Raw genomic sequence first — 279,170 nt, 5'->3', positions numbered from 1 at the left:
CAGAGTTAAGCCGTCGGCAAACTCGTTGGGAGTAATATCGTTACCGTCATCTTTATAATGAATACCCGTGCCCGCGAACAATGTTTGATAAGCTTGTATATACAAGTTTTTACCGAAATCAGGAGTCAACGGTTTCGAAGGTATTTGTTCGTTATCGAGATACAGAGACAAAAAATTTAAATCCCAAGTTTTAAAGTTAAAGGGATTCAGAGTGTAACTGCCCATGAACGCCACGTTGGAGACTATTCCAATAATGACGCGATTAGGCTGAGGGCCTAGATATATATTGTTAAAACTCTCGGTGCTACTTCCGCTAGAGATAGTTTTAGTTTTAAGTTCGGTGCGCGTAAAATTATATTTGGCAGTACCGTTATTAAGCGCTGCTTCATGCGCTAACAATATTTTAGGACTGAGTTTAACTTTACGTACCGCGAGTGCAGCGTCTAGGATCTTGACTTTACAGTTTTTGAGAGTGGCTGTTTCTTCACACATTAAGGCAAACTCGTCCTTGTTGCAAGTAAACACGACTTTAAGGTCCACCCCGTTTAAGAGTTATTCGGGAATATTAAACACGTCACTAAACACGGGTGTAAAAAATTCAATCACGGCCGATTTAGCAGTTTTAGCCATTCGATCTAACCTTTATTTGAAAAGTAGTCGAACTTTCCGGCTTCGTCCTTTTCCCATCCGGCCATCATAAGGTGAGATGTTTTGGCCGCGGGTCCGTAATTTGAGACAGTTTCGATAAAAGAAGTGAAGGCGTAGTTTTGAGCGGCAGTAGAAACTCGGGTATTGTTCAAGAAAACATCGCAAGTTCTCCACAATGCGTGGCCAGCGTTGTTCACGAAAGCTACCACGGCGGCATCAGGAAGATCACTTCCATCTTCGTTGGTGATTTTGACTTTGTTGTAATGCATGGTGTGGGCTACATCGATGTAGCTATCTCCATTGCCCGAGATGAGGTATTCGAGGTTAGAGCTATAACCAATGGCCGCCAAGGGTTTGGCCCATACACCTTGAGAATGTTCGACACTAGTTTGAATCGGCACAGGGGCGAAAATGTCCAATTCACTCTTAAGAGCTTGGAGAGAAAACATGATTTTTTCAGGAGCTAAATATATCGCGTGGCGTCTGCTTTGAATGACGGTGATAAACTGATAGGCGTTTAACTTTGCGTCTTTTTATCTTTAATCCTGAACCTTGCTGAGCAGCAGTCATGTTCTCTTAAGTTTCCTGCAATCTCTTTTTCGCGGCACTTTTCACATTCTGACCTTGCATTACGTCACCAAGAATCTTTTGTCCCGTACTAATGGCTCTAGGTGCCAAATACTTTGCACCTCTAATTAATAAGGGGCGTGCCCATCTAAATAACCCTTTCAGGGCGTTCCTATCCCGTGTCCTTTTTGGTGGGGTGTCCCGACAAATACTTTTGACACCCCTCCACCCCCTACCTGATCTAAATAATACCTCTATACTCGCAACGAGACTCTAATGTTTGGGGTTTTGGCATGGTCTAAAGTGTAGTTTATAGGTCGACGTTCCAAACTCGAATGACGCGGCTTGGCCTAAACTATTCCTTACATCAATGTCTATAGTATCAAAGTAACGTTTAGCAACTTTAACGTAATGGGGAGAGTTGAATGATTTAGTTATAGTCGAACCGTGAGGTTTTTCGCTGTCTACGCCTACTATACGAAGTAGCGGGGCTACCGTATCGCCTATAAATTCATTAGCTATTATATCGGAATAAATAAACAATTGGTCAAGAATATAATAATTTAAATTAGCGGGAACAGAGCTTCTATACGATTGGCTGGTTTTATCTGAAGGGCAAGAGAAAGACGTACTTTGGCCTTTTGGGGTTTTAAATCCTAATATCATTTTCAAAGTGGGGGAAAGAGCCAAGATACCGTTAGGTTGAATAGTTAAAGAAATGTAATCAGAGAGGGGATCCGAATCAAATTTAAACTTTGAACCGTATTGAAAGCCGCTTAATCCGGAAGCTATTTGTTTAAGGAGGGCTTCTAATGATTTGTAATAACCCCCGAGAACTATAAAGGCCTCGGCTTTAACAATAGGGTGTGATTTTCCGTCCCGACCTTTTTTACTTTCATGCGAGACCACCTGCACGTGACCTTCCTCACTGGGTATGTTAAAAAAGGACATTGGGTACAATACGTCTACTAGAGCAACCTCCCAGTCATCCCCGATCAGCTCTATAGCCTGGGGCAAATTGGTAGTGTAAGAGGAGGTCTTGTTGTTGTCATAAATTTTCATGCTAGCGTTGCTCGGTAGCGTTAGGTAAAAGGGAGACTGCATCTTTAGACGGAATCCAACAATTCATAGAAGGGGGATAGCCTAACCACTTTACAAAGAACTCCTTTTGTCCTCTCCTAGTCCGCTTACGAATTACTTTCTCGATCTTGTACTTCTCGGGTCTAGCTACCGACTGATGTTCCATCCCGTAAAACACCCCCTTTATTGGTTCCCCGTTTAAATCTTATAGTTTGAATACTGGAGGGCGTCTCTCTATTTTTCCCACTATTTTAAAAAGCTCTATTGTGTAAGTTCGCTCGTACCCTTTTTCAAAAATCATCTTATTCCTACTTACTCGGACGTATTCGCCCACCTTTAATTTTTTCCCGTAAACTTTCTTTTCGCTAAAGTACTTTCCGAATTCATTTTTAAAAACCTGAAGGACATTGGTGCCAGTAACTTCCGAAGGAGTCATTTTTATCGCGGAATGCACCGAGTTATTGTAAGCATTTACCAGGTCATCTAAAACATCTATATATCTATTGGTATTCTTTTCTGTAAAATTTCTGTACATGCGTGACTTTAAAGTTTGATTTAATCTTTCTACCATACATGCTTTTATATCGTCATTCTCAGTTGTAAAAAATATAACCCCTTTCTCCTTCAAGTATCCTTGTAATTGGGAATTTCTAAATTCGGTACCTTTATCCGTCTGTAGCTTCCTAGGAACCCTTTCTCTAAAGACAGACTTAAAAGCCTCAACCGTTTCAACACCGCTTTTTGATTTTAAAGGTACGGCCCAAGCTCTTCTGCTAAAGCAATCTATTACGGTTAATATGTATTTGTACCCGTCGTTGTATTGACTCAAAGAACGCATGTCGTTCAAATCCGCCTGATATTGATCCCCTATGTTTGTTATAACCACCTTGTTTCTTTTAAACTTTCTAAAAACTCTCTTATGTAAAGTGTACGCGTCTTTTCCCTTTAACCAATCCAGTACTTGTTTCTTACTAATCCCCTTTAATTTTACTGCTAAATATAATTTTTCAGCACCCCCGAAACTAGCGGGGTGGGAAGGGTTAAAGTAGATACCTTCTAAAATTTTGGAGATTTTACGTACGCTGCCCATTTCGGAGACTCGGTTTTAAGTTTTTTAGCTGCTGACTTGACACTAACTTTAGGAGCTCTAGTTCTTTTAATTTTAATTTGTTGGGGTATTGTATACGAGGTTAGAGGGGAAAAACTAGAAAGTAGGTTTGTAAATGCGTAAAAACCTCTAGGTTTTGGGTCTTTGTTAGAGGAAGGCTTGACAAATTCTAAAGCTATATCTCTAATATTCGAGCCGGGTATTATTGCATCATTAACTATAACTTCCCCACTATCTGTCCACCTAAGCTTTTCAGGGGTAGTGGACATCTGATCAACGATACTTTGTACATGCACTATATATTTAAGGGGGATATCGTCTAACCACGCCAAGTTGTAATAGTTGGATGTTGGTTGGGGGACCGTGGGTATAGGTTGCCTAGCGATAATATGTAAATTATTATATCTTTGTAGGGTCTGTTCGTATAAGCGCCATTTTGAAGCTTCGTCTAAATCTTTACAAGCTAAAATAACATTCATCTCATTGTCCAATTCCGAAACTACATGTTGTTGGGGTGTGGAAAGGGGTCGTTTTTAAAGGTAGAGCTAGGGACAAGGACCATTTTCTGAGCGTACTGCATTTTTACTGACTACCTCCTGTTATGGCGCCGATAATAGAGGAAACGAGAGGGAAAAGGAAAGAAAAGAAACTACCACCTTCCTGAACTAATATATCACGTTTTGTTTTCCAAGATATTCTCTTATTAGCAATTTTTCTAAGTTTTGCGGAATGCCTAGCAATTCTAGCTTTTTGACTTTTATTTAATTTAACGTTACCGTGTAAAGTATTTTCAACACACTCTGCGATTGCGTCAATTAAGGGTTTCTTGGCGTTACGTAAAATGATCCTACGTTGTTTTCGAGGGGATTTGGCAATAACGGAGAGCAAATTTCTTTGCGACCGAACGGCATAAGGCATAGTGACTAAATGAAGACATGGCTAAACACCCATCTATTATTATAATTATTTGGGAATGTAAACTTCGCAAGGGTTGTCGGGAAATATTCCAGTCCTAAGTCTATGATTCTCGGGGCATCTTTGGTGTAGATCGAATAATAAATATCCGAAAGGTAAACTAGTAGCGTCACGGTAGGCGTCGACAGCGAAACGCCATTTATCGGCAAACATTTGTCTAGCTATTATTGAACTTTGCAATTTGTCTCTAGGCGATTTCCTAAGAATAAGATAATGAGCGTTCAAAGAAACATCTCTAGAGTCTTTGGATCGATGGAATACGTTTTGGACGATATAAATCACGCTCAAGTTGCGATGATGCGTTCCCTTGGTAAAAAGAGACCCAACTTCTCCTTTGTTCTCGGTCATCAAGTCATCGATGATTAAAAGGCAAGGCTTACCGCCTGTATATTCTGATAAATCTGGCATACCTTGTTTGAAAACCACAAATTTTCTCAAACTTTCGAAAAAAGGTTGCCATTCACCGTAGAACCAATGTATTTCGCTTATATTAGGGGAAAACATGGCTGACCTGTTCTCTAATATTTTTAAAACTAATTGAGTTTTCCCGCTTTGAGACGGGCCTGCTATCACCATGTTAAAAGGATGGTAGAAAGGATACATGACCTTACCCTTTGACTTTCAACGAACGAATGAGATAAAGATTGTAAAGTGTCTATATATATATATATATATATATATATATATATATATATATATATATATATATATAGATCGACACGTAAAATGAACAATTGCAATTTCGAAAATACATGGGATATTTAAGGAAGCATTGACGAAAAAAATTTGTTAATCACAGGACATTTCACCGAGACGAAAATGACTATATAATAATGCTGATCAAAAACAATATGACTAGACTTTATATAATGACTAAATACATGCTGACTAGATAAATAAATATCACCGGGACTGACTAAATAAAAAAATAAATAAATAAAAAAGAAGAGACCCCTCACAGAAATAGATACTGTCGAATGTGCTCAATCTCGGTAACCGTAAGGTAGCGTGCGGAAATCTTCAATTAACCTAACCTTATCCACCACAGTTCTATAAACCTTGGATTGGTCGACACTTATTACAGTGTGATCAGCCTTTCGGAGTATTTGCTTGGGGATTGGTACTAGGATTGGTTCCGCCGGCGGTTCGTAAATGCCTATAAGCCCCTTTAACCGATCCATGTTAACCAAATCTTTGGTGGTGTGGTTAAGTCGGAACCCCTTAACCTTCATCTCGACGGCTGTCGATCCGGTATCAGGGTTCACAACTCGGTATGCGTAGTTCTTACATCCCCCACTCGCATATTCTTCGATGTAGGCCTGGGGTCCGTACTTTTCAAGCTCATTGGTCATTTCACCGAGGAAATTCCCAGTTTCGATTTCGACGCCCCCTGGTGTGTAAACTTACAGTATCGAATCAGTGTCTCTGTATAAAACAGACTCACCCAAGCGTTCGAGGTAGGAATAAAGCTTAATCCTAGCCATGGCAGTGGTGTACGCTGCGATCGGTACACTGACATTTTTATTAATTGGGTCAATCTCGTTGATATAACACCATTTAGCAACGCAAATGTCGTCGCTAACGGGTATCAACGTCTTGACCTCAATTGCTGGGTCATAGAACAAGTTAAAGAACTTCTGTGGATCATCAAAGACTTCAACCTTGTCAAGCCGAGTCCTTTCACCAAATTTGCCCCAGAACGAATTCAAACATAGTTTGGCGATGGTACGCTTGCCAGCGTTCTTCTCGATACAGCTAGGATCAAGTTTTACCCCTTCCTTTTCGCAGTACTCGGCTACGTATTGGTCTTTCTGCGCTTGGGTTACTACGTCAGAAGGCCAACCGCTACTTTCCTGTTTTAGCTTCAGAAAGCAGTTGACGTAATTGTTAAAAAGCCCGCCTGATTTAGTTACGGGGTCGTACTGAGATATTTTGTACGACCAGGCTTCGTGGATTTTAACAACCACGTAACCCTTTCTAACCGCTAAATGGACTTCGTCCGCCACAAACGTTCCCCTAATAACTCTTTCCCCTTGATATTTGTTTTCAGCGCACAGCTGACACAGGGCAAAGCACAATTTCTCCCCGATCTTTTGGGGCAAAACTGGGTGGAAGAGGTTACGAGGGGGCAGGATATCCAGTTTAATAAAACCTTCAATCTCGTTAATGGGTGGGAAGTTGTCTGTCAAGATCGTAGGGTGGCCGTAAGGTAGTTTACCGTATTTGTTAAACGATGGATATAGACTAGTGAGGTCGACATATCGAATCTCCTCTCCCGGCTTAACCCTGTGGTGAAGACACAGAGCGGAAGTACGTCCCCCGAAAAATGCGTTACGGGGATTGAGTGGTTCCCACGCATCGATTTGGATATGAATAGAAGATAGAAAGGTGTTAATTTCGGGCTTTTGCCCCCTCAATTTGTGGAATGCACATTCCCACGTTTCGATTACCTTATACCCCAGCTCCCTAAGCCTCTTATTACAGTTTAAAGTATCAGTATTGCGGGAGTGTAAAGTTTGGGTGACGTCACCGTGCAAAACCAGGTCTCTGTTTACCGGGAAACAGGTTCTACACCCGTGCCAAAAACAACCTTGGAATTGGTAGACTACCTTTTGATCTGTGCCAAGATCGTCTACTAGAAGCCCGTCGACTTTAATGTTCAAAATTTTAGGTTCGGAACCGTTAAAAGCCGACTTAATAATGACCCCGCGCTTATGGGCCTCCCACCTCAACCACTCGATGGCTACTTTAGATTGAGGGTCTTTCATTCTATAGGTGGAACAATTCCAATTGAATTTGGCGCTAGGTGGTCCTTCCTGAAAACGGCGTTGTAAAGCCCGGCAATTGTCACGGCAGTGTTAAAAGGGTTAACGTCCGCAATCTTCTCAAAAATCTCCCTGTACTTTAAGCACCCCCTCTTAAAATCCTAACGTCCAAGCGGCAAAAATGTATCAACTCTTCAACATAGTTGAACCCTTTTTTCTTCAACTTGTTCGTTGTAGCATGAAATTAACACCGAACGTTGTTTTTCGGTTAGCCTGTCTGGCGCGTAAGATTCTAAAAGAGGCATGCTTTCCCTCAAGACATAATTTGTACTCGTACGATCTTTTGGATCAAACACGTGTTCGGGAACAAAGTTGAAGAGCAAGTGGGGGAAATGTCCCTTATTTAAAATAGGGTCTAAGCCAAAAGTGGATACAAAGCTAGATAAGGGGGAGGGGACAAAATTTAAACTATCTATAAATGTCAAATTCTCATATCGAAATTGCATAATCTTCGTTCCCGTCATTATCACTTGAGGGCGCCACGCTTTGATGGCTAGCATGGCTTTGTTTGTACAGAAATTGTAAATCATAGCCCTTCGCATTATGGGCGATAACGGTTATTTTGGGAGAATTGTGGTGTTCTTGAAGATAATTTAAAAAATCCAAAACAGGATCATTGCCGAGAAACACCCGTTCTCGAGGGCCGCAGGTGGCGCAAGTAAATTGATCAGATTTCCCGAGAATGCATTGATCACAGATTTTTTGAGAAATACGTAAGATAGGAGTGTGTAGGAAAGCATTAGGGTTTGAAGGGTCTGGGGTATTTTGAACACATTCGAGATCATAAAAGATAGTAACCGAAGGATGGGTCTTAGCTTTTTTAGCCGCAGGGTGGGCTTTAGAGTCGGTAACCTGCATGAAACAATAGTGGGGGTGTGGGTTGAATTTAATACAGATGACGCAATAGACCTCCCCGCAGTTGTGAGGTGACTTGCGTTTCCCCATATCTATTGTTTTTGCGCAACGGGGGCAATTAAAAACCCTTTGACAGAATGATAGGGTTTTGCTTCCACTAGCCTTATGAGCGTCAAAGCATTCTTGCCCCCTAAAATCGCGATGACAGGTCTCGCATCTAATTTCACCCCCACGCAATCTTCGGCCCTTTAACAGGAATAACAATACTTGTTGCAAGCGTGAGTGAAGTCTAAGTTGTTATATCCTACAAGGCACCTCTCGCAGAAGTAATGAAAATTGAAGAGAGGTTTAGGTTTGGTGATGACGTCAAAATGATTCTGGTAGTTAAAAAGGTATAGCCGGGGCTTTGGATTACCATCGGTACCGAGAAGGAAATCGGGTTCCCCGAAAATACGGTGGGGGACGTTTGCTCTAACCGTAAAAACTATTATTTGGTAATCAGCCAAGTATGATTGAAATCTAGGGAGAGCACCCGCCCCCGCACATTCGTCCAATGGTATTTCCGCCGCCACGGCTAATTCCTCCGCCATCCTCCTAAGCCTCTCTCGCGATTTTTTACTAATATTGGGACGACATAGTGTTTTGAAATTCGCCTCGAGGCTTTTGTCAAGGGGATGCATTGTATGATCCCTGTGTATTCTAGAGAATAAGGGAGGCATAGCCGATCGTTGTTCTTGATCTGAACAATACATTTCTTCTGCCTGGCAAAAGTCTCGAAGCTACAAATTCCTAGCCGTTTCGAACGGTAGGCGCCTTGGGGCAACCTCACGCGCTGTATGTTTATTCCTATAGGACCGAGAAAAAACTTTGACCCCCTTCCGAGTTATACGCCTTATCAGCAACTACTTCTAATATAAATCCAATATCTATTTGGTCTCTTCTTCTAAAACTAAAGTCCGCGGTTTGAATTCCTGGATTACTAATGCTTGTCATTGAAATTGCAATCATGTCATCGGGTAAACAGTCGTCCAAAACGTATTCTAGGAAGTCGCTTACAGATTCGACGATGTTATTGTCAAATTGTACTTCCATTTCCCATCCATCAAGATTAAAATTGGGGAAGGACACTACCCCGCTAGAAAGTACGTTTACACCTGGTGGTGCAACTAGGGGGGATGGGGGTGGAGGTGGAAGAACCCCACCCCCTACCTGTCCTTCCCCTTGATCCATTGACTCATTCTGAGATGGAGCTATAGGAGGGGTAGTATAACCATCTAAGAAAGAAACATCGTCGTTTTGAAACGCCTCTTCCAGAGGCGATAAAGGAGGTAGAGGGCTATTGTTTGCCCTAGACTGCGGGGTAATGTTAAACATAGACCGAGGGGTCGCATAGTTTTCCAAGAACGTGTCATCGGCATTTAAAAATGCTATTTCTAACGAGTCTGGAAACTCGACTAAAAAACTATCAACTTCAATAGGGAGTTCAATTTCTGCATTAGAGTTGGCCATTGCAATAATTTAAAAATACAAATACCACAAAATACTAATAATAAATTTGAATAGGCCTAAATAATACTACTAAAACACAAAAATATACTAAAACACAAAAATATACTAAAACACAAAAATATACTAACATACTAATATATTAAAAGAGTAATGTACTTATAAAAAAAATTGAAAGTACTAAGAGTTAAATACTAAAACACTTGTAAAAAATTTAAAATACTAAAATACTTATAAAAAAATTTAAAGTACTAAGAGTTAAATACTAAAACACTTGTAAAAAATCTAAAATACTAAAACACTTGTAAAACTAAGTTAAAATGAAAATACTTATAAAAAATTTAAAAAAAACTAAGTTAAAATACTAAAACACGTATAAAAACTAAGTTAAAATACTAAAACACGTATAAAAACTAAGTTAAAAATACTAAAGCACTAAGATATGGGCACGGAATAACTCACAAGTTTTGTTTGGGAGCAGAAGATTTCTTGGCTTGCATCAACAGCGGTCAGAAGTAAACTGATGCGTAGCCTAGACTGATCCGCCCTTTTATACTTTCGTGATACAATTAGAAAAAAAATAGATCCCCCTCAATGTCATAAACATGTCTTAACACGTTTGGGCTTGTCATAAAACACTCTAAATATAAATTCCATTGTTAACAATACAACTGGTTCGACCATGCCCCCTTTTAAGGCCCTAAACCACCTGGTGTGGGGTCCAATTAAAGAATTGACGAAATAAATTCTTTTGTTCAAGTCCAGCCCTCTTTTATGGCCATAGAAGTCTTGGAATGCCCCAAAAGGACAAAGGGGATAGATGCTTTTGTTCAAGTTCAGCCCCCCTTCTCAAGGTCATAAACCAACTTGTGGGGTGTTTCAATTAAAGAAAAATAAATTCCAATGCATCTAAGGGGGCTCGAGGTCATTCACCCCATCCCTAAAGCCATAAATCATTTTGAGGAATGATTTTGATAAATTTAGTTAGAATTTATTTCAACGCTTTAAACATTTGAATTTTTTTTTTCAAATGACGCGTTTCGTGTTGTTAAAATGTAATGTATACGACTGTTTTCGTTCCGATGGATTATTTAATTTCACATGTATTCCTATGGGATTTTAGAAATTTTATATGATCGTTTTCGCTTTGGTCTTTGGCAATGTAAATGTTCAAAAACGTTTTACTTTTAACACGAAATGTGTTGATTAAAGCTAAGTAACACCCTACACTATCACCACTGAAAAGGTTTTGTCAAGACTGTAGTAGGTATAATAGTATTACAAAGAACAAATTAAGGAAAAAAATTATATTTATTTCGAGTTACATTTCAAGTTTTTGACTGGTTCTTTTATAATTTAGAAACATAATAAGGTATCAGTCGCAGTCAAGTCAACTTCGGTTAAGACGGAACTGCGCAACCCTCGTCGGACCGATTGGTCCGGCTACAGGGAGGAACTTTGCCTCCTACTCAGAGGTAATGCTCCTAAACTTACCTCGGTGCTGGAATTTGATTTGGCTGTTGATCTCATGCAACAGGCCATTATCAATTCCTACCACCATAACTGTCCAGCGAAGCCTGCCAGCCGACCAAGGCTCGTTCCTTGGTGGAATTCGGAACTTGGCAGGCTCCGCAAGCTCACTCGTAAACTCTTTAATAGAGCCAAGAGGACTGGGGACTGGACTATTTATAGAGAGACCCTTAACAAGTACAATAAAGCCATCCGGGAGGCTAAGAGGAACTCCTGGAGGGACTTTTGCGGTAGTATCTCCGATGCCCCCGCTACTGCCAAGATCATGAAGATCCTGGCTCATGATAACACTCACCAGCTCAGCACCATTAAGGTGGCAGAAGGTGAGTTTACCAGGTCAGGGACTGATACCCTAAAGTATATGCTTAAGGTACACTTTCCGGACTCCAAGGTTTTTGTCCCCACATGCACCGATGCTCTCCCCGTGTACTTTCGGAGAGCACACAGGGCGGACTGGGGCATTGCCAATAAGATAGTTACATACTCCAGACTTAAGTGGGCTGTCAACTCGTTTCAGCCCTATAAGTCCCCTGGCCCAGATGGCGTCTTTCCTGCCCTCCTTCAGGAAGGTATAGACGCCATTGGCATCTATCTGTGCAGGATATTCAGGGCCTGCATTGCTCTGGCGCATATTCCGGATATCTGGAAGCGCTCGAAGGTTATCTTTATTCCCAAACCTGGGAAGGCGAGCTATCTTGAGGCCAAGGCATTTAGACCCATCCGTCTTACCTCTTTCATCCTAAAGATTTTAGAGAAATTGGTGGACAGGTATTTGCGGGATGGAATTCTCTCCCATACTCCCCTGTCCACTGCTCAGTTTGCCTATCAGAAAGGCAAATCTACGGAAACGGCGCTCCATGGCACTTTGAACTGCCTTGATAGGGCCATCGAGTTCAAGGAGATGTCTTTAGCCATCTTCCTTGATATTGAGGGAGCCTTTGATAGGGTCTCTAGTGAAGTTATTCTTCGCGCTGCGGAGCGGTTTGGTATTGACGACACTCTGTGTCGTTGGATACACTCCATGCTCACGAATCGCAGGGTGACGGCGTCTCTTCTCGGGGAATCCCTGGAGATCTCCACCTACCGTGGCTGTCCACAGGGAGGGGTTCTGTCCCCTCTTCTTTGGTGCCTGGTGGTGGATGAGCTGCTGGGTCGACTCGGGGAGGGGGGTGTCACTGCTTTGGCTATGCGGATGACATAGCAGTGATTGTTACGGGGACGTTCCCTGCAACGATCGCTGCACTGATGAAAACTGGCTTGCATGTTGTTGAGGAATGGTGTAGGGATGTTAACCTCACCGACAATCCCAACAAGACTGTCCTTATACCGTTTACTCGGAAGAGGACCAATGACCTCTTCAATGATATTTCCTTCTTTGGACAGGTTTTGAAGAAGTCCACCGAGGTCAAATACCTTGGCGTGACCTTTGATGCCAAGCTTACTTGGAAATCCCATCTGGATATTAGCATCAAGAAAGCCAAAATTCTATTCTGGCGTATAAGAAGTTCAGTCAGCAAATCCTGGGGCTTAAGCCCCAGTGCCGTGAACTGGATTTATACTAGAATCATCAGGCCAGTGGTCTCCTATGGAGCTCTTGTCTGGTGGTCCAGGGTTCGCCTTAAAACAGCCCAAGATGAACTACGCAAGCTTCAAAGGCTGGCGTGCATCGGCATCACGGGGTCCATGAGGACTACCCCCACAGCCTCTCTGGAGATCCTTCTGAATATGCTTCCTCTCCACCTCTTTATTGAGGAGGAAGCTATTTTGGGAGCCTGTAGGCTCAACAACCACGGCTGGTGGAAGTCCAAGCACTGGGACTTCAGTCACACCAAGCTCTTCAGTGAGTACAGCAGTCTCGAGCCATCACTTGCGATGGTCTCAGACAAGTCTGTTGTATCATATCATTTTGACAAGCCCTACAGCGTGCACTTTCCTAGTCGCACTGATTGGGAGACCAACCCAGTCCTTGGTACTGGGGGGGAGACCGTCTGGTTCACAGACGGCTCGAAGACGGACTCTGGAGCTGGTGTCGGGGTTTACTGCTTGACCAAGAAGTTTGGTTTTTACGAGAGCCTCGGCAACTTTGCCAGTGTTTTCCAAGCGGAAATCATGGCCATTTGTTTATGTGCGGATTTCTGCATCAAGAAAAATTACCGCGGACGGACGATTCAGATTTATTCGGATTGTCAGGCCGCCCTCATGGCACTGAATCAGTGCCTTGTTGACTCAAGACTGGTCCTCAGTTGTCTGGATTTGCTGTGTTCTCTGGCTGCCCGCAACAAGGTTCAATTGCTGTGGGTGCCAGGACACTGCGGATATCTGGGCAATGAAAGGGCTGATATGTATGCCAAAAGGGGGGCTGAGGCGAAGTTCTTCGGACCTGAGCCTGCGGTTCCCATCCCCCATGGCATCATTCGTCATAGGATTCACTGCCGGATGTCTGCACTTCAACTGCAGCTCTGGCTTGACATGGATGGGCAGAGACAAGCCAAGGAGTTTGTCCCGGGTCCTTCTATCACTAGGGCAAAGGAACTGCTTGCCCTCACCAAAAGCAAAATTAGGCTGGTCACCAGTCTCCTCACTGGACACTGCCGGCTGAATAGACACCTGCACTTATTGGGCATCGTTGATGACCCACTCTGTTGGTTCTGCCGGGAGGTAGAAGAAACCTCCTCCCATATCCTCTGCAGCTGCGACTACCTCGCGGCCATGAGGTTTGAGCATTTTGACATGCATACTATGGAACCTCACCAGTTCTCTACTGTCTCGGCCAATCGGATTCTCCGATTCATCGAGGCGACAGAACTCTTCGCAGTCTAACTAGCCAACATTTTAACTAATGCCAATTCAAATTATTTTTGCTTCTGTGACGTTCGGCTTAATTTCACCACCTTCTTCAATGGAAGAAGTAAATTGGTAGCGGCTCTCTTGGCCTCCCTTTTCCTCAACTTTTATTGGGCATGTAGGCCTAGTAAAGTCACTTTATCCCAAAAGTAGAAGGAAACCAGAGAAAAATTGAAACAAAGTTAAAATTTCAGATCTTGAAGAGTTTTGGACGCTCTTTAAAGTTATGTGGTCTCCCACACTCTTCTATTGGAAAATGGATGACAAAATCTAGAAAACGTTTAATAACTCGATACCAGACTCACTCGTATTTAATCTTTAATTGTAGATTACGTACACACACATAATTCATCTCAAGACATTTTGCCCTACAACTAACCAGAAGTTCACAATCTGACCCACAAGACAAGCCTCATTAAAAATGGGGATTTAAATCATTTTATGATTGTTTTAGAGTACATTTTCAAAATAAACGATATATTTCCCATTTTTGGCTATTTCTTTCATGACCGGAGCTATAATGTAAGGTTCGGGAGTGGGTAAAACAGCCTATGTACCATGTTTTAACATATACCTTTGTTCGCCGACACTTGTAAATACTGCGAAAGTTGATTTAACGCGTGTGAAACATGGTTGACATAACAAGTGTATAATTTAAATAAAGATTATAGAATTGAAATCCTGATTATGGATCTAATTTGGATGTAAGGAAGCGCTCGGAAACAGCCTTGTCCAAGTCCAGAGTGGAGTGGATATATGCAAACAGCATCGCCCACTGATACTGATTTTGATGTAAGCAGAATATTGATTTTGCCATTTGTAAATCTAAATCCCACCGAACTTTCTGCTATCTACACTTCACTGACATACGTCCTCGATCTAGGTGATCCAGTTAATCAAAAATTGTGTCCTGTAACATTAGGTTAGCCACTTTACCTCAAGGTTGCTGAAATGGTCTTAGGTTTACCAGAAGAGTTGTCTTCCGTTATAGTAAGGCATGGAGGATTTCATACGCTTGTCATTCATAGGAGCTGTAGGATACATAATAGATTTCAGTGGATTATCTGAATTATAGGATGTGGCAAGGAATTAGAGTTAAAGGGCTCATAGCCTAGTTTAATAACCTCGCTACAAAATAACTCGCTAAGTAGGCACTTAAATAATATTAATATCCGTGAGGAAATAATGAGCCGGTTGGGGATACGTTTCAAAAGTCTTAGTACATTTTATTGAATCGAAAAATATAACAAGTCTATCTTTCGCTCCTACGCACGAGGTTGTTTTTTTGGGGTTTTGGAAACTTTCCGTAGAAAGTTTCCATTTCTTTTTTCAACGAAAACACGGTAGGTGTTTTCTCTTCCCAATTTAATAAAGAGGGAAATTCTTAGGTACGCCATTCCATCGTTACAAACCCCTCAACTAGAGTAGAGCATACAGGTGATAGCCTAAAACCATGGCTGAAGCGAATGTAATGAAGTCTACATGTTCAAACTGGCAAAACGATCAGTACAAAAGGCCACTTTAGATTGCGCGGTTAGCCTGGCGAGAAGCACCAACAGAAATGACCACACTGCTAGGAACCGCGAGTTCACCTTCACATTGGGACCGACTAGAATCGCTTATCGCGCGAGCTCAGCGAGCTCAGCGAATTCAGTTCATAATGACGATCTAACCCTTCCTACGTCTACGAAACCAGTTTTTCCACTTGAGCCTATTTAGCTTCCCAAATATTAGCCAAGCCGGTGATTTAACTGGCAGGCAAAAAACTAAAGACAAATAACTAGAGACGGGGAAATGGTGGAATAAGAAGCTTCGCTGGACAGCGAGTTATGGGGAAAAAAGTTAAATACAGGGCTAAAAACGAGAGAGCAGGGGGATAGTTGCTGATGTCGGACTCTAACGAAATTGACTTCCTAGGAGTACGGAATGCGTTTAAAAGCCCTTCCAGCTCGAGAAATACTCAAAAGCCCTAACATCTATGACTTGGGCAATTGAATAGCTAATGAGTTTCCCCAAATCCAATACAATACGCGACGATACGGTACAGGAAGTCAGACATCTGTCAGATCTTTGAATACTAAACCCCACGAGGTATACTACCAGATACGCAATCGACAACCATATCCGCGATACTCATCGACAGGTTTAGTCCTACGAGTTAGTTAGCGAATAACCTTCGACAAGGCGAAAGAAATTAGGCTAAGGTTCTACATTAGAGCGCCGCCATGAAATCTGGACGGGAATTACTTCTAAAGGAAGGGTCAACCACATTCACATTGCATCGAGCAGCCTCGAGCGATTTCACAAGAAACGCGCGCTAATTTTATGAAACCCGGTCCTACTCGGGCATTACCGACGCAAGCTAGGCTTACTGTTTCTACGCCGTGACGGGGTTAGGCCATTTTCAAAATGGATCCGAACCATGGCCTAAGAACTTGCCCCTCAGAACCAGTGTCTAGGCTCACCAAAGAACTGGCAACGCGAGCGCAGCGGGCGTTTTTTTTTTGAAGGGGTGGGGCATGGCGAATGGACGACCCCTGAAATGGTTAGTCTAATGCCGATGTACAACACAGAGCAGGACGCTTAACCACCAGGCAACCGAACGTTAATATTGAATTTCAATGGGAAGGAAGTAGTTAAGGTTTATTTGGGAGGTGACGAGATTGGGTGGTTGGGTCATGTCACCTCCGGCGGGCACGGGGCAGTCGGCACCTATAGGGCTAGGATCGCCGACACGTGTCGTATTCCTTCAAACTTTGTCGCGCAGAAGCTTCGCTTACAGGAGAGCGCCAACTCTCCCGACACGCGAGGGTAAGTCAAAAGATTTACTTACTTAGACGCGGAAAAGCAAAAGCTAGAGCCGGCAAGCCTAAAATCTGTCCTGAGGACCGGGCAAGCATTTCTTGTGAGATTCCCTGTTACACGTCAGGTAAATAACTAGATCAGGTAAATAACGCGTAGCTGGGGAGGCTGCTGTAACACTCTCGGGGCAATCTACAGATTTCTAGACAAATTAGACGAAGTTTAACTATTTTATGTATGTCTACGTCCGTAACTTCCGAAGAGATTTCAAAGAGGCCGGGCGGCTCCCCGAGAAGCCGGTTCCCCCGTAGGCACGCTCTAATGTAGGATCGCAGCTTGGCTTTGTCAAAGGTTACAGCGCTGGGATTCAATCCCTTAGCTAAGGCGTAGGCAAATCCTAATGACAAGGGACCGCAGCTAAGGACGTCTCGTTGATGCTGGACCCTGACAAACTCCATGTTTAAGAGAGGGCCCGGATACTTGACGACATTGCATATTTGATAATACACTTCGTTCGAAAATCACCTGGGTGAAGTATGAAAAATCCGGACAGTTCCCTCGACACAATTAACTGTCGAGACAACCACCCAGTGATCCGCACTTAAACATATCGTCACGTACTGTTCGGAAATGCAAGCCCTGGCCCAAGACAGTGTCTTTAAAGCCCCGCTTGTCGGGAAAAGTATTCGCTATTAATTGGCAAAAGCCATCGATAATGGCATCGGAATACAAACTGTCAGGGCTATCGAGTATTTCCAAATCCTCTGGTGAGAGAAGGGCGCTTTTAACCGCGAACCAGACCTCTAAGACTTCAATTTCGCAAGTACCTGAATGAGGCTCCTTAGCCTTTAGCAAGTCTCTTAACTTTTTCCCTTTATCTAGCTGACCCAAAAAGGAGAGCAAAGCCTCGTATTCCAGCATCCCCTCATCGCTAGCTACCCGTTCGACAACCCGCGTGGCCAAGGCCATTAGGGTATCGGTCTTTTGCCTGACAGTTAAATCGCCAGCTTAGCTGATATTTGAGCCTGTAGAAATGTCAGCGCCGCTAAAAGACTCGAGTGGAAAAACGGGCAAAGCTGACGTAGAAGAAACTAGCTCGTGATTATGAACTAAATTCGCCTTGGTCACCTAATAAGCGCTATTAATGCGTACCAATGTAAAGGTAAACCCGCGATTATTCGCATTGTGGCCTTTCCTATTAGCCCTAGTCGCCCGGCAACGCGTGCAACCGTAAGTAACCGTTTTGTACTGGCCTTTTCGCGACGTCAAAGGAACGCTAGTGCGAATAACTAATGTATGGCGCTTAAACAACTCACCCAAACGGGTCTTGAAGTCCTGAATCAAGGCAAATTCGTCACCAACGGAAGGTCATTTAGACATGTTAGAGGCACAGTCAAAATCAGAAAGACTTTAGAAATGCAATTTTACTCTGAAGGAAACTTCGCCTCGATTTTTTTCTCGCGAATGTCACCGCTATCATTTGTCAATCAGAAATAAAAAAAATTCACATTCTTAAAAAAGTCATTTCCGATCTTATAAAAACCTGCCATCTTACGCTTTCCATGACACGTGACCTGTTCTTGTAAGCGACTGTTTTTTGGCCTAATAATACACTCAAACCAGCCTTTGACAACATCAAAAATCAAGTGAAAAATGAGATGAAAAACGTCCAAAATAGAATTGTTCTCTCTTAAAGGGAGGGCGAAGTAGAAAATCAAGTGATTTCTTAACGATACTTATACTAATTATAAGACCATTCTGCATAGTGAAACATTCAGGAAATATTTCCGAATGATTTTGAAATTCAAATTCTATCTAATTTACCATTTAAAGTAGATCTTAGTAAAATCTGTGCTTCCTTATTAAAGAGTTACTGCCATAATTTTTATGAATTCAAAACTAATAATATCAAAACATTCCTTGGGAAATCTAGTTTATTGCCATATATTTACTTTTTTAATTAGATAACCTAATAATTGCGCAATATTTAAACGAAATACGTTGTTTGATGACAGATATTTAAATATGCTTTGGTCCCATTGAACCGAATTCCCATTCGACAGAAGGGGTTTTTTTTGGTGTCCCATTCGACCGAACGTAGCCAAAAGGTGCGATTATATTATAGTCCCATTGGACCGAAATTCTATTGAACTGGAACAAGACCTAGTGTGTGGTTTTGCATTAAATATATTTTTAACCTCATCACGGCTTATTTTTGTTGAAGTGAATGTGAGTTGAAAATGTGTTATTGCACTTTTATCCCTTCCTTGAAAGGAATGAAAGTGAGCGTTTCAATTAGTATCACGAAACATTTATTTCTAATATTATTAACACACCTTTCGGAGATTCGAACCAACAATCTATCGCTTCGCAGTCCAACACCGTATCCACTACACCACCGCATCGCTGACGGCATGAGTGTTTCAAGTTATATTGATGTATTTTTTACGGGCATATTCGGACGAATGGGATTTCGGTCCATCGGGAATATAGCCATTTGGGCTAGAAATCTAAAAATCATTGCGGGATATTCGGTCGAATGGGATAACAATCCATTGGGAATTCGGTTGAAAGGGAACATACCTTAAAGATTACCGCGCTAAGTGACGTCATGAGAGGAAATCTATGTAACGATTTGATTCTCTCTCGCTCTGGCTCTAATCTTTTTTCTTTTCCACTAGAGAGTGTTTTGTGGATTAACGCGGATTAGTTGCTAGAGTAAACAATGGCAGATAGCGAAGACGATATTTTTTTCTGAAAACGAAGAATTATTAACTACTAGTCATGATTCGAGCATAGTTGAGGAATTTTCGGACGAAGATGAAGTAAATGGAAATAATAAGATAAGCCTCAATCATAGTATTGAGCCTTATCAATTTGAGCCCTTGATGGCAGAGGAGGTAAGGAGATAAAGACAGCTTGCAGCAGCCGCTACTGCAAATAATGAAAGACTTTTGAACACCGACTGGTAAGGAAAATATAAATAATACGGGTTTGGATTTATGGTCTATATAAGGTAAAAAATTAAGACAGAGAGAGCATGAATATATCGCAGGTGTATTTGTGGCAACTGTCAAGTTATGGTTTCTCAGGAAGAATGCACTTGTTATCGAGAATATGAGCAAGTTGACAACATTATGGAAGAGGGAAGTTGTGTAACAGGGCTTCGCCTATTTCACAGAAGGTGTCTTGATCAGGAAGAACTTCCGCAATGGTATCTGGAGTTTTGTAATCGTCGGCCTGGGAAATTTATCGAACCCCCACAAGGACAAATAGGTGAGTTTTTCATTTTTCTGCAGATGTAACTGTACAATAGGTAGGTTGCACGAGGGTTAGTGGCAGTGGAGTCTGGGAATTGTAGTTTCGGCCGTATATATGGAGAAAAGGCTTGTTGCACGAGGGTTACTGGCAATGCAGTCTGGGAATTGTAGTTTTGGCCGTATATAGGGAGAAAAGGCTTAAACCCCCCTTGCGCAACCATTCATATTTAAAAATTTGTAAACGTCACTGTATTTCATTTTCAAGTTGTAAAAAAGCCATGTAATTGTTCTTTACCGGAAATATAGATATATTGCTTATCGCAGATTCATCAGATGGACGCACCAATTCCTGCCAGGTGGTTTACGCTTCCCAATACCAAATTGTGTTCTACTAAAAATTCGAGAAGCCTTTCCATCGGATGAATATTGTGGCTTTAAGAGATTTAAATAAGAAGTAGAGTAAATATGGCCTGCTAATAGTCTGGAGCCACCTGGCCAGAGTCCAATTACCTTGCGCAATCATCGGTGATTCAAAATAAAAGGCAATGAAGTTCTATTCAGTCGCGAGATTGAAAAGACAAGAAGTTCATTCTGACAGCTTCGAATTTCCTGCCTTATTGGAGACACCATATGACAACTCAATCAATGGGAACAATTAACATTCTGTAACCCGTTAGTCCACTGTCAAGAATCATAAAAACTGACGTCTCAAGAACAGCAAGGCTTATTCATTGTAGAATGCGAACGAATTACAATATCAGGGAATTATGGTTACCCAGTCAGCCAAATTTGTATGGCAACCCTCAACTAAACCTATAGCATGTGTCCTTACAGTATGAAACAAAGTGTTAACCTATTTTTCTATGCAAAAAATTTACGAAGACAGAAGAAATAACTATCGATTAAATCAAATGCATTTTAAAATGAAAATTGAAAAATCATCTTCAATATTAGATCCCATACTTTTATAGAAAATAAATAGTTTTTTATTTATATTATGGTCTTTTCTTGTACTCTTACTCATACAGATACCTTATATTATGGTTTTATGCCTACAAAAATATTATAAGCCTACACACTCATCCTTTGTTAAACGGGGGAAGAGAAGAGACAAAAAAGGGGGAAGTTGAACTTGGTTCGGTATATAGGCGTCTATACTCTGATGAAAAATACGTTGTCTCCTACAATCATTCAATTTCAATTGGATTCATTACTAAAATGAACAGATGTTAAAAATTAAAGTGTCTTTAAGTTTATAACATCTATCTAAATACACAAGTGTCTTCACTTTTTCTTGTACGCTACTAACTTATAAAGATCCTTTTTGTTTGAAAGTATCATTGCTTTAAAAATAAATGTCAGATTGGCCTACCGTTACTCTATTCTTTTTCTTTGCTTTTGCTAAATTCAGATTTTTAAAACTTAGCACCTTCTCAACAAACTTAATTAAAAGAAGACTGAAGGAACAGATAATAATAAAAAAGTGTCTTAGTGGACAAGGACTAGAAAAAGTAAACGATAAGAGAAGAAAATGGAATGACCTAAGTTTCAGAAAATAAAATTTTTCAGTTTAATTACCATATTATAAAACATCAATTAATTAAAATTCGATTTTTTACCAAAATTCCATTTGCCCAAAATATTTTATCATGAAATTTTGAATTATGGTCGAAAGAGCACGTGTGAATACTCAGTATTAACACAAGTTTTAGCTTCGTTTTTCCAAAGCTCGGTTACAGATAATGAAAAAAGGCAATGGGAGACTTGTTCTTTATTACAGGGTTCTACAAACGGTTAGTAATATACATCTCTTTAATTTTGGAACTTTACGGCATCACGGTACCCAACCAAAGAGAGTATAGGGGAGGAGTGGAAAGAGGGGAAAATCTTGTGGCTCTATTCTACCGCGCATCTTCAATGCGCAGTACCAAGGCATTTCCGTTTGAGACATTAAATGGTATCGTATTTGGCGCGACTGAGCCGAAAACTCCCTCGTACCACTAGTATAATTTAGGGGCAACATTGTAATTCAGCCTTGTGGAGTGGGGGAGCTTCCACTCCTCCCCTATACTCTCTTTGACCCAACGCAGTGTCGCTTCCCTCTCTTACACATCGCTCCAGTGCCCTTATCGATCAAGTCGATGCGCAGCGACATCTTTTGCTGAAGGTTGAAACGGTCGAAATTTAAACTAAGGCTTACGGTTCTAATATAAGTACCTTAAAGGGGTAATTATGGTATTAATTTTCTGCCACTTTTTGATTTTGAAAATAAAGAATGAAACTTAATCTTTCATCATGATTTTCTGTTCTGCGTCTACACTAACTACGCGACCATCTTTCCATTGGTTCCCAGTTTTTCAATCGACGACCCAAAATGATTAATAAATCGATCATTAAAATTTGAATAAAATACATTAAAAACCCTTTGATATAATATCGTATGCTATGAGAACTATTAGTTTTAAATGTTTCTGCTAAATTAATTTGGGTATAACGACCACTAGCGGTTTTACGAGGACAGTGTATAGCAAACGTTGCTCACGAAAAACGTAAGTGAACGAAGACTAACGGCGAGCTGTCTATCTATTTCATTATTGGACTTGCTTTCCACTATCTCAAGACGTATTTAAAACGTATATAGTATTTGAAATAACCCTTATATCCCTTTAAATAACCCTAAAGTATTTTCCAAGGACTAAGATGACCGCTTAGGGTACGTGTAAACGATGTCGCATGTGTTTGTTATATAGTAATTTCTTCACACGAAACCTTTCAGAAATAATGCAAAATTTCATGATAAAATATTTTGGGCAAATGGAATCTTGGTGATAAAAACAAAGATAAATATTTTTTTAAGTAATTGATGTTTTATAATCATGTCATTAAACAGAAACATTTTAATATCTAAGATTTCGGTCATTCCATTTTCTTCTCTTATCGTTTACTTTTTCTAGTTTTTGTCAACAATGACAATATTTTTAAAAATTCAAATGAGGTTCAGTCAAACTATGCCCACTTGTATATGTATCTGCTCTGTAGTGGTTATCTCATTCGCTTCGCACCCGTTTAAAACATCCTTTGGAGTAACAAACTGTGGACATTCCAATGCAACTAATCTAAATTCATAAATAAGACTTTTTGAAAAGAAAATTAAACAACTTTATCATAAGAATTATTTTTGAATTACGGGCTTCCTCGATGTACTTGTTCTTGGCCAATGTTCTTATTGAATATGGTAATGAATTAGGAGGGCTCCGTATTAATAAGTTGGTATCAAATCGTTCGTCGAGTTTCAATCTCAAATGGTAATTATATTCGTCATTTATTTGGTGGACATTATTTTTTGGAACTCTTGTGTTTAAAAATAGATCAGAAACTTTAGTAATTTAAACAAAAATCTGAATTTATTTAAAACGATGAAATTCAGCAAAATTATACATTTTTAAAACTATTAAATTTAGCAAAATTATACATATTTATAACGATGAAATTCAGCAAAATTATACATTTTTATAACGATGAGATTAAGCAAAATTATACATTTTTATAACGATGAGATTTAGCAAAATTATACATTTTTGTAAAGATGAAATTTAGCAAAATTATACATTTTTGTAAAGATGAAATTTAGCAAAATTATACATTTTTAAAACGACGAACATTCAGCAAAAATATACATTTTTATAACGACGAAATTCAGCAAAGTTAAATATTTTTATAACGATGAAATTCAGCAAAAGTATACATTTAGAAATCGATAAAATTCACCAAAATTATATATTTTTAAAACGGTTAAATTGACAAAAAAATTCAAATTTAAAACTATAAAACTCACAAAAAATACACAATTGTGAACGATACAATTCTATAAAACGAATCATAGAAGTGAAAATGTGGTTGTTTTCCTTTCGTAGCCTAATATTGGCTGATTTGTTAATTCGTAAACAGCGGACAAAGCTTTTTCCCTGGATGTAAGAAAAATCCAGCACATTGTTACATTCAATTTCCTTTTTATTTTAAGAACTTCTTTAAGGAAATAAAAAAATATTTAAGTAAAAGAGGACTTAAATTATAAATCTACGGCAACCACGCCCAGAGAGATTCTGGAGAGTTTTATTAACCAAGTATTCACTTACCGGGCCGAAGGGCTTGAACCAGTCTTTTAGTTGAATGTTCCCGATTGTATAGTGAAAATGTTTTATTTAAACAGCTGCGGCGTATTTTCTCCCCGGGTGAACCTGTCCTTCCGCCGCCCTTCTACTCGGTGCCGCTCTCGCACCGCCTCGGGGTGCCGTCGACCTCGCCCCGCCTCGGTGTTTTCAAATTTTCCCGGCATCTCAGATTGTACTTCTGCACCTTCGAAAATATTAGAATGATTAGTTTTATACAGTGGGTAGTTTTTGTGAGGAGACTAAGCGTAAAATGGAACATAGTTTCATACTTATAACAAGAATGCGTTGCATTAATTGTATACCTTGACTACACATTTTGTGTCATGCTTAATGTCCCCAAGTGCAATATGTCATGACCCCTCCTTTTAACTTACCACGTTTGTTGGCTCATCGTCTTCTTCGGAAGTACTGAGGTGCAGATGTCGTTCGTCGTCATCGGTACTACTTGGAATATTCATTTCGTATGTAGGAAACGAGAGAACTGAATAAACTAGAAATTGCAGTTTAGTTATACACCCGCCGAAAAAGTTTTTTAATCTACCGAAGTCGGTATTTTTACTCGTGGGGTGATAATCCTCCCTCAAAAAAACATATATAATCATCAAAAATAATTGATATTTTATAATCATGACTTCCAAAGTGAAAATTTAAAAATCTCTTACTTCAGGCAGTTCATTTTCTACACTTCTCTTTTACACTTTATCTTCTTTGTCTTTAATGACAGTTTTTTAAAAAAAAAATATTTGGAAATATATTTTCAACTAACCCAGTATTTCATCAAGCCATTGTACAAAAAACGAATATCATGATAACACTGAAAGGAGAACTTCTTGATTTTGAGAGCTTAATTTTTTTCTTTCCAAACAAAACCCCATCTTCAAAAATCATTTTCACGTGCCTCAGATATTCTCGTGTCATGAGGATCTCTTCCGAATTTGGTGGTGCGACTTTGTCGTGAGGGCGGGCAATGCTAACTAAAGCCACTAACATTTCCTCTTGCTGAAAATTTCAAAGAGATCAACTTCATTTGTTTTGATTGTCAATGAAGTAAGGGGATGGAAAATTGACGTCAATTTTTGAACGCTGGATGGACAAGACTGAAGATTTTTGGCCATTGAATGCCAGACCGTTTGTTTTTGACCAAGCTTCAAGGCGAATAAGGTCAGACTCCAATAGGTGAACATCATTGTAACAACGGATCACTCGATAAATTTTTAAATCTTCCGCAAAGAGGCATAGTTGGGAGACGAGGTTAGTATGGAGATCATTAATATATATTAGGAACAATAGGGGCCCAAGTACGCTTCCTTGGGAGACACCGCTAGTGACTGGAAGGGATCACTAAGACAGGCACCAACACGTACCGATTGTGTTCGATGGAGAAGATACGACTGAATCTAACGGTAAACATTGTTACGGATGCCTAAGGCCTGAAGCTTGGCCAAAAGACGCTGATGAGGTACCGTATCAAAAGCCTTAGCAATATCCAGATAAATAATGTCCACACTGTGACCATCGTCAAAAGCCTGAAACCATGTGTGAAGGGCACATAGTAGATTGGACTCAACTGACCGATTGTTTAGGAAACCGTGTTGAAACGAACTTAGGTGAGAGGTAATAAAATCTAACAGGGGTAGGCGGAGACACTTCTCAAAAACTTTGGAAATAGTTGAAGTAAGGCGAATCGGTCGATAAGTTGTCGCGTCACTTCGACTGCCCTTGCCCTTATAAATAGGGGTTACATGAGCGGAAAGGGAGAGGCTAAAAAGAGCGTGAAGGGGGTGAGATAGGGACGAAGCACAATTTTTTAGAAGGCGATTAGGTATGTCATCCGGGCCAGAGGCACTTTTTGCATCTAGTGCGTGGAGTGTATGGTAAATATAATGGCCAGTGGGAAGGCATGATAAATGAGAGTGGTGGGGGTAGGTCAGTAAGATCTTGATAGTTTGAATTAAAGTTGCTGACGAGGGTCTGATTGAGAAAGTTTGTCACTTCGTAATCCGAGTATTTCTGGCCATTGCGTAAGTGGATATTGAGACGCGACGGTAGCGATCAAATTTTATTGCGCGCAAACCGGTAAAAAGCACGAGGGTTAGTTTTAACAGATTTGAGTTTACGCTGAAAAGATTTGGCTGCAGCGGAAATGAGATCATTTTTAACTAGTTGAATAGTTAGCTGCCCCTTTTCCTAAATATTCTCCTATTAATTAGCTGCCACCTTTTCCAAATTATTCTCCTAATAGTTAGCTGCCACCTTTTCCAAAATATTCTCCTAATAGTTAGCTGCCACCTTTTCCAAAATATTCTCCTATTAATTAGCTGCTACCTTTTCCAAATTATTCTCCTAATAGTTAGCTGCCACCTTTTCCAAAATATTCTCCTATTAATTAGCTGCCACCTTTTCCAAATTATTCTCCTAATAGTTAGCTGCCACCTTTTCCAAATTATTCTCCTAATAGTTAGCTGCCACCTTTTCCAAAATATTCTCCTATTAATTAGCTGCTACCTTTTCCAAATTATTCTCCTAATAGTTAGCTGCCACCTTTTCCAAAATATTCTCCTATTAATTAGCTGCCACCTTTTCCAAAATATTCTCCTATTAATTATCTGACACCTTTTCCAAAATATTCTCCTATTAATTATCTGACACCTTTTCGAAAATATTTCTATTATTGCTAATAAATTTTTCGTGGTAAGAGGCGGGCTTTTAATACTCATATAAATAATCTTCTTACCTCCAACAAGGTTGGGTTGGGTTAGGTTAGGTTTAGTTAGTTTAGGTTCGGTTAGGTAAGGTAAGGTTTGGTTAGGTAAGGTAAGGTAAGGTTTGGCTCGGTTAAATTTGGGTGTTTTAAAAAATGCTGAAGGGGTGATATTTTTTTAAACGAGACTTTCGTATCCAGAGATCAATTTGTCCCGAGACCCAATTGTACCGGGAGCAATTTGTCCCTAGACCAATTCGTCCCGGGACCCATTTTTCCCATGAACAAATCGGCGAGACGAAAACGGCGAGACCAAATCGGCGAGACCTTAACGGCGAGGCCTAATTGTCGCGTACCGGAATTTACTGTACGCGTAATCCCCCTTCGATCGTGACAAAGTAAATAGTAAGTTTTCAGGCCACCCGGTCTCTTACGACCATGACCTTCTAGGACCCTTACCACGTGAAACGTTATATTTGTAGGACCTAAGAAAAATTTCTCTAGCTCATCATCGTACAATATCTCGGATATTGTTCAAATATCGAATGAATATCTATTTGATCCGCTCTTTGAAAAGATATTTCTAGCTCGGTTCATAATGGTAAATTGTAACTACTCATAGATGTTTGAATATAATCTGTTGGTTTGTACTGTCTTAAAACGGTTTCTACTATATTCCGAGTACCTTCCATTATATCGTTCGTTATTTTAACGACTAATTCTCTTCTGTGTAAACTAAATTGTTCAATGTATATTTGATTCTGACTTCTGTTTTGACAACACGGTAAATCGTTTATCAGAGAAGGTTCCGCCCCTCTTCCTATTTGGTTGTAAGTAATATCGTCCTCTTCGCTAGAACCGGATAAAAGTTCAACTTCCCAAATTGATTCGTCATCGATTGGATCAATCTCATTGTTTTCATTTGGTTCCTCTTCTATCGCGTCACCTTCTAATTTGTTGTTAGTTTCTTCGAGATATTTCAATATATCACTATCATACAGCGAATTCATAAAGTCTTCCTCGAGTGTTAAATTTTAATTTAGTTCTAAAAGTCTTTCTTCTATACTCTGTTTGTATAAAGATCTAATTGGTTTCGGTATAAAACGTTCTAAAATTTCAAGTTCTTCTAAAGTTTCGCAAGATTTCGACGAAAGTTTAACAGCGTTCATAAATCGAATTATTTCTACGAACGTTTCTAGAACTCCGAAACCCGCGTTCTTAAGAAATGTTGGTATTTCTAATGGAAAAGTCTTTAAAGGATCGACTAATTGCTCCAATTCCCAAATCAAACCTCCCGCGTCCATAATTTCGGAAGGTTCTAATATTTTTGTCGATAGTTGTGTTTCTCAAGTCGTATTCTGGAAAACTATTACGTACAACTAGAGTTCAACTCCGTATTTATACTCTCTTATAACTAACCCCTCCCTCGCACCCTCTACGGTTACTCCTTACTTTAGTTTTGTCATGTAGAAGCTGGCAAAATTAATTGCTTAATAGAACCTTTCTTTGTATCATGCCAACAATAAATAGTAAATACGTTATTATTTCGTATAAAAGGAACAGTTGCCTATAAGCGTTAAAATACTATCCCCTAAAAATACGCCTCTTTCAAATTTATCATCATGTAAACAGTGAAGAAACTTAAAGAGGACCGGTAATTATTAGCTGTCAATAAATCCCTGAAGTGCCTACAGTTAGAGGGGGACCTCTAATTCAAAATAAAAACTATAGTCGAATAAAAGGTCATCTTTGGGTACTGACAATACATAAATTACTTTCCCTCAACCTATTATTGTCAAGTAAAATAACCAAAAATACTCTATTGTTAAGAAAAGGGAGAATTTCGAATGAAAGAGGAACGTCAATAATTGGTTGACAACAAGTGAAATGAAAAGGAAGGCCATTATTCACTTAATGTCTAAGAGAAAATAAGAAAGATTAGAATAATAGAAAGTCTTTGTGAGGTATTTTACGAATTACTTTCCAATTATGTCCAGGTGCTATATTGTTACTACCCCATTAATAAAACCAGACCATTAGTTAGTGATAATTATTAGTTGTCATTCACCTGTCAACATTAGGGATGGCGAAAATTCCGGAACATATCCGGAATTTTCAGAAAAATTCCGGTACGGAATTTTCCAAGTTGAAAACCGGAATTCCGGATCATACGGGATACCGGTTTGTACGGAATTCCGGATCATACGGAATACCGGTTTGTACGGAATTCCGGGTCATACGGAATACCGGTTTGAACGGAATTCCGGGTCATACGGAATACCGGTTTGAACGGAATTCCGGATCATACGGAATGTTTTCAGCCAACATTACTCAAGAATCAAGAGTAAGACACACCACTATTGTACTCAATCTTCATCTCTTCAAATAATACAAATGGAAACCTTCCATAAACGGCGTCACACACTTAAGGGGGGAGGAGTTTCTGAATTTGTGACGGTCCGTGACAAGGGGGGGATTGGCGTAATGCTATTCGTGGCGTCACATTCAACTTTAATTTTGTTAGGAAGTCGGTGTATAAGAGGGGCGGATTGGCTCTCTTTCGTGATAAAATAATAAAAATAAAATTCTAAATACCACCGTTGAAGCCGGTTTTAGTCCAGAATTGAAACCGTATTGATTCCGGAATTGAAACCGTTCTGATTCCGGAATTGAAACCGTTCTGATTCCGGAATTGAAACCGGATTGATTCCGGAATTGAAACCGGATTGATTCCGGAATTGAAACCGTTCTGATTCCGGAATTGAAACCGTTCTGATTCCGGAATTGAAACCGTTCTGATTCCGGAATTGAAACCGTTCTGATTCCGGAGTTAAAACCGGATTGATTCCGGGATTTTTCGGAGTGTAAAAAGAATCCGGAATTCCGGAAAATTCCGGATTTGACATCGTCAAATACCGGTTTCGGAATTTTCCGAAAACCGCCATCCCTAGTCAACATGGAAACAAGTCGTAATGAAAGGAAAATACCATCGTTAAAACCAAATACTATTATTATTTCTTTGTGTTTTTTTATAAATCTGGGCATTTTGGAATTTGTAAATTTATGGTTTCAGAACTTTGACATTAAGATAAATTTAAGATCGAACAATGAGACTAAAGACTATCCATCTTATTTACATTTACAACAATACCCCAATAGTTCCAACGTTAGTTTTCGAGTATAAATAGGACCCTTTCTTTCCCATATTACTCACACTTTATCGACGAACACCGACCAAGAAACATGGAACATGGAGACTCTAACAGTAAATATATATTTTTAACCCTTTAACTCTCTCTCTTAATATTTAAAGAAACTCTCTCTTTATTTAAGTCTCTTTCTACGACCCGAATACCGGCGTCAAAAGAAAAATTTCTATTTCTCCGATTAAGAAAATCAATACCCGTTTTCATTTAAGCAATAAATTATGTTAAACTTTCGGATTTGAGAATTTACACCCAGACATAGAACTCCGTATTAACAACAAAAACTCTTTCGAAACCTTCGCTTTAACCGACGACGAGTTTCACAATCTGCTCTTAAAGATTGGTCCTTTAGCCGGTTGGACATCGGGGAACGAACCCGGTCAATTCGAAGTGCTCCTTTCTAACAACGGCAATAGAAAAGTAGTCGCTCTCGCGTCTAACGATTGTTTAAAATTCTATTCCGAAATCAATGATAAAAAATTGTCCGAAATAACTCTTAACTCCTTTGAATCTTACGAATTAAATAGAAGTTCCGAAACCATTAACACTCATTTACATAGATTAAGATCTCACAATTTCGTATTCAGAACCATGATTGAAATTATAAGTGAATATCTTTCAAGTATTTACGAAATGCTTTTCGACACTAAAATACTCCCCTCTCATTTATACATGATTGAAGAACACGAAAAATTTGATCGCGTTTACAGTTATTTTACAAATTACATCTCCCCTTATAAAATTATAAAAGAATTTGAAGAGAAATTGATAATTCAAGAAATTAAAAACGAATTTAACAGTTACAATATCTTTAGTATATTAGCTGTACAACTTTATATTTTAAAGGATTGCATGAATTTTAAAAAAAAAGTCTTATTAAAAGTCTTTTTTTTACGTTTTGTATTGTTTTTATTATTGTATTAGTATATTTGTGACATTTGAATATTATTTCAATTGTATTGTCGGTTTTCTTATAACTTTAGTTATGGTTTTGTGGTAACAAAGTTTTTAAACTATATTAAAGTGTTATTTTATTACAAAAACCTATATTAAGGTCTTGGCCATCTTGTTTTCCTACTTCAACGTACCCTTTTAAATAAGATCCGAAAAGAACAAATCTGAGCTTAAAGAGGACCCCTCTCGACTCGAAGAAATTCCTTTTTTTCCCTCAAATAAGGTTGACCATACCGCGATCTAACGGTGAACAAAAAATATCTTTCCCAATAAGTACAAAAAAGATGGCCCCGGCCAGATTACACTTTTGCGCGCCCTCTAGTGACTAGAATTAGTATTACTATATTCATTGACCCCGACAAATTTATAATTTTCAGGTTTTTTCCCATTGTTTATAAAATAGCATTCCGATTATGAATAAAACCAATCTAGTAAGAATTTGGTTTACAGTTTAATTAAATAAGTAATTAACTGTAGTGTTCAAGTCTTGGTGGATTAATTAGGCTAGATATACTAATCAATATCCAAGATTTATTCTACCATATGATTATGGTCATTCGTTACATTGAAGGATGCCGCTTGAGTGCGGATAAAGAAGTGAGGAGTGTTCTCTCCTATACGCGATGTACGAGGTTACCTCCCATTTTTAAAATGTGAGTAGATTTGGTAATCGCCATCTAGTGAGCGAATTCTGTACTTTGATTTTATTCCGTGTTTTAAAAATGGCCGCGGACAACAACAATCTTTATGACACAGAGTTAACCCTTTGTCAGGTCCCGAATGAAGTTTGCAAACCCGCGATCTCCACTCCGTTAAATCCCTATAACTACTTTTACAGCCAAGAACGGAACATGTTCTACCCCAGCTTGCCATTTTTATTTTTCAAAACTTACTAATTACCAATGAGAATTAAAAAATATGTTCAAATCATCGGATTCACCGAGCCAAAGAATTTCAGACGATGGTTTTGAACTTCCTGCTTTTGAACGCTAGATGGCTTTAAACACCGACGTTTAAAGAGACAAAAATACCAAATTTTACGCTTTACTTCGACGCTAGATGGCGGTATCAAAAACTACTAAGACGCAATGGCAGCCCCCCTTGAATTTGCCTGGTAAACGATCAATCGATATCTGAGGATGGGGCGCCATCTAGGTTGTGTTTGGAATAGGCGGGAATTACGAATATAGCAATACTCTCCCGTGAGATTAAAACCCAGTGACTGTATGAGTCTTAAGATAATGTGAGGGTTAAACTCATTGTTTATACTGTCCTTCATGAGGTTATTGTTATTATGGTGAAAACTTGGTTTAGCTGCTGTCTCATAGGTTGAGCCTTTCAGGCGCTCGTCTGTTTCGGAGTGGGTTGCGGCGAATTGGTGTCGCGGATGTGGTGGTGGTCCTTGGGACCAGTGACCCTCGCATTAATTATTGTTTTACCGGTCCCACTATAAATTAAATTTCTAAAATGGTGAGAATAAAAAGCACGTAAAGACACAAAAGTAAAGAAGCTGAAAATTCTAATTCAATTTGAATTTTTTACTGTAGGAAAAAGTAGCATATAACAATCCATAACAGTTAACTTTTATTTCTTATCACAATTTTTAAACTAGTTGCCACTAAATATCAATCAACATGTCTAATGATATTTGAAGTTCTTAATCCTTTTCTGAACTATCCTTATTCCTTATTGCATTTTACATAAATTCGGTGGCAGTATCTTCTCTCGCTATCAGTAAGCCAGATCAAAATCTTGTAATGTGACCATACACTACTGAGAAATACGACTACTGACAACTAGTACTGGCTATGGTCTTGACTGTCGACTACAAGAGACTCATTCTAGAGTATAGACGCTAGACAAGATCAATAGTCAATAGAATACAAAACTTTTGTAGGGAAGTTGTAGCCAAGGAGTACTAACTACCTAGGAGTAGAATTGGTAGAAAATGTGTTGAGCTAGAAAAATTCTAATAAGGAACCCCGAATTTATAAACTGGTCCCACCAAAAACCATAATTAGTAAAGTGTTCCCTGATTACCACTGACCCCAACTTTTGGAATAAAAAAACTGGTCCGAGCAATTAATAAACTGGTTTGGGACTTGTAAACCTGTCTTATTTCCTACCCTGTAGTGACGAGCCCATGATGTAAACAATAAAGATGGCCGCGAGCTACGAGGTTTAAGCCTCGGTCTTTAGTGTATCGGGGAGACGGGGACTCGGGGTCCGAGTAACGGGAGTTTCTGAAGCGTTTGCAAATCTTATTTAAATTTATATTTTTATTATTATGTAACCGATTTATATTACTGAACGAATTGTACCTTATACTGTAGCAGACCTTGTTAGTTAGGCGAAGGTTTTTCAACTGTTGCTGATATTTAACTAGTTATGCCACCACATGGATATTTTAAAATCCTTTCCTAACATTAGAATAAGGTACACACTTCGGCTTATGAGCCTGAGGTTAGGAAAAAACATTGCTTTGGTGACGATGGCCTAGGTTGCCAAACTAACAAAAAACTCTTGGCAACAGAGCTGCCAGAATACAAAGTTTAAGGAAGACAAAATAGTAAAATATTGCTAGTCCATTCTTAAACAAAATTATATGTTCTTTCTGGGCTGGTACAGTTTTACTACCCCCATAATAGGAAAGGCCTATTAATAATTATCTTAATGTTCTTTTTATTAATGAGCTTAAGTTGTAAATTGTCCATGCCTTTTAATAATTATCTTAATGTTCTTTTTATTGATGATTCTTTATGCCTATTAATAATTATCTTAATGTTCTTTTTATTGATGAGCTTAAGTTGTAAATTTTTAATTTGATACTTTCAAAGTAACGTTATTTAAACCTTCAATACCTTGATTTAACTTTTCATTTATAATCCTTATTTAATTTAAGGATGATGTCAGTTTGTAAGTCTCGTTAATTTAATTCCCCCTTTCCCACAGAGAGGGTTTGAAATTTGAATCACTTGGCAGAGACTGGAGGTCTTCAACATTCAGTGACAGACTCTGAATCTCAATGGGCATTTAAAAAACTGTATAAATTTAAATTGAAATTCCAAATTATAATTAAATACTTTTTGTTTGATACGTTGATATTAACGTATTCAATCCTTGAATACTCTATTGGTACTATCAACACCATCGTTAAATTTATTACTTAAATAATATAATTTTTTTAAATATAATAATCTAATTAGCGACTTATAATTAGTTAACTTTAAATGAGTATGTTTCATTGATTAAAATTACATTTCTAAAAATTGGTAGGTAGATGGTACTTTCATGTTTCATGTAGAAATTTCATATTTCCGTGGATGGAGAGATGAACACGTTGATTCCGTTTGTCGTTGATTGAAATTAGATTCATTTTGATCATAAATTTCATTTTATATTTTGAGTTGTCGATTTTATGAGATTGTTGATTTTATTTTTATAATTATCACTTACGTAACTGTTATTAGTAGATGAACCCAGCGAGAGCGGAAACTGCCAAAATGATTAGTTAATTTTGAAAAGAATCTGCAATTTAATTCTGCAAAAATCTACGTATTATTTTATGTCAGTTCCGTTAAGTGATCATTTAATTTTAAATTTGCCAAACAAATAGTGAGCAAGTTATAGTTTTAAAACGCTGACTCGAGTTTCATTTTGTTAATACATTTAATTTTCTTAGTAAATCAACTTCCCTAACTTTTAAGCAGACGAGTCTTAAAAAACGATATCATTGGTGAAATTAGAAAACTCTCTCTGCTTAGCGCGCCTTCTGTCGGGGAGAACCTTAATTTCTTTTTTGATTAATATGATAATATTAATTGTAATGTTTAAGTTCCCAAGTAGAAATCTAATCTTGCCTAGGATTAAAAAGATATATAATTATTATAAATTGCAAAAAAAAATTGCAAGCAACTGTCTCTCCTCTTCTTGCGCGATACAATATATATTCGACAGCATCCAGTGGCGGGCGTCGGGGAGGTGGGGGGGTCCATATCTAAAGCCAGACAGATCTCTCTCTCTCTCGTCTCGTGGCGGGGGGATGGATCGTTTGTTCCACTGTTCGTTTGTTCCACCGTATAAAATCGGTGGAACAAACGAACAGCTCGACTTGCTCGTTAGTTCCACTGGTACCATCCCCTTCAATATGATTGGTTGAGAACATATTTTGGTAAGAAAACCTCTATGGGAGGAACTGTATTTGCCTGGAAAAACTGTATTTGCCTGGAAAAACTGTATTTGCGTGGAAAAAGTGTATTTGCGTGGAAAAAGTGCATTTGCCTGGAAAAAGTGTATTTGCCTGGAAAAAGTGTATTTGCCTGGAAAAAGTGTATTTGCCTGGAAAAAGTGTATTTGCCTGGAAAAAGTGTATTTGCCTGGAAAAAGTGTATTTGCCTGGAAAAAGTGTATTTGCCTGGAAAAAGTGTATTTGCCTGGAAAAAGTGTATCTGCGTGGAAAAAGTGTATTTGCCTGGAAATAAAAAGTGTATTTGCCTGGAAAAAGTGTATTTGCGTGGAAAAACTGTATTTGCCTGGAAAAACTGTATTTGCGTGGAAAAAGTGTATTTGCGTGGAAAAAGTGCATTTGCCTGGAAAAAGTGTATTTGCCTGGAAAAAGTGTATTTGCCTGGAAAAAGTGTATTTGCCTGGAAAAAGTGTATTTGCCTGGAAAAAGTGTATTTGCCTGGAAAAAGTGTATTTGCCTGGAAAAAGTGTATTTGCCTGGAAAAAGTGTATTTGCCTGGAAAAAGTGTATTTGCCTGGAAAAAGTGTATTTGCCTGGAAAAAGTGTATCTGCGTGGAAAAAGTGTATTTGCCTGGAAATAAAAAGTGTATTTGCCTGGAAAAAGTGTATTTGCGTGGAAAAAGTGTATTTGCCTGGAAAAAGTGTATTTGCCTGGAAAAAGTGTATTTGCGTGGAAAAAGTGTATTTGCCTGGAAAAAGTGTATTTGCGTGGAAAAAGTGTATTTGCCTGGAAAAAGTGTATTTGCCTGGAAAAAGTGTATTTGCCTGGAAAAAGTGTATTTGCCTGGAAAAAGTGTATTTGCGTGGAAAAAGTGTATTTGCGTGGAAAAAGTGTATTTGCGTGGAAAAAGTGTATTTGCGTCGAAAAAGTGTATTTGCCTGGAAAAAGTATATTTGCCTGGAAAAAGTATATTTGCCTGGAAAAAGTGTATTTGCCTGGAAAAAGTGTATTTGCGTGGAAAAAGTGTATTTGCCTGGAAATAAAAAGGGACCGTCCCTCTTATGGGGGGAGGGGGTTTCTAAATTTGTGACGGTCCGTGACAAGGGGGAGGGAGGGGTTCTTCGATGCGTGACGTCACATTTAGCATTGATTTTGTAACGAAGTCAGTAAGAGGCCGATTGGCTCTCTTATGTTATAGAAGAAGAAAGACAACATTCCATAGTCCACCGTTACAATAATTTACCAAAATTGTTATTCCATCATCGCTTAAATAGTAGAAAATTTAAGCAATTATCTACTATTTACACCGTTATATAGCCAATTTAAATAGCGCATTTAAAATAAACATCGTAAACTCTCTTATGCCTCTGTTTATTCGCCCCTATTATTTGTGAGGATGAATCAAATCCCCCTACCGATTGAAATGGTTTCGATTCTTTGGCAAATTTTCTAAATCTCAAGCTCGATTAGTCTGTTTTCGGTGACAGTGTCGAAACCTAAAAAGTGTGCCCCTTTAACTAAACTTTATGGAACTTTTTTGAATCTTATAAAAAGCACATCCAGACATTAAAATTCTAAAGGTCAATCAGAGGGAAAAAGCTTAAAACGGAAGAGAACTTGAACTTTCAGCTAAGCAAAATATTTCTGAGAGGGCGGCATATCACTCAAAAAATTAATCAAATTAAATTTGTAAATTAAGACAAATCATAGTGCGGAGGGGGGGTTAAAGAAATGTGACGTGGTTTTTAGTGGAGGGGTCTGAGAGAAGCGTGACGAAGCGTGATCTGGGAGGACGGGGGGTCAGAAAATGCTTTTTTTCGCGTGACGTCGTTTATGGACGGTCCCAAAGTGTATTTGCCTGGAAAAAGTGTATTTGCGTGGAAAAAGTGTATTTGCCTGGAAAAAGTGTATTTGCCTGGAAAAAGTGTATTTGCGTGGAAAAAGTGTATTTGCCTGGAAAAAGTGTATTTGCGTGGAAAAAGTGTATTTGCCTGGAAAAAGTGTATTTGCCTGGAAAAAGTGTATTTGCCTGGAAAAAGTGTATTTGCGTGGAAAAAGTGTATTTGCGTGGAAAAAGTGTATTTGCCTGGAAAAAGTGTATTTGCGTGGAAAAAGTGTATTTGCGTGGAAAAAGTGTATTTGCGTGGAAAAAGTGTATTTGCCTGGAAAAAGTGTATTTGCGTGGAAAAAGTGTATTTGCGTGGAAAAAGTGTATTTGCCTGGAAAAAGTGTATTTGCCTGGAAAAAGTGTATTTGCCTGGAAAAAGTGTATTTGCCTGGAAAAAGTGTATTTGCCTGGAAAAAGTGTATTTGCGTGGAAAAAGTGTATTTGCGTGGAAAAAGTGTATTTGCGTGGAAAAAGTGTATTTGCGTGGAAAAAGTGTATTTGCGTGGAAAAAGTGTATTTACCTGGAAAAAGTGTATTTGCCTGGAAAAAGTGTATTTGCCTGGAAAAAGTGTATTTGCCTGGAAAAAGTGTATTTGCGTGGAAAAAGTGTATTTGCCTGGAAAAAGTGTATTTGCCTGGAAAAAGTGTATTTGCGTGGAAAAAGTGTATTTGCCTGGAAAAAGTGTATTTGCCTGGAAAAAGTGTATTTGCCTGGAAAAAGTGTATTTGCCTGGAAAAAGTGTATTTGTCTGGAAAAAGTGTATTTGCCTGGAAAAACTGTATTTGCGTGGAAAAACTGTATTTGCCTGGAAAAAGTGTATTTGCGTGGAAAAACTGTATTTGCGTGGAAAAACTGTATTTGCCTGGAAAAAGTGTATTTGCGTGGAAAAACTGTATTTGCGTGGAAAAAGTGTATTTGCCTGGAAAAAGTGTATTTGCCTGGAAAAAGTGTATTTGCGTGGAAAAAGTGTATTTGCCTGGAAAAAGTGCATTTGCCTGGAAAAAGTGTATTTGCCTGGAAAAAGTGTATTTGCCTGGAAATAAAAAGTGTATTTGCCTGGAAAAAATGTATTTGCCTGGAAAAAGTGTATTTGCCTGGAAAAAGTGTATTTGCCTGGAAAAAGTGTATTTGCCTGGAAAAAGTGTATTTGCGTGGAAAAAGTGTATTTGCCTGGAAATAAAAAGTGTATTTGCCTGGAAAAAGTGTATTTGCGTGGAAAAAGTGTATTTGCCTGGAAAAAGTGTATTTGCCTGGAAAAAGTGTATTTGCCTGGAAAAAGTGTATTTGCCTGGAAAAAGTGTATTTGCCTGGAAAAAGTGTATATGCCTGGAAAAAGTGTATTTGCGTGGAAAAAGTGTATTTGCGTGGAAAAAGTGTATTTGCCTGGAAAAAGTGTATTTGCCTGGAAAAAGTGTATTTGCGTGGAAAAACTGTATTTGCGTGGAAAAAGTGTATTTGCCTGGAAAAAGTGTATTTGCGTGGAAAAACTGTATTTGCGTGGAAAAAGTGTATTTGCCTGGAAAAAGTGTATTTGCCTGGAAAAAGTGTATTTGCCTGGAAAAAGTGTATTTGCGTGGAAAAAGTGTATTTGCGTGGAAAAAGTGTATTTGCCTGGAAAAAGTGTATTTGCCTGGAAAAAGTGTATTTGCCTGGAAAAAGTGTATTTGCCTGGAAAAAGTGTATTTGTCTGGAAAAAGTGTATTTGCCTGGAAAAAGTGTTTTTGCCTGGTAAACGTGTATTTGCGTGGAAAAAGTGTATTTGCGTGGAAAAAGTGTATTTGCCTGGAAAAAGTGTATTTGCGTGGAAAATTATATTTTTGAGCATGTTTAAATATAAATGGTTTACTTGGTGGTCGCGTGATGGCGGTAGAAAGGATGGTAAACGTTCAAGAACATTTAACGCGATGGCGCCAGACGTCCCGTGATCCGTTGAGAAGGAAATTCAAAAAGGGTAAACAGGAAAATAGGCTTAGAGGCTCGCACGGTCGCACCAGAGATCAGCGTGGTTACTGTAGCTTAGGCTACGGTTAATTTACGCATTTTTTAACTACTTATGGGTTCCTATAAGAATTAAGTGTTGCTACAAAAACACTAGCAATAATACAAGAAACTGTAGCCCCGACATTATATTTATCCCATTCCCCTTATCTTATCCACATTATTTAAATCATCTTTTCCAATAACCACTTTTTACATTTTTTTAGTTTAGTTTTGGGCTTGGGGAAACGGTAAAAAGTTGCCCCTTGAACAACAGAGGGGTCCAAATTCCTCCAGTTGTTGGGACAGCCACAGTAACAGCAATATTTTATTAAGTGGCCTTTACAAGCTCAATGTTTTGCACAAATTAAGTGGGGGACATTTATGAAATTCATCATCTTAAAAATTATTCCCAAGACTTTTCACTAATTTTGCAAATAAAAATCTATCATGATATTGAAATTTTAAATTTTATTGGACAAATATATTGATAATATTGCCTATGATCTATTCAATTATATTAATAATAATAAAAAAGTTGATGTTGAGGTCATGGACCGTGTACAATTTTATTGACCAAACCAGGAAGTCTATATATTCCTGACCAAACATAACATATAAATCGTTAAATACACAGACTTTAGATTTATTCGAATGCGAAATATTGTTCGTATTTTGAATAACATTTTGAGCAATAAAAATTCATTCAATATATAATTATGTTCAGTTTTTTACGCAAATATTGTCCAAAATTTACCGCAAATGATTTTCCATTTCCTAAAACATATTGTAGCATTATATTTGAACTTTGCACAAATATTAGTCTGAATAACGTTTTAATTATACTTTGAAACCTTAAATAACGGGCCCCATGTTTTTTGCGCAAATTATTGAGCGTGTAGGGTGCCCTTTACAACCACTTTTTTCTGTGAATATTGAGAAGTTAAAACTCAAAACGCTGGAAAGGGACAGTGGATAGCTTAAAAACAAGAAACAAAGTTGATAATTAACGAGGCACTGTATTCACGCACGAGAACCACCTAAGCTTGCAAAGAAATATACGCGTAGTAGTTATGTAAATTAATACATTTAATGACTATTATCTCCAGAAAAGTACAAATTAGCTGTGAAACTGTTATGGTTGAGCAATTGGAAAATGAAAAGAAAAGTGAATTTTCGTCTATCGAGTTAACTTCCCAATAAGCTCTAATACATGCGAAGGCATGGAGCCAAAATTACTATGTTCGCTACACAGGCCTATCTTTACGTAAATTATATATTCAAAAGGCAGGAGGTTTGCTCACGACGCCCTGCCTTCGCCTGTACTAAATGCGTTGCGTCCGACGTTTATGAATTCTACCTTAAATTAGCTAGTATTTGGCTTTAGTAGTAGTAAAATATATGCCTGAAATCAATGTGAGGGTGCTGAAGTAAATAGGTAAATAACGTATCGAAGCGTTTCTCACATCGTGCCTATGGGATGACTAGATTGATTTCCCGCTAAATTCAAAATTATCTTACGCTTCAAAAAAAAATTCTCAAAATTATCGAATTGTACTATAATTATAGTATGTCTGGCAACGCCGCCCGTTGCTTTCCTCTCAACATCACCCCATGGTAACACTAAACTGTCCAATCAGCGCCAAACTAGAGCTGGCTTGGTAGAAGTCCACAAACTAAAGTCTACAGTGTTTTGATTTTTATAGACTTTAATCGCAATTTTCGCCTTTAATTAAATTTAATTGATAATTATAATAGATTAATTCAGGGATGGTAAATCCGATCATTTTACTTTCGAGAGCGTAGGACTAGCAGTTTCTGAACTATAGGCCACCAAACGTAGAAACCTGGAAATTGAATTATGCAAATTATATGAATAAATATGAAAATATCTTGACGCCAATTTATAGAGTTTTTAACGCTGAATTCAATGCAATTAACCGCGTTACGGTAGAGTTAGTAGTTGGACCAGAATCAGGCGAATCAGATTTTTCAAGTCCTCCAAAATGGTGGGAAAAAAATTGGTACCTCAGAAAATATCAGAAATCGATGAAACAGGGTGAATTTAAGTAGAACTCAAATCAGTTTTGTCGAAATCAGTCAAATTCAAATCAGGAAATTAAATAATAGCTATTTCGCCGTGTTTCTAAAGACATCAACCTGATTATTCAATATGACACTTATATTGGGTCACATGACAATATCCAATAAAAGTTTCCCGTCAGAACTTAAGATAATTAAGGTTTTTGCTCTAATTAAAGATTATCAACATCACTTGATACCAAAAATGCACTGGGAGGCCAGAGACTGTAACCTTTTCTCTCGCTTCTCAGTTAGGTTGAATTTATAAATGAGGTTCGCCGTAATTAGTGGAACAACTAATCAACTCCTTAGCCTATGGTCTTGCGATCACTTTCATTCGATTCTTTACAGTTTTTTACGTCAGAATCACATAATTTAATTGAATTAATTGCTATTTTAATGCCAAAAACATGTTTGAAAGACGGAAAATTAAAAATATCTTGTCTTTTTGGGCGTTTAATTACATAATTAATTAACGGTTGGTCGTGGAGACCTAAAATTAATACCACTGGAATCAGGAGGTTCGGAACATTCAGATTCCATGTATTGATCTAAATAATTAAGTTAATTACAATCAGAAACGGAAAATAACCGAAAAACTAAATGTTCTACAACTTGTCTTGGATTTCGGCTTTCATCCTAGTGTTACACCCGTTTATGCTTCATACGTTTGCAAGGTTAAGTTTCGATGGATTTTTTTTCACGTTTTTCGTTAATTACAACTCGTAATTAAGGTAATTTAAGAAGAAAATTATTTTTCCTGAATAATTTTATAGTCTGGAATTCGAAAAAAAGGATTTCAAAGTCGTACAGTGATATTTTTTACACCTCCTAAATTTTTGACTATATTTGCAAATCACCATTCGATTCCTTAGCTAAACTACCCCAAAATCAATATCAGCTTAATTAATATGGGCCTAATTAAAGCCATTAAATGTGAAAACAATACCAGCCGTTCCAACGGTCTAAAAATCACAATTATAACTCTATCCTACAATTTACAATATAATTAACAATATCCCACCAAAAAATGGCGGTTAAAATTAATTAAACTGTTTTTAACGCCTATTAATGTGTTTTGAATTATATTAATTTCGAGTATAGGCACCTAATATTATTTTCCAATAGAGTCATATACTACACTGCCACTGCTAGTACTTTGCCGCCCCGTTCTAAAGGGGTGTACCCTGTACGGCACTCTAATAAACCTGTAAACCTGTAAACCTGTTTGAAAAGAAAAAAAACCGCCTCTCTAGAAGACATTTCTTTGCCTTTAAAGTTCAGTTGGCATTTATTATGACAGTGCTAGCAAAGGTAGAGAAGAATTATAAACCCCCATATGTTTACTAACTACTAGGGTTGACATATATCACGCCGTCTGGAACTTTGGTTGGGGGGGGGGAGGGAGTTGGCAGACATGAAAAAAACATGAAGAAAAAATGTCTAACCAGTGTCTAACCCCATCCTATGTTACTCGCGAGTCGCGACGCTTTAGGAAGCGTCCACCGGGAGCAGCACTGTAGGTATAATTGGCCAAATGTCTAATCAGCGCCACTAGCAGATGGTCTGAGAACTACTCCCATAGAGACTAGGTATATTTAAGAGGGATTCTCCCCCATTTCACCCAAAAACAGTTTCCCCAATTCCCATTTCTCCCAATCCCATTTGTCCCAAAATATTTTCCCCCCAAAACAGAAACATTGGCTATTAATTTCCATGCCTTCCACTCGGCGCGTATTTATGAATTTTTTTTAAAAGTACACTTAAATATTGTACTATTCTTCAGGCTGTATCAGTTTACAATTCTCTTACCAGGATAGAAAAATAATTCGAGAAAGGTTATTTGATTTCGGAAGAAGATAATTGTAAACAGTTATTTTTTGGAAAAGGCATATTATAATTTGAGAAAGGTCATTTTATTTCGGAAGAAGATAATTGTCAACAGTAATATTTTGGAAAAGGCATATTATAATTCGAGAAAGGTTATTATATTTCGGAAGAAGATAATTGTCAACAGTAATATTTTGGAAAAGGCATATAATAATTCGAGAAAGGTTATTATATTTCGGAAGAAGATAATTGTAACCAGTAATTTTTTGGAAAAGGCATATTATAATTCGAGAAAGGTTATTTTATTTCGGAAGAAGATAATTGTAAACATTAATTTTTTGGAAAAGGCGTAACATTGTTAAACCATTTCCAAAATATTACTAACCTAAGTCTAACCAAACGAAACAAAACCTAACCTAACCTGACCTAATACTATTTAGTTGAAAAATTCAACTTCAACCTAACCAAATTATCCATATCTGACCTAGTTCTTTTTGAGTTCATATAACCCAGCTGGGCAAGATTACACCATAATAAACAACTATGGTTTTTCGCATATCTGTTTTCCGCTCTTTAGAGAACTGCTGTATCGGTAATTGCTGTAATGGGTGAACTGCCATTTCGGGAACCGCTATTTAGAGAACTGTAGTTATGAGGACCGCTAATATGAAATCCGCTCATAAGGGAACTGCTCATGTGAAGGCTTCCCACCCACCTAGCCTAACTCAACCCAACCTAACCTAACCTAACCTAGCCTAACTCAACCCAACCTAACCTAACCTAGCCTAACTCAACCCAACCTAACCTAACCTAGCCTAACTCAACCCAACCTAACCTAACCTAACTCAACCCAACCTAACCTAACCTAGCCTAACCCAACCCAAGGCTAATTTTTTCTAGGTCTTTTTTATTTCTATAGGCTAAAATTAAATCTCAACTTCTGGGCTTGGGCGAAATGGGAAAAAATCTTTTGGGCGAAATAGGACAAAAAATCTTTTGGGCGAAATGGGACAAAAAATCTTTTGGGCGAAATATTCCTTTTGGGTATTATGGGATTGGGGAAAATGGGAACATACCTTAAGAGGTTTTGCAGAATCATAGCCAGGTGGCTCGAACGCCACGCCATCTGACGGAAATTCTGCAAACCCGCTTAAATATACCTAGACTCTATGGGAGTAGTTTTCAGAGCATCCGCTAGTAGCGCTGATTAGACATATGGCCAATTTACAGCCAATAGAGAGGTAGTATTCGGTATGGTTAAAATTTCAAATCCGCGAGAGCGGAGAGACCGCAACGGTCCACGGACGATTCACTATTTCTTCGTTTTCACCCCGCCTTGTCGGTTGGGCTTGAGCAAGTCAGACCATTTCAAGAAATAACGTTTGCACATTGGGATCATTTAATTCAGCTTTCACGAAGACAGGTTACTAATTAACTGGGGATAGTGGATACTTTCAAGTTAAAATTCAAATTTTCAATGGATGTTGAAACACTATCAATAAAAGTAGGTTACTTAATCAAAATTAATTTTCCTAGAGATAAGTCCATATTTACAGGTTCAATTCAAATCTCCAGTTCCCCACTGGACTTTACAAAAGTAGGTTATTTATTCAAAATTAATTTTCCTAGAGATAAGTCCATATTTACAGGTTCAATTCAAATCTCCAGTTCCCCACTGGACTTTACAAAAGTAGGTTATTTATTCAAAATTAATTTTCCTAGAGATAAGTCCATATTTACAGGTTCAATTCAAATCTCCAGTTCCCCACTGGACTTTACAAAAGTAGGTTATTTATTCAAAATTAATTTTCCTAGAGATAAGTCTATATTTACAGGTTCAATTCAAATCTCCACTGGTCCTTACAAAGCTAGGTTACTTAATCAAAATTAATTTTCCTAGAGATAAGTCTATATTTACAGGTTCAATTCAAATCTCTTCTGGACCTTACAAAGCCAGTGTAAGGTTAAGCACTGTACTTATCACCTAGCTTATCAGATGAAAATTAAATCTTAACTAAGCCTTACAGCTCTCTGCAAGAATGAGGGGGCAAACTACCGGGTGAAATGCTTGGTCTGGTTTCCCCCAGGGTTGCCACGGGTCAGGGAAAGCCTGGAAAAATCCGGTTATTTTAAAAACTTCAGCAGAGTCAGGGAATTTGATTTTAGTGGGTACAATTTCTGGGGATAAGTCTTTATTGAAAGAACAATGAAAGTTTCTCCTCATCCTCTCTTAACACGGAAAACTCTAGAGCAATCCTTAAAAATGTCTAGAATTGCCTTTAAAAAAATCTCTTAGCCTGTCATTTATAGTTAAAATGTTTCTTCATGGTTCGTACAGAACCTGGAAAAGTCAGGGATATGGAAAATAGGAGGATAAGTCAGGGATTTAATAAAATTCCCTAAAAAAGTCAGGGATTTCGTTTGGTATGTCAAACCATGCTTCGAGCAATGCTAAATATAAGCCAGGGGTGAAAAGTGGGCTCTGGTAAATACCTTAAAATGGTCAGGGATATTGCAAAAATTTGGTCAGTGATAACATGGAAAAGTCAGGGATTTTCAATGTAAAAATTACGTACGAACCCTGTTCTTTATCATTTTGGTGAAAAATACATTATAAAACCTAATGTAAAGAGTTTATTTAATTATAGCAAATAGGGAGCTAACAATTCTGATCCTGAAACGTCACACCCTTCTATCTCTTACTGGATTTTCATCCCCCTAATGGTTGGAAACAGTATTCTACCCGCAAAAATTCCAACCAGAGAGGGCCTTCGTGACGTCAGACTAACTCTTCCCCTTAGCCGGTTGTTAGCTCCCTATAAGCACTTTAAACGTGCTGTAAGCATTTACACTTTCGGCCTAAAGAGGTTAGGGAAAATCTCGGAAAAAGGGAAGAGAATTTATTTCTAAAAATTCCGTGGCAACCCTGTCCCAATCATAAACAGGGTTCGTACGGAACCTGGATAAGTCAAGGATATGAAAATTAGAGGAAAAAGTCAGGGATACGTCAGGGATTTAAACGTTTTTCCTAAAAAGTCAGGGATATGTCAGGGATTTCGTTTGGTATATCAAACCATGCTTCGAGAAATGCTAAATATGAGACAGGTGTGTTGAAGTGGGTTCTGGTAAGCACCTTAAAATGGTCAGGGATAACCTGGAAAAGTCAAGGATGTTCAATGTAAAAATTTCGTACGAACCCTGATAAAATGATATAAGAAATGGGAAACTGAATACTTTTTTCTTGCTGGTCAGTTTGTTGAACCAGAATAGTCATTTGTCTGGACTAATGCTTTAACTATAGCCCTGACTCTTTGGACATTTGTACTTGTATTGGATTCTTCAGTTTTAAAAAACCAAGAACTAAATAGGTTCATGGTTTATACAAAGCTCGGTATTCTGTTTGCAGAAAAGGTTCGTACTTCTTGTTATGATTGTGTTTTATTACAATAATGCTGGCTGCCCTCCACCACCCCGACTAAATCAGGGAGAAATTGGGCGATGGCTCTGGAGAAATGTCCACTTTAATTGCAGTTATAATTATAGTCTAGTATCAAAGGTCCTACAGACCAGTTCAGGGCCCGCAGAGGCCCTTTAAAATATTAAATTTTGGCTAAAGTCAAAAATCCTATTTATAGAGTGCTGTCAGAAGCGTCGGTGTGACGTCACCCATGCTGTTTTCCCATAAAGAAAAAAAGGTAACTGTCATGGCCGCCCATTGCTAAAGGCAGACTCGTGACGTTTAACCTTGGATCTGACGTCACAACTGACAGCACTCTATTAGTAATTTTGAAATTTGCGCGAGATTTTAACCACCCCAATAGTTAAACCAGAATTCAGGTCTTAAAAAATATCACAACAGGGTTCGTACTGAACCTGGATATCCTGGATAAGTCAGGGATATGGAAAATAGGGGAATAAGTCAGGGATTTAAAAGTTTTTCCTAAAAAGTCAGGGATTTCGTTTGGTATATCAAACGTTCGCATATTCTTTGGAAACTGATCCTTTTAAAGAGTCATGAATATCTGTCGTATATATGTTAAAAAGTAGCGGGCCCATAACGCTACCCTGAGGTACACCATGTTTAATGACCAGCTTATCAGAGTAATGGCCATTATGATATACTATCTGCCCTCGTGCTGCAAGGTAGGTAGTTAACCAGTTCAAGGCAATATCACTTATACCCTGCTGCTCAAGATCAGATAGTAGTAAGTAATGTTGAACAGTGTCAAATGCCTTTGACATGTCAATAAAAACTAGCTTGGCATATAGTCCATTATTCAGAATTTTTAAGATGGTTTCGTAGAGGTCAAAGATACAGGTTATAGTAGAGTGGCCTGATCTGAATCCACTTTGGTATTGATATAAAGCGTTATTATTCTCCTGGTGGTGGTGGTATACCGATTTATACACTAGTTTTTCGCATATAAGAGATAAGGTCGGCAGAATAGAGATCGGTCTATAGTTTTTGGGTATTCTTTTATCTCCAGATTTAAAAGCTGGGATAATTTTCGCAGTTTTCCATTGTGGAGGGAACACGCTCATGTTTATAATAGTGGTTAATGGTCTAGCAATTATCGCTGCTAGGCCCTTATATATTACCGGACCAAAATCCTCTATTCCACTAGCCTTATTTATTTTCAATTGTTTCAGCATATTAAATATTTCATTTTCAGTAACAGGCGGGAAAGTTGAGAGCAGTTTACATTTATCCTCTGCATTTGATTGAACTGATTTAGGTAAAACAGGGAGGGTAGCCGGCACTAGGTCATTTTTTTCTAGTAGGTCGCTAGCCACATTTATATAATATTTATTTAGTACATTTACTATATCTCTGGGAGAATCAATAGTATCAGTTCCTATCTTAAGACAAGTAATTAATTTATCCTACTTATGACTTATATGCAGCTTAATTACCCTCCAGAAAGTAGACCTAGTGGAGTCCTGAGTTAGAGAGTTTTTAAAGTAGCTAGTTTTGCTTTATATATCAAGGAGAATAAGTTTTAGCATGAGTTACAATAATCCTACGATGACAAACTTAACCATTAGATAGATCAAGTTCTATGCTATAAAATTGATGTTAAAATCTTTGGTTTCAATTAGGAATTTTAAAAATAGAATTGCTAAAAACCAAGTAAAAATCGAAAATGTGAATACGACGTTTAAAGGTTAATTAAAATCCGAAGTAAATTTACTTCTGGTAATGTTTTAAACAATATACTATTTACACTTATCAAATATGTGTAAACTTTTATCCAGATTTCCCTACCAAATGGAGCTGTTATGGCTAGAAAGCCCTAGTTCCTTATTGAAAAAGAAAAAATCAAGAATTTAGACCCTAGGCTTATGTATTGGTATCTTTTTTTTCTTCGCCTTTGATTTTCATTGGTGTTCACATTTGTGTCCTTTTTTTGTTCCGTATTTATTGACGAGCTAGGGCATGCAATAATTAGGGTCAGGGTGTTCACATTTGGGGTCCTGAGGTCCTCTAAGGGGTTTGGGAAATAGAATATTGTGTAAAATTTTCAAAAGTTAAAAGCTGAAAACATTGAATTGTGTCTAAAATATCATATTGCATATCCTGAAAGTTTCAGGTGTAAAAAGAGTTCACTATTACCTGTACAACCCTACACTTTGATATAGCCAGGGATATTAGATATAGCATATCAAAAGCATTTCCATTGGATTTGGACATCAATCTTGGAAATAAGCCTTTTCCACAACTGGTCTGGTGATTGAAGTGACCCCCTTCAATCAATTATTAAATATTATATTATATATTAAATTGGTCCATGGGACCTGTGCCCTATGATCTTAATATAAAAAGATAATTAACTGGTCCTTAAGACCAAGGACCCCATATCTCAAATTTAAATTCTTATTCCAGCTGTTTCCAAGAAATAGGAAGCCTATGCTATTTCCGAGGCTGTCTGACTCTGAGACTGTTCTGGGAAGGTGCAAGGTCTTGCTTGTTGGCGAGATTCTTTTCATTGAGCAAGCAGGTCTGTGGTGCAAGACTGGAAATCTAGGCTGGTTGGTTTATCACCTCATTTCTAATGGCTCATGGGTTGTGATAGTTCCTAATTTTTAACAAAAATATTGAAATTCATTAGATTAACAAGGTAAGAACGAGTATCTTTTAAAGGACAATTCTATCTTTAAAATATTGAGTTTTCAATGAACAACTATTAAGTGATGATTAAATTTTAATATCTAAAATAAATGTGGTTTTGCTAAAATTAATTCAAAATTTACAAAGATACTAAATTTCAGTTAATCTCTGAATCAAGAGAATTATTATAGTACAAGGCAGTCTCCATAAGTCAATTTCTGACTTTATGTACCAACAATAAATAAATAAATTTGTAATTTGCTGAATAGTTTAATTCTGTTTAGTGCGCGATTGTTGCCTTTGACCTGGCTAACACATTTATTTTTGAAAATTGAGCTGGACTTCCACCTACTGGGGGAAAAGAAACGTCTACGCTTGTTCCTCATGAGAACCTACATGGTGACTTGGCTGTGCAAGTAATTGAGTAACCATTCTGAGCCCTCCAAATTTTCCGATGGAAAAAGTTTTATCTTTATTTATTTCTTTGTTGGTATTGGCAAAATGTAGTTCATTGATTCTGTTTTAGCCCACATAATAGCAACAGTTTCGTGGCTGTTTTATTAGAGTTAGAACAGTGTTTGAGCTTGCTTTTTGTAGTTTACAATAAATAAAAAAAAATTAAATGTATACTATATTTTATCAGCTAATAGTATTAATAAATAAACTGACTAAAACAGCCCTGCTAAGGTCACACTGTAGTTAACAGCCAAGTCTGGATCACCCTTCTTTTCGATTGATGTTACTAACTAAGGTGGGGTCGCTTAAATTAAAATTATCTTATTGGCCTATATAAATATAAAAAACTTTCACAATTTCCCTTTCTAAAAAAATCACATTTGATTACTTTGAACATTAATTTCGGTCACGTCAATCATGATTCCATTTCCTGGCAAGGATCGTTTCGTCGATGTTCTTCTTAATCTTAAATTCTTAACAGATTAGTATTTTAATCGCTAGATGGAGTTTGTTACCAGTCATGCACAGTTTTTTCAGACAAATACACTTTTTCCAGACCAGGAACCGTCTATCTAGAAGGTTCGTGTCCAGACAAATACACTTTTTCCAGGCAAATACACTTTTTCCAGACAAATACACTTTTTCCAGGCAAATACACTCTTTCCAGACCAGGAACCGTCTATCTAGAAGGTTCGTGTCCAGACAAATACACTTTTTCCAGGCAAATACACTTTTTCCAGGCAAATACACTTTTTCCAGGCAAATACACTTTTTCCAGGCAAATACACTTTTTATTTCCAGGCAAATACACTTTTTCCAGGCAAATACACTTTTTCCAGGCAAATACACTTTTTCCAGGCATATACACTTTTTCCAGGCAAATACACTTTTTCCAGGCAAATACACTTTTTCCAGGCAAATACGCTTTTTCCAGGCAAATACGCTTTTTCCAGGCAAATACGCTTTTTCCAGGCAAATACACTTTTTTTAGGCAAATACACTTTTTCCAGGCAAATACACTTTTTCCAGGCAAATACACTTTTTCCAGGCAAATACACTTTTTCCACGCAAATACACTTTTTCCAGGCAAATACACTTTTTCCAGGCAAATATACTTTTTCCAGGCAAATACACTTTTTCCACGCAAATACACTTTTTCCACGCAAATACACTTTTTCCAGGCAAATACACTTTTTCCACGCAAATACAGTTTTGGGCGTATTTCCGACTATAATTCTATCTTTTCCTACTATATTTTGGAACAAACGAGCGGTGGAACAAACGGTCTTTGGAACATACGAGCGGTGGAACAAACGAGCTTTGGAACGGGGAGGTGGGGGTGGGGGGTCCATATCGTTCTACCTTTCCCTTCTCTTGACTATAATTTATCTCGCTCTATATTACAAGCATGCGTGGGTTCGTGGTAGAGCGCGCGGGCGGGCGTCTTCACTGACGTCTCGTATGGATTGGGACATCGCAGGTTCGAGGCCCGGCACCGACAGAAAAATAATTTCAATTGAAATTAAATACGTTACGCCACCTATGAGGTGTAACGTGAACTACGGATGAATTTCGAGTCGAAAATTCGCGGGAAATTTGAAATTCAAAAAGTTTATTTATGACGAAACTTATTATGCGGTTACACCATATCTAGCCAGCCGTCCAGCCAACAGAGGTCGGAACAATACTTTTCAGCTCTAAAGAGCGCGAAAAGTAAAAAAGAGATGAGGCAGCGGGAAACGGCGCGAGGCAAAAAGGAGACTCAAGCAAACACCTGCCACCGGATCGCCAGCACCCATTTAGCCTGCAACCGGATTGCCAGCACACATTTCGCGTGCCACCGGATCGCCAGCACACATTTCGCGTGCCACCGGATCGCCAGTACACATTTCGCGTGCCACCGGATCGCCAGTACACATTTCGCGTGCCACCGGATCGCCAGCACACATTTCGCGTGCCACCGGATCGCCAGCACACATTTCGCGTGCCACCGGATCGCCAGCACCCATTCACCTGCCACCGAATCGCCAGCACCCATTTCTCTGCCACCGGATCGCCAGCACCCTATTCGCCTGCCACCGTATAGCCAGCACCCACTTCGCCTGCCACCTGATAGCCAGCACCCGATTCGCCTGCCACCGGATAGCCAGCACCCACTTTCGCCACGGCAACATCCGCGCTGCAATAGGAGCTTTAGATGGAAAGCATGTGACAATTTATCCGACTACGAATTCAGCTTCTTTCTATTACAAAGCGGACTTTAGTTTTACTGCTCTAGTTGAGTTGATCCTTAAAACTATAGCTGAACAAGCAAAAAAAGACATGCGGCAGCGAGAAACGGCGCAAGGCAAAAAGGAGACTCAAGCAACACCCACTTCGCCTGCTACCGGATCGCCAGCACCCACTTCGCCTGCCACCGGACCGCCAGCACCCATTTTGCCTGCCACCGGACCACCAGCAACCATTTCGCCTGCCACCGGATCGGCAGCATCCATTTCGCCTGCTACCGAATCGCCAGCACCCACTCCGCCTGCCACCGGATAGCCATCATCCTATCCGCCTGCCATCGGTTAGCCAGCACCCACTTTCGCCACGGCAGCATCCGCGCTGCATAGGAGCTGTAGATGGAAAGCACGTGACAATTTATTCGACTACGAATTCAGGCTCTTTCTATTACAAAGGGGACTTAAGTTTTACTGCTCTAGTTGATGCTAGTCTTAAGGTGATTTCATCAGAAAAATTTGAATTATCAGATAAAATAATTTATGATACGTTTTGGCTTTTTATCGTTGTCGGGACCGTTCTCTTAGAATAACATTTCGGATATTTTAGAGTTTGAAAGGCTACTGAAATTGCAAAATATTTCTCCTTACAAACCCATTCCATCCTGTTTTGCGAGGGGGAAACCACTTGTGAAATCAGGTGTACAAAATTTTTGAAATCACAATTGAAGTCCATAAATTGTTTTTGAAGTCTCTATAAGTCGCAAAGTTTCGTTGAAATCTCGGAAGTCTTAGGAAGTCCCTAGAGAATCAATTGAAGTCATGCGAAGTCCCTTGGAAATCGCTTGAAGTCATGCGAAGTCCCTTGGAAATTGCTTGAAGTCATTCAAAGTCTCTCGGAAGTCTCTTGAAGTCATACAAAATCCTTTTGAAATCTCTTGAAGTCTCTTGGAAATCTCTTGAAGTCTCTCGGAAATCTCTTTAAGTCTCTTAGAAGTCATACGAAGTCCGTTGGAAATCTCTTGAAGTCAAATGAAGTGCTAGAAAAATCCCTTGAAGTCTATTGAAATTCCGTCTTTCATAAGTGGAAATTTCCTTTTCTTCAAATTTTATTTTCAATAGTCTTGATCAGGGCCGGAAATAAGCACAGGACACTGGAATTTTAAAATGTGCCATAATTTTGTTAAAAACTAAGGGGGTCACTGGACAGTTTGACCAATAAAATTTTGGAAGTTTTGATAGCTTGACTATGGAGATGTGATACTATTTCTGCACACTACAGTGGACAATGTCCTATAAATTTTCCAGTCAAAGAGGGGGGGGGCTGGTCTTGATCCCTCAATTTTCGGCCGTTTTCGGAGGTGCAATGCTACCAGACTCTTGTGCCAGACACTCTTCCCCAGGATTTTTTCCTTTTTGGACTTATTGTCGGCTGCTTATCATTCCGTTTTCAAAGAATATTCGTAAAAACGATATATTTTTGTTTGTGGCGAAGTTTAATTGGCTTAATTTAAACTACTATTTAACTAAATTGGGAACCTTCAAAATACAGCATACAAGCAGCCAATTTAAAAATTGTGGCTTCTAGTTCTCTGAACTATGAATTCGAGTATGAATCAGACGATAATCAGTTTCAAAAACCAGAGGGGTCGGACGTTTTGGAAAAAGTGTACGGGATTTCGAAATCCAATTTGATTTCTTCGGATTTCGTTTCATTTCGTCGGATTTTGTTTGATTTCAAAATTCGATAAAAACCAACGGATTTTGCAATTTTTCCCGTGATTTCTTCGGATTTTTTCCATGATTTCGGCAGATTTTGGATATTTCAATTGATTTTGTTGGATTTTGTGATTTCTTTTGAGTTTGGATTTCGTGAATTTTGTAATGGATTTCGCGATTTCGTTACTGATTTTGTGATTTCTTTGTTGATTTTGTGGTATCTTTACTGATTTTGTGATTTCTCTACTGATTTTGTGATTTCTTTACTGTTTTGTTATTTCTTTATTGATTTCGGATTTTTTATGAGATTTCTTAAGTTGGATTTCGCGGGTAGCGTACGGGATTTCATGAATGATCGACCCCTTGCAAAAACTACTGCCAAAGCGCTCACTGGCGTGATTGAGTTAGCTATGCCACGACAAAAACCTCTTTCCGTAAATAGCGGCCGATCACGTGATCATATTTTCCCGCGTCAAACGTCTTAGAATTCTTGAGACATAAGCGACGATCAAATGGATCAGTATACTATCCGGGCTTGTATCTGCGCCATATAATTCTGCACAGATAATTGCTTTCGGTTGCTCTGCACCTTAGTACTTAATAGCGAAGTACATAGATATTTTTTAATTATTACAATTTAATGAAGTCTTGAGAAAAAAATAGAAATCGGCTTTAGTCTATAAATTCTATTGAAGTCACTTGAAGTCTTTAAATTATGTTGAAGTCACTAGAAGTCTTTACAAATTCTATTGAAGTCACTTGAAGTCTATAAAATGTAATGAAGTCACTTGAAGTCTATAAATTATATTGAAGTCACTTGAAGTCTTTATAAATTGTATTGAAGTCACTTGAAGTCTTTATAAATTGTATTGAAGTCACTTGAAGTCTTTATAAATTGTATTGAAGTTATCTGAAATCAAATACAGTTAGTGAAGTCTTTGAAAGTTCAATTGAAGTCATTTGAAATCTGAAATCAGGTGTACAAAATTTTCTTAGTGGTTTCCCCCTCTCTGTTTTGCCGTTAATGGCCATTTTTAAATTCGTTTTCACGCTATGTTTTATGTGTTGTAAAACTAAAAACCAAGGAGAATGTACCCATGAACTGTCCGAAAGAAAACTTAAGGGCGCATGGGTAGTCAATGAGATCTGATACGCTAATAAAAGAAGGTACAAAATTGTAAAAAAGATTGAGGCATGGGTATACGACGTGACATTTTACGATAAAACCACGGGGAAGGGGGACTGATACCGAAACGGAAACTTGTTTATAAGTAGAGATATCCAATTTGAAGAAAACTTACTCCAAATGAAAAACAAGCGAGCTGAATTAGAAAAGAAGCTAGCACCATTAGACGACAACATTTGGCGAGTGATGAGGATTGTACCGAATAGACAGACTGTATAACCAGGCGTATCTTAAGAAGTCGCAGAATCAGAAACCAATGATGTAGATAACATTTAAGACGAGAATGTGGTTGAAAGAAATGAAGACAGTGTTGATGATGAAAGCAGTGAAGAAGAAACACTTGGTGAAAGGAATGAAAATGAAGTACAATCAGAAACCACTACCAGATCCGGAAGACTATGAGATGGTTGCTAACAACACAATGGAAAACGAAACTTTTACGGAGTTAGATCCACAAATAAAAAAAGAATCTCTAACATCTCCAAAAGGAAGAGTATGGAAAGAAGCCATGTTAGAAGAGGGGAAAACCTACTGAAGAACAGTAAATTTGATATTGTCAAAAATATAGACCAACCATAAAGTTTAGCACTTGGTCGTAAGCACTCAACATGAAAAATAATAAACCCCTCCGTGTACTGACCCCCATCTGTGGTAGGAGTAGTTATACACAAGGTACATGAGTGGGTTTGTTACCAAAAGTGGAAGAAGTTTCATCGGCTGCTTAAGGTTGTGTGCCGGAATGTTCAAAGATGGGAGAACTAAAGTGAATTAATTCTCGGCTGATTTGGGAGAGCTATAAAAGAATGCCTACCGACTGAAAAATAGGTATTCTAGGTTCGATTTTGAATCTACGTGTGAAGAAGGTCTTAAATAAAAACTAAACTGACTAAATTAAATATGAAAAATGGGAAAACTGATTTAACTTTAATTGCAACTAAGTCATAAAATAAAACAAAAGAAAACAAAACAAAACTTATCTACTCAAAGATGGTCCAGAGTGGCGTGGCTCTAACTGGGGAACTTTCTCTAAAGGGGCCCACGTGGGGCATAGTCACGGTAAGGAGAGAAAGTTCCGTGGTCCGCATTCCAGGTCGCAAAAAGGAGAAAGAGCAACTAATAAAGGGTTTTTGGCCCTTTTATACAAAAAATCTCAAATATTTCCACTCTGGCCACCAGTGGTACGAAAACGAGAGGAGCGCTGGGTTTTTGGTGACGTAGCCAGCGTCCTCGCTTCTTCGCTTACACAAAAGGGGTAAAGCCCGTACGAAAGTAAAAGCGCAAACAAGATTTTTCTGTAGGCTTAAGGCCCAAGTTGAAAACACTTATGAATAGTCAAAAAATCTTACATGAATATTTAAAGAAATTAACACATGAATATATAAATTTTAAATTATTTCTCAACACAAACTCCCCGCCTTGAACTAGTTTAGTTCAAAATTAAAATGTTCATTAGAGTACTTAATTATTAATGTTCGTCGAGTTCAAGAAAATATAGAAGCTTGATCGGTCTGCGCATCTCTGTTCCATCTGGTAATTTAAGTAGACAGGATCTTACTTGGCCGTCCCGACCCATCTGGGCTTCCTTTACTCTTGCTAGCTTCCATAGAAGCCTGGGCGTGCGAGGTTCCTCTATGAGAACAACATCTCCATCTTTTAGGGTTCTCGTTGGTCTGTCCTTGGTTTGGTGGTGCGCTGACCGAAGGTCCAAAAGGTAATCGGCCTTCCATCGTCTCCAAAATTGATCCAATAAGGTCTGGCGGTACTTAAGGCGTTTCGTCAGATCTTTTCTCGTAGATGGTTGGATTACGCTAGTTGGAAACGATTGCGAAGGCAAAGACGTCAACCTTCCTCCAACTAGAAAGTGCGCTGGCGTAAGCGGCGCGGGCTCATCGGCTTCATTATAGACAAATGACAGCGGTCGCGAATTGACTATGGCTTCCGCTTCGGTTAAAACGGTTTCTATTTCCTCGTATGTCAGACGCGATGTACCGAGCACTTTGCGTAGCGCGTTTTTCGTCGATTTAACCATACGTTCCCAAAAGCCTCCTACCCAGGGGGCTCGCTCCGTTATGAAAGTCCATTTTATCCTATGCGCCGCCGCGAAATTTTGTACTTCTGGACTTCTGACCGTCTTCGCGAGAATTTTTAAATCTTCATTGGCGCGCTTGAATGTTTTCGCGTTGTCAGAAAACACGTGGCGCACGATTCCGCGACGCGAAATAAAACGTCTAAATGCTAATAAAAAGTTCTCGGTAGTTAAATCTGAAACTAACTCTAGATGAACTGCGCGGGTTACCGCGCACGTAAAAAGGGCTATATAACTTTTCGCTCCCGACTTGGTATATAGCGGACCCGCGTAATCTAATCCGCACGTTTCGAAGGGCGGTGTTCTCGTGACACGGTCTGCCGGAAGAGAAGCCATGGTTGCTACCGAGGGTTTGGCGCGAAATCTCTTGCACTTGTAACAATTGTTAATAGTTTTCTTTACCAACTGACGGGCCTTCGGTATCCAAAAACGTTCTCGTACCTCTACTATTGTTTCGTTTGCGCCTCCGTGCATGATTCGGTTGTGGGCTCCTCGAACGATGAGTTCTGACAGTTGATGTTTCGATGACAGAAGCCAGGGATGCTTCTCCTCGTATGAGAATTTGGTTTGGTCTAATCGTCCGCCTATGCGAAGTAATCCGTACGGATCTAAAAAGGGGCTTAACGTGTAGATTTTCGAAATAACTGATATTCTGTCACCCTTTTTAAGGGAAGCCACTTCTTCGGGAAAACTATTCCCTTGGGCGTTCTTGATGAGGGTGTGCTCTGCTTGTGTTGCTGACAGTTCGCCTTTCTTACGGTTCTGAGGGTTTCTGCAGTTATGGATGAAACGGTGAACCCATGCAACTGTACGATTCAACCTTGAGTGATTGCTGAATCGGTTAAGGTCCAAGAGTGTATCTTCTGTTCCCTCACTAGCTACTAGTATGGCAATGGCATCTTTCGAGACGCTTCTCCTCTCTTCCTCCAGGGCCTCGCTTGGGGTTTCTCTTAAGTCTAGGGGCTCGGCCTGATTTTGATACTCTTGACGGAGCCATGGGGGTCCAAACCACCATAGCTTGCTTTCTACCAGCTCCCTCATCTTGATACCTCTGGAAGGGAGGTCCGCCGGATTGGTGTCTCCCCTGCAATGCTTCCATAATTGCGGGTCTGTCAGCTCTTGAATTTCTCGGACGCGGTTGCTGACAAACGGCTTCCATCTAGAGGCGGATCCCTTGATCCATTGCAACGTGATGGTCGAGTCGGACCAAAGATGTATGCTAGTGGGCTTATTAGTAAGTGTTTTGCTTACGTGGGTGACTAAACGTGCACCAATGACGGCGGCCATGAGTTCCAGGCGAGGGATGGTTAACTTCTTAATGGGTGCGACTCGGGTTTTAGAGGTGACGAGGCACGTGGTAACTTTCCCCGCGGAATCTTCGTAACGTAGGTAAACGGTAGCGGCGTACGCTTTCTCGCTAGCATCTACGAAAATGTGCAGTTGTCTTGAGATGATCTCCTTGGTGCTGGCTTCTCTGTAGTAGAAACGCGGAATCTTCAATTCTTTTATGTCCGTCAATTCTTCACACCAACTGTCAAATTGGGAGGCCAGGTCTTGAGGAAGCTCGTCGTCCCATGTTAATCCTCGTTCCCACAGTACTTGGAACATCATCTTGCCTCGTATTGTGTAAGGGGCGAGTAGACCCAAGGGGTCATAGATCCTCGCTACGGCCTGGATGAGTCCCCTCTTGGTCATTGTGGGACTGCTAAAATACTGCAAAAGTGGCTGTGAATCATAATTAAGGAGGTCTTTACCAGCGTCCCAAGACATCCCCAAAATCTTCAGAGGGGTGTCGTTCTCCAAGTTTTGCTGCTGTAAGCCATTCTGCTGCCATAATTCCCTTAATTCAACAGAATTAGTGTTCCATTTTCGGAGGTGCATCCCTCCCTCTAGCAGGACATCCGCTGTGCTTTTCGATAACTCGAGTGCTTTCTCTACGTCATCTTCGCCTCCCAATAGATCGTCAACATACAGCTGTTGGTCTATCAATCGCTTGACTTCTGGCTTGGCTTCTTCATATTTTTTGACGTGGTGTCTTACGGTGAACGCCAATAGGCAGGGGCTCGCGGTTACCCCGAAAGGGACTCGTTTAATCCGGTAGGTACGGAGTTTGAATGGCGTTTCTACTTCGTTAACATTTATCCATAAGAACCGAACGCAGTCTTGATCTTCTTCTTTTAGCGCGATTTGCAGAAAAGCCTTTTGTATATCGGCTGTAAACGCGATCTCTTTTTCTCTGAAGCGAAGGAGAATGTCTATAATTTCCGCGTTCAAATTCGGCCCTGACTCCATGCAATCGTTAAGGGATGGTCGCCCAGCTGGGTGCGACGACGCATCGTGTACTACTCTAAGGGGGGTCGAACTTGATTCTCGTAGAATGTGACGGTGGGGGAGGTAAAAATAAGCCTTTCATGTGTCTCTAACTTCGTTCTCTGGCACGAGCTCTATGACGCCTTCTTGCAGTTGGTCTTTAATAACTTTGTTATATTCGTTTAACAGAAGTGGTTCTTGTTCTAACTTAGATAGCAGTCTCATTGTTCTAGTCTTGGCGTTAGCTAGGTTGTCCCCTAATTCAGATTTTTTCTCGTTCCATGGGAACCCTACCTTATATCGCCCGTCATGGAATTCTATCATGGATTCTAATTGCTCTAGTACTTCATTCTCAGAAAGGGACTCTTTTCTCGAGTCATTAATCCCTAGGGTTTCAATATCCCAAAAACTTTGTAATTGCTCTGATACTGGGTCTAATTCCGGAACTGTGGCTAACATTACTGCTACTGAGTTAACGCTAACAGTGGCGGGACCTCGTGTAGCGGTTCTTCCGTGTACCACCCAACCCAGTCGAGTTTCCATAGCGGCTAAAGATTTTCCTAGCATTTCTGTTCTGCCTGTTACGACTTCCCAAAAGTAGTCTGCCCCAATCATGATGCCAATTAAAGACCTGTATCTAATTTCTTCATTAACTTTGGGGTCATCTGCCATGAGTAAACCTCTCCTATTCATTTCTTTCGCTATTATCTGGCTAGGAACTGCGAATACGGCGCCATTGACCTCGGGGGTTTCTAATGCGATGACTCTAACGGTGACCTTCGGGTCGTGAATGCTGATCATATCTACTTGAATCTTTCTTCTAGTCGAATAAATGGGAGTCTCGCTCTCAAAGGGGAATATTTCGAGGGTTTCTTCGCCTACTACTGGCAGCTGTAATTTTCTCGAGAGTTCAGCGTTGATAAAGGTGCGATGGCTCGCCCCGTCTAAGAGGCAACGGTAACGGTTACTCCCCCCTCCTTTCACTAAAGCTTGAGCGGTTTTCAAGAATATTTCCCCTCTCTGGTTTTCGTGCGTTATTGTTGACAATGCTGCCGTATTTTCTACAGGTGGGGGTGGGGGATTCTCTCGACTTGTTTCTTCGCGCGCCCTCTCTCTCGCTAAGCTACCGCTATTTTCTTGGCCTTCAAAACACAACGTGTGGTGGTGTCTTTTGTTACACTTTTTACAGTTCTTTATTCTGGCTCTACAGAACTTAGCCCGGTGATGCTCGCGTAAACAAATGAAGCATCTTCTTTTTCTTTGAATAATGTCTCTTCTTTCCTCGGGGGTAAAATGTTTGCATTCATTCGTGCTATGGGAGGATTTTTCGCAAAAGATGCATATTCTATCCGAAACGACCGTGTTTAGGGCTGCCGCGGTTGAGGGGTGCTTCGGTTCTCTCGCGAACCCCGATCTTGAGCTAAACCTATCTGGGGCGGCTCGTTCGTTTGCCATCGTGGTTGTTTGGGACGTGAAAGCTCTTTCCATACTGGCTATTTCTCGGCTGAGGAAATTTAAAAAGTCACGTGCCGTCCACTTGTTTTGAGGTCCTATCATTCTCGTAAACATCAATGCCGTTTCTTTTGGGACTAGCTTTATCAAAACTGGGCATAAAAGGGCACCGAAGGTATCTAGCGCGATTCCAACTGACTCTAAACTACGTATTTCGATTTCACAAGTGTCGTGTAGTTTTCTAAGGGCGCTTACATCATGTGCCTTCCTAACTGGTGTTAAATTTATTAAATTGTACATGTGGTTATCGATGATTACGTCTTCCTGCCCGTAACGGTTTTTCAAATTCCTAATGGCTGTCTCGTAATTTGGTACCGTATTTGTTAGTCCTTTAATAGATAGGGCAGCTTCGCCTTCTAAGTACGATTTGAGATAACTGAACTTCTCAATGTTATCTAATTGTGGGTTAAGGTGGATCGTTGTCTCATACACGCTCCAAAAATTCTGCCATTCCATAATGTCCCCGGAAAATCGTTTAATTTCTAATTTTGGTAGCCTGACTGATGGGGCCCACCTAGCTGGCCTTTCGCCTTGTCTCTCTCCACCATTAAAGGTCGGCTCGCGTTCGATTCGTCCACGGGCTATCTCCCCGCCGGTCGGCTCCTCGAATCTTTCGGACGCCGTCGAATCGGCCTGCGATACTACCGGGTTTCGGCACCATAAAATGTGCCGGAATGTTCAAAGATGGGAGAACTAAAGTGAATTAATTCTCGGCTGATTTGGGAGAGCTATAAAAGAATGCCTACCGACTGAAAAATAGGTATTCTAGGTTCGATTTTGAATCTACGTGTGAAGAAGGTCTTAAATAAAAACTAAACTGACTAAATTAAATATGAAAAATGGGAAAACTGATTTAACTTTAATTGCAACTAAGTCATAAAATAAAACAAAAGAAAACAAAACAAAACTTATCTACTCAAAGATGGTCCAGAGTGGCGTGGCTCTAACTGGGGAACTTTCTCTAAAGGGGCCCACGTGGGGCATAGTCACGGTAAGGAGAGAAAGTTCCGTGGTCCGCATTCCAGGTCGCAAAAAGGAGAAAGAGCAACTAATAAAGGGTTTTTGGCCCTTTTATACAAAAAATCTCAAATATTTCCACTCTGGCCACCAGTGGTACGAAAACGAGAGGAGCGCTGGGTTTTTGGTGACGTAGCCAGCGTCCTCGCTTCTTCGCTTACACAAAAGGGGTAAAGCCCGTACGAAAGTAAAAGCGCAAACAAGATTTTTCTGTAGGCTTAAGGCCCAAGTTGAAAACACTTATGAATAGTCAAAAAATCTTACATGAATATTTAAAGAAATTAACACATGAATATATAAATTTTAAATTATTTCTCAACAGGTTGCAAAGGCCCAGTCAAAGCGTTTTTTCTTCTTCCTTCAAGTTTCTTTACATTTCACTTTCGCGATTACAAAGCTATGATAAATTAGTATGATAAGCAACATGTGTGATGATAGTTCCTTGGACTTACTGAAATTTTTGAATAATTATGAAAACGATGACATTTTTGTTACTGATAAATTTTGAATGATAAAAGCTGCAGTTGAGTTCATGAAAACAAATAGAAGTTTAATGGAATTACTTCAAGATATGTAGGAACTGACAAAATTAGTGCACAGGTTTTCCTGGAAAGTTTTAGACGCAAAAGCTAGTATTAATAGAGAAACTAATTTAGAAAAAGCTACCGCCATTAATAATCCTAGAAAGTTTGATCAGGCAAAAAGATTTAAAACCAGACATTTACGGTCAGACAGGCTTTATACAAAGAATCTATTGATTGGTGGTGCTATGGGTGAAATGTGGTCAGTTAACAAGGACGGGATGCAAGATGTGAAAAGACTTAAGAGAGGGAAGAAACCTTTAACTGCTGAACAAAGCGATCAAGCCCATACCTTCCATAAAATTAGTATTTCCCTCAGCAACAGAAAATTATTGCTGAAAAAAATACCACCAGCATTGGAAGCTATAAACAATGGGAGTTTATTTGTTGCATATGTAAAATGAATTACATATGTCAACAAAGTTTGCAAAATTATAGTTCATGAGTATAGGAAATTTAGGTTTTTCACTGTTCCGGGAAAATCAATGAGTAGGTTGATTTATTAATATTATTTTATATTTAGATTATATCTAAAATATAATGGTTCGTTATAGAAGAAACAACAGCTAGAGTGAGAAATGAAGAGTCATTAAAAGTGCAATTTCATGACGCAGTGAAAGATATACTTGCCGTTATTGATCATGGTATTGAAGAAGATGATCTGGAAAAATGTAGGCTTATTTTTCAAAGAAATAAAAGACTTGATTAGATCTGCAGCGAGGAGAAGAAATGAAACAAGTTTGGAAACCTAATGGTATTGAAGAAGATGATCTGGAAAAATGTAGGCTTATTTTTCAAAGAAATAAAAGACTTGATTAGATCTGCAGCGAGGAGAAGAAATGAAACAAGTTTGGAAACCTAAATAAACCTCTCCGAGCCGAGACGAATTTACTTTCTAAACACAGGTCCACCAGCCAATGAGAAAAACCGGAAATACATAGTTCAAATTGGCGAAATATTGCCAAGGTCTTTAGCACAGGCTTTAGCGTTTAACAATTTCCTTTGTATCCTCAATACTTCTAATGAGGACCTAAAATGTATCACTGAAAGGTGTATTTAACTTTCGGTTCACTCTAAACCGTTAACACCTCCTATAAGAGGAGGCGAAACAAGGTCAATTTTAGTTTAAATCTAGGGTCTCTTATTTCACAGACCCAATCCTTTCAACACTTGTGGATAGATGAAGAATTAACATCCATATTATCTAAAGATATTAAAATTACGTTTACAATATATATAAATGTAGTAAAGCTGAATTAAAAAGTAAACACCAAATTTGAAATGTTAATATCAAAAGATGTTCTTGGAATTTTAAGATGAAACAGAGCTTTATAGCTACACAACTACTTAAAGAATCGTAATGCCGAAAAATATTTCCATTTAATATTCTGCAAAAAGGAAATGTTATCCTTTTGGAAGATATCTTATCATCCTACTCGCTTTATATATCCTACTCGCGTGTAGTGTTTCGATTCGGATGCAATTTTCATTACTCGTTCTATATAAACTCTCACTTGTGTCATTACATAGAAATAAGTTTATCTTAAATAATTAATTAAATATAAATGATATTAATTATTTTAGTCGCCAGTATATAACTTTGAAAATAGTTAAATCGTTTAAAATAAAGTTGTTCCTATTATCTTTCGAAACTTTGCTAATATTGACGTTTAAAGTGAAGGGTACCCCTCTTGCCCGCTTTCTTCAAATTTTGGGGTATATATACGATTCGTTTCCATTATAATAATAGATAAAAACGCATTCGCGTGAACCGATGGTGGAAGCCCTGCCATTGGGAGGCTAGACGTTTCTCGTAACCCTAGCCGATCGCCGCGTATATCTTGAAACCAAACGATGACGAAGGAAAAGAAGCCGGAATGGACAAAGACCTGAAGATGGTGGTGCATAGAAGCTGTTGTCAATGTCGGATTGACGAAGAACAGAAGATGGTGGTGCTTACGAGCCAGAAAGTACAGGTTAGTGTCCATGTGGAATGGACAAAGACTAGCAGATTGTGGTCCTTAGAAACCAGTTAGTAAAGACCGGTGTTGGCAGATGAATGGCCAAATTTCCGTGAACCGCGAACGCGTTCCGGAAATTGGGTAATTGTTTGCTCCTATTTGTAAACTGCGAACGCGGTCACGTGGGGTCAGACAGACAGACACACACACAGACAGACACACACACAGACAGACACACACACGTCCAGTGTAATACCTCTCCGTGACGTCATCGTCACTCGGAGAGGTAAAAAACAGTACGAATTGACACCTTTTAAGGTGTTTCTCATTCCATCACCAGCAACACCTCTTTTGGTGCTTAAAAAGAACTTGAAGTCAAAGTGTTTTTAAATACCCAATAAAAAGGGGATATTCTGCACCTTCAAAAAGCTTTTAGACACCTTATGGAAGAGGTGCTATTTTGCTCCTCCGAAGTGATTATTAGTACTTTAAAAACAAGGTGCTTCATTGCACCTTTTAAGTAGTTTTTGATACCTGTATGGAAACTGTCTTTGTAGCATCTTGAAAGTACACATCAATACCTTTTAGGAGAGGTTTTTCTCCGTACTTTGTGAGTGAATACTAGTTCCTTTAAGATTAGGTGTTATTGTGTAAGTGATTATTTGTACTGTAACGAAGAAGCCACCCCTCCTATGTCGTCTGCTCCTTGGTTAATCTTTTTGCCGCCTTAAGCGTCTAAAAAAATATTCTTGTTTAAAAATTTCCCGGGTGGCGCCTCCAGCGCCATCGCAGAATATTGTTTTTTTATAACCGCCATAAAAAGGGCGCGAACGGAGGGAAAAAGAGTAGTCTCTCACGTACTAGTTTGCGCTCAAGTTCGGACGCGTTTTTTGTTAAATAAAGATTCCAGGTATTATTTCTATTACGACTGCGTTATTCTTGCTACGATGGACTACCTGGTAAATATTGCTAGTCATGGACAACAAGTCCTTTAAACGGGTAACCTGGGAACTTCTTAGTTTTTCTAGTTTTAATGTAAATTCTTTGTGAGCCGTGAAATTAGGCCCCCTTTCCTACATTTAAAATTTACGGATACAGTACTTTCATACTTAAGTGCTTTTTCGCACTTTGCAAGTCATTATTGGTACAGTACCGGACAAAAGTTTCTGGACATTTTAATTTGGCTGCCACTTTGTTCGTATTTGAGCTAGAGTAACAAAATAGGACTTTCTAAATAGGTTTACTTCTCAAAACACTTTTAAAATTAAAAATGACACCGTGGCACTAATAGGGAGTTAGCCATAGCGCAAATAGTAATGCTCCCCGATAATGACGTTACGAAATAATGCTTCAAATGGATCAACAATGCCATCATTGCAAGCGTCTTGTCACGTAGAATTCAAAACTGTTTTCCAATTGAAAATCGGTTCAGAAAATCAAAAGTTATGACAAAAACCGTGACGTTCAAAACAATAGCACATAAGCCTAACGATTATTAATTTTATCTATATTAAATATTACGGTCAGAAAAACAAGATGTTCCAACCCGAGAATTTTAAATTACACACTGACACATGAGAAATGAGAACTTATGATTTGGACTCAGTCTTCAGACATGGAGGGTTGTAGGTAGCGGTTTTAAACGTCTTAATATTTAGATAGATAAGTGTTTCGGATTATATTGATGTTGTATTTTTTTCTCTGATTGGGATAATTATCGGGGGATATTGTCCCGAGAGTGTGGGATTTTTCATTTTTCTCGGATATGGTTAACAACCAGTGATTTTGTTTGGGGATGGGGGATTTTGTGCAATTTCAGTAATGGGAGATTATGCCTGGGGTTCTTTGTCTTGGAAGTGTTTAGTCCGTATACCCATGTGAATCGATAAAAACCTAAAAGCTATTTTTCAGTTCTAATATGTAAATCGAGATATTGAACAGGTTTTGAACAGTGTACCCGTTTTTTATACGTCAATCAATACTGTATCGCGTTTTTTGCATAAGTTAATAAAAGGTCGTAAGTATACTAATACAGAAATTAGTACCGGAAGACCAATAAATCAAACCCATGTTCTACAATTCCCTATATACCATTTGTTACTCAAATTTCAAAGACAAAACTAATATAAGGCATCGAGGTTTTTTTACATGGGGAACTTCAATTTAAATCTTAAGGACGTCTAGGAAAAGCTCAGACACGTTTAGGCTTAGCATCTATAAAAAAATTAGTTACGGAAGCGCAAATAAACTGAAACAAAGGAGTAAAAAGTATTTCAAAGAAAAAAATTGAGACTTGGCTTCAGTCTCAACCTACATACACTATTCATAAACCAAGGAGAATAAACTTCCCTCGAAATCAAACTTATTCTACAACAGCTGATGAAGTATTTCAATGCGATCTAATTGATCTACGACGTATCAAAAAGCATAACAAAGGGTTTCAATACATTTTGGCTATAACAGACGTATTCTCAAAATATGCCTGGAGTTTTCCTTTAAAGAATAAAACTAGTAGAGAAGTTTTAAGTGCATTCAGAAAGCGATCAAAGAGAGAAAGCCTTTGCGTATTAATGTTGACCAAGGCAGTGAATTTCTATCAAAATTGTTTAAAGAATATTTGAAGAAAGAGGGTATTCAACTCTATACAAGTGTTGGAAGGATAAAGTGCGGTGTTATTGAAAGATTTAACAGAACGTTAAAGGATAAAATATTCAAACTATTTACAAGAACCAAAAAATATAATTATATTGGTAGTTTGCCAAAAATCATGAAGGCCTATAACTCTAGTACGCATTTAAGTATTGGTTTCGCTCCAAAAGATGTTAATATCGAAAATGAAAATTTAGTATGGCAGCGTTTGTATGGCAATCAAAAACCTGCTAAACCCCCAAAGTTAAAGATTGGTGATTTTGTCAGACTGTCAAAGAGTAAACCTCTTTTCGAAAAGGGTTATAAAGGCTATTGGACGAGGGAAATATTTACCGTATCAAAAGTTTTTTACAGAAATCCAGTTTGTTGCGTAGTTAAAGATTACAACGACGAAGAAATAAGAGGTGCCTTTTACGAATGCGAACTTCAAAAGGTGGTCTACTGATATATGTCTATTGGCAAATAAAGAAATGTTCATTTTAATCTAGTTAACCATGTCGAACGATTCATTTTATGTTACACTCGTAAGTTCGGCTTCTATGAATGTCTTTCCGGATAGCACTCAATCTCATTTTAAAAAGTTCAGTTACCAGCTCCTTTAAACTTAGTTGGTAATTGGCATGTGGGGCTTGGCGAAGCATTTTTACCCCAGGCCTGGGATAAAATTAGTTGGTAATTGGCATGTGGGGCTTGCCGAAGCATTTTTACCCCAGGCCTGGGATAATGTATCCGGCGAGTATTTATATTTCAATGCTGGAGTACATGACTATACTGAAAACAGCTTGGACCAGTATAAGATACAACCATGAGTGAATCATATACTAGCTTCCTATAAGTTACTCAGCCACACTGGACTAATGTATCCAGGATTTTCTTCCGAATAGTCGAGAGGAGGGGAGGCGGGTGAAAGTGTTAGTAGACGGCGCCCTCTCCTAGGGCTTTGAAATTAATATATTGAGATTTGAGAACTTAATATATATCGTCTGCTTATAGAAATGTTATGCTAGGTTAAGCGCGTGTCAGAGATAAGTTCTTCGTTAACGAACTTAAAGGACTAATTTTAGATTAATTTAGGGATATTTATTTATATCTAATTATGGCTTTGTTATCAATATTGCGGAAAAAACGGCTAGATACCCCAGATATCTCGTTAGCGGTGAATAAAAATGAGAGTAAAAAGACCATGGATAGGGCGACACAATATGATTGGACACTTAGTATGGAAAATATTCCAGTTATAAATTCGTTTGTTTCTGTAAAACCCAAATCAAGTGAACTATCTACTGAAAATAAGAAAACAACGTCAGTGCAGTGTTGCCTATTAACCGTTTCTAAAGAATCGTCACAGGCATCGGTGTCAGTTAGTAAAAAATTTAAATCATCGGGAACCCAATGTTGTTTAAAAGAGAATCATACTGCAATTATTATCCCAGTGGAAAAGAAACTGCAAACAGAAAATAAAACAACACAAGCTGATTGCAAAGCTCCACCAGTGTATGTAGGCAATAGTCTTATTTTAAGAAATGCATACAGAGTTTTGGCACAAGATGAAGCTTACTACACGCAACTTCAGTATCATGCAAGTATATATTTATATATAAACTTATCTTTATTAGTGTTTGAAAATTTATTTGATTATCTTAGACCAAGACAGATTACTTGGGAGAAGAATTTTTAATAGTCACACAGCTTCAGTCAATAGGAATTCTGGGTGCAAAAATGGATCCAATTACTTTAACAATAGGAAAGATCGGAGACTGCTTATTATCAATTCTCTTTAAAAAAGCTGAAACGCGTAATATCATGAATGCTGAAGGTGAACTAGACACGGAAAAATTTAAAGAGCAACTTAACTATCTATTACCATCAAGTCAAAATGTATTTTGCTCTGGCATTAATTTAAAATTAATTGAAAATGGAGAAACGCATTCAACAATGGTACGATATGATAATCCAACTGTCAGATATCAATCCAAAAAACGTGATGTTTACTACGCAGTCACGAAACCAACAACCCTTAAGATAAAGCAATGTGTAAACTGAAAATATGCCACAAACTGCTTAACAAAAGCAAAGAAAAGATACTTGGCGGAAACCCCCACAAGAAAATACAAGCGTCAAAGCATCACTAGTAACTTCAGTGTTGGAAACTGAACCCCCTCAAGTAAGAAGCTACGCCTAACAAGACTTAAGAAAGCAAAAACAATATTAAACCGAAAATTAGCGAAAGTGGAAGCTAAACTTAAATCTAGGGAAGATGAGCTTGACAGAGATCAATCCGATGAAATGGAAGCTATCACCGAATTCATTAATAATAACTGCACTGACGAACTTAATTCGATTTTGAATGATCCCAAACTTTTCAGAAGAAGGAAGGAGTTGCTTAAGAAAGCGTGGGAGAAGGACTCCAAAATGAAAGAAAAAAATGACAAAGAAGAGTTTAGAAAAGACCAAGAAAGATGTAAAACTGGTAAGAGGACAAACCGTTAGAGCGCAATTACTCTCTGGGAGGCTATTCTCTAAAAATCTAAAATCATTCGGATCACTCCGAATCCTTATGATTTGGATCGGGCTCATTCGGAGTGGACCGAACAAACCGTATTCTCTAACCCCAATCCTTATCGTCATTCGGATACTTCGAAAATTTTCTCTCAATCCAAATGGACGTCACTTCCTCTTAAGCCCCGTGGTACTTTTTAACGCCCACTTTTTCTTTATTGGACAATTTTATTTGGCGCGCTTTCAAATTGAAGGGATGGAAACTTTGGGTTTTCCCAAGGATTGGAAATTTTGGGAAATGGTCTTTGTATTGGGAACACATTCAATACAAAGAAATTTTTCTCTTTTTCGATTTCTTTTCGTAAGATAGAAACAAGTGCTTTTTTTCCTTTTTTATTTATTTATTTATTTATTTATTTTTGATAAAAAATTATTTATTCTTAAATTGCTTCATAATATTCTTTTAAAATGGGTATTAAAGAACACGCTAAACCACAGTTAATATACGGCGAATTTTGAATGAAACTTAGCGCAAGTTTTACTAGGGTTAAATATGAGGCAATGAGAACCTAGAATAACAACGTTAATTAATCGCAAATTATCCAATTGTGTGGATCTCGTGAGATTATGATAAATTCATTAATTTAGATCATTAGCCCTCCATCAATGGTTACACACCTACCAAAATTTAATAATTTAAATAGATGCTAAACGAAAAAGCCAAATTTAATCTAGCAATTATTAATAATTGATGCAATTGGTCAAAAATTGGTGGCTCTAACTTACAAGCCCCGGTAGAAAAAATATTAAAATAAACAATTAAATCTGTGTTAAGACGGGCAATGCGATTACCATGTTCAAATCGCAAACGATGAAGCTTGAGTTGAAAAAACAAAGCAGCCGTACTAATAAAAAAATATGAACCGCAGCCAAGGTGCCAGCAAAAAGGTACGGGGAGAAATACTAGAAAACTCCGGCGAAAGTTCCGTGAATCTAAGATTGATGGAGGGAAGAGAGGCGGTAAATTCTTCGAATGCTCGATTCAGCCGTCTCTTTCGGCCGCCGAATGATTCGGAGAGGTTATCACCGTATGATTAGGATTCTTACAGAATACGTTTTATTTTCATTCGGAGAAATTGACTACGAAAAAAAGATTCGGATCGAAATTCCTCCAAAAGGACCTTAGAGATTAGGGTCCCTGACTTCATTTCAGAATTTCCCAAATCAGCATAACCTTCAATATGGTCATTGGCTTCGTTGTGTTAAATTCCTTCTTTGAGGCTCATTTCATCAAATAACAATACACCCAACTTTTCGTTTTCCAGCAAGCAAAGAACCTTTTCTTGTAAGATGTTCCATAGTTCTGGGACAATTCCAGGCTTAGAAGGAATGTTTTTAAGCCACAGTTTCAATGAAGATAGGCTAGGTAGAATGAACATCTTTTTAAGGAGATATGCTTTCGGACCATGATAATAAATAGTCAGGAAAAGCTGTTTTCTTGTGGGGACCAGCGTTGTCCTTTTGATTCTTTCAACGCAGCATTCACTTGCATATTGAAAAAATCAGCGGCAGGTTTTGGAAGAATTTTCCTCATTTTGCCCAATACTTGCTCCATAGAAATGTCTTTTTTTAACATGTTCTTCACTTACCTTCAATTTTTGGTGTACTGTTGCTGTAACATTGATTTCAGTTTTTTTTGGGTATCTTCAATTTCTTGTGATGTTGTTTGACTACTTTGGTTTCTTGTTCGATTTTTTGTGGAGATTTTTTTACAGAGGGTTTGCTCGGCCAAGAATTGGGTGAGAGTGTTTTAAACAAACTTCTTCGTATTTTTAACGATAGTGTTGCAAAAAAATTTCTTCGTACGTTAAGCGATGGTGATTGAATCAAACTTCTACGTTTTTGGGAGTTTGTCCTCCTCTCTTAGGAGAGCCTGATAGAGGTGTGTCCCCTCAACATGGCACTGGAGCTAGACAGGATCTAGATTACAGGATCTACTTGTGAAATTAAGGTGTGATTTTATTAAAAGCTTATTTAACTACTGTTTGTTCTATTTCCTTTACCTGCGGCTTCCACTCTTTGAGAACAGGGAGGGACTAAGAATTCTACCATTTTTTCCCCCATTATATGACAAGAGCGTTAAACTTCTTGAGCTAGATAAGGACCCTCGTGGAGAAAACTCTAGTACCCAATATCCTATTTTCCCCATATCACCGACGCTTAGTACTCAATCATTTTTGTTACCCTTACTAAATTTCAATTTTTCACTTCTTGGACTAGGCCTAGAATCAGATACGATAGGTACTAGACTTCTTGGACTAGGCCTAGAATCAGATACGATAGGTACTAGACTTCTTGGACTAGAATCAGTTACTATAGGCACTAGACTTCTTGGACTAGAAACAGATACGATAGGCACTAATGAGCCTGTGAAATAATATACAGGTTTTAAATTTAGATTGATGTTTATTTCTTCATTTAGGACTATTTTTCAAAAGGATCAAACTTGGAAAATGTAGTTATACAAGTAAAAAAATATATGCCATACATTTATCAAAACCAAAAAATATAGTATGGTATAAAAATGGAAAATGTAGGTATACAAGTAAAAAATATATGTGTCATACACTTAATCAAAACATAAAAATATATTATGGTATGAAAATAATGTGCACGATTACCACAGCTAAGACGCTGATATATTATAGGAAAATAGGAAATTTATAATCGATTTATAGGAAATTATAGGAGGATTTTCTTAAAAGTAAAGGAAATGTGGTGACCCTGAATGTATAAAAACCGGGTGGCTAAAGGACATTTATGTTTGAAGACTTCGCAGTCATGCCTGGTCATGGTAATGAACTTGTCATGATTGGCAAGGAGAACTCTCATTGTTATGAAAGAGGATTGATATCTTAATTTTACCAGAGTCTTGAAAATCTCTATATTTATTTGGAACAGCGTTCCAAACTAGTGTAAGTCTTGACCTATGTTTCAGAAATAAAACGATTATAAATATCGCGTTATACATAACTGACATTGAGATAGTTTGTCACGTACGCTTTGGGATTCAAAATCTGATTAGGTGAGAAGGTCTCACTACAAAATTTCATATTTTTTGATGGACGCATGTTCCTCTTTCTCAATCAAATCTACCCTGCCAGAGTTTTAAATCCATTTTGCACATCTATCAAAAACATTTCAATGAGCCAAGGCTTAGTGGAAAAAATTATGAATATTAACCTTTCTCGGTCTTTTGGAAAACCAAAAAAGGAAATTCCAGGCTTTCTCCTACCCTGAGCGTTTTGGCAATTTACGAAGCAACACACAGATCCACCATAATATTTAAAATTTTTCCAATTTGATGAAACATCACGAGTTGCAGCCTGGTCCGCCATCGCGAAATCCTCCAAAAAATCACCGTACCCCCCTCCCTCCCGAAACCAATAGTTTTCCGTAAATGAACCAGGTGTCAGCAGGATCTAGGTTCAAAAATCACTTAACACCCCCAAAGGCTAAGTCGGCCCTCCATATTATCCTCCTTGGTTTAAACATTCCAAACATAGCTTGTATCCTTTTGTCCAGTTTACCGTCGTCATATTGGAATACCGATGGCCAGCCTTACTCGAGCCCCGTCTTAAAAAGCTAGTAGCGAAAGAGCCCAATGCCCCTAGTTCCAACTTTGGACATTTTCCGCGCTACAAACCCTGATTTCGTAATGCTTTTTCTACGATGATCAAACTTCAAAAGTGGACTCGTTTTCAGAGCATTTCAAAGATATTTGCCTAGTATTTACTTCGCTGAATTTTACAAGATTAGTCACGTATGTTTTAATTTCAATCTTGAGGCGTATTTCGTAATTTTATGTCCGTTATTTGGCAAATAATCAACGTTCAAAGTTGATAGAAATGCTTTGAAACCGAGTCTAGCAATACCGTGAAATTTGTGTTGGAAGTAGGGGCGCTTTCGTTAAAAGTTTTTCTTAAAATGGGTCGCGAGTAAAGCTGGCAGGCCTTCTGCTCAAAAGTCACTCGGAACTCGGTATCTGCTTGGACTGGTATCTGTCTGGACTTTCCCATCACCCCTTCAGTGGCGTCGCCACAGGTAGGCTGGGATAGGCTGAAGCCTATGTTGATATTTCGAAGGGCCTCAAAATTCTCATAATTGGGCCTCAATTAACTTATTTTTCAATGTCATTTACTTATGCCAAAAAGTTTTCTTTTTTGCAATTCGCAATAAAATGACTCCATTGGAAGTTACTGGCACCAATGTCCTTCAGGTTTTTAAAAATGTATACGGAAAGTACTTTAGCGAAAAGAAAGTTTACGGGAAAAAATTAAAGGTGGGCGAATACGTCCGAGTAAGTAGGAATAAGATGATTTTTGAAAAAGGGTACGAGCGAACTTACACAATAGAGGTTTTTAAAATAGTGGGAAAAATAGACAGACGCCCTCCGGTATTCAAACTAGAAGATTTAAAAGGGGAACCATAAAAGGGGGTGTTTTACGGAATGGAACTTCAGTCGGTACTTAGACCCGAGACGTACAAGATCGAGAAAGTAATTCGTAAGCGGACTAGGAGAGGACAGAAGGAGCTCTTTGTAAAGTGGCTAGGCTATCCCCCTTCTATGAATTCTTCGATTCCGGCTAAAGATGCAGTCTCTCTTTTACCTAACGCTACCGAGCAACGCTAGCATGAAAATTTATGACAACAACAAGACCTCCTCTTACACTACCAAGTTGCCCCAGGATATAGAGCTGATCGGGGATAACTGGGAGGTAGCTCTTGTAGAAATTTTGTACCCAATGTCCTTTTTTAACATACCCAGTGAGTAAGGTCACGTGCAGGTGGTCTCGCATGAAAATAAAAAAGGTCGGGACGGAAAATCACAGCCTATTGTTAAAGCTGAGGCCTTTATAGTTCCCGGGGGTTATTACAAAAAGCTTCCGGATTAAGCGGCTTTCAATACGGTTCAAAGTTTAAATTTGATTCGGATCCTTTCTCTGATTACATTTCTTTAACTATTCAACCTAACTGTATCTTGGCTCTATCTCCCACTTTGAAAAGGATATTAGGATTTAAAACCCCAAAAGGCCAAAGTACGTCTTTCTCTTCCCCTTCAGATAAAACCAGCCAATCGTATAGAAGCTCTATTCCTGCTAATTTAAATTATTATATTCCCGACCAATTGTTTGTTTATTCCGATATAGTAGCTAATGAATTTATAGGCGATACGGTAGCCCCACTACTTCGTATAGTAGGCGTAGACAGCGTAAAACCTCACGGTTCGACTATAACTAAATCATTTAACTCTCCCTATTACGTTACTTTGATACTATAGACATTGATATAAGGAATAGTTTGGGCCAAGCCGCGTCATTCGAGTTTGGAAAGTCGACCTGTAAACTACACTTTAGACCATGCCAAAACCCCAAACATTAGAGTCTCGTTGCGAGTATAAGAGGTATTATTTAGATCAGGTAGGGGGTTGAGGGGTGTCAAAAGTGTTTGTCGGGACCCCCCACCAAAAAGGTCATGGGATTGGGAGCGCCCTGAAAGGGTTATTTAGATGGGCACGCCCCTTATTAATTAGAGGTGCAAAGTATCTGGCACCTAGAGCCATTAGTACGGGACAAAAGATTCTTGGTGAGGTAATGCAAGGTCAGAATGTGAAAAGTGCCGCGAAAAAGAGATTGCAGGAAACTTATGAGAACATGACTGCTGCACAGCAAGGTTCAGGATTAAAGATAAAGAGACGCAAAGTTAAACGCCTGTCAGTTTATCACCGTCATTCAAAGCAGACGCCACGCGATATATTTAGCTCCAGAAAAAATCATGTTTTCTCTCCAAGCTCTTAAGAGTGAATTGGACTTTTTTGCCCCTGTGCCGATTCAAACTAGTGTCGAACATGCTCAAGGTGTATGGGCCAAACCCTTGTCGGCCATTGGTGATAGCTCTACCCTCGAATACCTCATCTCGGGCAATGGAGATACCTACATCGATGTAGCCCACACCATGCATTACAACAAAGTCAAAATCACCAACGAAGATGGAAGTGATCTTCCCGATGCCGCCGTGGTAGCTTTCGTGAACAACGCTGGCCATGCATTGTGGAGAACTTGCGATGTTTTCTTGAACAATACCCGAGTTTCTTCAGCCGCACAAAACTACGCCTTCACTTCTTTTATCGAAACTGTCTCAAATTACGGACCCGCGGCCAAAACATCTCACCTCATGATGGCCGGATGGGAAAAGGACGAAGCCGGAAAGTTTGACGACTTTTCAAATAAAGATTTCGTCGCCCGAATGGCTAAAACTGCTAAATCGGCCGTGATTGAATTTTTTACACCCGTGTTTAGTGACGTGTTTAATATTCCCGAATAACTCTTAAACGGGGTGGACCTTAAAGTCGTGTTTACTTGCAACAAGGACGAGTTTGCCTTAATGTGTGAAGAAACAGCCACTCTCAAAAACTGTAAAGTCAAGATCCTAGACGCTGCACTCGCGGTACGTAAAGTTAAACTCAGTCCTAAAATATTGTTAGCGCATGAAGCAGCGCTTAATAACGGTACTGCCAAATATAATTTTACGCGCACCGAACTGAAAACTAAAACTATCTCTAGCGGAAGTAGCACCGAGAGTTTTAACAATATATATCTAGACCCTCAGCCTAATTGCGTCATTATTGGAATAGTATCCGACGCGGCGTTGAAGGGCAGTTACACTCTGAATCCCTTTAACTTTAAAACTTGGGATTTAAATTTTTTGTCTCTGTACCTCGATAACGAACAAATACCCTCGAAACCGTTGACTCCTGATTTCGCTAAAAACTTGTATATACAAGCTTATCAAACATTGTTCGCGGGCACGGGTATTCATTATAAAGACGACGGTAACGATATTACTCCCAACGAGTTTGCCAACGGGTTAACTCTCTACGCTTTTGATCTGACACCGGACCTATCTGCTAGCGAAACAAACCACTGGAACCCCGTTAAGCAAGGACAATTAAGATTGGACATGGGATTCGCTAAACCTTTGCCCGAAGCCGCAGTCTGCATTGTATACGCCGAATTTCAATGCATGATTCAAATCGATAAAAATAGAAACGTAATTGTAGATTATTAAAAATGTCAGCAACCACCACCTTAGACTTGATTCTCGCTTTATCAGATACGCCCAACTTTTTGGGTGTTTTCACGTCAAAAAGGTTACCTAAGGTTACCAGATATCCCGCTTCGTTAATTATAAATTTAGATCAGCACTATGAAAAGGGGTCTCACTGGGTATCGGCCTTCATAGACGGAGCTCGTGTAGGGTATTATTTCGATAGCTACGGTTTACCACCATTTCTGCCTAGTATAAGAAGATTTTTATCTTTAAACCGCAGAAAATGGACTTTTGGTAAGCGACAACTTCAGAGGTTAGAAAGTAGCGTATGTGGGCAGTATAGCGCCCTCTATCTTATTCATAGAAGTAAGAAGAAAAGTACGAAAGCTTTCCTAAAAGCTTTTACCGCAAATCGAAAAATTAATGATAAGAAAATTGCTAAACAGTATCAAAATCATATACGGCGACTAAAAAAGTGTAAAAGGAGCTTATTAACAAACCGTGTGGTTGCCTGGTGGTAATGCGTCCAGCTCTGTGTTGTTTCAACAACATTTGAGTTTCCATTCCAGGGTTCGACTTCCTACCAACGGCGCTTTATTAGTCCGGTATAGAAAAAAAAAACATCTTCAGATACGGCTTGAATCAAGTTTAAGGAGGAGAGTTTTTAAATATTTAACTAATTTATTATTAATTTAACTTAATTATGTATGTTATTATCACGCTAATTAAATGTTTTTTGATTTAAAATCTGATTGTTTTACAAATAGCATAAGCATATCTTTCAGGATCTACAATAGCATAAGCCTAGCATAAGCCTATCCCTACAGGTACAGTCGTGTCCAAAAAAAACTTTCTCTCGCGCGACGGCTTGTTTAACAATTAGCTACACCAAAATTCGTTCTCACTGAGTACCCATTAAAAATGAATACGTATTAGGTTTAATAAAAAACATAGGTCGTGAAAATAACAGAATTAATCTACTAAACGTAGGGTTATTCATACTGGAGGGGATTTGAACACCGCATAAAGGGTTAGTGTCACTAAGAATGTTTAATATCAAATAAGACGTTAATGCCATGGAATCTCTAAACCGCTATCACTGTATTACTTTGAAGATTTATCGAACGTTTTCACCGGAGGTGCCAGACAATTTTACCCTTTGGTGGCTCCAAAAAGCCAATCTATTTATGGCATCAAGACCAAAGTCACATTGAAGGTTACAGAATGAAAGCTCACTCAACCACGTTTATTTTGTCATTATGGGCCCCATGACAGGCTTCAATTGTTTACTATTCAGGCAACTATACTTCAACGCGAACCTTGTAGGGTATCAGGCCATAGAATGGGGGAACCATGGAATTTGTGGTTGATTTCATGGCACCTTCTTCCCCGAAATGCTCTTCTGTTTCGTTCGTGCATTGTGGCACTTAATGGGAGGGTGAAGAGGAAAAACCAAGTCATTCGTTTCATCCATTCTTTTACTAATTATAAGACCTATATGCATAGTTAATCATTCAGGAAATATCTCCGAACTATTATAAAGATCAAAATAGTTTCACATTTCACTGTTAAACGCAGCGCCTCCAACCAAGCGAACAAAATACTCCTAGCATACTCTTTGTCGCGCGTTACGTTTTTGACATCCCGCGCATTGTTTATCACTTCTCGCGTTATAATTGCTCTCGAAAATAGCGCGTGCCACATGTGTTTGGTTCGCAGTAAGGCAGGGCGTGACAAGATATTATTGATGCGCAGCTATTTAACCATGAAATCTGAATCTACAACTTAGAATTTTGTAATAAGTCGGAGATATTTTCTGAACGGTTGACTATTTAGTATGGTCTTATAATTAATGGAAGATTCGATAAAAATGCACTTGATCTTCCTCTATACCCTCCTGTTAACACCCTTGATCTGAAAGTTGGTGCGCTGGAAAGTTCAGAAGTATAACGAATTTGATTAGAATTTATGTCTTCACGATGACTAAGAAATTGGTGGCTCTATAATAATAGAGAGAGAGCACACCATATCTTGCAACGTCACGGGTCTCTATCTCTTACGTCGGTGTCATCCCCTCTACCGAGGGAGCACAGTACTCGCTCATGAAAACGCTCCACCAGTAGAGGGGTTGCACGACGGCGCTTGTTCTTTCCCTCCCTGGCCATTGCTGTCTCCCTATATGTCGTGTTAACAATACATTCTAGGTGTTCAGTTATGGCCTATAATTCAATCGCCTAAGAGATTTGTAACGGATTAGTTACCCTTCTTCAGTAATTCATATTATTGTCACGCATACCAGTTTATTTTATGTTTTTGCATATCAATTCAATTTAATTGAAAACCTTTTTTGTTAACCCCTTTAAAATATCATTTGAAATCTTGTTTACATCCATGGCTGGATTACCCCAAAAGAGCTGGTTACCCTTTGCGCGAGCCGGAACGAATGCCCTGTGTCAACCAGAACGACCCGCCACTCTTTTAACGGCAAATTAAACCAGAACCTCCTGCGACCCCTGTAAACCGAATCGAATCACGAGCTCTCTGAGTGCCAGGTGAATACGAGCTCAGACGAATACTAAGAACAACATCACCTGACCCGGCTCAAACGATGAGAGGTTTTAAGAGGAAGAAAGGTTACCAGATAGGAGATTCTAGTATTTTTACCCTCTGAGGGACCAGGCTGGTCAACGACGGATGCGCGCCTAAGACTTCGTGCCCGCTAGATCTATCTATGATAGACGTTGAACAAACTTAAGTGCCGAGAAATCTAACTCCACCACCCGAAGACCGTGCCCAGGACATTACCGTCTCATATAAACTATACGGAAACGACTTCTAAGACCGCGCCGAGAAACCCCTGTCTTCGTGGGCCAAGATTTGCCACCCAAGATAAACTATATGTGCGCAAATGGTTCGAGCAGTGCCGTCCACGAGATTACGCTCTAAACAATTTAATCTAAAACAATGTGCGCGTAGGACCACCTACCACAAGTTCCGTAAAAGCCGGCGTCATTAACATATCTTCTTTTTGTTATTGTTTTATAAAGATGAAGGTTAATTAAATTCAAATTATTAACTACCACTCTCGGCAACGGCCATATCACGCTGAATACACCGGTTCTCGTCCGATAACTGAAGTTAAGTAGCGTCGAGCGCAGTCGCTACTTGGGAGGGAGACCACTTAGGAACACTGCGTGCCGTTGGCTTTTTCACTTTTTTTTCCTCTTTTAAATTTTAATAGATATGAAAAAAGCAAACATGTTTTCATTTTGTTATTGTTTTAAAATGATGAAGGTTTATTTGTCTCACTTAATTTAAATTCGAATTATTAACTAGCACTCTCGGCAACGGCCATATCACGCTGAAAACACCGGTTCTCGTCCGATCACCGAAGTTAAGCAGCGTCGAGCGCATACAGTACTTGGGAATACTGCGTGCCGTTGGCTTTTTCACTTTTGTTTCCTCTTTCAAATTCCACCAGATATGAAAAAAGCAAACATATCTTCTTTTTGTTATTGTTTTATAAAGATGAAAGTTGATTTAATTCAAATTATTAACTAGCACTCTCGGCAACGGCCATAACACGCTGAATACACCGGTTCTCGTCCGATCACCGAAGTTAAGCAGCGTCGAGCGCACTCAGTACTTGGTAGGGAGACCACTTAGGAACACTGCGTGCCGTTGGGTTTTTCACTTTTTTTCCTCTTTTAAATTTTAATGGATATGAAAAAAGCAAACATATTTTTTTTTGTTATTGTTTTAAAATTATGAAGGTTAATTTGTCTCACTTAATTTAAATTCGAATTATTAACTAGCACTCTCGGCAACGGCCATATCACGCTGAAAACACCGGTTCTCGTCCGATCACCGAAGTTAAGCAGCGTCGAGCGCATACAGTACTTGGGAATACTGCGTGCCGTTGGTTTTTCACTTTTGTTTCCTCTTTTAAATTCCACCCGAATTGAAAAAAGTACACATATCTTCTTTTTGTTATTGTTTTATAAAGATGAAACTTAATTTAATTCAAATTATTAACTAGCACTATCGGCAACAGCCATAACACGCTGAATACACCGGTTCTCGTACGATACCCGATCTAAGCAGCGTCGAGCGCAGTCAGTATTTGAGAGGGCGACCACTTAGGAACACTGCGTGCCATTAGCTTTTTCACTTTTTTTTCCTCTTTTAAATTCCAATAGATATGAAAAAAGCAAACATATTTTCTTTTTGTTATTGTTTTAAAAAGATTAAGGTTAATTTGTCTCACTTAATTTAAATTCGAATTATTAACTAGCACTCTCGGCAACGGCCATATCACGCTGAAAACACCGGTTCTCGTCCGATCACCGAAGTTAAGCAGCGTCGAGCGCATACAGTACTTGGGAATACTGCGTGCCGTTGGTTTTTCACTTTTGTTTCCTCTTTTAAATTCCACCCGAATTGAAAAAAGCACACATATCTTCTTTTTGTTATTGTTTTATAAAGATGAAAGTTAATTTAATTCAAATTATTAACTAGCACTATCGGCAACGGCCATAACACGCTGAATACACCGGTTCTCGTACGATACCCGATCTAAGCAGCGTCGAGCGCAGTCAGTATTTGAGAGGGCGACCACTTAGGAACACTGCGTGCCATTAGCTTTTTCACTTTTTTTTCCTCTTTTAAATTCCAATAGATATGAAAAAAGCAAACATATTTTCTTTTTGTTATTGTTTTAAAAAGATGAAGGTTAATTTGTCTCACTTAATTTAAATTCGAATTATTATCTAGCACTCTCGGCAACGGCCATATCACGCTGAGAACACCGGTTCTCGTCCGATCGCCGACGTTAGCAGCGTCGAGCGCAGTCAGTACTTGGGAATACTGCGTGCCGTTGGCTTTTTCACTTTTGTTTCCTCTTTTAAATTCCACCCGATATGAAAAAAGCAAACATATCTTCTTTTTGTTATTGTTTTATAAAGATGAAGGTTAATTTGTCTCACTTAATTTAAATTCGAATTTTTAACTAGCACTCTCGGCAACGGCCATATCACGCTGAGAACACCGGTTCTCGTCCGATCGCCGACGTTAGCAGCGTCGAGCGCAGTCAGTACTTGGGAATACTGCGTGCCGTTGGTTTTTCACTTTTGTTTCCTGTTTTTAATTCCACAAGAATTGAAAAAAGCACACATATCTTCTTTTTGTTATTGTTTTATAAAGATGAAAGTTAATTTAATTTAAATTATTAACTAGCACTATCGGCAACGGCCATAACACGCTGAATACACCGGTTCTCGTACGATAACCGAAGTTAAGCAGCGTCGAGCGCAGTCACTACTTGGGAACACTGCATGCCGATGGCTTTTTCACTTTTGTTTCCTCTTAAATTCCACCAGATATGAAAAAACAAACATATCTTCTTATTGTTATTTTTTTAAAGATGAAGGTTAATTAAGTTCAAATTATTAACTAACACTCTCGGCAACGGCCATATCACGCTGAATACACCGGTTCTCGTCCGATAACTGAAGTTAAGTAGCGTCGAGCGCAGTCACTACTTGGGAGGGCGACCACTTACGAACACTGCGTGCCGTTAGCTTTTTCACTTTTTTTTTCCTCTTTTAAATTCCAATAGATATAAAAAAGCAAACATATTTTCTTTTTGTTATTGTTTTAAAAAGATGAAGGTTAATTTGTCTCACTTAATTTAAATTCGAATTATTATCTAGCACTCTCGGCAACGGCCATATCACGCTGAGAACACCGGTTCTCGTCCGATCGCCGACGTTAGCAGCGTCGAGCGCAGTCAGTACTTGGGAATACTGCGTGCCGTTGGCTTTTTCACTTTTGTTTCCTCTTTTAAATTCCACCCGATATGAAAAAAGCAAACATGTTTTCATTTTGTTATTGTTTTAAAATGATGAAGGTTTATTTGTCTCACTTAATTTAAATTCGAATTATTAACTAGCACTCTCGGCAACGGCCATATCACGCTGAAAACACCGGTTCACGTCCGATCACCGAAGTTAAGCAGCGTCGAGCGCATACAGTACTTGGGAATACTGCGTGCCGTTGGCTTTTTCACTTTTGTTTCCTCTTTCAAATTCCACCAGATATGAAAAAAGCAAACATATCTTCTTTTTGTTATTGTTTTATAAAGATGAAAGTTGATTTAATTCAAATTATTAACTAGCACTCTCGGCAACGGCCATAACACGCTGAATACACCGGTTCTCGTCCGATCACCGAAGTTAAGCAGCGTCGAGCGCAGTCAGTACTTGGGAGGGAGACCACTTAGGAACACTGCGTGCCGTTGGGTTTTTCACTTTTTTTCCTCTTTTAAATTCCAATAGATATAAAAAAGCAAACATGTTTTTTTTTGTTATTGTTTTAAAATTATGAAGGTTAATTTGTCTCACTTAATTTAAATTCGAATTTTTAACTAGCACTCTTGGCAACGGCCATATCACGCTGAGAACACCGGTTCTCGTCCGATCGCCGACGTTAGCAGCGTCGAGCGCAGTCAGTACTTGGGAATACTGCGTGCCGTTGGCTTTTTCACTTTTGTTTCCTCTTTTAAATTCCACCCGATATGAAAAAAGCAAACATATCTTCTTTTTGTTATTGTTTTATAAAGATGAAGGTTAATTTGTCTCACTTAATTTAAATTCGAATTTTTAACTAGCACTCTCGGCAACGGCCATATCACGCTGAGAAAACCGGTTCTCGTCCGATCGCCGACGTTAGCAGCGTCGAGCGCAGTCAATACTTGGGAATACTGCGTGCCGTTTGTTTTTTCACTTTTGTTTCCTCTTTTAAATTCCACCAGATATGAAAAAAGCAAACATATCTTCTTTTTGTTATTGTTTTATAAAGATGAAGGTTAATTAAATTCAAATTATTAACTAGCACTCTCGGCAACGGCCATATCACGCTGAATACACCGGTTCTCGTCCGATAACCGAAGTTAAGCAGCGTCGAGCGCAGTCACTACTTGGGAGGGAGACCACTTAGGAACACTGCGTGCCGTTGGCTTTTTCACTTTTTTTTCCTCTTTTAAATTTTAATAGATATGAAAAAAGCAAACATGTTTTCTTTTTGTTATTGTTTTAAAATGATGAAGGTTAATTTGTCTCACTTAATTTAAATTCGAATTATTAACTAGCACTCTCGGCAACGGCCATATCACGCTGAAAACACCGGTTCACGTCCGATCACCGAAGTTAAGCAGCGTCGAGCGCATACAGTACTTGGGAATACTGCGTGCCGTTGGCTTTTTCACTTTTGTTTCCTCTTTCAAATTCCACCAGATATGAAAAAAGCAAACATATCTTCTTTTTGTTATTGTTTTATAAAGATGAAAGTTGATTTAATTTAAATTATTAACTAGCACTATCGGCAACGGCCATAACACGCTGAATACACCGGTTCTCGTACGATAACCGAAGTTAAGCAGCGTCGAGCGCAGTCACTACTTGGGAACACTGCATGCCGATGGCTTTTTCACTTTTGTTTCCTCTTAAATTCCACCAGATATGAAAAAACAAACATATCTTCTTATTGTTATTTTTTATAAAGATGAAGGTTAATTAAGTTCAAATTATTAACTAGCACTCTCGGCAACGGCCATATCACGCTGAGAACACCGGTTCTCGTCCGATCGCCGACGTTAGCAGCGTCGAGCGCAGTCAGTACTTGGGAATACTGCGTGCCGTTGGCTTTTTCACTTTTGTTTCCTCTTTTAAATTCCACCCGATATGAAAAAAGCAAACATGTTTTCATTTTGTTATTGTTTTAAAATGATGAAGGTTTATTTGTCTCACTTAATTTAAATTCGAATTATTAACTAGCACTCTCGGCAACGGCCATATCACGCTGAAAACACCGGTTCACGTCCGATCACCGAAGTTAAGCAGCGTCGAGCGCATACAGTACTTGGGAATACTGCGTGCCGTTGGCTTTTTCACTTTTGTTTCCTCTTTCAAATTCCACCAGATATGAAAAAAGCAAACATATCTTCTTTTTGTTATTGTTTTATAAAGATGAAAGTTGATTTAATTCAAATTATTAACTAGCACTCTCGGCAACGGCCATAACACGCTGAATACACCGGTTCTCGTCCGATCACCGAAGTTAAGCAGCGTCGAGCGCAGTCAGTACTTGGTAGGGAGACCACTTAGGAACACTGCGTGCCGTTGGGTTTTTCACTTTTTTTCCTCTTTTAAATTTTAATGGATATGAAAAAAGCAAACATATTTTTTTTTGTTATTGTTTTAAAATTATGAAGGTTAATTTGTCTCACTTAATTTAAATTCGAATTTTTAACTAGCACTCTTGGCAACGGCCATATCACGCTGAGAACACCGGTTCTCGTCCGATCGCCGACGTTAGCAGCGTCGAGCGCAGTCAGTACTTGGGAATACTGCGTGCCGTTGGCTTTTTCACTTTTGTTTCCTCTTTTAAATTCCACCCGATATGAAAAAAGCAAACATATCTTCTTTTTGTTATTGTTTTATAAAGATGAAGGTTAATTTGTCTCACTTAATTTAAATTCGAATTTTTAACTAGCACTCTCGGCAACGGCCATATCACGCTGAGAAAACCGGTTCTCGTCCGATCGCCGACGTTAGCAGCGTCGAGCGCAGTCAATACTTGGGAATACTGCGCGCCGTTTGTTTTTTCACTTTTGTTTCCTCTTTTAAATTCCACCAGATATGAAAAAAGCAAACATATCTTCTTTTTGTTATTGTTTTATAAAGATGAAGGTTAATTAAATTCAAATTATTAACTAGCACTCTCGGCAACGGCCATATCACGCTGAATACACCGGTTCTCGTCCGATAACCGAAGTTAAGCAGCGTCGAGCGCAGTCACTACTTGGGAGGGAGACCACTTAGGAACACTGCGTGCCGTTGGCTTTTTCACTTTTTTTTCCTCTTTTAAATTTTAATAGATATGAAAAAAGCAAACATGTTTTCTTTTTGTTATTGTTTTAAAATGATGAAGGTTAATTTGTCTCACTTAATTTAAATTCGAATTATTAACTAGCACTCTCGGCAACGGCCATATCACGCTGAAAACACCGGTTCACGTCCGATCACCGAAGTTAAGCAGCGTCGAGCGCATACAGTACTTGGGAATACTGCGTGCCGTTGGCTTTTTCACTTTTGTTTCCTCTTTCAAATTCCACCAGATATGAAAAAAGCAAACATATCTTCTTTTTGTTATTGTTTTATAAAGATGAAAGTTGATTTAATTTAAATTATTAACTAGCACTATCGGCAACGGCCATAACACGCTGAATACACCGGTTCTCGTACGATAACCGAAGTTAAGCAGCGTCGAGCGCAGTCACTACTTGGGAACACTGCATGCCGATGGCTTTTTCACTTTTGTTTCCTCTTAAATTCCACCAGATATGAAAAAACAAACATATCTTCTTATTGTTATTTTTTATAAAGATGAAGGTTAATTAAGTTCAAATTATTAACTAGCACTCTCGGCAACGGCCATATCACGCTGAGAACACCGGTTCTCGTCCGATCGCCGACGTTAGCAGCGTCGAGCGCAGTCAGTACTTGGGAATACTGCGTGCCGTTGGCTTTTTCACTTTTGTTTCCTCTTTTAAATTCCACCCGATATGAAAAAAGCAAACATGTTTTCATTTTGTTATTGTTTTAAAATGATGAAGGTTTATTTGTCTCACTTAATTTAAATTCGAATTATTAACTAGCACTCTCGGCAACGGCCATATCACGCTGAAAACACCGGTTCACGTCCGATCACCGAAGTTAAGCAGCGTCGAGCGCATACAGTACTTGGGAATACTGCGTGCCGTTGGCTTTTTCACTTTTGTTTCCTCTTTCAAATTCCACCAGATATGAAAAAAGCAAACATATCTTCTTTTTGTTATTGTTTTATAAAGATGAAAGTTGATTTAATTCAAATTATTAACTAGCACTCTCGGCAACGGCCATAACACGCTGAATACACCGGTTCTCGTCCGATCACCGAAGTTAAGCAGCGTCGAGCGCAGTCAGTACTTGGGAGGGAGACCACTTAGGAACACTGCGTGCCGTTGGGTTTTTCACTTTTTTTCCTCTTTTAAATTCCAATAGATATAAAAAAGCAAACATGTTTTTTTTTGTTATTGTTTTAAAATTATGAAGGTTAATTTGTCTCACTTAATTTAAATTCGAATTTTTAACTAGCACTCTTGGCAACGGCCATATCACGCTGAGAACACCGGTTCTCGTCCGATCGCCGACGTTAGCAGCGTCGAGCGCAGTCAGTACTTGGGAATACTGCGTGCCGTTGGCTTTTTCACTTTTGTTTCCTCTTTTAAATTCCACCCGATATGAAAAAAGCAAACATATCTTCTTTTTGTTATTGTTTTATAAAGATGAAGGTTTATTTGTCTCTCTTAATTTAAACTCGAATTATTAACTAGCACTCTCGGCAACGGCCATATCACGCTGAAAACACCGGTTCACGTCCGATCACCGAAGTTAAGCAGCGTCGAGCGCATACAGTACTTGGGAATACTGCGTGCCGTTGGCTTTTTCACTTTTGTTTCCTCTTTCAAATTCCACCAGATATGAAAAAAGCAAACATATCTTCTTTTTGTTATTGTTTTATAAAGATGAAAGTTGATTTAATTCAAATTATTAACTAGCACTCTTGGCAACGGCCATATCACGCTGAGAACACCGGTTCTCGTCCGATCGCCGACGTTAGCAGCGTCGAGCGCAGTCAGTACTTGGGAATACTGCGTGCCGTTGGCTTTTTCACTTTTGTTTCCTCTTTTAAATTCCACCCGATATGAAAAAAGCAAACATATCTTCTTTTTGTTATTGTTTTATAAAGATGAAGATTAATTTGTCTCACTTAATTTAAATTCGAATTTTTAACTAGCACTCTCGGCAACGGCCATATCACGCTGAGAAAACCGGTTCTCGTCCGATCGCCGACGTTAGCAGCGTCGAGCGCAGTCAATACTTGGGAATACTGCGTGCCGTTTGTTTTTTCACTTTTGTTTCCTCTTTTAAATTCCACCAGATATGAAAAAAGCAAACATATCTTCTTTTTGTTATTGTTTTATAAAGATGAAGGTTAATTAAATTCAAATTATTAACTAGCACTCTCGGCAACGGCCATATCACGCTGAATACACCGGTTCTCGTCCGATAACCGAAGTTAAGCAGCGTCGAGCGCAGTCACTACTTGGGAGGGAGACCACTTAGGAACACTGCGTGCCGTTGGCTTTTTCACTTTTTTTTCCTCTTTTAAATTTTAATAGATATGAAAAAAGCAAACATGTTTTCTTTTTGTTATTGTTTTAAAATGATGAAGGTTAATTTGTCTCACTTAATTTAAATTCGAATTTTTAACTAGCACTCTCGGCAACGGCCATATCACGCTGAGAACACCGGTTCTCGTCCGATCGCCGACGTTAGCAGCGTCGAGCGCAGTCAGTACTTGGGAATACTGCGTGCCGTTGGTTTTTCACTTTTGTTTCCTCTTTTAAATTCCACCCGAATTGAAAAAAGCACACATATCTTCTTTTTGTTATTGTTTTATAAAGATGAAAGTTAATTTAATTTAAATTATTAACTAGCACTATCGGCAACGGCCATAACACGCTGAATACACCGGTTCTCGTACGATAACCGAAGTTAAGCAGCGTCGAGCGCAGTCACTACTTGGGAACACTGCATGCCGATGGCTTTTTCACTTTTGTTTCCTCTTAAATTCCACCAGATATGAAAAAACAAACATATCTTCTTATTGTTATTTTTTATAAAGATGAAGGTTAATTAAGTTCAAATTATTAACTAGCACTCTCGGCAACGGCCATATCACGCTGAATACACCGGTTCACGTCCTTCACCGAAGTTAAGCAGCGTCGAGCGCAGTCAGTACTTGGGAGGGAGACCACTTAGGAACACTGCGTGCCGTTGGCTTTTTCACTTTTTTTTCCTCTTTTAATTTTTAATAGATATGAAAAAAGCAAACATGTTTTCATTTTGTTATTGTTTTAAAATGATGAAGGTTTATTTGTCTCACTTAATTTAAATTCGAATTATTAACTAGCACTCTCGGCAACGGCCATATCACGCTGAAAACACCGGTTCACGTCCGATCACCGAAGTTAAGCAGCGTCGAGCGCATACAGTACTTGGGAATACTGCGTGCCGTTTGTTTTTTCACTTTTGTTTCCTCTTTTAAATTCCACCAGATATGAAAAAAGCAAACATATCTTCTTTTTGTTATCGTTTTATAAAGATGAAAGTTAATTAAATTCAAATTATTAACTAGCACTCTCGGCAACGGCCATATCACGCTGAATACACCGATTCTCGTCCGATAACCGAAGTTAAGCAGCGTCGAGCGCAGTCATTAACTTGGGAGGGAGACCACTTAGGAACACTGCGTGCCGTTAGCTTTTTCACTTTTTTTCCTCTTTTAAATTCCAATAGATATGAAAAAAGCATACATATTTTCTTTTTGTTATTGTTTGAAAAAGATGAAGGTTAATTTGTCTAACTTAATTTAAATTCGAATTATTATCTAGCACTCTCGGCAACGGCCATATCACGCTGAGAACACCGGTTCTCGTCCGATCGCCGACGTTAGCAGCGTCGAGCGCAGTCAGTACTTGGTAATACTGCGTGCCGTTTGCTTTTTCACTTTTGTTTCCTCTTTCAAATTCCACCAGATATGAAAAAAGCAAACATATCTTCTTTTTGTTATCGTTTTATAAAGATGAAAGTTAATTAAATTCAAATTATTAACTAGCACTCTCGGCAACGGCCATATCACGCTGAATACACCGATTCTCGTCCGATAACCGAAGTTAAGCAGCGTCGAGCGCAGTCATTAACTTGGGAGGGAGACCACTTAGGAACACTGCGTGCCGTTGGCTTTTTCACTTTTTTTTCCTCTTTTAAATTTAAATAGATATGTAAAAAGCAAACAGGTTTTCTTTTTGTTATAGTTTTAAAATGATGAAGGTTAATTTGTCTCACTTAACTTAAATTCGAATTATTAACTAGCACTCTCGGCAACGGCCATATCACGCTGAAAACACCGGTTCACGTCCGATCACCGAAGTTAAGCAGCGTCGAGCGCATACAGTACTTGGGAATACTTTGTGCCGTTGGCTTTTTCACTTTTGTTTCCTCCTTTAAATTCCACCAGATATGAAAAAAAACAAACATATCTTCTTTTTGTTATTGTTTTATAAAGATGAAGGTTAATTAAATTCAAATTATTAACTAGCACTCTCGGCAACGGCCATATCACGCTGAATACACCGGTTCTCGTCCGATGACCGAAGTGAAGCAGCGTCGAGCGCAGTCAGTACTTGGGAGGGCGACCACTTAGGAACACTGCGTGCCGTTAGCTTTTTCACTTTTTTTCCTCTTTTAAATTCCAATAGATATAAAAAAACAAACATATTTTCTTTTTGTTATTGTTTTAAAAAGATGAAGGTTAATTTGTCTCACTTAATTTAAATTCGAATTATTATCTAGCACTCTCGGCAACGGCCATATCACGCTGAGAACACCGGTTCTCGTCCGATCGCCGACGTTAGCAGCGTCGAGCGCAGTCAGTACTTGGTAATACTGCGTGCCGTTTGCTTTTTCACTTTTGTTTCCTCTTTCAAATTCCACCAGATATGAAAAAAGCAAACATATCTTCTTTTTGTTATCGTTTTATAAAGATGAAAGTTAATTAAATTCAAATTATTAACTAGCACTCTCGGCAACGGCCATATCACGCTGAATACACCGATTCTCGTCCGATAACCGAAGTTAAGCAGCGTCGAGCGCAGTCATTAACTTGGGAGGGAGACCACTTAGGAACACTGCGTGCCGTTAGCTTTTTCACTTTTTTTCCTCTTTTAAATTCCAATAGATATGAAAAAAGCATACATATTTTCTTTTTGTTATTGTTTGAAAAAGATGAAGGTTAATTTGTCTAACTTAATTTAAATTCGAATTATTATCTAGCACTCTCGGCAACGGCCATATCACGCTGAGAACACCGGTTCTCGTCCGATCGCCGACGTTAGCAGCGTCGAGCGCAGTCAGTACTTGGTAATACTGCGTGCCGTTTGCTTTTTCACTTTTGTTTCCTCTTTCAAATTCCACCAGATATGAAAAAAGCAAACATATCTTCTTTTTGTTATCGTTTTATAAAGATGAAAGTTAATTAAATTCAAATTATTAACTAGCACTCTCGGCAACGGCCATATCACGCTGAATACACCGATTCTCGTCCGATAACCGAAGTTAAGCAGCGTCGAGCGCAGTCATTAACTTGGGAGGGAGACCACTTAGGAACACTGCGTGCCGTTGGCTTTTTCACTTTTTTTTCCTCTTTTAAATTTAAATAGATATGTAAAAAGCAAACAGGTTTTCTTTTTGTTATAGTTTTAAAATGATGAAGGTTAATTTGTCTCACTTAACTTAAATTCGAATTATTAACTAGCACTCTCGGCAACGGCCATATCACGCTGAAAACACCGGTTCACGTCCGATCACCGAAGTTAAGCAGCGTCGAGCGCATACAGTACTTGGGAATACTTTGTGCCGTTGGCTTTTTCACTTTTGTTTCCTCCTTTAAATTCCACCAGATATGAAAAAAAACAAACATATCTTCTTTTTGTTATTGTTTTATAAAGATGAAGGTTAATTAAATTCAAATTATTAACTAGCACTCTCGGCAACGGCCATATCACGCTGAATACACCGGTTCTCGTCCGATGACCGAAGTGAAGCAGCGTCGAGCGCAGTCAGTACTTGGGAGGGCGACCACTTAGGAACACTGCGTGCCGTTAGCTTTTTCACTTTTTTTCCTCTTTTAAATTCCAATAGATATAAAAAAACAAACATATTTTCTTTTTGTTATTGTTTTAAAAAGATGAAGGTTAATTTGTCTCACTTAATTTAAATTCGAATTATTATCTAGCACTCTCGGCAACGGCCATATCACGCTGAGAACACCGGTTCTCGTCCGATCGCCGACGTTAGCAGCGTCGAGCGCAGTCAGTACTTGGGAATACTGCGTGCCGTTGGCTTTTTCACTTTTGTTTCCTCTTTTAAATTCCACCCGATATGAAAAAAGCAAACATATCTTCTTTTTGTTATTGTTTTATAAAGATGAAGGTTTATTTGTCTCTCTTAATTTAAATTCGAATTATTAACTAGCACTCTCGGCAACGGCCATATCACGCTGAAAACACCGGTTCACGTCCGATCACCGAAGTTAAGCAGCGTCGAGCGCATACAGTACTTGGGAATACTGCGTGCCGTTGGCTTTTTCACTTTTGTTTCCTCTTTCAAATTCCACCAGATATGAAAAAAGCAAACATATCTTCTTTTTGTTATTGTTTTATAAAGATGAAAGTTGATTTAATTCAAATTATTAACTAGCACTCTTGGCAACGGCCATATCACGCTGAGAACACCGGTTCTCGTCCGATCGCCGACGTTAGCAGCGTCGAGCGCAGTCAGTACTTGGGAATACTGCGTGCCGTTGGCTTTTTCACTTTTGTTTCCTCTTTTAAATTCCACCCGATATGAAAAAAGCAAACATATCTTCTTTTTGTTATTGTTTTATAAAGATGAAGATTAATTTGTCTCACTTAATTTAAATTCGAATTTTTAACTAGCACTCTCGGCAACGGCCATATCACGCTGAGAAAACCGGTTCTCGTCCGATCGCCGACGTTAGCAGCGTCGAGCGCAGTCAATACTTGGGAATACTGCGTGCCGTTTGTTTTTTCACTTTTGTTTCCTCTTTTAAATTCCACCAGATATGAAAAAAGCAAACATATCTTCTTTTTGTTATTGTTTTATAAAGATGAAGGTTAATTAAATTCAAATTATTAACTAGCACTCTCGGCAACGGCCATATCACGCTGAATACACCGGTTCTCGTCCGATAACCGAAGTTAAGCAGCGTCGAGCGCAGTCACTACTTGGGAGGGAGACCACTTAGGAACACTGCGTGCCGTTGGCTTTTTCACTTTTTTTTCCTCTTTTAAATTTTAATAGATATGAAAAAAGCAAACATGTTTTCTTTTTGTTATTGTTTTAAAATGATGAAGGTTAATTTGTCTCACTTAATTTAAATTCGAATTTTTAACTAGCACTCTCGGCAACGGCCATATCACGCTGAGAACACCGGTTCTCGTCCGATCGCCGACGTTAGCAGCGTCGAGCGCAGTCAGTACTTGGGAATACTGCGTGCCGTTGGTTTTTCACTTTTGTTTCCTCTTTTAAATTCCACCCGAATTGAAAAAAGCACACATATCTTCTTTTTGTTATTGTTTTATAAAGATGAAAGTTAATTTAATTTAAATTATTAACTAGCACTATCGGCAACGGCCATAACACGCTGAATACACCGGTTCTCGTACGATAACCGAAGTTAAGCAGCGTCGAGCGCAGTCACTACTTGGGAACACTGCATGCCGATGGCTTTTTCACTTTTGTTTCCTCTTAAATTCCACCAGATATGAAAAAACAAACATATCTTCTTATTGTTATTTTTTATAAAGATGAAGGTTAATTAAGTTCAAATTATTAACTAGCACTCTCGGCAACGGCCATATCACGCTGAATACACCGGTTCACGTCCTTCACCGAAGTTAAGCAGCGTCGAGCGCAGTCAGTACTTGGGAGGGAGACCACTTAGGAACACTGCGTGCCGTTGGCTTTTTCACTTTTTTTTCCTCTTTTAATTTTTAATAGATATGAAAAAAGCAAACATGTTTTCATTTTGTTATTGTTTTAAAATGATGAAGGTTTATTTGTCTCACTTAATTTAAATTCGAATTATTAACTAGCACTCTCGGCAACGGCCATATCACGCTGAAAACACCGGTTCACGTCCGATCACCGAAGTTAAGCAGCGTCGAGCGCATACAGTACTTGGGAATACTGCGTGCCGTTTGTTTTTTCACTTTTGTTTCCTCTTTTAAATTCCACCAGATATGAAAAAAGCAAACATATCTTCTTTTTGTTATCGTTTTATAAAGATGAAAGTTAATTAAATTCAAATTATTAACTAGCACTCTCGGCAACGGCCATATCACGCTGAATACACCGATTCTCGTCCGATAACCGAAGTTAAGCAGCGTCGAGCGCAGTCATTAACTTGGGAGGGAGACCACTTAGGAACACTGCGTGCCGTTAGCTTTTTCACTTTTTTTCCTCTTTTAAATTCCAATAGATATGAAAAAAGCATACATATTTTCTTTTTGTTATTGTTTGAAAAAGATGAAGGTTAATTTGTCTAACTTAATTTAAATTCGAATTATTATCTAGCACTCTCGGCAACGGCCATATCACGCTGAGAACACCGGTTCTCGTCCGATCGCCGACGTTAGCAGCGTCGAGCGCAGTCAGTACTTGGTAATACTGCGTGCCGTTTGCTTTTTCACTTTTGTTTCCTCTTTCAAATTCCACCAGATATGAAAAAAGCAAACATATCTTCTTTTTGTTATCGTTTTATAAAGATGAAAGTTAATTAAATTCAAATTATTAACTAGCACTCTCGGCAACGGCCATATCACGCTGAATACACCGATTCTCGTCCGATAACCGAAGTTAAGCAGCGTCGAGCGCAGTCATTAACTTGGGAGGGAGACCACTTAGGAACACTGCGTGCCGTTGGCTTTTTCACTTTTTTTTCCTCTTTTAAATTTAAATAGATATGTAAAAAGCAAACAGGTTTTCTTTTTGTTATAGTTTTAAAATGATGAAGGTTAATTTGTCTCACTTAACTTAAATTCGAATTATTAACTAGCACTCTCGGCAACGGCCATATCACGCTGAAAACACCGGTTCACGTCCGATCACCGAAGTTAAGCAGCGTCGAGCGCATACAGTACTTGGGAATACTTTGTGCCGTTGGCTTTTTCACTTTTGTTTCCTCCTTTAAATTCCACCAGATATGAAAAAAAACAAACATATCTTCTTTTTGTTATTGTTTTATAAAGATGAAGGTTAATTAAATTCAAATTATTAACTAGCACTCTCGGCAACGGCCATATCACGCTGAATACACCGGTTCTCGTCCGATGACCGAAGTGAAGCAGCGTCGAGCGCAGTCAGTACTTGGGAGGGCGACCACTTAGGAACACTGCGTGCCGTTAGCTTTTTCACTTTTTTTCCTCTTTTAAATTCCAATAGATATAAAAAAACAAACATATTTTCTTTTTGTTATTGTTTTAAAAAGATGAAGGTTAATTTGTCTCACTTAATTTAAATTCGAATTATTATCTAGCACTCTCGGCAACGGCCATATCACGCTGAGAACACCGGTTCTCGTCCGATCGCCGACGTTAGCAGCGTCGAGCGCAGTCAGTACTTGGTAATACTGCGTGCCGTTTGCTTTTTCACTTTTGTTTCCTCTTTCAAATTCCACCAGATATGAAAAAAGCAAACATATCTTCTTTTTGTTATCGTTTTATAAAGATGAAAGTTAATTAAATTCAAATTATTAACTAGCACTCTCGGCAACGGCCATATCACGCTGAATACACCGATTCTCGTCCGATAACCGAAGTTAAGCAGCGTCGAGCGCAGTCATTAACTTGGGAGGGAGACCACTTAGGAACACTGCGTGCCGTTAGCTTTTTCACTTTTTTTCCTCTTTTAAATTCCAATAGATATGAAAAAAGCATACATATTTTCTTTTTGTTATTGTTTGAAAAAGATGAAGGTTAATTTGTCTAACTTAATTTAAATTCGAATTATTATCTAGCACTCTCGGCAACGGCCATATCACGCTGAGAACACCGGTTCTCGTCCGATCGCCGACGTTAGCAGCGTCGAGCGCAGTCAGTACTTGGTAATACTGCGTGCCGTTTGCTTTTTCACTTTTGTTTCCTCTTTCAAATTCCACCAGATATGAAAAAAGCAAACATATCTTCTTTTTGTTATCGTTTTATAAAGATGAAAGTTAATTAAATTCAAATTATTAACTAGCACTCTCGGCAACGGCCATATCACGCTGAATACACCGATTCTCGTCCGATAACCGAAGTTAAGCAGCGTCGAGCGCAGTCATTAACTTGGGAGGGAGACCACTTAGGAACACTGCGTGCCGTTGGCTTTTTCACTTTTTTTTCCTCTTTTAAATTTAAATAGATATGTAAAAAGCAAACAGGTTTTCTTTTTGTTATAGTTTTAAAATGATGAAGGTTAATTTGTCTCACTTAACTTAAATTCGAATTATTAACTAGCACTCTCGGCAACGGCCATATCACGCTGAAAACACCGGTTCACGTCCGATCACCGAAGTTAAGCAGCGTCGAGCGCATACAGTACTTGGGAATACTTTGTGCCGTTTGCTTTTTCACTTTTGTTTCCTCCTTTAAATTCCACCAGATATGAAAAAAAACAAACATATCTTCTTTTTGTTATTGTTTTATAAAGATGAAGGTTAATTAAATTCAAATTATTAACTAGCACTCTCGGCAACGGCCATATCACGCTGAATACACCGGTTCTCGTCCGATGACCGAAGTGAAGCAGCGTCGAGCGCAGTCAGTACTTGGGAGGGCGACCACTTAGGAACACTGCGTGCCGTTAGCTTTTTCACTTTTTTTCCTCTTTTAAATTCCAATAGATATAAAAAAACAAACATATTTTCTTTTTGTTATTGTTTTAAAAAGATGAAGGTTAATTTGTCTCACTTAATTTAAATTCGAATTATTATCTAGCACTCTCGGCAACGGCCATATCACGCTGAGAACACCGGTTCTCGTCCGATCGCCGACGTTAGCAGCGTCGAGCGCAGTCAGTACTTGGTAATACTGCGTGCCGTTTGCTTTTTCACTTTTGTTTCCTCTTTCAAATTCCACCAGATATGAAAAAAGCAAACATATCTTCTTTTTGTTATCGTTTTATAAAGATGAAAGTTAATTAAATTCAAATTATTAACTAGCACTCTCGGCAACGGCCATATCACGCTGAATACACCGATTCTCGTCCGATAACCGAAGTTAAGCAGCGTCGAGCGCAGTCATTACTTGGGAGGGAGACCACTTAGGAACACTGCGTGCCGTTGGCTTTTTCACTTTTTTTTCCTCTTTTAAATTTAAATAGATATGTAAAAAGCAAACAGGTTTTCTTTTTGTTATAGTTTTAAAATGATGAAGGTTAATTTGTCTCACTTAACTTAAATTCGAATTATTAACTAGCACTCTCGGCAACGGCCATATCACGCTGAAAACACCGGTTCACGTCCGATCACCGAAGTTAAGCAGCGTCGAGCGCATACAGTACTTGGGAATACTTTGTGCCGTTGGCTTTTTCACTTTTGTTTCCTCCTTTAAATTCCACCAGATATGAAAAAAACAAACATATCTTCTTTTTGTTATTGTTTTATAAAGATGAAGGTTAATTAAATTCAAATTATTAACTAGCACTATCGGCAACGGCCATAACACGCTGAATACACCGGTTCTCGTACGATAACCGAAGTTAAGCAGCGTCGAGCGCAGTCACTACTTGGGAACACTACATGCCGATGGCTTTTTCACTTTTGTTTCCTCTTAAATTCCACCAGATATGAAAAAACAAACATATCTTCTTATTGTTATTTTTTATGAAGATGAAGGTTAATTAAGTTCAAATTATTAACTAACACTCTCGGCAACGGCCATATCACGCTGAATACACCGGTTCTCGTCCGATAACTGAAGTTAAGTAGCGTCGAGCGCAGTCACTACTTGGGAGGGCGACCACTTAGGAACACTGCGTGCCGTTAGCTTTTTCACTTTTTTTTTCCTCTTTTAAATTCCAATAGATATAAAAAAGCAAACATATTTTCTTTTTGTTATTGTTTTAAAAAGATGAAGGTTAATTTGTCTCACTTAATTTAAATTCGAATTATTATCTAGCACTCTCGGCAACGGCCATATCACGCTGAGAACACCGGTTCTCGTCCGATCGCCGACGTTAGCAGCGTCGAGCGCAGTCAGTACTTGGGAATACTGCGTGCCGTTGGCTTTTTCACTTTTGTTTCCTCTTTTAAATTCCACCCGATATGAAAAAAGCAATCATGTTTTCATTTTGTTATTGTTTTAAAATGATGAAGGTTTATTTGTCTCACTTAATTTAAATTCGAATTATTAACTAGCACTCTCGGCAACGGCCATATCACGCTGAAAACACCGGTTCACGTCCGATCACCGAAGTTAAGCAGCGTCGAGCGCATACAGTACTTGGGAATACTGCGTGCCGTTGGCTTTTTCACTTTTGTTTCCTCTTTCAAATTCCACCAGATATGAAAAAAGCAAACATATCTTCTTTTTGTTATTGTTTTATAAAGATGAAAGTTGATTTAATTCAAATTATTAACTAGCACTCTCGGCAACGGCCATAACACGCTGAATACACCGGTTCTCGTCCGATCACCGAAGTTAAGCAGCGTCGAGCGCAGTCAGTACTTGGGAGGGAGACCACTTAGGAACACTGCGTGCCGTTGGGTTTTTCACTTTTTTTCCTCTTTTAAATTCCAATAGATATAAAAAAGCAAACATGTTTTTTTTGTTATTGTTTTAAAATTATGAAGGTTAATTTGTCTCACTTAATTTAAATTCGAATTTTTAACTAGCACTCTTGGCAACGGCCATATCACGCTGAGAACACCGGTTCTCGTCCGATCGCCGACGTTAGCAGCGTCGAGCGCAGTCAGTACTTGGGAATACTGCGTGCCGTTGGCTTTTTCACTTTTGTTTCCTCCTTTAAATTCCACCAGATATGAAAAAAACAAACATATCTTCTTTTTGTTATTGTTTTATAAAGATGAAGGTTAATTAAATTCAAATTATTAACTAGCACTCTCGGCAACGGCCATATCACGCTGAATACACCGGTTCTCGTCCGATGACCGAAGTTAAGCAGCGTCGAGCGCAGTCAGTACTTGGGAGGGCGACCACTTAGGAACACTGCGTGCCGTTAGCTTTTTCACTTTTTTTCCTCTTTTAAATTCCAATAGATATAAAAAAGCAAACATATTTTCTTTTTGTTATTGTTTTAAAAAGATGAAGGTTAATTTGTCTCAAATAATTTAAATTCGAATTATTATCTAGCACTCTCGGCAACGGCCATATCACGCTGTGAACACCGGTTCTCGTCCGATCGCCGACGTTAGCAGCGTCGAGCGCAGTCAGTACTTGGGAATGCTGCGTGCCGTTGGCTTTTTCACTTTTGTTTCCTCTTTTAAATTCCACCCGATATGAAAAAAGCAAACATATCTTCTTTTTGTTATTGTTTTATAAAGATGAAGGTTAATTTGTCTCACTTAATTTAAATTCGAATTTTTAACTAGCACTCTCGGCAACGGCCACATCACGCTGAATACACCGGTTCTCGTCCGATAACTGAAGTTAAGTAGCGTCGAGCGCAGTCACTACTTGGGAGGGAGACCACTTAGGAACACTGCGTGCCGTTGGCTTTTTCACTTTTTTTTCCTCTTTTAATTTTTAATAGATATGAAAAAAGCAAACATGTTTTCATTTTGTTATTGTTTTAAAATGATGAAGGTTTATTTGTCTCACTTAATTTAAATTCGAATTATTAACTAGCACTCTCGGCAACGGCCATATCACGCTGAAAACAACGGTTCACGTCCGATCACCGAAGTTAAGCAGCGTCGAGCGCATACAGTACTTGGGAATACTGCGTGCCGTTTGTTTTTTCACTTTTGTTTCCTCTTTTAAATTCCACCAGATATGAAAAAAGCAAACATATCTTCTTTTTGTTATTGTTTTATAAAGATGAAGGTTAATTAAATTCAAATTATTAACTAGCACTCTCGGCAACGGCCATATCACGCTGAATACACCGGTTCTCGTCCGATAACCGAAGTTAAGCAGCGTCGAGCGCAGTCAGTACTTGCGAGGGCGACCACTTAGGAACACTGCGTGCCGTTAGCTTTTTCACTTTTTTTCCTCTTTTAAATTCCAATAGATATGAAAAAAGCATACATATTTTCTTTTTGTTATTGTTTGAAAAAGATGAAGGTTAATTTGTCTAACTTAATTTAAATTCGAATTATTATCTAGCACTCTCGGCAACGGCCATATCACGCTGAGAACACCGGTTCTCGTCCGATCGCCGACGTTAGCAGCGTCGAGCGCAGTCAGTACTTGGTAATACTGCGTGCCGTTTGCTTTTTCACTTTTGTTTCCTCTTTCAAATTCCACCAGATATGAAAAAAGCAAACATATCTTCTTTTTGTTATCGTTTTATAAAGATGAAAGTTAATTAAATTCAAATTATTAACTAGCACTCTCGGCAACGGCCATATCACGCTGAATACACCGATTCTCGTCCGATAACCGAAGTTAAGCAGCGTCGAGCGCAGTCATTACTTGGGAGGGAGACAACTTAGGAACACTGCGTGCCGTTGGCTTTTTCACTTTTTTTTCCTCTTTTAAATTTAAATAGATATGTAAAAAGCAAACAGGTTTTCTTTTTGTTATAGTTTTAAAATGATGAAGGTTAATTTGTCTCACTTAACTTAAATTCGAATTATTAACTAGCACTCTCGGCAACGGCCATATCACGCTGAAAACACCGGTTCACGTCCGATCACCGAAGTTAAGCAGCGTCGAGCGCATACAGTACTTGGGAATACTTTGTGCCGTTGGCTTTTTCACTTTTGTTTTTTCCTTTAAATTCCACCAGATATGAAAAAAACAAACATATCTTCTTTTTGTTATTGTTTTATAAAGATGAAGGTTAATTAAATTCAAATTATTAACTAGCACTCTCGGCAACGGCCATATCACGCTGAATACACCGGTTCTCGTCCGATGACCGAAGTTAAGCAGCGTCGAGCGCAGTCAGTACTTGGGAGGGCGACCACTTAGGAACACTGCGTGCCGTTAGCTTTTTCACTTTTTTTCCTCTTTTAAATTCCAATAGATATAAAAAAACAAACATATTTTCTTTTTGTTATTGTTTTAAAAAGATGAAGGTTAATTTGTCTCACTTAATTTAAATTCGAATTATTATCTAGCACTCTCGGCAACGGCCATATCACGCTGAGAACACCGGTTCTCGTCCGATCGCCGACGTTAGCAGCGTCGAGCGCAGTCAGTACTTGGTAATACTGCGTGCCGTTTGCTTTTTCACTTTTGTTTCCTCTTTCAAATTCCACCAGATATGAAAAAAGAAAACATATCTTCTTTTTGTTATCGTTTTATAAAGATGAAAGTTAATTAAATTCAAATTATTAACTAGCACTCTCGGCAACGGCCATATCACGCTGAGAACACCGGTTCTCGTCCGATCGCCGACGTTAGCAGCGTCGAGCGCAGTCAGTACTTGGGAATACTGCGTGCCGTTGGCTTTTTCACTTTTGTTTCCTCTTTTAAATTCCACCCGATATGAAAAAAGCAAACATATCTTCTTTTTGTTATTGTTTTATAAAGATGAAGGTTAATTTGTCTCACTTAATTTAAATTCGAATTTTTAACTAGCACTCTCGGCAACGGCCATATCACGCTGAGAAAACCGGTTCTCGTCCGATCGCCGACGTTAGCAGCGTCGAGCGCAGTCAGTACTTGGGAATACTGCGTGCCGTTTGTTTTTTCACTTTTGTTTCCTCTTTTAAATTCCACCAGATATGAAAAAAGCAAACATATCTTCTTTTTGTTATTGTTTTATAAAGATGAAGGTTAATTAAATTCAAATTATTAACTAGCACTCTCCGCAACGGCCATATCACGCTGAATACACCGGTTCTCGTCCGATAACCGAAATTAAGCAGCGTCGAGCGCAGGCACTACTTGGGAGGGAGACCACTTAGGAACACTGCGTGCCGTTGGCTTTTTCACTTTTTTTTCCTCTTTTAAATTTTAATAGATATGAAAAAAGCAAACATGTTTTCTTTTTGTTATTGTTTTAAAATGATGAAGGTTAATTTGTCTCACTTAATTTAAATTCGAATTATTAACTAGCACTCTCGGCAACGGCCATATCACGCTGAAAACACCGGTTCACGTCCAATCACCGAAGTTAAGCAGCGTCGAGCGCATACAGTACTTGGGAATACTGCGTGCCGTTGGCTTTTTCACTTTTGTTTCCTCTTTCAAATTCCACCAGATATGAAAAAAGCAAACATATCTTCTTTTTGTTATAGTTTTATAAAGATGAAAGTTGATTTAATTCAAATTATTAACTAGCACTCTCGGCAACGGCCATAACACGCTGAATACACCGGTTCTCGTCCGATCACCGAAGTTAAGCAGCGTCGAGCGCAGTCAGTACTTGGGAGGGAGACCACTTAGGAACACTGCGTGCCGTTGGGTTTTTCACTTTTTTTCCTCTTTTAAATTCCAATAGATATAAAAAAGCAAACATGTTTTTTTTGTTATTGTTTTAAAATTATGAAGGTTAATTTGTCTCACTTAATTTAAATTCGAATTTTTAACTAGCACTCTCGGCAACGGCCATATCACGCTGAGAACACCGGTTCTCGTCCGATCGCCGACGTTAGCAGCGTCGAGCGCAGTCAGTACTTGGGAATACTGCGTGCCGTTGGTTTTTCACTTTTGTTTCCTCTTTTAAATTCCACCCGAATTGAAAAAAGCACACATATCTTCTTTTTGTTATTGTTTTATAAAGATGAAAGTTAATTTAATTTAAATTATTAACTAGCACTATCGGCAACGGCCATAACACGCTGAATACACCAGTTCTCGTACGATAACCGAAGTTAAGCAGCGTCGAGCGCAGTCACTACTTGGGAACACTGCATGCCGATGGCTTTTTCACTTTTGTTTCCTCTTAAATTCCACCAGATATGAAAAAACAAACATATCTTCTTATTGTTATTTTTTATAAAGATGAAGGTTAATTAAGTTCAAATTATTAACTAGCACTCTCGGCAACGGCCATATCACGCTGAATACACCGGTTCTCGTCCTTCACCGAAGTTAAGCAGCGTCGAGCGCAGTCAGTACTTGGGAGGGCGACCACTTAGGAACACTGCGTGCCGTTAGCTTTTTCACTTTTTTTTCCTCTTTTAAATTCCAATAGATATAAAAAAGCAAACATATTTTCTTTTTGTTATTGTTTTAAAAAGATGAAGGTTAATTTGTCTCACTTAATTTAAATTCGAATTATTATCTAGCACTCTCGGCAACGGCCATATCACGCTGTGAACACCGGTTCTCGTCCGATCGCCGACGTTAGCAGCGTCGAGCGCAGTCAGTACTTGGGAATGCTGCGTGCCGTTGGCTTTTTCACTTTTGTTTCCTCTTTTAAATTCCACCCGATATGAAAAAAGCAAACATATCTTCTTTTTGTTATTGTTTTATAAAGATGAAGGTTAATTTGTCTCACTTAATTTAAATTCGAATTTTTAACTAGCACTCTCGGCAACGGCCACATCACGCTGAATACACCGGTTCTCGTCCGATAACTGAAGTTAAGTAGCGTCGAGCGCAGTCACTACTTGGGAGGGAGACCACTTAGGAACACTGCGTGCCGTTGGCTTTTTCACTTTTTTTTCCTCTTTTAATTTTTAATAGATATGAAAAAAGCAAACATGTTTTCATTTTGTTATTGTTTTAAAATGATGAAGGTTTATTTGTCTCACTTAATTTAAATTCGAATTATTAACTAGCACTCTCGGCAACGGCCATATCACGCTGAAAACAACGGTTCACGTCCGATCACCGAAGTTAAGCAGCGTCGAGCGCATACAGTACTTGGGAATACTTTGTGCCGTTGGCTTTTTCACTTTGGTTTTTTCCTTTAAATTCCACCAGATATGAAAAAAACAAACATATCTTCTTTTTGTTATTGTTTTATAAAGATGAAGGTTAATTAAATTCAAATTATTAACTAGCACTCTCGGCAACGGCCATATCACGCTGAATACACCGGTTCTCGTCCGATGACCGAAGTTAAGCAGCGTCGAGCGCAGTCAGTACTTGGGAGGGCGACCACTTAGGAACACTGCGTGCCGTTAGCTTTTTCACTTTTTTTCCTCTTTTAAATTCCAATAGATATAAAAAACAAACATATTTTCTTTTTGTTATTGTTTTAAAAAGATGAAGGTTAATTTGTCTCACTTAATTTAAATTCGAATTATTATCTAGCACTCTCGGCAACGGCCATATCACGCTGAGAACACCGGTTCTCGTCCGATCGCCGACGTTAGCAGCGTCGAGCGCAGTCAGTACTTGGTAATACTGCGTGCCGTTTGCTTTTTCACTTTTGTTTCCTCTTTCAAATTCCACCAGATATGAAAAAAGAAAACATATCTTCTTTTTGTTATCGTTTTATAAAGATGAAAGTTAATTAAATTCAAATTATTAACTAGCACTCTCGGCAACGGCCATATCACGCTGAGAACACCGGTTCTCGTCCGATCGCCGACGTTAGCAGCGTCGAGCGCAGTCAGTACTTGGGAATACTGCGTGCCGTTGGCTTTTTCACTTTTGTTTCCTCTTTTAAATTCCACCCGATATGAAAAAAGCAAACATATCTTCTTTTTGTTATTGTTTTATAAAGATGAAGGTTAATTTGTCTCACTTAATTTAAATTCGAATTTTTAACTAGCACTCTCGGCAACGGCCATATCACGCTGAGAAAACCGGTTCTCGTCCGATCGCCGACGTTAGCAGCGTCGAGCGCAGTCAGTACTTGGGAATACTGCGTGCCGTTTGTTTTTTCACTTTTGTTTCCTCTTTTAAATTCCACCAGATATGAAAAAAGCAAACATATCTTCTTTTTGTTATTGTTTTATAAAGATGAAGGTTAATTAAATTCAAATTATTAACTAGCACTCTCCGCAACGGCCATATCACGCTGAATACACCGGTTCTCGTCCGATAACCGAAATTAAGCAGCGTCGAGCGCAGTCACTACTTGGGAGGGAGACCACTTAGGAACACTGCGTGCCGTTGGCTTTTTCACTTTTTTTTCCTCTTTTAAATTTTAATAGATATGAAAAAAGCAAACATGTTTTCTTTTTGTTATTGTTTTAAAATGATGAAGGTTAATTTGTCTCACTTAATTTAAATTCGAATTATTAACTAGCACTCTCGGCAACGGCCATATCACGCTGAAAACACCGGTTCACGTCCAATCACCGAAGTTAAGCAGCGTCGAGCGCATACAGTACTTGGGAATACTGCGTGCCGTTGGCTTTTTCACTTTTGTTTCCTCTTTCAAATTCCACCAGATATGAAAAAAGCAAACATATCTTCTTTTTGTTATAGTTTTATAAAGATGAAAGTTGATTTAATTCAAATTATTAACTAGCACTCTCGGCAACGGCCATAACACGCTGAATACACCGGTTCTCGTCCGATCACCGAAGTTAAGCAGCGTCGAGCGCAGTCAGTACTTGGGAGGGAGACCACTTAGGAACACTGCGTGCCGTTGGGTTTTTCACTTTTTTTCCTCTTTTAAATTCCAATAGATATAAAAAAGCAAACATGTTTTTTTTTGTTATTGTTTTAAAATTATGAAGGTTAATTTGTCTCACTTAATTTAAATTCGAATTTTTAACTAGCACTCTCGGCAACGGCCATATCACGCTGAGAACACCGGTTCTCGTCCGATCGCCGACGTTAGCAGCGTCGAGCGCAGTCAGTACTTGGGAATACTGCGTGCCGTTGGTTTTTCACTTTTGTTTCCTCTTTTAAATTCCACCCGAATTGAAAAAAGCACACATATCTTCTTTTTGTTATTGTTTTATAAAGATGAAAGTTAATTTAATTTAAATTATTAACTAGCACTATCGGCAACGGCCATAACACGCTGAATACACCGGTTCTCGTACGATAACCGAAGTTAAGCAGCGTCGAGCGCAGTCACTACTTGGGAACACTGCATGCCGATGGCTTTTTCACTTTTGTTTCCTCTTAAATTCCACCAGATATGAAAAAACAAACATATCTTCTTATTGTTATTTTTTATAAAGATGAAGGTTAATTAAGTTCAAATTATTAACTAGCACTCTCGGCAACGGCCATATCACGCTGAATACACCGGTTCTCGTCCTTCACCGAAGTTAAGCAGCGTCGAGCGCAGTCAGTACTTGTGAGGGCGACCACTTAGGAACACTGCGTGCCGTTAGCTTTTTCACTTTTTTTTTCCTCTTTTAAATTCCAATAGATATAAAAAAGCAAACATATTTTCTTTTTGTTATTGTTTTAAAAAGATGAAGGTTAATTTGTCTCACTTAATTTAAATTCGAATTATTATCTAGCACTCTCGGCAACGGCCATATCACGCTGAGAACACCGGTTCTCGTCCGATCGCCGACGTTAGCAGCGTCGAGCGCAGTTAGTACTTGGGAATGCTGCGTGCCGTTGGCTTTTTCACTTTTGTTTCCTCTTTTAAATTCCACCCGATATGAAAAAAGCAAACATATCTTCTTTTTGTTATTGTTTTATAAAGATGAAGGTTAATTTGTCTCACTTAATTTAAATTCGAATTTTTAACTAGCACTCTCGGCAACGGCCACATCACGCTGAATACACCGGTTCTCGTCCGATAACTGAAGTTAAGTAGCGTCGAGCGCAGTCACTACTTGGGAGGGAGACCACTTAGGAACACTGCGTGCCGTTGGCTTTTTCACTTTTTTTTCCTCTTTTAATTTTTAATAGATATGAAAAAAGCAAACATGTTTTCATTTTGTTATTGTTTTAAAATGATGAAGGTTTATTTGTCTCACTTAATTTAAATTCGAATTATTAACTAGCACTCTCGGCAACGGCCATATCACGCTGAAAACAACGGTTCACGTCCGATCACCGAAGTTAAGCAGCGTCGAGCGCATACAGTACTTGGGAATACTGCGTGCCGTTTGTTTTTTCACTTTTGTTTCCTCTTTTAAATTCCACCAGATATGAAAAAAGCAAACATATCTTCTTTTTGTTATTGTTTTATAAAGATGAAGGTTAATTAAATTCAAATTATTAACTAGCACTCTCGGCAACGGCCATATCACGCTGAATACACCGATTCTCGTCCGATAACCGAAGTTAAGCAGCGTCGAGCGCAGTCATTACTTGGGAGGGAGACCACTTAGGAACACTGCGTGCCGTTGGCTTTTTCACTTTTTTTTCCTCTTTTAAATTTTAATAGATATGAAAAAAGCAAACATGTTTTCTTTTTGTTATTGTTTTAAAATGATGAAGGTTAATTTGTCTCACTTAATTTAAATTCGAATTATTAACTAGCACTCTCGGCAACGGCCATATCACGCTGAAAACACCGGTTCACGTCCGATCACCGAAGTTAAGCAGCGTCGAGCGCATACAGTACTTGGGAATACTGCGTGCCGTTGGCTTTTTCACTTTTGTTTCCTCTTTCAAATTCCACCAGATATGAAAAAAGCAAACATATCTTCTTTTTGTTATAGTTTTATAAAGATGAAAGTTGATTTAATTCAAATTATTAACTAGCACTCTCGGCAACGGCATTAACACGCTGAATACACCGGTTCTCGTCCGATCACCGAAGTTAAGCAGCGTCGAGCGCAGTCAGTACTTGGGAGGGAGACCACTTAGGAACACTGCGTGCCGTTGGGTTTTTCACTTTTTTTCCTCTTTTAAATTCCAATAGATATAAAAAAGCAAACATGTTTTTTTTTTGTTATTGTTTTAAAATGATGAAGGTTTATTCGTCTCACTTAATTTAAATTCGAATTATTAACTAGCACTCTCGGCAACGGCCATATCACGCTGAAAACACCGGTTCACGTCCGATCACCGAAGTTAAGCAGCGTCGAGCGCAGTCAGTACTTGGGAATACTGCGTGCCGTTTGCTTTTTCACTTTTGTTTCCTCTTTTAAATTCCACCAGATATGAAAAAAGCAAACATATCTTCTTTTTGTTATTGTTTTATAAAGATGAAGGTTAATTTGTCTCACTTAATTTAAATTCGAATTTTTAACTAGCACTCTCGGCAACGGCCATATCACGCTGAATACACCGGTTCTCGTCCGGTAACTGAAGTTAAGTAACGTCGAGCGCAGTCACTACTTGGGAGGGAGACCACTTAGGAACACTGCGTGCCGTTGGCTTTTTCACTTTTTTTCCTCTTTTAATTTTTAATAGATATGAAAAAAGCAAACATGTTTTCATTTTGTTATTGTTTTAAAATGATGAAGGTTTATTTGTCTCACTTAATTTAAATTCGAATTATTAACTAGCACTCTCGGCAACGGCCATATCACGCTGAAAACACCGGTTCACGTCCGATCACCGAAGTTAAGCAGCGTCGAGCGCATACAGTACTTGGGAATACTGCGTGCCGTTTGTTTTTTCACTTTTGTTTCCTCTTTTAAATTCCACCAGATATGAAAAAAGCAAACATATCTTCTTTTTGTTATTGTTTTATAAAGATGAAGGTTAATTAAATTCAAATTATTAACTAGCACTCTCGGCAACGGCCATATCACGCTGAATACACCGGTTCTCGTCCGATAACCGAAGTTAAGCAGCGTCGAGCGCAGTCAGTACTTGCGAGGGCGACCACTTAGGAACACTGCGTGCCGTTAGCTTTTTCACTTTTTTTCCTCTTTTAAATTCCAATAGATATGAAAAAAGCATACATATTTTCTTTTTGTTATTGTTTGAAAAAGATGAAGGTTAATTTGTCTCACTTAATTTAAATTCGAATTATTATCTAGCACTCTCGGCAACGGCCATATCACGCTGAGAACACCGGTTCTCGTCCGATCGCCGACGTTAGCAGCGTCGAGCGCAGTCAGTACTTGGTAATACTGCGTGCCGTTTGCTTTTTCACTTTTGTTTCCTCTTTCAAATTCCACCAGATATGAAAAAAGCAAACATATCTTCTTTTTGTTATCGTTTTATAAAGATGAAAGTTAATTAAATTCAAATTATTAACTAGCACTCTCGGCAACGGCCATATCACGCTGAATACACCGATTCTCGTCCGATAACCGAAGTTAAGCAGCGTCGAGCGCAGTCATTACTTGGGAGGGAGACCACTTAGGAACACTGCGTGCCGTTGGCTTTTTCACTTTTTTTTCCTCTTTTAAATTTTAATAGATATGTAAAAAGCAAACAGGTTTTCTTTTTGTTATAGTTTTAAAATGATGAAGGTTAATTTGTCTCACTTAACTTAAATTCGAATTATTAACTAGCACTCTCGGCAACGGCCATATCACGCTGAAAACACCGGTTCACGTCCGATCACCGAAGTTAAGCAGCGTCGAGCGCATACAGTACTTGGGACTACTGCGTGCCGTTTGTTTTTTCACTTTTGTTTCCTCTTTTAAATTCCACCAGATATGAAAAAAGCAAACATATCTTCTTTTTGTTATTGTTTTTTAAAGATGAAGGTTAATTAAATTCAAATTATTAACTAGCACTCTCGGCAACGGCCATATCACGCTGAATACACCGGTTCTCGTCCGATAACCGAAGTTAAGCAGCGTCGAGCGCAGTCAGTACTTGGGAGGGCGACCACTTAGGAACACTGCGTGCCGTTAGCTTTTTCACTTTTTTTCCTCTTTTAAATTCCAATAGATATGAAAAAAGCAAACATATTTTCTTTTTGTTATTGTTTTAAAAAGATGAAGGTTAATTTGTCTCACTTAATTTAAATTCGAATTATTATCTAGCACTCTCGGCAACGGCCGTATCACGCTGAATACACCGGTTCTCGTCGGATCACCGAAGTTAAGCAGCGTCGAGCGCAGTCAGTACTTGCGAGGGCGACCACTTAGGAACACTGCGTGCCGTTAGCTTTTTCACTTTTTTTCCTCTTTTAAATTCCAATAGATATGAAAAAAGCATACATATTTTCTTTTTGTTATTGTTTGAAAAAGATGAAGGTTAATTTGTCTAACTTAATTTAAATTCGAATTATTATCTAGCACTCTCGGCAACGGCCATCACGCTGAGAACACCGGTTCTCGTCCGATCGCCGACGTTAGCAGCGTCGAGCGCAGTCAGTACTTGGTTATACTGCGTGCCGTTTGCTTTTTCACTTTTGTTTCCTCTTTCAAATTCCACCAGATATGAAAAAAGCAAACATATCTTCTTTTTGTTATCGTTTTATAAAGATGAAAGTTAATTAAATTCAAATTATTAACTAGCACTCTCGGCAACGGCCATATCACGCTGAATACACCGATTCTCGTCCGATAACCGAAGTTAAGCAGCGTCGAGCGCAGTCATTACTTGGGAGGGAGACCACTTAGGAACACTGCGTGCCGTTGGCTTTTTCACTTTTTTTTCCTCTTTTAAATTTTAATAGATATGAAAAAAGCAAACATGTTTTCTTTTTGTTATTGTTTTAAAATGATGAAGGTTAATTTGTCTCACTTAATTTAAATTCGAATTATTAACTAGCACTCTCGGCAACGGCCATATCACGCTGAAAACACCGGTTCACGTCCGATCACCGAAGTTAAGCAGCGTCGAGCGCATACAGTACTTGGGAATACTGCGTGCCGTTGGCTTTTTCACTTTTGTTTCCTCTTTCAAATTCCACCAGATATGAAAAAAGCAAACATATCTTCTTTTTGTTATAGTTTTATAAAGATGAAAGTTGATTTAATTCAAATTATTAACTAGCACTCTCGGCAACGGCATTAACACGCTGAATACACCGGTTCTCGTCCGATCACCGAAGTTAAGCAGCGTCGAGCGCAGTCAGTACTTGGGAGGGAGACCAGTTAGGAACACTGCGTGCCGTTGGGTTTTTCACTTTTTTACCTCTCCGAGTGACGTATGTCACGGAGAGGTTCTGTAACGATCGTGTGTGTGTGTCTGTCTGTGTGTGTGTGTGTCTGTGTGTGTGTCTGTTGTTACACCCACGTGACCGCGTTCGCAGTTTCCAAATCGGAGCAAACGTGTTCGCCATTTCCGAACTGCTTTCACAGTCACGGAAATGGCTCCTCTACTTGAGTTCTCACACCACCATCTTCTGGTCTTTGTCCATCCCCCACGGACACCAGTTTGTACTTACTGGCTTCTAATCACCACCATCTTTTGGTCTTCGTCCATCCCACATGGACACCAGTTTGTACATACTGGCTTCTAATCACCACCATTTTCTGGTCTTCGTCCATTCCACTTGGACACCAGTCTGTACATACTGGCTTCTAATCACCACCATCTTCTGGTCTTTGTCCATTCCACTTGGACACCAGTCTGTACATACTGGCTTCTAATCACCACCATCAACTGGTCTTTGTCCATTCCACTTGGACACCAGTCTGTACATACTGGCTTCTAAACACCACCATCTACTGGTCTTCCGTCTATTCCACATAGACACCAATCTGTCTCATTGGTTTCTAACTCCATCGTCATCGTTGGGTTTAAGACATTCGCGGCGATCAGCTAGGGTTACGAGAAACGTCTAGCCTCCCTAGGGTGGGTTGTCCACCAAAGGTTTTCGCAATTGCGGTTGTTCTTGCTTTTAACTGTAGTTCGACACCTTTATATACTACCTATTTGAGTAACGCGAAGCAACCGGCGTATGCTGCACTTAAAACGTCTATATTAGCAAAGTTTCAAATGATAATAGAAATAACGTTTCTATAAACGATTTAACTAGAATAGCAATACATAATTGACGATTAAAATAATAAATATCAATAATATTTATTAAATTATTTAAGAAAAACCTGTGATAACTAAAACCATATAGTCAAAGTTTATATAGGACGAGTAATGAAGATTGCGTATAAAGTCGATACACTGTACACATTTCATAGTTAATATAGAGCGAGTATTTAAGAATTGATTAGTAAAACTCTAGAAAGTTAAAATAGGTCGAGCATTGATGTTAATAGAGAGGGAGTTGAGGAGTTGAATTAGGATAAATAACAAATGCAGTTTGTTGTGTCACTGTCTCAGTTAGAGAGGTAACGGTTGGTAAGTGCGAAACTATCGTAAGTGTGATAGGTTGTGTTTCCCTGTTTTGGGCACATTCGCGTTGTTGGTACACAATTAGAAAGATGTTTTCAATCCGCGGCCATCTTTGAAACTTCCACACCTGTGTTCATACTCCTTGGTTGTTTTCAATTTCTTTTCTTAAAGAATTTAGAAGTTGAAACTATATATTTTTTTAGCGGCGTATTTAAATATTTTTTACCGTCGCGAAACACCACAATGATAAGGAAAAATTTTTTTAAAACATAATCAGATGAATTTGAGTTATAAAGGACTAAAATCCTGTGCATACCTAGGAGTAATGGAGTGAATTTTTACCAATGTCCAGAGATGATAAACATAAGCGGGATTGTTTCATATTTGAATAAAAATATTGTTTCCACTAATGGGTTTATACTCCTTGTTTGTGTAAGAGTAGTGTAGCTGTAGAGTGTAATCATGATAAAAGCATAAATTAAACTGACATTTTTTAATCCTCTTGATTTATTATTAATAAGAATTTTAAACATTTATTCTTTGTTAAAAAATATTTTATGAGCTTTGATTCTAAGATTGCTTTATAGCGTTTTCCTTTGGGTCCTCGCGGAGCGCTCCCATGGAGGAATAAAACTAGGAGATCCTATTCTTCAAAAACAGTCTTTAACGAAGCTGGAAACTACTACTACCATTTTTATTTCTCCTTGGGAGCGCTCCGCGAGGACCCAAAGGAAAACGCTATTAGAAAAATCCAAACTGTAAGGCAGGGTTAAAAAAGACATTTTTAAGCAAATTGTAGAGATTAAAATTGATATTTATGTTTTGAGTAAGACTAAAGCTTCCACTATTTTTTTTTACACTCCTTGTTTGTTTGACGTAAAACCATCTAGCTTTAGATAACAGTTCGAAAAAAAAATAACAAAAATTATATTTTTCAAATCTAATGAGATAACGCCCACCTAGTTGAAAATTGACCTTTTTAGTCCGCGGGAGCCATTCTTAATGAGAATTTCTATGCTAGTAGGTTGTCAATTAAACTACCGGTATATTATTGTTGTTGGAAGTTGGAGTTCAAGTGAAATTAAGTGGTTGTGAAGAGCCAGCAGGTTTTTGCCGCTTCTGTTTGTGAGTATTTGACTTTTTGTATGTAAAATGGAGGAAGATAATGTTGAGAATAAGGAGGAAATGCGAAAGCGTAAAGCTAGGGAAAGGATGAGGGCGAAAAGGTCGGATCCAGAGTTTAAAAAGAGAGAAAATGAAAGGAGACGAGTTTTAGCAGCTCAGAAAAAAGCTAAGGGTGAAGGTAGCGGTGCTAGAACGTCCAGTCCTAATATGTTTGATAGTTCTATGGCGTCGCCAGTTGGCCACGGTAGTTCTGGTTCAGATTGCTCTTTTGTAAACCCAGAGCTGGTTACTGACGATGAACCTATGAATTTAGCTAGTAATAATGCTAATAGTTCGACAATGGTAGCGAACGATGAACAATTACCTTGTACGTCTCATGGTAATGTGTATCCGTTAGAGAGAATGAGAATTTTGAGACAGAATGAAGAGTATAGAGTGAAAGAGGCGCGATCAATGGCCAAAAAGCGGGAGAATGAGTCATATCGTGAAAGGGAACAGCAAGTTGGTATACTGGCCAAGAGAGTTAAAAGGCTGAATGAATGGTATAGAGCAAGCGAAAGAGTTAAGAACCAGTTAAGTATGGCTGATAAACGGCAAGATTTAGAGTACGTTGAAACTGAACGTGTTAGAAATCAGTTGGCTATGGCTAATAAACGCCAAGATTTAGAGTACGTTGAAACTGAACGTGTTAGAAATCAGTTGAGTAAGGCCAGTAAACGCCAAGATTTAGAGTACGTTGAAACTGAACGTGTTAGAAATCAGTTGGCTATGGCTAGTAAACGCCAAGATTTAGAATACGTTGAAACTGAACGTGTTAGAAATCAGTTGGGTATGGCTAGTAAACGCCAAGATTTAGAGTACGTTGAAACTGAACGTGTTAGAAATCAGTTGGCTATGGCTAATAAACGCCAAGATTTAGAGTACGTTGAAACTGAACGTGTTAGAAATCGGTTGAGTAAGGCTAGTAAACGCCAAGATTTAGAGTACGTTGAAACTGAACGTGTTAGAAATCGGTTGAGTAAGGCTAGTAAACGCCAAGATTTAGAGTACAGAAATACTGAAGTAGCTAAAAATCAGTCGGCTATGGCTGAAAGTCGTGCAAATGTCGAGTTTAGGAACTCTGAACGTTCTAGAAACAGATTATCTATGGCTGAAAGGAGGACAAATCCTTTGTTTATAGAGCAGACTTATTTTGAAAGTATTAAAGAAGGTCCAACGTGGCCATGTGAAGGGTGCTCAGGTCTTTTTTTCAAAGCATCGGGTAGCTTCGTTAAGTCTACAGTGCTTTTGGCTGTTCCTGGGATTCACGGTCGTGAATTAGGTGACAAAGTATTTTTATGTAGTACTTGTAATAAAGCTGTGAAAAAGAACGAAATCCCCAAGTTTTCCAGAGAAAATGGATTTGAATTCCCTGAAATTCCGGCAGAACTAGTTAATTTCTCTAATTTGGAGGAAAGAATGATTTCACCAAGAATACCTTTTATGCAAATAAGAAGGTTAGGTTGTGATCAACAAAGGGGGATTAAGGGATACGTGGTCAACGTTCCTATAAATGTAGAGTCTACAGTGTCAGTGTTACCACGGTTACCTCGTGAAACAGATACTATTCAAATTGAGTTTATGAGGAGAATGCAATATAATACACCTTATTTGTATGAAACTGTTAGGCCGAAAAAAATGCACGAAGCTCTTAAAGTTTTGGTGAAAACACCGTTGTATATTAAGCATGGGATAACCGTTAGGAGCGATATATTAGATCCAATTCCAGAAGAACTTGAATTTATTGTTGACGAAAATGACCGTCAGTTAAACCATGGTGATACATTAAGTGAAAACCCACAAGGGTCAATGAATGTAGAGAATGAGAATGATAGCGATGAAATTTGGAATGAATCTAACGAAGTTAATTCACTCCCAGTTGGGAATCAAGACACGTTGTTAGTGTCATTGTCTGATTTCCTACCCACTAATACCATGCATGTTAAGTTTGCTCCTGGTGAAGGTCAAACGCCAATGTCTTTACTCTATGACGAGGACGCGGAGGAATTATCATTCCCCAGTATTTATGTGGGTCAGAAGAGAGACCTTAAGGTTAAAGGTAGTTTTGGGGACATTGCTAAGTGGGAGCTTCGTAATATTGATAGGCGTTGTGCTAAAAATCCGTCTAAATTGTTTTACACTTTTGTTAAGTTGGAAACTATGAAAGTTAGAGATTCCATACAAGTTTGTATGAGAAAAACCAAGAGAAAAGATGGCTCAAACTACACTGCTGGGTTTTTATCGTCTGCTGGTGCACTCGATTCAATTGTTAAGCAGGATGATGGTTTTAGAGTATTAGAAAATTTGCAGTCCTCGCCTTCATATTGGCAGCATAGGCAGAAAGAGTTAATGGCTATGATTAGGCAGCTTGGTACGGCTACCTTTTTTATAACGTTTTCAGCTGCGGAAGGCAAATGGCCTGAGCTTTTGAACATATTGAGGGTGACTTCGGGTCAGGATCGCTTAGCGAATGATGATGTTGGCAATTTAAGTTTTTCGGAAAAGGCAAAGTTGATTCAGGATGATCCTGTTACTTGTGCTAGATATTTTGACCACCGCTTTCGGGCTCTTCTTAAAGCTCTGCAAAAGCTAGGCCCTCTTGGTGTTATTGAAGATTATTACTTCAGGGTTGAAATACAGCAAAGAGGCTCTCCTCATCAACATGGGTTGATTTGGATTAAAGATGCGCCGAAGCTTAAAGATGACTTGTCAAATGTTAAAGAGGTAGAGGAATATATTGATAAAGTTATTTCTTGCGCTGGTAAATTGAACGATGATAATGGGGATTTGTTAACGTCATTGCAAATGCATAAACACACGACAACGTGTAGGAAGAAGGTTAATGATAGTTCAGTTTGTCGTTTTGGAATTCCATTTCCTCCCATGCCTAGAACTATTATTTATGATCCGAGTTTAAGAGAACCCGGTACTCTTGACGAAGAACTTAAGTGTAAGAACAATTCCAGGAAATTGCGTGAGCTTTTGCAATCGAAAGAAAAAGAATTGTGGGTAGATAGTTTTGAGGAGTTGTTGGAAAAGTTGCGTATAACTGAAGATGATTATATTAAAGCCATTACGTATGACCTCAAAAGGAAAGTGGTTTTATTGAAAAGACACCCTAAAGATACCAGGGTTAATCCGTACAACCCGTGCACTTTGCGCCTCTGGCAAGCGAATATGGACATTCAGTTTGTCCTTGATCCTTACGCTCTGGTTATGTATATCGTGTCTTATATAGGGAAATCCCAGCGTGGTATGTCAATGCTTCTGCGTGAAGCTGCTAAACGAGCGCAGTCAGATAAATGCACGGTGAAGCAAAAGTTGAAGGTGATTGCTAATCAGTTTTTGAACGCGCACGAGGTAAGCGCTCAGGAAGCGGCTTATAGCGCTTTACAAATTCCAGTCTCCAGGTGTAGTCGGGCTTGCACTTATGTTAATACAAATGTGCCCGAAAATCGTGTACATATTCTCAAAAGCAAAGTTGAGCTTGAACAATTGCCCAAAGATAGTATGGATGTTTTCGCTTCTGGAATGTTAGACCATTATGCTCAAAGGCCAGATGATTTAGAGGCAGTAACGTTAGCTCAATTTGCGGCTTGGTATGAATTTTCCAAAAGTCGTAGAGTTTTGAAAACTCAAAATCATATTGATGACGGTGAGAACGATGAAGTTCAATGTGGTAAATGGTTAAAACTGAAAAATGATTCAGGGTTCATTAGAAAACGTGGTCACTCTAAAATAATACGGTATCGTAGATTCAATTTAGTGAAAGATCCCGAGCAGTTTTATCGTGAACAAATCATGTTATTCTCGCCTTGGCGTGATGAGAGTAGAGATATTTTGACAAAGGATGTAAAATCTGAGTATGAGTTTAGACTTGAGATGATAACGGAATCTAGAAAAGAATTTCATAATGAAATTGACGAAGTAGCTATTGAACAGGCTGTGAGAGATTTCGAAAGTGAAGCGATTGAAGCTGATCTTACTAATATCCAACCTGAATTGGAATATCAAAATGAAATAGATAGGTCTTTAATTGTTGAAGATTCTGAATTTCTAATTAATACAGTGGAAGAGGCAATAGGAAATATCAACAGAGATATTCTTGATGGTAATGCAGAAAAAACTGTTGCTCCATCAGTCAAGTTAGTTAATGATTCAGAATACAATGTCCTTGTTAGAAAGCTGAATTTGAAACAGAAAGAAATATTTTACGAAGTTCTGCACCATTTAAAGTGCAAAGAAACGCCTTTACGGCTATTTGTTACAGGAGGCGCTGGTGTTGGAAAAAGCGTTTTGATAAGTGCCATATTTGAATCTGTTACTAGATTTTACAATAAGCAACCAGGGTCTAATCCCTCGGAGGTTAAAGTTCTGCGATGCGCACCTACGGGCAAGGCGGCCTTTAATATAGGTGGGGCTACTTTGCATAGTACCTTTTGTCTACCCGTTAGTCAATTTGTCGGAAACATTTCCAGATTAGAAAGTGAAACTCTTCACAATTGTAGATTGATGTATGGTCAAGTGAAATTGTTAATTATTGACGAAATATCAATGGTTGGTGCGAAGGTTTTTAACCGAGTGAACTCGAGAATGCAAGAGATAATGGGTTGCCCAGATTATTTCGGTGGTGTGTCTGTACTATTAGTTGGAGATTTTAACCAACTTAGACCCGTCCGGGATCATTTCGCTTTTCAAAGTCAAAGTGATAGTGACAATCCATATGCGTCTTTAATTGGTAACCCAATATGGGAGGAATTTCAATTTAGTGAGCTTGAAGAAATTATGAGGCAAAAAGACGATAAAAGGTTTGCGGAAGCTTTGAATAGAATGGCTGTGGGAAATATGAATCAGGATGATATTGACTTATTCGTAAGTTTAGAAGTAAATAGAGAGCGTGTACCGCCAAAAGAAGCGATACATCTTTTCCCTACTAACGTTGAAGTCAACCAATTTAACCAAGAGACGCTTTTAAAAATGAGTACGGAAAAGTGTATTTCAATTTCAGTAGATGTTGTAAATGGTGATCTTAGTAGCGAAGTTAAAAGTAACATTCTTTCCCAAGTTCAAACGCTAGCAACGTCTGATACGTATGGTCTTCCTAAAGAACTAACACTCGCTTGTGGTGCGAGGTATATGATGACTAACAATGTCGATACGTCTGATGGACTTACGAATGGTGCGACAGGTTGGTTAAGAAAGATAGAATACGGTACTAATAGGCTCGGGGATCAAATTCCGTTCAGGGTTTGGATTGAGTTTGCTGATGCTAATGTTGGGAAGTTGTTGAGACAAAAGTGTCTTGGATTGTACGAGCAGAATAACTATAACAGGACTTGGACTCCTGTCGAGAAGGTTGTTAAGGCATTTAGTAGAAAATGGAGGCAAAATAATGTTTCAGTCTCTAGAAGACAGTTTCCATTGGTCATTTCCGAGGCTATTACGATACACAAGAGTCAAGGCGATACGTACTCGTCCGTAGTAGTGCATTGTAATCCCAGAAAGAAATTAGAAAGAACTCACTTATATGTTGCTTGTAGTAGGGCAAGAAACGCCTCCGGTTTGTATATTGAGGGTAAATTTCAAGTTCCAAATGCTCCTAAAAACAATCAAGTAGAATTGGAACTTCAAAGATTGCGAGATACGAAGAGTATTGTATTACCGTTCTTGAACGAACAAGTTTACATTTATGTTCATAATGTGCAGTCCTTAAACGCACATTTGGAAGATATTTTAGCAGACAGTACCGTAATAAGAAATGCCCACTTATTATGCTTTGTTGAAACGTGGAAGAAGGAAACCGATGAGTTTCGTGTGCCATCCTTTAAGGAAGTGGGCGGTATTTATCTGCCAAGAACGGCACGTAGAATTGCTTTTGGTTCTTCCATTTATTTAAAAGATACACCCGAAAATGTAGTTAACGATTTGGAAAATAGGGTTTTGCGAAGCGATAGACCTTTCAGAAATTCGCATGTGGAACGCTGTTGGTTAGATGTTTCCATTGAAAATGAACCGATGAGTGTTGTGTTGTTATACAAATCGCCCGGAGCGAGTTTGAGATTAGTTTTTGAGGATTTTAATCCGTTATTCGATATTAGATGTGATGCCTCTGTTCCAACAGTTGTTGTGGGAGATTTCAATATAAACTTTTTAAAAAGTAAAACGGCACTGAAGATGTTCTTTGATTCCTTTGACATAACTCTTCTCCCTGGTCTTGAAGAGAAAGTTTCAACTGACTATCATTGCCAGTTAGATTTAGCGTTCGGAAACAAACTTTTTCGAGACAGATTCGAAGCTTCTTACAGGGAATGTTATTATTCGTACCACAAAGGTATATGTATTACCAGGAAAACTATATTTTAAAGTTTAAATATTAGACCTCTATTTGAATTTATATTGTAATATTCCTGTGTGGAATAACAAAATCTGTGTAAATTCAAATGGCGATGTTCTTGAATAGAATAAAGAAATGTGTGCGCATTCAAACTGTATTATTCCTGTGTGGAATAAAGAAATGTGTGCAAATTCACAGTACATTATTCATGTGTGAAATAAAGAAACGTGCGCAAATTCCCAGTACATTATTCATGTGTGAAATAAAGAAACGTGCGCAAATTCCCAGTACATTATTCATGTGTGAAATAAAGAAATGTGTGCAAATTCCCAGTACATTATTCATGTGTGAAATAAAGAAATGTGTGCAAATTCAAATTGCAATATTCCTGTGTGAAATAAAGAAATGTGTGCAAATTCAAATTGCAATATTCCTGTGTGAAATAAAGAAATGTGTGCAAATTCAAATTGCAATATTCCTGTGTGGAATAAAGAAATGTGTGCAAATTCAAATTGCAATATTCCTGTGTGGAATAAAGAAATGTGTGCAAATTCAAATTGCAATATTCCTGTTTGGAATAAAGAATACTGTGTGCAAATTCAAATTGCAATATTCCTGTTTGGAATAAAGAATACTGTGTGCAAATTCAAATTGCAATATTCCTGTTTGGAATAAAGAATACTGTGTGCAAATTCAAATTGCAATATTCCTGTTTGGAATAAAGAATACTGTGTGCAAATTCAAATTGCAATATTCCTGTTTGGAACAAAGATTTCTGTGTGAATTCAAATTGCAATATTCCTGTGTGGAATAAAGAGTTCTGTGTGAATTCAAATTGCAATATTCCTGTGTGGAATAAAGAGTTCTGTGTTAATTCAAATTGCAATATTCCTGTGTGGAATAAAGAGTTCTGTGTGAATTCAAATTGCAATATTCCTGTGTGGAATAAAGAGTTCTGTGTGAATTCAAATTGCAATATTCCTGTGTGGAATAAAGAGTTCTGTGTGAATTCAGATTGCAATATTCCTGTGTGGAATAAAGAATTCTGTGTGAATTAAAATTGCAATATTCCTGTGTGGAATAAAGAATTCTGTGTGAATTAAAATTGCAATATTCCTGTGTGGAATAACAAAATCTTCTTGGGGGGGGGGCTTTGGGGCTGTTCACAAATTACTTAACATGGACAGGGTTGGAGGTTGTTTGAATCAATGTTGCTAATTGTTACCATGGGAGGTGGGAAGGTTATGGGAAATTTTATGTAACAAATTATATTTTGACACAAAAACCTAATAGCACATTTAAAGAGAGTTAAAAATTATAGTGGAAGGCATTCCCATTGAGGATTACTAGTACAATTTCCAGTATGTTCTTTTGATTAAGAGGAAAAATAGACGAGAAAGCTTTACTATCAAAATGTTAGTATATATGCTACCATACAAGAGGTCCAAACTGTTTGTTACATAATTAAGGGAGAGTTCTCGATTGTTACTTTTTTTAAGATTGCAATATTCCTGTGTGGAACAAATGAATCTTATTGGGGCTGTTCACAAATTACGTTACAAGAACAGGGTTTTATCAAAAGTGTATAGATATATGCAAAAAGTACACTTCATTAACAATTCTCTGCCTTTGACTGTAGACGACATGTAAACTGAGAAGCAAACTACAAACCACTTAACCGATTACATGATTTAACCAATCAGGGAAGAGCCTCTTGATGTCATAGGTTTTTAGAAAGTAGTACATGATGCTGGCGATCCTAACGTTCATTTTTGGTACTAAAGCTAGCATCTGCTACTTTATGAGCCTATTCATGGCTTGTTCCCTGTGACACGGTCAGAAAGGTAATCATATGCAGAGGGGGTTGACACTATTCTGAGATAATGGAGGACTTCTCATATTACATGGCACGAGCAAGTTTCAACGAAGTGTACTTTTTGTTTTTATATCTAAGTACTTTGGGTTTAATCAATGAACGCATTTCCATTGAGTATTACCAGTACTATGTACAGAATATTTAGAGGTAAATAGACGAGAAAGCTTTATAGTATCAAATTTCTAGTATGCAAGAGGTCAATTATGTTCGTTACGTAATTAAGGGGGAGAACTCTCCCGATTGTTACATTTTGATTCGGGGGGGGAGGGGGTTAGTGGTAATGTAATTTTGCTATTAAAACGTTTTCAGGTCTTTCTTGGTTTCCTGGCGATACCTACTTTGAGTCTTGTATCAATTAAAGTTGTTGTTGTCTATCAAGTTCTGTTGTCTAGATGTATGTATATGTCAAGATTTTGTAATAATTGAGAATTTCTGATCGAGTGTTAAAGGATTAAAAATGGACAAATTGCGTTTAATTGTCACATTTCTTACTGCTTTAGTCAATGTGTTTACAATGTTGAACCACTCGACTCGTGGGAGAGTTTGAATGACGCAAGTAACATAGTTTTTTGTTCTTCACATATATTCAAGAAGCTCGTTTGCGAAAACTGAAATGCAAACCTGCTCCAAAAAAGACGTTCGCTGCCATTTCCCAAACGATCCCGTTTAGTAAGTCTTGGTGGAAAACTGAGCTTCGGGCAAAGTCACTGGATATGTGGAACAAAGTAACGTTCGCTGCCATTTCCCAAACGATCCCGTTTAGTAAGTCTTGGTGCAAAACTGAGCTTCGGGCAAAGTCACTGGATGTGTAGAGCAAAGTAACGTTAACTTCCATTTCCCAAACGATCCCGTTTAGTAAGTCTTGGTGCAAAACTGAGCTTCGGGCAAAGTCACTAGATGTGTGGCATTAAGCGACGTTCGCTGCCATTTCCCAAACGATCCCGTTTAGTAAGTCTTGGTGCAAAACTGAGCTTCGGGCAAAGTCACTGGATGTGTAGAGCAAAGTAACGTTAACTTCCATTTCTCAAACGATTTGCTTTCTTGAAGGGAACTTGTCAGATTTTCGAACATATAATTATCAAATAGAAGCAACATTGGTGTAATTGTAAAATCTGCTAGGCATTTTGTCTTCATGAATGTGTGTCAATTCTGGAATATTTCCATGATACATCGACTATTGCAGTAAATTACTTGTGACTCCCTTATACGATATGATAGTGTCTTTAATTCGTTAATGCAGGGTCAGAAATTCGTAATTATTTCAAGCCCAACACTCACACTAGAGAACAGAACTTATCAGACAGCAACAATTATAAGGACTTTATTATTGGTTTCTTTAAAATATGCGTTTTAGTTACGTAATTACAACTTATTTAATTTTCGATGTTGGAAATTTGTCTTAGTTATTTAATTATCAATGTTGGAAATTTGTCTTAGTTATTTAATTATCAATGTTGGAAATTTGTCTTAGTTATTTAATTATCAATGTTGGAAATTTGTCTTAGTTATTTAATTATCAATGTTGGAAATTTGTCTTAGTTATTTAATTATCAATGTTGGGAATTTGTCTTAGTTATTTAATTATCAATGTTGGGAATTTGTCTTAGTTATTTAATTATTGATGCTAAAAAATATATGATTTTGTTACTTAATTATTGATGTTGAGAATTTAAGACTTTGTTACTTAATTATTGATGTTGAGAATTTATGACTCTGTTACTTAATTATTGATGTTGAGAATTTATGACTCTGTTACTTAATTATTGATGTTGAGAATTTATGACTCTGCTACTTAATTATTGATGTTGAGAATTTATGACTCTGTTACTTAATTATTGATGTTGAGAATTTATGACTTGTTACTTAATTATTGATGTTGAGAATTTATGATTCTGTTACTTAATTATTGATGTTGAGAATTTATGACTCTAGCTGTTACTTAATTATTGATGTTGAGAATTTATGACTCTAGCTGTTACTTAATTATTGATGTTGAGAATTTATGACTCTAGCTGTTACTTAATTATTGATGTTGAGAATTTATGACTCTAGCTGTTACTTAATTATTGATGTTGAGAATTTATGACTCTGTTACTTAATTATTGATGTTGAGAATTTATGACTCTGTTACTTAATTATTGATGTTGAGAATTTATGACTCTGTTACTTAATTATTGATGTTGAGAATTTATGACTCTGTTACTTAATTATTGATGTTGAGAATTTATGACTTTGTTACTTAATTATTGATGTTGAGAATTTGACTTTGTTACGTGGTTAAAGCGTTGAGTGCTATTTTTGAGGATCAGTTTGCTAAACTAATACGAAAAGAAAATATGAATATTAATAAATATAAATTAAAATTCACGCAATTGCGCTGTTCTTTCCCATTGCTGCGATTCGAACCTTTTGTATACTACCGATTTGAGTAAGGCGAAACAACAGGCGTTCTGACTAATACGTCAATAATAGTCATGTCTCTCAAGAATGTTCAATTGTTCTTTTTTAAAACGATGTAACGCGCAATAAGGTGAATAACTAAACAATAAAATATCTAATATTAATTATATTTTTTTAGTATTTAAGATAATCTTGTTTCTTTACTCAAAATTAATAAAGAAAAGAGTCAAATAGCACTATGAGTTTGTCTGTGTGTGTGCGTCCGTCCGTTGTTACACAAGTGCGCCGCGTTAGCAGTTCGCCTTCTGTAGATATGTAAAAAAAATCCTATAAAACCTTCATATTTGCTTTTGTCCTAATATAAAATTATTATAGGGATTTTTGTAATTTCGAAGAATTCACGTAGTTTTGTAACTATTTCATTTTGATATTCCAAAAACATTTTTTAAATTTTTATTTGAAATGGCTGTTTATATATTACTTAAGCTATACTACAACTGTAGATGGCATAAACCTTGCTTTAGAGATTAGAAAATAAAGCTAAGGCATATCCTAATTGGATGTAAAATGTCGTCTGCTTTACTGTATATGCGCTTTGCTTTCAATACTGCTTTTATAATTCGTAAACTTTAACATAAAAAAGAGAAATCATTCCATAATTAATTAAGTTTTTAAGTAGTTCTCTTGACTCGGAGAGGTAATATTTTGGTTTTCCCAACTTGTTTCCTCTTTTAAATTCCAATAGATATAAAAAAGCAAACATGTTTTTTTTTTTTGTTATTGTTTTAAAATGATGAAGGTTTATTCGTCTCACTTAATTTAAATTCGAATTATTAACTAGCACTCTCGGCAACGGCCATATCACGCTGAAAACACCGGTTCACGTCCGATCACCGAAGTTAAGCAGCGTCGAGCGCATACAGTACTTGGGAATACTGCGTGCCGTTTGCTTTTTCACTTTTGTTTCCTCTTTTAAATTCCACCAGATATGAAAAAAGCAAACATATCTTCTTTTTGTTATTGTTTTATAAAGATGAAGGTTAATCTGTCTCACTTAATTTAAATTCGAATTATTATCTAGCACTCTCGGCAACGGCCATATCACGCTGAGAACACCGGTTCTCGTCCGATCGCCGACGTTAGCAGCGTCGAGCGCAGTCAGTACTTGGGAATGCTGCGTGCCGTTGGCTTTTCCACTTTTGTTTCCTCTTTTAAATTCCACCCGATATGAAAAAAGCAAAGATATCTTCTTTTTGTTATTGTTTTATAAAGATGAAGGTTAATTTGTCTCACTTAATTTAAATTCGAATTTTTAACTAGCACTCTCGGCAACGGCCATATCACGCTGAATACACCGGTTCTCGTCCGGTAACTGAAGTTAAGTAACGTCGAGCGCAGTCACTACTTGGGAGGGAGACCACTTAGGAACACTGCGTGCCGTTGGCTTTTTCACTTTTTTTCCTCTTTTAATTTTTAATAGATATGAAAAAAGCAAACATGTTTTCATTTTGTTATTGTTTTAAAATGATGAAGGTTTATTTGTCTCACTTAATTTAAATTCGAATTATTAACTAGCACTCTCGGCAACGGCCATATCACGCTGAAAACACCGGTTCACGTCCGATCACCGAAGTTAAGCAGCGTCGAGCGCATACAGTACTTGGGAATACTGCGTGCCGTTTGTTTTTTCACTTTTGTTTCCTCTTTTAAATTCCACCAGATATGAAAAAAGCAAACATATCTTCTTTTTGTTATTGTTTTATAAAGATGAAGGTTAATTAAATTCAAATTATTAACTAGCACTCTCGGCAACGGCCATATCACGCTGAATACACCGGTTCTCGTCCGATAACCGAAGTTAAGCAGCGTCGAGCGCAGTCAGTACTTGCGAGGGCGACCACTTAGGAACACTGCGTGCCGTTAGCTTTTTCACTTTTTTTCCTCTTTTAAATTCCAATAGATATGAAAAAAGCATACATATTTTCTTTTTGTTATTGTTTGAAAAAGATGAAGGTTAATTTGTCTCACTTAATTTAAATTCGAATTATTATCTAGCACTCTCGGCAACGGCCATATCACGCTGAGAACACCGGTTCTCGTCCGATCGCCGACGTTAGCAGCGTCGAGCGCAGTCAGTACTTGGTAATACTGCGTGCCGTTTGCTTTTTCACTTTTGTTTCCTCTTTCAAATTCCACCAGATATGAAAAAAGCAAACATATCTTCTTTTTGTTATTGTTTTATAAAGATGAAGGTTAATTAAATTCAAATTATTAACTAGCACTCTCGGCAACGGCCATATCACGCTGAATACACCGGTTCTCGTCCGATAACCGAAGTTAAGCAGCGTCGAGCGCAGTCAGTACTTGGGAGGGCGACCACTTAGGAACACTGCGTGCCGTTAGCTTTTTCACTTTTTTTCCTCTTTTAAATTCCAATAGATATGAAAAAAGCAAACATATTTTCTTTTTGTTATTGTTTTAAAAAGATGAAGGTTAATTTGTCTCACTAAATTTAAATTCGAATTATTATCTAGCACTCTCGGCAACGGCCATATCACGCTGAGAACACCGGTTCACGTCCGATCACCGAAGTTAAGCAGCGTCGAGCGCATACAGTACTTGGGAATACTGCGTGCCGTTTGTTTTTTCACTTTTGTTTCCTCTTTTAAATTCCACCAGATATGAAAAAAGCAAACATATCTTCTTTTTGTTATTGTTTTATAAAGATGAAGGTTAATTAAATTCAAATTATTAACTAGCACTCTCGGCAACGGCCATATCACGCTGAATACACCGGTTCTCGTCCGATAACCGAAGTTAAGCAGCGTCGAGCGCAGTCAGTACTTTGGAGGGCGACCACTTAGGAACACTGCGTGCCGTTAGCTTTTTCACTTTTTTTCCTCTTTTAAATTCCAATAGATATGAAAAAAGCAAACATATTTTCTTTTTGTTATTGTTTTAAAAAGATGAAGGTTAATTTGTCTCACTAAATTTAAATTCGAATTATTATCTAGCACTCTCGGCAACGGCCATATCACGCTGAGAACACCGGTTCACGTCCGATCACCGAAGTTAAGCAGCGTCGAGCGCATACAGTACTTGGGAATACTGCGTGCCGTTTGTTTTTTCACTTTTGTTTCCTCTTTTAAATTCCACCAGATATGAAAAAAGCAAATATATCTTCTTTTTGTTATTGTTTTATAAAGATGAAGGTTAATTAAATTCAAATTATTAACTAGCACTCTCGGCAACGGCCATATCACGCTGAATACACCGGTTCTCGTCCGATAACCGAAGTTAAGCAGCGTCGAGCGCAGTCAGTACTTTGGAGGGCGACCACTTAGGAACACTGCGTGCCGTTAGCTTTTTCACTTTTTTTTCCTCTTTTAAATTCCAATAGATATGAAAAAAGCAAACATATTTTCTTTTTGTTATTGTTTGAAAAAGATGAAGGTTAATTTGTCTCACTTAATTTAAATTCGAATTATTATCTAGCACTCTCGGCAACGGCCATATCACGCTGAGAACACCGGTTCTCGTCCGATCGCCAACGTTAGCAGCGTCGAGCGCAGTCAGTACTTGGGAATACTGCGTGCCGTTTGCTTTTTTCACTTTTGTTTCCTCTTTCAAATTCCACCATATATGAAAAAAGCAAACAAATCTTCTTTTTGTTATTGTTTTATAAAGATGAAAGTTAATTAAATTCAAATTATTAACTAGCACTCTCGGCAACGGCCATATCACGCTGAATACACCGATTCTCGTCCGATAATCGAAGTTAAGCAGCGTCGAGCGCATACGGTACTTGGGAATACTGCGTGCCGTTTGTTTTTTCACTTTTGTTTCCTCTTTTTAATTCCAACAGATATGAAAAAAGCAAACATATCTTCTTTTTGTTATTGTTTTATAAAGATGAAGGTTAATTAAATTCAAATTATTAACTAGCACTCTCGGCAACGGCCATATCACGCTGAATACACCGGTTCTCGTCCGATAACCGAAGTTAAGCAGCGTCGAGCGCAGTCAGTACTTTGGAGGGCGACCACTTAGGAACACTGCGTGCCGTTAGCTTTTTCACTTTTTTTTCCTCTTTTAATTTCCAATAGATATGAAAAAAGCAAACATATTTTCTTTTTGTTATTGTTTGAAAAAGATGAAGGTTAATTTGTCTCACTTAATTTAAATTCGAATTATTATCTAGCACTCTCGGCAACGGCCATATCACGCTGAAAACACCGGTTCACGTCCGATCACCGAAGTTAAGCAGCGTCGAGCGCATACAGTACTTGGGAATACTGCGTACCGTTTGTTTTTTCACTTTTGTTTCCTCTTTTAAATTCCACCAGATATGAAAAAAGCAAACATATCTTCTTTTTGTTATTGTTTTATAAAGATGAAGGTTAATTAAATTCAAATTATTAACTAGCACTCTCGGCTACGGCCATATCACGCTGAATACACCGGTTCTCGTCCGATAACCGAAGTTAAGCAGCGTCGAGCGCAGTCAGTACTTGGGAGGGTGACCACTTAGGAACACTGCGTGCCGTTAGCTTTTTCACTTTTTTTCCTCTTTTAAATTCCAATAGATATGAAAAAAGCAAACATATTTTCTTTTTGTTATTGTTTTAAAAAGATGAAGGTTAATTTGTCTCACTTAATTTAAATTCGAATTATTATCTAGCACTCTCGGCAACGGCCATATCACGCTGAGAACACCGGTTCTCGTCCGATCGCCGACGTTAGCAGCGTCGAGCGCATACAGTACTTGGGAATACTGCGTGCCGTTGGCTTTTTCACTTTTGTTTCCTCTTTCAAATTCCACCAGATATGAAAAAAGCAAACATATCTTCTTTTTTGTTATTGTTTTATAAAGATGAAAGTTATTTAAATTCAAATTATTAACTAGCACTCTCGGCAACAGCCATATCACGCTGAATACACCGGTTCTCGTTCGATAACCGAAGTTAAGCAGCGTCGAGCGCAGTCACTACTAGGGAGGGAGACCACTTAGGAACACTGCGTGCCCTTGGCTTTTTCACTTTTTTTTCCTCTTTTAAATTTTAATATATATGAAAAAAGCAAACACGTTTTCTTTTTGTTATTGTTTTAAAATGATGAAGGTTAATTTGTCTCACTTAATTTAAATTCGAATTATTAACTAGCACTCTCGGCAACGGCCATATCACGCTGAAAACACCGGTTCACGTCCGATCACCGAAGTAAAGCAGCGTCGAGCGCATACAGTACTTGAGAATACTGCGTGCCGTTTGCTTTTTCACTTTTGTTTCCTCTTTCAAATTCCACCAGATATGAAAAAAGCAAACATATCATCTTTTTGTTATTGTTTTATAAAGAAGAAAGTTAATTAAAATCAAATTATTAACTAGCATTCTCGGCAACGGCCATATCACGCTGAATACACCGGTTCTCGTCCGATAATCGAAGTTAAGCGGCGTCGAGCGCAGTCACTACTTGGGAGGGAGACCACTTAGGAACACTGCGTGCCGTTGGCTTTTTCACTTTTTTTTCCTCTTTTAAATTTTAATAGATATGAAAAAAGCAAACATGTTTTCTTTTTGTTATTGTTTTAAAATGATGAAGGTTAATTTGTCTCACTTAATTTAAATTCGAATTATTAACTAGCACTCTCGGCAACGGCCATATCACGCTGAAAACACCGGTTCACGTCCGATCACCGAAGTTAAGCAGCGTCGAGCGCATACAGTACTTGGGAATACTGCGTGCCGTTTGCTTTTTTCACTTTTGTTTCCTCTTTCAAATTCCACCATATATGGAAAAAGCAAACAAATCTTCTTTTTGTTATTGTTTTATAAAGATGAAAGTTAATTAAATTCAAATTATTAACTAGCACTCTCGGCAACGGCCATATCACGCTGAATACACCGATTCTCGTCCGATAACCGAAGTTAAGCAGCGTCGAGCGCAGTCATTACTTGGGAGGGAGACCACTTAGGAACACTGCGTGCCGTTGGCTTTTTCACTTTTTTTTCCTCTTTTAAATTTAAATAGATATGTAAAAAGCAAACAGGTTTTCTTTTTGTTATAGTTTTAAAATGATGAAGGTTAATTTGTCTCACTTAACTTAAATTCGAATTATTAACTAGCACTCTCGGCAACGGCCATATCACGCTGAAAACACCGGTTCACGTCCGATCACCGAAGTTAAGCAGCGTCGAGCGCATACAGTACTTGGGAATACTTTGTGCCGTTGGCTTTTTCACTTTTGTTTCCTCCTTTAAATTCCACCAGATATGAAAAAAACAAACATATCTTCTTTTTGTTATTGTTTTATAAAGATGAAGGTTAATTAAATTCAAATTATTAACTAGCACTCTCGGCAACGGCCATATCACGCTGAATACACCGGTTCTCGTCCGATGACCGAAGTTAAGCAGCGTCGAGCGCAGTCAGTACTTGGGAGGGCGACCACTTAGGAACACTGCGTGCCGTTAGCTTTTTCACTTTTTTTCCTCTTTTAAATTCCAATAGATATAAAAAAGCAAACATATTTTCTTTTTGTTATTGTTTTAAAAAGATGAAGGTTAATTTGTCTCACTTAATTTAAATTCGAATTTTTAACTAGCACTCTCGGCAACGGCCATATCATGCTGAATACACCGGTTCTCGTCCGGTAACTGAAGTTAAGTAGCGTCGAGCGTAGTCACTACTTGGGAGGGAGACCACTTAGGAACACTGCGTGCCGTTGGCTTTTTCACTTTTTTTTCCTCTTTTAATTTTTAATAGATATGAAAAAAGCAAACATGTTTTCATTTTGTTATTGTTTTAAAATGATGAAGGTTTATTCGTCTCACTTAATTTAAATTCGAATTATTAACTAGCACTCTCGGCAACGGCCATATCACGCTGAAAACACCGGTTCACGTCCGATCACCGAAGTTGAGCAGCGTCGAGCGCATACAGTACTTGAGAATACTGCGTGCCGTTTGCTTTTTCACTTTTGTTTCCTCTTTTAAATTCCACCAGATATGAAAAAAGCAAACATATCTTCTTTTTGTTATTGTTTTATAAAGATGAAGGTTAATCTGTCTCACTTAATTTAAATTCGAATTATTATCTAGCACTCTCGGCAACGGCCATATCACGCTGAGAACACCGGTTCTCGTCCGATCGCCGACGTTAGCAGCGTCGAGCGCAGTCAGTACTTGGGAATGCTGCGTGCCGTTGGCTTTTCCACTTTTGTTTCCTCTTTTAAATTCCACCCGATATGAAAAAAGCAAAGATATCTTCTTTTTGTTATTGTTTTATAAAGATGAAGGTTAATTTGTCTCACTTAATTTAAATTCGAATTTTTAACTAGCACTCTCGGCAACGGCCATATCACGCTGAATACACCGGTTCTCGTCCGGTAACTGAAGTTAAGTAACGTCGAGCGCAGTCACTACTTGGGAGGGAGACCACTTAGGAACACTGCGTGCCGTTGGCTTTTTCACTTTTTTTCCTCTTTTAATTTTTAATAGATATGAAAAAAGCAAACATGTTTTCATTTTGTTATTGTTTTAAAATGATGAAGGTTAATTTGTCTCACTTAATTTAAATTCGTATTATTAACTAGCACTCTCGGCAACGGCCATATCACGCTGAAAACACCGGTTCACGTCCGATCACCGAAGTTAAGCAGCGTCGAGCGCATACAGTACTTGGGAATACTGCGTGCCGTTTGTTTTTTCACTTTTGTTTCCTCTTTTAAATTCCACCAGATATGAAAAAAGCAAACATATCTTCTTTTTGTTATTGTTTTATAAAGATGAAGGTTAATTAAATTCAAATTATTAACTAGCAATCTCGGCAACGGCCATATCACGCTGAATACACCGGTTCTCGTCCGATAACCGAAGTTAAGCAGCGTCGAGCGCAGTCAGTACTTGGGAGGGCGACCACTTAGGAACACTGCGTGCCGTTAGCTTTTTCACTTTTTTTTCCTCTTTTAAATTCCAATAGATATGAAAAAAGCAAACATATTTTCTTTTTGTTATTGTTTGAAAAAGATGAAGGTTAATTTGTCTCACTTAATTTAAATTCGAATTATTATCTAGCACTCTCGGCAACGGCCATATCACGCTGAGAACACCGGTTCTCGACCGATCGCCGACGTTAGCAGCGTCGAGCGCAGTCAGTACTTGGGAATACTGCGTGCCGTTTGCTTTTTTCACTTTTGTTTCCTCTTTCAAATTCCACCATATATGAAAAAAGCAAACAAATCTTCTTTTTGTTATTGTTTTATAAAGATGAAAGTTAATTAAATTCAAATTATTAACTAGCACTCTCGGCAACGGCCATATCACGCTGAATACACCGATTCTCGTCCGATAATCGAAGTTAAGCAGCGTCGATCGCAGTCAGTACTTGGTAATACTGCGTGCCGTTTGCTTTTTCACTTTTGTTTCCTCTTTCAAATTCCACCAGATATGAAAAAAGCAAACATATCTTCTTTTTGTTATCGTTTTATAAAGATGAAAGTTAATTAAATTCAAATTATTAACTAGCACTCTCGGCAACGGCCATATCACGCTGAATACACCGATTCTCGTCCGATAACCGAAGTTAAGCAGCGTCGAGCGCAGTCATTACTTGGGAGGGAGACCACTTAGGAACACTGCGTGCCGTTGGCTTTTTCACTTTTTTTTCCTCTTTTAAATTTAAATAGATATGTAAAAAGCAAACAGGTTTTCTTTTTGTTATAGTTTTAAAATGATGAAGGTTAATTTGTCTCACTTAACTTAAATTCGAATTATTAACTAGCACTCTCGGCAACGGCCATATCACGCTGAAAACACCGGTTCACGTCCGATCACCGAAGTTAAGCAGCGTCGAGCGCATACAGTACTTGGGAATACTTTGTGCCGTTGGCTTTTTCACTTTTGTTTCCTCCTTTAAATTCCACCAGATATGAAAAAAACAAACATATCTTCTTTTTGTTATTGTTTTATAAAGATGAAGGTTAATTAAATTCAAATTATTAACTAGCACTCTCGGCAACGGCCATATCACGCTGAATACACCGGTTCTCGTCCGATGACCGAAGTTAAGCAGCGTCGAGCGCAGTCAGTACTTGGGAGGGCGACCACTTAGGAACACTGCGTGCCGTTAGCTTTTTCACTTTTTTTCCTCTTTTAAATTCCAATAGATATAAAAAAGCAAACATATTTTCTTTTTGTTATTGTTTTAAAAAGATGAAGGTTAATTTGTCTCACTTAATTTAAATTCGAATTATTATCTAGCACTCTCGGCAACGGCCATATCACGCTGAGAACACCGGTTCTCGTCCGATCGCCGACGTTAGCAGCGTCGAGCGCAGTCAGTACTTGGGAATGCTGCGTGCCGTTGGCTTTTTCACTTTTGTTTCCTCTTTTAAATTCCACCCGATATGAAAAAAGCAAAGATATCTTCTTTTTGTTATTGTTTTATAAAGATGAAGGTTAATTTGTCTCACTTAATTTAAATTCGAATTTTTAACTAGCACTCTCGGCAACGGCCATATCATGCTGAATACACCGGTTCTCGTCCGGTAACTGAAGTTAAGTAGCGTCGAGCGTAGTCACTACTTGGGAGGGAGACCACTTAGGAACACTGCGTGCCGTTGGCTTTTTCACTTTTTTTTCTCTTTTAATTTTTAATAGATATGAAAAAAGCAAACATGTTTTCATTTTGTTATTGTTTTAAAATGATGAAGGTTTATTCGTCTCACTTAATTTAAATTCGAATTATTAACTAGCACTCTCGGCAACGGCCATATCACGCTGAAAACACCGGTTCACGTCCGATCACCGAAGTTAAGCAGCGTCGAGCGCATACAGTACTTGAGAATACTGCGTGCCGTTTGCTTTTTCACTTTTGTTTCCTCTTTTAAATTCCACCAGATATGAAAAAAGCAAACATATCTTCTTTTTGTTATTGTTTTATAAAGATGAAGGTTAATCTGTCTCACTTAATTTAAATTCGAATTATTATCTAGCACTCTCGGCAACGGCCATATCACGCTGAGAACACCGGTTCTCGTCCGATCGCCGACGTTAGCAGCGTCGAGCGCAGTCAGTACTTGGGAATGCTGCGTGCCGTTGGCTTTTCCACTTTTGTTTCCTCTTTTAAATTCCACCCGATATGAAAAAAGCAAAGATATCTTCTTTTTGTTATTGTTTTATAAAGATGAAGGTTAATTTGTCTCTCTTAATTTAAATTCGAATTTTTAACTAGCACTCTCGGCAACGGCCATATCACGCTGAATACACCGGTTCTCGTCCGGTAACTGAAGTTAAGTAACGTCGAGCGCAGTCACTACTTGGGAGGGAGACCACTTAGGAACACTGCGTGCCGTTGGCTTTTTCACTTTTTTTCCTCTTTTAATTTTTAATAGATATGAAAAAAGCAAACATGTTTTCATTTTGTTATTGTTTTAAAAGTATGAAGGTTTATTTGTCTCACTTAATTTAAATTCGAATTATTAACTAGCACTCTCGGCAACGGCCATATCACGCTGAGAACACCGGTTCTCGTCCGATCGCCGACGTTAGCAGCGTCGAGCGCAGTCAGTACTTGGTAATACTGCGTGCCGTTTGCTTTTTCACTTTTGTTTCCTCTTTCAAATTCCACCAGATATGAAAAAAGCAAACATATCTTCTTTTTGTTATTGTTTTATAAAGATGAAAGTTAATTAAATTCAAATTATTAACTAGCACTCTCGGCAACGGCCATATCACGCTGAATACACCGGTTCTCGTCCGATAACCGAAGTTAAGCAGCGTCGAGCGCAGTCAGTACTTGGGAGGGCGACCACTTAGGAACACTGCGTGCCGTTAGCTTTTTCACTTTTTTTCCTCTTTTAAATTCCAATAGATATGAAAAAAGCAAACATATTTTCTTTTTGTTATTGTTTTAAAAAGATGAAGGTTAATTTGTCTCACTTAATTTAAATTCGAATTATTATCTAGCACTCTCGGCAACGGCCATATCACGCTGAGAACACCGGTTCACGTCCGATCACCGAAGTTAAGCAGCGTCGAGCGCATACAGTACTTGGGAATACTGCGTGCCGTTTGTTTTTTCACTTTTGTTTCCTCTTTTAAATTCCACCAGATATGAAAAAAGCAAACATATCTTCTTTTTGTTATTGTTTTATAAAGATGAAGGTTAATTAAATTCAAATTATTAACTAGCACTCTCGGCAACGGCCATATCACGCTGAATACACCGGTTCTCGTCCGATAACCGAAGTTAAGCAGCGTCGAGCGCAGTCAGTACTTTGGAGGGCGACCACTTAGGAACACTGCGTGCCGTTAGCTTTTTCACTTTTTTTTCCTCTTTTAAATTCCAATAGATATGAAAAAAGCAAACATATTTTCTTTTTGTTATTGTTTGAAAAAGATGAAGGTTAATTTGTCTCACTTAATTTAAATTCGAATTATTATCTAGCACTCTCGGCAACGGCCATATCACGCTGAGAACACCGGTTCTCGTCCGATCGCCAACGTTAGCAGCGTCGAGCGCAGTCAGTACTTGGGAATACTGCGTGCCGTTTGCTTTTTTCACTTTTGTTTCCTCTTTCAAATTCCACCATATATGAAAAAAGCAAACAAATCTTCTTTTTGTTATTGTTTTATAAAGATGAAAGTTAATTAAATTCAAATTATTAACTAGCACTCTCGGCAACGGCCATATCACGCTGAATACACCGATTCTCGTCCGATAATCGAAGTTAAGCAGCGTCGAGCGCATACGGTACTTGGGAATAGTGCGTGCCGTTTGTTTTTTCACTTTTGTTTCCTCTTTTTAATTCCAACAGATATGAAAAAAGCAAACATATCTTCTTTTTGTTATTGTTTTATAAAGATGAAGGTTAATTAAATTCAAATTATTAACTAGCACTCTCGGCAACGGCCATATCACGCTGAATACACCGGTTCTCGTCCGATAACCGAAGTTAAGCAGCGTCGAGCGCAGTCAGTACTTTGGAGGGCGACCACTTAGGAACACTGCGTGCCGTTAGCTTTTTCACTTTTTTTTCCTCTTTTAATTTCCAATAGATATGAAAAAAGCAAACATATTTTCTTTTTGTTATTGTTTGAAAAAGATGAAGGTTAATTTGTCTCACTTAATTTAAATTCGAATTATTATCTAGCACTCTCGGCAACGGCCATATCACGCTGAAAACACCGGTTCACGTCCGATCACCGAAGTTAAGCAGCGTCGAGCGCATACAGTACTTGGGAATACTGCGTGCCGTTTGTTTTTTCACTTTTGTTTCCTCTTTTAAATTCCACCAGATATGAAAAAAGCAAACATATCTTCTTTTTGTTATTGTTTTATAAAGATGAAGGTTAATTAAATTCAAATTATTAACTAGCACTCTCGGCTACGGCCATATCACGCTGAATACACCGGTTCTCGTCCGATAACCGAAGTTAAGCAGCGTCGAGCGCAGTCAGTACTTTGGAGGGCGACCACTTAGGAACACTGCGTGCCGTTAGCTTTTTCACTTTTTTTTCCTCTTTTAAATTCCAATAGATATGAAAAAAGCAAACATATTTTCTTTTTGTTATTGTTTGAAAAAGATGAAGGTTAATTTGTCTCACTTAATTTAAATTCGAATTATTATCTAGCACTCTCGGCAACGGCCATATCACGCTGAGAACACCGGTTCTCGTCCGATCGCCAACGTTAGCAGCGTCGAGCGCAGTCAGTACTTGGTAATACTGCGTGCCGTTTGCTTTTTTCACTTTTGTTTCCTCTTTCAAATTCCACCATATATGAAAAAAGCAAACAAATCTTCTTTTTGTTATTGTTTTATAAAGATGAAAGTTAATTAAATTCAAATTATTAACTAGCACTCTCGGCAACGGCCATATCACGCTGAATACACCGATTCTCGTCCGATAATCGAAGTTAAGCAGCGTCGAGCGCATACGGTACTTGGGAATAGTGCGTGCCGTTTGTTTTTTCACTTTTGTTTCCTCTTTTTAATTCCAACAGATATGAAAAAAGCAAACATATCTTCTTTTTGTTATTGTTTTATAAAGATGAAGGTTAATTAAATTCAAATTATTAACTAGCACTCTCGGCAACGGCCATATCACGCTGAATACACCGGTTCTCGTCAGATAACCGAAGTTAAGCAGCGTCGAGCGCAGTCAGTACTTTGGAGGGCGACCACTTAGGAACACTGCGTGCCGTTAGCTTTTTCACTTTTTTTTCCTCTTTTAATTTCCAATAGATATGAAAAAAGCAAACATATTTTCTTTTTGTTATTGTTTGAAAAAGATGAAGGTTAATTTGTCTCACTTAATTTAAATTCGAATTATTATCTAGCACTCTCGGCAACGGCCATATCACGCTGAAAACACCGGTTCACGTCCGATCACCGAAGTTAAGCAGCGTCGAGCGCATACAGTACTTGGGAATACTGCGTGCCGTTTGTTTTTTCACTTTTGTTTCCTCTTTTAAATTCCACCAGATATGAAAAAAGCAAACATATCTTCTTTTTGTTATTGTTTTATAAAGATGAAGGTTAATTAAATTCAAATTATTAACTAGCACTCTCGGCAACGGCCATATCACGCTGAATACACCGGTTCTCGTTCGATAACCGAAGTTAAGCAGCGTCGAGCGCAGTCACTACTAGGGAGGGAGACCACTTAGGAACACTGCGTGCCGTTGGCTTTTTCACTTTTTTTTCCTCTTTTAAATTTTAATATATATGAAAAAAGCAAACACGTTTTCTTTTTGTTATTGTTTTAAAATGATGAAGGTTAATTTGTCTCACTTAATTTAAATTCGAATTATTAACTAGCACTCTCGGCAACGGCCATATCACGCTGAAAACACCGGTTCACGTCCGATCACCGAAGTAAAGCAGCGTCGAGCGCATACAGTACTTGGGAATACTGCGTGCCGTTTGTTTTTTCACTTTTGTTTCCTCTTTTAAATTCCACCAGATATGAAAAAAGCAAACATATCTTCTTTTTGTTATTGTTTTATAAAGATGAAGGTTAATTAAATTCAAATTATTAACTAGCACTCTCGGCAACGGCCATATCACGCTGAATACACCGGTTCTCGTCCGATAACCGAAGTTAAGCAGCGTCGAGCGCAGTCAGTACTTTGGAGGGCGACCACTTAGGAACACTGCGTGCCGTTAGCTTTTTCACTTTTTTTTCCTCTTTTAAATTCCAATAGATATGAAAAAAGCAAACATATTTTCTTTTTGTTATTGTTTGAAAAAGATGAAGGTTAATTTGTCTCACTTAATTTAAATTCGAATTATTATCTAGCACTCTCGGCAACGGCCATATCACGCTGAGAACACCGGTTCTCGTCCGATCGCCAACGTTAGCAGCGTCGAGCGCAGTCAGTACTTGGGAATACTGCGTGCCGTTTGCTTTTTTCACTTTTGTTTCCTCTTTCAAATTCCACCATATATGAAAAAAGCAAACAAATCTTCTTTTTGTTATTGTTTTATAAAGATGAAAGTTAATTAAATTCAAATTATTAACTAGCACTCTCGGCAACGGCCATATCACGCTGAAAACACCGGTTCACGTCCGATCACCGAAGTAAAGCAGCGTCGAGCGCATACAGTACTTGGGAATACTGCGTGCCGTTTGTTTTTTCACTTTTGTTTCCTCTTTTAAATTCCACCAGATATGAAAAAAGCAAACATATCTTCTTTTTGTTATTGTTTTATAAAGATGAAGGTTAATTAAATTCAAATTATTAACTAGCACTCTCGGCAACGGCCATATCACGCTGAATACACCGGTTCTCGTCCGATAACCGAAGTTAAGCAGCGTCGAGCGCAGTCAGTACTTGGGAGGGCGACCACTTAGGAACACTGCGTGCCGTTAGCTTTTTCACTTTTTTTCCTCTTTTAAATTCCAATAGATATGAAAAAAGCAAACATATTTTCTTTTTGTTATTGTTTTAAAAAGATGAAGGTTAATTTGTCTCACTTAATTTAAATTCGAATTATTATCTAGCACTCTCGGCAACGGCCATATCACGCTGAGAACACCGGTTCACGTCCGATCACCGAAGTTAAGCAGCGTCGAGCGCATACAGTACTTGGGAATACTGCGTGCCGTTTGTTTTTTCACTTTTGTTTCCTCTTTTAAATTCCACCAGATATGAAAAAAGCAAACATATCTTCTTTTTGTTATTGTTTTATAAAGATGAAGGTTAATTAAATTCAAATTATTAACTAGCACTCTCGGCAACGGCCATATCACGCTGAATACACCGGTTCTCGTCCGATAACCGAAGTTAAGCAGCGTCGAGCGCAGTCAGTACTTTGGAGGGCGACCACTTAGGAACACTGCGTGCCGTTAGCTTTTTCACTTTTTTTTCCTCTTTTAAATTCCAATAGATATGAAAAAAGCAAACATATTTTCTTTTTGTTATTGTTTGAAAAAGATGAAGGTTAATTTGTCTCACTTAATTTAAATTCGAATTATTATCTAGCACTCTCGGCAACGGCCATATCACGCTGAGAACACCGGTTCTCGTCCGATCGCCAACGTTAGCAGCGTCGATCGCAGTCAGTACTTGGTAATACTGCGTGCCGTTTGCTTTTTCACTTTTGTTTCCTCTTTCAAATTCCACCAGATATGAAAAAAGCAAACATATCTTCTTTTTGTTATCGTTTTATAAAGATGAAAGTTAATTAAATTCAAATTATTAACTAGCACTCTCGGCAACGGCCATATCACGCTGAATACACCGATTCTCGTCCGATAACCGAAGTTAAGCAGCGTCGAGCGCAGTCATTACTTGGGAGGGAGACCACTTAGGAACACTGCGTGCCGTTGGCTTTTTCACTTTTTTTTCCTCTTTTAAATTTAAATAGATATGTAAAAAGCAAACAGGTTTTCTTTTTGTTATAGTTTTAAAATGATGAAGGTTAATTTGTCTCACTTAACTTAAATTCGAATTATTAACTAGCACTCTCGGCAACGGCCATATCACGCTGAAAACACCGGTTCACGTCCGATCACCGAAGTTAAGCAGCGTCGAGCGCATACAGTACTTGGGAATACTTTGTGCCGTTGGCTTTTTCACTTTTGTTTCCTCCTTTAAATTCCACCAGATATGAAAAAAACAAACATATCTTCTTTTTGTTATTGTTTTATAAAGATGAAGGTTAATTAAATTCAAATTATTAACTAGCACTCTCGGCAACGGCCATATCACGCTGAATACACCGGTTCTCGTCCGATGACCGAAGTTAAGCAGCGTCGAGCGCAGTCAGTACTTGGGAGGGCGACCACTTAGGAACACTGCGTGCCGTTAGCTTTTTCACTTTTTTTCCTCTTTTAAATTCCAATAGATATAAAAAAGCAAACATATTTTCTTTTTGTTATTGTTTTAAAAAGATGAAGGTTAATTTGTCTCACTTAATTTAAATTCGAATTATTATCTAGCACTCTCGGCAACGGCCATATCACGCTGAGAACACCGGTTCTCGTCCGATCGCCGACGTTAGCAGCGTCGAGCGCAGTCAGTACTTGGGAATGCTGCGTGCCGTTGGCTTTTTCACTTTTGTTTCCTCTTTTAAATTCCACCCGATATGAAAAAAGCAAAGATATCTTCTTTTTGTTATTGTTTTATAAAGATGAAGGTTAATTTGTCTCACTTAATTTAAATTCGAATTTTTAACTAGCACTCTCGGCAACGGCCATATCATGCTGAATACACCGGTTCTCGTCCGGTAACTGAAGTTAAGTAGCGTCGAGCGTAGTCACTACTTGGGAGGGAGACCACTTAGGAACACTGCGTGCCGTTGGCTTTTTCACTTTTTTTTCTCTTTTAATTTTTAATAGATATGAAAAAAGCAAACATGTTTTCATTTTGTTATTGTTTTAAAATGATGAAGGTTTATTCGTCTCACTTAATTTAAATTCGAATTATTAACTAGCACTCTCGGCAACGGCCATATCACGCTGAAAACACCGGTTCACGTCCGATCACCGAAGTTAAGCAGCGTCGAGCGCATACAGTACTTGAGAATACTGCGTGCCGTTTGCTTTTTCACTTTTGTTTCCTCTTTTAAATTCCACCAGATATGAAAAAAGCAAACATATCTTCTTTTTGTTATTGTTTTATAAAGATGAAGGTTAATCTGTCTCACTTAATTTAAATTCGAATTATTATCTAGCACTCTCGGCAACGGCCATATCACGCTGAGAACACCGGTTCTCGTCCGATCGCCGACGTTAGCAGCGTCGAGCGCAGTCAGTACTTGGGAATGCTGCGTGCCGTTGGCTTTTCCACTTTTGTTTCCTCTTTTAAATTCCACCCGATATGAAAAAAGCAAAGATATCTTCTTTTTGTTATTGTTTTATAAAGATGAAGGTTAATTTGTCTCTCTTAATTTAAATTCGAATTTTTAACTAGCACTCTCGGCAACGGCCATATCACGCTGAATACACCGGTTCTCGTCCGGTAACTGAAGTTAAGTAACGTCGAGCGCAGTCACTACTTGGGAGGGAGACCACTTAGGAACACTGCGTGCCGTTGGCTTTTTCACTTTTTTTCCTCTTTTAATTTTTAATAGATATGAAAAAAGCAAACATGTTTTCATTTTGTTATTGTTTTAAAAGTATGAAGGTTTATTTGTCTCACTTAATTTAAATTCGAATTATTAACTAGCACTCTCGGCAACGGCCATATCACGCTGAGAACACCGGTTCTCGTCCGATCGCCGACGTTAGCAGCGTCGAGCGCAGTCAGTACTTGGTAATACTGCGTGCCGTTTGCTTTTTCACTTTTGTTTCCTCTTTCAAATTCCACCAGATATGAAAAAAGCAAACATATCTTCTTTTTGTTATTGTTTTATAAAGATGAAAGTTAATTAAATTCAAATTATTAACTAGCACTCTCGGCAACGGCCATATCACGCTGAATACACCGGTTCTCGTCCGATAACCGAAGTTAAGCAGCGTCGAGCGCAGTCAGTACTTGGGAGGGCGACCACTTAGGAACACTGCGTGCCGTTAGCTTTTTCACTTTTTTTCCTCTTTTAAATTCCAATAGATATGAAAAAAGCAAACATATTTTCTTTTTGTTATTGTTTTAAAAAGATGAAGGTTAATTTGTCTCACTTAATTTAAATTCGAATTATTATCTAGCACTCTCGGCAACGGCCATATCACGCTGAGAACACCGGTTCACGTCCGATCACCGAAGTTAAGCAGCGTCGAGCGCATACAGTACTTGGGAATACTGCGTGCCGTTTGTTTTTTCACTTTTGTTTCCTCTTTTAAATTCCACCAGATATGAAAAAAGCAAACATATCTTCTTTTTGTTATTGTTTTATAAAGATGAAGGTTAATTAAATTCAAATTATTAACTAGCACTCTCGGCAACGGCCATATCACGCTGAATACACCGGTTCTCGTCCGATAACCGAAGTTAAGCAGCGTCGAGCGCAGTCAGTACTTTGGAGGGCGACCACTTAGGAACACTGCGTGCCGTTAGCTTTTTCACTTTTTTTTCCTCTTTTAAATTCCAATAGATATGAAAAAAGCAAACATATTTTCTTTTTGTTATTGTTTGAAAAAGATGAAGGTTAATTTGTCTCACTTAATTTAAATTCGAATTATTATCTAGCACTCTCGGCAACGGCCATATCACGCTGAGAACACCGGTTCTCGTCCGATCGCCAACGTTAGCAGCGTCGAGCGCAGTCAGTACTTGGGAATACTGCGTGCCGTTTGCTTTTTTCACTTTTGTTTCCTCTTTCAAATTCCACCATATATGAAAAAAGCAAACAAATCTTCTTTTTGTTATTGTTTTATAAAGATGAAAGTTAATTAAATTCAAATTATTAACTAGCACTCTCGGCAACGGCCATATCACGCTGAATACACCGATTCTCGTCCGATAATCGAAGTTAAGCAGCGTCGAGCGCATACGGTACTTGGGAATAGTGCTTGCCGTTTGTTTTTTCACTTTTGTTTCCTCTTTTTAATTCCAACAGATATGAAAAAAGCAAACATATCTTCTTTTTGTTATTGTTTTATAAAGATGAAGGTTAATTAAATTCAAATTATTAACTAGCACTCTCGGCAACGGCCATATCACGCTGAATACACCGGTTCTCGTCCGATAACCGAAGTTAAGCAGCGTCGAGCGCAGTCAGTACTTTGGAGGGCGACCACTTAGGAACACTGCGTGCCGTTAGCTTTTTCACTTTTTTTTCCTCTTTTAATTTCCAATAGATATGAAAAAAGCAAACATATTTTCTTTTTGTTATTGTTTGAAAAAGATGAAGGTTAATTTGTCTCACTTAATTTAAATTCGAATTATTATCTAGCACTCTCGGCAACGGCCATATCACGCTGAAAACACCGGTTCACGTCCGATCACCGAAGTTAAGCAGCGTCGAGCGCATACAGTACTTGGGAATACTGCGTGCCGTTTGTTTTTTCACTTTTGTTTCCTCTTTTAAATTCCACCAGATATGAAAAAAGCAAACATATCTTCTTTTTGTTATTGTTTTATAAAGATGAAGGTTAATTAAATTCAAATTATTAACTAGCACTCTCGGCTACGGCCATATCACGCTGAATACACCGGTTCTCGTCCGATAACCGAAGTTAAGCAGCGTCGAGCGCAGTCAGTACTTTGGAGGGCGACCACTTAGGAACACTGCGTGCCGTTAGCTTTTTCACTTTTTTTTCCTCTTTTAAATTCCAATAGATATGAAAAAAGCAAACATATTTTCTTTTTGTTATTGTTTGAAAAAGATGAAGGTTAATTTGTCTCACTTAATTTAAATTCGAATTATTATCTAGCACTCTCGGCAACGGCCATATCACGCTGAGAACACCGGTTCTCGTCCGATCGCCAACGTTAGCAGCGTCGAGCGCAGTCAGTACTTGGTAATACTGCGTGCCGTTTGCTTTTTTCACTTTTGTTTCCTCTTTCAAATTCCACCATATATGAAAAAAGCAAACAAATCTTCTTTTTGTTATTGTTTTATAAAGATGAAAGTTAATTAAATTCAAATTATTAACTAGCACTCTCGGCAACGGCCATATCACGCTGAATACACCGATTCTCGTCCGATAATCGAAGTTAAGCAGCGTCGAGCGCATACGGTACTTGGGAATAGTGCGTGCCGTTTGTTTTTTCACTTTTGTTTCCTCTTTTTAATTCCAACAGATATGAAAAAAGCAAACATATCTTCTTTTTGTTATTGTTTTATAAAGATGAAGGTTAATTAAATTCAAATTATTAACTAGCACTCTCGGCAACGGCCATATCACGCTGAATACACCGGTTCTCGTCCGATAACCGAAGTTAAGCAGCGTCGAGCGCAGTCAGTACTTTGGAGGGCGACCACTTAGGAACACTGCGTGCCGTTAGCTTTTTCACTTTTTTTTCCTCTTTTAATTTCCAATAGATATGAAAAAAGCAAACATATTTTCTTTTTGTTATTGTTTGAAAAAGATGAAGGTTAATTTGTCTCACTTAATTTAAATTCGAATTATTATCTAGCACTCTCGGCAACGGCCATATCACGCTGAAAACACCGGTTCACGTCCGATCACCGAAGTTAAGCAGCGTCGAGCGCATACAGTACTTGGGAATACTGCGTGCCGTTTGTTTTTTCACTTTTGTTTCCTCTTTTAAATTCCACCAGATATGAAAAAAGCAAACATATCTTCTTTTTGTTATTGTTTTATAAAGATGAAGGTTAATTAAATTCAAATTATTAACTAGCACTCTCGGCAACGGCCATATCACGCTGAATACACCGGTTCTCGTTCGATAACCGAAGCTAAGCAGCGTCGAGCGCAGTCACTACTAGGGAGGGAGACCACTTAGGAACACTGCGTGCCGTTGGCTTTTTCACTTTTTTTTCCTCTTTTAAATTTTAATATATATGAAAAAAGCAAACACGTTTTCTTTTTGTTATTGTTTTAAAATGATGAAGGTTAATTTGTCTCACTTAATTTAAATTCGAATTATTAACTAGCACTCTCGGCAACGGCCATATCACGCTGAAAACACCGGTTCACGTCCGATCACCGAAGTAAAGCAGCGTCGAGCGCATACAGTACTTGGGAATACTGCGTGCCGTTTGTTTTTTCACTTTTGTTTCCTCTTTTAAATTCCACCAGATATGAAAAAAGCAAACATATCTTCTTTTTGTTATTGTTTTATAAAGATGAAGGTTAATTAAATTCAAATTATTAACTAGCACTCTCGGCTACGGCCATATCACGCTGAATACACCGGTTCTCGTCCGATAACCGAAGTTAAGCAGCGTCGAGCGCAGTCAGTACTTTGGAGGGCGACCACTTAGGAACACTGCGTGCCGTTAGCTTTTTCACTTTTTTTTCCTCTTTTAAATTCCAATAGATATGAAAAAAGCAAACATATTTTCTTTTTGTTATTGTTTGAAAAAGATGAAGGTTAATTTGTCTCACTTAATTTAAATTCGAATTATTATCTAGCACTCTCGGCAACGGCCATATCACGCTGAGAACACCGGTTCTCGTCCGATCGCCAACGTTAGCAGCGTCGAGCGCAGTCAGTACTTGGTAATACTGCGTGCCGTTTGCTTTTTTCACTTTTGTTTCCTCTTTCAAATTCCACCATATATGAAAAAAGCAAACAAATCTTCTTTTTGTTATTGTTTTATAAAGATGAAAGTTAATTAAATTCAAATTATTAACTAGCACTCTCGGCAACGGCCATATCACGCTGAAAACACCGGTTCACGTCCGATCACCGAAGTTAAGCAGCGTCGAGCGCATACAGTACTTGGGAATACTGCGTGCCGTTTGTTTTTTCACTTTTGTTTCCTCTTTTAAATTCCACCAGATATGAAAAAAGCAAACATATCTTCTTTTTGTTATTGTTTTATAAAGATGAAGGTTAATTAAATTCAAATTATTAACTAGCACTCTCGGCTACGGCCATATCACGCTGAATACACCGGTTCTCGTCCGATAACCGAAGTTAAGCAGCGTCGAGCGCAGTCAGTACTTTGGAGGGCGACCACTTAGGAACACTGCGTGCCGTTAGCTTTTTCACTTTTTTTTCCTCTTTTAAATTCCAATAGATATGAAAAAAGCAAACATATTTTCTTTTTGTTATTGTTTGAAAAAGATGAAGGTTAATTTGTCTCACTTAATTTAAATTCGAATTATTATCTAGCACTCTCGGCAACGGCCATATCACGCTGAGAACACCGGTTCTCGTCCGATCGCCAACGTTAGCAGCGTCGAGCGCAGTCAGTACTTGGTAATACTGCGTGCCGTTTGCTTTTTTCACTTTTGTTTCCTCTTTCAAATTCCACCATATATGAAAAAAGCAAACAAATCTTCTTTTTGTTATTGTTTTATAAAGATGAAAGTTAATTAAATTCAAATTATTAACTAGCACTCTCGGCAACGGCCATATCACGCTGAATACACCGATTCTCGTCCGATAATCGAAGTTAAGCAGCGTCGAGCGCATACGGTACTTGGGAATAGTGCGTGCCGTTTGTTTTTTCACTTTTGTTTCCTCTTTTTAATTCCAACAGATATGAAAAAAGCAAACATATCTTCTTTTTGTTATTGTTTTATAAAGATGAAGGTTAATTAAATTCAAATTATTAACTAGCACTCTCGGCAACGGCCATATCACGCTGAATACACCGGTTCTCGTCCGATAACCGAAGTTAAGCAGCGTCGAGCGCAGTCAGTACTTTGGAGGGCGACCACTTAGGAACACTGCGTGCCGTTAGCTTTTTCACTTTTTTTTCCTCTTTTAATTTCCAATAGATATGAAAAAAGCAAACATATTTTCTTTTTGTTATTGTTTGAAAAAGATGAAGGTTAATTTGTCTCACTTAATTTAAATTCGAATTATTATCTAGCACTCTCGGCAACGGCCATATCACGCTGAAAACACCGGTTCACGTCCGATCACCGAAGTTAAGCAGCGTCGAGCGCATACAGTACTTGGGAATACTGCGTGCCGTTTGTTTTTTCACTTTTGTTTCCTCTTTTAAATTCCACCAGATATGAAAAAAGCAAACATATCTTCTTTTTGTTATTGTTTTATAAAGATGAAGGTTAATTAAATTCAAATTATTAACTAGCACTCTCGGCAACGGCCATATCACGCTGAATACACCGGTTCTCGTTCGATAACCGAAGTTAAGCAGCGTCGAGCGCAGTCACTACTAGGGAGGGAGACCACTTAGGAACACTGCGTGCCGTTGGCTTTTTCACTTTTTTTTCCTCTTTTAAATTTTAATATATATGAAAAAAGCAAACACGTTTTCTTTTTGTTATTGTTTTAAAATGATGAAGGTTAATTTGTCTCACTTAATTTAAATTCGAATTATTAACTAGCACTCTCGGCAACGGCCATATCACGCTGAAAACACCGGTTCACGTCCGATCACCGAAGTAAAGCAGCGTCGAGCGCATACAGTACTTGGGAATACTGCGTGCCGTTTGTTTTTTCACTTTTGTTTCCTCTTTTAAATTCCACCAGATATGAAAAAAGCAAACATATCTTCTTTTTGTTATTGTTTTATAAAGATGAAGGTTAATTAAATTCAAATTATTAACTAGCACTCTCGGCAACGGCCATATCACGCTGAATACACCGGTTCTCGTCCGATAACCGAAGTTAAGCAGCGTCGAGCGCAGTCAGTACTTGGGAGGGCGACCACTTAGGAACACTGCGTGCCGTTAGCTTTTTCACTTTTTTTCCTCTTTTAAATTCCAATAGATATGAAAAAAGCAAACATATTTTCTTTTTGTTATTGTTTTAAAAAGATGAAGGTTAATTTGTCTCACTTAATTTAAATTCGAATTATTATCTAGCACTCTCGGCAACGGCCATATCACGCTGAGAACACCGGTTCACGTCCGATCACCGAAGTTAAGCAGCGTCGAGCGCATACAGTACTTGGGAATACTGCGTGCCGTTTGTTTTTTCACTTTTGTTTCCTCTTTTAAATTCCACCAGATATGAAAAAAGCAAACATATCTTCTTTTTGTTATTGTTTTATAAAGATGAAGGTTAATTAAATTCAAATTATTAACTAGCACTCTCGGCAACGGCCATATCACGCTGAATACACCGGTTCTCGTCCGATAACCGAAGTTAAGCAGCGTCGAGCGCAGTCAGTACTTTGGAGGGCGACCACTTAGGAACACTGCGTGCCGTTAGCTTTTTCACTTTTTTTTCCTCTTTTAAATTCCAATAGATATGAAAAAAGCAAACATATTTTCTTTTTGTTATTGTTTGAAAAAGATGAAGGTTAATTTGTCTCACTTAATTTAAATTCGAATTATTATCTAGCACTCTCGGCAACGGCCATATCACGCTGAGAACACCGGTTCTCGTCCGATCGCCAACGTTAGCAGCGTCGAGCGCAGTCAGTACTTGGGAATACTGCGTGCCGTTTGCTTTTTTCACTTTTGTTTCCTCTTTCAAATTCCACCATATATGAAAAAAGCAAACAAATCTTCTTTTTGTTATTGTTTTATAAAGATGAAAGTTAATTAAATTCAAATTATTAACTAGCACTCTCGGCAACGGCCATATCACGCTGAAAACACCGGTTCACGTCCGATCACCGAAGTAAAGCAGCGTCGAGCGCATACAGTACTTGGGAATACTGCGTGCCGTTTGTTTTTTCACTTTTGTTTCCTCTTTTAAATTCCACCAGATATGAAAAAAGCAAACATATCTTCTTTTTGTTATTGTTTTATAAAGATGAAGGTTAATTAAATTCAAATTATTAACTAGCACTCTCGGCAACGGCCATATCACGCTGAATACACCGGTTCTCGTCCGATAACCGAAGTTAAGCAGCGTCGAGCGCAGTCAGTACTTGGGAGGGCGACCACTTAGGAACACTGCGTGCCGTTAGCTTTTTCACTTTTTTTCCTCTTTTAAATTCCAATAGATATGAAAAAAGCAAACATATTTTCTTTTTGTTATTGTTTTAAAAAGATGAAGGTTAATTTGTCTCACTTAATTTAAATTCGAATTATTATCTAGCACTCTCGGCAACGGCCATATCACGCTGAGAACACCGGTTCACGTCCGATCACCGAAGTTAAGCAGCGTCGAGCGCATACAGTACTTGGGAATACTGCGTGCCGTTTGTTTTTTCACTTTTGTTTCCTCTTTTAAATTCCACCAGATATGAAAAAAGCAAACATATCTTCTTTTTCTTATTGTTTTATAAAGATGAAGGTTAATTAAATTCAAATTATTAACTAGCACTCTCGGCAACGGCCATATCACGCTGAATACACCGGTTCTCGTCCGATAACCGAAGTTAAGCAGCGTCGAGCGCAGTCAGTACTTTGGAGGGCGACCACTTAGGAACACTGCGTGCCGTTAGCTTTTTCACTTTTTTTTCCTCTTTTAAATTCCAATAGATATGAAAAAAGCAAACATATTTTCTTTTTGTTATTGTTTGAAAAAGATGAAGGTTAATTTGTCTCACTTAATTTAAATTCGAATTATTATCTAGCACTCTCGGCAACGGCCATATCACGCTGAGAACACCGGTTCTCGTCCGATCGCCAACGTTAGCAGCGTCGAGCGCAGTCAGTACTTGGGAATACTGCGTGCCGTTTGCTTTTTTCACTTTTGTTTCCTCTTTCAAATTCCACCATATATGAAAAAAGCAAACAAATCTTCTTTTTGTTATTGTTTTATAAAGATGAAAGTTAATTAAATTCAAATTATTAACTAGCACTCTCGGCAACGGCCATATCACGCTGAATACACCGATTCTCGTCCGATAATCGAAGTTAAGCAGCGTCGAGCGCATACGGTACTTGGGAATACTGCGTGCCGTTTGTTTTTTCACTTTTGTTTCCTCTTTTTAATTCCAACAGATATGAAAAAAGCAAACATATCTTCTTTTTGTTATTGTTTTATAAAGATGAAGGTTAATTAAATTCAAATTATTAACTAGCACTCTCGGCAACGGCCATATCACGCTGAATACACCGGTTCTCGTCCGATAACCGAAGTTAAGCAGCGTCGAGTGCAGTCAGTACTTTGGAGGGCGACCACTTAGGAACACTGCGTGCCGTTAGCTTTTTCACTTTTTTTTCCTCTTTTAATTTCCAATAGATATGAAAAAAGCAAACATATTTTCTTTTTGTTATTGTTTGAAAAAGATTAAGGTTAATTTGTCTCACTTAATTTAAATTCGAATTATTATCTAGCACTCTCGGCAACGGCCATATCACGCTGAAAACACCGGTTCACGTCCGATCACCGAAGTTAAGCAGCGTCGAGCGCATACAGTACTTGGGAATACTGCGTGCCGTTTGTTTTTTCACTTTTGTTTCCTCTTTTAAATTCCACCAGATATGAAAAAAGCAAACATATCTTCTTTTTGTTATTGTTTTATAAAGATGAAGGTTAATTAAATTCAAATTATTAACTAGCACTCTCGGCAACGGCCATATCACGCTGAATACACCGGTTCTCGTCCGATAACCGAAGTTAAGCAGCGTCGAGCGCAGTCAGTACTTTGGAGGGCGACCACTTAGGAACACTGCGTGCCGTTAGCTTTTTCACTTTTTTTTCCTCTTTTAAATTCCAATAGATATGAAAAAAGCAAACATATTTTCTTTTTGTTATTGTTTGAAAAAGATGAAGGTTAATTTGTCTCACTTAATTTAAATTCGAATTATTATCTAGCACTCTCGGCAACGGCCATATCACGCTGAGAACACCGGTTCTCGTCCGATCGCCAACGTTAGCAGCGTCGAGCGCAGTCAGTACTTGGGAATACTGCGTGCCGTTTGCTTTTTTCACTTTTGTTTCCTCTTTCAAATTCCACCATATATGAAAAAAGCAAACAAATCTTCTTTTTGTTATTGTTTTATAAAGATGAAAGTTAATTAAATTCAAATTATTAACTAGCACTCTCGGCAACGGCCATATCACGCTGAATACACCGATTCTCGTCCGATAATCGAAGTTAAGCAGCGTCGAGCGCATACGGTACTTGGGAATACTGCGTGCCGTTTGTTTTTTCACTTTTGTTTCCTCTTTTTAATTCCAACAGATATGAAAAAAGCAAACATATCTTCTTTTTGTTATTGTTTTATAAAGATGAAGGTTAATTAAATTCAAATTATTAACTAGCACTCTCGGCAACGGCCATATCACGCTGAATACACCGATTCTCGTCCGATAATCGAAGTTAAGCAGCGTCGAGCGCATACGGTACTTGGGAATACTGCGTGCCGTTTGTTTTTTCACTTTTGTTTCCTCTTTTTAATTCCAACAGATATGAAAAAAGCAAACATATCTTCTTTTTGTTATTGTTTTATAAAGATGAAGGTTAATTAAATTCAAATTATTAACTAGCACTCTCGGCAACGGCCATATCACGCTGAATACACCGGTTCTCGTCCGATAACCGAAGTTAAGCAGCGTCGAGTGCAGTCAGTACTTTGGAGGGCGACCACTTAGGAACACTGCGTGCCGTTAGCTTTTTCACTTTTTTTCCTCTTTTAATTTCCAATAGATATGAAAAAAGCAAACATATTTTCTTTTTGTTATTGTTTGAAAAAGATGAAGGTTAATTTGTCTCACTTAATTTAAATTCGAATTATTATCTAGCACTCTCGGCAACGGCCATATCACGCTGAAAACACCGGTTCACGTCCGATCATCGAAGTTAAGCAGCGTCGAGCGCATACAGTACTTGGGAATACTGCGTGCCGTTTGTTTTTTCACTTTTGTTTCCTCTTTTAAATTCCACCAGATATGAAAAAAGCAAACATATCTTCTTTTTGTTATTGTTTTATAAAGATGAAGGTTAATTAAATTCAAATTATTAACTAGCACTCTCGGCAACGGCCATATCACGCTGAATACACCGGTTCTCGTCCGATAACCGAAGTTAAGCAGCGTCGAGCGCAGTCAGTACTTTGGAGGGCGACCACTTAGGAACACTGCGTGCCGTTAGCTTTTTCACTTTTTTTTCCTCTTTTAAATTCCAATAGATATGAAAAAAGCAAACATATTTTCTTTTTGTTATTGTTTGAAAAAGATGAAGGTTAATTTGTCTCACTTAATTTAAATTCGAATTATTATCTAGCACTCTCGGCAACGGCCATATCACGCTGAGAACACCGGTTCTCGTCCGATCGCCAACGTTAGCAGCGTCGAGCGCAGTCAGTACTTGGGAATACTGCGTGCCGTTTGCTTTTTTCACTTTTGTTTCCTCTTTCAAATTCCACCATATATGAAAAAAGCAAACAAATCTTCTTTTTGTTATTGTTTTATAAAGATGAAAGTTAATTAAATTCAAATTATTAACTAGCACTCTCGGCAACGGCCATATCACGCTGAATACACCGATTCTCGTCCGATAATCGAAGTTAAGCAGCGTCGAGCGCATACGGTACTTGGGAATACTGCGTGCCGTTTGTTTTTTCACTTTTGTTTCCTCTTTTTAATTCCAACAGATATGAAAAAAGCAAACATATCTTCTTTTTGTTATTGTTTTATAAAGATGAAGGTTAATTAAATTCAAATTATTAACTAGCACTCTCGGCAACGGCCATATCACGCTGAATACACCGGTTCTCGTCCGATAACCGAAGTTAAGCAGCGTCGAGTGCAGTCAGTACTTTGGAGGGCGACCACTTAGGAACACTGCGTGCCGTTAGCTTTTTCACTTTTTTTTCCTCTTTTAATTTCCAATAGATATGAAAAAAGCAAACATATTTTCTTTTTGTTATTGTTTGAAAAAGATGAAGGTTAATTTGTCTCACTTAATTTAAATTCGAATTATTATCTAGCACTCTCGGCAACGGCCATATCACGCTGAAAACACCGGTTCACGTCCGATCACCGAAGTTAAGCAGCGTCGAGCGCATACAGTACTTGGGAATACTGCGTGCCGTTTGTTTTTTCACTTTTGTTTCCTCTTTAAATTCCACCAGATATGAAAAAAGCAAACATATCTTCTTTTTGTTATTGTTTTATAAAGATGAAGGTTAATTAAATTCAAATTATTAACTAGCACTCTCGGCTACGGCCATATCACGCTGAATACACCGGTTCTCGTCCGATAACCGAAGTTAAGCAGCGTCGAGCGCAGTCAGTACTTGGGAGGGTGACCACTTAGGAACACTGCGTGCCGTTAGCTTTTTCACTTTTTTTCCTCTTTTAAATTCCAATAGATATGAAAAAAGCAAATATATTTTCTTTTTGTTATTGTTTTAAAAAGATGAAGGTTAATTTGTCTCACTTAATTTAAATTCGAATTATTATCTAGCACTCTCGGCAACGGCCATATCACGCTGAGAACACCGGTTCTCGTCCGATCGCCGACGTTAGCAGCGTCGAGCGCATACAGTACTTGGGAATACTGCGTGCCGTTGGCTTTTTCACTTTTGTTTCCTCTTTCAAATTCCACCAGATATGAAAAAAGCAAACATATCTTCTTTTTTGTTACTGTTTTATAAAGATGAAAGTTATTTAAATTCAAATTATTAACTAGCACTCTCGGCAACGGCCATATCACGCTGAATACACCGGTTCTCGTTCGATAACCGAAGTTAAGCAGCGTCGAGCGCAGTCACTACTAGGGAGGGAGACCACTTAGGAACACTGCGTGCCGTTGGCTTTTTCACTTTTTTTTCCTCTTTTAAATTTTAATATATATGATAAAAGCAAACACGTTTTCTTTTTGTTATTGTTTTAAAATGATGAAGGTTAATTTGTCTCACTTAATTTAAATTCGAATTATTAACTAGCACTCTCGGCAACGGCCATATCACGCTGAAAACACCGGTTCACGTCCGATCACCGAAGTAAAGCAGCGTCGAGCGCATACAGTACTTGAGAATACTGCGTGCCGTTTGCTTTTTCACTTTTGTTTCCTCTTTCAAATTCCACCAGATATGAAAAAAGCAAACATATCTTCTTTTTGTTATTGTTTTATAAAGAAGAAAGTTAATTAAAATCAAATTATTAACTAGCATTCTCGGCAACGGCCATATCACGCTGAATACACCGGTTCTCGTCCGATAATCGAAGTTAAGCGGCGTCGAGCGCAGTCACTACTTGGGAGGGAGACCACTTAGGAACACTGCGTGCCGTTGGCTTTTTCACTTTTTTTTCCTCTTTTAAATTTTAATAGATATGAAAAAAGCAAACATGTTTTCTTTTTGTTATTGTTTTAAAATGATGAAGGTTAATTTGTCTCACTTAATTTAAATTCGAATTATTAACTAGCACTCTCGGCAACGGCCATATCACGCTGAAAACACCGGTTCACGTCCGATCACCGAAGTTAAGCAGCGTCGAGCGCATACAGTACTTGGGAATACTGCGTGCCGTTTGTTTTTTCACTTTTGTTTCCTCTTTTAAATTCCACCAGATATGAAAAAAGCAAACATATCTTCTTTTTGTTATTGTTTTATAAAGATGAAGGTTAATTAAATTCAAATTATTAACTAGCAATCTCGGCAACGGCCATATCACGCTGAATACACCGGTTCTCGTCCGATAACCGAAGTTAAGCAGCGTCGAGCGCAGTCAGTACTTGGGAGGGCGACCACATAGGAACACTGCGTGCCGTTAGCTTTTTCACTTTTTTTCCTCTTTTAAATTCCCATAGATATGAAAAAAGCAAACATATTTTCTTTTTGTTATTGTTTGAAAAAGATGAAGGTTAATTTGTCTCACTTAATTTAAATTCGAATTATTATCTAGCACTCTCGGCAACGGCCATATCACGCTGAGAACACCGGTTCTCGTCCGATCGCCGACGTTAGCAGCGTCGAGCGCAGTCAGTACTTGAGAATACTGCGTGCCGTTTGCTTTTTTCACTTTTGTTTCCTCTTTCAAATTCCACCATATATGAAAAAAGCAAACAAATCTTCTTTTTGTTATTGTTTTATAAAGATGAAAGTTAATTAAATTCAAATTATTAACTAGCACTCTCGGCAACGGCCATATCACGCTGAATACACCGATTCTCGTCCGATAATCGAAGTTAAGCAGCGTCGAGCGCATACAGTACTTGGGAATACTGCGTGCCGTTTGCTTTCTCACTTTTGTTTCCTCTTTTAAATTCCACCAGATATGAAAAAAGCAAACATATCTTCTTTTTGTTGTTTTATAAAGAAGAAAGTTAATTAAATTCAAATTATTAACTAGCGTTCTCGGCAACGGCCATATCACGCTGAATACACCGGTTCTCGTCCGATAACCGAAGTTAAGCAGCGTCGAGCGCAGTCATTACTTGGGAGGGAGACCACTTAGGAACACTGCGTGCCGTTGGCTTTTTCACTTTTTTTTCCTCTTTTAAATTTTAATAGATATGTAAAAAGCAAACAGGTTTTCTTTTTGTTATTGTTTTAAAATGATGAAGGTTAATTTGTCTCACTTAATTTAAATTCAAATTATTAACTAGCACTCTCGGCAACGGCCATATCACGCTGAGAACACCGGTTCTCGTCCGATCGCCGACGTTAGCAGCGTCGAGCGCAGTCAGTACTTGGGAATACTGCGTGCCGTTTGCTTTTTTCACTTTTGTTTCCTCTTTCAAATTCCACCATATATGAAAAAAGCAAACAAATCTTCTTTTTGTTATTGTTTTATAAAGATGAAAGTTAATTAAATTCAAATTATTAACTAGCACTCTCGGCAACGGCCATATCACGCTGAATACACCGATTCTCGTCCGATAATCGAAGTTAAGCAGCGTCGAGCGCATACAGTACTTGGGAATACTGCGTGCCGTTTGCTTTCTCACTTTTGTTTCCTCTTTTAAATTCCACCAGATATGAAAAAAGCAAACATATCTTCTTTTTGTTGTTTTATAAAGAAGAAAGTTAATTAAATTCAAATTATTAACTAGCGTTCTCGGCAACGGCCATATCACGCTGAATACACCGGTTCTCGTCCGATAACCGAAGTTAAGCAGCGTCGAGCGCAGTCATTACTTGGGAGGGAGACCACTTAGGAACACTGCGTGCCGTTGGCTTTTTCACTTTTTTTTCCTCTTTTAAATTTTAATAGATATGTAAAAAGCAAACAGGTTTTCTTTTTGTTATTGTTTTAAAATGATGAAGGTTAATTTGTCTCACTTAATTTAAATTCAAATTATTAACTAGCACTCTCGGCAACGGCCATATCACGCTGAAAACACCGGTTCACGTCCGATCACCGAAGTTAAGCAGCGTCGAGCGCATACAGTACTTGGGAATACTGCGTGCCGTTTGTTTTTTCACTTTTGTTTCCTCTTTTAAATTCCACCAGATATGAAAAAAGCAAACATATCTTCTTTTTGTTATTGTTTTATAAAGAAGAAAGTTAATTAAATTCAAATTATTAACTAGCATTCTCGGCAACGGCCATATCACGCTGAATACACCGGTTCTCGACCGATAACCGAAGTTAAGCAGCGTCGAGCGCAGTCATTACTTGGGAGGGAGACCACTTAGGAACACTGCGTGCCGTTGGCTTTGTCACTTTTTTTTCCTCTTTTAAATTTTAATAGATATGTAAAAAGCAAACAGGTTTTCTTTTTGTTATTGTTTTAAAATGATGAAGGTTAATTTGTCTCACTTAATTTAAATTCGAATTATTAACAAGCACTCTCGGCAACGGCCATATCACGCTGAAAACACCGGTTCACGTCCGATCACCGAAGTTAAGCAGCGTCGAGCGCATACAGTACTTGGGAATACTGCGTGCCGTTTGTTTTTTCACTTTTGTTTCCTCTTTTAAATTCCACCAGATATGAAAAAAGCAAACATATATATCTTTTTGTTATTGTTTTTTAAAGATGAAGGTTAATTAAATTCAAATTATTAACTAGCACTCTCGGCAACGGCCATATCACGCTGAATACATCGGTTCTCGTCCGATAACCGAAGTTAAGCAGCGTCGAGCGCAGTCAGTACTTGGGAGGGCGGCCACTTAGGAACACTGCGTGCCGTTAGCTTTTTCACTTTTTTTTTCCTCTTTTAAATTCCAATCGATATGAAAAAAGCAAACATATTTTCTTTTTGTTATTGTTTGAAAAAGATGAAGGTTAATTTGTCTCACTTAATTTAAATTCGAATTACTATCCAGCACTCTCAGCAATGGCCATATCACGCTGAGAACACCGGTTCTCGTCCGATCGCCGACGTTAGCAGCGTCGAGCGCAGTCAGTACTTGGGAATACTGCGTGCCGTTTGCTTTTTCACTTTTGTTTCCTCTTTCAAATTCCACCAGATATGAAAAAGCAAACATATCTTCATTTTGTTATTGTTTTGTAAAGATGAAAGTTAATTAAATTCAAATTATTAACTAGCATTCTCGGCAACGGCCATATCACGCTGAATACACCGATTCTCGTCCGATAACCGAAGTTAAGCAGCGTCGAGCGCAGTCATTACTTGGGAGGGAGACCACTTATGAACACTGCGTGCCGTTGGCTTTTTCACCTTTTTTTCCTCTTTTAAATTTTAATAGATATGTAAAAAGCAAACAGGTTTTCTTTTTGTTATTGTTTTAAAATGATGAAGGTTAATTTGTCTCACTTAATTTAAATTCGAATTATTAGCTAGCACTCTCGGCAACGGCCATATAACGCTGAAAACACCGGTTTACGTCCGATCACCGAAGTTAAGCAGCGTCGAGCGCATACAGTATTTGGGAATACTGCGTGCCGTTTGTTTTTTCACTTTTGTTTCCTCTTTCAAATTCCACCAGATATGAAAAAAGCAAACATATCTTTTTGTTATTGTTTTATAAAGATGAAAGTTAATTAAATTCAAATTATTAACTAGCACTCTCGGCAACGGCCATATCACGCTGAATACACCGGTTCTCGTCCGATAACCGAAGTTAAGCGGCGTCGAGCGCAGTCACTACTTGGGAGAGAGACCACTTAGGAACACTGCGTGCCGTTGGCTTTTTCACTTTTTTTTCCTCTTTTAAATTCCAATAGATATAAAAAAAGCAAACATATTTTCTTTTTGTTATTGTTTTAAAAAGATGAAGGTTAATTTGTCTCACTTAATTTAAATTCGAATTATTAACTAGCACTCTCGGCAACGGCCATATCACGCTGAAAACACCGGTTCACGTCCGATCACCGAAGTTAAGCAGCGTCGAGCGCATACAGTACTTGGGAATACTGCGTGCCGTTTGTTTTTTCACTTTTGTTTCCTCTTTTAAATTCCACCAGACATGAAAAAAGCAAACATATCTTCTTTTTGTTATTGTTTTATAAAGATGAAAGTTAACTAAATTCAAATTATTAACTAGCACTCTCGGCAACGGCCATATCACGCTGAATACACCGGTTCTCGTCCGATAACCGAAGTTAAGCAGCGTCGAGCGCAGTCATTACTTGGGAGGGAGACCACTTAGGAACACTGCGTGCCGTTGGCTTTTTCACTTTTTTTTCCTCTTTTAAATTTTAATAGATATGAAAAAAGCAAACAGGTTTTCTTTTTGTTATTGTTTTAAAATGATGAAGGTTAATTTGTCTCACTTAATTTAAATTCGAATTATTAACTAGCACTCTCGGCAACGGCCATATCACGCTGAAAACACCGGTTCACGTCCGATCACCGAAGTTAAGCAGCGTCGAGCGCATACAGTACTTGGGAATACTGCGTGCCGTTGGCTTTTTCACTTTTGTTTCCTCCTTTAAATTCCACCAGATATGAAAAAAGCAAACATATCTTCTTTTTGTTATTGTTTTATAAAGATGAAGGTTAATTAAATTCAAATTATTAACTAGCACTCTCGGCAACGGCCATATAACGCTGAAAACACCGGTTTACGTCCGATCACCGAAGTTAAGCAGCTTCGAGCGCATACAGTATTTGGGAATACTGCGTGCAATTTGTTTTTTCACTTTTGTTTCCTCTTTCAAATTCCACCAGATATGAAAAAAGCAAACATATCTTTTTGTTATTGTTTTATAAAGATGAAAGTTAATTAAATTCAAATTATTAACTAGCACTCTCGGCAACGGCCATGTCACGCTGAATACACCGGTTCTCGTCCGATAACCGAAGTTAAGCGGCGTCGAGCGCAGTCACTACTTGGGAGAGAGACCACTTAGGAACACTGCGTGCCGTTGGCTTTTTCACTTTTTTTTCCTCTTTTAAATTTTAATAGATATGAAAAAAGCAAACATGTTGTCTTTTTGTTATTGTTTTAAAATGATGAAGGTTAATTTGTCTCACTTAATTTAAATTCGAATTATTAACTAGCACTCTCGGCAACGGCCATATCACGCTGAAAACACCGGTTGACGTCCGATCACCGAAGTTAAGCAGCGTCGAGCGCATACAGTACTTGGGAATACTGCGTGCCGTTGGCTTTTTCACTTTTGTTTCCTCCTTTAAATTCCACCAGATATGAAAAAAGCAAACATATCTTCTTTTTGTTATTGTTTTATAAAGATGAAGGTTAATTAAATTCAAATTATTAACTAGCACTCTCGGCAACGGCCATATCACGCTGAATACAGCGGTTCTCGTCCGATAACCGATGTTAAGCAGCGTCGAGCGCAGTCAGTACTTGGGAGGGCGACCACTTAGGAACACTGCGTGCCGTTAGCTTTTTCACTTTTTTTTTCCTCTTTTAAATTCCAATAGATATGAAAAAAGCAAACATATTTTCTTTTTGTTATTGTTTTAAAAAGATGAAGGTTAATTTGTCTCACTTAATTTAAATTCGAATTATTAACTAGCACTCTCGGCAACGGCCATATCACGCTGAAAACACCGGTTCACGTCCGATCACCGAAGTTAAGCAGCGTCGAGCGCATACAGTACTTGGGAATACTGCGTGCCGTTTGTTTTTTCACTTTTGTTTCCTCTTTCAAATTCCACCAGATATGAAAAAAGCAAACATATCTTCTTTTTGTTATTGTTTTATAAAGATGAAAGTTAATTAAATTCAAATTATTAACTAGCACTCTCGGCAACGGCCATATCACGCTGAATACACCGGTTCTCGTCCGATAACCGAAGTTAAGCAGCGTCGAGCGCAGTCATTACTTGGGAGGGAGACCACTTAGGAACACTGCGTGCCGTTGGCTTTTTCACTTTTTTTCCTCTTTTAAATTTTAATAGATATGTAAAAAGCAAACAGGTTTTCTTTTTGTTATTGTTTTAAAATGATGAAGGTTAATTTGTCTCACTTAATTTAAATTCGAATTATTAACTAGCACTCTCGGCAACGGCCATATAACGCTGAAAACACCGGTTTACGTTCGATCACCGAATCTAAGCAGCGTCGAGCGCATACAGTATTTGGGAATACTGCGTGCAATTTGTTTTTTCACTTTTGTTTCCTCTTTCAAATTCCACCAGATATGAAAAAAGCAAACATATCTTTTTGTTATTGTTTTATAAAGATGAAAGTTAATTAAATTCAAATTATTAACTAGCACTCTCGGCAACGGCCATATCACGCTGAATACAGCGGTTCTCGTCCGATAACCGAAGTTAAGCAGCGTCGAGCGCAGTCAGTACTTGGGAGGGCGACCACTTAGGAACACTGCGTGCCGTTAGCTTTTTCACTTTTTTTTTCCTCTTTTAAATTCCAATAGATATGAAAAAAAGCAAACATATTTTCTTTTTGTTATTGTTTTAAAATGATGAAGGTTAATTTGTCTCACTCAATTTAAATTCGAATTATTAACTAGCACTCTCGGCAACGGCCATATCACGCTGAAAACACCGGTTCACGTCCGATCACCGAAGTTAAGCAGCGTCGAGCGCATACAGTACTTGGGAATACTGCGTGCCGTTGGCTTTTTCACTTTTGTTTCCTCCTTTAAATTCCACCAGATATGAAAAAAGCAAACATATCTTCTTTTTGTTATTGTTTTATAAAGATGAAGGTTAATTAAATTCAAATTATTAACTACCACTCTCGGCAACGGCCATATCACGCTGAATACAGCGGTTCTCGTCCGATAACCGAAGTTAAGCAGCGTCGAGCGCAGTCAGTACTTGGGAGGGCGACCACTTAGGAACACTGCGTGCCGTTAGCTTTTTCACTTTTTTTTTCCTCTTTTAAATTCCAATAGATATGAAAAAAGCAAACATATTTTCTTTTTGTTATTGTTTTAAAAAGATGAAGGTTAATTTGTCTCACTTAATTTAAATTCGAATTATTAACTAGCATTCTCGGCAACGGCCATATCACGCTGAAAACACCGGTTCACGTCCGATCACCGAAGTTAAGCAGCGTCGAGCGCATACAGTACTTGGGAATACTGCGTGCCGTTGGCTTTTTCACTTTTGTTTCCTCCTTTAAATTCCACCAGATATGAAAAAAGCAAACATATCTTCTTTTTGTTATTGTTTTATAAAGATGAAGGTTAATTAAATTCAAATTATTAACTAGCACTCTCGGCAACGGCCATATCACGCTGAATACAGCGGTTCTCGTCCGATAACCGAAGTTAAGCAGCGTCGAGCGCAGTCAGTACTTGGGAGCGCGACCACTTAGGAACACTGCGTGCCGTTAGCTTTTTCACTTTTTTTTTTCCTCTTTCAAATTCCAATAGATATGAAAAAAGCAAACATATTTTCTTTTTGTTATTGTTTTAAAAAGATGAAGGTTAATTTGTCTCACTTAATTTAAATTCGAATTATTAACTAGCACTCTCGGCAACGGCCATATCACGCTGAAAACACCGGTTCACGTCCGATCACCGAAGTTAAGCAGCGTCGAGCGCATACAGTACTTGGGAATACTGCGTGCCGTTTGTTTTTTCACTTTTGTTTCCTCTTTTAAATTCCACCAGATATGAAAAAAGCAAACATATCTTCTTTTTGTTATTGTTTTATAAAGATGAAAGTTAATTAAATTCAAATTATTAACTAGCACTCTCGGCAACGGCCATATCACGCTGAATACACCGGTTCTCGTCCGATAACCGAAGTTAAGCAGCGTCGAGCGCAGTCATTACTTGGGAGGGAGACCACTTAGGAACACTGCGTGCCGTTGGCTTTTTCACTTTTTTTTCCTCTTTTAAATTTTAATAGATATGTAAAAAGCAAACAGGTTTTCTTTTTGTTATTGTTTTAAAATGATGAAGGTTAATTTGTCTCACTTAATTTAAATTCGAATTATTAACTAGCACTCTCGGCAACGGCCATATAACGCTGAAAACACCGGTTTACGTCCGATCACCGAAGTTAAGCAGCGTCGAGCGCATACAGTATTTGGGAATACTGCGTGCAATTTGTTTTTTCACTTTTGTTTCCTCTTTCAAATTCCACCAGATATGAAAAAAGCAAACATATCTTTTTGTTATTGTTTTATAAAGATGAAAGTTAATTAAATTCAAATTATTAACTAGCACTCTCGGCAACGGCCATATCACGCTGAATACACCGGTTCTCGTCCGATAACCGAAGTTAAGCGGCGTCGAGCGCAGTCACTACTTGGGAGAGAGACCACTTAGGAACACTGCGTGCCGTTGGCTTTTTCACTTTTTTTTCCTCTTTTAAATTTTAATAGATATGAAAAAAGCAAACATGTTTTCTTTTTGTTATTGTTTTAAAATGATGAAGGTTAATTTGTCTCACTTAATTTAAATTCGAATTATTAACTAGCACTCTCGGCAACGGCCATATCACGCTGAAAACACCGGTTCACGTCCGATCACCGAAGTTAAGCAGCGTCGAGCGCATACAGTACTTGGGAATACTGCGTGCAGTTGGCTTTTTCACTTTTGTTTCCTCCTTTAAATTCCACCAGATATGAAAAAAGCAAACATATCTTCTTTTTGTTATTGTTTTATAAAGATGAAGGTTAATTAAATTCAAATTATTAACTAGCACTCTCGGCAACGGCCATATCACGCTGAATAGAGCGGTTCTCGTCCGATAACCGAAGTTAAGCAGCGTCGAGCGCAGTCAGTACTTGGGAGGGCGACCACTTAGGAACACTGCGTGCCGTTAGCTTTTTCACTTTTTTTTTTCCTCTTTTAAATTCCAATAGATATGAAAAAAGCAAACATATTTTCTTTTTGTTATTGTTTTAAAAAGATGAAGGTTAATTTGTCTCACTTAATTTAAATTCGAATTATTAACTAGCACTCTCGGCAACGGCCATATCACGCTGAAAACACCGGTTCACGTCCGATCACCGAAGTTAAGCAGCGTCGAGCGCATACAGTACTTAAGAATACTGCGTGCCGTTTGTTTTTTCACTTTTGTTTCCTCTTTCAAATTCCACCAGATATGAAAAAAGCAAACATATCTTCTTTTTGTTATTGTTTTATAAAGATGAAAGTTAATTAAATTCAAATTATTAACTAGCACTCTCGGCAACGGCCATATCACGCTGAATACACCGGTTCTCGTCCGATAACCGAAGTTAAGCAGCGTCGAGCGCAGTCATTACTTGGGAGGGAGACCACTTAGGAACACTGCGTGCCGTTGGCTTTTTCACTTTTTTTTCCTCTTTTAAATTTTAATAGATATCTAAAAAGCAAACAGGTTTTCTTTTTGTTATTGTTTTAAAATGATGAAGGTAAATTTGTCTCACTTAATTTAAATTCGAATTATTAACTAGCACTCTCGGCAACGGCCATATAACGCTGAAAACACCGGTTTACGTCCGATCACCGAAGTTAAGCAGCGTCGAGCGCATACAGTATTTGGGAATACTGCGTGCAATTTGTTTTTTCACTTTTGTTTCCTCTTTCAAATTCCACCAGATATGAAAAAAGCAAACATATCTTTTTGTTATTGTTTTATAAAGATGAAAGTTAATTAAATTCAAATTATTAACTAGCACTCTCGGCAACGGCCATATCACGCTGAAAACACCGGTTCACGTCCGATCACCGAAGTTAAGCAGCGTCGAGCGCATACAGTACTTGGGAATACTGCGTGCCGTTTGTTTTTTCACTTTTGTTTCCTCTTTTAAATTCCACCAGATATGAAAAAAGCAAACATATCTTCTTTTTGTTATTGTTTTATAAAGATGAAAGTTAATTAAATTCAAATTATTAACTAGCACTCTCGGCAACGGCCATATCACGCTGAATACACCGGTTCTCGTCCGATAACCGAAGTTAAGCAGCGTCGAGCGCAGTCATTACTTGGGAGGGAGACCACTTAGGAACACTGCGTGCCGTTGGCTTTTTCACTTTTTTTTCCTCTTTTAAATTTTAATAGATATGTAAAAAGCAAACAGGTTTTCTTTTTGTTATTGTTTTAAAATGATGAAGGTTAATTTGTCTCACTTAATTTAAATTCGAATTATTAACTAGCACTCTCGGCAACGGCCATATAACGCTGAAAACACCGGTTTACGTCCGATCACCGAAGTTAAGCAGCGTCGAGCGCATACAGTATTTGGGAATACTGCGTGCAATTTGTTTTTTCACTTTTGTTTCCTCTTTCAAATTCCACCAGATATGAAAAAAGCAAACATATCTTTTTGTTATTGTTTTATAAAGATGAAAGTTAATTAAATTCAAATTATTAACTAGCACTCTCGGCAACGGCCATATCACGCTGAAAACACCGGTTCACGTCCGATCACCGAAGTTAAGCAGCGTCGAGCGCATACAGTATTTGGGAATACTGCGTGCAATTTGTTTTTTCACTTTTGTTTCCTCTTTCAAATTCCACCAGATATGAAAAAAGCAAACATATCTTTTTGTTATTGTTTTATAAAGATGAAAGTTAATTAAATTCAAATTATTAACTAGCACTCTCGGCAACGGCCATATCACGCTGAATACACCGGTTCTCGTCCGATAACCGAAGTTAAGCAGCGTCGAGCGCAGTCATTACTTGGGAGGGAGACCACTTAGGAACACTGCGTGCCGTTGGCTTTTTCACTTTTTTTTCCTCTTTTAAATTTTAATAGATATCTAAAAAGCAAACAGGTTTTCTTTTTGTTATTGTTTTAAAATGATGAAGGTAAATTTGTCTCACTTAATTTAAATTCGAATTATTAACTAGCACTCTCGGCAACGGCCATATAACGCTGAAAACACCGGTTTACGTCCGATCACCGAAGTTAAGCAGCGTCGAGCGCATACAGTATTTGGGAATACTGCGTGCAATTTGTTTTTTCACTTTTGTTTCCTCTTTCAAATTCCACCAGATATGAAAAAAGCAAACATATCTTTTTGTTATTGTTTTATAAAGATGAAAGTTAATTAAATTCAAATTATTAACTAGCACTCTCGGCAACGGCCATATCACGCTGAAAACACCGGTTCACGTCCGATCACCGAAGTTAAGCAGCGTCGAGCGCATACAGTACTTGGGAATACTGCGTGCCGTTTGTTTTTTCACTTTTGTTTCCTCTTTTAAATTCCACCAGATATGAAAAAAGCAAACATATCTTCTTTTTGTTATTGTTTTATAAAGATGAAAGTTAATTAAATTCAAATTATTAACTAGCACTCTCGGCAACGGCCATATCACGCTGAATACACCGGTTCTCGTCCGATAACCGAAGTTAAGCAGCGTCGAGCGCAGTCATTACTTGGGAGGGAGACCACTTAGGAACACTGCGTGCCGTTGGCTTTTTCACTTTTTTTTCCTCTTTTAAATTTTAATAGATATGTAAAAAGCAAACAGGTTTTCTTTTTGTTATTGTTTTAAAATGATGAAGGTTAATTTGTCTCACTTAATTTAAATTCGAATTATTAACTAGCACTCTCGGCAACGGCCATATAACGCTGAAAACACCGGTTTACGTCCGATCACCGAAGTTAAGCAGCGTCGAGCGCATACAGTATTTGGGAATACTGCGTGCAATTTGTTTTTTCACTTTTGTTTCCTCTTTCAAATTCCACCAGATATGAAAAAAGCAAACATATCTTTTTGTTATTGTTTTATAAAGATGAAAGTTAATTAAATTCAAATTATTAACTAGCACTCTCGGCAACGGCCATATCACGCTGAAAACACCGGTTCACGTCCGATCACCGAAGTTAAGCAGCGTCGAGCGCATACAGTACTTGGGAATACTGCGTGCCGTTTGTTTTTTCACTTTTGTTTCCTCTTTTAAATTCCACCAGATATGAAAAAAGCAAACATATCTTCTTTTTGTTATTGTTTTATAAAGATGAAAGTTAATTAAATTCAAATTATTAACTAGCACTCTCGGCAACGGCCATATCACGCTGAATACACCGGTTCTCGTCCGATAACCGAAGTTAAGCAGCGTCGAGCGCAGTCATTACTTGGGAGGGAGACCACTTAGGAACACTGCGTGCCGTTGGCTTTTTCACTTTTTTTTCCTCTTTTAAATTTTAATAGATATGTAAAAAGCAAACAGGTTTTCTTTTTGTTATTGTTTTAAAATGATGAAGGTTAATTTGTCTCACTTAATTTAAATTCGAATTATTAACTAGCACTCTCGGCAACGGCCATATAACGCTGAAAACACCGGTTTACGTCCGATCACCGAAGTTAAGCAGCGTCGAGCGCATACAGTATTTGGGAATACTGCGTGCAATTTGTTTTTTCACTTTTGTTTCCTCTTTCAAATTCCACCAGATATGAAAAAAGCAAACATATCTTTTTGTTATTGTTTTATAAAGATGAAAGTTAATTAAATTCAAATTATTAACTAGCACTCTCGGCAACGGCCATATCACGCTGAATACACCGGTTCTCGTCCGATAACCGAAGTTAAGCGGCGTCGAGCGCAGTCACTACTTGGGAGAGAGACCACTTAGGAACACTGCGTGCCGTTGGCTTTTTCACTTTTTTTTCCTCTTTTAAATTTTAATAGATATGAAAAAAGCAAACATGTTTTCTTTTTGTTATTGTTTTAAAATGATGAAGGTTAATTTGTCTCACTTAATTTAAATTCGAATTATTAACTAGCACTCTCGGCAACGGCCATATCACGCTGAAAACACCGGTTCACGTCCGATCACCGAAGTTAAGCAGCGTCGAGCGCATACAGTACTTGGGAATACTGCGTGCCGTTGGCTTTTTCACTTTTGTTTCCTCCTTTAAATTCCACCAGATATGAAAAAAGCAAACATATCTTCTTTTTGTTATTGTTTTATAAAGATGAAGGTTAATTAAATTCAAATTATTAACTAGCACTCTCGGCAACGGCCATATCACGCTGAATAGAGCGGTTCTCGTCCGATAACCGAAGTTAAGCAGCGTCGAGCGCAGTCAGTACTTGGGAGGGCGACCACTTAGGAACACTGCGTGCCGTTAGCTTTTTCACTTTTTTTTTTCCTCTTTTAAATTCCAATAGATATGAAAAAAGCAAACATATTTTCTTTTTGTTATTGTTTTAAAAAGATGAAGGTTAATTTGTCTCACTTAATTTAAATTCGAATTATTAACTAGCACTCTCGGCAACGGCCATATCACGCTGAAAACACCGGTTCACGTCCGATCACCGAAGTTGAGCAGCGTCGAGCGCATACAGTACTTAAGAATACTGCGTGCCGTTTGTTTTTTCACTTTTGTTTCCTCTTTCAAATTCCACCAGATATGAAAAAAGCAAACATATCTTCTTTTTGTTATTGTTTTATAAAGATGAAAGTTAATTAAATTCAAATTATTAACTAGCACTCTCGGCAACGGCCATATCACGCTGAATACACCGGTTCTCGTCCGATAACCGAAGTTAAGCAGCGTCGAGCGCAGTCATTACTTGGGAGGGAGACCACTTAGGAACACTGCGTGCCGTTGGCTTTTTCACTTTTTTTTCCTCTTTTAAATTTTAATAGATATCTAAAAAGCAAACAGGTTTTCTTTTTGTTATTGTTTTAAAATGATGAAGGTAAATTTGTCTCACTTAATTTAAATTCGAATTATTAACTAGCACTCTCGGCAACGGCCATATAACGCTGAAAACACCGGTTTACGTCCGATCACCGAAGTTAAGCAGCGTCGAGCGCATACAGTATTTGGGAATACTGCGTGCAATTTGTTTTTTCACTTTTGTTTCCTCTTTCAAATTCCACCAGATATGAAAAAAGCAAACATATCTTTTTGTTATTGTTTTATAAAGATGAAAGTTAATTAAATTCAAATTATTAACTAGCACTCTCGGCAACGGCCATATCACGCTGAAAACACCGGTTCACGTCCGATCACCGAAGTTAAGCAGCGTCGAGCGCATACAGTACTTGGGAATACTGCGTGCCGTTGGCTTTTTCACTTTTGTTTCCTCCTTTAAATTCCACCAGATATGAAAAAAGCAAACATATCTTCTTTTTGTTATTGTTTTATAAAGATGAAGGTTAATTAAATTCAAATTATTAACTAGCACTCTCGGCAACGGCCATATCACGCTGAATACACCGGTTCTCGTCCGATAACCGAAGTTAAGCAGCCTCGAGCGCAGTCATTACTTGGGAGGGAGACCACTTAGGAACACTGCGTGCCGTTGGCTTTTTCACTTTTTTTTCCTCTTTTAAATTTTAATAGATATGTAAAAAGCAAACAGGTTTTCTTTTTGTTATTGTTTTAAAATGATGAAGCTTAATTTGTCTCACTTAATTTAAATTCGAATTATTAACTAGCACTCTCGGCAACGGCCATATAACGCTGAAAACACCGGTTTACGTCCGATCACCGAAGTTAAGCAGCGTCGAGCGCATACAGTATTTGGGAATACTGCGTGCAATTTGTTTTTTCACTTTTGTTTCCTCTTTCAAATTCCACCAGATATGAAAAAAGCAAACATATCTTTTTGTTATTGTTTTATAAAGATGAAAGTTAATTAAATTCAAATTATTAACTAGCACTCTCGGCAACGGCCATATCACGCTGAATACACCGGTTCTCGTCCGACAACCGAAGTTAAGCGGCGTCGAGCGCAGTCACTACTTGGGAGAGAGACCACTTAGGAACACTGCGTGCCGTTGGCTTTTTCACTTTTTTTCCTCTTTTAAATTTTAATAGATATGAAAAAAGCAAACATGTTTTCTTTTTGTTATTGTTTTAAAATGATGAAGGTTAATTTGTCTCACTTAATTTAAATTCGAATTATTAACTAGCACTCTCGGCAACGGCCATATCACGCTGAAAACACCGGTTCACGTCCGATAACCGAAGTTAAGCAGCGTCGAGCGCAGTCAGTACTTGGGAGGGCGACCACTTAGGAACACTGCGTGCCGTTAGCTTTTTCACTTTTTTTTTTCCTCTTTTAAATTCCAATAGATATGAAAAAAGCAAACATATTTTCTTTTTGTTATTGTTTTAAAAAGATGAAGGTTAATTTGTCTCACTTAATTTAAATTCGAATTATTAACTAGCACTCTCGGCAACGGCCATATCACGCTGAAAACACCGGTTCACGTCCGATCACCGAAGTTAAGCAGCGTCGAGCGCATACAGTACTTGGGAATACTGCGTGCCGTTTGTTTTTTCACTTTTGTTTCCTCTTTCAAATTCCACCAGATATGAAAAAAGCAAACATATCTTCTTTTTGTTATTGTTTTATAAAGATGAAAGTTAATTAAATTCAAATTATTAACTAGCACTCTCGGCAACGGCCATATCACGCTGAATACACCGGTTCTCGTCCGATAACCGAAGTTAAGCAGCGTCGAGCGCAGTCATTACTTGGGAGGGAGACCACTTAGGAACACTGCGTGCCGTTGGCTTTTTCACTTTTTTTTCCTCTTTTAAATTTTAATAGATATGTAAAAAGCAAACAGGTTTTCTTTTTGTTATTGTTTTAAAATGATGAAGGTTAATTTGTCTCACTTAATTTAAATTCGAATTATTAACTAGCACTCTCGGCAACGGCCATATAACGCTGAAAACACCGGTTTACGTCCGATCACCGAAGTTAAGCAGTGTCGAGCGCATACAGTATTTGGGAATACTGCGTGCAATTTGTTTTTTCACTTTTGTTTCCTCTTTCAAATTCCACCAGATATGAAAAAAGCAAACATATCTTTTTGTTATTGTTTTATAAAGATGAAAGTTAATTAAATTCAAATTATTAACTAGCACTCTCGGCAACGGTCATATCAAGCTGAATACACCGATTCTCGTCCCATAACCGAAGTTAAGCAGCGTCGAGCGCAGTCATTACTTGGGAGGGAGACCACTTAGGAACACTGCGTGCCGTTGGCTTTTTCACTTTTTTTTCCTCTTTTAAATTTTAATAGATATGTAAAAAGCAAACAGGTTTTCTTTTTGTTATTGTTTTAAAATGATGAAGGTTAATTTGTCTCACTTAATTTAAATTCGAATTATTAACTAGCACTCTCGGCAACGGCCATATCACGCTGAAAACACCGGTTCACGTCCGATCACCGAAGTTAAGCAGCGTCGAGCGCAGTCATTACTTGGGAGGGAGACCACTTAGGAACACTGCGTGCCGTTGGCTTTTTCACTTTTTTTTCGTCTTTTAAATTTTAATAGATATGTAAAAAGCAAACAGGTTTTCTTTTTGTTATTGTTTTAAAATGATGAAGGTTAATTTGTCTCACTTAATTTAAATTCGAATTATTAACTAGCACTCTCGGCAACGGCCATATCACGCTGAAAACACCGGTTCACGTCCGATCACCGAAGTTAAGCAGCGTCGAGCGCAGTCATTACTTGGGAGGGAGACCACTTAGGAACACTGCGTGCCGTTGGCTTTTTCACTTTTTTTTCCTCTTTTAAATTTTAATAGATATGTAAAAAGCAAACAGGTTTTCTTTTTGTTATTGTTTTAAAATGATGAAGGTTAATTTGTCTCACTTAATTTAAATTCGAATTATTAACTAGCACTCTCGGCAACGGCCATATCACGATGAAAACACCGGTTCACGTCCGATCACCGAAGTTAAGCAGCGTCGAGCGCATACAGTGCTTGGGAATACTGCGTGCCGTTGGATTTTTCACTTTTGTTTCCTCTTTCAAATTCCACCAGATATGAAAAAAGCAAACATGTCTTCTTTTTTGTTATTGTTTTATAAAGATGAAAGTTAATTAAATTCAAATTATTAACTAACACTCTCGGCAACGGCCATATCAAGCTGAATACACCGATTCTCGTCCCATAACCGAAGTTAAGCAGCGTCGAGCGCAGTCATTACTTGGGAGGGAGACCACTTAGGAACACTGCGTGCCGTTGGCTTTTTCACTTTTTTTTCCTCTTTTAAATTTTAATAGATATGTAAAAAGCAAACAGGTTTTCTTTTTGTTATTGTTTTAAAATGATGAAGGTTAATTTGTCTCACTTAATTTAAATTCGAATTATTAACTAGCACTCTCGGCAACGGCCATATCACGCTGAAAACACCGGTTCACGTCCGATCACCGAAGTTAAGCAGCGTCGAGCGCATACAGTACTTGGGAATACTGCGTGCCGTTTGTTTTTTCACTTTTGTTTCCTCTTTCAAATTCCACCAGATATGAAAAAAGCAAACATATCTTCTTTTTGTTATTGTTTTATAAAGATGAAAGTTAATTAAATTCAAATTATTAACTAGCACTCTCGGCAACGGCCATATCACGCTGAAAACACCGGTTCACGTCCGATCACCGAAGTTAAGCAGCGTCGAGCGCAGTCATTACTTGGGAGGGAGACCACTTAGGAACACTGCGTGCCGTTGGCTTTTTCACTTTTTTTTCGTCTTTTAAATTTTAATAGATATGTAAAAAGCAAACAGGTTTTCTTTTTGTTATTGTTTTAAAATGATGAAGGTTAATTTGTCTCACTTAATTTAAATTCGAATTATTAACTAGCACTCTCGGCAACGGCCATATCACGCTGAAAACACCGGTTCACGTCCGATCACCGAAGTTAAGCAGCGTCGAGCGCAGTCATTACTTGGGAGGGAGACCACTTAGGAACACTGCGTGCCGTTGGCTTTTTCACTTTTTTTTCCTCTTTTAAATTTTAATAGATATGTAAAAAGCAAACAGGTTTTCTTTTTGTTATTGTTTTAAAATGATGAAGGTTAATTTGTCTCACTTAATTTAAATTCGAATTATTAACTAGCACTCTCGGCAACGGCCATATCACGATGAAAACACCGGTTCACGTCCGATCACCGAAGTTAAGCAGCGTCGAGCGCATACAGTGCTTGGGAATACTGCGTGCCGTTGGATTTTTCACTTTTGTTTCCTCTTTCAAATTCCACCAGATATGAAAAAAGCAAACATGTCTTCTTTTTTGTTATTGTTTTATAAAGATGAAAGTTAATTAAATTCAAATTATTAACTAACACTCTCGGCAACGGCCATATCAAGCTGAATACACCGATTCTCGTCCCATAACCGAAGTTAAGCAGCGTCGAGCGCAGTCATTACTTGGGAGGGAGACCACTTAGGAACACTGCGTGCCGTTGGCTTTTTCACTTTTTTTTCCTCTTTTAAATTTTAATAGATATCTAAAAAGCAAACAGGTTTTCTTTTTGTTATTGTTTTAAAATGATGAAGGTAAATTTGTCTCACTTAATTTAAATTCGAATTATTAACTAGCACTCTCGGCAACGGCCATATAACGCTGAAAACACCGGTTTACGTCCGATCACCGAAGTTAAGCAGCGTCGAGCGCATACAGTATTTGGGAATACTGCGTGCAATTTGTTTTTTCACTTTTGTTTCCTCTTTCAAATTCCACCAGATATGAAAAAAGCAAACATATCTTTTTGTTATTGTTTTATAAAGATGAAAGTTAATTAAATTCAAATTATTAACTAGCACTCTCGGCAACGGCCATATCACGCTGAAAACACCGGTTCACGTCCGATCACCGAAGTTAAGCAGCGTCGAGCGCATACAGTACTTGGGAATACTGCGTGCCGTTTGTTTTTTCACTTTTGTTTCCTCTTTTAAATTCCACCAGATATGAAAAAAGCAAACATATCTTCTTTTTGTTATTGTTTTATAAAGATGAAAGTTAATTAAATTCAAATTATTAACTAGCACTCTCGGCAACGGCCATATCACGCTGAATACACCGGTTCTCGTCCGATAACCGAAGTTAAGCAGCGTCGAGCGCAGTCATTACTTGGGAGGGAGACCACTTAGGAACACTGCGTGCCGTTGGCTTTTTCACTTTTTTTTCCTCTTTTAAATTTTAATAGATATGTAAAAAGCAAACAGGTTTTCTTTTTGTTATTGTTTTAAAATGATGAAGGTTAATTTGTCTCACTTAATTTAAATTCGAATTATTAACTAGCACTCTCGGCAACGGCCATATAACGCTGAAAACACCGGTTTACGTCCGATCACCGAAGTTAAGCAGCGTCGAGCGCATACAGTATTTGGGAATACTGCGTGCAATTTGTTTTTTCACTTTTGTTTCCTCTTTCAAATTCCACCAGATATGAAAAAAGCAAACATATCTTTTTGTTATTGTTTTATAAAGATGAAAGTTAATTAAATTCAAATTATTAACTAGCACTCTCGGCAACGGCCATATCACGCTGAAAACACCGGTTCACGTCCGATCACCGAAGTTAAGCAGCGTCGAGCGCATACAGTACTTGGGAATACTGCGTGCCGTTTGTTTTTTCACTTTTGTTTCCTCTTTTAAATTCCACCAGATATGAAAAAAGCAAACATATCTTCTTTTTGTTATTGTTTTATAAAGATGAAAGTTAATTAAATTCAAATTATTAACTAGCACTCTCGGCAACGGCCATATCACGCTGAATACACCGGTTCTCGTCCGATAACCGAAGTTAAGCAGCGTCGAGCGCAGTCATTACTTGGGAGGGAGACCACTTAGGAACACTGCGTGCCGTTGGCTTTTTCACTTTTTTTTCCTCTTTTAAATTTTAATAGATATGTAAAAAGCAAACAGGTTTTCTTTTTGTTATTGTTTTAAAATGATGAAGGTTAATTTGTCTCACTTAATTTAAATTCGAATTATTAACTAGCACTCTCGGCAACGGCCATATAACGCTGAAAACACCGGTTTACGTCCGATCACCGAAGTTAAGCAGCGTCGAGCGCATACAGTATTTGGGAATACTGCGTGCAATTTGTTTTTTCACTTTTGTTTCCTCTTTCAAATTCCACCAGATATGAAAAAAGCAAACATATCTTTTTGTTATTGTTTTATAAAGATGAAAGTTAATTAAATTCAAATTATTAACTAGCACTCTCGGCAACGGCCATATCACGCTGAATACACCGGTTCTCGTCCGATAACCGAAGTTAAGCGGCGTCGAGCGCAGTCACTACTTGGGAGAGAGACCACTTAGGAACACTGCGTGCCGTTGGCTTTTTCACTTTTTTTTCCTCTTTTAAATTTTAATAGATATGAAAAAAGCAAACATGTTTTCTTTTTGTTATTGTTTTAAAATGATGAAGGTTAATTTGTCTCACTTAATTTAAATTCGAATTATTAACTAGCACTCTCGGCAACGGCCATATCACGCTGAAAACACCGGTTCACGTCCGATCACCGAAGTTAAGCAGCGTCGAGCGCATACAGTACTTGGGAATACTGCGTGCCGTTGGCTTTTTCACTTTTGTTTCCTCCTTTAAATTCCACCAGATATGAAAAAAGCAAACATATCTTCTTTTTGTTATTGTTTTATAAAGATGAAGGTTAATTAAATTCAAATTATTAACTAGCACTCTCGGCAACGGCCATATCACGCTGAATAGAGCGGTTCTCGTCCGATAACCGAAGTTAAGCAGCGTCGAGCGCAGTCAGTACTTGGGAGGGCGACCACTTAGGAACACTGCGTGCCGTTAGCTTTTTCACTTTTTTTTTTCCTCTTTTAAATTCCAATAGATATGAAAAAATCAAACATATTTTCTTTTTGTTATTGTTTTAAAAAGATGAAGGTTAATTTGTCTCACTTAATTTAAATTCGAATTATTAACTAGCACTCTCGGCAACGGCCATATCACGCTGAAAACACCGGTTCACGTCCGATCACCGAAGTTGAGCAGCGTCGAGCGCATACAGTACTTAAGAATACTGCGTGCCGTTTGTTTTTTCACTTTTGTTTCCTCTTTCAAATTCCACCAGATATGAAAAAAGCAAACATATCTTCTTTTTGTTATTGTTTTATAAAGATGAAAGTTAATTAAATTCAAATTATTAACTAGCACTCTCGGCAACGGCCATATCACGCTGAATACACCGGTTCTCGTCCGATAACCGAAGTTAAGCAGCGTCGAGCGCAGTCATTACTTGGGAGGGAGACCACTTAGGAACACTGCGTGCCGTTGGCTTTTTCACTTTTTTTTCCTCTTTTAAATTTTAATAGATATCTAAAAAGCAAACAGGTTTTCTTTTTGTTATTGTTTTAAAATGATGAAGGTAAATTTGTCTCACTTAATTTAAATTCGAATTATTAACTAGCACTCTCGGCAACGGCCATATAACGCTGAAAACACCGGTTTACGTCCGATCACCGAAGTTAAGCAGCGTCGAGCGCATACAGTATTTGGGAATACTGCGTGCAATTTGTTTTTTCACTTTTGTTTCCTCTTTCAAATTCCACCAGATATGAAAAAAGCAAACATATCTTTTTGTTATTGTTTTATAAAGATGAAAGTTAATTAAATTCAAATTATTAACTAGCACTCTCGGCAACGGCCATATCACGCTGAAAACACCGGTTCACGTCCGATCACCGAAGTTAAGCAGCGTCGAGCGCATACAGTACTTGGGAATACTGCGTGCCGTTGGCTTTTTCACTTTTGTTTCCTCCTTTAAATTCCACCAGATATGAAAAAAGCAAACATATCTTCTTTTTGTTATTGTTTTATAAAGATGAAGGTTAATTAAATTCAAATTATTAACTAGCACTCTCGGCAACGGCCATATCACGCTGAATACACCGGTTCTCGTCCGATAACCGAAGTTAAGCAGCCTCGAGCGCAGTCATTACTTGGGAGGGAGACCACTTAGGAACACTGCGTGCCGTTGGCTTTTTCACTTTTTTTTCCTCTTTTAAATTTTAATAGATATGTAAAAAGCAAACAGGTTTTCTTTTTGTTATTGTTTTAAAATGATGAAGCTTAATTTGTCTCACTTAATTTAAATTCGAATTATTAACTAGCACTCTCGGCAACGGCCATATAACGCTGAAAACACCGGTTTACGTCCGATCACCGAAGTTAAGCAGCGTCGAGCGCATACAGTATTTGGGAATACTGCGTGCAATTTGTTTTTTCACTTTTGTTTCCTCTTTCAAATTCCACCAGATATGAAAAAAGCAAACATATCTTTTTGTTATTGTTTTATAAAGATGAAAGTTAATTAAATTCAAATTATTAACTAGCACTCTCGGCAACGGCCATATCACGCTGAATACACCGGTTCTCGTCCGACAACCGAAGTTAAGCGGCGTCGAGCGCAGTCACTACTTGGGAGAGAGACCACTTAGGAACACTGCGTGCCGTTGGCTTTTTCACTTTTTTTTCCTCTTTTAAATTTTAATAGATATGAAAAAAGCAAACATGTTTTCTTTTTGTTATTGTTTTAAAATGATGAAGGTTAATTTGTCTCACTTAATTTAAATTCGAATTATTAACTAGCACTCTCGGCAACGGCCATATCACGCTGAAAACACCGGTTCACGTCCGATAACCGAAGTTAAGCAGCGTCGAGCGCAGTCAGTACTTGGGAGGGCGACCACTTAGGAACACTGCGTGCCGTTAGCTTTTTCACTTTTTTTTTTCCTCTTTTAAATTCCAATAGATATGAAAAAAGCAAACATATTTTCTTTTTGTTATTGTTTTAAAAAGATGAAGGTTAATTTGTCTCACTTAATTTAAATTCGAATTATTAACTAGCACTCTCGGCAACGGCCATATCACGCTGAAAACACCGGTTCACGTCCGATCACCGAAGTTAAGCAGCGTCGAGCGCATACAGTACTTGGGAATACTGCGTGCCGTTTGTTTTTTCACTTTTGTTTCCTCTTTCAAATTCCACCAGATATGAAAAAAGCAAACATATCTTCTTTTTGTTATTGTTTTATAAAGATGAAAGTTAATTAAATTCAAATTATTAACTAGCACTCTCGGCAACGGCCATATCACGCTGAATACACCGGTTCTCGTCCGATAACCGAAGTTAAGCAGCGTCGAGCGCAGTCATTACTTGGGAGGGAGACCACTTAGGAACACTGCGTGCCGTTGGCTTTTTCACTTTTTTTTCCTCTTTTAAATTTTAATAGATATGTAAAAAGCAAACAGGTTTTCTTTTTGTTATTGTTTTAAAATGATGAAGGTTAATTTGTCTCACTTAATTTAAATTCGAATTATTAACTAGCACTCTCGGCAACGGCCATATAACGCTGAAAACACCGGTTTACGTCCGATCACCGAAGTTAAGCAGTGTCGAGCGCATACAGTATTTGGGAATACTGCGTGCAATTTGTTTTTTCACTTTTGTTTCCTCTTTCAAATTCCACCAGATATGAAAAAAGCAAACATATCTTTTTGTTATTGTTTTATAAAGATGAAAGTTAATTAAATTCAAATTATTAACTAGCACTCTCGGCAACGGTCATATCAAGCTGAATACACCGATTCTCGTCCCATAACCGAAGTTAAGCAGCGTCGAGCGCAGTCATTACTTGGGAGGGAGACCACTTAGGAACACTGCGTGCCGTTGGCTTTTTCACTTTTTTTTCCTCTTTTAAATTTTAATAGATATGTAAAAAGCAAACAGGTTTTCTTTTTGTTATTGTTTTAAAATGATGAAGGTTAATTTGTCTCACTTAATTTAAATTCGAATTATTAACTAGCACTCTCGGCAACGGCCATATCACGCTGAAAACACCGGTTCACGTCCGATCACCGAAGTTAAGCAGCGTCGAGCGCAGTCATTACTTGGGAGGGAGACCACTTAGGAACACTGCGTGCCGTTGGCTTTTTCACTTTTTTTTCGTCTTTTAAATTTTAATAGATATGTAAAAAGCAAACAGGTTTTCTTTTTGTTATTGTTTTAAAATGATGAAGGTTAATTTGTCTCACTTAATTTAAATTCGAATTATTAACTAGCACTCTCGGCAACGGCCATATCACGCTGAAAACACCGGTTCACGTCCGATCACCGAAGTTAAGCAGCGTCGAGCGCAGTCATTACTTGGGAGAGAGACCACTTAGGAACACTGCGTGCCGTTGGCTTTTTCACTTTTTTTTCCTCTTTTAAATTTTAATAGATATGTAAAAAGCAAACAGGTTTTCTTTTTGTTATTGTTTTAAAATGATGAAGGTTAATTTGTCTCACTTAATTTAAATTCGAATTATTAACTAGCACTCTCGGCAACGGCCATATCACGATGAAAACACCGGTTCACGTCCGATCACCGAAGTTAAGCAGCGTCGAGCGCATACAGTGCTTGGGAATACTGCGTGCCGTTGGATTTTTCACTTTTGTTTCCTCTTTCAAATTCCACCAGATATGAAAAAAGCAAACATGTCTTCTTTTTTGTTATTGTTTTATAAAGATGAAAGTTAATTAAATTCAAATTATTAACTAACACTCTCGGCAACGGCCATATCAAGCTGAATACACCGATTCTCGTCCCATAACCGAAGTTAAGCAGCGTCGAGCGCAGTCATTACTTGGGAGGGAGACCACTTAGGAACACTGCGTGCCGTTGGCTTTTTCACTTTTTTTTCCTCTTTTAAATTTTAATAGATATGTAAAAAGCAAACAGGTTTTCTTTTTGTTATTGTTTTAAAATGATGAAGGTTAATTTGTCTCACTTAATTTAAATTCGAATTATTAACTAGCACTCTCGGCAACGGCCATATCACGCTGAAAACACCGGTTCACGTCCGATCACCGAAGTTAAGCAGCGTCGAGCGCATACAGTACTTGGGAATACTGCGTGCCGTTTGTTTTTTCACTTTTGTTTCCTCTTTCAAATTCCACCAGATATGAAAAAAGCAAACATATCTTCTTTTTGTTATTGTTTTATAAAGATGAAAGTTAATTAAATTCAAATTATTAACTAGCACTCTCGGCAACGGCCATATCACGCTGAAAACACCGGTTCACGTCCGATCACCGAAGTTAAGCAGCGTCGAGCGCAGTCATTACTTGGGAGGGAGACCACTTAGGAACACTGCGTGCCGTTGGCTTTTTCACTTTTTTTTCGTCTTTTAAATTTTAATAGATATGTAAAAAGCAAACAGGTTTTCTTTTTACCTCTCCGAGTGACGTATGTCACGGAGAGGTTCTAATTTCGACGTGTGTGTGTGTGTGTGTGTGTGTGTGTGTGTGTGTGTGTGTGTGTCTGTCTGTGTGTCTGTGTGTCTGTTGTTACACCCACGTGACCGCGTTCGCAGTTTCCAAATCGGAGCAAACGTGTTCGCCATTTCCGAACTGCTTTCACAGTCACGGAAATGGCTCCTCTACTTGAGTTCTCACACCACCATCTTCTGGTCTTTGTCCATCCCACACGGACACCAGTCTGTACATACTGGCTTCAAATCACCACCATCTTTTGATCTTCGTCCATCCCACATGGACACCAGTCTGTACGTACTGGCTTCTAATCACCACCATCTTCTGGTCTTCGTCCATTCCACTTGGACACCAGTCTGTACATACTGGCTTCTAATCACCACCATCTTCTGGTCTTTGTCCATCCCACTTGGACACCAGTCTGTACATTCTGGCTTCTAAACACCACCATCTACTGGTCTTCCGTCTATTCCACATAGACACCAATCTGTCTCATTGGCTTCTACTCCATTATCATCGTTTGGTTTTAGGATATACGCGGCGATCAGCTAGGGTTACGAGAAACGTCTAGCCTCCCTAAGGTGGGATCGCCACCAAAGGTTTTCGCAATTGCGCTTTTTCCTTACTATTATAATGGAAACGAATCGTATATATACCCCAAAATTTGAAGAAAGCGGGCAAGAGGGGTACCCTTCACTCTAAACGTCAATATTAGCAAAGTTTGAGATGATAATAGGTATAACTTTATTTTAAACGATTTAACTATTATTAATGTTAATTATTGAAGATTAAAATAATTAAAAATAATTATATTTATTTAAATATTAAAGATAATCTTGTTTCTCAACTCAAAATTAATACGGAAAGAGTTAAAAAGCAGTCTATGTTTTTGTCTGTGTGTGTCCGTCCATTGTTACACTAGTGCGTCGCGTTAGCGGTTAGCCTTGTGTTGATGTGTTAAGAAATCATACAGAACCTTAATATTCCCTTTTTCCATAATAAAAAGTGAATATGTGGAAGTATTTTTCGTAATTATGATGCATTTAGTACTTTTGTAGCTTTAAAGCTCTGTTTCATTTTGATATTCCAAAGATTTTTCTTAATATTGTTATTTGAAATGGCTGTTTATATATTACTTAAGCTATAATACATCTGTATATAGAATAATCCTTGGTTTAATTATTTCATCAAGAAAATTAAGACCTGGACTCCGGCGGGTATATAAAGTATCATCCGTAATAGGCTTAATGAAACAAAGAGTAAATAATTGAGGCCTGAGGTGAAGTAAACTTTGGTCTTTGATTTTCGTGTCTGAAATGAAGAGACATCAACGGTTCAGAGTGAGCCGAAAGTTAAATACACTATTAAATAATCAGGTTAAGATTTTATAATAGAAGAAAAGATTATGGTGGCATTTAGAATAGTAAAAGGGCTAATGGTAAACGGGTAGTAGCTACAGGCATTTTATTCTCTTTATGGAGCGCATTGACTATTAGTGCGTCTAGCTACAATTTAGCTTTGGTGTTATTTATCGTTAACATTCATGTTGGCAAACTAAGAATATTGTTGAGGTGAGACGAGACGATAGTGTTTACACTGCAAACCAGTTGTGAATGTAGCTATCAGAATATACGGTAAACAGCTGAAGCGAAGACTTCATTTCCTGATCTTTTCCCCATTGACTGATATCCATGTGTCCAAGATTTATCCTTATTGGATTTAAAATGTCGTCTGCTTTACTGTATTATTCGCTATGCTTGGAATACTGCTTCAATATTTCGTAAATTTTTACTTCAAAAAAGAGAAATAATTCCATATCTAGGTAAATAAGTTTGTAGTAGTAGACCTCTTGACTCGGAGAGGTAATATTTTGGTTTTCCCAACTTGTTGTTATTGTTTTAAAATGATGAAGGTTAATTTGTCTCACTTAATTTAAATTCGAATTATTAACTAGCACTCTCGGCAACGGCCATATCACGCTGAAAACACCGGTTCACGTCCGATCACCGAAGTTAAGCAGCGTCGAGCGCAGTCATTACTTGGGAGGGAGACCACTTAGGAACACTGCGTGCCGTTGGCTTTTTCACTTTTTTTTCCTCTTTTAAATTTTAATAGATATGTAAAAAGCAAACAGGTTTTCTTTTTGTTATTGTTTTAAAATGATGAAGGTTAATTTGTCTCACTTAATTTAAATTCGAATTATTAACTAGCACTCTCGGCAACGGCCATATCACGATGAAAACACCGGTTCACGTCCGATCACCGAAGTTAAGCAGCGTCGAGCGCATACAGTGCTTGGGAATACTGCGTGCCGTTGGATTTTTCACTTTTGTTTCCTCTTTCAAATTCCACCAGATATGAAAAAAGCAAACATGTCTTCTTTTTTGTTATTGTTTTATAAAGATGAAAGTTAATTAAATTCAAATTATTAACTAACACTCTCGGCAACGGCCATATCAAGCTGAATACACCGATTCTCGTCCCATAACCGAAGTTAAGCAGCGTCGAGCGCAGTCATTACTTGGGAGGGAGACCACTTAGGAACACTGCGTGCCGTTGGCTTTTTCACTTTTTTTTCCTCTTTTAAATTTTAATAGATATGTAAAAAGCAAACAGGTTTTCTTTTTGTTATTGTTTTAAAATGATGAAGGTTAATTTGTCTCACTTAATTTAAATTCGAATTATTAACTAGCACTCTCGGCAACGGCCATATCACGCTGAAAACACCGGTTCACGTCCGATCACCGAAGTTAAGCAGCGTCGAGCGCATACAGTACTTGGGAATACTGCGTGCCGTTTGTTTTTTCACTTTTGTTTCCTCTTTCAAATTCCACCAGATATGAAAAAAGCAAACATATCTTCTTTTTGTTATTGTTTTATAAAGATGAAAGTTAATTAAATTCAAATTATTAACTAGCACTCTCGGCAACGGCCATATCACGCTGAATACACCGGTTCTCGTCCGATAACCGCAGTTAAGCAGCGTCGAGCGCAGTCACTACTTGGGAGGGAGACCACTTAGGAACACTGCGTGCCGTTGACTTTTTCACTTTTTTTTCCTCTTTTAAATTTTAATAGATATTAAAAAAGCAAACATGTTTTCTTTTTGTTATTGTTTTAAAATGATGAAGGTTAATTTGTCTCACTTAATTTAAATTCGAATTATTAACTAGCACTCTCGGTAACGGCCATATCACGCTGAAAACACCGGTTCACGTCCGATCACCGAAGTTAAGCAGCGTCGAGCGCATACAGTACTTGGGAATACTGCGTGCCGTTGGCTTTTTCACTTTTGTTTCCTCCTTTAAATTCCACCAGTTATGAAAAAAGCAAACATATCTTCTTTTTGTTATTGTTTTATAAAGATGAAGGTTAATTAAATTCAAATTATTAACTAGCACTCTCGGCAACGGCCATATCACGCTGAATACACCGGTTCTCGTCCGATAACCGAAGTTAAGCAGCGTCGAGCGCAGTCAGTACTTGGGAGGGCGACCACTTAGGAACACTGCGTGCCGTTAGCTTTTTCACTTTTTTTTCCTCTTTTAAATTCCAATAGATATGAAAAAAGCAAACATATTTTCTGTTTGTTATTGTTTTAAAAAGATGAAGGTTAATTTGTCTCACTTAATTTAAATTCGAATTATTAACTAGCACTCTCGGCAACGGCCATATCACGCTAAAAACACCGGTTCAGGTCCGATCACCGAAGTTAAGCAATACGTGAACAAACAAACCCCTCCATAGAAAATGCATTAGACTATACTTTGCAGGCTCGTAACTCTGTTTCTACTGGAGATACGGGGATGTCCTTTGAGTATGTTATAGTCCAATTTGTCCCCCATCTAACCATACTAAAAACATTGAGCTACGACAAACAGGGGCCGAGTAATTAAGCTAAACGTAAACAAACAACCCGTCCTTAGGAAATGCATTAGACTATACTTTGCAGGCCCATAACTCTGTGTCTACTAGAGATACGGGGATGTCCTTAGGATATGTTATAGTCCAAATTGTCCCCCATCTAATTATACTAAAAACATTGAGCTACGACAAACAGGGGCCGAGATATTAAGCAAAATGTTCGTCAACTTCGGTATCGTCTCACTTATTTTTATTATGTTACTTATGATTTTTGCACTAAACTTTGGAGGCTCATAACTCTAGTTCTACAAGAGATACTGGGATCTCCTTTGGATATGTTATAGTACTCTTCGCTAACCATACAAGGATACTTTAAACTTGAGGCTACCTCAATATCGTCGTCAACTTATTTTTTGTCTCACTTATTGTTAGAAGGTTACTTTTGATTTTTGAAAATAAACTTTGCAGGCTCGTAACTCTGTTTCTTCTGGAGATACGGGGATGTCCTTTGAGTATGTTATAGACCAATTTGTCCCCCATCTAGCCATACTAAGAATTAGGGCTACGACAAACAGTAGTCGAGTAATTAAGCTAATCGTAAACAAACAAACCCCTCAATAGGAAATACATTAGACTAAATTCTGGAGGCTCGTAACTCTGGCTCTACCAGAGATACGGGGATGTAAATAATGTGACCTTGACACAAATGTTCGGATAATTATAAAGGTCTTTGCATGTTCCAAGCAAAAAAAAAAAAAAACTTCGCGGTTTCGAACCTGTGGCCTTCCGGGAGTGAGGCGGATGCGATAACCGCTACACTAAAGATATGTTATTTTTTTTAATCGAAAGAACAGGGTCAAGTAATTAAGCAATACGTGAACAAACAAACCCCTCCATAGAAAATGCATTAGACTATACTTTGCAGGCCCATAACTCTGTGTCTACTAGAGATACCGGGTTTGTTTCTTTACGTTTTGCTTAAGTACTCGGCCCCGGTTTGTCGTAGCCCAAAGTGTTTTTATGTTTAGATGGAAGACAATTTGGATTATAACATATCCTAAGGACATCCCCGTATCTCAAGTAGTTACAGAGTTATGGGCCTGCAAAGTATAGTCTAATGCATTTCCTATGGACGGATTGTATGTTTACGTTTAGCTTAATTACTCGGCCCCTGTTTGTCGTAGCTCAATGTTTTTAGTATGATTAGATGGGGCACAAATTGGACTAAAACAAACTCAAAGGACATCCCCGTATCTCCAGTAGAAACAGAGTTACGAGCCTGCAAAGTATAGTCTAATGCATTTTCTATGGAGGGGGTTTGTTTCGTAACGTTTTGCTTAAGTACTCGGCCCCTGTTTGTCGTACCCCAAAGTTTTTAGTATGGTTAGATGGGGGACAATTTGGACTATAAGATATCCTAAGGACATCCCCGTATCTCTAGTAGACACAGAGTTATGGGCCTGCAAAGTATAGTCTTATGCATTTCCTATGGAGGGGTTGTTTGTTTACGTTTAGCTTAATTACTCGGACCCTGTTTGTCGTAGCCCAAAGTTTTTAGTATGGTTAGATGGGGGACAAATTGGACAATAACATACTCAAAGGACATCCCCGTATATCCAGTAGAAACAGAGTTACGAGCCTGCAAAATATAGTCTAACTCATTTCCTATGGAGGGGGTTTGTTTCTTTACGTTTTGCTTAAGTACTCGGCCCCTGTTTGTCGTAGCCCAAAGTTTTTAGTATGGTTAGATGAAAGACAAATTGGACTATAACGTATCCTAAGGACATCCCGGTATCTCTAGTAGACACGGAGTTATGGGCCTGAAAAGTATAGTCTAATGCATTTTCTATGGAGGTGTTTGTTTGTTCACGTATTGCTTAAATACTTGACCCTGTTCTTTCGATTAAAAATAATAACATAGCTTTAGTGTAGCGGTTATCGCATCCGCCTCACTCCCGGGAGGCCACAGGTTCGAAACCGCGAAGTTTTTTTTATAATTATCCGAACATTTGTGTCAAGGTCACATTATTTACATCCCCGTATCTCTGGTAGAACCAGAGTTACGAGCCTCCAGAATTTAGTCTAATGTATTTCCTATGGAGGGGTTTGTTTGTTTACGATTAGCTTAATTACTCGACTACTGTTTGTCGTAGCCCTAATTCTTAGTATGGCTAGATGGGGAAAAATTGGTCTATAACATACTCAAAGGACATCCCCGTATCTCCAGTAGAAACAGAGTTACGAGCCTGCAAAGTTTATTTTCAAAAATCAAAAGTAACCTTCTAACAATAAGTGAGACAAAAAGTAAGTTGACGACGATATTGCGATAGCCTCAAGTTTAAAGTATCCTTGTATGGGGAGCAAAGAGTACTATAACATATCCAAAGGAGATCCCAGTATCTCTTGTAGAACAAGATTTATGAGCCTCCAAAGTTTAGTGCAAAAATCATAAGTAACATAATAAAAATAAGTGAGACGATACCAAAGTTGACGAACATTTTGCTTAATATCTCGGCCCCTGTTTGTCGTAGCTCAATGTTTTTAGTATGGTTAGATGGGGGACAATTTGAACTATAACATTTCCTAAGGACATCCCCGTATCTCTAGTAGACACAGAGTTATGGGCCTGCAAAATATAGTCTAATGCATTTCCTATGGACGGGTTGTTTGTTTACGTTTAGCTTAATTACTCGGCCCCTGTTTGTCGTAGCTCAATGTTTTTAGTATGGTTAGATGGGGGACAAATTGGACTATAACATACTCAAAGGACATCCCCAAATCTCCAGTAGAACCAGAGTTACGAGCCTGCAAAATATAGTCTAATGCATTTTCTATGGAGGGGTTTCTTTGTTCACGTATTGCTTAATTACTTGACCCTGTTCTTTCGATTAAAAATAATAACATATCTTTAGTGTAGCGGTTATCGCATCCGCCTCACTCCCGGAAGGCCACAGGTTCGAAACCGCGAAGTTTTTTTTTTATAATTATCCGAACATTTGTGTCAAGGTCACATTATTTACATCCCCGTATCTCTGGTAGAACCAGAGTTACGAGCCTCCAGAATTTAGTCTAATGTATTTCCTATGGAGGGGTTTGTTTGTTTACGATTAGCTTAATTACTCGACTACTGTTTGTCGTAGCCCTAATTCTTAGTATGGTAGATGGGGGACAAATTGGTCTATAACATACTCAAAGGACATCCCCGTATCTCCAGTAGAAACAGAGTTACGAGCCTGCAAAGTATAGTCTAATGCATTTTCTATGGAGGGGGTTTGTTTCGTAACGTTTTGCTTAAGTACTCGGCCCCTGTTTGTCGTAGCCCAAAGTTTTTAGTATGGTTAGATGGGGGACAATTTGGACTATAAAATATCCTAAGGAAATCCCCGTATCTCTAGTAGACACAGAGTTATGGGCCTGCAAAGTATAGTCTAATGCATTTCCTATGGACGGGTTGTTTGTTTACGTTTAGCTTAATTACTCGGCCCCTGTTTGTCGTAGCTCCATGTTTTTAGTATGATTAGATGGGGGACAAATTGGACTAAAACATACTCAAAGGACATCCCCGTATCTCCAGTAGAAACAGAGTTACGAGCCTGCAAAGTATAGTCTAATGCATTTCCTATGGAGGGGCTTTGTTTCTTTACGTTTTGCTTAAGTACTCGGCCCCTGTTTGTCGTAGCCCAAAGTTTTTAGTATGGTTAGATGAAGGACAAATTGGACTATAACACATCCTAAGGACATCCCGGTATCTCTAGTAGACACGGAGTTATGGGCCTGCAAAGTATAGTCTAATGCATTTTCTATGGATGTGTTTGTTTGTTCACGTATTGCTTAATTACTTGACCCTGTTCTTTCGATTAAAACTAAAAACATAGCTTTAGTGTAGCGGTTATCGCATCCGCCTCACTCCCGGAAGGCCACAGGTTCGAAACCGCGAAGTTTTTTTTATAATTATCCGAACATTTGTGTCAAGGTCACATTATTTACATCCCCGTATCTCTGGTAGAACCAGAGTTACGAGCCTCCAGAATTTAGTCTAATATATTTCCTATGGAGGGGTTTGTTTGTTTACGATTAGCTTAATTACTCGACTACTGTTTGTCGTAGCCCTAATTCTTAGTATGGCTAGATGGGGGACAAATTGGTCTATAACATACTCAAAGGACATCCCCGTATCTCCAGTAGAAACAGAGTTACGAGCCTGCAAAGTTTATTTTCAAAAATCAAAAGTAACCTTCTAACAATAAGTGAGACAAAAAGTAAGTTGACGACGATATTGCGGTAGCCTCAAGTTTAAAGTATCCTTGTATGGGGAGCAAAGAGTACTATAACATATCCAAAGGAGATCCCAGTATCTCTTGTAGAACAAGAGTTATGAGCCTCCAAAGTTTAGTGCAAAAATCATAAGTAACATAATAAAAATAAGTGAGACGATACCAAAGTTGACGAACATTTTGCTTAATATCTAGGCCCCTGTTTGTCGTAGCTCAATGTTTTTAGTATGGTTAGATGGACAATTTGGACTATAACATTTCCTAAGGACATCCCCGTATCTCTAGTAGACACAGAGTTATGGGCCTGCAAAATATAGTCTAATGTATTTCCTATGGACGGGTTGTTTGTTTACTTTTAGCTTAATTACTCGGCCCCTGTTTGTCGTAGCTCAATGTTTTTAGTATGGTTAGATGGGGGACAAATTGGACTATAACATACTCAAAGGACATCCCCAAATCTCCAGTAGAAACAGAGTTACGAGCCTGCAAAGTATAGTCTAATGCATTTTCTATGGAGGGGTTTGTTTGTTCACGTATTGCTTAATTACTTGACCCTGTTCTTTCGACTAAAAATAAAAACATATCTTTAGTGTAGCGGTTATCGCATCCGCCTCACTCCCGGAAGGCCACAGGTTCGAAACCGCGAAGTTTTTTTTATAATTATCCGAACATATGTGTCAAGGTCACATTATTTACATCCCCGTATCTCTGTTAGAACCAGAGTTACGAGCCTCCAGAATTTAGTCTAATATATTTCCTATGGAGGGGTTTGTTTGTTTACGACTAGCTTAATTACTCGACTACTGTTTGTCGTAGCCCTAAATCTTAGTATGGCTAGATGGGGGACAAATTGGTCTATAACATACTCAAAGGACATCCCCGTATCTCCAGTAGAAACAGAGTTACGAGCCTGCAAAGTTTATTTTCAAAAATCAAAAGTAACCTTCTAACAATAAGTGAGACAAAAAGTAAGTTGACGACGATATTGCGGTAGCATCAAGTTTAAAGTATCCTTGTATGGGGAGCAAAGAGTACTATAACATATCCAAAGGAGATCCCAGTATCTCTTGTAGAACAAGAGTTATGAGCCTCCAAAGTTTAGTGCAAAAATCATAAGTAACATAATAAAAATAAGTGAGACGATACCAAAGTTGACGAACATTTTGCTTAATATCTCGGCCCCTGTTTGTCGTAGCTCAATGTTTTTAGTATGGTTAGATGGGGGACAATTTGGACTATAACACGTCCTAAGGACATCCCCGTATCTCTAGTAGACACAGAGTTATGGGCCTGCAAAGTATAGTCTAATGCATTTCCTATCGACGGGTTGTTTGTTTACGTTTAGCTTAATTACTCGGCCCCTGTTTGTCGTAGCTCAATATTTTTAGTATGGTTAGATGGGGGACAAATTGGACTATAACATACTCAAAGGACATCCCCAAATCTCCAGTAGAAACAGAGTTACGAGCCTGCAAATTATAGTCTAATGCATTTTCTATGGAGGGGTTTGTTTGTTCACGTATTGCTTAATTACTTGACCCTGTTCTTTCGACTAAAAATAAAAACATATCTTTAGTGTAGCGGTTATCGCATCCGCCTCACTCCCGGAAGGCCACAGGTTCGAAACCGCGAAGTTTTTTTTATAATTATCCGAACATATGTGTCAAGGTCACATTATTTACATCCCCGTATCTCTGTTAGAACCAGAGTTACGAGCCTCCAGAATTTAGTCTAATATATTTCCTATGGAGGGGTTTGTTTGTTTACGACTAGCTTAATTACTCGACTACTGTTTGTCGTAGCCCTAAATCTTAGTATGGCTAGATGGGGGACAAATTGGTCTATAACATACTCAAAGGACATCCCCGTATCTCCAGTAGAAACAGAGTTACGAGCCTGCAAAGTTTATTTTCAAAAATCAAAAGTAACCTTCTAACAATAAGTGAGACAAAAAGTAAGTTGACGACGATATTGCGGTAGCATCAAGTTTAAAGTATCCTTGTATGGGGAGCAAAGAGTACTATAACATATCCAAAGGAGATCCCAGTATCTCTTGTAGAACAAGAGTTATGAGCCTCCAAAGTTTAGTGCAAAAATCATAAGTAACATAATAAAAATAAGTGAGACGATACCAAAGTTGACGAACATTTTGCTTAATATCTCGGCCCCTGTTTGTCGTAGCTCAATGTTTTTAGTATGGTTAGATGGGGGACAATTTGGACTATAACACGTCCTAAGGACATCCCCGTATCTCTAGTAGACACAGAGTTATGGGCCTGCAAAGTATAGTCTAATGCATTTCCTATCGACGGGTTGTTTGTTTACGTTTAGCTTAATTACTCGGCCCCTGTTTGTCGTAGCTCAATATTTTTAGTATGGTTAGATGGGGGACAAATTGGACTATAACATACTCAAAGGACATCCCCAAATCTCCAGTAGAAACAGAGTTACGAGCCTGCAAATTATAGTCTAATGCATTTTCTATGGAGGGGTTTGTTTGTTCACGTATTGCTTAATTACTTGACCCTGTTCTTTCGATTAAAAATAATAACATATCTTTAGTGTAGCGGTTATCGCATCCGCCTCACTCCCGGAAGGCCACAGGTTCGAAACCGCGAAGTTTTTTTCTATAATTATCCGAACATATGTGTCAAGGTCACATTATTTACATCCCCGTATCTCTGGTAGAACCAGAGTTACGAGCCTCCAGAATTTAGTCTAATATATTTCCTATAGAGGGGTTTGTTTGTTTACGTTTATCTTAATTACTCGGCCCCTGTTTGTCGTAGCTCAATGTTTTTAGTATGATTAGATGGGGGACAAATTGGACTAAAACATACTCAAAGGACATCCCCGTATCTCCAGTAGAAACAGAGTTACGAGCCTGCAAAGTATAGTCTAATGCATTTCCTATGGAGGGGCTTAGTTTCGTTACGTTTTGCTTAAGTACTCGGCCCCTGTTTGTCGTAGCCCAATGCTTTTAGTATGTTTAGATGGGGGACAAATTGGACTATAACATATCCTAAGGACATCCCCGTATCTCTAGTAGACACAGAGTTATGGGCCTGCAAAGTATAGTCTAATGCATTTCCTATGGACGGGTTGTTTGTTTACGTTTAGCTTAATTACTCGGCCCCTGTTTGTCGTAGCTCAATGTTTTTAGTATGGTTAGATGGGGGACAAATTGGACTATAACATACTCAAAGGACATCCCCAAATCTCCAGTAGAAACAGAGTTACGAGCCTGCAAAGTATAGTCTAATGCATTTTCTATGGAGGGGTTTGTTTGTTCACGTATTGCTTAATTACTTGACCCTGTTCTTTCGATTCAAAATAATAACATATCTTTAGTGTAGCGGTTATCGCATCCGCCTCACTCCCGGAAGGCCACAGGTTCGAAACCGCGAAGTTTTTTTTTATAATTATCCGAACATATGTGTCAAGGTCACATTATTTACATCCCCGTATCTCTGGTAGAACCAGAGTTACGAGCCTCCAGAATTTAGTCTAATATATTTCCTATGGAGGGGTTTGTTTGTTTACGACTAGCTTAATTACTCGACTACTGTTTGTCGTAGCCCTAATTCTTAGTATGGCTAGATGGGGGACAAATTGGTCTATAACATACTCAAAGGACATCCCCGTATCTCCAGTAGAAACAGAGTTACGAGCCTGCAAAGTTTATTTTCAAAAATCAAAAGTAACCTTCTAACAATAAGTGAGACAAAAAGTAAGTTGACGACGATATTGCGGTAGCCTCAAGTTTAAAGTATCCTTGTATGGGGAGCAAAGAGTACTATAACATAGCCAAAGGAGATCCCAGTATCTCTTGTAGAACAAGAGTTATGAGCCTCCAAAGTTTAGTGCAAAAATCATAAGTAACATAATAAAAATAAGTGAGACGATACCAAAGTTGACGAACATTTTGCTTAATATCTCGGCCCCTGTTTGTCGTAGCTCAATGTTTTTAGTATGGTTAGATGGGGGACAATTTGGACTATAACACATCCGAAGGACATCCCCGTATCTCTAGTAGACACAGAGTTATGGGCCTGCAAAGTATAGTCTAATGCATTTCCTATCGACGGGTTGTTTGTTTACGTTTAGCTTAATTACTCGGCCCCTGTTTGTCGTAGCTCAATATTTTTAGTATGGTTAGATGGGGGACAAATTGGACTATAACATACTCAAAGGACATCCCCAAATCTCCAGTAGAAACAGAGTTACGAGCCTGCAAATTATAGTCTAATGCATTTTCTATGGAGGGGTTTGTTTGTTCACGTATTGCTTAATTACTTGACCCTGTTCTTTCGATTAAAAATAATAACATATCTTTAGTGTAGCGGTTATCGCATCCGCCTCACTCCCGGAAGGCCACAGGTTCGAAACCGCGAAGTTTTTTTTTATAATTATCCGAACATATGTGTCAAGGTCACATTATTTACATCCCCGTATCTCTGGTAGAACCAGAGTTACGAGCCTCCAGAATTTAGTCTAATATATTTCCTATGGAGGGGTTTGTTTGTTTACGATTAGCTTAATTACTCGACTACTGTTTGTCGTAGCCCTAATTCTTAGTATGGCTAGATGGGGGACAAATTGGTCTATAACATACTCAAAGGACATCCCCGTATCTCCAGTAGAAACAGAGTTACGAGCCTGCAAAGTTTATTTTCAAAAATCAAAAGTAACCTTCTAACAATAAGTGAGACAAAAAGTAAGTTGACGACGATATTGCGGTAGCCTCAAGTTTAAAGTATCCTTGTATGGGGAGCAAAGAGTACTATAACATAGCCAAAGGAGATCCCAGTATCTCTTGTAGAACAAGAGTTATGAGCCTCCAAAGTTTAGTGCAAAAATCATAAGTAACATAATAAAAATAAGTGAGACGATACCAAAGTTGACGAACATTTTGCTTAATATCTCGGCCCCTGTTTGTCGTAGCTCAATGTTTTTAGTATGGTTAGATGGGGGACAATTTGGACTATAACACATCCGAAGGACATCCCCGTATCTCTAGTAGACACAGAGTTATGGGCCTGCAAAGTATAGTCTAATGCATTTCCTATCGACGGGTTGTTTGTTTACGTTTAGCTTAATTACTCGGCCCCTGTTTGTCGTAGCTCAATATTTTTAGTATGGTTAGATGGGGGACAAATTGGACTATAACATACTCAAAGGACATCCCCAAATCTCCAGTAGAAACAGAGTTACGAGCCTGCAAATTATAGTCTAATGCATTTTCTATGGAGGGGTTTGTTTGTTCACGTATTGCTTAATTACTTGACCCTGTTCTTTCGATTAAAAATAATAACATATCTTTAGTGTAGCGGTTATCGCATCCGCCTCACTCCCGGAAGGCCACAGGTTCGAAACCGCGAAGTTTTTTTTTATAATTATCCGAACATATGTGTCAAGGTCACATTATTTACATCCCCGTATCTCTGGTAGAACCAGAGTTACGAGCCTCCAGAATTTAGTCTAATATATTTCCTATGGAGGGGTTTGTTTGTTTACGATTAGCTTAATTACTCGACTACTGTTTGTCGTAGCCCTAATTCTTAGTATGGCTAGATGGGGGACAAATTGGTCTATAACATACTCAAAGGACATCCCCGTATCTCCAGTAGAAACAGAGTTACGAGCCTGCAAAGTTTATTTTCAAAAATCAAAAGTAACCTTCTAACAATAAGTGAGACAAAAAGTAAGTTGACGACGATATTGCGGTAGCCTCAAGTTTAAAGTATCCTTGTATGGGGAGCAAAGAGTACTATAACATATCCAAAGGAGATCCCAGTATCTCTTGTAGAACAAGAGTTATGAGCCTCCAAAGTTTAGTGCAAAAATCATAAGTAACATAATAAAAATAAGTGAGACGATACCAAAGTTGACGAACGTTTTGCTTAATATCTCGGCCCCTGTTTGTCGTAGCTCAATGTTTTTAGTATGGTTAGATGGGGGACAATTTGGACTATAACACATCCTAAGGACATCCCCGTATCTCTAGTAGACACAGAGTTATGGGCCTGCAAAGTATAGTCTAATGCATTTCCTATCGACGGGTTGTTTGTTTACGTTTAGCTTAATTACTCGGCCCCTGTTTGTCGTAGCTCAATGTTTTTAGTATGGTTAGATGGGGGACAAATTGGACTATAACATACTCAAAGGACATCCCCAAATCTCCAGTAGAAACAGAGTTACGAGCCTGCAAAGTATAGTCTAATGCATTTTCTATGGAGGGGTTTGTTTGTTCACGTATTGCTTAATTACTTGACCCTGTTCTTTCGATTAAAAATAATAACATATCTTTAGTGTAGCGGTTATCGCATCCGCCTCACTCCCGGAAGGCCACAGGTTCGAAACCGCGAAGTTTTTTTTATAATTATCCGAACATATGTGTCAAGGTCACATTATTTACATCCCCGTATCTCTGGTAGAACCAGAGTTACGAGCCTCCAGAATTTAGTCTAATATATTTCCTATGGAGGGGTTTGTTTGTTTACGACTAGCTTAATTACTCGACTACTGTTTGTCGTAGCCCTAATTCTTAGTATGGCTAGATGGGGGACAAATTGGTCTATAACATACTCAAAGGACATCCCCGTATCTCCAGTAGAAACAGAGTTACGAGCCTGCAAAGTTTATTTTCAAAAATCAAAAGTAACCTTCTAACAATAAGTGAGACAAAAAGTAAGTTGACGACGATATTGCGGTAGCCTCAAGTTTAAAGTATCCTTGTATGGGGAGCAAAGAGTACTATAACATATCCAAAGGAGATCCCAGTATCTCTTGTAGAACAAGAGTTATGAGCCTCCAAAGTTTAGTGCAAAAATCATAAGTAACATAATAAAAATAAGTGAGACGATACCAAAGTTGACGAACATTTTGCTTAATATCTCGGCCCCTGTTTGTCGTAGCTCAATGTTTTTAGTATGGTTAGATGGGGGACAATTTGGACTATAACACATCCTAAGGACATCCCCGTATCTCTAGTAGACACAGAGTTATGGGCCTGCAAAGTATAGTCTAATGCATTTCCTATCGACGGGTTGTTTGTTTACGTTTAGCTTAATTACTCGGCCCCTGTTTGTCGTAGCTCAATATTTTTAGTATGGTTAGATGGGGGACAAATTGGACTATAACATACTCAAAGGACATCCCCAAATCTCCAGTAGAAACAGAGTTACGAGCCTGCAAATTATAGTCTAATGCATTTTCTATGGAGGGGTTTGTTTGTTCACGTATTGCTTAATTACTTGACCCTGTTCTTTCGATTAAAAATAGTAACATATCTTTAGTGTAGCGGTTATCGCATCCGCCTCACTCCCGGAAGGCCACAGGTTCGAAACCGCGAAGTTTTTTTCTATAATTATCCGAACATATGTGTCAAGGTCACATTATTTACATCCCCGTATCTCTGGTAGAACCAGAGTTACGAGCCTCCAGAATTTAGTCTAATATATTTCCTATAGAGGGGTTTGTTTGTTTACGTTTATCTTAATTACTCGGCCCCTGTTTGTCGTAGCTCAATGTTTTTAGTATGATTAGATGGGGGACAAATTGGACTAAAACATACTCAAAGGACATCCCCGTATCTCCAGTAGAAACAGAGTTACGAGCCTGCAAAGTATAGTCTAATGCATTTCCTATGGAGGGGCTTAGTTTCGTTACGTTTTGCTTAAGTACTCGGCCCCTGTTTGTCGTAGCCCAATGCTTTTAGTATGTTTAGATGGGGGACAAATTGGACTATAACATATCCTAAGGACATCCCCGTATCTCTAGTAGACACAGAGTTATGGGCCTGCAAAGTATAGTCTAATGCATTTCCTATGGACGGGTTGTTTGTTTACGTTTAGCTTAATTACTCGGCCCCTGTTTGTCGTAGCTCAATGTTTTTAGTATGGTTAGATGGGGGACAAATTGGACTATAACATACTCAAAGGACATCCCCAAATCTCCAGTAGAAACAGAGTTACGAGCCTGCAAAGTATAGTCTAATGCATTTTCTATGGAGGGGTTTGTTTGTTCACGTATTGCTTTATTACTTGACCCTGTTCTTTCGATTAAAAATAATAACATATCTTTAGTGTAGCGGTTATCGCATCCGCCTCACTCCCGGAAGGCCACAGGTTCGAAACCGCGAAGTTTTTTTTATAATTATCCGAACATATGTGTCAAGGTCACATTATTTACATCCCCGTATCTCTGGTAGAACCAGAGTTACGAGCCTCCAGAATTTAGTCTAATATATTTCCTATGGAGGGGTTTGTTTGTTTACGACTAGCTTAATTACTCGACTACTGTTTGTCGTAGCCCTAATTCTTAGTATGGCTAGATGGGGGACAAATTGGTCTATAACATACTCAAAGGACATCCCCGTATCTCCAGTAGAAACAGAGTTACGAGCCTGCAAAGTTTATTTTCAAAAATCAAAAGTAACCTTCTAACAATAAGTGAGACAAAAAGTAAGTTGACGACGATATTGCGGTAGCCTCAAGTTTAAAGTATCCTTGTATGGGGAGCAAAGAGTACTATAACATATCCAAAGGAGATCCCAGTATCTCTTGTAGAACAAGAGTTATGAGCCTCCAAAGTTTAGTGCAAAAATCATAAGTAACATAATAAAAATAAGTGAGACGATACCAAAGTTGACGAACATTTTGCTTAATATCTCGGCCCCTGTTTGTCGTAGCTCAATGTTTTTAGTATGGTTAGATGGGGGACAATTTGGACTATAACACATCCTAAGGACATCCCCGTATCTCTAGTAGACACAGAGTTATGGGCCTGCAAAGTATAGTCTAATGCATTTCCTATCGACGGGTTGTTTGTTTACGTTTAGCTTAATTACTCGGCCCCTGTTTGTCGTAGCTCAATATTTTTAGTATGGTTAGATGGGGGACAAATTGGACTATAACATACTCAAAGGACATCCCCAAATCTCCAGTAGAAACAGAGTTACGAGCCTGCAAATTATAGTCTAATGCATTTTCTATGGAGGGGTTTGTTTGTTCACGTATTGCTTAATTACTTGACCCTGTTCTTTCGATTAAAAATAATAACATATCTTTAGTGTAGCGGTTATCGCATCCGCCTCACTCCCGGAAGGCCACAGGTTCGAAACCGCGAAGTTTTTTTCTATAATTATCCGAACATATGTGTCAAGGTCACATTATTTACATCCCCGTATCTCTGGTAGAACCAGAGTTACGAGCCTCCAGAATTTAGTCTAATATATTTCCTATAGAGGGGTTTGTTTGTTTACGTTTATCTTAATTACTCGGCCCCTGTTTGTCGTAGCTCAATGTTTTTAGTATGATTAGATGGGGGACAAATTGGACTAAAACATACTCAAAGGACATCCCCGTATCTCCAGTAGAAACAGAGTTACGAGCCTGCAAAGTATAGTCTAATGCATTTCCTATGGAGGGGCTTAGTTTCGTTACGTTTTGCTTAAGTACTCGGCCCCTGTTTGTCGTAGCCCAATGCTTTTAGTATGTTTAGATGGGGGACAAATTGGACTATAACATATCCTAAGGACATCCCCGTATCTCTAGTAGACACAGAGTTATGGGCCTGCAAAGTATAGTCTAATGCATTTCCTATGGACGGGTTGTTTGTTTACGTTTAGCTTAATTACTCGGCCCCTGTTTGTCGTAGCTCAATGTTTTTAGTATGGTTAGATGGGGGACAAATTGGACTATAACATACTCAAAGGACATCCCCAAATCTCCAGTAGAAACAGAGTTACGAGCCTGCAAAGTATAGTCTAATGCATTTTCTATGGAGGGGTTTGTTTGTTCACGTATTGCTTTATTACTTGACCCTGTTCTTTCGATTAAAAATAATAACATATCTTTAGTGTAGCGGTTATCGCATCCGCCTCACTCCCGGAAGGCCACAGGTTCGAAACCGCGAAGTTTTTTTTATAATTATCCGAACATATGTGTCTAGGTCACATTATTTACATCCCCGTATCTCTGGTAGAACCAGAGTTACGAGCCTCCAGAATTTAGTCTAATATATTTCCTATGGAGGGGTTTGTTTGTTTACGATTAGCTTAATTACTCGACTACTGTTTGTCGTAGCCCTAATTCTTAGTATGGCTAGATGGGGGACAAATTGGTCTATAACATACTCAAAGGACATCCCCGTATCTCCAGTAGAAACAGAGTTACGAGCCTGCAAAGTTTATTTTCAAAAATCAAAAGTAACCTTCTAACAATAAGTGAGACAAAAAGTAAGTTGACGACGATATTGCGGTAGCCTCAAGTTTAAAGTATCCTTGTATGGGGAGCAAAGAGTACTATAACATATCCAAAGGAGATCCCAGTATCTCTTCTAGAACAAGAGTTATGAGCCTCCAAAGTTTAGTGCAAAAATCATAAGTAACATAATAAAAATAAGTGAGACGATACCAAAGTTGACGAACGTTTTGCTTAATATCTCGGCCCCTGTTTGTCGTAGCTCAATGTTTTTAGTATGGTTAGATGGGGGACAATTTGGACTATAACACATCCTAAGGACATCCCCGTATCTCTAGTAGACACAGAGTTATGGGCCTGCAAAGTATAGTCTAATGCATTTCCTATCGACGGGTTGTTTGTTTACGTTTAGCTTAATTACTCGGCCCCTGTTTGTCGTAGCTCAATGTTTTTAGTATGGTTAGATGGGGGACAAATTGGACTATAACATACTCAAAGGACATCCCCAAATCTCCAGTAGAAACAGAGTTACGAGCCTGCAAAGTATAGTCTAATGCATTTTCTATGGAGGGGTTTGTTTGTTCACGTATTGCTTAATTACTTGACCCTGTTCTTTCGATTAAAAATAATAACATATCTTTAGTGTAGCGGTTATCGCATCCGCCTCACTCCCGGAAGGCCACAGGTTCGAAACCGCGAAGTTTTTTTTATAATTATCCGAACATATGTGTCAAGGTCACATTATTTACATCCCCGTATCTCTGGTAGAACCAGAGTTACGAGCCTCCAGAATTTAGTCTAATATATTTCCTATGGAGGGGTTTGTTTGTTTACGACTAGCTTAATTACTCGACTACTGTTTGTCGTAGCCCTAATTCTTAGTATGGCTAGATGGGGGACAAATTGGTCTATAACATACTCAAAGGACATCCCCGTATCTCCAGTAGAAACAGAGTTACGAGCCTGCAAAGTTTATTTTCAAAAATCAAAAGTAACCTTCTAACAATAAGTGAGACAAAAAGTAAGTTGACGACGATATTGCGGTAGCCTCAAGTTTAAAGTATCCTTGTATGGGGAGCAAAGAGTACTATAACATATCCAAAGGAGATCCCAGTATCTCTTGTAGAACAAGAGTTATGAGCCTCCAAAGTTTAGTGCAAAAATCATAAGTAACATAATAAAAATAAGTGAGACGATACCAAAGTTGACGAACATTTTGCTTAATATCTCGGCCCCTGTTTGTCGTAGCTCAATGTTTTTAGTATGGTTAGATGGGGGACAATTTGGACTATAACACATCCTAAGGACATCCCCGTATCTCTAGTAGACACAGAGTTATGGGCCTGCAAAGTATAGTCTAATGCATTTCCTATCGACGGGTTGTTTGTTTACGTTTAGCTTAATTACTCGGCCCCTGTTTGTCGTAGCTCAATATTTTTAGTATGGTTAGATGGGGGACAAATTGGACTATAACATACTCAAAGGACATCCCCAAATCTCCAGTAGAAACAGAGTTACGAGCCTGCAAATTATAGTCTAATGCATTTTCTATGGAGGGGTTTGTTTGTTCACGTATTGCTTAATTACTTGACCCTGTTCTTTCGATTAAAAATAATAACATATCTTTAGTGTAGCGGTTATCGCATCCGCCTCACTCCCGGAAGGCCACAGGTTCGAAACCGCGAAGTTTTTTTCTATAATTATCCGAACATATGTGTCAAGGTCACATTATTTACATCCCCGTATCTCTGGTAGAACCAGAGTTACGAGCCTCCAGAATTTAGTCTAATATATTTCCTATAGAGGGGTTTGTTTGTTTACGTTTATCTTAATTACTCGGCCCCTGTTTGTCGTAGCTCAATGTTTTTAGTATGATTAGATGGGGGACAAATTGGACTAAAACATACTCAAAGGACATCCCCGTATCTCCAGTAGAAACAGAGTTACGAGCCTGCAAAGTATAGTCTAATGCATTTCCTATGGAGGGGCTTAGTTTCGTTACGTTTTGCTTAAGTACTCGGCCCCTGTTTGTCGTAGCCCAATGCTTTTAGTATGTTTAGATGGGGGACAAATTGGACTATAACATATCCTAAGGACATCCCCGTATCTCTAGTAGACACAGAGTTATGGGCCTGCAAAGTATAGTCTAATGCATTTCCTATGGACGGGTTGTTTGTTTACGTTTAGCTTAATTACTCGGCCCCTGTTTGTCGTAGCTCAATGTTTTTAGTATGGTTAGATGGGGGACAAATTGGACTATAACATACTCAAAGGACATCCCCAAATCTCCAGTAGAAACAGAGTTACGAGCCTGCAAAGTATAGTCTAATGCATTTTCTATGGAGGGGTTTGTTTGTTCACGTATTGCTTTATTACTTGACCCTGTTCTTTCGATTAAAAATAATAACATATCTTTAGTGTAGCGGTTATCGCATCCGCCTCACTCCCGGAAGGCCACAGGTTCGAAACCGCGAAGTTTTTTTTATAATTATCCGAACATATGTGTCTAGGTCACATTATTTACATCCCCGTATCTCTGGTAGAACCAGAGTTACGAGCCTCCAGAATTTAGTCTAATATATTTCCTATGGAGGGGTTTGTTTGTTTACGATTAGCTTAATTACTCGACTACTGTTTGTCGTAGCCCTAATTCTTAGTATGGCTAGATGGGGGACAAATTGGTCTATAACATACTCAAAGGACATCCCCGTATCTCCAGTAGAAACAGAGTTACGAGCCTGCAAAGTTTATTTTCAAAAATCAAAAGTAACCTTCTAACAATAAGTGAGACAAAAAGTAAGTTGACGACGATATTGCGGTAGCCTCAAGTTTAAAGTATCCTTGTATGGGGAGCAAAGAGTACTATAACATATCCAAAGGAGATCCCAGTATCTCTTGTAGAACAAGAGTTATGAGCCTCCAAAGTTTAGTGCAAAAATCATAAGTAACATAATAAAAATAAGTGAGACGATACCAAAGTTGACGAACGTTTTGCTTAATATCTCGGCCCCTGTTTGTCGTAGCTCAATGTTTTTAGTATGGTTAGATGGGGGACAATTTGGACTATAACACATCCTAAGGACATCCCCGTATCTCTAGTAGACACAGAGTTATGGGCCTGCAAAGTATAGTCTAATGCATTTCCTATCGACGGGTTGTTTGTTTACGTTTAGCTTAATTACTCGGCCCCTGTTTGTCGTAGCTCAATGTTTTTAGTATGGTTAGATGGGGGACAAATTGGACTATAACATACTCAAAGGACATCCCCAAATCTCCAGTAGAAACAGAGTTACGAGCCTGCAAAGTATAGTCTAATGCATTTTCTATGGAGGGGTTTGTTTGTTCACGTATTGCTTAATTACTTGACCCTGTTCTTTCGATTAAAAATAATAACATATCTTTAGTGTAGCGGTTATCGCATCCGCCTCACTCCCGGAAGGCCACAGGTTCGAAACCGCGAAGTTTTTTTTATAATTATCCGAACATATGTGTCAAGGTCACATTATTTACATCCCCGTATCTCTGGTAGAACCAGAGTTACGAGCCTCCAGAATTTAGTCTAATATATTTCCTATGGAGGGGTTTGTTTGTTTACGACTAGCTTAATTACTCGACTACTGTTTGTCGTAGCCCTAATTCTTAGTATGGCTAGATGGGGGACAAATTGGTCTATAACATACTCAAAGGACATCCCCGTATCTCCAGTAGAAACAGAGTTACGAGCCTGCAAAGTTTATTTTCAAAAATCAAAAGTAACCTTCTAACAATAAGTGAGACAAAAAGTAAGTTGACGACGATATTGCGGTAGCCTCAAGTTTAAAGTATCCTTGTATGGGGAGCAAAGAGTACTATAACATATCCAAAGGAGATCCCAGTATCTCTTGTAGAACAAGAGTTATGAGCCTCCAAAGTTTAGTGCAAAAATCATAAGTAACATAATAAAAATAAGTGAGACGATACCAAAGTTGACGAACATTTTGCTTAATATCTCGGCCCCTGTTTGTCGTAGCTCAATGTTTTTAGTATGGTTAGATGGGGGACAATTTGGACTATAACACATCCTAAGGACATCCCCGTATCTCTAGTAGACACAGAGTTATGGGCCTGCAAAGTATAGTCTAATGCATTTCCTATCGACGGGTTGTTTGTTTACGTTTAGCTTAATTACTCGGCCCCTGTTTGTCGTAGCTCAATATTTTTAGTATGGTTAGATGGGGGACAAATTGGACTATAACATACTCAAAGGACATCCCCAAATCTCCAGTAGAAACAGAGTTACGAGCCTGCAAATTATAGTCTAATGCATTTTCTATGGAGGGGTTTGTTTGTTCACGTATTGCTTAATTACTTGACCCTGTTCTTTCGATTAAAAATAATAACATATCTTTAGTGTAGCGGTTATCGCATCCGCCTCACTCCCGGAAGGCCACAGGTTCGAAACCGCGAAGTTTTTTTCTATAATTATCCGAACATATGTGTCAAGGTCACATTATTTACATCCCCGTATCTCTGGTAGAACCAGAGTTACGAGCCTCCAGAATTTAGTCTAATATATTTCCTATAGAGGGGTTTGTTTGTTTACGTTTATCTTAATTACTCGGCCCCTGTTTGTCGTAGCTCAATGTTTTTAGTATGATTAGATGGGGGACAAATTGGACTAAAACATACTCAAAGGACATCCCCGTATCTCCAGTAGAAACAGAGTTACGAGCCTGCAAAGTATAGTCTAATGCATTTCCTATGGAGGGGCTTAGTTTCGTTACGTTTTGCTTAAGTACTCGGCCCCTGTTTGTCGTAGCCCAATGCTTTTAGTATGTTTAGATGGGGGACAAATTGGACTATAACATATCCTAAGGACATCCCCGTATCTCTAGTAGACACAGAGTTATGGGCCTGCAAAGTATAGTCTAATGCATTTCCTATGGACGGGTTGTTTGTTTACGTTTAGCTTAATTACTCGGCCCCTGTTTGTCGTAGCTCAATGTTTTTAGTATGGTTAGATGGGGGACAAATTGGACTATAACATACTCAAAGGACATCCCCAAATCTCCAGTAGAAACAGAGTTACGAGCCTGCAAAGTATAGTCTAATGCATTTTCTATGGAGGGGTTTGTTTGTTCACGTATTGCTTTATTACTTGACCCTGTTCTTTCGATTAAAAATAATAACATATCTTTAGTGTAGCGGTTATCGCATCCGCCTCACTCCCGGAAGGCCACAGGTTCGAAACCGCGAAGTTTTTTTTATAATTATCCGAACATATGTGTCTAGGTCACATTATTTACATCCCCGTATCTCTGGTAGAACCAGAGTTACGAGCCTCCAGAATTTAGTCTAATATATTTCCTATGGAGGGGTTTGTTTGTTTACGATTAGCTTAATTACTCGACTACTGTTTGTCGTAGCCCTAATTCTTAGTATGGCTAGATGGGGGACAAATTGGTCTATAACATACTCAAAGGACATCCCCGTATCTCCAGTAGAAACAGAGTTACGAGCCTGCAAAGTTTATTTTCAAAAATCAAAAGTAACCTTCTAACAATAAGTGAGACAAAAAGTAAGTTGACGACGATATTGCGGTAGCCTCAAGTTTAAAGTATCCTTGTATGGGGAGCAAAGAGTACTATAACATATCCAAAGGAGATCCCAGTATCTCTTGTAGAACAAGAGTTATGAGCCTCCAAAGTTTAGTGCAAAAATCATAAGTAACATAATAAAAATAAGTGAGACGATACCAAAGTTGACGAACGTTTTGCTTAATATCTCGGCCCCTGTTTGTCGTAGCTCAATGTTTTTAGTATGGTTAGATGGGGGACAATTTGGACTATAACACATCCTAAGGACATCCCCGTATCTCTAGTAGACACAGAGTTATGGGCCTGCAAAGTATAGTCTAATGCATTTCCTATCGACGGGTTGTTTGTTTACGTTTAGTTTAATTACTCGGCCCCTGTTTGTCGTAGCTCAATGTTTTTAGTATGGTTAGATGGGGGACAAATTGGACTATAACATACTCAAAGGACATCCCCAAATCTCCAGTAGAAACAGAGTTACGAGCCTGCAAAGTATAGTCTAATGCATTTTCTATGGAGGGGTTTGTTTGTTCACGTATTGCTTAATTACTTGACCCTGTTCTTTCGATTAAAAATAATAACATATCTTTAGTGTAGCGGTTATCGCATCCGCCTCACTCCCGGAAGGCCACAGGTTCGAAACCGCGAAGTTTTTTTTATAATTATCCGAACATATGTGTCAAGGTCACATTATTTACATCCCCGTATCTCTGGTAGAACCAGAGTTACGAGCCTCCAGAATTTAGTCTAATATATTTCCTATGGAGGGGTTTGTTTGTTTACGACTAGCTTAATTACTCGACTACTGTTTGTCGTAGCCCTAATTCTTAGTATGGCTAGATGGGGGACAAATTGGTCTATAACATACTCAAAGGACATCCCCGTATCTCCAGTAGAAACAGAGTTACGAGCCTGCAAAGTTTATTTTCAAAAATCAAAAGTAACCTTCTAACAATAAGTGAGACAAAAAGTAAGTTGACGACGATATTGCGGTAGCCTCAAGTTTAAAGTATCCTTGTATGGGGAGCAAAGAGTACTATAACATATCCAAAGGAGATCCCAGTATCTCTTGTAGAACAAGAGTTATGAGCCTCCAAAGTTTAGTGCAAAAATCATAAGTAACATAATAAAAATAAGTGAGACGATACCAAAGTTGACGAACATTTTGCTTAATATCTCGGCCCCTGTTTGTCGTAGCTCAATGTTTTTAGTATGGTTAGATGGGGGACAATTTGGACTATAACACATCCTAAGGACATCCCCGTATCTCTAGTAGACACAGAGTTATGGGCCTGCAAAGTATAGTCTAATGCATTTCCTATCGACGGGTTGTTTGTTTACGTTTAGCTTAATTACTCGGCCCCTGTTTGTCGTAGCTCAATATTTTTAGTATGGTTAGATGGGGGACAAATTGGACTATAACATACTCAAAGGACATCCCCAAATCTCCAGTAGAAACAGAGTTACGAGCCTGCAAATTATAGTCTAATGCATTTTCTATGGAGGGGTTTGTTTGTTCACGTATTGCTTAATTACTTGACCCTGTTCTTTCGATTAAAAATAATAACATATCTTTAGTGTAGCGGTTATCGCATCCGCCTCACTCCCGGAAGGCCACAGGTTCGAAACCGCGAAGTTTTTTTCTATAATTATCCGAACATATGTGTCAAGGTCACATTATTTACATCCCCGTATCTCTGGTAGAACCAGAGTTACGAGCCTCCAGAATTTAGTCTAATATATTTCCTATAGAGGGGTTTGTTTGTTTACGTTTATCTTAATTACTCGGCCCCTGTTTGTCGTAGCTCAATGTTTTTAGTATGATTAGATGGGGGACAAATTGGACTAAAACATACTCAAAGGACATCCCCGTATCTCCAGTAGAAACAGAGTTACGAGCCTGCAAAGTATAGTCTAATGCATTTCCTATGGAGGGGCTTAGTTTCGTTACGTTTTGCTTAAGTACTCGGCCCCTGTTTGTCGTAGCCCAATGCTTTTAGTATGTTTAGATGGGGGACAAATTGGACTATAACATATCCTAAGGACATCCCCGTATCTCTAGTAGACACAGAGTTATGGGCCTGCAAAGTATAGTCTAATGCATTTCCTATGGACGGGTTGTTTGTTTACGTTTAGCTTAATTACTCGGCCCCTGTTTGTCGTAGCTCAATGTTTTTAGTATGGTTAGATGGGGGACAAATTGGACTATAACATACTCAAAGGACATCCCCAAATCTCCAGTAGAAACAGAGTTACGAGCCTGCAAAGTATAGTCTAATGCATTTTCTATGGAGGGGTTTGTTTGTTCACGTATTGCTTTATTACTTGACCCTGTTCTTTCGATTAAAAATAATAACATATCTTTAGTGTAGCGGTTATCGCATCCGCCTCACTCCCGGAAGGCCACAGGTTCGAAACCGCGAAGTTTTTTTTATAATTATCCGAACATATGTGTCTAGGTCACATTATTTACATCCCCGTATCTCTGGTAGAACCAGAGTTACGAGCCTCCAGAATTTAGTCTAATATATTTCCTATGGAGGGGTTTGTTTGTTTACGATTAGCTTAATTACTCGACTACTGTTTGTCGTAGCCCTAATTCTTAGTATGGCTAGATGGGGGACAAATTGGTCTATAACATACTCAAAGGACATCCCCGTATCTCCAGTAGAAACAGAGTTACGAGCCTGCAAAGTTTATTTTCAAAAATCAAAAGTAACCTTCTAACAATAAGTGAGACAAAAAGTAAGTTGACGACGATATTGCGGTAGCCTCAAGTTTAAAGTATCCTTGTATGGGGAGCAAAGAGTACTATAACATATCCAAAGGAGATCCCAGTATCTCTTGTAGAACAAGAGTTATGAGCCTCCAAAGTTTAGTGCAAAAATCATAAGTAACATAATAAAAATAAGTGAGACGATACCAAAGTTGACGAACATTTTGCTTAATATCTCGGCCCCTGTTTGTCGTAGCTCAATGTTTTTAGTATGGTTAGATGGGGAACAATTTGGACTATAACACATCCTAAGGACATCCCCGTATCTCTAGTAGACACAGAGTTATGGGCCTGCAAAGTATAGTCTAATGCATTTCCTATCGACGGGTTGTTTGTTTACGTTTAGCTTAATTACTCGGCCCCTGTTTGTCGTAGCTCAATATTTTAGTATGGTTAGATGGGGGACAAATTGGACTATAACATACTCAAAGGACATCCCCAAATCTCCAGTAGAAACAGAGTTACGAGCCTGCAAATTATAGTCTAATGCATTTTCTATGGAGGGGTTTGTTTGTTCACGTATTGCTTAATTACTTGACCCTGTTCTTTCGATTAAAAATAATAACATATCTTTAGTGTAGCGGTTATCGCATCCGCCTCACTCCCGGAAGGCCACAGGTTCGAAACCGCGAAGTTTTTTTTTTATAATTATCCGAACATATGTGTCAAGGTCACATTATTTACATCCCCGTATCTCTGGTAGAACCAGAGTTACGAGCCTCCAGAATTTAGTCTAATATATTTCCTATGGAGGGGTTTGTTTGTTTACGATTAGCTTAATTACTCGACTACTGTTTGTCGTAGCCCTAATTCTTAGTATGGCTAGATGGGGGACAAATTGGTCTATAACATACTCAAAGGACATCCCCGTATCTCCAGTAGAAACAGAGTTACGAGCCTGCAAAGTTTATTTTCAAAAATCAAAAGTAACCTTCTGACAATAAGTGAGACAAAAAGTAAGTTGACGACGATATTGCGGTAGCCTCAAGTTTAAAGTATCCTTGTATGGGGAGCAAAGAGTACTATAACATATCCAAAGGAGATCCCAGTATCTCTTGTAGAACAAGAGTTATGAGCCTCCAAAGTTTAGTGCAAAAATCATAAGTAACATAATAAAAATAAGTGAGACGATACCAAAGTTGACGAACATTTTGCTTAATATCTCGGCCCCTGTTTGTCGTAGCTCAATGTTTTTAGTATGGTTAGATGGGGAACAATTTGGACTATAACACATCCTAAGGACATCCCCGTATCTCTAGTAGACACAGAGTTATGGGCCTGCAAAGTATAGTCTAATGCATTTCCTATCGACGGGTTGTTTGTTTACGTTTAGCTTAATTACTCGGCCCCTGTTTGTCGTAGCTCAATATTTTAGTATGGTTAGATGGGGGACAAATTGGACTATAACATACTCAAAGGACATCCCCAAATCTCCAGTAGAAACAGAGTTACGAGCCTGCAAATTATAGTCTAATGCATTTTCTATGGAGGGGTTTGTTTGTTCACGTATTGCTTAATTACTTGACCCTGTTCTTTCGATTAAAAATAATAACATATCTTTAGTGTAGCGGTTATCGCATCCGCCTCACTCCCGGAAGGCCACAGGTTCGAAACCGCGAAGTTTTTTTCTATAATTATCCGAACATATGTGTCAAGGTCACATTATTTACATCCCCGTATCTCTGGTAGAACCAGAGTTACGAGCCTCCAGAATTTAGTCTAATATATTTCCTATAGAGGGGTTTGTTTGTTTACGTTTATCTTAATTACTCGGCCCCTGTTTGTCGTAGCTCAATGTTTTTAGTATGATTAGATGGGGGACAAATTGGACTAAAACATACTCAAAGGACATCCCCGTATCTCCAGTAGAAACAGAGTTACGAGCCTGCAAAGTATAGTCTAATGCATTTCCTATGGAGGGGCTTAGTTTCGTTACGTTTTGCTTAAGTACTCGGCCCCTGTTTGTCGTAGCCCAATGCTTTTAGTATGTTTAGATGGGGGACAAATTGGACTATAACATATCCTAAGGACATCCCCGTATCTCTAGTAGACACAGAGTTATGGGCCTGCAAAGTATAGTCTAATGCATTTCCTATGGACGGGTTGTTTGTTTACGTTTAGCTTAATTACTCGGCCCCTGTTTGTCGTAGCTCAATGTTTTTAGTATGGTTAGATGGGGGACAAATTGGACTATAACATACTCAAAGGACATCCCCAAATCTCCAGTAGAAACAGAGTTACGAGCCTGCAAAGTATAGTCTAATGCATTTTCTATGGAGGGGTTTGTTTGTTCACGTATTGCTTAATAACTTGACCCTGTTCTTTCGATTAAAAATAATAACATATCTTTAGTGTAGCGGTTATCGCATCCGCCTCACTCCCGGAAGGCCACAGGTTCGAAACCGCGAAGTTTTTTTTTATAATTATCCGAACATATGTGTCAAGGTCACATTATTTACATCCCCGTATCTCTGGTAGAACCAGAGTTACGAGCCTCCAGAATTTAGTCTAATATATTTCCTATGGAGGGGTTTGTTTGTTTACGACTAGCTTAATTACTCGACTACTGTTTGTCGTAGCCCTAATTCTTAGTATGGCTAGATGGGGGACAAATTGGTCTATAACATACTCAAAGGACATCCCCGTATCTCCAGTAGAAACAGAGTTACGAGCCTGCAAAGTTTATTTTCAAAAATCAAAAGTAACCTTCTAACAATAAGTGAGACAAAAAGTAAGTTGACGACGATATTGCGGTAGCCTCAAGTTTAAAGTATCCTTGTATGGGGAGCAAAGAGTACTATAACATATCCAAAGGAGATCCCAGTATCTCTTGTAGAACAAGAGTTATGAGCCTCCAAAGTTTAGTGCAAAAATCATAAGTAACATAATAAAAATAAGTGAGACGATACCAAAGTTGACGAACATTTTGCTTAATATCTCGGCCCCTGTTTGTCGTAGCTTAATGTTTTTAGTATGGTTAGATGGGGGACAATTTGGACTATAACATATCCTAAGGACATCCCCGTATCTCTAGTAGACACAGAGTTATGGGCCTGCAAAGTATAGTCTAATGCATTTCCTATGGACGGGTTGTTTGTTTACGTTTAGCTTAATTACTCGGCCCCTGTTTGTCGTAGCTCAATGTTTTTAGTATGGTTAGATGGGGGACAAATTGGACTATAACATACTCAAAGGACATCCCCAAATCTCCAGTAGAAACAGAGTTACGAGCCTGCAAAGTATAGTCTAATGCATTTTCTATGGAGGGGTTTGTTTGTTCACGTATTGCTTAATTACTTGACCCTGTTCTTTCGATTAAAAATAATAACATATCTTTAGTGTAGCGGTTATCGCATCCGCCTCACTCCCGGAAGGCCACAGGTTCGAAACCGCGAAGTTTTTTTTATAATTATCCGAACATATGTGTCAAGGTCACATTATTTACATCCCCGTATCTCTGGTAGAACCAGAGTTACGAGCCTCCAGAATTTAGTCTAATATATTTCCTATGGAGGGGTTTGTTTGTTTACGATTAGCTTAATTACTCGACTACTGTTTGTCGTAGCCCTAATTTTAGTATGGCTAGATGGGGGACAAATTGGTCTATAACATACTCAAAGGACATCCCCGTATCTCCAGTAGAAACAGAGTTACGAGCCTGCAAAGTTTATTTTCAAAAATCAAAAGTAACCTTCTAACAATAAGTGAGACAAAAAGTAAGTTGACGACGATATTGCGGTAGCCTCAAGTTTAAAGTATCCTTGTATGGGGAGCAAAGAGTACTATAACATATCCAAAGGAGATCCCAGTATCTCTTGTAGAACAAGAGTTATGAGCCTCCAAAGTTTAGTGCAAAAATCATAAGTAACATAATAAAAATAAGTGAGACGATACCAAAGTTGACGAACATTTTGCTTAATATCTCGGCCCCTGTTTGTCGTAGCTCAATGTTTTTAGTATGGTTAGATGGGGGACAATTTGGACTATAACATATCCTAAGGACATCCCCGTATCTCTAGTAGACACAGAGTTATGGGCCTGCAAAGTATAGTCTAATGCATTTCCTATGGACGGGTTGTTTGTTTACGTTTAGCTTAATTACTCGGCCCCTGTTTGTCGTAGCTCAATGTTTTTAGTATGGTTAGATGGGGGACAAATTGGACTATAACATACTCAAAGGACATCCCCAAATCTCCAGTAGAAACAGAGTTACGAGCCTGCAAAGTATAGTCTAATGCATTTTCTATGGAGGGGTTTGTTTGTTCACGTAATGCTTAATTACTTGACCCTGTTCTTTCGATTAAAAATAATAACATATCTTTAGTGTAGCGGTTATCGCATCCGCCTCACTCCCGGAAGGCCACAGGTTCGAAACCGCGAAGTTTTTTTTTATAATTATCCGAACATATGTGTCAAGGTCACATTATTTACATCCCCGTATCTCTGGTAGAACCAGAGTTACGAGCCTCCAGAATTTAGTCTAATGTATTTCCTATGGAGGGGTTTGTTTGTTTACGATTAGCTTAATTACTCGACTACTGTTTGTCGTAGCCCTAATTCTTAGTATGGCTAGATGGGGGACAAATTGGTCTATAACATACTCAAAGGACATCCCCGTATCTCCAGTAGAAACAGAGTTACGAGCCTGCAAAGTTTATTTTCAAAAATCAAAAGTAACCTTCTAACAATAAGTGAGACAAAAAGTAAGTTGACGACGATATTGCGGTAGCCTCAAGTTTAAAGTATCCTTGTATGGGGAGCAAAGAGTACTATAACATATCCAAAGGAGATCCCAGTATCTCTTGTAGAACAAGAGTTATGAGCCTCCAAAGTTTAGTGCAAAAATCATAAGTAACATAATAAAAATAAGTGAGACGATACCAAAGTTGACGAACATTTTGCTTAATATCTCGGCCCCTGTTTGTCGTAGCTCAATGTTTTTAGTATAGTTAGATGGGGGACAATTTGGACTATAACATATCCTAAGGACATCCCCGTATCTCTAGTAGACACAGAGTTATGGGCCTGCAAAGTATAGTCTAATGCATTTCCTATGGATGGGTTGTTTGTTTACGTTTAGCTTAATTACTCGGCCCCTGTTTGTCGTAGCTCAATGTTTTTAGTATGGTTAGATGGGGGACAAATTGGACTATAACATACTCAAAGGACATCCCCAAATCTCCAGTAGAAACAGAGTTACGAGCCTGCAAAGTATAGTCTAATGCATTTTCTATGGAGGGGTTTGTTTGTTCACGTATTGCTTAATTACTTGACCCTGTTCTTTCGATTAAAAATAATAACATATCTTTAGTGTAGCGGTTATCGCATCCGCCTCACTCCCGGAAGGCCACAGGTTCGAAACCGCGAAGTTTTTTTTTATAATTATCCGAACATATGTGTCAAGGTCACATTATTTACATCCCCGTATCTCTGGTAGAACCAGAGTTACGAGCCTCCAGAATTTAGTCTAATATATTTCCTATGGAGGGGTTTGTTTGTTTACGTTTAGCTTAATTACTCGGCCCCTGTTTGTCGTAGCTAAATGTTTTTAGTATGATTAGATGGGGGATAAATTGGACTAAAACATACTCAAAGGACATCCCCGTATCTCCAGTAGAAACAGAGTTACGAGCCTGCAAAGTTTATTTTCAAAAATCAAAAGTAACCTTCTATAAATAAGTGAGACAAAAAGTAAGTTGACGACGATATTGCGGTAGCCTCAAGTTTAAAGTATCCTTGTATGGGGAGCAAAGAGTACTATAACATGTCCAAAGGAGATCCCTTTATCTCTTGTAGAACAAAAGTTATGAGCCTCCAAAGTTTAGTGCAAAAATCATAAGTAACATAATAAAAATAAGTGAGACGATACTAAAGTTGACGAACATTTTGCTTAATATCTCGGCCCCTGTTTGTCGTAGCTCAATGTGTTTAGTATGGTTAGATGGGGGACAATTTGGACTATAACATATCCTAAGGACATCCCCGTATCTCTAGTAGACACAGAGTTATCGGCCTGCAAATTATAGTCTAATGCATTTCCTATGGACGGGTTGTTTGTTTACGTTTAGCTTAATTACTCGGCCCCTGTTTGTCGTAGCTCAATGTTTTTAGTATGGTTAGATGGGGGACAAATTGGACTATAACATACTCAAAGGACATCCCCAAATCTCCAGTAGAAACAGAGTTACGAGCCTGCAAAGTATAGTCTAATGCATTTTCTATGGTGGGGTTTGTTTGTTCACGTAATGCTTAATTACTTGACCCTGTTCTTTCGATTAAAAATAATAACATATCTTTAGTGTAGCGGTTATCGCATCCGCCTCACTCCCGGAAGACCACAGGTTCGAAACCGCGAAGTTTTTTTTTATAATTATCCGAACATATGTGTCAAGGTCACATTATTTACATCCCCGTATCTCTGGTAGAACCAGAGTTACGAGCCTCCAGAATTTAGTCTAATATATTTCCTATGGAGGGGTTTGTTTGTTTACGTTTAGCTTAATTACTCGGCCCCTGTTTGTCGTAGCTCAATGTTTTTAGTATGATTAGATGGGGGATAAATTGGACTAAAACATACTCAAAGGACATCCCCGTATCTCTAGTAGAAACAGAGTTACGAGCCTGCAAAGTTTATTTTCAAAAATCAAAAGTAACCTTCTAAAAATAAGTGAGACAAAAAGTAAGTTGACGACGATATTGCGGTAGCCTCAAGTTTAAAGTATCCTTGTATGGGGAGCAAAGAGTACTATAACATGTCCAAAGGAGATCCCAGTATCTCTTGTAGAACAAAAGTTATGAGCCTCCAAAGTTTAGTGCAAAAATCATAAGTAACATAATAAAAATAAGTGAGACGATACTAAAGTTGACGAACATTTTGCTTAATATCTCGGCCCCTGTTTGTCGTAGCTCAATGTGTTTAGTATGGTTAGATGGGGGACAATTTGGACTATAACATATCCTAAGGACATCCCCGTATCTCTAGTAGACACAGAGTTATCGGCCTGCAAATTATAGTCTAATGCATTTCCTATGGACGGGTTGTTTGTTTACGTTTAGCTTAATTACTCGGCCCCTGTTTGTCGTAGCTCAATGTTTTTAGTATGGTTAGATGGGGGACAAATTGGACTATAACATACTCAAAGGACATCCCCAAATCTCCAGTAGAAACAGAGTTACGAGCCTGCAAAGTATAGTCTAATGCATTTTCTATGGTGGGGTTTGTTTGTTCACGTAATGCTTAATTACTTGACCCTGTTCTTTCGATTAAAAATAATAACATATCTTTAGTGTAGCGGTTATCGCATCCGCCTCACTCCCGGAAGGCCACAGGTTCGAAACCGCGAAGTTTTTTTTTATAATTATCCGAACATATGTGTCAAGGTCACATTATTTACATCCCCGTATCTCTGGTAGAACCAGAGTTACGAGCCTCCAGAATTTAGTCTAATATATTTCCTATGGAGGGGTTTGTTTGTTTACGTTTAGCTTAATTACTCGGCCCCTGTTTGTCGTAGCTCAATGTTTTTAGTATGATTAGATGGGGGATAAATTGGACTAAAACATACTCAAAGGACATCCCCGTATCTCTAGTAGAAACAGAGTTACGAGCCTGCAAAGTTTATTTTCAAAAATCAAAAGTAACCTTCTAAAAATAAGTGAGACAAAAAGTAAGTTGACGACGATATTGCGGTAGCCTCAAGTTTAAAGTATCCTTGTATGGGGAGCAAAGAGTACTATAACATGTCCAAAGGAGATCCCAGTATCTCTTGTAGAACAAAAGTTTTGAGCCTCCAAAGTTTAGTGCAAAAATCATAAGTAACATAATAAAAATAAGTGAGACGATACTAAAGTTGACGAACATTTTGCTTAATATCTCGGCCCCTGTTTGTCGTAGCTCAATGTGTTTAGTATGGTTAGATGGGGGACAATTTGGACTATAACATATCCTAAGGACATCCCCGTATCTCTAGTAGACACAGAGTTATCGGCCTGCAAAGTATAGTCTAATGCATTTCCTATGGACGGGTTGTTTGTTTACGTTTAGCTTAATTACTCGGCCCCTGTTTGTCGTAGCTCAATGTTTTTAGTATGATTAGATGGGGGATAAATTGGACTAAAACATACTCAAAGGACATCCCCGTATCTCTAGTAGAAACAGAGTTACGAGCCTGCAAAGTTTATTTTCAAAAATCAAAAGTAACCTTCTAAAAATAAGTGAGACAAAAAGTAAGTTGACGACGATATTGCGGTAGCCTCAAGTTTAAAGTATCCTTGTATGGGGAGCAAAGAGTACTATAACATGTCCAAAGGAGATCCCAGTATCTCTTGTAGAACAAAAGTTATGAGCCTCCAAAGTTTAGTGCAAAAATCATAAGTAACATAATAAAAATAAGTGAGACGATACTAAAGTTGACGAACATTTTGCTTAATATCTCGGCCCCTGTTTGTCGTAGCTCAATGTGTTTAGTATGGTTAGATGGGGGACAATTTGGACTATAACATATCCTAAGGACATCCCCGTATCTCTAGTAGACACAGAGTTATCGGCCTGCAAATTATAGTCTAATGCATTTCCTATGGACGGGTTGTTTGTTTACGTTTAGCTTAATTACTCGGCCCCTGTTTGTCGTAGCTCAATGTTTTTAGTATGGTTAGATGGGGGACAAATTGGACTATAACATACTCAAAGGACATCCCCAAATCTCCAGTAGAAACAGAGTTACGAGCCTGCAAAGTATAGTCTAATGCATTTTCTATGGTGGGGTTTGTTTGTTCACGTAATGCTTAATTACTTGACCCTGTTCTTTCGATTAAAAATAATAACATATCTTTAGTGTAGCGGTTATCGCATCCGCCTCACTCCCGGAAGGCCACAGGTTCGAAACCGCGAAGTTTTTTTTTATAATTATCCGAACATATGTGTCAAGGTCACATTATTTACATCCCCGTATCTCTGGTAGAACCAGAGTTACGAGCCTCCAGAATTTAGTCTAATATATTTCCTATGGAGGGGTTTGTTTGTTTACGTTTAGCTTAATTACTCGGCCCCTGTTTGTCGTAGCTCAATGTTTTTAGTATGATTAGATGGGGGATAAATTGGACTAAAACATACTCAAAGGACATCCCCGTATCTCTAGTAGAAACAGAGTTACGAGCCTGCAAAGTTTATTTTCAAAAATCAAAAGTAACCTTCTAAAAATAAGTGAGACAAAAAGTAAGTTGACGACGATATTGCGGTAGCCTCAAGTTTAAAGTATCCTTGTATGGGGAGCAAAGAGTACTATAACATGTCCAAAGGAGATCCCAGTATCTCTTGTAGAACAAAAGTTTTGAGCCTCCAAAGTTTAGTGCAAAAATCATAAGTAACATAATAAAAATAAGTGAGACGATACTAAAGTTGACGAACATTTTGCTTAATATCTCGGCCCCTGTTTGTCGTAGCTCAATGTGTTTAGTATGGTTAGATGGGGGACAATTTGGACTATAACATATCCTAAGGACATCCCCGTATCTCTAGTAGACACAGAGTTATCGGCCTGCAAATTATAGTCTAATGCATTTCCTATGGACGGGTTGTTTGTTTACGTTTAGCTTAATTACTCGGCCCCTGTTTGTCGTAGCTCAATGTTTTTAGTATGGTTAGATGGGGGACAAATTGGACTATAACATACTCAAAGGACATCCCCAAATCTCCAGTAGAAACAGAGTTACGAGCCTGCAAAGTATAGTCTAATGCATTTTCTATGGTGGGGTTTGTTTGTTCACGTAATGCTTAATTACTTGACCCTGTTCTTTCGATTAAAAATAATAACATATCTTTAGTGTAGCGGTTATCGCATCCGCCTCACTCCCGGAAGGCCACAGGTTCGAAACCGCGAAGTTTTTTTTATAATTATCCGAACATATGTGTCAAGGTCACATTATTTACATCCCCGTATCTCTGGTAGAACCAGAGTTACGAGCCTCCAGAATTTAGTCTAATATATTTCCTATGGAGGGGTTTGTTTGTTTACGTTTAGCTTAATTACTCGGCCCCTGTTTGTCGTAGCTCAATGTTTTTAGTATGATTAGATGGGGGATAAATTGGACTAAAACATACTCAAAGGACATCCCCGTATCTCTAGTAGAAACAGAGTTACGAGCCTGCAAAGTTTATTTTCAAAAATCAAAAGTAACCTTCTAAAAATAAGTGAGACAAAAAGTAAGTTGACGACGATATTGCGGTAGCCTCAAGTTTAAAGTATCCTTGTATGGGGAGCAAAGAGTACTATAACATGTCCAAAGGAGATCCCAGTATCTCTTGTAGAACAAAAGTTATGAGCCTCCAAAGTTTAGTGCAAAAATCATAAGTAACATAATAAAAATAAGTGAGACGATACTAAAGTTGACGAACATTTTGCTTAATATCTCGGCCCCTGTTTGTCGTAGCTCAATGTGTTTAGTATGGTTAGATGGGGGACAATTTGGACTATAACATATCCTAAGGACATCCCCGTATCTCTAGTAGACACAGAGTTATCGGCCTGCAAATTATAGTCTAATGCATTTCCTATGGACGGGTTGTTTGTTTACGTTTAGCTTAATTACTCGGCCCCTGTTTGTCGTAGCTCAATGTTTTTAGTATGGTTAGATGGGGGACAAATTGGACTATAACATACTCAAAGGACATCCCCAAATCTCCAGTAGAAACAGAGTTACGAGCCTGCAAAGTATAGTCTAATGCATTTTCTATGGTGGGGTTTGTTTGTTCACGTAATGCTTAATTACTTGACCCTGTTCTTTCGATTAAAAATAATAACATATCTTTAGTGTAGCGGTTATCGCATCCGCCTCACTCCCGGAAGGCCACAGGTTCGAAACCGCGAAGTTTTTTTTTATAATTATCCGAACATATGTGTCAAGGTCACATTATTTACATCCCCGTATCTCTGGTAGAACCAGAGTTACGAGCCTCCAGAATTTAGTCTAATATATTTCCTATGGAGGGGTTTGTTTGTTTACGTTTAGCTTAATTACTCGGCCCCTGTTTGTCGTAGCTCAATGTTTTTAGTATGATTAGATGGGGGATAAATTGGACTAAAACATACTCAAGGACATCCCCGTATCTCTAGTAGAAACAGAGTTACGAGCCTGCAAAGTTTATTTTCAAAAATCAAAAGTAACCTTCTAACAATAAGTGAGACAAAAAGTAAGTTGACGACGATATTGCGGTAGCCTCAAGTTTAAAGTATCCTTGTATGGGGAGCAAAGAGTACTATAACATATCCAAAGGAGATCCCAGTATCTCTTGTAGAACAAGAGTTATGAGCCTCCAAAGTTTTGTGCAAAAATCATAAGTAACATAATAAAAATAAGTGAGACGATACCAAAATTGACGAACATTTTGCTTAATATCTCGGCCCCTGTTTGTCGTAGCCCAAAGTTTCTAGTATGGTTAGATGGGGGACAATTTGGACTATAACATATCCTAAGGACATCCCCGTATCTCTAGTAGACACAGAGTTATCGGCCTGCAAAGTATAGTCTAATGCATTTCCTATGGACGGGTTGTTTGTTTACGTTTAGCTTAATTACTCGGCCCCTGTTTGTCGTAGCTCAATGTTTTTAGTATGATTAGATGGGGGATAAATTGGACTAAAACATACTCAAGGACATCCCCGTATCTCTAGTAGAAACAGAGTTACGAGCCTGCAAAGTTTATTTTCAAAAATCAAAAGTAACCTTCTAACAATAAGTGAGACAAAAAGTAAGTTGACGACGATATTGCGGTAGCCTCAAGTTTAAAGTATCCTTGTATGGGGAGCAAAGAGTACTATAACATATCCAAAGGAGATCCCAGTATCTCTTGTAGAACAAGAGTTATGAGCCTCCAAAGTTTAGTGCAAAAATCATAAGTAACATAATAAAAATAAGTGAGACGATACTAAAGTTGACGAACATTTTGCTTAATATCTCGGCCCCTGTTTGTCGTAGCTCAATGTTTTTAGTATGGTTAGATGGGGGACAAATTGGACTATAACATACTCAAAGGACATCCCCAAATCTCCAGTAGAAACAGAGTTACGAGCCTACAAAGTATAGTCTAATGCATTTTCTATGGAGGGGTTTGTTTGTTCACGTATTGCTTAATTACTTGACCCTGTTCTTTTGATTAAAAATAATAACATATCTTTAGTGTAGCGGTTATCGCATCCACCTCACTCCCGGAAGGCCACAGGTTCGAAACCGCGAAGTTTTTTTTTATAATTATCCGAACATATGTGTCAAGGTCACATTATTTACATCCCCGTATCTCTGGTAGAACCAGAGTTACGAGCCTCCAGAATTTAGTCTAATATATTTCCTATGGAGGGGTTTGTTTGTTTACGATTAGCTTAGTTACTCGACTACTGTTTGTCGTAGCCCTAATTATTAGTATGGCTAGATGGGGGACAAATTGGTCTATAACATACTCAAAGGACATCCCCGTATCTCCAGTAGAAACAGAGTTACGAGCCTGCAAAATTTATTTTCAAAAATCAAAAGTAACCTTCTAACAATAAGTGAGACAAAAAGTAAGTTGACGACGATATTGCGGTAGCCTCAAGTTTAAAGTATCCTTGTATGGGGAGCAAAGAGTACTATAACATATCCAAAGGAGATCCCAGTATCTCTTGTAGAACAAGAGTTATGAGCCTCCAAAGTTTTGTGCAAAAATCATAAGTAACATAATAAAAATAAGTGAGACGATACCAAAATTGACGAACATTTTGCTTAATATCTCGGCCCCTGTTTGTCGTAGCCCAAAGTTTCTAGTATGGTTAGATGGGGGACAATTTGGACTATAACATATCCTAAGGACATCCCCGTATCTCTAGTAGACACAGAGTTATCGGCCTGCAAAGTATAGTCTAATGCATTTCCTATGGACGGGTTGTTTGTTTACGTTTAGCTTAATTACTCGGCCCCTGTTTGTCGTAGCTCAATGTTTTTAGTATGGTTAGATGGGGGACAAATTAAACTATAACATACTCAAAGGACATCCCCAAATCTCCAGTAGAAACAGGGTTACGAGCCTGCAAAGTATGGTCTAATGCATTTTCTATGGAGGGGTTTGTTTGTTCACGTAATGCTTAATTACTTGACCCTGTTCTTTCGATTAAAAATAATAACATATCTTTAGTGTAGCGGTTATCGCATCCGCCTCACTCCCGGAAGGCCACAGGTTCGAAACCGCGAAGTTTTTTTTATAATTATCCGAACATATGTGTCAAGGTCACATTATTTACATCCCCGTATCTCTGGTAGAACCAGAGTTACGAGCCTCCAGAATTTAGTCTAATATATTTCCTATGGAGGGGTTTGTTTGTTTACGTTTAGCTCTATTACTCGGCCCCTGTTTGTCGTAGCTCATTGTTTTTAGTATGATTAGATGGGGGATAAATTGGACTAAAACATACTCAAAGGACATCCCCGTATCTCCAGTAGAAACAGAGTTACGAGCCTGCAAAGTTTATTTTCAAAAATCAAAAGTAACCTTCTAACAATAAGTGAGACAAAAAGTAAGTTGACGACGATATTGCGGTAGCCTCAAGTTTAAAGTATCCTTGTATGGGGAGCAAAGAGTACTATAACATATCCAAAGGAGATCCCAGTATCTCTTGTAGAACAAGAGTTATGAGCCTCCAAAGTTTAGTGCAAAAATCATAAGTAACATAATAAAAATAAGTGAGACGATACTAAAGTTGACGAACATTTTGCTTAATATCTCGGCCCCTGTTTGTCGTAGCTCAATGTGTTTAGTATGGTTAGATGGGGGACAATTTGGACTATAACATATCCTAAGGACATCCCCGTATCTCTAGTAGACACAGAGTTATCGGCCTGCAAAGTATAGTCTAATGCATTTCCTATGGACGGGTTGTTTGTTTACGTTTAGCTTAATTACTCGGCCCCTGTTTGTCGTAGCTCAATGTTTTTAGTATGATTAGATGGGGGATAAATTGGACTAAAACATACTCAAAGGACATCCCCGTATCTCTAGTAGAAACAGAGTTACGAGCCTGCAAAGTTTATTTTCAAAAATCAAAAGTAACCTTCTAAAAATAAGTGAGACAAAAAGTAAGTTGACGACGATATTGCGGTAGCCTCAAGTTTAAAGTATCCTTGTATGGGGAGCAAAGAGTACTATAACATGTCCAAAGGAGATCCCAGTATCTCTTGTAGAACAAAAGTTATGAGCCTCCAAAGTTTAGTGCAAAAATCATAAGTAACATAATAAAAATAAGTGAGACGATACTAAAGTTGACGAACATTTTGCTTAATATCTCGGCCCCTGTTTGTCGTAGCTCAATGTGTTTAGTATGGTTAGATGGGGGACAATTTGGACTATAACATATCCTAAGGACATCCCCGTATCTCTAGTAGACACAGAGTTATCGGCCTGCAAATTATAGTCTAATGCATTTCCTATGGACGGGTTGTTTGTTTACGTTTAGCTTAATTACTCGGCCCCTGTTTGTCGTAGCTCAATGTTTTTAGTATGGTTAGATGGGGGACAAATTGGACTATAACATACTCAAAGGACATCCCCAAATCTCCAGTAGAAACAGAGTTACGAGCCTGCAAAGTATAGTCTAATGCATTTTCTATGGTGGGGTTTGTTTGTTCACGTAATGCTTAATTACTTGACCCTGTTCTTTCGATTAAAAATAATAACATATCTTTAGTGTAGCGGTTATCGCATCCGCCTCACTCCCGGAAGGCCACAGGTTCGAAACCGCGAAGTTTTTTTTTATAATTATCCGAACATATGTGTCAAGGTCACATTATTTACATCCCCGTATCTCTGGTAGAACCAGAGTTACGAGCCTCCAGAATTTAGTCTAATATATTTCCTATGGAGGGGTTTGTTTGTTTACGTTTAGCTTAATTACTCGGCCCCTGTTTGTCGTAGCTCAATGTTTTTAGTATGATTAGATGGGGGATAAATTGGACTAAAACATACTCAAAGGACATCCCCGTATCTCTAGTAGAAACAGAGTTACGAGCCTGCAAAGTTTATTTTCAAAAATCAAAAGTAACCTTCTAAAAATAAGTGAGACAAAAAGTAAGTTGACGACGATATTGCGGTAGCCTCAAGTTTAAAGTATCCTTGTATGGGGAGCAAAGAGTACTATAACATGTCCAAAGGAGATCCCAGTATCTCTTGTAGAACAAAAGTTTTGAGCCTCCAAAGTTTAGTGCAAAAATCATAAGTAACATAATAAAAATAAGTGAGACGATACTAAAGTTGACGAACATTTTGCTTAATATCTCGGCCCCTGTTTGTCGTAGCTCAATGTGTTTAGTATGGTTAGATGGGGGACAATTTGGACTATAACATATCCTAAGGACATCCCCGTATCTCTAGTAGACACAGAGTTATCGGCCTGCAAATTATAGTCTAATGCATTTCCTATGGACGGGTTGTTTGTTTACGTTTAGCTTAATTACTCGGCCCCTGTTTGTCGTAGCTCAATGTTTTTAGTATGGTTAGATGGGGGACAAATTGGACTATAACATACTCAAAGGACATCCCCAAATCTCCAGTAGAAACAGAGTTACGAGCCTACAAAGTATAGTCTAATGCATTTTCTATGGAGGGGTTTGTTTGTTCACGAATTGCTTAATTACTTGACCCTGTTCTTTTGATTAAAAATAATAACATATCTTTAGTGTAGCGGTTATCGCATCCGCCTCACTCCCGGAAGGCCACAGGTTCGAAACCGCGAAGTTTTTTTTTATAATTATCCGAACATATGTGTCAAGGTCACATTATTTACATCCCCGTATCTCTGGTAGAACCAGAGTTACGAGCCTCCAGAATTTAGTCTAATATATTTCCTATGGAGGGGTTTGTTTGTTTACGATTAGCTTAGTTACTCGACTACTGTTTGTCGTAGCCCTAATTATTAGTATGGCTAGATGGGGGACAAATTGGTCTATAACATACTCAAAGGACATCCCCGTATCTCCAGTAGAAACAGAGTTACGAGCCTGCAAAATTTATTTTCAAAAATCAAAAGTAACCTTCTAACAATAAGTGAGACAAAAAGTAAGTTGACGACGATATTGCGGTAGCCTCAAGTTTAAAGTATCCTTGTATGGGGAGCAAAGAGTACTATAACATATCCAAAGGAGATCCCAGTATCTCTTGTAGAACAAGAGTTATGAGCCTCCAAAGTTTTGTGCAAAAATCATAAGTAACATAATAAAAATAAGTGAGACGATACCAAAATTGACGAACATTTTGCTTAATATCTCGGCCCCTGTTTGTCGTAGCCCAAAGTTTCTAGTATGGTTAGATGGGGGACAATTTGGACTATAACATATCCTAAGGACATCCCCGTATCTCTAGTAGACACAGAGTTATCGGCCTGCAAAGTATAGTCTAATGCATTTCCTATGGACGGGTTGTTTGTTTACGTTTAGCTTAATTACTCGGCCCCTGTTTGTCGTAGCTCAATGTTTTTAGTATGATTAGATGGGGGATAAATTGGACTAAAACATACTCAAGGACATCCCCGTATCTCTAGTAGAAACAGAGTTACGAGCCTGCAAAGTTTATTTTCAAAAATCAAAAGTAACCTTCTAACAATAAGTGAGACAAAAAGTAAGTTGACGACGATATTGCGGTAGCCTCAAGTTTAAAGTATCCTTGTATGGGGAGCAAAGAGTACTATAACATATCCAAAGGAGATCCCAGTATCTCTTGTAGAACAAGAGTTATGAGCCTCCAAAGTTTAGTGCAAAAATCATAAGTAACATAATAAAAATAAGTGAGACGATACTAAAGTTGACGAACATTTTGCTTAATATCTCGGCCCCTGTTTGTCGTAGCTCAATGTTTTTAGTATGGTTAGATGGGGGACAAATTGGACTATAACATACTCAAAGGACATCCCCAAATCTCCAGTAGAAACAGAGTTACGAGCCTACAAAGTATAGTCTAATGCATTTTCTATGGAGGGGTTTGTTTGTTCACGTATTGCTTAATTACTTGACCCTGTTCTTTTGATTAAAAATAATAACATATCTTTAGTGTAGCGGTTATCGCATCCACCTCACTCCCGGAAGGCCACAGGTTCGAAACCGCGAAGTTTTTTTTTATAATTATCCGAACATATGTGTCAAGGTCACATTATTTACATCCCCGTATCTCTGGTAGAACCAGAGTTACGAGCCTCCAGAATTTAGTCTAATATATTTCCTATGGAGGGGTTTGTTTGTTTACGATTAGCTTAGTTACTCGACTACTGTTTGTCGTAGCCCTAATTATTAGTATGGCTAGATGGGGGACAAATTGGTCTATAACATACTCAAAGGACATCCCCGTATCTCCAGTAGAAACAGAGTTACGAGCCTGCAAAATTTATTTTCAAAAATCAAAAGTAACCTTCTAACAATAAGTGAGACAAAAAGTAAGTTGACGACGATATTGCGGTAGCCTCAAGTTTAAAGTATCCTTGTATGGGGAGCAAAGAGTACTATAACATATCCAAAGGAGATCCCAGTATCTCTTGTAGAACAAGAGTTATGAGCCTCCAAAGTTTTGTGCAAAAATCATAAGTAACATAATAAAAATAAGTGAGACGATACCAAAATTGACGAACATTTTGCTTAATATCTCGGCCCCTGTTTGTCGTAGCCCAAAGTTTCTAGTATGGTTAGATGGGGGACAATTTGGACTATAACATATCCTAAGGACATCCCCGTATCTCTAGTAGACACAGAGTTATCGGCCTGCAAAGTATAGTCTAATGCATTTCCTATGGACGGGTTGTTTGTTTACGTTTAGCTTAATTACTCGGCCCCTGTTTGTCGTAGCTCAATGTTTTTAGTATGGTTAGATGGGGGACAAATTAAACTATAACATACTCAAAGGACATCCCCAAATCTCCAGTAGAAACAGAGTTACGAGCCTGCAAAGTATGGTCTAATGCATTTTCTATGGAGGGGTTTGTTTGTTCACGTAATGCTTAATTACTTGACCCTGTTCTTTCGATTAAAAATAATAACATATCTTTAGTGTAGCGGTTATCGCATCCGCCTCACTCCCGGAAGGCCACAGGTTCGAAACCGCGAAGTTTTTTTTATAATTATCCGAACATATGTGTCAAGGTCACATTATTTACATCCCCGTATCTCTGGTAGAACCAGAGTTACGAGCCTCCAGAATTTAGTCTAATATATTTCCTATGGAGGGGTTTGTTTGTTTACGTTTAGCTCTATTACTCGGCCCCTGTTTGTCGTAGCTCAATGTTTTTAGTATGATTAGATGGGGGATAAATTGGACTAAAACATACTCAAAGGACATCCCCGTATCTCCAGTAGAAACAGAGTTACGAGCCTGCAAAGTTTATTTTCAAAAATCAAAAGTAACCTTCTAACAATAAGTGAGACAAAAAGTAAGTTGACGACGATATTGCGGTAGCCTCAAGTTTAAAGTATCCTTGTATGGGGAGCAAAGAGTACTATAACATATCCAAAGGAGATCCCAGTATCTCTTGTAGAACAAGAGTTATGAGCCTCCAAAGTTTTGTGCAAAAATCATAAGTAACATAATAAAAATAAGTGAGACGATACCAAAATTGACGAACATTTTGCTTAATATCTCGGCCCCTGTTTGTCGTAGCCCAAAGTTTCTAGTATGGTTAGATGGGGGACAATTTGGACTATAACATATCCTAAGGACATCCCCGTATCTCTAGTAGACACAGAGTTATCGGCCTGCAAAGTATAGTCTAATGCATTTCCTATGGACGGGTTGTTTGTTTACGTTTAGCTTAATTACTCGGCCCCTGTTTGTCGTAGCTCAATGTTTTTAGTATGGTTAGATGGGGGACAAATTGGACTATAACATACTCAAAGGACATCCCCAAATCTCCAGTAGAAACAGAGTTACGAGCCTGCAAAGTATGGTCTAATGCATTTTCTATGGAGGGGTTTGTTTGTTCACGTAATGCTTAATTACTTGACCCTGTTCTTTCGATTAAAAATAATAACATATCTTTAGTGTAGCGGTTATCGCATCCGCCTCACTCCCGGAAGGCCACAGGTTCGAAACCGCGAAGTTTTTTTTATAATTATCCGAACATATGTGTCAAGGTCACATTATTTACATCCCCGTATCTCTGGTAGAACCAGAGTTACGAGCCTCCAGAATTTAGTCTAATATATTTCCTATGGAGGGGTTTGTTTGTTTACGTTTAGCTCTATTACTCGGCCCCTGTTTGTCGTAGCTCAATGTTTTTAGTATGATTAGATGGGGGATAAATTGGACTAAAACATACTCAAAGGACATCCCCGTATCTCCAGTAGAAACAGAGTTACGAGCCTGCAAAGTTTATTTTCAAAAATCAAAAGTAACCTTCTAACAATAAGTGAGACAAAAAGTAAGTTGACGACGATATTGCGGTAGCCTCAAGTTTAAAGTATCCTTGTATGGGGAGCAAAGAGTACTATAACATGTCCAAAGGAGATCCCAGTATCTCTTGTAGAACAAAAGTTATGAGCCTCCAAAATTTAGTGCAAAAATCATAAGTAACATAATAAAAATAAGTGAGACGATACTAAAGTTGACGAACATTTTGCTTAATATCTCGGCCCCTGTTTGTCGTAGCCCAAAGTTTCTAGTATGGTTAGATGGGGGACAATTTGGACTATAACATATCCTAAGGACATCCCCGTATCTCTAGTAGACACAGAGTTATCGGCCTGCAAAGTATAGTCTAATGCATTTCCTATGGACGGGTTGTTTGTTTACGTTTAGCTTAATTACTCGGCCCCTGTTTGTCGTAGCTCAATGTTTTTAGTATGGTTAGATGGGGGACAAATTGGACTATAACATACTCAAAGGACATCCCCAAATCTCCAGTAGAAACAGAGTTACGAGCCTGCAAAGTATGGTCTAATGCATTTTCTATGGAGGGGTTTGTTTGTTCACGTAATGCTTAATTACTTGACCCTGTTCTTTCGATTAAAAATAATAACATATCTTTAGTGTAGCGGTTATCGCATCCGCCTCACTCCCGGAAGGCCACAGGTTCGAAACCGCGAAGTTTTTTTTATAATTATCCGAACATATGTGTCAAGGTCACATTATTTACATCCCCGTATCTCTGGTAGAACCAGAGTTACGAGCCTCCAGAATTTAGTCTAATATATTTCCTATGGAGGGGTTTGTTTGTTTACGTTTAGCTCTATTACTCGGCCCCTGTTTGTCGTAGCTCAATGTTTTTAGTATGATTAGATGGGGGATAAATTGGACTAAAACATACTCAAAGGACATCCCCGTATCTCCAGTAGAAACAGAGTTACGAGCCTGCAAAGTTTATTTTCAAAAATCAAAAGTAACCTTCTAACAATAAGTGAGACAAAAAGTAAGTTGACGACGATATTGCGGTAGCCTCAAGTTTAAAGTATCCTTGTATGGGGAGCAAAGAGTACTATAACATGTCCAAAGTAGATCCCAGTATCTCTTGTAGAACAAAAGTTATGAGCCTCCAAAGTTTAGTGCAAAAATCATAAGTAACATAATAAAAATAAGTGAGACGATACTAAAGTTGACGAACATTTTGCTTAATATCTCGGCCCCTGTTTGTCGTAGCCCAAAGTTTCTAGTATGGTTAGATGGTGGACAATTTGGACTATAACATATCCTAAGGACATCCCCGTATCTCTAGTAGACACAGAGTTATCGGCCTGCAAAGTATAGTCTAATGCATTTCCTATGGACGGGTTGTTTGTTTACGTTTAGCTTAATTACTCGGCCCCTGTTTGTCGTAGCTCAATGTTTTTAGTATGGTTAGATGGGGGACAAATTGGACTATAACATACTCAAAGGACATCCCCAAATCTCCAGTAGAAACAGAGTTACGAGCCTGCAAAGTATAGTCTAATGCATTTTCTATGGAGGGGTTTGTTTGTTCACGTAATGCTTAATTACTTGACCCTGTTCTTTCGATTAAAAATAATAACATATCTTTAGTGTAGCGGTTATCGCATCCGCCTCACTCCCGGAAGGCCACAGGTTCGAAACCGCGAAGTTTTTTTTATAATTATCCGAACATATGTGTCAAGGTCACATTATTTACATCCCCGTATCTCTGGTAGAACCAGAGTTACGAGCCTCCAGAATTTAGTCTAATATATTTCCTATGGAGGGGTTTGTTTGTTTACGTTTAGCTCTATTACTCGGCCCCTGTTTGTCGTAGCTCAATGTTTTTAGTATGATTAGATGGGGGATAAATTGGACTAAAACATACTCAAAGGACATCCCCGTATCTCCAGTAGAAACAGAGTTACGAGCCTGCAAAGTTTATTTTCAAAAATCAAAAGTAACCTTCTAACAATAAGTGAGACAAAAAGTAAGTTGACGACGATATTGCGGTAGCCTCAAGTTTAAAGTATCCTTGTATGGGGAGCAAAGAGTACTATAACATGTCCAAAGGAGATCCCAGTATCTCTTGTAGAACAAAAGTTATGAGCCTCCAAAGTTTAGTGCAAAAATCATAAGTAACATAATAAAAATAAGTGAGACGATACTAAAGTTGACGAACATTTTGCTTAATATCTCGGCCCCTGTTTGTCGTAGCCCAAAGTTTCTAGTATGGTTAGATGGGGGACAATTTGGACTATAACATATCCTAAGGACATCCCCGTATCTCTAGTAGACACAGAGTTATCGGCCTGCAAAGTATAGTCTAATGCATTTCCTATGGACGGGTTGTTTGTTTACGTTTAGCTTAATTACTCGGCCCCTGTTTGTCGTAGCTCAATGTTTTTAGTATGGTTAGATGGGGGACAAATTGGACTATAACATACTCAAAGGACATCCCCAAATCTCCAGTAGAAACAGAGTTACGAGCCTGCAAAGTATGGTCTAATGCATTTTCTATGGAGGGGTTTGTTTGTTCACGTAATGCTTAATTACTTGACCCTGTTCTTTCGATTAAAAATAATAACATATCTTTAGTGTAGCGGTTATCGCATCCGCCTCACTCCCGGAAGGCCAGAGGTTCGAAACCGCGAAGTTTTTTTTATAATTATCCGAACATATGTGTCAAGGTCACATTATTTACATCCCCGTATCTCTGGTAGAACCAGAGTTACGAGCCTCCAGAATTTAGTCTAATATATTTCCTATGGAGGGGTTTGTTTGTTTACGTTTAGCTCTATTACTCGGCCCCTGTTTGTCGTAGCTCAATGTTTTTAGTATGATTAGATGGGGGATAAATTGGACTAAAACATACTCAAAGGACATCCCCGTATCTCCAGTAGAAACAGAGTTACGAGCCTGCAAAGTTTATTTTCAAAAATCAAAAGTAACCTTCTAACAATAAGTGAGACAAAAAGTAAGTTGACGACGATATTGCGGTAGCCTCAAGTTTAAAGTATCCTTGTATGGGGAGCAAAGAGTACTATAACATGTCCAAAGGAGATCCCAGTATCTCTTGTAGAACAAAAGTTATGAGCCTCCAAAGTTTAGTGCAAAAATCATAAGTAACATAATAAAAATAAGTGAGACGATACTAAAGTTGACGAACATTTTGCTTAATATCTCGGCCCCTGTTTGTCGTAGCCCAAAGTTTCTAGTATGGTTAGATGGGGGACAATTTGGACTATAACATATCCTAAGGACATCCCCGTATCTCTAGTAGACACAGAGTTATCGGCCTGCAAAGTATAGTCTAATGCATTTCCTATGGACGGGTTGTTTGTTTACGTTTAGCTTAATTACTCGGCCCCTGTTTGTCGTAGCTCAATGTTTTTAGTATGGTTAGATGGGGGACAAATTGGACTATAACATACTCAAAGGACATCCCCAAATCTCCAGTAGAAACAGAGTTACGAGCCTGCAAAGTATAGTCTAATGCATTTTCTATGGAGGGGTTTGTTTGTTCACGTAATGCTTAATTACTTGACCCTGTTCTTTCGATTAAAAATAATAACATATCTTTAGTGTAGCGGTTATGGCATCCGCCTCACTCCCGGAAGGCCACAGGTTCGAAACCGCGAAGTTTTTTTTATAATTATCCGAACATATGTGTCAAGGTCACATTATTTACATCCCCGTATCTCTGGTAGAACCAGAGTTACGAGCCTCCAGAATTTAGTCTAATATATTTCCTATGGAGGGGTTTGTTTGTTTACGTTTAGCTCTATTACTCGGCCCCTGTTTGTCGTAGCTCAATGTTTTTAGTATGATTAGATGGGGGATAAATTGGACTAAAACATACTCAAAGGACATCCCCGTATCTCCAGTAGAAACAGAGTTACGAGCCTGCAAAGTTTATTTTCAAAAATCAAAAGTAACCTACTAACAATAAGTGAGACAAAAAGTAAGTTGACGACGATATTGCGGTAGCCTCAAGTTTAAAGTATCCTTGTATGGGGAGCAAAGAGTACTATAACATGTCCAAAGGAGATCCCAGTATCTCTTGTAGAACAAAAGTTATGAGCCTCCAAAGTTTAGTGCAAAAATCATAAGTAACATAATAAAAATAAGTGAGACGATACTAAAGTTGACGAACATTTTGCTTAATATCTCGGCCCCTGTTTGCCGTAGCCCAAAGTTTCTAGTATGGTTAGATGGGGGACAATTTGGACTATAACATATCCTAAGGACATCCCCGTATCTCTAGTAGACACAGAGTTATCGGCCTGCAAAGTATAGTCTAATGCATTTCCTAAGGACGGGTTGTTTGTTTACGTTTAGCTTAATTACTCGGCCCCTGTTTGTCGTAGCTCAATGTTTTTAGTATGGTTAGATGGGGGACAAATTGGACTATAACATACTCAAAGGACATCCCCAAATCTCCAGTAGAAACAGAGTTACGAGCCTGCAAAGTATAGTCTAATGCATTTTCTATGGAGGGGTTTGTTTGTTCACGTAATGCTTAATTACTTGACCCTGTTCTTTCGATTAAAAATAATAACATATCTTTAGTGTAGCGGTTATCGCATCCGCCTCACTCCCGGAAGGCCACAGGTTCGAAACCGCGAAGTTTTTTTTATAATTATACGAACATATGTGTCAAGGTCACATTATTTACATCCCCGTATCTCTGGTAGAACCAGAGTTACGAGCCTCCAGAATTTAGTCTAATATATTTCCTATGGAGGGGTTTGTTTGTTTACGTTTAGCTCTATTACTCGGCCCCTGTTTGTCGTAGCTCAATGTTTTTAGTATGATTAGATGGGGGATAAATTGGACTAAAACATACTCAAAGGACATCCCCGTATCTCCAGTAGAAACAGAGTTACGAGCCTGCAAAGTTTATTTTCAAAAATCAAAAGTACCCTTCTAACAATAAGTGAGACAAAAAGTAAGTTGACGACGATATTGCGGTAGCCTCAAGTTTAAAGTATCCTTGTATGGGGAGCAAAGAGTACTATAACATGTCCAAAGGAGATCCCAGTATCTCTTGTAGAACAAAAGTTATGAGCCTCCAAAGTTTAGTGCAAAAATCATAAGTAACATAATAAAAATAAGTGAGACGATACTAAAGTTGACGAACATTTTGCTTAATATCTCGGCCCCTGTTTGTCGTAGCCCAAAGTTTCTAGTATGGTTAGATGGGGGACAATTTGGACTATAACATATCCTAAGGACATCCCCGTATCTCTAGTAGACACAGAGTTATCGGCCTGCAAAGTATAGTCTAATGCATTTCCTATGGACGGGTTGTTTGTTTACGTTTAGCTTAATTACTCGGCCCCTGTTTGTCGTAGCTCAATGTTTTTAGTATGGTTAGATGGGGGACAAATTGGACTATAACATACTCAAAGGACATCCCCAAATCTCCAGTAGAAACAGAGTTACGAGCCTGCAAAGTATAGTCTAATGCATTTTCTATGGAGGGGTTTGTTTGTTCACGTAATGCTTAATTACTTGACCCTGTTCTTTCGATTAAAAATAATAACATATCTTTAGTGTAGCGGTTATCGCATCCGCCTCACTCCCGGAAGGCCACAGGTTCGAAACCGCGAAGTTTTTTTTATAATTATCCGAACATATGTGTCAAGGTCACATTATTTACATCCCCGTATCTCTGGTAGAACCAGAGTTACGAGCCTCCAGAATTTAGTCTAATATATTTCCTATGGAGGGGTTTTTTTTGTTTACGTTTAGCTCTATTACTCGGCCCCTGTTTGTCGTAGCTCAATGTTTTTAGTATGATTAGATGGGGGATAAATTGGACTAAAACATACTAAAAGGACATCCCCGTATCTCCAGTAGAAACAGAGTTACGAGCCTGCAAAGTTTATTTTCAAAAATCAAAAGTAACCTTCTAACAATAAGTGAGACAAAAAGTAAGTTGACGACGATATTGCGGTAGCCTCAAGTTTAAAGTATCCTTGTATGGGGAGCAAAGAGTACTATAACATGTCCAAAGGAGATCCCAGTATCTCTTGTAGAACAAAAGTTATGAGCCTCCAAAGTTTAGTGCAAAAATCATAAGTAACATAATAAAAATAAGTGAGACGATACTAAAGTTGACGAACATTTTGCTTAATATCTCGGCCCCTGTTTGTCGTAGCCCAAAGTTTCTAGTATGGTTAGATGGGGGACAATTTGGACTATAACATATCCTAAGGACATCCCCGTATCTCTAGTAGACACAGAGTTATCGGCCTGCAAAGTATAGTCTAATGCATTTCCTATGGACGGGTTGTTTGTTTACGTTTAGCTTAATTACTCGGCCCCTGTTTGTCGTAGCTCAATGTTTTTAGTATGGTTAGATGGGGGACAAATTGGACTATAACATACTCAAAGGACATCCCCAAATCTCCAGTAGAAACAGAGTTACGAGCCTGCAAAGTATAGTCTAATGCATTTTCTATGGAGGGGTTTGTTTGTTCACGTAATGCTTAATTACTTGACCCTGTTCTTTCGATTAAAAATAATAACATATCTTTAGTGTAGCGGTTATCGCATCCGCCTCACTCCCGGAAGGCCACAGGTTCGAAACCGCGAAGTTTTTTTTATAATTATCCGAACATATGTGTCAAGGTCACATTATTTACATCCCCGTATCTCTGGTAGAACCAGAGTTACGAGCCTCCAGAATTTAGTCTAATATATTTCCTATGGAGGGGTTTTTTTGTTTACGTTTAGCTCTATTACTCGGCCCCTGTTTGTCGTAGCTCAATGTTTTTAGTATGATTAGATGGGGGATAAATTGGACTAAAACATACTCAAAGGACATCCCCGTATCTCCAGTAGAAACAGAGTTACGAGCCTGCAAAGTTTATTTTCAAAAATCAAAAGTAACCTTCTAACAATAAGTGAGACAAAAAGTAAGTTGACGACGATATTGCGGTAGCCTCAAGTTTAAAGTATCCTTGTATGGGGAGCAAAGAGTACTATAACATATCCAAAGGAGATCCCAGTATCTCTTGTAGAACAAGAGTTATGAGCCTCCAAAGTTTAGTGCAAAAATCATAAGTAACATAATAAAAATAAGTGAGACGATACTAAAGTTGACGAACATTTTGCTTAATATCTCGGCCCCTGTTTGTCGTAGCTCAATGTTTTTAGTATGGTTAGATGGGGGACAAATTGGACTATAACATACTCAAAGGACATCCCCAAATCTCCAGTAGAAACAGAGTTACGAGCCTGCAAAGTATAGTCTAATGCATTTTCTATGGAGGGGTTTGTTTGTTCACGTATTGCTTAATTACTTGACCCTGTTCTTTTGATTAAAAATAATAACATATCTTTAGTGTAGCGGTTATCGCATCCGCCTCACTCCCGGAAGGCCACAGGTTCGAAACCGCGAAGTTTTTTTTTATAATTATCCGAACATATGTGTCAAGGTCACATTATTTACATCCCCGTATCTCTGGTAGAACCAGAGTTACGAGCCTCCAGAATTTAGTCTAATATATTTCCTATGGAGGGGTTTGTTTGTTTACGATTAGCTTAGTTACTCGACTACTGTTTGTCGTAGCCCTAATTATTAGTATGGCTAGATGGGGGACAAATTGGTCTATAACATACTCAAAGGACATCCCCGTATCTCCAGTAGAAACAGAGTTACGAGCCTGCAAAATTTATTTTAAAAAATCAAAAGTAACCTTCTAACAATAAGTGAGACAAAAAGTAAGTTGACGACGATATTGCGGTAGCCTCAAGTTTAAAGTATCCTTGTATGGGGAGCAAAGAGTACTATAACATATCCAAAGGAGATCCCAGTATCTCTTGTAGAACAAGAGTTATGAGCCTCCAAAGTTTTGTGCAAAAATCATAAGTAACATAATAAAAATAAGTGAGACGATACCAAAATTGACGAACATTTTGCTTAATATCTCGGCCCCTGTTTGTCGTAGCCCAAAGTTTCTAGTATGGTTAGATGGGGGACAATTTGGACTATAACATATCCTAAGGACATCCCCGTATCTCTAGTAGACACAGAGTTATCGGCCTGCAAAGTATAGTCTAATGCATTTCCTATGGACGGGTTGTTTGTTTACGTTTAGCTTAATTACTCGGCCCCTGTTTGTCGTAGCTCAATGTTTTTAGTATGGTTAGATGAGGGACAAATTGGACTATAACATACTCAAAGGACATCCCCAAATCTCCAGTAGAAACAGAGTTACGAGCCTGCAAAGTATAGTCTAATGCATTTTCTATGGAGGGGTTTGTTTGTTCACGTAATGCTTAATTACTTGACCCTGTTCTTTCGCTTATATCCCATTGGATAGAATCCGTTGGGCAGAATTTCATTCGACAGAAATCCCATTCGGCCGAAAATCCCATTCGACAGAAATCCCATTCGGCCGAAAATCCCATTCGACAGAAATCCCATTCGACAGAAATCCCATTCGACAGAAATCCCATTCGACAGAAATCCCATGCGACAGAAATCCCATTCGACAGAAATCCCATGCGACAGAAATCCCATTCGGTCGGAAATCCCATTCGACAGAAATCCCATTCGACAGATTGGTCATGTGAATGAAATCATTAAGTACAAGAAGAGAATCCAACCGTACATGGGGCAAGCAGCCATTCTCGTTCTGCCAAGAGCCAACGCTAGAGGTAGTGAACGATGACTGGCGTCGCTTTTTGGCCCAAGCTTGAAGCTGCTGTTAACGACGATTCCGGCTTATTAATGGAATAAATGAATTTGTCTATATCCGATTCCACACACCGAACCTAACCTAACCTAACCAAACCTAAACAAACCTAACCTAACCAAACCAAACCAAACCAAACCTAACCTAACCAAACCTAACCTAACCAAACCTAACCAAACCAAACCTAACCTAACCAAACCAAACCTAACCTAACCTAACCAAACCTAACCAAACCTAACCTAACCTAACCTAACCTAACCAAACCTAACCTAACCTAACCAAACCTAACCAAACCTAACCTAACCTAACCTAACCAAACCAAACCAAACAGAACCAAACCTAACCTAACCTAACCTAACTTAACCTAACCTAACCTAACCTAACCAAACCTAACCAAACCTAACCAAACCTAACCTAACCTAACCTAACCAAACCTAACCTAACCTAACCTAACCTAACCTAACCTAACCTAACCTAAGCTAACCCTAGGGCAACCTAGAAAATAAGAATATTTTGGAAAAGGCCCATGTTTATTTTTCAACGACCTTAATTAATATAGCATTATAAAATGCGAAATCGCACCAATGGGAAATTCGCTCCAACGAGACTTCTGTCCAACAGGAATGGGAAGTCTGCTCAATGGGAATAGGATAAAATGCGAAATCGCGCCAATGGGAAATTCGCTCCAACGAGACTTCTGTCCAACAGGAATGGCAAGTCTGCTCAATGGGAATTAGGTCCATTGGGAACAGCCGGCTAGCTTCGGTCAATTAGAACAACTTATTTTTTATTTCGGTCCAATGGAATTTCGTTCCAATGGAATTCTGTTCAATGGTTATATACCGTTCTTTCGATTAAAAATAATAACATATCTTTAGTGTAGCGGTTATCGCATCCGCCTCACTCCCGGAAGGCCGCAGGTTCGAAACCGCGAAGTTTTTTTTATAATTATCCGAACATATGTGTCAAGGTCACATTATTTACATCCCCGTATCTCTGGTAGAACCAGAGTTACGAGCCTCCAGAATTTAGCCTAATATATTTCCTATGGAGGGGTTTGTTTGTTTACGATTAGCTTAGTTACTCGACTACTGTTTGTCGTAGCCCTAATTATTAGTATGGCTAGATGGGGGACAAATTGGTCTATAACATACTCAAAGGACATCCCCGTATCTCCAGTAGAAACAGAGTTACGAGCCTGCAAAATTTATTTTAAAAAATCAAAAGTAACCTTCTAACAATAAGTGAGACAAAAAGTAAGTTGACGACGATATTGCGGTAGCCTCAAGTTTAAAGTATCCTTGTATGGGGAGCAAAGAGTACTATAACATATCCAAAGGAGATCCCAGTATCTCTTGTAGAACAAGAGTTATGAGCCTCCAAAGTTTTGTGCAAAAATCATAAGTAACATAATAAAAATAAGTGAGACGATACCAAAATTGACGAACATTTTGCTTAATATCTCGGCCCCTGTTTGTCGTAGCCCAAAGTTTCTAGTATGGTTAGATGGGGGACAATTTGGACTATAACATATCCTAAGGACATCCCCGTATCTCTAGTAGACACAGAGTTATCGGCCTGCAAAGTATAGTCTAATGCATTTCCTATGGACGGGTTGTTTGTTTACGTTTAGCTTAATTACTCGGCCCCTGTTTGTCGTAGCTCAATGTTTTTAGTATGGTTAGATGAGGGACAAATTGGACTATAACATACTCAAAGGACATCCCCAAATCTCCAGTAGAAACAGAGTTACGAGCCTGCAAAGTATAGTCTAATGCATTTTCTATGGAGGGGTTTGTTTGTTCACGTATTGCTTAATTACTTGACCCTGTTCTTTCGATTAAAAATAATAACATATCTTTAGTGTAGCGGTTATCGCATCCGCCTCACTCCCGGAAGGCCACAGGTTCGAAACCGCGAAGTTTTTTTTATAATTATCCGAACATATGTGTCAAGGTCACATTATTTACATCCCCGTATCTCTGGTAGAACCAGAGTTACGAGCCTCCAGAATTTAGTCTAATATATTTCCTATGGAGGGGTTTGTTTGTTTACGTTTAGCTTAATTACTCGGCCCCTGTTTGTCGTAGCTCAATGTTTTTAGTATGATTAGATGGGGGATAAATTGGACTAAAACATACTCAAAGGACATCCCCGTATCTCCAGTAGAAACAGAGTTACGAGCCTGCAAAGTTTATTTTCAAAAATCAAAAGTAACCTTCTAACAATAAGTGAGACAAAAAGTAAGTTGACGACGATATTGCGGTAGCCTCAAGTTTAAAGTATCCTTGTATGGGGAGCAAAGAGTACTATAACATATCCAAAGGAGAACCCAGTATCTCATGTAGAACAAGAGTTATGAGCCTCCAAAGTTTAGTGCAAAAATCATAAGTAACATAATAAAAATAAGTGAGACGATACCAAAGTTGACGAACATTTTGCTTAATATCTCGGCCCCTGTTTGTCGTAGCTCAATGTTTTTAGTATGGTTAGATGGGGGACAATTTGGACTATAACATATCCTAAGGACATCCCCGTATCTCTAGTAGACACAGAGTTATGGGCCTGCAAAGTATAGTCTAATGCATTTCCTATGGACGGGTTGTTTGTTTACGTTTAGCTTAATTACTCGGCCCCTGTTTGTCGTAGCTCAATGTTTTTAGTATGGTTAGATGGGGGACAAATTGGACTATAACATACTCAAAGGACATCCCCAAATCTCCAGTAGAAACAGAGTTACGAGCCTGCAAAGTATAGTCTAATGCATTTTCTATGGAGGGGTTTGTTTGTTCACGTAATGCTTAATTACTTGACCCTGTTCTTTTGATTAAAAATAATAACATATCTTTAGTGTAGCGGTTATCGCATCCACCTCACTCCCGGAAGGCCACAGGTTCGAAACCGCGAAGTTTTTTTTTATAATTATCCGAACATATGTGTCAAGGTCACATTATTTACATCCCCGTATCTCTGGTAGAACCAGAGTTACGAGCCTCCAGAATTTAGTCTAATATATTTCCTATGGAGGGGTTTGTTTGTTTACGATTAGCTTAGTTACTCGACTACTGTTTGTCGTAGCCCTAATTATTAGTATGGCTAGATGGGGGACAAATTGGTCTATAACATACTCAAAGGACATCCCCGTATCTCCAGTAGAAACAGAGTTACGAGCCTGCAAAATTTATTTTCAAAAATCAAAAGTAACCTTCTAACAATAAGTGAGACAAAAAGTAAGTTGACGACGATATTGCGGTAGCCTCAAGTTTAAAGTATCCTTGTATGGGGAGCAAAGAGTACTATAACATATCCAAAGGAGATCCCAGTATCTCTTGTAGAACAAGAGTTATGAGCCTCCAAAGTTTTGTGCAAAAATCATAAGTAACATAATAAAAATAAGTGAGACGATACCAAAATTGACGAACATTTTGCTTAATATCTCGGCCCCTGTTTGTCGTAGCCCAAAGTTTCTAGTATGGCTAGATGGGGGACAATTTGGACTATAACATATCCTAAGGACATCCCCGTATCTCTAGTAGACACAGAGTTATCGGCCTGCAAAGTATAGTCTAATGCATTTCCTATGGACGGGTTGTTTGTTTACGTTTAGCTTAATTACTCGGCCCCTGTTTGTCGTAGCTCAATGTTTTTAGTATGGTTAGATGGGGGACAAATTAAACTATAACATACTCAAAGGACATCCCCAAATCTCCAGTAGAAACAGAGTTACGAGCCTGCAAAGTATGGTCTAATGCATTTTCTATGGAGGGGTTTGTTTGTTCACGTAATGCTTAATTACTTGACCCTGTTCTTTCGATTAAAAATAATAACATATCTTTAGTGTAGCGGTTATCGCATCCGCCTCACTCCCGGAAGGCCACAGGTTCGAAACCGCGAAGTTTTTTTTATAATTATCCGAACATATGTGTCAAGGTCACATTATTTACATCCCCGTATCTCTGGTAGAACCAGAGTTACGAGCCTCCAGAATTTAGTCTAATATATTTCCTATGGAGGGGTTTGTTTGTTTACGTTTAGCTCTATTACTCGGCCCCTGTTTGTCGTAGCTCAATGTTTTTAGTATGATTAGATGGGGGATAAATTGGACTAAAACATACTCAAAGGACATCCCCGTATCTCCAGTAGAAACAGAGTTACGAGCCTGCAAAGTTTATTTTCAAAAATCAAAAGTAACCTTCTAACAATAAGTGAGACAAAAAGTAAGTTGACGACGATATTGCGGTAGCCTCAAGTTTAAAGTATCCTTGTATGGGGAGCAAAGAGTACTATAACATATCCAAAGGAGATCCCAGTATCTCTTGTAGAACAAGAGTTATGAGCCTCCAAAGTTTTGTGCAAAAATCATAAGTAACATAATAAAAATAAGTGAGACGATACCAAAATTGACGAACATTTTGCTTAATATCTCGGCCCCTGTTTGTCGTAGCCCAAAGTTTCTAGTATGGTTAGATGGGGGACAATTTGGACTATAACATATCCTAAGGACATCCCCGTATCTCTAGTAGACACAGAGTTATCGGCCTGCAAAGTATAGTCTAATGCATTTCCTATGGACGGGTTGTTTGTTTACGTTTAGCTTAATTACTCGGCCCCTGTTTGTCGTAGCTCAATGTTTTTAGTATGGTTAGATGGGGGACAAATTGGACTATAACATACTCAAAGGACATCCCCAAATCTCCAGTAGAAACAGAGTTACGAGCCTGCAAAGTATGGTCTAATGCATTTTCTATGGAGGGGTTTGTTTGTTCACGTAATGCTTAATTACTTGACCCTGTTCTTTCGATTAAAAATAATAACATATCTTTAGTGTAGCGGTTATCGCATCCGCCTCACTCCCGGAAGGCCACAGGTTCGAAACCGCGAAGTTTTTTTTATAATTATCCGAACATATGTGTCAAGGTCACATAATTTACATCCCCGTATCTCTGGTAGAACCAGAGTTACGAGCCTCCAGAATTTAGTCTAATATATTTCCTATGGAGGGGTTTGTTTGTTTACGTTTAGCTCTATTACTCGGCCCCTGTTTGTCGTAGCTCAATGTTTTTAGTATGATTAGATGGGGGATAAATTGGACTAAAACATACTCAAAGGACATCCCCGTATCTCCAGTAGAAACAGAGTTACGAGCCTGCAAAGTTTATTTTCAAAAATCAAAAGTAACCTTCTAACAATAAGTGAGACAAAAAGTAAGTTGACGACGATATTGCGGTAGCCTCAAGTTTAAAGTATCCTTGTATGGGGAGCAAAGAGTACTATAACATGTCCAAAGGAGATCCCAGTATCTCTTGTAGAACAAAAGTTATGAGCCTCCAAAGTTTAGTGCAAAAATCATAAGTAACATAATAAAAATAAGTGAGACGATACTAAAGTTGACGAACATTTTGCTTAATATCTCGGCCCCTGTTTGTCGTAGCCCAAAGTTTCTAGTATGGTTAGATGGGGGACAATTTGGACTATAACATATCCTAAGGACATCCCCGTATCTCTAGTAGACACAGAGTTATCGGCCTGCAAAGTATAGTCTAATGCATTTCCTATGGACGGGTTGTTTGTTTACGTTTAGCTTAATTACTCGGCCCCTGTTTGTCGTAGCTCAATGTTTTTAGTATGGTTAGATGGGGGACAAATTGGACTATAACATACTCAAAGGACATCCCCAAATCTCCAGTAGAAACAGAGTTACGAGCCTGCAAAGTATGGTCTAATGCATTTTCTATGGAGGGGTTTGTTTGTTCACGTAATGCTTAATTACTTGACCCTGTTCTTTCGATTAAAAATAATAACATATCTTTAGTGTAGCGGTTATCGCATCCGCCTCACTCCCGGAAGGCCACAGGTTCGAAACCGCGAAGTTTTTTTTATAATTATCCGAACATATGTGTCAAGGTCACATAATTTACATCCCCGTATCTCTGGTAGAACCAGAGTTACGAGCCTCCAGAATTTAGTCTAATATATTTCCTATGGAGGGGTTTGTTTGTTTACGTTTAGCTCTATTACTCGGCCCCTGTTTGTCGTAGCTCAATGTTTTTAGTATGATTAGATGGGGGATAAATTGGACTAAAACATACTCAAAGGACATCCCCGTATCTCCAGTAGAAACAGAGTTACGAGCCTGCAAAGTTTATTTTCAAAAATCAAAAGTAACCTTCTAACAATAAGTGAGACAAAAAGTAAGTTGACGACGATATTGCGGTAGCCTCAAGTTTAAAGTATCCTTGTATGGGGAGCAAAGAGTACTATAACATGTCCAAAGGAGATCCCAGTATCTCTTGTAGAACAAAAGTTATGAGCCTCCAAAGTTTAGTGCAAAAATCATAAGTAACATAATAAAAATAAGTGAGACGATACTAAAGTTGACGAACATTTTGCTTAATATCTCGGCCCCTGTTTGTCGTAGCCCAAAGTTTCTAGTATGGTTAGATGGGGGACAATTTGGACTATAACATATCCTAAGGACATCCCCGTATCTCTAGTAGACACAGAGTTATCGGCCTGCAAAGTATAGTCTAATGCATTTCCTATGGACGGGTTGTTTGTTTACGTTTAGCTTAATTACTCGGCCCCTGTTTGTCGTAGCTCAATGTTTTTAGTATGGTTAGATGGGGGACAAATTGGACTATAACATACTCAAAGGACATCCCCAAATCTCCAGTAGAAACAGAGTTACGAGCCTGCAAAGTATGGTCTAATGCATTTTCTATGGAGGGGTTTGTTTGTTCACGTAATGCTTAATTACTTGACCCTGTTCTTTCGATTAAAAATAATAACATATCTTTAGTGTAGCGGTTATCGCATCCGCCTCACTCCCGGAAGGCCACAGGTTCGAAACCGCGAAGTTTTTTTTATAATTATCCGAACATATGTGTCAAGGTCACATTATTTACATCCCCGTATCTCTGGTAGAACCAGAGTTACGAGCCTCCAGAATTTAGTCTAATATATTTCCTATGGAGGGGTTTGTTTGTTTACGTTTAGCTCTATTACTCGGCCCCTGTTTGTCGTAGCTCAATGTTTTTAGTATGATTAGATGGGGGATAAATTGGACTAAAACATACTCAAAGGACATCCCCGTATCTCCAGTAGAAACAGAGTTACGAGCCTGCAAAGTTTATTTTCAAAAATCAAAAGTAACCTTCTAACAATAAGTGAGACAAAAAGTAAGTTGACGACGATATTGCGGTAGCCTCAAGTTTAAAGTATCCTTGTATGGGGAGCAAAGAGTACTATAACATGTCCAAAGTAGATCCCAGTATCTCTTGTAGAACAAAAGTTATGAGCCTCCAAAGTTTAGTGCAAAAATCATAAGTAACATAATAAAAATAAGTGAGACGATACTAAAGTTGACGAACATTTTGCTTAATATCTCGGCCCCTGTTTGTCGTAGCCCAAAGTTTCTAGTATGGTTAGATGGGGGACAATTTGGACTATAACATATCCTAAGGACATCCCCGTATCTCTAGTAGACACAGAGTTATCGGCCTGCAAAGTATAGTCTAATGCATTTCCTATGGACGGGTTGTTTGTTTACGTTTAGCTTAATTACTCGGCCCCTGTTTGTCGTAGCTCAATGTTTTTAGTATGGTTAGATGGGGGACAAATTGGACTATAACATACTCAAAGGACATCCCCAAATCTCCAGTAGAAACAGAGTTACGAGCCTGCAAAGTATAGTCTAATGCATTTTCTATGGAGGGGTTTGTTTGTTCACGTAATGCTTAATTACTTGACCCTGTTCTTTCGATTAAAAATAATAACATATCTTTAGTGTAGCGGTTATCGCATCCGCCTCACTCCCGGAAGGCCACAGGTTCGAAACCGCGAAGTTTTTTTTATAATTATCCGAACATATGTGTCAAGGTCACATTATTTACATCCCCGTATCTCTGGTAGAACCAGAGTTACGAGCCTCCAGAATTTAGTCTAATATATTTCCTATGGAGGGGTTTGTTTGTTTACGTTTAGCTCTATTACTCGGCCCCTGTTTGTCGTAGCTCAATGTTTTTAGTATGATTAGATGGGGGATAAATTGGACTAAAACATACTCAAAGGACATCCCCGTATCTCCAGTAGAAACAGAGTTACGAGCCTGCAAAGTTTATTTTCAAAAATCAAAAGTAACCTTCTAACAATAAGTGAGACAAAAAGTAAGTTGACGACGATATTGCGGTAGCCTCAAGTTTAAAGTATCCTTGTATGGGGAGCAAAGAGTACTATAACATGTCCAAAGGAGATCCCAGTATCTCTTGTAGAACAAAAGTTATGAGCCTCCAAAGTTTAGTGCAAAAATCATAAGTAACATAATAAAAATAAGTGAGACGATACTAAAGTTGACGAACATTTTGCTTAATATCTCGGCCCCTGTTTGTCGTAGCCCAAAGTTTCTAGTATGGTTAGATGGGGGACAATTTGGACTATAACATATCCTAAGGACATCCCCGTATCTCTAGTAGACACAGAGTTATCGGCCTGCAAAGTATAGTCTAATGCATTTCCTATGGACGGGTTGTTTGTTTACGTTTAGCTTAATTACTCGGCCCCTGTTTGTCGTAGCTCAATGTTTTTAGTATGGTTAGATGGGGGACAAATTGGACTATAACATACTCAAAGGACATCCCCAAATCTCCAGTAGAAACAGAGTTACGAGCCTGCAAAGTATGGTCTAATGCATTTTCTATGGAGGGGTTTGTTTGTTCACGTAATGCTTAATTACTTGACCCTGTTCTTTCGATTAAAAATAATAACATATCTTTAGTGTAGCGGTTATCGCATCCGCCTCACTCCCGGAAGGCCAGAGGTTCGAAACCGCGAAGTTTTTTTTATAATTATCCGAACATATGTGTCAAGGTCACATTATTTACATCCCCGTATCTCTGGTAGAACCAGAGTTACGAGCCTCCAGAATTTAGTCTAATATATTTCCTATGGAGGGGTTTGTTTGTTTACGTTTAGCTCTATTACTCGGCCCCTGTTTGTCGTAGCTCAATGTTTTTAGTATGATTAGATGGGGGATAAATTGGACTAAAACATACTCAAAGGACATCCCCGTATCTCCAGTAGAAACAGAGTTACGAGCCTGCAAAGTTTATTTTCAAAAATCAAAAGTAACCTTCTAACAATAAGTGAGACAAAAAGTAAGTTGACGACGATATTGCGGTAGCCTCAAGTTTAAAGTATCCTTGTATGGGGAGCAAAGAGTACTATAACATGTCCAAAGGAGATCCCAGTATCTCTTGTAGAACAAAAGTTATGAGCCTCCAAAGTTTAGTGCAAAAATCATAAGTAACATAATAAAAATAAGTGAGACGATACTAAAGTTGACGAACATTTTGCTTAATATCTCGGCCCCTGTTTGTCGTAGCCCAAAGTTTCTAGTATGGTTAGATGGGGGACAATTTGGACTATAACATATCCTAAGGACATCCCCGTATCTCTAGTAGACACAGAGTTATCGGCCTGCAAAGTATAGTCTAATGCATTTCCTATGGACGGGTTGTTTGTTTACGTTTAGCTTAATTACTCGGCCCCTGTTTGTCGTAGCTCAATGTTTTTAGTATGGTTAGATGGGGGACAAATTGGACTATAACATACTCAAAGGACATCCCCAAATCTCCAGTAGAAACAGAGTTACGAGCCTGCAAAGTATAGTCTAATGCATTTTCTATGGAGGGGTTTGTTTGTTCACGTAATGCTTAATTACTTGACCCTGTTCTTTCGATTAAAAATAATAACATATCTTTAGTGTAGCGGTTATGGCATCCGCCTCACTCCCGGAAGGCCACAGGTTCGAAACCGCGAAGTTTTTTTTATAATTATCCGAACATATGTGTCAAGGTCACATTATTTACATCCCCGTATCTCTGGTAGAACCAGAGTTACGAGCCTCCAGAATTTAGTCTAATATATTTCCTATGGAGGGGTTTGTTTGTTTACGTTTAGCTCTATTACTCGGCCCCTGTTTGTCGTAGCTCAATGTTTTTAGTATGATTAGATGGGGGATAAATTGGACTAAAACATACTCAAAGGACATCCCCGTATCTCCAGTAGAAACAGAGTTACGAGCCTGCAAAGTTTATTTTCAAAAATCAAAAGTAACCTACTAACAATAAGTGAGACAAAAAGTAAGTTGACGACGATATTGCGGTAGCCTCAAGTTTAAAGTATCCTTGTATGGGGAGCAAAGAGTACTATAACATGTCCAAAGGAGATCCCAGTATCTCTTGTAGAACAAAAGTTATGAGCCTCCAAAGTTTAGTGCAAAAATCATAAGTAACATAATAAAAATAAGTGAGACGATACTAAAGTTGACGAACATTTTGCTTAATATCTCGGCCCCTGTTTGCCGTAGCCCAAAGTTTCTAGTATGGTTAGATGGGGGACAATTTGGACTATAACATATCCTAAGGACATCCCCGTATCTCTAGTAGACACAGAGTTATCGGCCTGCAAAGTATAGTCTAATGCATTTCCTATGGACGGGTTGTTTGTTTACGTTTAGCTTAATTACTCGGCCCCTGTTTGTCGTAGCTCAATGTTTTTAGTATGGTTAGATGGGGGACAAATTGGACTATAACATACTCAAAGGACATCCCCAAATCTCCAGTAGAAACAGAGTTACGAGCCTGCAAAGTATAGTCTAATGCATTTTCTATGGAGGGGTTTGTTTGTTCACGTAATGCTTAATTACTTGACCCTGTTCTTTCGATTAAAAATAATAACATATCTTTAGTGTAGCGGTTATCGCATCCGCCTCACTCCCGGAAGGCCACAGGTTCGAAACCGCGAAGTTTTTTTTATAATTATACGAACATATGTGTCAAGGTCACATTATTTACATCCCCGTATCTCTGGTAGAACCAGAGTTACGAGCCTCCAGAATTTAGTCTAATATATTTCCTATGGAGGGGTTTGTTTGTTTACGTTTAGCTCTATTACTCGGCCCCTGTTTGTCGTAGCTCAATGTTTTTAGTATGATTAGATGGGGGATAAATTGGACTAAAACATACTCAAAGGACATCCCCGTATCTCCAGTAGAAACAGAGTTACGAGCCTGCAAAGTTTATTTTCAAAAATCAAAAGTAGCCTTCTAACAATAAGTGAGACAAAAAGTAAGTTGACGACGATATTGCGGTAGCCTCAAGTTTAAAGTATCCTTGTATGGGGAGCAAAGAGTACTATAACATGTCCAAAGGAGATCCCAGTATCTCTTGTAGAACAAAAGTTATGAGCCTCCAAAGTTTAGTGCAAAAATCATAAGTAACATAATAAAAATAAGTGAGACGATACTAAAGTTGACGAACATTTTGCTTAATATCTCGGCCCCTGTTTGTCGTAGCCCAAAGTTTCTAGTATGGTTAGATGGGGGACAATTTGGACTATAACATATCCTAAGGACATCCCCGTATCTCTAGTAGACACAGAGTTATCGGCCTGCAAAGTATAGTCTAATGCATTTCCTATGGACGGGTTGTTTGTTTACGTTTAGCTTAATTACTCGGCCCCTGTTTGTCGTAGCTCAATGTTTTTAGTATGGTTAGATGGGGGACAAATTGGACTATAACATACTCAAAGGACATCCCCAAATCTGCAGTAGAAACAGAGTTACGAGCCTGCAAAGTATAGTCTAATGCATTTTCTATGGAGGGGTTTGTTTGTTCACGTAATGCTTAATTACTTGACCCTGTTCTTTCGATTAAAAATAATAACATATCTTTAGTGTAGCGGTTATCGCATCCGCCTCACTCCCGGAAGGCCACAGGTTCGAAACCGCGAAGTTTTTTTATAATTATCCGAACATATGTGTCAAGGTCACATTATTTACATCCCCGTATCTCTGGTAGAACCAGAGTTACGAGCCTCCAGAATTTAGTCTAATATATTTCCTATGGAGGGTTTTTTTTTGTTTACGTTTAGCTCTATTACTCGGCCCCTGTTTGTCGTAGCTCAATGTTTTTAGTATGATTAGATGGGGGATAAATTGGACTAAAACATACTCAAAGGACATCCCCGTATCTCCAGTAGAAACAGAGTTACGAGCCTGCAAAGTTTATTTTCAAAAATCAAAAGTAACCTTCTAACAATAAGTGAGACAAAAAGTAAGTTGACGACGATATTGCGGTAGCCTCAAGTTTAAAGTATCCTTGTATGGGGAGCAAAGAGTACTATAACATGTCCAAAGGAGATCCCAGTATCTCTTGTAGAACAAAAGTTATGAGCCTCCAAAGTTTAGTGCAAAAATCATAAGTAACATAATAAAAATAAGTGAGACGATACTAAAGTTGACGAACATTTTGCTTAATATCTCGGCCCCTGTTTGTCGTAGCCCAAAGTTTCTAGTATGGTTAGATGGGGGACAATTTGGACTATAACATATCCTAAGGACATCCCCGTATCTCTAGTAGACACAGAGTTATCGGCCTGCAAAGTATAGTCTAATGCATTTCCTATGGACGGGTTGTTTGTTTACGTTTAGCTTAATTACTCGGCCCCTGTTTGTCGTAGCTCAATGTTTTTAGTATGGTTAGATGGGGGACAAATTGGACTATAACATACTCAAAGGACATCCCCAAATCTCCAGTAGAAACAGAGTTACGAGCCTGCAAAGTATAGTCTAATGCATTTTCTATGGAGGGGTTTGTTTGTTCACGTAATGCTTAATTACTTGACCCTGTTCTTTCGATTAAAAATAATAACATATCTTTAGTGTAGCGGTTATCGCATCCGCCTCACTCCCGGAAGGCCACAGGTTCGAAACCGCGAAGTTTTTTTTATAATTATCCGAACATATGTGTCAAGGTCACATTATTTACATCCCCGTATCTCTGGTAGAACCAGAGTTACGAGCCTCCAGAATTTAGTCTAATATATTTCCTATGGAGGGGTTTTTTTGTTTACGTTTAGCTCTATTACTCGGCCCCTGTTTGTCGTAGCTCAATGTTTTTAGTATGATTAGATGGGGGATAAATTGGACTAAAACATACTCAAAGGACATCCCCGTATCTCCAGTAGAAACAGAGTTACGAGCCTGCAAAGTTTATTTTCAAAAATCAAAAGTAACCTTCTAACAATAAGTGAGACAAAAAGTAAGTTGACGACGATATTGCGGTAGCCTCAAGTTTAAAGTATCCTTGTATGGGGAGCAAAGAGTACTATAACATATCCAAAGGAGATCCCAGTATCTCTTGTAGAACAAGAGTTATGAGCCTCCAAAGTTTAGTGCAAAAATCATAAGTAACATAATAAAAATAAGTGAGACGATACTAAAGTTGACGAACATTTTGCTTAATATCTCGGCCCCTGTTTGTCGTAGCTCAATGTTTTTAGTATGGTTAGATGGGGGACAAATTGGACTATAACATACTCAAAGGACATCCCCAAATCTCCAGTAGAAACAGAGTTACGAGCCTGCAAAGTATAGTCTAATGCATTTTCTATGGAGGGGTTTGTTTGTTCACGTATTGCTTAATTACTTGACCCTGTTCTTTTGATTAAAAATAATAACATATCTTTAGTGTAGCGGTTATCGCATCCGCCTCACTCCCGGAAGGCCACAGGTTCGAAACCGCGAAGTTTTTTTTTATAATTATCCGAACATATGTGTCAAGGTCACATTATTTACATCCCCGTATCTCTGGTAGAACCAGAGTTACGAGCCTCCAGAATTTAGTCTAATATATTTCCTATGGAGGGGTTTGTTTGTTTACGATTAGCTTAGTTACTCGACTACTGTTTGTCGTAGCCCTAATTATTAGTATGGCTAGATGGGGGACAAATTGGTCTATAACATACTCAAAGGACATCCCCGTATCTCCAGTAGAAACAGAGTTACGAGCCTGCAAAATTTATTTTAAAAAATCAAAAGTAACCTTCTAACAATAAGTGAGACAAAAAGTAAGTTGACGACGATATTGCGGTAGCCTCAAGTTTAAAGTATCCTTGTATGGGGAGCAAAGAGTACTATAACATATCCAAAGGAGATCCCAGTATCTCTTGTAGAACAAGAGTTATGAGCCTCCAAAGTTTTGTGCAAAAATCATAAGTAACATAATAAAAATAAGTGAGACGATACCAAAATTGACGAACATTTTGCTTAATATCTCGGCCCCTGTTTGTCGTAGCCCAAAGTTTCTAGTATGGTTAGATGGGGGACAATTTGGACTATAACATATCCTAAGGACATCCCCGTATCTCTAGTAGACACAGAGTTATCGGCCTGCAAAGTATAGTCTAATGCATTTCCTATGGACGGGTTGTTTGTTTACGTTTAGCTTAATTACTCGGCCCCTGTTTGTCGTAGCTCAATGTTTTTAGTATGGTTAGATGAGGGACAAATTGGACTATAACATACTCAAAGGACATCCCCAAATCTCCAGTAGAAACAGAGTTACGAGCCTGCAAAGTATAGTCTAATGCATTTTCTATGGAGGGGTTTGTTTGTTCACGTAATGCTTAATTACTTGACCCTGTTCTTTCGATTAAAAATAATAACATATCTTTAGTGTAGCGGTTATCGCATCCGCCTCACTCCCGGAAGGCCGCAGGTTCGAAACCGCGAAGTTTTTTTTATAATTATCCGAACATATGTGTCAAGGTCACATTATTTACATCCCCGTATCTCTGGTAGAACCAGAGTTACGAGCCTCCAGAATTTAGCCTAATATATTTCCTATGGAGGGGTTTGTTTGTTTACGATTAGCTTAGTTACTCGACTACTGTTTGTCGTAGCCCTAATTATTAGTATGGCTAGATGGGGGACAAATTGGTCTATAACATACTCAAAGGACATCCCCGTATCTCCAGTAGGAACAGAGTTACGAGCCTGCAAAATTTATTTTAAAAAATCAAAAGTAACCTTCTAACAATAAGTGAGACAAAAAGTAAGTTGACGACGATATTGCGGTAGCCTCAAGTTTAAAGTATCCTTGTATGGGGAGCAAAGAGTACTATAACATATCCAAAGGAGATCCCAGTATCTCTTGTAGAACAAGAGTTATGAGCCTCCAAAGTTTTGTGCAAAAATCATAAGTAACATAATAAAAATAAGTGAGACGATACCAAAATTGACGAACATTTTGCTTAATATCTCGGCCCCTGTTTGTCGTAGCCCAAAGTTTCTAGTATGGTTAGATGGGGGACAATTTGGACTATAACATATCCTAAGGACATCCCCGTATCTCTAGTAGACACAGAGTTATCGGCCTGCAAAGTATAGTCTAATGCATTTCCTATGGACGGGTTGTTTGTTTACGTTTAGCTTAATTACTCGGCCCCTGTTTGTCGTAGCTCAATGTTTTTAGTATGGTTAGATGAGGGACAAATTGGACTATAACATACTCAAAGGACATCCCCAAATCTCCAGTAGAAACAGAGTTACGAGCCTGCAAAGTATAGTCTAATGCATTTTCTATGGAGGGGTTTGTTTGTTCACGTATTGCTTAATTACTTGACCCTGTTCTTTCGATTAAAAATAATAACATATCTTTAGTGTAGCGGTTATCGCATCCGCCTCACTCCCGGAAGGCCACAGGTTCGAAACCGCGAAGTTTTTTTTATAATTATCCGAACATATGTGTCAAGGTCACATTATTTACATCCCCGTATCTCTGGTAGAACCAGAGTTACGAGCCTCCAGAATTTAGCCTAATATATTTCCTATGGAGGGGTTTGTTTGTTTACGATTAGCTTAGTTACTCGACTACTGTTTGTCGTAGCCCTAATTATTAGTATGGCTAGATGGGGGACAAATTGGTCTATAACATACTCAAAGGACATCCCCGTATCTCCAGTAGAAACAGAGTTACGAGCCTGCAAAATTTATTTTAAAAAATCAAAAGTAACCTTCTAACAATAAGTGAGACAAAAAGTAAGTTGACGACGATATTGCGGTAGCCTCAAGTTTAAAGTATCCTTGTATGGGGAGCAAAGAGTACTATAACATATCCAAAGGAGATCCCAGTATCTCTTGTAGAACAAGAGTTATGAGCCTCCAAAGTTTTGTGCAAAAATCATAAGTAACATAATAAAAATAAGTGAGACGATACCAAAATTGACGAACATTTTGCTTAATATCTCGGCCCCTGTTTGTCGTAGCCCAAAGTTTCTAGTATGGTTAGATGGGGGACAATTTGGACTATAACATATCCTAAGGACATCCCCGTATCTCTAGTAGACACAGAGTTATCGGCCTGCAAAGTATAGTCTAATGCATTTCCTATGGACGGGTTGTTTGTTTACGTTTAGCTTAATTACTCGGCCCCTGTTTGTCGTAGCTCAATGTTTTTAGTATGGTTAGATGAGGGACAAATTGGACTATAACATACTCAAAGGACATCCCCAAATCTCCAGTAGAAACAGAGTTACGAGCCTGCAAAGTATAGTCTAATGCATTTTCTATGGAGGGGTTTGTTTGTTCACGTATTGCTTAATTACTTGACCCTGTTCTTTCGATTAAAAATAATAACATATCTTTAGTGTAGCGGTTATCGCATCCGCCTCACTCCCGGAAGGCCACAGGTTCGAAACCGCGAAGTTTTTTTTATAATTATCCGAACATATGTGTCAAGGTCACATTATTTACATCCCCGTATCTCTGGTAGAACCAGAGTTACGAGCCTCCAGAATTTAGTCTAATATATTTCCTATGGAGGGGTTTGTTTGTTTACGTTTAGCTTAATTACTCGGCCCCTGTTTGTCGTAGCTCAATGTTTTTAGTATGATTAGATGGGGGATAAATTGGACTAAAACATACTCAAAGGACATCCCCGTATCTCCAGTAGAAACAGAGTTACGAGCCTGCAAAGTTTATTTTCAAAAATCAAAAGTAACCTTCTAACAATAAGTGAGACAAAAAGTAAGTTGACGACGATATTGCGGTAGCCTCAAGTTTAAAGTATCCTTGTATGGGGAGCAAAGAGTACTATAACATATCCAAAGGAGAACCCAGTATCTCATGTAGAACAAGAGTTATGAGCCTCCAAAGTTTAGTGCAAAAATCATAAGTAACATAATAAAAATAAGTGAGACGATACCAAAGTTGACGAACATTTTGCTTAATATCTCGGCCCCTGTTTGTCGTAGCTCAATGTTTTTAGTATGGTTAGATGGGGGACAATTTGGACTATAACATATCCTAAGGACATCCCCGTATCTCTAGTAGACACAGAGTTATGGGCCTGCAAAGTATAGTCTAATGCATTTCCTATGGACGGGTTGTTTGTTTACGTTTAGCTTAATTACTCGGCCCCTGTTTGTCGTAGCTCAATGTTTTTAGTATGGTTAGATGGGGGACAAATTGGACTATAACATACTCAAAGGACATCCCCAAATCTCCAGTAGAAACAGAGTTACGAGCCTGCAAAGTATAGTCTAATGCATTTTCTATGGAGGGGTTTGTTTGTTCACGTAATGCTTAATTACTTGACCCTGTTCTTTCGATTAAAAATAATAACATATCTTTAGTGTAGCGGTTATCGCATCCGCCTCACTCCCGGAAGGCCACAGGTTCGAAACCGCGAAGTTTTTTTTTATAATTATCCGAACATATGTGTCAAGGTCACATTATTTACATCCCCGTATCTCTGGTAGAACCAGAGTTACGAGCCTCCAGAATTTAGTCTAATATATTTCCTATGGAGGGGTTTGTTTGTTTACGTTTAGCTTAATTACTCGGCCCCTGTTTGTCGTAGCTCAATGTTTTTAGTATGATTAGATGGGGGATAAATTGGACTAAAACATACTCAAAGGACATCCCCGTATCTCTAGTAGAAACAGAGTTACGAGCCTGCAAAGTCTATTTTCAAATATCAAAAGTAACCTTCTAACAATAAGTGAGACAAAAAGTAAGTTGACGACGATATTGCGGTAGCCTCAAGTTTAAAGTATCCTTGTATGGGGAGCAAAGAGTACTATAACATATCCAAAGGAGATCCCAGTATCTCTTGTAGAACAAGAGTTATGAGCCTCCAAAGTTTAGTGCAAAAATCATAAGTAACATAATAAAAATAAGTGAGACGATACTAAAGTTGACGAACATTTTGCTTAATATCTCGGCCCCTGTTTGTCGTAGCTCAATGTTTTTAGTATGGTTAGATGGGGGACAATTTGGACTATAACATATCCTAAGGACATCCCCGTATCTCTAGTAGACACAGAGTTATGGGCCTGCAAAGTATAGTCTAATGCATTTCCTATGGACGGGTTGTTTGTTTACGTTTAGCTTAATTACTCGGCCCCTGTTTGTCGTAGCTCAATGTTTTTAGTATGGTTAGATGGGGGACAAATTGGACTATAACATACTCAAAGGACATCCCCAAATCTCCAGTAGAAACAGAGTTACGAGCCTGCAAAGTATAGTCTAATGCATTTTCTATGGAGGGGTTTGTTTGTTCACGTAATGCTTAATTACTTGACCCTGTTCTTTCGATTAAAAATAATAACATATCTTTAGTGTAGCGGTTATCGCATCCGCCTCACTCCCGGAAGGCCACAGGTTCGAAACCGCGAAGTTTTTTTTTATAATTATCCGAACATATGTGTCAAGGTCACATTATTTACATCCCCGTATCTCTGGTAGAACCAGAGTTACGAGCCTCCAGAATTTAGTCTAATATATTTCCTATGGAGGGGTTTGTTTGTTTACGTTTAGCTTAATTACTCGGCCCCTGTTTGTCGTAGCTCAATGTTTTTAGTATGATTAGATGGGGGATAAATTGGACTAAAACATACTCAAAGGACATCCCCGTATCTCTAGTAGAAACAGAGTTACGAGCCTGCAAAGTTTATTTTCAAATATCAAAAGTAACCTTCTAACAATAAGTGAGACAAAAAGTAAGTTGACGACGATATTGCGGTAGCCTCAAGTTTAAAGTATCCTTGTATGGGGAGCAAAGAGTACTATAACATATCCAAAGGAGATCCCAGTATCTCTTGTAGAACAAGAGTTATGAGCCTCCAAAGTTTAGTGCAAAAATCATAAGTAACATAATAAAAATAAGTGAGACGATACTAAAGTTGACGAACATTTTGCTTAATATCTCGGCCCCTGTTTGTCGTAGCTCAATGTTTTTAGTATGGTTAGATGGGGGACAATTTGGACTATAACATATCCTAAGGACATCCCCGTATCTCTAGTAGACACAGAGTTATGGGCCTGCAAAGTATAGTCTAATGCATTTCCTATGGACGGGTTGTTTGTTTACGTTTAGCTTAATTACTCGGCCCCTGTTTGTCGTAGCTCAATGTTTTTAGTATGGTTAGATGGGGGACAAATTGGACTATAACATACTGAAAGGACATACCCAAATCTCCAGTAGAAACAGAGTTACGAGCCTGCAAAGTATAGTCTAATGCATTTTCTATGGAGGGGTTTGTTTGTTCACGTAATGCTTAATTACTTGACCCTGTTCTTTCGATTAAAAATAATAACATATCTTTAGTGTAGCGGTTATCGCATCCGCCTCACTCCCGGAAGGCCACAGGTTCGAAACCGCGAAGTTTTTTTTTATAACTATCCGAACATATGTGTCAAGGTCACATTATTTACATCCCCGTATCTCTGGTAGAACCAGAGTTACGAGCCTCCAGAATTTAGTCTAATATATTTCCTATGGAGGGGTTTGTTTGTTTACGATTAGCTTAGTTACTCGACTACTGTTTGTCGTAGCCCTAATTATTAGTATGGCTAGATGGGGGACAAATTGGTCTATAACATACTCAAAGGACATCCCCGTATCTCCAGTAGAAACAGAGTTACGAGCCTGCAAAGTATAGTCAAATGCATTTCCTATGGAGGGGGTTTGTTTCGTTACGTTTAGCTTAATTACTCGGCCCCTGTTTGTCGTAGCTCAATGTTTTTAGTATGGTTAGATGGGGGACAAATTGTACTATAACATACTGAAAGGACATACCCAAATCTCCAGTAGAAACAGAGTTACGAGCCTGCAAAGTATAGTCTAATGCATTTTCTATGGAGGGGTTTGTTTGTTCACGTAATGCTTAATTACTTGACCCTGTTCTTTCGATTAAAAATAATAACATATCTTTAGTGTAGCGGTTATCGCATCCGCCTCACTCCCGGAAGGCCGCAGGTTCGAAACCGCGAAGTTTTTTTATAATTATCCGAACATATGTGTCAAGGTCACATTATTTACATCCCCGTATCTCTGGTAGAACCAGAGTTACGAGCCTCCAGAATTTAGCCTAATATATTTCCTATGGAGGGGTTTGTTTGTTTACGTTTAGCTCTATTACTCGGCCCCTGTTTGTCGTAGCTCAATGTTTTTAGTATGATTAGATGGGGGATAAATTGGACTAAAACATACTCAAAGGACATCCCCGTATCTCCAGTAGAAACAGAGTTACGAGCCTGCAAAGTTTATTTTCAAAAATCAAAAGTAACCTTCTAACAATAAGTGAGACAAAAAGTAAGTTGACGACGATATTGCGGTAGCCTCAAGTTTAAAGTATCCTTGTATGGGGAGCAAAGAGTACTATAACATGTCCAAAGGAGATCCCAGTATCTCTTGTAGAACAAAAGTTATGAGCCTCCAAAGTTTAGTGCAAAAATCATAAGTAACATAATAAAAATAAGTGAGACGATACTAAAGTTGACGAACATTTTGCTTAATATCTCGGCCCCTGTTTGTCGTAGCCCAAAGTTTCTAGTATGGTTAGATGGGGGACAATTTGGACTATAACATATCCTAAGGACATCCCCGTATCTCTAGTAGACACAGAGTTATCGGCCTGCAAAGTATAGTCTAATGCATTTCCTATGGACGGGTTGTTTGTTTACGTTTAGCTTAATTACTCGGCCCCTGTTTGTCGTAGCTCAATGTTTTTAGTATGGTTAGATGGGGGACAAATTGGACTATAACATACTCAAAGGACATCCCCAAATCTCCAGTAGAAACAGAGTTACGAGCCTGCAAAGTATAGTCTAATGCATTTTCTATGGAGGGGTTTGTTTGTTCACGTATTGCTTAATTACTTGACCCTGTTCTTTCGATTAAAAATAATAACATATCTTTAGTGTAGCGGTTATCGCATCCGCCTCACTCCCGGAAGGCCACAGGTTCGAAACCGCGAAGTTTTTTTTATAATTATCCGAACATATGTGTCAAGGTCACATTATTTACATCCCCGTATCTCTGGTAGAACCAGAGTTACGAGCCTCCAGAATTTAGTCTAATATATTTCCTATGGAGGGGTTTGTTTGTTTACGTTTAGCTTAATTACTCGGCCCCTGTTTGTCGTAGCTCAATGTTTTTAGTATGATTAGATGGGGGATAAATTGGACTAAAACATACTCAAAGGACATCCCCGTATCTCCAGTAGAAACAGAGTTACGAGCCTGCAAAGTTTATTTTCAAAAATCAAAAGTAACCTTCTAACAATAAGTGAGACAAAAAGTAAGTTGACGACGATATTGCGGTAGCCTCAAGTTTAAAGTATCCTTGTATGGGGAGCAAAGAGTACTATAACATGTCCAAAGGAGATCCCAGTATCTCTTGTAGAACAAAAGTTATGAGCCTCCAAAGTTTAGTGCAAAAATCATAAGTAACATAATAAAAATAAGTGAGACGATACTAAAGTTGACGAACATTTTGCTTAATATCTCGGCCCCTGTTTGTCGTAGCCCAAAGTTTCTAGTATGGTTAGATGGGGGACAATTTGGACTATAACATATCCTAAGGACATCCCCGTATCTCTAGTAGACACAGAGTTATCGGCCTGCAAAGTATAGTCTAATGCATTTCCTATGGACGGGTTGTTTGTTTACGTTTAGCTTAATTACTCGGCCCCTGTTTGTCGTAGCTCAATGTTTTTAGTATGGTTAGATGGGGGACAAATTGGACTATAACATACTCAAAGGACATCCCCAAATCTCCAGTAGAAACAGAGTTACGAGCCTGCAAAGTATAGTCTAATGCATTTTCTATGGAGGGGTTTGTTTGTTCACGTATTGCTTAATTACTTGACCCTGTTCTTTCGATTAAAAATAATAACATATCTTTAGTGTAGCGGTTATCGCATCCGCCTCACTCCCGGAAGGCCACAGGTTCGAAACCGCGAAGTTTTTTTTATAATTATCCGAACATATGTGTCAAGGTCACATTATTTACATCCCCGTATCTCTGGTAGAACCAGAGTTACGAGCCTCCAGAATTTAGTCTAATATATTTCCTATGGAGGGGTTTGTTTGTTTACGATTAGCTTAGTTACTCGACTACTGTTTGTCGTAGCCCTAATTATTAGTATGGCTAGATGGGGGACAAATTGGTCTATAACATACTCAAAGGACATCCCCGTATCTCCAGTAGAAACAGAGTTACGAGCCTGCAAAGTTTATTTTCAAAAATCAAAAGTACCTTCTAACAATAAGTGAGACAAAAAGTAAGTTGACGACGATATTGCGGTAGCCTCAAGTTTAAAGTATCCTTGTATGGGGAGCAAAGAGTACTATAACATATCCAAAGGAGATCCCAGTATCTCTTGTAGAACAAGAGTTATGAGCCTCCAAAGTTTTGTGCAAAAATCATAAGTAACATAATAAAAATAAGTGAGACGATACCAAAATTGACGAACATTTTGCTTAATATCTCGGCCCCTTTTTGTCGTAGCCCAAAGTTTCTAGTATGGTTAGATGGGGGACAATTTGGACTATAACATATCCTAAGGACATCCCCGTATCTCTAGTAGACACAGAGTTATGGGCCTGCAAAGTATAGTCTAATGCATTTCCTATGGACGGGTTTTTTGTTTACGTTTAGCTTAATTACTCGGCCCCTGTTTGTCGTAGCTCAATGTTTTTAGTATGGTTAGATGGGGGACAAATTGGACTATAACATACTCAAAGGACATCCCCAAATCTCCAGTAGAAACAGAGTTACGAGCCTGCAAAGTATAGTCTAATGCATTTTCTATGGAGGGGTTTGTTTGTTCACGTAATGCTTAATTACTTGACCCTGTTCTTTCGATTAAAAATAATAACATATCTTTAGTGTAGCGGTTATCGCATCCGCCTCACTCCCGGAAGGCCACAGGTTCGAAACCGCGAAGTTTTTTTTTATAACTATCCGAACATATGTGTCAAGGTCACATTATTTACATCCCCGTATCTCTGGTAGAACCAGAGTTACGAGCCTCCAGAATTTAGTCTAATATATTTCCTATGGAGGGGTTTGTTTGTTTACGATTAGCTTAGTTACTCGACTACTGTTTGTCGTAGCCCTAATTATTAGTATGGCTAGATGGGGGACAAATTGGTCTATAACATACTCAAAGGACATCCCCGTATCTCCAGTAGAAACAGAGTTACGAGCCTGCAAAGTTTATTTTCAAAAATCAAAAGTACCTTCTAACAATAAGTGAGACAAAAAGTAAGTTGACGACGATATTGCGGTAGCCTCAAGTTTAAAGTATCCTTGTATGGGGAGCAAAGAGTACTATAACATATCCAAAGGAGATCCCAGTATCTCTTGTAGAACAAGAGTTATGAGCCTCCAAAGTTTTGTGCAAAAATCATAAGTAACATAATAAAAATAAGTGAGACGATACCAAAATTGACGAACATTTTGCTTAATATCTCGGCCCCTTTTTGTCGTAGCCCAAAGTTTCTAGTATGGTTAGATGGGGGACAATTTGGACTATAACATATCCTAAGGACATCCCCGTATCTCTAGTAGACACAGAGTTATCGGCCTGCAAAGTATAGTCTAATGCATTTCCTATGGACGGGTTGTTTGTTTACGTTTAGCTTAATTACTCGGCCCCTGTTTGTCGTAGCTCAATGTTTTTAGTATGGTTAGATGGGGGACAAATTGGACTATAACATACTCAAAGGACATCCCCAAATCTCCAGTAGAAACAGAGTTACGAGCCTGCAAAGTATAGTCTAATGCATTTTCTATGGAGGGGTTTGTTTGTTCACGTAATGCTTAATTACTTGACCCTGTTCTTTCGATTAAAAATAATAACATATCTTTAGTGTAGCGGTTATCGCATCCGCCTCACTCCCGGAAGGCCACAGGTTCGAAACCGCGAAGTTTTTTTTTATAATTATCCGAACATATGTGTCAAGGTCACATTATTTACATCCCCGTATCTCTGGTAGAACCAGAGTTACGAGCCTCCAGAATTTAGTCTAATATATTTCCTATGGAGGGGTTTGTTTGTTTACGTTTAGCTTAATTACTCGGCCCCTGTTTGTCGTAGCTCAATGTTTTTAGTATGATTAGATGGGGGATAAATTGGACTAAAACATACTCAAAGGACATCCCCGTATCTCTAGTAGAAACAGAGTTACGAGCCTGCAAAGTTTATTTTCAAAAATCAAAAGTAACCTTCTAACAATAAGTGAGACAAAATGTAAGTTGACGACGATATTGCGGTAGACTCAAGTTTAAAGTATCCTTGTATGGGGAGCAAAGAGTACTATAACATATCCAAAGGAGATCCCAGTATCTCATGTAGAACAAGAGTTATGAGCCTCCAAAGTTTAGTGCAAAAATCATAAGTAACATAATAAAAATAAGTGAGACGATACCAAAGTTGACGAACATTTTGCTTAATATCTCGGCCCCTGTTTGTCGTAGCTCAATGTTTTTAGTATGGTTAGATGGGGGACAATTTGGACTATAACATATCCTAAGGACATCCCCGTATCTCTAGTAGACACAGAGTTATGGGCCTGCAAAGTATAGTCTAATGCATTTCCTATGGACGGGTTGTTTGTTTACGTTTAGCTTAATTACTCGGCCCCTGTTTGTCGTAGCTCAATGTTTTTAGTATGGTTAGATGGGGGACAAATTGGACTATAACATACTCAAAGGACATCCCCAAATCTCCAGTAGAAACAGAGTTACGAGCCTGCAAAGTATAGTCTAATGCATTTTCTATGGAGGGGTTTGTTTGTTCACGTAATGCTTAATTACTTGACCCTGTTCTTTCGATTAAAAATAATAACATATCTTTAGTGTAGCGGTTATCGCATCCGCCTCACTCCCGGAAGGCCACAGGTTCGAAACCGCGAAGTTTTTTTTTATAATTATCCGAACATATGTGTCAAGGTCACATTATTTACATCCCCGTATCTCTGGTAGAACCAGAGTTACGAGCATCCAGAATTTAGTCTAATATATTTCCTATGGAGGGGTTTGTTTGTTTACGTTTAGCTTAATTACTCGGCCCCTGTTTGTCGTAGCTCAATGTTTTTAGTATGATTAGATGGGGGATAAATTGGACTAAAACATACTCAAAGGACATCCCCGTATCTCTAGTAGAAACAGAGTTACGAGCCTGCAAAGTTTATTTTCAAAAATTAAAAGTAACCTTCTAACAATAAGTGAGACAAAAAGTAAGTTGACGACGATATTGCGGTAGCCTCAAGTTTAAAGTATCCTTGTATGGGGAGCAAAGAGTACTATAACATATCCAAAGGAGATCCCAGTATCTCTTGTAGAACAAGAGTTATGAGCCTCCAAAGTTTAGTGCAAAAATCATAAGTAACATAATAAAAATAAGTGAGACGATACTAAAGTTGACGAACATTTTGCTTAATATCTCGGCCCCTGTTTGTCGTAGCTTAATGTGTTTAGTATGGTTAGATGGGGGACAATTTGGACTATAACATATCCTAAGGACATCCCCGTATCTCTAGTAGACACAGAGTTATGGGCCTGCAAAGTATAGTCTAATGCATTTCCTATGGACGGGTTGTTTGTTTACGTTTAGCTTAATTACTCGGCGCCTGTTTGTCGTAGCTCAATGTTTTTAGTATGGTTAGATGGGGGACAAATTGGACAATAACATACTCAAAGGACATCCCCAAATCTCCAGTAGAAACAGAGTTACGAGCCTGCAAAGTATAGTCTAATGCATTTTCTATGGAGGGGTTTGTTTGTTCACGTATTGCTTAATTACTTGACCCTGTTCTTTCGATTAAAAATAATAACATATCTTTAGTGTAGCGGTTATCGCATCCGCCTCACTCCCGGAAGGCCACAGGTTCGAAACCGCGAAGTTTTTTTTTATAATTATCCGAACATATGTGTCAAGGTCACATTATTTACATCCCCGTATCTCTGGTAGAACCAGAGTTACGAGCCTCCAGAATTTAGTCTAATATATTTCCTATGGAGGGGTTTGTTTGTTTACTTTTAGCTTAATTACTCGGCCCCTGTTTGTCGTAGCTCAATGTTTTTAGTATGATTAGATGGGGGATAAATTGGACTAAAACATACTCAAAGGACATCCCCGTATCTCCAGTAGAAACAGAGTTACGAGCCTGCAAAGTTTATTTTCAAAAATCAAAAGTAACCTTCTAACAATAAGTGAGACAAAAAGTAAGTTGACGACGATATTGCGGTAGCCTCAAGTTTAAAGTATCCTTGTATGGGGAGCAAAGAGTACTATAACATATCCAAAGGAGATCCCAGTATCTCTTGTAGAACAAGAGTTATGAGCCTCCAAAGTTTAGTGCAAAAATCATAAGTAACATAATAAAAATAAGTGAGACGATACTAAAGTTGACGAACATTTTGCTTAATATCTCGGCCCCTGTTTGTCGTAGCTCAATGTTTTTAGTATGGTTAGATGGGGGACAATTTGGACTATAACATATCCTAAGGACATCCCCGTATCTCTAGTAGACACAGAGTTATGGGCCTGCAAAGTATAGTCTAATGCATTTCCTATAGACGGGTTGTTTGTTTACGTTTAGCTTAATTACTCGGCCCCTGTTTGTCGTAGCTCAATGTTTTTAGTATGGTTAGATGGGGGACAAATTGGACTATAACATACTGAAAGGACATCCCCAAATCTCCAGTAGAAACAGAGTTACGAGCCTGCAAAGTATAGTCTAATGCATTTTCTATGGAGGGGTTTGTTTGTTCACGTAATGCTTAATTACTTGACCCTGTTCTTTCGATTAAAAATAATAACATATCTTTAGTGTAGCGGTTATCGCATCCGCCTCACTCCCGGAAGGCCACAGGTTCGAAACCGCGAAGTTTTTTTTTATAACTATCCGAACATATGTGTCAAGGTCACATTATTTACATCCCCGTATCTCTGGTAGAACCAGAGTTACGAGCCTCCAGAATTTAGTCTAATATATTTCCTATGGAGGGGTTTGTTTGTTTACGATTAGCTTAGTTACTCGACTACTGTTTGTCGTAGCCCTAATTATTAGTATGGCTAGATGGGGGACAAATTGGTCTATAACATACTCAAAGGACATCCCCGTATCTCCAGTAGAAACAGAGTTACGAGCCTGCAAAGTTTATTTTCAAAAATCAAAAGTAACCTTCTAACAATAAGTGAGACAAAAAGTAAGTTGACGACGATATTGCGGTAGCCTCAAGTTTAAAGTATCCTTGTATGGGGAGCAAAGAGTACTATAACATATCCAAAGGAGATCCCAGTATCTCTTGTAGAACAAGAGTTATGAGCCTCCAAAGTTTTGTGCAAAAATCATAAGTAACATAATAAAAATAAGTGAGACGATACCAAAATTGACGAACATTTTGCTTAATATCTCGGCCCCTTTTTGTCGTAGCCCAAAGTTTCTAGTATGGTTAGATGGGGGACAATTTGGACTATAACATATCCTAAGGACATCCCCGTATCTCTAGTAGACACAGAGTTATCGGCCTGCAAAGTATAGTCTAATGCATTTCCTATGGACGGGTTGTTTGTTTACGTTTAGCTTAATTACTCGGCCCCTGTTTGTCGTAGCTCAATGTTTTTAGTATGGTTAGATGGGGGACAAATTGGACTATAACATACTCAAAGGACATCCCCAAATCTCCAGTAGAAACAGAGTTACGAGCCTGCAAAGTATAGTCTAATGCATTTTCTATGGAGGGGTTTGTTTGTTCACGTAATGCTTAATTACTTGACCCTGTTCTTTCGATTAAAAATAATAACATATCTTTAGTGTAGCGGTTATCGCATCCGCCTCACTCCCGGAAGGCCACAGGTTCGAAACCGCGAAGTTTTTTTTTATAATTATCCGAACATATGTGTCAAGGTCACATTATTTACATCCCCGTATATCTGGTAGAACCAGAGTTACGAGCCTCCAGAATTTAGTCTAATATATTTCCTATGGAGGGGTTTGTTTGTTTACGTTTAGCTTAATTACTCGGCCCCTGTTTGTCGTAGCTCAATGTTTTTAGTATGATTAGATGGGGGATAAATTGGACTAAAACATACTCAAAGGACATCCCCGTATCTCCAGTAGAAACAGAGTTACGAGCCTGCAAAGTTTATTTTCAAAAATCAAAAGTAACCTTCTAACAATAAGTGAGACAAAAAGTAAGTTGACGACGATATTGCGGTAGACTCAAGTTTAAAGTATCCTTGTATGGGGAGCAAAGAGTACTATAACATATCCAAAGGAGATCCCAGTATCTCATGTAGAACAAGAGTTATGAGCCTCCAAAGTTTAGTGCAAAAATCATAAGTAACATAATAAAAATAAGTGAGACGATACCAAAGTTGACGAACATTTTGCTTAATATCTCGGCCCCTGTTTGTCGTAGCTCAATGTTTTTAGTATGGTTAGATGGGGGACAATTTGGACTATAACATATCCTAAGGACATCCCCGTATCTCTAGTAGACACAGAGTTATGGGCCTGCAAAGTATAGTCTAATGCATTTCCTATGGACGGGTTGTTTGTTTACGTTTAGCTTAATTACTCGGCCCCTGTTTGTCGTAGCTCAATGTTTTTAGTATGGTTAGATGGGGGACAAATTGGACTATAACATACTCAAAGGACATCCCCAAATCTCCAGTAGAAACAGAGTTACGAGCCTGCAAAGTATAGTCTAATGCATTTTCTATGGAGGGGTTTGTTTGTTCACGTAATGCTTAATTACTTGACCCTGTTCTTTCGATTAAAAATAATAACATATCTTTAGTGTAGCGGTTATCGCATCCGCCTCACTCCCGGAAGGCCACAGGTTCGAAACCGCGAAGTTTTTTTTATAATTATCCGAACATATGTGTCAAGGTCACATTATTTACATCCCCGTATCTCTGGTAGAACCAGAGTTACGAGCATCCAGAATTTAGTCTAATATATTTCCTATGGAGGGGTTTGTTTGTTTACGTTTAGCTTAATTACTCGGCCCCTGTTTGTCGTAGCTCAATGTTTTTAGTATGATTAGATGGGGGATAAATTGGACTAAAACATACTCAAAGGACATCCCCGTATCTCTAGTAGAAACAGAGTTACGAGCCTGCAAAGTTTATTTTCAAAAATTAAAAGTAACCTTCTAACAATAAGTGAGACAAAAAGTAAGTTGACGACGATATTGCGGTAGCCTCAAGTTTAAAGTATCCTTGTATGGGGAGCAAAGAGTACTATAACATATCCAAAGGAGATCCCAGTATCTCTTGTAGAACAAGAGTTATGAGCCTCCAAAGTTTAGTGCAAAAATCATAAGTAACATAATAAAAATAAGTGAGACGATACTAAAGTTGACGAACATTTTGCTTAATATCTCGGCCCCTGTTTGTCGTAGCTTAATGTGTTTAGTATGGTTAGATGGGGGACAATTTGGACTATAACATATCCTAAGGACATCCCCGTATCTCTAGTAGACACAGAGTTATGGGCCTGCAAAGTATAGTCTAATGCATTTCCTATGGACGGGTTGTTTGTTTACGTTTAGCTTAATTACTCGGCGCCTGTTTGTCGTAGCTCAATGTTTTTAGTATGGTTAGATGGGGGACAAATTGGACAATAACATACTCAAAGGACATCCCCAAATCTCCAGTAGAAACAGAGTTACGAGCCTGCAAAGTATAGTCTAATGCATTTTCTATGGAGGGGTTTGTTTGTTCACGTATTGCTTAATTACTTGACCCTGTTCTTTCGATTAAAAATAATAACATATCTTTAGTGTAGCGGTTATCGCATCCGCCTCACTCCCGGAAGGCCACAGGTTCGAAACCGCGAAGTTTTTTTTTATAATTATCCGAACATATGTGTCAAGGTCACATTATTTACATCCCCGTATCTCTGGTAGAACCAGAGTTACGAGCCTCCAGAATTTAGTCTAATATATTTCCTATGGAGGGGTTTGTTTGTTTACTTTTAGCTTAATTACTCGGCCCCTGTTTGTCGTAGCTCAATGTTTTTAGTATGATTAGATGGGGGATAAATTGGACTAAAACATACTCAAAGGACATCCCCGTATCTCCAGTAGAAACAGAGTTACGAGCCTGCAAAGTTTATTTTCAAAAATCAAAAGTAACCTTCTAACAATAAGTGAGACAAAAAGTAAGTTGACGACGATATTGCGGTAGCCTCAAGTTTAAAGTATCCTTGTATGGGGAGCAAAGAGTACTATAACATGTCCAAAGGAGATCCCAGTATCTCTTGTAGAACAAAAGTTATGAGCCTCCAAAGTTTAGTGCAAAAATCATAAGTAACATAATAAAAATAAGTGAGACGATACTAAAGTTGACGAACATTTTGCTTAATATCTCGGCCCCTGTTTGTCGTAGCTTAATGTGTTTAGTATGGTTAGATGGGGGACAATTTGGACTATAACATATCCTAAGGACATCCCCGTATCTCTAGTAGACACAGAGTTATGGGCCTGCAAAGTATAGTCTAATGCATTTCCTATGGACGGGTTGTTTGTTTACGTTTAGCTTAATTACTCGGCCCCTGTTTGTCGTAGCTCAATGTTTTTAGTATGGTTAGATGGGGGACAAATTGGACAATAACATACTCAAAGGACATCCCCAAATCTCCAGTAGAAACAGAGTTACGAGCCTGCAAAGTATAGTCTAATGCATTTTCTATGGAGGGGTTTGTTTGTTCACGTAATGCTTAATTACTTGACCCTGTTCTTTCGATTAAAAATAATAACATATCTTTAGTGTAGCGGTTATCGCATCTGCCTCACTCCCGGAAGGCCACAGGTTCGAAACCGCGAAGTTTTTTTTTATAATTATCCGAACATATGTGTCAAGGTCACATTATTTACATCCCCGTATCTCTGGTAGAACCAGAGTTACGAGCCTCCAGAATTTAGTCTAATATATTTCCTATGGAGGGGTTTGTTTGTTTACGTTTAGCTTAATTACTCGGCCCCTGTTTGTCGTAGCTCAATGTTTTTAGTATGATTAGATGGGGGATAAATTGGACTAAAACATACTCAAAGGACATCCCCGTATCTCTAGTAGAAACAGAGTTACGAGCCTGCAACGTTTATTTTCAAAAATTAAAAGTAACCTTCTAACAATAAGTGAGACAAAAAGTAAGTTGACGACGATATTGCGGTAGCCTCAAGTTTAAAGTATCCTTGTATGGGGAGCAAAGAGTACTATAACATATCCAAAGGAGATCCCAGTATCTCATGTAGAACAAGAGTTATGAGCCTCCAAAGTTTAGTGCAAAAATCATAAGTAACATAATAAAAATAAGTGAGACGATACCAAAGTTGACGAACATTTTGCTTAATATCTCGGCCCCTGTTTGTCGTAGCTCAATGTTTTTAGTATGGTTAGATGGGGGACAATTTGGGCTATAACATATCCTAAGGACATCCCCGTATCTCTAGTAGACACAGAGTTATGGGCCTCCAAAGTATAGTCTAATGCATTTCCTATGGACGGGTTGTTTGTTTACGTTTAGCGTAATTACTCGGCCCCTGTTTGTCGTAGCTCAATGTTTTTAGTATGGTTAGATGGGGGACAAATTGGACTATAACATACTCAAAGGACATCCCCAAATCTCCAGTAGAAACAGAGTTACGAGCCTGCAAAGTATAGTCTAATGCATTTTCTATGGAGGGGTTTGTTTGTTCACGTAATGCTTAATTACTTGACCCTGTTCTTTCGATTAAAAATAATAACATATCTTTAGTGTAGCGGTTATCGCATCTGCCTCACTCCCGGAAGGCCACAGGTTCGAAACCGCGAAGTTTTTTTTTATAATTATCCGAACATATGTGTCAAGGTCACATTATTTACATCCCCGTATCTCTGGTAGAACCAGAGTTACGAGCCTCCAGAATTTAGTCTAATATATTTCCTATGGAGGGGTTTGTTTGTTTACGTTTAGCTTAATTACTCGGCCCCTGTTTGTCGTAGCTCAATGTTTTTAGTATGATTAGATGGGGGATAAATTGGACTAAAACATACTCAAAGGACATCCCCGTATCTCTAGTAGAAACAGAGTTACGAGCCTGCAACGTTTATTTTCAAAAATTAAAAGTAACCTTCTAACAATAAGTGAGACAAAAAGTAAGTTGACGACGATATTGCGGTAGCCTCAAGTTTAAAGTATCCTTGTATGGGGAGCAAAGAGTACTATAACATACCCAAAGGAGATCCCAGTATCTCTTGTAGAACAAGAGTTATGAGCCTCCAAAGTTTAGTGCAAAAATCATAAGTAACATAATAAAAATAAGTGAGACGATACTAAAGTTGACGAACATTTTGCTTAATATCTCGGCCCCTGTTTGTCGTAGCTTAATGTGTTTAGTATGGTTAGATGGGGGACAATTTGGACTATAACATATCCTAAGGACATCCCCGTATCTCTAGTAGACACAGAGTTATGGGCCTGCAAAGTATAGTCTAATGCATTTCCTATGGACGGGTTGTTTGTTTACGTTTAGCTTAATTACTCGGCCCCTGTTTGTCGTAGCTCAATGTTTTTAGTATGGTTAGATGGGGGACAAATTGGACTATAACATACTCAAAGGACATCCCCAAATCTCCAGTAGAAACAGAGTTACGAGCCTGCAAAGTATAGTCTAATGCATTTTCTATGGAGGGGTTTGTTTGTTCACGTAATGCTTAATTACTTGACCCTGTTCTTTCGATTAAAAATAATAACATATCTTTAGTGTAGCGGTTATCGCATCCGCCTCACTCCCGGAAGGCCACAGGTTCGAAACCGCGAAGTTTTTTTTTATAATTATCCGAACATATGTGTCAAGGTCACATTATTTACATCCCCGTATCTCTGGTAGAACCAGAGTTACGAGCCTCCAGAATTTAGTCTAATATATATCCTATGGAGGGGTTTGTTTGTTTACGTTTAGCTTAATTACTCGGCCCCTGTTTGTCGTAGCTCAGTGTTTTTAGTATGATTAGATGGGGGATAAATTGGACTAAAACATACTCAAAGGACATCCCCGTATCTCCAGTAGAAACAGAGTTACGAGCCTGCAAAGTTTATTTTCAAAAATCAAAAGTAACCTTCTAACAATAAGTGAGACAAAAAGTAAGTTGACGACGATATTGCGGTAGCCTCAAGTTTAAAGTATCCTTGTATGGGGAGCAAAGAGTACTATAACATATCCAAAGGAGATCCCAGTATCTCATGTAGAACAAGAGTTATGAGCCTCCAAAGTTTAGTGCAAAAATCATAAGTAACATAATAAAAATAAGTGAGACGATACCAAAGTTGACGAACATTTTGCTTAATATCTCGGCCCCTGTTTGTCGTAGCTCAATGTTTTTAGTATGGTTAGATGGGGGACAATTTGGACTATAACATATCCTAAGGACATCCCCGTATCTCTAGTAGACACAGAGTTATGGGCCTGCAAAGTATAGTCTAATGCATTTCCTATGGACGGGTTGTTTGTTTACGTTTAGCTTAATTACTCGGCCCCTGTTTGTCGTAGCTCAATGTTTTTAGTATGGTTAGATGGGGGACAAATTGGACTATAACATACTCAAAGGACATCCCCAAATCTCCAGTAGAAACAGAGTTACGAGCCTGCAAAGTATAGTCTAATGCATTTTCTATGGAGGGGTTTGTTTGTTCACGTAATGCTTAAATACTTGACCCTGTTCTTTCGATTAAAAATAATAACATATCTTTAGTGTAGCGGTTATCGCATCCGCCTCACTCCCGGAAGGCCACAGGTTCGAAACCGCGAAGTTTTTTTTTTATAATTATCCGAACATATGTGTCAAGGTCACATTATTTACATCCCCGTATCTCTGGTAGAACCAGAGTTACGAGTCTCCAGAATTTAGTCTAATATATTTCCTATGGAGGGGTTTGTTTGTTTACGTTTAGCTTAATTACTCGGCCCCTGTTTGTCGTAGCTCAATGTTTTTAGTATGATTAGATGGGGGATAAATTGGACTAAAACATACTCAAAGGACATCCCCGTATCTCTAGTAGAAACAGAGTTACGAGCCTGCAAAGTTTATTTTCAAAAATCAAAAGTAACCTTCTAACAATAAGTGAGACAAAAAGTAAGTTGACGACGATATTGCGGTAGCCTCAAGTTTAAAGTATCCTTGTATGGGGAGCAAAGAGTACTATAACATATCCAAAGGAGATCCCAGTATCTCTTGTAGAACAAGAGTTATGAGCCTCCAAAGTTTTGTGCAAAAATCATAAGTAACATAATAAAAATAAGTGAGACGATACCAAAATTGACGAACATTTTGCTTAATATCTCGGCCCCTGTTTGTCGTAGCTCAATGTTTTTAGTATGGTTAGATGGGGGACAATTTGGACTATAACATATCCTAAGGACATCCCCGTATCTCTAGTAGACACAGAGTTATGGGCCTGCAAAGTATAGTCTAATGCATTTCCTATGGACGGGTTGTTTGTTTACGTTTAGCTTAATTACTCGGCCCCTGTTTGTCGTAGCTCAATGTTTTTAGTATGGTTAGATGGGGGACAAATTGGACTATAACATACTCAAAGGACATCCCCAAATCTCCAGTAGAAACAGAGTTACGAGCCTGCAAAGTATAGTCTAATGCATTTTTCATGGAGGGGTTTGTTTGTTCACGTATTGCTTAATTACTTGACCCTGTTCTTTCGATTAAAAATAATAACATATCTTTAGTGTAGCGGTTGTCGCATCCGCCTCACTCCCGGAAGGCCACAGGTTCGAAACCGCGAAGTTTTTTTTTATAACTATCCGAACATATGTGTCAAGGTCACATTATTTACATCCCCGTATCTCTGGTAGAACCAGAGTTACGAGCCTCCAGAATTTAGTCTAATATATTTCCTATGGAGGGGTTTGTTTGTTTACGTTTAGCTTAATTCCTCGGCCCCTGTTTGTCGTAGCTCAATGTTTTTAGTATGATTAGATGGGGGATAAATTGGACTAAAACATACTCAAAGGACATCCCCGTATCTCCAGTAGAAACAGAGTTACGAGCCTGCAAAGTTTATTTTCAAAAATCAAAAGTAACCTTCTAACAATAAGTGAGACAAAAAGTAAGTTGACGACGATATTGCGGTAGCCTCAAGTTTAAAGTATCCTTGTATGGGGAGCAAAGAGTACTATAACATATCCAAAGGAGATCCCAGTATCTCATGTAGAACAAGAGTTATGAGCCTCCAAAGTTTAGTGCAAAAATCATAAGTAACATAATAAAAATAAGTGAGACGATACCAAAGTTGACGAACATTTTGCTTAATATCTCCGCCCCTGTTTGTCGTAGCTCAATGTTTTTAGTATGGTTAGATGGGGGACAATTTGGACTATAACATATCCTAAGGACATCCCCGTATCTCTAGTAGACACAGAGTTATGGGCCTGCAAAGTATAGTCTAATGCATTTCCTATGGACGGGTTGTTTGTTTACGTTTAGCTTAATTACTCGGCCCCTGTTTGTCGTAGCTCAATGTTTTTAGTATGGTTAGATGGGGGACAAATTGGACTATAACATACTCAAAGGACATCCCCAAATCTCCAGTAGAAACAGAGTTACGAGCCTGCAAAGTATAGTCTAATGCATTTTCTATGGAGGGGTTTGTTTGTTCACGTAATGCTTAATTACTTGACCCTGTTCTTTCGATTAAAAATAATAACATATCTTTAGTGTAGCGGTTATCGCATCCGCCTCACTCCCGGAAGGCCACAGGTTCGAAACCGCGAAGTTTTTTTTTTATAATTATCCGAACATATGTGTCAAGGTCACATTATTTACATCCCCGTATCTCTGGTAGAACCAGAGTTACGAGCCTCCAGAATTTAGTCTAATATATTTCCTATGGAGGGGTTTGTTTGTTTACGTTTAGCTTAATTACTCGGCCCCTGTTTGTCGTAGCTCAATGTTTTTAGTATGATTAGATGGGGGATAAATTGGACTAAAACATACTCAAAGGACATCCCCGTATCTCTAGTAGAAACAGAGTTACGAGCCTGCAAAGTTTATTTTCAAAAATCAAAAGTAACCTTCTAACAATAAGTGAGACAAAAAGTAAGTTGACGACGATATTGCGGTAGCCTCAAGTTTAAAGTATCCTTGTATGGGGAGCAAAGAGTACTATAACATATCCAAAGGAGATCCCAGTATCTCTTGTAGAACAAGAGTTATGAGCCTCCAAAGTTTTGTGCAAAAATCATAAGTAACATAATAAAAATAAGTGAGACGATACCAAAATTGACGAACATTTTGCTTAATATCTCGGCCCCTGTTTGTCGTAGCTCAATGTTTTTAGTATGGTTAGATGGGGGACAATTTGGACTATAACATATCCTAAGGACATCCCCGTATCTCTAGTAGACACAGAGTTATGGGCCTGCAAAGTATAGTCTAATGCATTTCCTATGGACGGGTTGTTTGTTTACGTTTAGCTTAATTACTCGGCCCCTGTTTGTCGTAGCTCAATGTTTTTAGTATGGTTAGATGGGGGACAAATTGGACTATAACATACTCAAAGGACATCCCCAAATCTCCAGTAGAAACAGAGTTACGAGCCTGCAAAGTATAGTCTAATGCATTTTTCATGGAGGGGTTTGTTTGTTCACGTATTGCTTAATTACTTGACCCTGTTCTTTCGATTAAAAATAATAACATATCTTTAGTGTAGCGGTTATCGCATCCGCCTCACTCCCGGAAGGCCACAGGTTCGAAACCGCGAAGTTTTTTTTTATAACTATCCGAACATATGTGTCAAGGTCACATTATTTACATCCCCGTATCTCTGGTAGAACCAGAGTTACGAGCCTCCAGAATTTAGTCTAATATATTTCCTATGGAGGGGTTTGTTTGTTTACGTTTAGCTTAATTACTCGGCCCCTGTTTGTCGTAGCTCAATGTTTTTAGTATGATTAGATGGGGGATAAATTGGACTAAAACATACTCAAAGGACATCCCCGTATCTCCAGTAGAAACAGAGTTACGAGCCTGCAAAGTTTATTTTCAAAAATCAAAAGTAACCTTCTAACAATAAGTGAGACAAAAAGTAAGTTGACGACGATATTGCGGTAGCCTCAAGTTTAAAGTATCCTTGTATGGGGAGCAAAGAGTACTATAACATATCCAAAGGAGATCCCAGTATCTCTTGTAGAACAAGAGTTATGAGCCTCCAAAGTTTAGTGCAAAAATCATAAGTAACATAATAAAAATAAGTGAGACGATACTAAAGTTGACGAACATTTTGCTTAATATCTCGGCCCCTGTTTGTCGTAGCTCAATGTTTTTAGTATGGTTAGATGAGGGACAAATTGGACTAAAACATACTCAAAGGACATCCCCGTATCTCCAGTAGAAACAGAGTTACGAGCCTGCAAAGTATAGTCTAATGCATTTCCTATGGAGGGGTTGTTTGTTTACGTTTAGCTTAATTACTCGGCCCCTGTTTGTCGTAGCCCAAAGTTTTTAGTATGGTTAGATGGGGGAAATTTGGACTATAACATATCCTAAGGACATCCTCGTATCTCCAGTAGAAACAGAGTTACGAGCCTGCAAAGTATAGTCTAATGCATTTCCTAGTATGGTTAGATGAGGGACAAATTGGACTAAAACATACTCAAAGGACATCCCCGTATCTCCAGTAGAAACAGAGTTACGAGCCTGCAAAGTATAGTCTAATGCATTTCCTATGGAGGGGTTGTTTGTTTACGTTTAGCTTAATTACTCGGCCCCTGTTTGTCGTAGCCCAAAGTTTTTAGTATGGTTAGATGGGGGAAATTTGGACTATAACATATCCTAAGGACATCCTCGTATCTCCAGTAGAAACAGAGTTACGAGCCTGCAAAGTATAGTCTAATGCATTTCCTATGGAGGGGTTGTTTGTTTACGTTTAGCTTAATTACTCGGCCCCTGTTTGTCGTAGCCCAAAGTTTTTAGTTTGGTTAGAAGGGGGACAATTTGGACTATAACATATCCTAAGGACATCCCCGTATCTCTAGTAGACACAGAGTTATGGGAATGCAAAGTAAAGTCTAATGCATTTCCTATGGAGGGGTTGTTTGTTTACGTTTTGCTTAAGTACTCGGCCCCTGTTTGTCGTAGCCCAAAGTTTTTAGTATGGTTAGAAGGGGGACAATTTGGACTATAACATATCCTAAGGACATCCCCGTACCTCTAGTAGACACAGAGTTATGGGCCTGCAAAGTATAGTCTAATGCATTTCCTATGGAGGGGTTGTTTGTTTACGTTTAGCTTAATTACTCGGCCCCTGTTTGTCGTAGCTCAATGTTTTTAGTATGGTTAGATGGGGGACAAATTGAACTATAACATACTCAAAGGACATCGCCAAATCTCCAGTAGAAACAGAGTTACGAGCCTGCAAAGTTTATTTTCAAAAATCAAAAGTAACCTTCTAACAATAAGTGAGACAAAAAATAAGTTGACGACGATATTAAGGTAGCCTCAAGTTTAAAGTATCCTTGTATGGGGAGCAAAGAGTACTATAACATATCCAAAGGAGATCCCAGTATCTCTTGTAGAACAAGAGTTATGAGCCTCCAAAGTTTAGTGCAAAAATCATAAGTAACGTAATAAAAATAAGTGAGACGATACCAAAGTTGACGAACATTTTGCTTAATATCTCGGCCCCTGTTTGTCGTAGCTCAATGTTTTTAGTATGGTTAGATGAGGGACAAATTGGACTAAAACATACTCAAAGGACATCCCCGTATCTCCAGTAGAAACAGAGTTACGAGCCTGCAAAGTATAGTCTAATGCATTTCCTATGGAGGGGTTGTTTGTTTACGTTTAGCTTAATTACTCGGCCCTGTTTGTCGTAGCCCAAAGTTTTTAGTATGGTTAGATGGGGGAAATTTGGACTATAACATATCCTAAGGACATCCTCGTATCTCCAGTAGAAACAGAGTTACGAGCCTGCAAAGTATAGTCTAATGCATTTCCTAGTATGGTTAGATGAGGGACAAATTGGACTAAAACATACTCAAAGGACATCCCCGTATCTCCAGTAGAAACAGAGTTACGAGCCTGCAAAGTATAGTCTAATGCATTTCCTATGGAGGGGTTGTTTGTTTACGTTTAGCTTAATTACTCGGCCCTGTTTGTCGTAGCCCAAAGTTTTTAGTATGGTTAGATGGGGGAAATTTGGACTATAACATATCCTAAGGACATCCTCGTATCTCCAGTAGAAACAGAGTTACGAGCCTGCAAAGTATAGTCTAATGCATTTCCTAGTATGGTTAGATGAGGGACAAATTGGACTAAAACATACTCAAAGGACATCCCCGTATCTCCAGTAGAAACAGAGTTACGAGCCTGCAAAGTATAGTCTAATGCATTTCCTATGGAGGGGTTGTTTGCTTACGTTTAGCTTAATTACTCGGCCCCTGTTTGTCGTAGCCCAAAGTTTTTAGTATGGTTAGATGGGGGAAATTTGGACTATAACATATCCTAAGGACATCCTCGTATCTCCAGTAGAAACAGAGTTACGAGCCTGCAAAGTATAGTCTAATGCATTTCCTATGGAGGGGTTGTTTGTTTACGTTTAGCTTAATTACTCGGCCCCTTTTTGCCGTAGCCCAAAGTTTTTAGTATGGTTAGAAGGGGGACAATTTGGACTATAACAGATCCTAAGGACATCCCCGTATCTCTAGTAGACACAGAGTTATGGGCCTGCAAAGTAAAGTCTAATGCATTTCCTATGGAGGGGTTGTTTGTTTACGTTTAGCTTAATTACTCAGCCCCTGTTTGTCGTAGCCCAAAGTTTTTAGTATGGTTAGATGGGGGACAATTTGGACTATAACATATCCTAAGGACATCCCCGTATCTCTAGTAGACACAGAGTTATGGGCCTGCAAAGTAAAGTCTAATGCATTTCCTATGGAGGGGTTGTTTGTTTACGTTTTGCTTAAGTACTCGGCCCCTGTTTGTCGTAGCCCAAAGTTTTTAGTATGGTTAGATGGGGGACAATTTGGCCTATAACATACTCAAAGGACATCCGCGTATCTCCAGTAGAAACAGAGTTACGAGCCTGCAAAGTATAGTCTAATGCATTTCCTATGGAGGGGTTGTTTCTTTACGTTTTGCTTAAGTACTCGGCCCCTGTTTGTCGTAGCCCAAAGTTTTTAGTATGGTTAGAAGGGGGACAATTTGGACTATAACATATCCTAAAGACATCCCCGTACCTCTAGTAGACACAGAGTTATGGGCCTGCAAAGTATAGTCTAATGCATTTCCTATGGAGGGGTTGTTTGTTTACGTTTAGCTTAATTACTCGGCCCCTGTTTGTCGTAGCTCAATTTTTTTAGTATGGTTAGATGAAGGACAAATTGAACTATAACATACTCAAAGGACATCGCCGTATCTCCAGTAGAAACAGAGTTACGAGCCTGCAAAGTTTATTTTCAAAAATCAAAAGTAACCTTCTAACAATAAGTGAGACAAAAAATAAGTTGACGACGATATTGAGGTAGCCTCAAGTTTAAAGTATCCTTGTATGGGGAGCAAAGAGTACTATAACATATCCAAAGGAGATCCCAGTATCTCTTGTAGAACAAGAGTTATGAGCCTCCAAAGTTTAGTGCAAAAATCATAAGTAACATAATAAAAATAAGTGAGACGATACCAAAGTTGACGAACATTTTGCTTAATATCTCGGCCCCTGTTTGTCGTAGCTCAATGTTTTTAGTATGGTTAGATGAGGGACAAATTGGACTAAAACATACTCAAAGGACATCCCCGTATCTCCAGTAGAAACAGAGTTACGAGCCTGCAAAGTATAGTCTAATGCATTTCCTATGGAGGGGTTGTTTGTTTACGTTTAGCTTAATTACTCGGCCGCTGTTTGTCGTAGCCCAAAGTTTTTAGTATGGTTAGATGGGGGAAATTTGGACTATAACATATCCTAAGGACATCCTCGTATCTCCAGTAGAAACAGAGTTACGAGCCTGCAAAGTATAGTCTAATGCATTTCCTAGTATGGTTAGATGAGGGACAAATTGGACTAAAACATACTCAAAGGACATCCCCGTATCTCCAGTAGAAACAGAGTTACGAGCCTGCAAAGTATAGTCTAATGCATTTCCTATGGAGGGGTTGTTTGTTTACGTTTAGCTTAATTACTCGGCCCCTGTTTGTCGTAGCCCAAAGTTTTTAGTTTGGTTAGAAGGGGGACAATTTGGACTATAACATATCCTAAGGACATCCCCGTATCTCTAGTAGACACAGAGTTATGGGCCTGCAAAGTAAAGTCTAATGCATTTCCTATGGAGGGGTTGTTTGTTTACGTTTTAATTAAGTACTCGGCCCCTGTTTGTCGTAGCCCAAAGTTTTTAGTATGGTTAGATGGGGGACAATTTGGACTATAACATACTCAAAGGACATCCGCGTATCTCCAGTAGAAACAGAGTTACGAGCCTGCAAAGTATAGTCTAATGCATTTCCTATGGAGGGGTTGTTTCTTTACGTTTTGCTTAAGTACTCGGCCCCTGTTTGTCGTAGCCCAAAGTTTTTAGTATGGTTAGAAGGGGGACAATTTGGACTATAACATATCCTAAGGACATCCCCGTACCTCTAGTAGACACAGAGTTATGGGCCTGCAAAGTATAGTCTAATGCATTTCCTATGGAGGGGTTGTTTGTTTACGTTTAGCTTAATTACTCGGCCCCTGTTTGTCGTAGCTCAATGTTTTTAGTATGGTTAGAAGGGGGACAAATTGAACTATAACATACTCAAAGGACATCGCCGTATCTCCAGTAGAAACAGAGTTACGAGCCTGCAAAGTTTATTTTCAAAAATCAAAAGTAACCTTCTAACAATAAGTGAGACAAAAAATAAGTTGACGACGATATTGAGGTAGCCTCAAGTTTAAAGTATCCTTGTATGGGGAGCAAAGAGTACTATAACATATCCAAAGGAGATCCCAGTATCTCTTGTAGAACAAGAGTTATGAGCCTCCAAAGTTTAGTGCAAAAATCATAAGTAACATAATAAAAATAAGTGAGACGATACCAAAGTTGACGAACATTTTGCTTAATATCTCGGCCCCTGTTTGTCGTAGCTCAATGTTTTTAGTATGGTTAGATGAGGGACAAATTGGACTAAAACATACTCAAAGGACATCCCCGTATCTCCAGTAGAAACAGAGTTACGAGCCTGCAAAGTATAGTCTAACGCATTTCCTATGGAGGGGTTGTTTGTTTACGTTTAGCTTAATTACTCGGCCCTGTTTGTCGTAGCCCAAAGTTTTTAGTATGGTTAGATGGGGGAAATTTGGACTATAACATATCCTAAGGACATCCTCGTATCTCCAGTAGAAACAGAGTTACGAGCCTGCAAAGTATAGTCTAATGCATTTCCTAGTATGGTTAGATGAGGGACAAATTGGACTAAAACATACTCAAAGGACATCCCCGTATCTCCAGTAGAAACAGAGTTACGAGCCTGCAAAGTATAGTCTAATGCATTTCCTATGGAGGGGTTGTTTGTTTACGTTTAGCTTAATTACTCGGCCCTGTTTGTCGTAGCCCAAAGTTTTTAGTATGGTTAGATGGGGGAAATTTGGACTATAACATATCCTAAGGACATCCTCGTATCTCCAGTAGAAACAGAGTTACGAGCCTGCAAAGTATAGTCTAATGCATTTCCTAGTATGGTTAGATGAGGGACAAATTGGACTAAAACATACTCAAAGGACATCCCCGTATCTCCAGTAGAAACAGAGTTACGAGCCTGCAAAGTAAAGTCTAATGCATTTCCTATGGAGGGGTTGTTTGTTTACGTTTTGCTTAAGTACTCGGCCCCTGTTTGTCGTAGCCCAAAGTTTTTAGTATGGTTAGATGGGGGACAATTTGGCCTATAACATACTCAAAGGACATCCGCGTATCTCCAGTAGAAACAGAGTTACGAGCCTGCAAAGTATAGTCTAATGCATTTCCTATGGAGGGGTTGTTTCTTTACGTTTTGCTTAAGTACTCGGCCCCTGTTTGTCGTAGCCCAAAGTTTTTAGTATGGTTAGAAGGGGGACAATTTGGACTATAACATATCCTAAAGACATCCCCGTACCTCTAGTAGACACAGAGTTATGGGCCTGCAAAGTATAGTCTAATGCATTTCCTATGGAGGGGTTGTTTGTTTACGTTTAGCTTAATTACTCGGCCCCTGTTTGTCGTAGCTCAATTTTTTTAGTATGGTTAGATGAAGGACAAATTGAACTATAACATACTCAAAGGACATCGCCGTATCTCCAGTAGAAACAGAGTTACGAGCCTGCAAAGTTTATTTTCAAAAATCAAAAGTAACCTTCTAACAATAAGTGAGACAAAAAATAAGTTGACGACGATATTGAGGTAGCCTCAAGTTTAAAGTATCCTTGTATGGGGAGCAAAGAGTACTATAACATATCCAAAGGAGATCCCAGTATCTCTTGTAGAACAAGAGTTATGAGCCTCCAAAGTTTAGTGCAAAAATCATAAGTAACATAATAAAAATAAGTGAGACGATACCAAAGTTGACGAACATTTTGCTTAATATCTCGGCCCCTGTTTGTCGTAGCTCAATGTTTTTAGTATGGTTAGATGAGGGACAAATTGGACTAAAACATACTCAAAGGACATCCCCGTATCTCCAGTAGAAACAGAGTTACGAGCCTGCAAAGTATAGTCTAATGCATTTCCTATGGAGGGGTTGTTTGTTTACGTTTAGCTTAATTACTCGGCCGCTGTTTGTCGTAGCCCAAAGTTTTTAGTATGGTTAGATGGGGGAAATTTGGACTATAACATATCCTAAGGACATCCTCGTATCTCCAGTAGAAACAGAGTTACGAGCCTGCAAAGTATAGTCTAATGCATTTCCTAGTATGGTTAGATGAGGGACAAATTGGACTAAAACATACTCAAAGGACATCCCCGTATCTCCAGTAGAAACAGAGTTACGAGCCTGCAAAGTATAGTCTAATGCATTTCCTATGGAGGGGTTGTTTGTTTACGTTTAGCTTAATTACTCGGCCCCTGTTTGTCGTAGCCCAAAGTTTTTAGTTTGGTTAGAAGGGGGACAATTTGGACTATAACATATCCTAAGGACATCCCCGTATCTCTAGTAGACACAGAGTTATGGGCCTGCAAAGTAAAGTCTAATGCATTTCCTATGGAGGGGTTGTTTGTTTACGTTTTAATTAAGTACTCGGCCCCTGTTTGTCGTAGCCCAAAGTTTTTAGTATGGTTAGATGGGGGACAATTTGGACTATAACATACTCAAAGGACATCCGCGTATCTCCAGTAGAAACAGAGTTACGAGCCTGCAAAGTATAGTCTAATGCATTTCCTATGGAGGGGTTGTTTCTTTACGTTTTGCTTAAGTACTCGGCCCCTGTTTGTCGTAGCCCAAAGTTTTTAGTATGGTTAGAAGGGGGACAATTTGGACTATAACATATCCTAAGGACATCCCCGTACCTCTAGTAGACACAGAGTTATGGGCCTGCAAAGTATAGTCTAATGCATTTCCTATGGAGGGGTTGTTTGTTTACGTTTAGCTTAATTACTCGGCCCCTGTTTGTCGTAGCTCAATGTTTTTAGTATGGTTAGAAGGGGGACAAATTGAACTATAACATACTCAAAGGACATCGCCGTATCTCCAGTAGAAACAGAGTTACGAGCCTGCAAAGTTTATTTTCAAAAATCAAAAGTAACCTTCTAACAATAAGTGAGACAAAAAATAAGTTGACGACGATATTGAGGTAGCCTCAAGTTTAAAGTATCCTTGTATGGGGAGCAAAGAGTACTATAACATATCCAAAGGAGATCCCAGTATCTCTTGTAGAACAAGAGTTATGAGCCTCCAAAGTTTAGTGCAAAAATCATAAGTAACATAATAAAAATAAGTGAGACGATACCAAAGTTGACGAACATTTTGCTTAATATCTCGGCCCCTGTTTGTCGTAGCTCAATGTTTTTAGTATGGTTAGATGAGGGACAAATTGGACTAAAACATACTCAAAGGACATCCCCGTATCTCCAGTAGAAACAGAGTTACGAGCCTGCAAAGTATAGTCTAACGCATTTCCTATGGAGGGGTTGTTTCTTTACGTTTTGCTTAAGTACTCGGCCCCTGTTTGTCGTAGCCCAAAGTTTTTAGTATGGTTAGATGGGGGACAAATTGGACTATAACATATCCTAAGGACATCCTCGTATCTCCAGTAGAAACAGAGTTACGAGCCTGCAATGTATAGTCTAATGCATTTCCTAGTATGGTTAGATGAGGGACAAATTGGACTAAAACATACTCAAAGGACATCCCCGTATCTCCAGTAGAAACAGAGTTACGAGCCTGCAAAGTATAGTCTAATGCATTTCCTATGGAGGGGTTGTTTGTTTACGTTTAGCTTAATTACTCGGCCCCTGTTTGTCGTAGCCCAAAGTTTTTAGTATGGTTAGATGGGGGAAATTTGGACTATAACATATCCTAAGGACATCCTCGTATCTCCAGTAGAAACAGAGTTACGAGCCTGCAAAGTATAGTCTAATGCATTTCCTATGGAGGGGTTGTTTGTTTACGTTTAGCTTAATTACTCGGCCCCTGTTTGTCGTAGCCCAAAGTTTTTAGTTTGGTTAGAAGGGGGACAATTTGGACTATAACATATCCTAAGGACATCCCCGTATCTCTAGTAGACACAGAGTTATGGGCCTGCAAAGTAAAGTCTAACGCATTTCCTATGGAGGGGTTGTTTGTTTACGTTTTGCTTAAGTACTCGGCCCCTGTTTGTCGTAGCCCAAAGTTTTTAGTATGGTTAGATGGGGGACAATGTGGCCTATAACATACTCAAAGGACATCCGCGTATCTCCAGTAGAAACAGAGTTACGAGCCTGCAAAGTATAGTCTAATGCATTTCCTATGGAGGGGTTGTTTCTTTACGTTTTGCTTAAGTACTCGGCCCCTGTTTG

General features: G+C 38.5%; 2 protein-coding genes and 196 pseudogenes across 2 annotated transcripts; 196 read left to right on the top strand and 2 right to left on the bottom strand.

Moving 5' to 3' along the window:
- Positions 1–56,155: 56,155 nt before the first annotated feature.
- On the bottom strand, positions 56,156–59,068 carry LOC149680931 (uncharacterized). The gene has a single exon (XM_089834638.1). It carries the CDS (start codon positions 59,066–59,068, stop codon positions 56,156–56,158), a length of 2,913 nt encoding a protein of 970 aa, XP_089690764.1.
- A 117-nt stretch (positions 59,069–59,185) lies between these two features.
- Positions 59,186–61,054, bottom strand: LOC149680930 (uncharacterized). Its single transcript, XM_089834637.1, has one exon. It carries the CDS (start codon positions 61,052–61,054, stop codon positions 59,186–59,188), a length of 1,869 nt encoding a protein of 622 aa, XP_089690763.1.
- An 18,448-nt stretch (positions 61,055–79,502) lies between these two features.
- On the top strand, positions 79,503–79,621 carry LOC149680929 (5S ribosomal RNA; annotated as a pseudogene).
- Positions 79,622–79,758: 137 nt separating this feature from the next.
- Positions 79,759–79,861, top strand: LOC149680928 (5S ribosomal RNA; annotated as a pseudogene).
- Positions 79,862–79,983: 122 nt separating this feature from the next.
- Positions 79,984–80,102, top strand: LOC149680927 (5S ribosomal RNA; annotated as a pseudogene).
- A 135-nt stretch (positions 80,103–80,237) lies between these two features.
- Positions 80,238–80,340, top strand: LOC149680926 (5S ribosomal RNA; annotated as a pseudogene).
- A 376-nt stretch (positions 80,341–80,716) lies between these two features.
- On the top strand, positions 80,717–80,819 carry LOC149680925 (5S ribosomal RNA; annotated as a pseudogene).
- A 1,058-nt stretch (positions 80,820–81,877) lies between these two features.
- Positions 81,878–81,996, top strand: LOC149680924 (5S ribosomal RNA; annotated as a pseudogene).
- A 376-nt stretch (positions 81,997–82,372) lies between these two features.
- Positions 82,373–82,475, top strand: LOC149680923 (5S ribosomal RNA; annotated as a pseudogene).
- Positions 82,476–82,597: 122 nt separating this feature from the next.
- LOC149680922 (5S ribosomal RNA) lies at positions 82,598–82,716 on the top strand (annotated as a pseudogene).
- Positions 82,717–83,313: 597 nt separating this feature from the next.
- LOC149680921 (5S ribosomal RNA) lies at positions 83,314–83,432 on the top strand (annotated as a pseudogene).
- A 137-nt stretch (positions 83,433–83,569) lies between these two features.
- LOC149680920 (5S ribosomal RNA) lies at positions 83,570–83,672 on the top strand (annotated as a pseudogene).
- Positions 83,673–84,254: 582 nt separating this feature from the next.
- On the top strand, positions 84,255–84,357 carry LOC149680919 (5S ribosomal RNA; annotated as a pseudogene).
- A 122-nt stretch (positions 84,358–84,479) lies between these two features.
- Positions 84,480–84,598, top strand: LOC149680918 (5S ribosomal RNA; annotated as a pseudogene).
- A 598-nt stretch (positions 84,599–85,196) lies between these two features.
- Positions 85,197–85,315, top strand: LOC149680917 (5S ribosomal RNA; annotated as a pseudogene).
- Positions 85,316–85,452: 137 nt separating this feature from the next.
- LOC149680916 (5S ribosomal RNA) lies at positions 85,453–85,555 on the top strand (annotated as a pseudogene).
- A 582-nt stretch (positions 85,556–86,137) lies between these two features.
- On the top strand, positions 86,138–86,240 carry LOC149680915 (5S ribosomal RNA; annotated as a pseudogene).
- A 122-nt stretch (positions 86,241–86,362) lies between these two features.
- LOC149680914 (5S ribosomal RNA) lies at positions 86,363–86,481 on the top strand (annotated as a pseudogene).
- Positions 86,482–86,854: 373 nt separating this feature from the next.
- Positions 86,855–86,957, top strand: LOC149680913 (5S ribosomal RNA; annotated as a pseudogene).
- A 585-nt stretch (positions 86,958–87,542) lies between these two features.
- On the top strand, positions 87,543–87,661 carry LOC149680912 (5S ribosomal RNA; annotated as a pseudogene).
- Positions 87,662–88,242: 581 nt separating this feature from the next.
- On the top strand, positions 88,243–88,360 carry LOC149680911 (5S ribosomal RNA; annotated as a pseudogene).
- Positions 88,361–88,722: 362 nt separating this feature from the next.
- Positions 88,723–88,842, top strand: LOC149680910 (5S ribosomal RNA; annotated as a pseudogene).
- Positions 88,843–89,202: 360 nt separating this feature from the next.
- On the top strand, positions 89,203–89,322 carry LOC149680909 (5S ribosomal RNA; annotated as a pseudogene).
- Positions 89,323–89,459: 137 nt separating this feature from the next.
- On the top strand, positions 89,460–89,562 carry LOC149680908 (5S ribosomal RNA; annotated as a pseudogene).
- A 123-nt stretch (positions 89,563–89,685) lies between these two features.
- Positions 89,686–89,804, top strand: LOC149680907 (5S ribosomal RNA; annotated as a pseudogene).
- Positions 89,805–90,163: 359 nt separating this feature from the next.
- LOC149680906 (5S ribosomal RNA) lies at positions 90,164–90,283 on the top strand (annotated as a pseudogene).
- Positions 90,284–90,643: 360 nt separating this feature from the next.
- LOC149680905 (5S ribosomal RNA) lies at positions 90,644–90,763 on the top strand (annotated as a pseudogene).
- Positions 90,764–90,900: 137 nt separating this feature from the next.
- LOC149680904 (5S ribosomal RNA) lies at positions 90,901–91,003 on the top strand (annotated as a pseudogene).
- A 123-nt stretch (positions 91,004–91,126) lies between these two features.
- LOC149680903 (5S ribosomal RNA) lies at positions 91,127–91,245 on the top strand (annotated as a pseudogene).
- Positions 91,246–91,619: 374 nt separating this feature from the next.
- On the top strand, positions 91,620–91,722 carry LOC149680902 (5S ribosomal RNA; annotated as a pseudogene).
- Positions 91,723–92,307: 585 nt separating this feature from the next.
- On the top strand, positions 92,308–92,426 carry LOC149680901 (5S ribosomal RNA; annotated as a pseudogene).
- Positions 92,427–93,007: 581 nt separating this feature from the next.
- Positions 93,008–93,125, top strand: LOC149680900 (5S ribosomal RNA; annotated as a pseudogene).
- Positions 93,126–93,487: 362 nt separating this feature from the next.
- LOC149680899 (5S ribosomal RNA) lies at positions 93,488–93,607 on the top strand (annotated as a pseudogene).
- A 360-nt stretch (positions 93,608–93,967) lies between these two features.
- Positions 93,968–94,087, top strand: LOC149680898 (5S ribosomal RNA; annotated as a pseudogene).
- Positions 94,088–94,224: 137 nt separating this feature from the next.
- LOC149680897 (5S ribosomal RNA) lies at positions 94,225–94,327 on the top strand (annotated as a pseudogene).
- A 123-nt stretch (positions 94,328–94,450) lies between these two features.
- Positions 94,451–94,569, top strand: LOC149680896 (5S ribosomal RNA; annotated as a pseudogene).
- Positions 94,570–94,928: 359 nt separating this feature from the next.
- On the top strand, positions 94,929–95,048 carry LOC149680895 (5S ribosomal RNA; annotated as a pseudogene).
- A 360-nt stretch (positions 95,049–95,408) lies between these two features.
- LOC149680894 (5S ribosomal RNA) lies at positions 95,409–95,528 on the top strand (annotated as a pseudogene).
- A 137-nt stretch (positions 95,529–95,665) lies between these two features.
- LOC149680893 (5S ribosomal RNA) lies at positions 95,666–95,768 on the top strand (annotated as a pseudogene).
- Positions 95,769–95,891: 123 nt separating this feature from the next.
- Positions 95,892–96,010, top strand: LOC149680892 (5S ribosomal RNA; annotated as a pseudogene).
- A 359-nt stretch (positions 96,011–96,369) lies between these two features.
- Positions 96,370–96,488, top strand: LOC149680891 (5S ribosomal RNA; annotated as a pseudogene).
- A 137-nt stretch (positions 96,489–96,625) lies between these two features.
- LOC149680890 (5S ribosomal RNA) lies at positions 96,626–96,728 on the top strand (annotated as a pseudogene).
- A 343-nt stretch (positions 96,729–97,071) lies between these two features.
- LOC149680889 (5S ribosomal RNA) lies at positions 97,072–97,190 on the top strand (annotated as a pseudogene).
- A 376-nt stretch (positions 97,191–97,566) lies between these two features.
- On the top strand, positions 97,567–97,669 carry LOC149680888 (5S ribosomal RNA; annotated as a pseudogene).
- Positions 97,670–97,791: 122 nt separating this feature from the next.
- LOC149680887 (5S ribosomal RNA) lies at positions 97,792–97,910 on the top strand (annotated as a pseudogene).
- Positions 97,911–98,267: 357 nt separating this feature from the next.
- LOC149680886 (5S ribosomal RNA) lies at positions 98,268–98,386 on the top strand (annotated as a pseudogene).
- Positions 98,387–98,760: 374 nt separating this feature from the next.
- Positions 98,761–98,879, top strand: LOC149680885 (5S ribosomal RNA; annotated as a pseudogene).
- Positions 98,880–99,241: 362 nt separating this feature from the next.
- Positions 99,242–99,360, top strand: LOC149680884 (5S ribosomal RNA; annotated as a pseudogene).
- Positions 99,361–99,720: 360 nt separating this feature from the next.
- Positions 99,721–99,839, top strand: LOC149680883 (5S ribosomal RNA; annotated as a pseudogene).
- Positions 99,840–99,976: 137 nt separating this feature from the next.
- On the top strand, positions 99,977–100,079 carry LOC149680882 (5S ribosomal RNA; annotated as a pseudogene).
- Positions 100,080–100,201: 122 nt separating this feature from the next.
- LOC149680881 (5S ribosomal RNA) lies at positions 100,202–100,320 on the top strand (annotated as a pseudogene).
- Positions 100,321–101,142: 822 nt separating this feature from the next.
- On the top strand, positions 101,143–101,261 carry LOC149680880 (5S ribosomal RNA; annotated as a pseudogene).
- A 137-nt stretch (positions 101,262–101,398) lies between these two features.
- On the top strand, positions 101,399–101,501 carry LOC149680879 (5S ribosomal RNA; annotated as a pseudogene).
- A 122-nt stretch (positions 101,502–101,623) lies between these two features.
- LOC149680878 (5S ribosomal RNA) lies at positions 101,624–101,742 on the top strand (annotated as a pseudogene).
- Positions 101,743–102,319: 577 nt separating this feature from the next.
- Positions 102,320–102,437, top strand: LOC149680877 (5S ribosomal RNA; annotated as a pseudogene).
- A 375-nt stretch (positions 102,438–102,812) lies between these two features.
- On the top strand, positions 102,813–102,931 carry LOC149680876 (5S ribosomal RNA; annotated as a pseudogene).
- Positions 102,932–103,068: 137 nt separating this feature from the next.
- On the top strand, positions 103,069–103,171 carry LOC149680875 (5S ribosomal RNA; annotated as a pseudogene).
- A 122-nt stretch (positions 103,172–103,293) lies between these two features.
- Positions 103,294–103,412, top strand: LOC149680874 (5S ribosomal RNA; annotated as a pseudogene).
- Positions 103,413–104,233: 821 nt separating this feature from the next.
- On the top strand, positions 104,234–104,352 carry LOC149680873 (5S ribosomal RNA; annotated as a pseudogene).
- A 137-nt stretch (positions 104,353–104,489) lies between these two features.
- LOC149680872 (5S ribosomal RNA) lies at positions 104,490–104,592 on the top strand (annotated as a pseudogene).
- Positions 104,593–104,714: 122 nt separating this feature from the next.
- Positions 104,715–104,833, top strand: LOC149680871 (5S ribosomal RNA; annotated as a pseudogene).
- A 578-nt stretch (positions 104,834–105,411) lies between these two features.
- On the top strand, positions 105,412–105,529 carry LOC149680870 (5S ribosomal RNA; annotated as a pseudogene).
- A 376-nt stretch (positions 105,530–105,905) lies between these two features.
- Positions 105,906–106,024, top strand: LOC149680869 (5S ribosomal RNA; annotated as a pseudogene).
- A 362-nt stretch (positions 106,025–106,386) lies between these two features.
- Positions 106,387–106,505, top strand: LOC149680868 (5S ribosomal RNA; annotated as a pseudogene).
- Positions 106,506–106,642: 137 nt separating this feature from the next.
- LOC149680867 (5S ribosomal RNA) lies at positions 106,643–106,745 on the top strand (annotated as a pseudogene).
- A 122-nt stretch (positions 106,746–106,867) lies between these two features.
- LOC149680866 (5S ribosomal RNA) lies at positions 106,868–106,986 on the top strand (annotated as a pseudogene).
- Positions 106,987–107,121: 135 nt separating this feature from the next.
- LOC149680865 (5S ribosomal RNA) lies at positions 107,122–107,224 on the top strand (annotated as a pseudogene).
- Positions 107,225–107,361: 137 nt separating this feature from the next.
- LOC149680864 (5S ribosomal RNA) lies at positions 107,362–107,480 on the top strand (annotated as a pseudogene).
- Positions 107,481–107,841: 361 nt separating this feature from the next.
- On the top strand, positions 107,842–107,960 carry LOC149680863 (5S ribosomal RNA; annotated as a pseudogene).
- Positions 107,961–108,320: 360 nt separating this feature from the next.
- On the top strand, positions 108,321–108,439 carry LOC149680862 (5S ribosomal RNA; annotated as a pseudogene).
- Positions 108,440–108,801: 362 nt separating this feature from the next.
- Positions 108,802–108,920, top strand: LOC149680861 (5S ribosomal RNA; annotated as a pseudogene).
- A 136-nt stretch (positions 108,921–109,056) lies between these two features.
- LOC149680860 (5S ribosomal RNA) lies at positions 109,057–109,175 on the top strand (annotated as a pseudogene).
- A 358-nt stretch (positions 109,176–109,533) lies between these two features.
- LOC149680859 (5S ribosomal RNA) lies at positions 109,534–109,652 on the top strand (annotated as a pseudogene).
- A 137-nt stretch (positions 109,653–109,789) lies between these two features.
- LOC149680858 (5S ribosomal RNA) lies at positions 109,790–109,892 on the top strand (annotated as a pseudogene).
- A 122-nt stretch (positions 109,893–110,014) lies between these two features.
- On the top strand, positions 110,015–110,133 carry LOC149680857 (5S ribosomal RNA; annotated as a pseudogene).
- Positions 110,134–123,931: 13,798 nt separating this feature from the next.
- Positions 123,932–124,034, top strand: LOC149680856 (5S ribosomal RNA; annotated as a pseudogene).
- Positions 124,035–124,410: 376 nt separating this feature from the next.
- On the top strand, positions 124,411–124,529 carry LOC149680855 (5S ribosomal RNA; annotated as a pseudogene).
- A 361-nt stretch (positions 124,530–124,890) lies between these two features.
- Positions 124,891–125,009, top strand: LOC149680854 (5S ribosomal RNA; annotated as a pseudogene).
- Positions 125,010–125,369: 360 nt separating this feature from the next.
- LOC149680853 (5S ribosomal RNA) lies at positions 125,370–125,488 on the top strand (annotated as a pseudogene).
- Positions 125,489–125,849: 361 nt separating this feature from the next.
- On the top strand, positions 125,850–125,968 carry LOC149680852 (5S ribosomal RNA; annotated as a pseudogene).
- Positions 125,969–126,329: 361 nt separating this feature from the next.
- Positions 126,330–126,448, top strand: LOC149680851 (5S ribosomal RNA; annotated as a pseudogene).
- Positions 126,449–127,035: 587 nt separating this feature from the next.
- LOC149680850 (5S ribosomal RNA) lies at positions 127,036–127,154 on the top strand (annotated as a pseudogene).
- A 363-nt stretch (positions 127,155–127,517) lies between these two features.
- Positions 127,518–127,635, top strand: LOC149680849 (5S ribosomal RNA; annotated as a pseudogene).
- A 361-nt stretch (positions 127,636–127,996) lies between these two features.
- Positions 127,997–128,115, top strand: LOC149680848 (5S ribosomal RNA; annotated as a pseudogene).
- A 362-nt stretch (positions 128,116–128,477) lies between these two features.
- On the top strand, positions 128,478–128,596 carry LOC149680847 (5S ribosomal RNA; annotated as a pseudogene).
- A 137-nt stretch (positions 128,597–128,733) lies between these two features.
- LOC149680846 (5S ribosomal RNA) lies at positions 128,734–128,836 on the top strand (annotated as a pseudogene).
- Positions 128,837–128,959: 123 nt separating this feature from the next.
- On the top strand, positions 128,960–129,078 carry LOC149680845 (5S ribosomal RNA; annotated as a pseudogene).
- Positions 129,079–129,215: 137 nt separating this feature from the next.
- On the top strand, positions 129,216–129,318 carry LOC149680844 (5S ribosomal RNA; annotated as a pseudogene).
- A 122-nt stretch (positions 129,319–129,440) lies between these two features.
- Positions 129,441–129,559, top strand: LOC149680843 (5S ribosomal RNA; annotated as a pseudogene).
- A 135-nt stretch (positions 129,560–129,694) lies between these two features.
- On the top strand, positions 129,695–129,813 carry LOC149680842 (5S ribosomal RNA; annotated as a pseudogene).
- Positions 129,814–130,429: 616 nt separating this feature from the next.
- LOC149680841 (5S ribosomal RNA) lies at positions 130,430–130,548 on the top strand (annotated as a pseudogene).
- A 361-nt stretch (positions 130,549–130,909) lies between these two features.
- On the top strand, positions 130,910–131,028 carry LOC149680840 (5S ribosomal RNA; annotated as a pseudogene).
- Positions 131,029–131,615: 587 nt separating this feature from the next.
- On the top strand, positions 131,616–131,734 carry LOC149680839 (5S ribosomal RNA; annotated as a pseudogene).
- A 137-nt stretch (positions 131,735–131,871) lies between these two features.
- LOC149680838 (5S ribosomal RNA) lies at positions 131,872–131,974 on the top strand (annotated as a pseudogene).
- A 122-nt stretch (positions 131,975–132,096) lies between these two features.
- LOC149680837 (5S ribosomal RNA) lies at positions 132,097–132,215 on the top strand (annotated as a pseudogene).
- A 374-nt stretch (positions 132,216–132,589) lies between these two features.
- LOC149680836 (5S ribosomal RNA) lies at positions 132,590–132,708 on the top strand (annotated as a pseudogene).
- Positions 132,709–132,844: 136 nt separating this feature from the next.
- LOC149680835 (5S ribosomal RNA) lies at positions 132,845–132,947 on the top strand (annotated as a pseudogene).
- Positions 132,948–133,323: 376 nt separating this feature from the next.
- Positions 133,324–133,442, top strand: LOC149680834 (5S ribosomal RNA; annotated as a pseudogene).
- A 360-nt stretch (positions 133,443–133,802) lies between these two features.
- LOC149680833 (5S ribosomal RNA) lies at positions 133,803–133,921 on the top strand (annotated as a pseudogene).
- Positions 133,922–134,282: 361 nt separating this feature from the next.
- Positions 134,283–134,401, top strand: LOC149680832 (5S ribosomal RNA; annotated as a pseudogene).
- Positions 134,402–134,988: 587 nt separating this feature from the next.
- LOC149680831 (5S ribosomal RNA) lies at positions 134,989–135,107 on the top strand (annotated as a pseudogene).
- Positions 135,108–135,470: 363 nt separating this feature from the next.
- On the top strand, positions 135,471–135,588 carry LOC149680830 (5S ribosomal RNA; annotated as a pseudogene).
- A 587-nt stretch (positions 135,589–136,175) lies between these two features.
- Positions 136,176–136,294, top strand: LOC149680829 (5S ribosomal RNA; annotated as a pseudogene).
- A 362-nt stretch (positions 136,295–136,656) lies between these two features.
- LOC149680828 (5S ribosomal RNA) lies at positions 136,657–136,775 on the top strand (annotated as a pseudogene).
- A 362-nt stretch (positions 136,776–137,137) lies between these two features.
- On the top strand, positions 137,138–137,256 carry LOC149680827 (5S ribosomal RNA; annotated as a pseudogene).
- Positions 137,257–137,843: 587 nt separating this feature from the next.
- Positions 137,844–137,962, top strand: LOC149680826 (5S ribosomal RNA; annotated as a pseudogene).
- Positions 137,963–138,323: 361 nt separating this feature from the next.
- On the top strand, positions 138,324–138,442 carry LOC149680825 (5S ribosomal RNA; annotated as a pseudogene).
- Positions 138,443–138,803: 361 nt separating this feature from the next.
- On the top strand, positions 138,804–138,922 carry LOC149680824 (5S ribosomal RNA; annotated as a pseudogene).
- Positions 138,923–139,059: 137 nt separating this feature from the next.
- LOC149680823 (5S ribosomal RNA) lies at positions 139,060–139,162 on the top strand (annotated as a pseudogene).
- A 122-nt stretch (positions 139,163–139,284) lies between these two features.
- LOC149680822 (5S ribosomal RNA) lies at positions 139,285–139,403 on the top strand (annotated as a pseudogene).
- Positions 139,404–139,777: 374 nt separating this feature from the next.
- Positions 139,778–139,896, top strand: LOC149680821 (5S ribosomal RNA; annotated as a pseudogene).
- A 136-nt stretch (positions 139,897–140,032) lies between these two features.
- LOC149680820 (5S ribosomal RNA) lies at positions 140,033–140,135 on the top strand (annotated as a pseudogene).
- A 376-nt stretch (positions 140,136–140,511) lies between these two features.
- On the top strand, positions 140,512–140,630 carry LOC149680819 (5S ribosomal RNA; annotated as a pseudogene).
- A 360-nt stretch (positions 140,631–140,990) lies between these two features.
- Positions 140,991–141,109, top strand: LOC149680818 (5S ribosomal RNA; annotated as a pseudogene).
- Positions 141,110–141,470: 361 nt separating this feature from the next.
- On the top strand, positions 141,471–141,589 carry LOC149680817 (5S ribosomal RNA; annotated as a pseudogene).
- Positions 141,590–142,176: 587 nt separating this feature from the next.
- LOC149680816 (5S ribosomal RNA) lies at positions 142,177–142,295 on the top strand (annotated as a pseudogene).
- Positions 142,296–142,658: 363 nt separating this feature from the next.
- Positions 142,659–142,776, top strand: LOC149680815 (5S ribosomal RNA; annotated as a pseudogene).
- Positions 142,777–143,363: 587 nt separating this feature from the next.
- LOC149680814 (5S ribosomal RNA) lies at positions 143,364–143,482 on the top strand (annotated as a pseudogene).
- Positions 143,483–143,844: 362 nt separating this feature from the next.
- LOC149680813 (5S ribosomal RNA) lies at positions 143,845–143,963 on the top strand (annotated as a pseudogene).
- A 363-nt stretch (positions 143,964–144,326) lies between these two features.
- LOC149680812 (5S ribosomal RNA) lies at positions 144,327–144,444 on the top strand (annotated as a pseudogene).
- Positions 144,445–145,032: 588 nt separating this feature from the next.
- On the top strand, positions 145,033–145,150 carry LOC149680811 (5S ribosomal RNA; annotated as a pseudogene).
- A 587-nt stretch (positions 145,151–145,737) lies between these two features.
- On the top strand, positions 145,738–145,856 carry LOC149680810 (5S ribosomal RNA; annotated as a pseudogene).
- A 362-nt stretch (positions 145,857–146,218) lies between these two features.
- On the top strand, positions 146,219–146,337 carry LOC149680809 (5S ribosomal RNA; annotated as a pseudogene).
- A 362-nt stretch (positions 146,338–146,699) lies between these two features.
- LOC149680808 (5S ribosomal RNA) lies at positions 146,700–146,818 on the top strand (annotated as a pseudogene).
- Positions 146,819–147,179: 361 nt separating this feature from the next.
- LOC149680807 (5S ribosomal RNA) lies at positions 147,180–147,298 on the top strand (annotated as a pseudogene).
- A 587-nt stretch (positions 147,299–147,885) lies between these two features.
- LOC149680806 (5S ribosomal RNA) lies at positions 147,886–148,004 on the top strand (annotated as a pseudogene).
- Positions 148,005–148,365: 361 nt separating this feature from the next.
- Positions 148,366–148,484, top strand: LOC149680805 (5S ribosomal RNA; annotated as a pseudogene).
- A 587-nt stretch (positions 148,485–149,071) lies between these two features.
- Positions 149,072–149,190, top strand: LOC149680804 (5S ribosomal RNA; annotated as a pseudogene).
- A 362-nt stretch (positions 149,191–149,552) lies between these two features.
- LOC149680803 (5S ribosomal RNA) lies at positions 149,553–149,671 on the top strand (annotated as a pseudogene).
- Positions 149,672–150,483: 812 nt separating this feature from the next.
- LOC149680802 (5S ribosomal RNA) lies at positions 150,484–150,602 on the top strand (annotated as a pseudogene).
- A 361-nt stretch (positions 150,603–150,963) lies between these two features.
- On the top strand, positions 150,964–151,082 carry LOC149680801 (5S ribosomal RNA; annotated as a pseudogene).
- A 587-nt stretch (positions 151,083–151,669) lies between these two features.
- LOC149680800 (5S ribosomal RNA) lies at positions 151,670–151,788 on the top strand (annotated as a pseudogene).
- Positions 151,789–152,150: 362 nt separating this feature from the next.
- Positions 152,151–152,268, top strand: LOC149680799 (5S ribosomal RNA; annotated as a pseudogene).
- Positions 152,269–152,629: 361 nt separating this feature from the next.
- LOC149680798 (5S ribosomal RNA) lies at positions 152,630–152,748 on the top strand (annotated as a pseudogene).
- Positions 152,749–153,110: 362 nt separating this feature from the next.
- On the top strand, positions 153,111–153,229 carry LOC149680797 (5S ribosomal RNA; annotated as a pseudogene).
- A 362-nt stretch (positions 153,230–153,591) lies between these two features.
- On the top strand, positions 153,592–153,710 carry LOC149680796 (5S ribosomal RNA; annotated as a pseudogene).
- A 583-nt stretch (positions 153,711–154,293) lies between these two features.
- LOC149680795 (5S ribosomal RNA) lies at positions 154,294–154,412 on the top strand (annotated as a pseudogene).
- A 584-nt stretch (positions 154,413–154,996) lies between these two features.
- On the top strand, positions 154,997–155,115 carry LOC149680794 (5S ribosomal RNA; annotated as a pseudogene).
- A 362-nt stretch (positions 155,116–155,477) lies between these two features.
- Positions 155,478–155,596, top strand: LOC149680793 (5S ribosomal RNA; annotated as a pseudogene).
- Positions 155,597–155,959: 363 nt separating this feature from the next.
- Positions 155,960–156,078, top strand: LOC149680792 (5S ribosomal RNA; annotated as a pseudogene).
- Positions 156,079–156,439: 361 nt separating this feature from the next.
- On the top strand, positions 156,440–156,558 carry LOC149680791 (5S ribosomal RNA; annotated as a pseudogene).
- A 359-nt stretch (positions 156,559–156,917) lies between these two features.
- LOC149680790 (5S ribosomal RNA) lies at positions 156,918–157,036 on the top strand (annotated as a pseudogene).
- Positions 157,037–157,398: 362 nt separating this feature from the next.
- Positions 157,399–157,517, top strand: LOC149680789 (5S ribosomal RNA; annotated as a pseudogene).
- Positions 157,518–157,654: 137 nt separating this feature from the next.
- On the top strand, positions 157,655–157,757 carry LOC149680788 (5S ribosomal RNA; annotated as a pseudogene).
- A 344-nt stretch (positions 157,758–158,101) lies between these two features.
- On the top strand, positions 158,102–158,220 carry LOC149680787 (5S ribosomal RNA; annotated as a pseudogene).
- A 362-nt stretch (positions 158,221–158,582) lies between these two features.
- On the top strand, positions 158,583–158,701 carry LOC149680786 (5S ribosomal RNA; annotated as a pseudogene).
- A 363-nt stretch (positions 158,702–159,064) lies between these two features.
- Positions 159,065–159,183, top strand: LOC149680785 (5S ribosomal RNA; annotated as a pseudogene).
- Positions 159,184–159,541: 358 nt separating this feature from the next.
- LOC149680784 (5S ribosomal RNA) lies at positions 159,542–159,660 on the top strand (annotated as a pseudogene).
- A 139-nt stretch (positions 159,661–159,799) lies between these two features.
- Positions 159,800–159,902, top strand: LOC149680783 (5S ribosomal RNA; annotated as a pseudogene).
- Positions 159,903–160,024: 122 nt separating this feature from the next.
- Positions 160,025–160,143, top strand: LOC149680782 (5S ribosomal RNA; annotated as a pseudogene).
- A 138-nt stretch (positions 160,144–160,281) lies between these two features.
- LOC149680781 (5S ribosomal RNA) lies at positions 160,282–160,384 on the top strand (annotated as a pseudogene).
- A 122-nt stretch (positions 160,385–160,506) lies between these two features.
- LOC149680780 (5S ribosomal RNA) lies at positions 160,507–160,625 on the top strand (annotated as a pseudogene).
- A 364-nt stretch (positions 160,626–160,989) lies between these two features.
- LOC149680779 (5S ribosomal RNA) lies at positions 160,990–161,108 on the top strand (annotated as a pseudogene).
- Positions 161,109–161,467: 359 nt separating this feature from the next.
- LOC149680778 (5S ribosomal RNA) lies at positions 161,468–161,586 on the top strand (annotated as a pseudogene).
- Positions 161,587–161,723: 137 nt separating this feature from the next.
- On the top strand, positions 161,724–161,826 carry LOC149680777 (5S ribosomal RNA; annotated as a pseudogene).
- Positions 161,827–161,948: 122 nt separating this feature from the next.
- Positions 161,949–162,067, top strand: LOC149680776 (5S ribosomal RNA; annotated as a pseudogene).
- A 364-nt stretch (positions 162,068–162,431) lies between these two features.
- On the top strand, positions 162,432–162,550 carry LOC149680775 (5S ribosomal RNA; annotated as a pseudogene).
- A 584-nt stretch (positions 162,551–163,134) lies between these two features.
- Positions 163,135–163,253, top strand: LOC149680774 (5S ribosomal RNA; annotated as a pseudogene).
- A 581-nt stretch (positions 163,254–163,834) lies between these two features.
- On the top strand, positions 163,835–163,953 carry LOC149680773 (5S ribosomal RNA; annotated as a pseudogene).
- A 584-nt stretch (positions 163,954–164,537) lies between these two features.
- LOC149680772 (5S ribosomal RNA) lies at positions 164,538–164,656 on the top strand (annotated as a pseudogene).
- A 584-nt stretch (positions 164,657–165,240) lies between these two features.
- On the top strand, positions 165,241–165,359 carry LOC149680771 (5S ribosomal RNA; annotated as a pseudogene).
- A 359-nt stretch (positions 165,360–165,718) lies between these two features.
- On the top strand, positions 165,719–165,837 carry LOC149680770 (5S ribosomal RNA; annotated as a pseudogene).
- A 137-nt stretch (positions 165,838–165,974) lies between these two features.
- LOC149680769 (5S ribosomal RNA) lies at positions 165,975–166,077 on the top strand (annotated as a pseudogene).
- Positions 166,078–166,199: 122 nt separating this feature from the next.
- Positions 166,200–166,318, top strand: LOC149680768 (5S ribosomal RNA; annotated as a pseudogene).
- A 364-nt stretch (positions 166,319–166,682) lies between these two features.
- On the top strand, positions 166,683–166,801 carry LOC149680767 (5S ribosomal RNA; annotated as a pseudogene).
- Positions 166,802–167,160: 359 nt separating this feature from the next.
- On the top strand, positions 167,161–167,263 carry LOC149680766 (5S ribosomal RNA; annotated as a pseudogene).
- A 122-nt stretch (positions 167,264–167,385) lies between these two features.
- LOC149680765 (5S ribosomal RNA) lies at positions 167,386–167,504 on the top strand (annotated as a pseudogene).
- A 359-nt stretch (positions 167,505–167,863) lies between these two features.
- LOC149680764 (5S ribosomal RNA) lies at positions 167,864–167,982 on the top strand (annotated as a pseudogene).
- Positions 167,983–168,118: 136 nt separating this feature from the next.
- LOC149680763 (5S ribosomal RNA) lies at positions 168,119–168,237 on the top strand (annotated as a pseudogene).
- Positions 168,238–168,601: 364 nt separating this feature from the next.
- LOC149680762 (5S ribosomal RNA) lies at positions 168,602–168,720 on the top strand (annotated as a pseudogene).
- A 359-nt stretch (positions 168,721–169,079) lies between these two features.
- Positions 169,080–169,198, top strand: LOC149680761 (5S ribosomal RNA; annotated as a pseudogene).
- Positions 169,199–169,335: 137 nt separating this feature from the next.
- LOC149680760 (5S ribosomal RNA) lies at positions 169,336–169,454 on the top strand (annotated as a pseudogene).
- Positions 169,455–169,591: 137 nt separating this feature from the next.
- LOC149680759 (5S ribosomal RNA) lies at positions 169,592–169,710 on the top strand (annotated as a pseudogene).
- A 363-nt stretch (positions 169,711–170,073) lies between these two features.
- On the top strand, positions 170,074–170,192 carry LOC149680758 (5S ribosomal RNA; annotated as a pseudogene).
- A 362-nt stretch (positions 170,193–170,554) lies between these two features.
- Positions 170,555–170,673, top strand: LOC149680757 (5S ribosomal RNA; annotated as a pseudogene).
- Positions 170,674–170,810: 137 nt separating this feature from the next.
- LOC149680756 (5S ribosomal RNA) lies at positions 170,811–170,929 on the top strand (annotated as a pseudogene).
- A 363-nt stretch (positions 170,930–171,292) lies between these two features.
- Positions 171,293–171,411, top strand: LOC149680755 (5S ribosomal RNA; annotated as a pseudogene).
- Positions 171,412–171,995: 584 nt separating this feature from the next.
- LOC149680754 (5S ribosomal RNA) lies at positions 171,996–172,114 on the top strand (annotated as a pseudogene).
- Positions 172,115–172,698: 584 nt separating this feature from the next.
- LOC149680753 (5S ribosomal RNA) lies at positions 172,699–172,817 on the top strand (annotated as a pseudogene).
- Positions 172,818–173,176: 359 nt separating this feature from the next.
- Positions 173,177–173,295, top strand: LOC149680752 (5S ribosomal RNA; annotated as a pseudogene).
- A 137-nt stretch (positions 173,296–173,432) lies between these two features.
- Positions 173,433–173,535, top strand: LOC149680751 (5S ribosomal RNA; annotated as a pseudogene).
- A 122-nt stretch (positions 173,536–173,657) lies between these two features.
- LOC149680750 (5S ribosomal RNA) lies at positions 173,658–173,776 on the top strand (annotated as a pseudogene).
- Positions 173,777–174,140: 364 nt separating this feature from the next.
- On the top strand, positions 174,141–174,259 carry LOC149680749 (5S ribosomal RNA; annotated as a pseudogene).
- A 359-nt stretch (positions 174,260–174,618) lies between these two features.
- On the top strand, positions 174,619–174,721 carry LOC149680748 (5S ribosomal RNA; annotated as a pseudogene).
- Positions 174,722–174,843: 122 nt separating this feature from the next.
- Positions 174,844–174,962, top strand: LOC149680747 (5S ribosomal RNA; annotated as a pseudogene).
- Positions 174,963–175,321: 359 nt separating this feature from the next.
- On the top strand, positions 175,322–175,440 carry LOC149680746 (5S ribosomal RNA; annotated as a pseudogene).
- A 137-nt stretch (positions 175,441–175,577) lies between these two features.
- LOC149680745 (5S ribosomal RNA) lies at positions 175,578–175,696 on the top strand (annotated as a pseudogene).
- A 364-nt stretch (positions 175,697–176,060) lies between these two features.
- On the top strand, positions 176,061–176,179 carry LOC149680744 (5S ribosomal RNA; annotated as a pseudogene).
- A 359-nt stretch (positions 176,180–176,538) lies between these two features.
- Positions 176,539–176,657, top strand: LOC149680743 (5S ribosomal RNA; annotated as a pseudogene).
- A 137-nt stretch (positions 176,658–176,794) lies between these two features.
- LOC149680742 (5S ribosomal RNA) lies at positions 176,795–176,913 on the top strand (annotated as a pseudogene).
- A 137-nt stretch (positions 176,914–177,050) lies between these two features.
- Positions 177,051–177,169, top strand: LOC149680741 (5S ribosomal RNA; annotated as a pseudogene).
- A 363-nt stretch (positions 177,170–177,532) lies between these two features.
- On the top strand, positions 177,533–177,651 carry LOC149680740 (5S ribosomal RNA; annotated as a pseudogene).
- Positions 177,652–178,013: 362 nt separating this feature from the next.
- LOC149680739 (5S ribosomal RNA) lies at positions 178,014–178,132 on the top strand (annotated as a pseudogene).
- A 2,067-nt stretch (positions 178,133–180,199) lies between these two features.
- LOC149680738 (5S ribosomal RNA) lies at positions 180,200–180,318 on the top strand (annotated as a pseudogene).
- A 363-nt stretch (positions 180,319–180,681) lies between these two features.
- On the top strand, positions 180,682–180,800 carry LOC149680737 (5S ribosomal RNA; annotated as a pseudogene).
- A 362-nt stretch (positions 180,801–181,162) lies between these two features.
- Positions 181,163–181,281, top strand: LOC149680736 (5S ribosomal RNA; annotated as a pseudogene).
- A 137-nt stretch (positions 181,282–181,418) lies between these two features.
- LOC149680735 (5S ribosomal RNA) lies at positions 181,419–181,521 on the top strand (annotated as a pseudogene).
- Positions 181,522–181,643: 122 nt separating this feature from the next.
- Positions 181,644–181,762, top strand: LOC149680734 (5S ribosomal RNA; annotated as a pseudogene).
- Positions 181,763–279,170: the final 97,408 nt, after the last annotated feature.

This window comes from Phalangium opilio, unplaced genomic scaffold, assembly GCF_054372755.1.
Source record: "Phalangium opilio isolate 3A_F unplaced genomic scaffold, DU_Popi_V2 ptg000039l_2, whole genome shotgun sequence".
Classification (NCBI taxonomy): domain Eukaryota; kingdom Metazoa; phylum Arthropoda; class Arachnida; order Opiliones; family Phalangiidae; genus Phalangium; species Phalangium opilio.
Note: the sequence above shows the minus strand (reverse complement) of the source record. Positions and strands in the feature narration are given on the sequence as shown.

What these genes read in the sequence shown, in the direction of transcription:
- LOC149680931 (XM_089834638.1), bottom strand. Translation starts at nt 59,068, where the DNA reads ATGGAGTCAGGGCCGAATTTGAACGCGGAAATTATAGACATTCTCCTT.
- LOC149680930 (XM_089834637.1), bottom strand. Translation starts at nt 61,054, where the DNA reads ATGGAATGGCAGAATTTTTGGAGCGTGTATGAGACAACGATCCACCTT.